A 288,358-nucleotide genomic window follows, 5' to 3' on the forward strand; every position below is an offset into this window, starting at 1 on the left:
ATACCTTGCTCATATACATTCTGTTATAAGAAGATGAAATTAATCTATTTGGTCATGAGTTTAATAAATTTCTTTTGTTTGATGTATCTATGTAAAAATGTCCAATAAACTGATATTTTTTTTATACAACATTTCTGTGTCTCTTTGTTGTTCTGTGTAAAGGCCTATCCAAAGGGAATTAAACACTTCAAGGAGATTTTCCCCTAGAACTTGTAATTTTCTGTAAAGGAATTGTCAGATTTGCAAGTGGGGATAAATATGAAAAAAAAAGGGGATATATACGAATATTATAAAATATAAATAAATAAAATAAAAAACAAAATTAAATCAAAAAAATCTCCCCCTCCCCCACATGACCAATAGGGCATTGTGTGACCAGATTAATTATAAGCTTCTGAACTTATTCGTGTACTTAGACAAATTTGGCTTGGCCCTAAATGTGCAGAAGACTGTAATCATGGTGTACTCGCTCAAAAAATCGCCTACGCTCCACACCCAAAACTTAATGGCAAACCTATCCCAGTTGTTGAGACGCATAGCGATCTGGGAGTAACTTTTGATACTAAACTTACGTTCAAGTCTCATATTGACCTGGCTGTAAAAAAAATGAACTACTTACGTTGGGCAACAAAACAGCACCTGTTGCACGTGAAACAGACTACAACAACCGCACGATATTTAAGAACCACAGTGTATTCGGCCATTTTGTATGGCGTAGAATTGTGGATGTCAGCCACCCTTACCCACATAGGAGAATATATGCGAGTGAAATCTGGCTACTGAAGTGGGCAAACCATAAGCACCACCTCCCTCAACAGTTAAGTACTACGCAGCTCTCTGAGCAGCTTAAACTGAAGCGTTTACCAGACATCATTGCCTGGAAACGATTAATAACTACAATCAAAATGATGACTGGCACGATATCATCACCATGCTTCTGGCAGCTTTGTGAGTGGCACATCCTGCCATCTGCATTAAGAGGCACAAAATCCTTGAGAATGAAGACCAACAGACTGAAGATGGCCGACAGGTTTATACCGGCCGGTGAATTAGAATCAATTCAGTTCCTAACACATGTAGGAATTGACCTACTAAGGCTCACACCAGATTCGAAATATAGGAAACAAACCGCAGTGTGGTTCTCTGAGGCTACTGTTGCCTAGTAGTTGTGTGAATTTCTGTCAAAAACTGTGTGTACGAAAGTGAATAGGGTATATCTTGCACAAGATGATCAGTGGACGTGATATTAAGATGAACTTTTGTATTACAATTTCCAGGATTCTAGACAGAAATGTAGTGAAGAGTAATGTAGTTTAAATATCATCTTTTCGTGTATATTTAACCTTTGTTGTATATTTTAGGCATTCGTTTATTCGCATTTTATGGCAATCCCCTGGCATTTTCTGCCGTGAAGGGAATTTGTCACTTACTAATGTACACCTATATTTTAATTTTCGTAGGACAAATAAAGATTTATTTATTTATTTATTTAAAATATTTAACTGAAATATATACAACTATTTAAAAAATATAAAAATACTAAACTATTGACAAATATACATATTTATTAATATACATAAACGTTACAATGGAGAATTAAATGTTAAACAGCGAAGCATGGGCACGACAATGGTGAACGTTATGGAGGCAGTTGTCAATAATCATTGCATTTGCTGTGACGTAATTTCCTCGCCCTCTTCTCCCGTTGACCCTGATTTTCTCCTGGTGGGGCATGGGCATGCCCCACTGACTGTTAATGGGGTCGTCTTCTCTATTGACCCCATTTCTTCTGTCTTTCTCACCCTAGTCTTCAGTCTCCTCTCCCTCTCTATCTGCTCTCCAGCGTATATCCCCCTGGTCAAAATTTAATAGTTCCAAATTAAGTTCGCTCACATTTCGGTCTTTCAATCCACGCAAACTTTTTTTTTTTTTAGGTGCTAGCCACTGAAATCTCAGGAAACTAGGTGGTAGGGCCTGCCAGAGTAAACTACAACTATGGGTACTTGGTCTGCCTCCACGGGGCGAAGTGTGGGCAACGTCGAACCTCAGCAGGGGTCTGGCGGCTAAATGGCCAAAAGAACAACGGTGCACGACTCACACACCTCAAGATCCATATACTTTTAAATCTCTGGCCTTTACAGTGAACTGTGTCGCACCACAATGTAAAATACGCGGAGATGGGGGAAACCTCTGGTGCCGTTTGACCCTAAACACACTTTACACTTTACTTTCTCCCATTGTCTTGACTACTATCTTTCTTTTATATATTTATTTATTATTATAAATTTTTAATAGCACCACTTCTTTCTTTCCTTTTTTTTTTAGCTATTTTTTTTTTTTTAGCAGCACCACTACCTTCTTCCATTTTACTTATTTTTATTTTTTTTATTATTATTATTTTTTTGTATTATTTTTATTATGCATGTTTTATTTTAATTTCCTCTGCTGCATTTATTATTTCATTTTCCTCTGCTGCATTTATTATTTCATTTTTATTCATTTCTTTTCCATATCCAGCATGGGTGATCCTTTTTTTTTTCTTTTGGAATGGGCCCCCAGAGGATCCTGGCCTAACTTCTGGCCGTACGTCCTTTACATAGACTGGCCCACCTTCCCGTGGTGTGGTCGAGTACCCAAGATCATCTGTCCAGGTAACTGATGCTTCTGGGTAGCCAATCGGTCAGACACAACAACAACAGACTACGTCACACACATATCTGGCCCATTGGTAGCAATACTGTTCTTCACAGAGATACGAGGCGGAGTTGAACAAACGTTCTAGGTGTCGCCCTTACATATACACATGTCCACATGCTCCCATTGGCTCGAATGAATATCATTAAGAGAAAAACGCTTTTAATGTATAAAGAGAAAAGTTTATTTATTGACTAAATCGAACAAAATAGTCCAAGAGGCAAGTAATGGGAGTGTGAGCTCTGTGGACAGAGTAAAACTTATAGAATTAGTAAGTTTTATTTTCATTCTGGTTGAAAAGACACCAGCGCACTGCAGCAGTTTGTGGTTTTGAGTAAACAAACAAATAATCCTACAAATTCAGAGGAGAAACAATTTGTCATCCGAGAATATTTCGACTTTTAACAAGTTGTTCGCTACAACTACGCCCTCCGTACCAAAAATTACCACAAGAGGAAAGATAGAAAAGAATGCAATTATGGCATTTGTTTACTGAATATCTGAACAGATTTTAGAACTCTTGTTTCACTTCTGTATCTACCTGCACTCAAATAATTTCTTTAAATTTCCGTCGAAAGTGAATTAACGGTCATCACTTAATAAATAAACTAAAACATGAATAAATTACAAAGAACTTTGGATTTCCAAGCAGGTATTTTATTCTGTTTTAATAATTTTATTTATTTTTATTTGTTTTCAGACACGTCTGTGTAATTTTGAAAGAAAATAAATAAAAACTTCAGTTCATATATCAATATAATAAAAATAGATTTTTATCCTAATAGGGTGTAAATATTTTACAATTGCTTCTATTGATCCGGCCAGAATCAGGATTTCTATCAAAGTTGACCCTACTAAGACTGGAATCTTCAATAAATAGTGGTGATCAATGAATACAGCATGATTTATATTTTAATGGTAAAGGTGTATCTGTGCAAGTTTTAATATAAAAATAAAAAAATTTTGAAATCTTTCTCAGTTTTATTTTTTATTCCCCAGGGCCAGTTTTTTTTTTTTTTTTCAAGTAACAGATTGAAAACTACAAACAAAACATAAAACATAAACATAAAAAGAATACATAAATAATATTATAGACTTATATTATGAAACACAGACACTCATGCACGCATTTAAGTGATGCTGATCATATTTAAAATATATTTTTCGTTGCCTTAGAGAGATTGAGATTTAACCTAGGGAACTTTTTATAAACCGGAGAAATTGGAGTAAAGTGACTGGAACGGTTTCTATGAAAAGGCGGTCCAAGACCATCTGAAATAAAGTTTGTTAAGCTTATGAACCAAGCGGTTTTCACAGACATTCTCTCAGATATGCCAGACAAGCTGTACGTGCTACCTGTACTTGACGACAGAACACTTCGTGTAATGTCATCTTTATAGGATGTTTCTTGTTTACAGTGCGATGATCTTCTGCTCCTGGACACCCAATTGTAGGCTTGCATTTGGGGATGGACTCTAAAGTGGAGATAATGTTAATGTTAATGTTTCTAAGTGTTAAGTTAATGTCATTCTAAGTGTATGTATTTGCTATTTACATGTAGATAATCGTATAATGTTGCTTTTGTTCAACAAGTGTACATTGTTCTTAGTTGGAAAATTTTTATTTTATTTTATTATTATTTTTATTTATTTATTTATTTTTTTCGCTGGCCTCCAAGTTTGGGCAGCCTTGGGGGCGGGATTGCTGGCACCTACCAGTATAGCACTACTTCCGGTAGGTGCAGGATTTGTGCATTACAGCACACATAGAGAATGGTGGATCCAGGCGTTAGTTAATCCCTGGTGGCGAAATGGCCTAACATAATGCTCTTTTTTCAGGCCTGTTTTGCAGACGTTCTGAGCTTTCTCAGGAGAAAAAGGTGGAGATGGGCTTGCGTCTAGGAGCCACCCTTCATATCAGGACACACACAATCAATGTACAGAAAGACTACAGTATATATAAGAGCTTGTATATAAAATCTGTATATAAATATTGTATATAAATTGATTAATATTGTATATAAATTGATTAAGATATCTTGAGAATGTATATACAGTTGTGTGTTAATAAATAAAAAAAAAAATGTACTTGCTACCTGACCAAGTGTTGTGGCGCTGACCAAGTATTGGAAGGCTGCATGAACTCAGTGTTCCGTATAGTTTAGTATTTTAGTGGCTTTTATTCGCTCAAATTGGATTTATTTTGTATCTATCAAGATCTCCTGGTGTCGGTGAGTCAACAGACGTTTATTCCACGCTGAATTTCTAAGGCGTTGAAAAGATATGAGAGTTTTTATTTCCTTGTTACATGTCGCTCGTTCCGGCGATCTGCAACATGGAAACGCCATATAGGTTCGGCCGTTAATTAACATTCGTAGTTGCTAAAGTTAATCTGTGCTCTTTGTAACAATTTCTTCTAGATTAAACCTTACTAAGATGACCATACTTGAACTCCGTTCCAACTATATACGGTTTTAGTAATGCTAGAGTTACTTATTTTGGCTTTATGTGTGATTGAATTAGTGACTAAAATAATTATGTTACCTGGAGGCAGCCATTGCTTCTTCTTCGACGAATGAAAACAGCTTTTGTTGTTGTGTGGTCACGTGACCCTAAGGCCTCAACCTGATTGGTGGAACTTGCCCAACTGAAGGGAGCCAACATTCTCAAGCCTGAATATAGTATCGTCTGTATTACTTGAATATCGTTGTTCATAATTCTTTTATAAATGAGGATAATTAAAATCCATAACTCAGCTATAGATACCATTAAAATCTAAAAAAAAAAAAAAATCTTAAGCTCAACTAAATTCAAGAACCATTAATATAAAATGGAATCGGACCATCAAAATGAATTCTTGGATGATATCCCACCATTACTTTCCTCTGTACAGACTGTTGCTGGAAGTGATAATGTGACCAAAGTGACTGCTTCCACTCGTAAAGAACCGACAATGGAAATCCCTAGCCTAGAACCCAAAAACTTACCCACACCCTTGGAGAAGGCATTGTCTCAGCCATCAGTGGATCTTAGTTCCTTTGCCCTAGGAGATTCTGTTTCTGTTCCTGACCAGTCTCAATCCAACCTAACACTAGGAGTACATATGGAGCAAGTTTTCTCCTTAAGAACTGGCCTCTCTACCATTCTTTCTGAAGGGGGCAGGCTAACAAAACAAGTAACCACTGAAATACAAGACATCTGGTCTGCTATGGAGCAGATACTAATCAATGTGATCATGGAGAACGAACGCCTTAAAACCAAGCTGGATGAAAAAGAATTCCAGCTGAATAAAATACAAAAGAATTACATAACGCCTAAGGATTCTCATCCTGGTTTCTCTCAGCCATCTTTAACATATGCTCAAACCACGCAGCTATACACTCCGACTCAGACAGTAAGATCAATAGCGGGTAAACCTACACAGCAGCAACACGTAATTCTGATTAAGGCGCAGGAGGACAGCACCTGTGCTACAAGTGAGGAGGTAAAACAAGAGATTAAAGCTAAATTAACCTCAGACATAAAGGATGTCAAGGTTAAATATATGCGGAACATTCGGGCAAACGGGGTATTAATTGAAACTGCGACCCCTCAAGATCTTGAAAAGATCAAAAACTATGTCAAATTACAAGAGTGTGGGTTAAAACCCACACTCTTGTGGGTTTTGGATGGAGGCGGAGATGGATAGATGAAATTCATGAGTTTTTGAGTAGTAAATGGATGGCCAGTGCTCAAAACAGAAGGAACTGGAAAGTTGCTGGAGAGGCCTTCATCCTGCAGTGGATTGAAAATGGCTGATGATGATGATGATGATGATGGGTTAAAACCTGAATTTCCCAGAAAGTTGGGCCCAACTATTGCGATTTGTGATGTTCACAAAGACTCCAAGATTGAGGATATAATAGAAGATATCTATGAGAAAAATTTAAAAGATTATGATTTTACACTTGAGGATGTAAAAGAGCAAATTAAGCCTCGATTTCCAACAAAGCCAAAACCTAATAAGTCCAACATAAATTGGATATTAGAAGTCACTGGAACGATTCGTAAGATTCTATTGTCTGCTCGTAGAATTTATCTAGGGTGGACATCTCACACGGTTAAGGATTATACCATAGTTCCCAGGTGCTATAAATGCCTGGGATATGGCCACTCAATAAGATCATGTCATCAAGAAGCACAAACATGTGGGCACTGTGGTCTAATCGGTCACAACTTTATAGATTGCCCAAAGAAGGAGAAACCAGCTGAATGTCCAAACTGTAAGAAGCGAAAGAAAAACTGCACCCACTCCTTCAGAGATCCCAAATGCCAAGAGTACTTAAAAGCCGTAGATGCTGTTCGTTCAAAGACATTCTATGGATAGAAACACAACATCAGGTATTAACTCTAGTACTTCACGATCAACAGAAATCAGGTTTTTGCAGCTAAATTGCCAATGATCCATTGCAGTTACAAATGACTTAACAAAAGTGTCGCAAGAACATTTTATTCAGGTCATGGCTCTTCAAGAGCCCTATTCACATAAGGGCCTTCTAAAGGGTTTTCCCATTCACTATAGATTAGTACAATCTAATCCAGCTACGGTTAGAACTGGTGGAAATACCCGATTCGCATCTGGGCTGCAATTGTCATCTTAGATCCAAGTCTCACAGTTACAAGAATTCCCAGTCTCTGCTCCACCCATGCTGTCTGTGTGCGTTTGGAGGGCCAGTCTGGCCAAGTCTATGCTATCTCATTATACTGTCAATGCTCCCAATACAGAGACTCTATACAACCATTTGTGGACTACCTGGATATGACACAATATTCTGCGTGGGAAGAACGTTATTGTGATGATGGATGCAAATGCTGAGTCTACTCTGTGGAGTGCTGCAACTACAAATGAAAAGGGTGAATTAATGGAAGACCTAATCTTATCTCACCGCTTAACTATATTAAACACCCCTGGCCATCCACCAACGTGTGTGACACCTATGGGTTCTTCTCACATCGACATCACTCTCACATCTTCTGCTATTAGTCCGAGACTTTCCAACTGGAAGTTGCACCCTAGTTGGTCTACCAGCGATCATAGCATCATGACGTTTCAACTTAACTGTGATCATAGGCGATCCAGATTTGATCCTACCGACACACCAAGATTTCACACAAAGAAAGCAAAGTGGGATAAATTTGATTCCTCACTTAAAGACTGCTTTACACAAGACCAAATAGAAAAATTGACCACTCTCACTGCAGATGAACAGGCACGAGTAGTTCAAAACATAATTATTACTGCTTGTATACAGTCCATGAGATATAGGAAAAGGAAGCCCTACCATGTGCCGTGGTGGTCCTCAGAATTTACACAATTAAAATCATTGACGAAACAGGCAAGAAGAGATTTCCAGAAAGCGAAGAGAGACAGATCTCGTCCCACTTTGGAGGTTGTACTTTTGCAGAACAGATATAAACAAGCCCGTAGAAACTATCACCAGGAAATCTACAAGAGGAAAAAAGCTTCATGGGAGCAACTAGTGAGCACCCAGGGAAACAGTTCTCCCTGGGGGCTCGTCTACAGATTAATAAACAATAAAATTCCAACTGGTGAAGTGTTTGCAGCGGTTACAACTACTGATGATCAAGAAACCATATCTTGGGTACCCACTATGAACAGGATCCTAGATGTTATTACATATCAAGAAGAAGAAGAATGCACGGATCCAAAACGGATAGACATCAGAGTGAAAAACGCTAGTTACTTGGGCTCGCCTGTTGAACCCTCTTTTACCTTTGAGGAGATTGATATTGCTATCCAGTCTATGCGTTCGGGCAAATGTCCTGGACTTGATGGCATTGAAGTGGAAGTGCTCAAGCGCGTATGGAAAACGGTTCCTGTAGTTATTGCAACATTATTCAACTCGTGTCTTAATCAAGGTATTTTCCCTGCAATTTGGAAAGTTGCTAACTTAAAAATTCTTCTCAAAAATCCAAAGAAGCCAGAATCTGATCCACTGTCATATAGACCTACTGCCTTGCTCCCAGTTATGGGCAAGGATCTCGAAAAAGTTATTGCGAGTCGACTTCTGACTACTTATGTTATGAAAGGACTCTCTTCGCCTGTACAGTTCGGTTTTACAAATGGTAGAGGAACCGAAGATGCTATTGCTTCTCTTTTAGAAATACAGCGGGAAACCACGACTAAATATCTGCTCGGTCTCTTTGTGGACTTCAAAGGGGCCTTTGACACGCTTTGGTGGCAAAGTGCCCTGGAGAGGTTCCGGGAGGCCGAAGTGTCTTCACCTATATACCGGTTGCTGATGAGCTACTTTTCGCAGCGCTCGCTAGTTATTAAGAGTGGTTCCATTCAAGTGTCAAAAAAAGTTACCAGAGAATGTCCACAGGGGTCTATTCTTGGGCCCCTGTGCTGGAACTTAGTGTTCGACTCCTGGTTAAATAAACATTTTGATGCAACAACCATGATCTCATATGCAGACGACCTAACCATCATGGTCCAAGGAAACTCCAGGAAGTCTCTCGAAGACGTTGCCAACCGGGTACTGCAAGAGCTGTCTGTGTGGTCTGACGAGCATAAACTCCAGATATCTACAAGTAAAACGTCCCAGATGTTGCTTAAAGGCAGGTTAGACAGAGGCCGTCCCCCTCAAATAAAATATAAAGGACAAGCTATTAAATACAGTTCAACCACAAAATACTTGAGAATTATTCTGGATGATGGTTTGAGTTTTATACCCCATGCAAAATACATTAAAGAAAAATGCAAGTCATTATTATCTAGATTGAGACAAGTAACACGACAAGAGTGGGGCCTTAAAGGTCACTCACTGAGATTGTATTATAACTGTATATTCCTGCCCATTATCACATATGGTGCTGGTGCCTGGGGTTATAGGGCAACCAAGTGTGCCATTGTCAAACAGCTATTACAAGCACAGCATGCCACCCTTCTTATGTTATCCAGAGCTTGTAGGACAATTTCCACTGCAGCTTTACAGCTCCTGACAGGAAGGATGCCAATACAATATGAGGTCCAGTATAGATATTTGAGATACCACCTGAAAAAGGCACATCCTACTTCTCTTGATAACGTGGAACCTGACCTGAATGTTCCAATAACAACAGAAAAGGAAAGATTGCGCACTATTTATGTAAATAAGTGGCAGGCTGACTGGTCTGTATCGGAGACAGGAAAGGTGACAAGAGAGTATTTGCCGAATGTAAGGGAATTCAGGAAAAGGGAACTACTGTGGTTTGCTCCTGGACTATATGGAACATACCTTTTGTCAGGTCACGGCAGCCTCAATAGCAAGCTGTATAAACTTGGACTGTCTCCTTCCCCTCTTTGTCTCTGTGGAGGTGAAGAGGACGCAGATCACATCCTTTTGGAGTGTCACTATTACCCCGACATACGGAATGAACTACAACTCATTACTGGTTCTTATGACAGGGAGAATAAGTCTTCTCTGATCCAATCACAAGATGCATTTGAAGCTTTTAACTTATTTGCAACACGAGCATTTAAGCGACGAGAGGAAACGAGAGCTGCTGCCCTGAGATAGCCTGAACCCGGATCAAGAGAAAGACTTGAACAACGACTGAAATTATCTCTGAAGACTTGAACAAGGACTGCATTATTTCTGAAGACTTGATCAAAGAGTGATATTATTTCTGAAGACTTTCAGACTTTCACAAGAACTGCTAACCAGAAAGAATTCATTAATATAAAGTATTTCAATATTTCAAAGAAGCTTCAACTGCTACTTCCTGCATTTTGTCTCACGAACTTGAGGTGATACATCGGGATGGAAACTAAATCCTTATTGATTGGAATGACGAACCTACTGTGTTAGAAATCGTAAATAGTGTTTATAGTATGTCGTTTGACTCTATTTCTAGTGTATTTCTAGTGCTTCAGTTGTGCCATGCCATTGAATACCTATCTAACAATGAAATTAAGCGATTGCTGCAACTACCGAACCTTCTCCTGGTCCGTTGTAGAGTTCTGATATGCCTTTGTTCTAACAGGATTTCCTATCAAACGATGGGAGTGCCAAAGAAATCTTCAACGTTGAAAGAGCTACCCTTGAAGCTGAAGGATCTATTGAGGATGCGCCTCGACATCTCCTAATCCTGCTCACAGGATAGGAAATGCTAATCCTAAATTAGGATAGGATTGCACCGCGACATGTGGCTACTACAAAGGCTGAAAATTGCCTCCACCTTTTTTTTTTTTTTTTTTTCTCTCACTTTTATCTTTTCTCAATTTCTCTTAACTTCCTTTTATTACGGCGGGTCCCTTCTCTGAGCCCCCGCTGCACTTCTTTACTTCCGCACCACCCTAACTTTTCCAGCTATTCTTATTTATTTTAATTTTATTATTTTTGTTTTGTTTTATTTTATTATTATTATTATTATTATTATTATTATTATTATTATTTATTTATTTATTTATTTATTTTTATTTTTATTTTTTTTATTATTATTATTTTTTTAATTTATTTTTTTTATTATTTTTTTTATTCATTTATTTATTTATTTTTTTTTATTATTTATTTATTTTTTTCGAACTTTGCCTATCCTGGAACTTTGTTCCGGTATAGACTAGCATGAAGGTAGTAGATCCTGGCCGCCTCCACGTGGCGGGGATGGGGGGTGGGAGGCTGTGACCAGGTGTTGCTGCTTCCCACTTGCTAAGAGCCAGGTACTGGCCGACTACATAACAACAGAACACATCATAACATTTACACACCCAACACACTACATACAAATGGCCGGTTCTGGCGTGAGCCTCAAAACAAGAAGTAGTAGCGGCTAATGGGGGAAACCCTGGGGTCCGCCACAACAACACATGAATATCGTTTTTTTTATCGTTTTCTAGAAAGCATCTCAGATCCTTTCTGTAGGTGCCCGAGAAGCTAGGAAGTTTCAACGAAAGGATTGCTCCCTTGTAGTATAACCAAGGTCAGTCACTTTACTCTTTTTGTCCGATAATAGCACTCAACGTCACCTGCCACTGTTCTTATGAAGAGAACTGTGCCTTCAAAAGATCCTCTGCTAGTTAATCTGCAGTGGTGTGAAATCCAGGACTGTTGCTTAAATGTTGTTTAATTTTAGGAATGTTGCTAGGAATGCCTGTTGATTAAATTAAGAATCTACTAAGCATATATTTAAAATTCACTCGCTGAATGAATTTTAATGAATTCTGAAGAATTTTAATTAAAGTTCACGGATACGTTTAGTAAAAAAATCTTTTAAATAGCGATAATTCTGTGTTGTATATTCATATTTTGTATGGTGCATATTTTTTATCTCAAAACAAATTCTATGTACTTATTCTTAATTACAATGTCTCCGCAAGTGCAAAAAGAAATGCAAAGAGTTCCTTCAATGCAATACATTATCCGATCTTGTGTGCTGCATTAAATGCATAGATATGTCAACAGCGAACTGGAAAAAGATATCACAGCAGCGATCGACTCGTGGAAGGACCCTTGCTGTATAAATAACAGGCAATCAAAGAAAAGCAGACAAAACATGAAAATAACTTAGGATCCAGTCCAGCTTATCCCTCAAGCCCTTCCGACGGTGAACCTCAGTGTTTCAACTGTCCCTTATCACAGATGAATACTTGGCAGAGTGTGTTATCTGAGGTCATACCTCATGACGTGGCCTCAGAGCAGACAAATCACTCCTTCTCTCAACTCCTTAACAAAGAAGTTTCACAAGATGAAAATCCAAATGAACCGACCACAAAATTCATTTTTCAAATCTTAGTAGTTAAGTTATTGATAAGAACGAGCGTAATCGCTGACGTTTTGAGGTCTCTTATGGGCTGTTGTGCTGTTCCCATGCCTGTCTGTGATTGGCTGTTGAGTCGAGGGGAAATTATTTTAGTTCTTATTTTACTCACTAGATGGCGATATGTGTCTTTCCTTTTTATTTACTTTTACCGACGCGAACCCATGTCATCCATGGGAGTTGTCTCGTGCTTATCCACTGGACTATCTTTTAAATTCTATGAATATGCGTAAATATTGCTGATATAGGTATAAATGTGTGTGTGACGTCAAGAGATCTGTATTCTGCAATGAATTGTGGGGCCCTCCTTCGCAGATCCCGGGCGCCGATCATTGTTTATTTCTTCTGGTTCTATGTACCTGAAACAAAAGTTTTATTTATTTTGATTTCCAATGTTTATATTATTGGAAATAAATAATATGTTATTGTTAGTACATTTTACGAGCGAGAAGGTGAAATTAATGATTTTTATTTTATTTTGTTTTGTGTTTGATGATTAAATATATATTTTTTACCCATATATGGTGGGAGCATATATGGGTGATATTTGGTGGCACCATATATCAGTCCTTTCTGCAAACTGAAAAAAAAAAAAAAAAAATTTTCTTTCCTTCTTATTCTAGAATGTAAAGTTTTTTTTTTTTTTTTTATTTCCTGTGTTGATACTATTTATGTATCCCATGTTTAGAGACACACTTTGTCTTTGAAAACTTATAAAGTAAAGATTTTTTTGTGTTCTGTACAGTTTGATGTGTAAATTTATTTTACAAATGTTTTTCCTTCTTATTCTAGAATGTAAAGTTTTTTGTGTTTTTATTTCCGAGGCTGATATTATTTATGTCTTCCATGGTTAGAGACACACTTTGCCTTTGAACACCTGAAAAATAAAGATTTTTTATGTGTTCTCTACAGTTTGAAGTGTAAATTTATTTTACCAATATTGTGAACGGTGGTTCCATCTATCGGTCCAATCTACAACTTCAATTTTACACTATAATTGAAATTTTACATTTCTAAAAGCAATTTTCCAAAGTTTAAGATTTTAAGGCTATTGATTAATGGAAAAAATTTCAAAGTTATTTTCTAGTAGCTAAGAAAATGACAGACACACTATTTACATATAGAATATTTTTTTTGATAAAATTTTACAAAGCTAGCCACAAATCACAATTTTTTTTTTTAAAATATTAAGACAAAAGCATAAAAGTATAAAAAAATTAACACAATCACGTTATAAGGCTTTTGATCTGAACGGATACGTCGTATATTTCAATGTTCAGGCACAATTAAGTTCATCGATCATCGAACTTACTACACTGAATAAACTATACAAGCTGAACTCTGTTTTTATCCCCTCTTTCTGGCACTTAGCAGAAAAAAATTGAACGCTGGTATCTACAGTTCTGATAGAATATGCACAGACGTCGTTAAACGATACATCGAATTGTTTGAAATTACATCGGCCTTTAGACGCTCTCTAACGGTGATCCAATATAACTGTTTTGCATCAACAGAAATTAATGCTTTTCGTTTTCTAGGTGTTGAAGAAAAGTATCGATATCTGTGATTCTAGTAGCGAAAACTTCATGCTCTGATAGATGTAAAGTTAAATGTACCTCTGGCTCTAGGGATGTACGTTTCCGGTAGAATCAGCAGTGCCATCCTTTGTGTTGATCCTTAGTCGATTGCATTTAGATTTCATCTTTAGCTTTAGCTCTAATGAAAAGCAAGTTATCAGACAATTTATCCTTGAACTCAGTCCATTGCCTTCTCAATAATCGCATGTATGCATTAGATGTTTCAATCGTAATATATGATTCGGATTCGTAATAAGAAACTCGCACTGTGGTACTATGACCCAAGCGTCTATAGAAAATAATGTTCTGTTTTCTCACTTCATCAAACTTTGTAGACAGACATTTTAACAACCGCACATTGAAAGTTTCAATCTGCAACTGAAGTTCAAAATGTTGCCGCCTCACATTTGCAGAATCTAGATCCACATGGCTACAGCCTCCCCCATCAGCACATAATGGACCTAACGCTCCCACACCGAGGGGCGTGATAAACAACGTGACTGAAGCCGATTTAGTCAAAAACAGCTCCATCTGACTTTTTCCACTATTTTTTCACTTCCTAAAACATATGATAAGAATGTAGCCTCCTTGCAATAAAACAAAGGCTTGTTTTAACTTCAAAAGAAGATGGCAACTTTATGATCGCAGATGTGCCAGTAGAAATCGATGAACATGTGGTGCACCTAAAGCTGTTTTTCTTTCTTCCTCCCACATGTTTGCTTTCCTAAAATACACATGTAACCACCTCACAATAAAAACAAAGACGTGTTCTAACCCCAAAAAGAAGACCGTTCTTTTTATGATTTGCAGGTGTGCACTCGTAGATTTCGTTGTACGTGTTATGCACCCAAAGTTGTTTTTCTTAGGACTAAGCACTACAGAGAGAAAAATATATTTATTTCCATTTACTGTATACAGTATTTTCTTAAATTCATATCGGTCCTTTTGAATAGTTAAATCAGAATCACAGCAAACAAGAATTTTTTTTTTTTCCCTAACAGTTTCCAAAATTCACGTTTGTAAGTTTAATGAAAATACAGTACTGTATATACTTTTATTCTAAAATCAAAATCGTATTCATCTTTAATCCAAAATCATACCATAATAGAGAAAGGAGACGTCATAGTTAGATTGAAATTCGTTTATCGGTAAATTTTATTTCGATTCTGAGATGTCTCTACTCAAAACAGTCTTTACAATAAAAATTGCTATTTTAAACCATTTGCTGAATGAATGTTCATTTAATCTGGATACGGACGTGTTGTCAATACAAGCATAACATTAACCTTTCAATATCTCTACTTTCAGACCTAAAGGGTATTTTTCAATATCGAATTGCTTTAGTGTTAGTTTTAAAAATAATGAAAATATTTTTCTGTTGCTTATTTGTTTAAACCTGTTTTCAGAGAGAAAAGCAGATTGTCAAACACTTGTTTTTCTCTCATCAACTCTATACAGGGAATGGTTTATTGAACTCGCTACTATTCTTAGCAAGACAAACACACGATTTTTGTCGTTTTCTTAAGTCCATTTCATTCCTTTAGAAAGACAAAATAGAATCACAACAGCCAAGTATCTTTTTTTTCTCACTGCTTTCAAAAGTCGCATTTCAAAGTTTCCAAAAGCATTTCACATTTAAATTTTTAGTTTAAATGAAAATATATATATATACTTTATTTCGAAAATCCAACCGTATTCTAAAGTAATTTTCCAAATATACTATACCTTCGAAAACCTGAAAGTAAAGATTTTTAATGTGTTCTATACTGTTCGATGTGGAAATTACCTTTACCAATGTTACACTATGATGGTGACTTCATATATCGATCCTTTCTGCATCTTGATTTATTATTTTTATTGTATATTTTGAATTATAATGATTTTTACATTATAAAGTAATTTCCCAAAGCCTGTTTTAAGATTTTCAAGCTGTTGATTAATTGCAATTTTTACAAGGTTATTTTCTCTTTCTATAGTAACTAGCATTAGTAGAGGCATTTGATGTAAGAAAGATAGCTTATGCAGCATCAGCCAAAAAATATATATATATATAAAAAAAAAAAACCTCTTCCACTTCACCCCTCTGTTCGTTCAAAATACCTGTCCAGCTGAGCCTTAAATTTATTTAGGCTATCAACTTCCACGACAAGGGATGGAAGTCTGTTCCACCAACCAACCACCCGCTGGCTAAAGGCAAATTTCCTCACGTCTATCCTACATCTGTCTTTTCTCAGTTTGAAATTATGCCCTCTCAGGTGATTATTCTGAGCAAGAGGAAGAATCCCATCAGCATTGAGCATGCTCAAACCATTCAAGACTTTATACACCTCTATCAGATCACCTCTCTGGTGCCTAGTCTCCAGACACTGTAATTTGCAAAACTTAAGCCTTTCTTCGTAAGAGCACCCCTTTGTTCCATTGTTGTTCCAATCTTGTTGCCCTTCTCTGTACTCGTTCCAGCAGCTCTAGGTGTGGCCTGACCATTGCCTTATACAAGGGAATAATCACCTCCTTATCCCTGCTAGAAAAATTCCTGTATATCATTGACAATACTCCATGAGCTACACTTGCAGCCCGTCTGCACTGCTCAGAGAACTTCATATCTTCCTGCACAACCACCCCCAGGTCCCTTTCATTCCCTACCACTGTCAGTGTAGTACCACAGAGTTGATACCTTGCTCTGGGGTTGCTGTTTCCCATGTGTAGTACTTTACATTTGTCAATGTTAAACTTCATTTGCCACCTCTCAGCCTATCTGCTCAACCTTTCCAGATCCTGTTGCAGCAGCATAGTGTCAGTAGTGTCCTTTACAACCGTCCCTACCTTTGTATCGTCTTCAAACTTCGACATTGAGCTTGATATACCATCATCAATATCATTTAGGAATACAGAAAACAATAATGGACCCAACACTGAGCCCTGAGGGACTCCACTAATAACATTAGTCCACGACGAGCAGTGTTCATTGATTACCACACTCTGTCTTCTCCCCCTCAGCCACCCATTTATCCCCAGCATCAATTTGCCTCCAATGCCACACTGCTCCAATTTGTACAGCAGTCTTCCCTGTGCAACAGCATGAAAAGCCTCTCTGAGGTCCAAGTATATATTATCAAAGTTATTCCCTGCTTCCAGTTCCTTTGTGATTGCATCATAGTATCCAATCAAATTCGTCAGGCAAGACTTCCCCTTAAAAAATCCATGCTGTGTCTCCACTTTCGGCCAGTGGAAGCAGACCAGGAAACACCAGTCGACTAAGATTTACTCTGGCATGTCCTGCCACCTAATTTCCTGAGATTTTAGTGGCTAGGACCTTAAAAAAAAAAAAAAAAAAAATATATATATATATATATATATATATATACAGTGAAACTTCTCCTAACGGATACCCCTCGTTAACGGACATCTCTCTACAACGAGCATTTTCAAATTCCCCAACTCACCTCTATTGGTTTTAACGTGTTTGCAGCTTCTGTCTAGCGGACATTCTCTGTAACGGACGCGGACAGGCAATCTGCACTGTTTCGTTTAGATTAGCACTTAATTTGATCTCCCCATAACGGACAACGGGCGAGCTTACAGCCCTTTTTTTAGGAACGTTTTTTCCATGTATTGCCTCAATCGTGTGTTTATTTTCTATTTCCGATTCTCTGAATTTTATCAAGGTTAACGCCGCGGTTCTAAACCATTTTCAAGAATTTTAAGGCACTTGTAAAACTTCTGATGAATTCGGTGTGTGCAAGGGGGGCGGGGGCGGGAATAGGGTCGGCCTTTCGTCTTTTCAGTTTCAGTTTTCAGTTTTGTTCCGTGTCGTGTGAAGTGCACAATGTCTTCTCGTAAACATTTAACTTTAAAAGATAAAGTCGAACTCATTAATGCGTATGATCGGCAAAAAAATAGTGTTCGCAATCTCGCTGCAAAATTCAAAATCGGGAAGACGCAGGTAAGCGACATCCTAAAGAAAAAAATGAACTGCTCAAACAATTTTGGCAACGCGGAAATGATCAGGTTCAAAAATCATTCCCGAAAACTGTTGGACTTCAAATTTGTCGCGCACGTGCTAAAAAAATTCCCGTTAATGGGCCTATTATTAGGGAAAAGACTTTGGAGGTTGCGAAATCTATGGGAGTAAATGAGTCCAAAGCTTCTGTGGGATGGCTAGACAAGTTCAAAATTCGGCATAAAATTTCTTGGAAAACCGTAAGCGGCGAAGGTGGATCTGTTGATACTGGGGTTGTAACAGAGTGGACAGTCAAATTGGAAGATTTATGCCGTGATTTTGAAGCTAAGGATATTTACAACTGTGACGAAAAAGGGTTGTTTTTTAAAGCTCTTCCTGAAAAAACAATGAGTTTAAAAAACGAAAAGTGCCAGTGCGGAAAAATTTCTAAGGAACTCTTGACTGTACTATTGTGTACAAATATGCTGGGAAACTTTGAACAACCTCTTGTTATAGGAAAACCACAAAATCCTCGTTGTTTCAAGGGCATAAAGTTGAATCTTGAATGTTGATTGGAAGTCTAATAAAAAAGCGCGGATGACGAGATATCATGAGCGAATGGATAAGTGACTTTAACCAAAACATGATTCGCCAAAACAGAAAAATTATTCTTTTCATGGATGATGCTGCATCTCACCCACACATTGAATTGTCCAACATTCAAATCGTTTTTCTGCCACCAAACACATCTGCAGAGTGTCAGCCCTTGGATCAAGGGATAATAAAAAATTTTAAATTTCACTACAGAAAACGTGTTTTAAGACATCTCATTGCAAACATGAATGATGTAACATGTGCGAGTGACCATGCAAAGAAAATCAGCATCCTAGATGCGAATCAATGGATTTCCTCTTCAGTAAACGCAATTAGAAAACAAACTGTCGTGAACTGTTTTGTAAAGTCTGGCTTCTCAAACACAGAAATTGAAGTTGTGAACAGCAATGTGGAGCACCAAGAAGAAAAAGAACTTCATCTATTGATAATGTACGATGCTTCAGCTACAAGTGACCCTGGCTACAAAGATATAGACTCGAACCTCATTACAGAAGATGGTGCTATAGATATCAACGACATTATCATCGATATTTTTCAAGAAGTTCCTCATGAGGATGAAGAAATGGAAGGAGGTCATTATGTCGAAGAACATATTAACGACGAACCACCGATGAAAACAGAAGAAGCGCTCATACAAATCAATCGTTTAAAAATGTCGATGGTTTTTTCACTCCAAACAAATGTTGAAAACAAAATTATCAGCCGGAAGAAGGTGCAGAAGAAAATAGGTGATTACTGTATGTATTTTGCTTAAGATAAAGTCATAATATGCATAGCAGAATTGTATGTATATTATTTACAAAAATATTGTTCCAAATCTGTATATATTTAATTTAATTTTACATTAACCGTTTAACGATTTTTCTTTTCTTTTTTTTTTCCCCCTCCCTCAGACTTCTTGTTAGCGGACACATTTTCGTTCTCCATGGCTGTCCGTTAAAGGGAAGTTTCTCTCTCTCTCTCTCTCTCTCTATATATATATATATATATATATATATATATATATATATATATACCCTTTATGCGCTCACATGTAAGGGAGGTGATAGGAATGAGAGGCCGAAAGTAGTGGGCGAAGGTGATTTTAGATAGTTTAATTTAGATTGTGTGAGTCATTCGCTTGCGTGCAGGTAGAGTGGGAGGAGTAGATTGAAAACTGGGGGGAAAGGCAGAGGTATGGAGCCGATAGAGAAAACAGCTCCAGTTTACAGTGGTGCATGCCCATCCCACCAGAGAATAAGAATGGGGGTGGAGCGTGGGGGGCACGGTGAAACCGTCACACTCCCCACCCGACGGGGAGAGGTGGAAAAGTTGAGCCAGACAAGAGAGCTGGCTCAGGTCGCCAATACGGCGCTGCCTGCAGAGACTGCGATTTGTCTACGTGCATTTGGTATAGATCAGTAGGATTGAGTCTCTTCTAGGATTTAACTCCTCTTCTCTGATGTCTGTGTCCGCCAAGATTTGCCGCCATTTGGAGGTCGTTCATTGGAATTGGGACACGTCCAGTTAAATCATATTTTTGCGTCCATAGGATAATGTATAGAGGGCTGCTTGCCGTTTTTGGTACATACTCCGTCTGAAGGTCAGGATTGAGTAATCTAGAAGCAAGTCTAAGTCCATTTGATGTTGAAGATGTAGGATCGATAAATCCAAGTCAATACAGTGCAGTTAATGCAGCATTTAATTGAGTAGTCCATGGATATTTGGAAGAGTTGGATTTATTCGCCATTAGGGTGGATTCGTTGTCGTTTGGGAGAAGGGAGCTGTCAAGCAGAATGTAAGTCCGGATGGTATCTTGTGCATGGAGGCTGGGCTTGCTCTTTCACGGAGCTTTCAGGTTCGGGGTGCGTGGAATACTAAATTTGTCCTTGTTGTTCGTGGTTTGCAGGCAGTGGAAGGGTTAGTCGTCTAGCATATAGGCTCTGAGCAAATTCAGTTAAGGCTTTGTAGTTTGTCGCATCCTCCAGCAGGTGCCGCTCCTTGTCTTTAGGGTTGCAACGCACATGTGTGATCAGCTGGGCACGCAGATCATCATACAGTTCGCACCCATGCATCTGGTGATCCCAGGTCTCGGGGGAGCCACAAGCACATGCAGGGCTGTCTATGATTCCAAGGAGATGAAGCTTGTGACGGATCGCTCCATGTCCTGTAAGGAGGTAGGTGACATGCAGTCCTAGGCAAAACCATGTCGGAAATATAGAGTACACTTGCTCGAGATTTGGAAGGAAATTTCGCGTGACTTCCCCTTTGTCAGAGTTTGTCCAGAGCTGTTGCCAGATTGATCGCAGGTAGATTTGAAGCTTATTCTTCTCGGCTTTCCAATTGCTTATCGGATCTGTTGTGTGGTCCAGATATATTGTAACCTTTCCCCGTCAAGGGTCAATAAGATGGGTCTATGTATAATTTCGAGCCGTCAGCGATTTATCACGGTTGAGGCCTTGTGGAACCATGCTCCAGACGCATATGAGATTACTGGGATGATAGCTGCTTTATAGAGGATCGCCAGGGTGCGCCTTTTCAACCCCCAGTCTCGGCGTGTAACTCTGGCGAGCATGGCTGCATAATTTTTAATCTTATTCTACATGTACTTTAGATGTGGAGTGAACGACCGGTTCTGGTCCAAGATAACTCCCAAGTATTTCAATTCAGTAACTAGCTTGATGGTTCTGTCTTGGATTCTAATCCGTGGTGGTCTAGTTGGGGTTAGGTAACCCTTCAGGAGAATGGTTGAGCTTTGGTGGGTGAAATTGTGAGACGGTGCCTTTCTGTCCATTCTCGGAGTTTGGTTACCGCTGTGTTTGCACGAATTTCCAATTGAGCTCTCGAGTCTGCGGTTAGGACCAGGGAAAGGTCGTCAGTATACGCCAGAGCTTGTACATCCCGTAGGTCGAGGTGCGGGAACTCGACCAACACATAGTTCCACAGAAGGGGAACCAATACAGAGCCCTGCGGGCATCCCCTGGGTATTTGGCGCTCGACCTTGCAGTAGGGGACGTGAACCAAGACCTTTCTTTCGCTTAGGTAGCTTTTATGGAGCTGTAGAGATTTATCAGAAGATGAGCTGCCATGAGTCTTGCGAGGACGCTGGTCTTATTAACAGTGATCACCAAGCAATTGTTTTTGGTATCGGATATAAACCTTCAGACCTGAGATGTCAACTTGAAGACCTTCAAAGTAAATAAATTCAAAGAATGTTTATTGAAAGTGTTCACACCACAGACCACCGAAAGAATTAATTCTCTGACGGCCTTGGAGTACGTTAACTTCATTCAAACAAACCTTTATTTGGCATTGGCTCATGCGCCAAAAAAGTAAATAATCCAATAGACCCTCAGTTCCTTGGTAGACCACTGACTTAATTAATCTTAGATCACAGGTATTGCACTCAAGAAGAGACTTTCAACATCGTAGACATTTATTTAGTTATTTATATACATACATGTTTCTCACTCACAGGGCACACAGACCCTAAATAAAGGTGAGAACGCTAGGAGTTACAGAAAACACAAAACAGGAATAATCAATACAGAACTATAATTAAAATATATACAAAATTTACATTAAGGAAACAGAGTAAGGAGCAAATTCTTATAGACAGATGGATTATGAGTAAAATCAATATCGTAGTTATTCATTACCAGAAGGAAACGAAACAGAGGACTACCAAGTAAGTGATGAGGAAGAGGGACGGACAGGCTGTGAGGTTTAGTTTTATAACGAGAATTCAAACGGGGTATAGCGAAAGGTATTTGTTCAAGAAGAGATGGAGAATCGGTAACAGAGTTTACGATATTGTAGACAAAAAGAGATCCATGGAGTTGAAGTCTAGAGTGAAGAGGAACGAATCTGAAGCGACCACAAAGAGCTCCATAATTTCCACGGTGAAAAGCAATGTGATTTCGATAGCGTAAGAATTTAATGAATTTAATTTGAATTCTCTCAAGTCTGTGAGAAAGATATGTATTCCTGTTGTGGGGACCAGATAATATCACAATAATAAAACATTGGAAGTATAAGCTGCTTGAAGAGAAGAATAATAACTTTGTCGGTCTTGAAAACAAAGGAAGAACGCTTGATTAACCCAAAAAGTTTAGAAGTGTGAGATATTACGTGATCGACGTGGGAAGAGGGATGCGGGTTAAATAGAAATAGGACACCTAAATTCTTGACCGTATCAGTATTTGCAAATAAATAGTTTCCAATATAATAATAATAATCAATAAGGAAGAAGGGTTTAACTACACGATTCGAGCGAAAGCGACATAATTTACATTTTAACGGGTTTTGAAAATGATGTCCAGGTATGTAAAGATAACTTTAGGTTTCTTCGGAAATCTTATCACAAGGCCATATCAGATGCCAAAAGAACATGCTGGCAAGACTTTGCACAGGAAATAGGTAATTCCGAGCCGTGGGGACTCGTTTACAGAATTACTAGGAATAAAATGATTTGTAATGCATATATATAACAGAGTTACAGACAACGGAGAGGAATCCCAGGACTGGACTTCTACAGTCAAATCAATTATTGAAAATCTGTTTTAAAAGATATACCTGAGCTCAATTCTCCTGAACAATCTAGAATTCGTGAGGAAAATGCATCCTACTGGGGTCTTTGAGATATCTTGCCCTTTACAATCTTAGATCTAGCCTCAGCCGTGATAAAGCTGAACAGTAAAAAAATGTCCAGGGCTGGAAAACACTATTATTGTTAAGTTTTTTTTTTTTTTTACTTTTTTTTTATCTATATTAGCATTAGCATTAGTAGAGGCATTTGATGTAAGAAAGCAAGCTTGTGCAGCATCAGCCAAAAAAAAAAAAAAAAAAAAAAAAAAAAAAAGTAACATAAATAAATAAAAATAACCACTTCCACTTCACCCCTCTGTTCGTTCGAAATACCTGTCCAGCTGAGCCTTAAACCTATTTAGGCTATCAACTTCCACGACAAGGGATGGACGTCTGTTACACCAACCAACCACCCGCTGGCTAAAGGCAAATTTCCGCACATCTATCCTACAACTGTCTTTCCTCAATTTGAATTTATGCCCTCTCAGGTGATTTTTCTGAGCTAGAGGAAGAATCCCATCAGCATTTAGCATGCTCAAACCATTCAAGGCTTTGTACACCTCTATCAGATCACCTCGCTGGTGCCTAGTTTCCAGACATTGTAATTCGCAAAACTTAAGCCTTTCTTCGTAAGAGCACCCCTTTGTCCCATTCACCAATCTAGTTGCCCTTCTCTGTACTCGTTCCAGCAGCTCTACATCCTTCTTGAAATGAGGCCTCCAGGCCTGTATACAATACTCTAGGTGTGGCCTGACCATTGCCTTATACAAGGGAACAATCACCTCCTTATCCCTGCTAGAAAAATTCCTATATATCATTGACAATACACCATGAGCTACACTTGCAGCCCGTCTGCACTGCTCAGAGAACTTCATATCTGCCTGCACAACCACCCCCAGGTCCCTTTCATTCTCTACCACTGCCAGTGTAGTACCACAGAGTTGATACGTTGCTCTGGGGTTGCTGTTTCCCATATGTAGTACTTTACATTTGTCAATGTTAAACTTCATTTGCCACCTCGAAGCCCATCTGCTCAACCTTTCCAAATCCGGTTGCAGCAGCATAGTGTCTGTAGTGTCCTTGACAACCCTGCCAACCTTCGTAACGTCTGCAAACTTGGACATTAAGCCTGATATACCATCATCAATATCATTTATAAATACAGAAAACAATAAAGGACCCAATACTGAACCCTGAGGGACTCCACTAATAACATTAGTCCACAATGAGCAGTGTCCATTGATTACCACTATCTGTCTTCTCCCCCTCAACCACCCCTTTATCCATAGCAGCAATTTGCCTCCAATGCCACACTGCTCCAATTTGTGCAGCAGTCTTCCATGTGCAACAGTATCAAAAGCCTTTCTAAGATCCAAGTATATAATATCAAAGTTATTCCCTGCATCCAGTTCTTTTGTGACTGCATCATAGTATCCAATCAAATTGGTCAGGCAAGACTTTCCCTTAACAAAACCATGCTGTGTCCCAGCTATAACTGAAGTCTTGTCTAGATGATCCTGCAGTGCTTCTTTAACCAGTGCCTCCATTAATATTCCGGGAACAGAAGTTAAACTCACAGGTCTATAATTACTTGTGTCAGCCTTTGATCCCCCTTTGTGAATTGGGGTCACATTTGCACATCTCCAGTCCATGGTTACCTCCCCTGAGTCCAAGGAAGCTCTCATAATTATGGCTAATGGTTTGCTTACTTCCTTTGCTGCCTCCTTTAATATAAATGGATAGATCCCATCCACCCCAGGTGCCTTTCTTGTGTTTTACTTCAACAATTTCTCCTACACTTCGCTCTCAGTTATTACAAGATTCTCTAGCTTACTGCTAGAGTTGAATACACCTCTGGCATTCCCCTCGCTGAATACCTCCTCATGTGTGAATGTCGATGCAAAATATTCATTTAGTTTGTTAGCTACCTGAGCAGGGTCATCAACAGTTGACCCATCGATCTCAAGTGGACCAATCTGATTCATCCCCTTCCTTCTAGAGTTTACATAAATAAAGAACTCTTTGCTGTTTTTCTTCGCATCCCTTGCCAAGGATCTCTCGTAATCTGCCTTCGCCTTCCTAACCTCCTTTGTTACTTGGTTACAGATCAAATTGTATCTATCATAGGCGTCTGTGTCACGTGTTAATTTGTATGTATCCCATGCATTTGTCTTCTCTACCATATGCCTCATTAGTTCATCTGACATCCATTTAGGCCTAAACCTTGAACAAGATTTCTTAGTTGGTATGTAAATCCTAGTAGCTTCCAAGATAAGTTCTTTGAATGCTTCCCATTTTGAATTTGCTGTTGGCAATATCATCAGTTGATCCCACTGTATAGAATTTAAATACTGTCTCAGTCCATTGTAGTCGCCTTTACGAAAGCAATACCCCTTCCCTTTACCCCTAATGGTAGTTACCTCTTTGAGTAACTCCCACTTCAGCACACTGTGATCACTGCCACCTAGTGGTTCATTTATCTGCAGATTCTTAATGCATGAAGAATCACTACTGATAATCAAATCAAGAGTATTACTCCCTCTAGGTGCCTCCCGAACATGCTGATTTAGAAAACAATCATCCAATAAATCCACAAAAGCCTTGCTACTGTGTGAGTGACCAGCCCCCAAATTCCAGTCAATATCTGGGAAATTAAAATCCCCCATTATAAGACTCTGTACAGTTTCTTATTATACTCATCAGAGTCATTAGGCCTATAGCACACTCTTACTCTCAATTTTGATCTCCCAACGCTTATGTCACACCAAACTGACTCGACACTGCACTGTTGATCGATGTCGACTGGCTTCACTTCCTTGGATTTTATGTGTTTTTTAACTAGTAGCATAACCCCTCCTCCTTTCCTATCCTGTCTATCCTTTCTGTAGACATTGTACTCCCCAAATTCCAGTTCTGCATTCTTTATATCTGTGTGACACCACGTCTCTGAAATCCCAACAATATCTGCCTTTGATGTTTTGAGCAATACCTCAAATTCATCAAATTTATTTACCTAACTCCTAGCATTGGTGTACACGCAAGTATACATGCACCTGTTCTTTTTCTTAGCTACCCTAACACAACCCATGTGTTTACTTGTACCCCAATGATTCCCAGCAGTCTCTGAAATATCCTGCATCTTATTTTCAAGGCTGCGGCTCATTCCAATAGAAGCAGTGCAAGAATCACTTTCACCTCTGCCAGTGGCTACTGTTAATCTATTAGTCCTTGTATCCCCCCAATCTAGCAGTTTTCCGACCCACCTAACACTGCCTCGATAGCAACAGCAAACAGTCTTGCACTCTTTCTATTTAAGTGTATCTCATCCCTGTAGAAGCAATCCTCCTGTTAACAAGTACAGTCCAGGCTGAAAAAAATTCTACCCCTTGAGCCCTGCACAATCTTTCCAGGGCCGAATTGATTGACAGGGCTCTCATCATATACTCCCTCCTATCGTGTGTGGCAGAATTGCAGACACTTTCAAATTCAACCCTAATTCACGGCTTTTTTTCATCAGTGACCTGTACTTGTCAAGTAATTCCGCCGGTCTCCTACTCTTAATATCATTAGTAATATCATATCATATCCTATCTTATCATATCTTATCTTATCATAGTAATATCATATCATATCTTATCATATCTTAATATCATATCTCCAGGTGTTATTGAATATGATGAATAAATGCCTTTTGGATTCAGTTTTTCTTCTTCAATGGAAGGTTGCCCTCTTAAAGATCCTTCAGAAGACTGTGAAATTACCATCGAACCCTCGTGCTTATCGTCCTATTACGTTGCTGGCGTATTTGGCGCAGCTTTTTGAGCGAATCCTGGCTACGACGATTCAGAGCATTCTTGAGAACAAAAGTCTAAATTTCAACTCCCAATTTGGGTTTAAAAAGGGCAGGTCGACAGAGGACGCTATTTCTTCCCTGACAAATTATATTCAGAATACACCTTCAAAATACTTTCTAGCGGTGTTCATTGACTTTGACGGCGCTCTCACTCACTTTGGAGAGAGAGCGTCGTCAGGTCATTGAGGTCTACTGACTGTGATCAATAAATATACGGCATGCTTGAATCCTACTTTGATGAAAAGTTTGTAAAGATTTGCACCAAATATCTTATTGACAACGCCCAAATCTCCAGAGGATGTCCCCAGGGTCGGTTTTCGGACCGCTCCTCCGGAATCTACAAGTTAAAGAAAGTGATAGCTACAACGTTTTTGGGCATAATTTTCTGATAACATCGGGCGCAGCAAATGATATTAAAGCAGGAAAGAAAAGAATCTGGACTGGGATAACAACTATTTGGCAATCCAGATGGTACTAATCTGCGTGCGGACTGGTAGCAAAAAATTTATTCAACAAGTCACTTTTGTGATTTCTCTCCGATCTGTGCTTGGTTCTCACCTACTATGACTACAGCACATTTGCTAACGGGTCATGGTTCTCCCAGGGCTAAGCTCCACGAGATGGGGCTGGAGTCAGATCCGTATTGCACTTGTAGTCAGAACGAGATTGGGATCATCTCCTGTTAATGTGACCACTGTATTCTGAACAGAGCCGAGGTCTCGTAAATTGGCTCCATAACCTACCTATATTGGGATAATGTTCATATCCTTATAGAAAATGAACAAAATTTAATCTCCCTCCAGATCTTCTCAGTGTCAGATATTCAGAAGAGAACTGAACTTAGGAATCAGCTTGGTTAATCAATTTGAAATCAATTTGGTGTGCAAGTTGCATGAGCTGCATTTTAATGAAGTAAACAGCCTACTGTGATTTACTGGAAACCTGGTTACACTTGTAAATCAAATAAACAATGTAAATAATAAAAATATCAATACTAGGAGGGAAGACCTATTTGGGACACTTCGGGACAAAAAAATAAAATAAAATAAAACTCTTAAGTTCTTTATTTGATTCTTGTAACCTCCCGCTTGTTTGACTCTGGAAATAGATATCATAGTGATCCGACACCACACAGCCCAATATAAAAGTCAAAAACATACTGAACAATTTCACTTTTTGATTAGATAATGTAAATTGTGCAGTGTCAACCTCATTGCGACTGTTCACAGCAATTTTCATCACTCATAATTTTCTGATCAAATGATTTCCTGGACTTGACTACATGGGAAATGATGATTTGTGAAATGTATTATAGAGGCACTGTCTCATTGTAGATTTTGACCTCCTTCCTGACGCTACAGGTATCTGTCATCTGCATCCAGTATATCTCTTCTGTGGAAGATTGAAAAACAAGATATCTAATTGTTGAGTACATTTGATGTGGAGGATGACAAGGATCATTATGCTTTTTGTGGCAGTGGTCTCTTGTAAGGTTGATAGTCCAAGTTTAGTAACGCCGTTTTGGACCAGCTAATGTTAATGGGCTGTGACAATCTCATTGCGGCTGTTCATAGTAATCACCATCATTAAATTATGATCAAATATTCCTGAATCTGACTGCGTGCGATTCATTGCTTTATAAAGAAACAGACTCATTGAGGCTCTTTCCCTGTTGACGCTGCTGTCTTTACCATCTTCTTCCAGAACGCCTGTTCACGAAGAAGATGGTATAGATGTATTTCACTGTTGTGAATCATGGAGCGGAAGTGAAGAATATCAATATGCTTCCAGTGGCAGTATTATCATCGTGACTACTTGCCACAGACTCTCATTTTTAAACCTAAAATCGCTCATCGGTGAAGACACGATATTAGAGCTGGAAAAGAAATTAGAAAATGTGAATAGGAATATTATTGGTTTGGCTGAAACAAGAAGAAGAAACGAATCACTTATAAGTTTATCAAGTGGAAATCTGCTGCGCCAATGGAAACCGTGGAAGGAGAGAAGGTGGAGTTGGCTTTCTGGTCCATAGAGATATAAAAAACAACATTTTGGAATACAAGAGTACATCACCAAAGGTGTCAAGACTACTACTCAGGATTTCTAAGAGGTACAAGTTAAAGGCTATAATGATTTATGCACGAACATCGAGCCATTATGAAGAGGTTGAAAAAATGTACACTGAAATTGAGAGTCTTCTAGATGAACAGAAAACTCACTATACTATCATTATGAAGACTTCAATGCTAAGGTTGGAAAGAGACAAAACAGCACAGAAAGGGGAACGATAGGAAATTTTGGATTTGGTGAAAGACATGTGGAATTTGCAGAATCTCGAAGAATGTCAGTAATGAACACTTTTTTTCAAGTAAAGGGCGAACAGAAACTGGACATGGAAGAGCCCAAATGGATTAACAACTAAAGAAATGGACTTCATCCTCACTAACAGAAGATATACCATGAATGATGTTACTGTCCTGACCAAGGATAAAGTTGGAAGTGATCACAAAATGGTAAAATGCACACTTGATATAGATGTGAGAAAAGAAAGGGCTCGAGAAATAATACAAAGACTGTGATAACAGAAGAGGAGAAAAAGCAGTATGTACTGGAACTTAAGAACAAGTTGAAGCTTCTGCAGACAACTCAGGAACAAGATATCGACGAGGAATATTACAACTTTCTGAAAGTGATAAACACCAAGAAACCTATATGCAAAAAGAAATTCAAAGAAGAAAAATTATTCAAAAAAACACTTGTCATGATGAATCCAAGGTGACAGATGAAGAGCAAGAAAAACACTGACAAGAGGAAAATTGAATATACTGAGTTATGCAAAGCCATTAGTATTAGTATTAGTAACGGCCGTATGGTGCAAGAAAGCCTATGGCTTATGCTGCACCGACCAAAAAAAAAAAAAAAAAAAAAAAAAAAATCCGAAAAAAACAATGATAACAACAAAAATTAAATAAATAAATAAATAATAATAATTAATAAATAAATAAAAATAATAAAAAATAAATAAAAAGGAAATTAATCCTATCATCCTATGCGCTTCCCTTACCCGAAAGTACTATTCAGATGACCTTTGAATTTCCCCAAACTGTCGGCTTCTACCACCCATGAAGGCAACTTATTCCAGTAATTTATAACTCGCTGGCTAAAATAAAACTTCCTGCAGTCCAATCTAAACATTGCCCCCCGTAACTTGAATTTATGTCCCCTAGTTCTAGCATCATTTATAATCTTGAAAATTTTGTCCTCATTCATTTTACTGATGCCTCTCAGAGCCTTAAACACCTCAATCAAATCTCCTCTAAGGTGTCCAAACTCTGCAACCCACATATTCGAAGTCTTTCTTCATAAGGACGCCCTTTTGCCGATCTCACCAGGCGAGTTACCCTTCTTTGCACCCTTTCAAGAAGCTCGATGTCTTTCTTTAGGTGCGGTCTCCATACTTGAACACAGTATTCCAAGTGTGGTCTAACGTAAGCCTTATATAATGGGATTATCACGTCCCTATCTCTACTTGCAAAAGTTCGATAGATCATCGATAGGACACCATGGGCCTTCCTTGCAACCTGTTTACAATGCTCAGAGAATTTCATGTCTGACCGTATCGTAATACCCAAGTCCCTTTCCTCCAGTACTGGGTTTAGTTGAACTCCACCAAGTGAATAAGTTATTTTGGGATTACTGTTTCCCAGGTGTAATACCTTACACATTGTTGGATTAAAGCACAGCTGCCATTTTTCTGACCATTCTTGAAGTCTATCGAGGTCTCTCTGAAGAAGCTCAGCTTGACAGTGATCATTAACTACTCTACCAATTTTAACATCATCTGCAAATTTAGACATCACGCCCTCTATCCCTTCATCAATGTCGTTTAAGAAAATTAAAAACAACAGTGGTCCTAATACTGATCCTTGGGGAATCCCACTTCTTACATCAACCCAATCTGAGGAATAGCCATTTATCACAACCCTCTGCCTCCTGCCCTGAAGCCATCCTTCTATCCATCTAAGGATTTTCCCAGTGATTCCAACCTGTTCCAGCTTATAAAGCAACCGCTCATGTGGGAGTGAGTCAAAAGCTTTGCTGAAATCTAAATAAACAATGTCGAAATTATTACCTAAATCCAGCTCGTGAGTGACCCTTTCGAAATAGCGAACCAGATTTGTTAAACATGATTTTCCCTTTACAAAACCATGCTGAGTATCCTTGAGAATTTCAGTTCGATCCAAATGATCCTGAATTCCACACTTGATCATTGCCTCCATGATTTTCCCTACTACTGAAGTCAGACTGACAGGTCGATAATTTCCCACTTCACATTTAGAGCCACCCTTATGAATTGGAGATACATTTGCACTTTTCCAGTCCAAGGGAATCTCCGCAGAGTCTAGTGATGCTCGCATAACCAGCCCCAGTGGTCAATGCACTCGCTTGCCGCCTCTCTCAAGATTATAGGGTAAAAAAAAAAAAAAAAAAAAAAAGATTATAGGGTATATTCCATCAACTCCAGGAGCCTTACTGGTCTGTAGGCTCCAAAGTTTTTTCATTAAATAATCTTGCGAAATTTCAATATCATTAATTACACATTTTTTAACTTCGCTCCCACAATTTCCCATTGCCACAAAAGGCTTTTCATTTGTAAATATCGATGCAAAATAACTGTTGAGTTCATCTGAAAGGGCAGCTGGTGTATTTATTACTATCCCCTTTCCCTTACGTAAAGGTCCGATCTGGTTTGTCCTGCTCTTCTTGGCATTTATGTATGTGAAGAATTCTTTATCCCCCCTCTTTGCTCTGTTTGCTAGTGATTTCTCATAAACTGCCTTTGCCTGTCGAACCTTTTCTGTGGCTCTATTACACATCACCTTGTAGCTGTTATAGGCTTCAGTACTTTTTATTGCTCTGTAACTTTTCCATGCCACCTTTTTCTGCTCAAGTAATGTGGCAACTTCACTATTCATCCAACTTGGAACCCTTCTCTTGGAGTATTTTTTAATGGTATATACGCATTCAAGGCATCTGTGATTAATGTTTTAAAAGCGTACCACAGTTCAATTGTATTCATTCTCTGCGCGATATCTACCCAGTTAATAGAGGCCATGTAGTACCTTAAGGCATCGTAATTTCCTTTTCTGAAATTAAAACCCATTCCTTTGCCTTTTAATTCTGCTACCTCCCTCGTCATCATCCACCGTACAACTCCGTGATCACTTCCTGCTACTGGTTCTTCTATTGTCAGCCTTGTTATGTCATCTGATTCATGTGTGATGATCAGGTCTAGGATATTCTTTTCTCTAGTACTTTCCCTGACATGTTGATACAAATAACAATCATCTAGTTGATTTAAACATTTTGTTCCCCATGTCGAGTTTCCTTCCCATTTACTCCAATCAATTAGAGGCAAATTGAAATCACCCATAATAAGGCATTGACTGTTACTTGCCCATTCCATTTGCATGTAGAGGCTTTTGTCATAGTCTTCACAATCACCTGGTCTATAGATTACTCCTACTCGCATTGTACCTTTGTTTCCAACTATCTCACACCATACAGACTCTATACTAGCATGTGAAATGTCTGAATCCGGGAAAGCTATCGTCGCACTCAGGCTGCTTCTGATAAGAAGCATTACCCCACCACCCCTTTTATCTACTCTATCCTTGCTAAATACATTATACAAGCCGTACTGAAACTCATCATCCCCAATTTCCGGGTGGCACCACGTCTCTGTAAGCCCTATTTTGTCCCCGTTACTTGTTTTAACCAGCAGTTCGAATTCGCTCATTTTATTGACGACACTTCTAACGTTACTGTATAAACAATTAAGATTTACTGTTCTTGTATATTTAACAACCCTAACACAACCCTTGAAGTTTTTTAGGCTCTCTTCCCTGATATTAGCTACCCGCTCACGTGAAACGTCTTTGGCCCCAGAACATCTAGATAATACGTCCAGTTGGCGTAAGGGATAAGAACTCTTAAGGTATGTGCAAGAGTTACATTGACCAATATTATCAGATAAACGCGTGTCAGTATTACCCACATCCCCACTAACTAGCAGTTTCCCTGAGCCTTTAAGGTCTCCTCAATAATACTGGCAAAAACCTTTGCACCACCTTTGTTTAAGTGTATCCCGTCTCTACAAAACAAATTCCTTCTACCTACAAGTGTGGGCCATGCTGATAGAAATTTACCCCCTAAAGCCTTGCAGATTCCTTCAAGTCTTGAGTTGAAACAGACAGAGAGAAAATAAGAAAATTTAAAACACAAGAAAAGGAGAACAAGCACTAAAGGAAAACAAAGGACTTAAATCATCAGTCATGAGCAGTAATCATCATCATCATCATCTATTTTCAATCCACTGCAGGATGAAGGCCTCTCAAGCAACTTTCAAGTTCCTTCTTTTTTGAGTACTGGTCATCCATTTACTACCCACAAACCCATGAATTTTATCTATCCATTTTCGCTTTGACTTCTAGGTTTTATTCTACCTCCACTTGGGTATCATTTTGTTATTCTTAGTACATCTGTTATTATGTCTTCGAGCTATGTGTCCTGCCCAAGACCATTTAGTTCTTTAGTTTTGATAAGAATGCCCTTTACTTCAGTTTGCTGCCTAATCCATGTGTTTCTCTTCTTATCTAACAGTGCGATTCCCAATATAATTGGTTCAATTCTTCGCTGTGTAGTTCTCAGCTTCTCTTCCATTCTTTTGTTGAGTGCCCAAGTTTCACTTCCATAAGTCATGGTGGGGAGTATACATTGATTCATTATTTTACGTTTCAGACAAACTGGGATATTGCTCTTCAGTATGTGACTATATTTCCTGAATGCTATCCATCCAAAATTTATTCTTCTCTAGACTTCCAGCCATTTATCATTATTACAGCTAATAACTTGTCCCAGATAAGTATATGACTCCTCCTTTTTAATTACTGCTCCTTCAATCATTATTTCCCTTTCCTTGTTCATCATTATTTTTGTTTTCGCCATATTCATCTTTAGTCCAGAATCCTTACTAACTCTCCATAACTGATTAAGATTTTCCTCTAATTCTTTGGGATCGTGGCTTATGACCACAATGTCATCTGCAAATCGTAGATGGTTTAGGTACTCTCCGTTCAAATTAACTCCTTTCTGCGACAAGTCTAATCTTCTGAAAGCTTCATCAAGGGCCGCAGTAAACAGCTTCGGAGATATTTTGTCTCCTTTTCGAACTCCTTTCTCGATTTTAAATTTCCTACTCTTTTTGTCTAGTCTAATAAAGGAGGTAGCATTCTCATATATTTTCTTCAAAAATTATAATATATGGGGTGTATATGCCTTGTCTTTCCAGTGCCCGAAACATTGCCTTATGCTGTATGGAGTCAAATGCCTTTACATAATCAACAAATGATAGGTATAATGGTGTTTTATATGCATTTGCTTTCTCCATTAGCTGTGATATTATGTGAAGGTGATCCGTAGTTGAGAATCCTGTCTTAAAGACAGCTTGCTCTTTCGGTTGAATCTCATCAAGTATTCTTTCTTTTTGTGCGGGAATTTGTGCGTTTCAGCACTACAGATGATGGTGGACCCAGATCAGCACATCAGACTGACATAGAAGCCCGAACACTTTTTGTGGCCCGCTATGCACAGGCTCTGCACCACCACAGATGGACAAGTTGGAGATGGGCAAATGCCTAGGAGGCACCAATGATACTACATACACACAGATGAAATGAAGTAATTTATTTGAGGTAAGAGTTTTGTTCCTGATGGTTCATATTCAATTTTGTGTTTTTGAGCGTATTTTTGTAAGGTGCGATCGCTACAGCGTTAGAGGTAGTGATTTTACTGTGAGAACCCATGACTTGCCTGCAACTCAAATGCCCAAAAATCTTCTCTCTATTAAACTGAAAACTAGTTATCTCACAAGAGGATTTATGTTGTTTTTTCACCAGAAAATTCAGAATTTTTCTACATAACCCAGCAATTCGACTTAGAGGCAATATACAGATCTCATAGCGAAGCGAAAAGCGAAATTAGTTCCAGTGGATGGTTCAGAAATTTTATGATTGCATTTCCTGCATTTTAAAATGCCATTTCTCATTTCCTGCATTTTAAAATGCCATTTCTCATTTCCTGCCTTAGACATCTCAATGCACATATATAATATTATACCTGCGTCCTGTTATTCGATACCTGCATGCAGGCCATCTTGTGTAATGCATTAAAACAAAGTCGAAATATTGCGCCATTCTTCCTGTTATTTGTGTTCGTTATAATAATAATAATGGACACACCCATATTATAATAATATAGATGGACACACCTGTGTTATCGATCTAGAAATGTATTTGAATCATAAAATTTTAGGATATTCAGATAATATTTCCGCCAGTACCACAGCAATTTCAATCGCCATTATTGTCAGCGTTATTTCAGCTTTATGAGCCTTTTTATTAAAATATACCAGTGGTGAGCAAATTGTGGGGGGGCGACCACCCAGAGGGGTGGCGGGATAAATTGAAGTGGTCGCAGAAAATTTTAAATAAATTTATTTTTCTAAAATCAAATTTGCAAATAAAAATTTATTTATTTTAAATTTATTTTTTAAAATAAATTTAAAATAAATAAATTTAGAAAAAAAAAATTCCAGGCGTCATTCGTTAGTGACGTCAGAAAATTTTAAAACTCATATTTTTACCCAGTATAGGTTGAAAACGAACTAAGTTCCAGTTATTGTGCTATTATATTAAGATTATAATATTTGTTATTATATACAGTTATTATATTAAGATTTCAGTGGCTTTGGCCACTGAAATCTTTGGAAAGTAGGTGGCAAGGCCTGCCAGAACACCCTTAAAAATTTACTGAAAGCCTGATTTGCCTTCCCGTGACAGTGTGTGGACAACATTGCGTCCCACCAGGGGCCCAACGGCTAAATGGTCAGAGATACAACGGTACATTACACTACAGAAATTTTCACTTCACATGCACTTTTAAGCATCTGGCCTTCACTGAGTTATCACACGTACACGGAATACAACGCGGAGATGGGGCCGTAAGACAACTAACACACATTACTGCGCTACCCATGATGTGGCACCCACAGGTAGCTCCGCTTGATGTATACGGCGGACAGAGATCCTTAAAACGACTAGGCTTGATTGTGTATTTTATTCAAGCATTCAACCTGGATCTCTTGATTCCTAAAGTAACCACAGATGAAGAGAAATCGCTTATCGGCCTTATGGCTTAGTCGTAGTGTAGATGAAGAGAAGTGATTTATTTGAGATAAGAGTGATGGTTCATATACATTTTTTTTCTGTATTCGAGCGTATTTCTGTAAGCTGCGATCGCTACAGCGCTAGCGGTAGCAATGCAGAACATCACACCCAGTCTGAGTCAGAACCCTTGACTCGAAAAAACTTAACTTAGACTGAAAACTAGTAATAGCAAGGTTGTCTTTAATGGGGACCTTAGATCTCGTAATTGATTTAAGATAATTTTAGTTTTTAAAATAATATTCTTCGTTCAAGGCGATTTTCGGCTAAAATGAAGGGAAATCCCATTACAAAACGACTGAAAATGACTTAAATATGGACGAAAAAATTCATAATCCAGGAAAAGCAGATATAGAGAAGGTCCCGGACGCAGATAACAGTTTTAAAGGAAAGAACGCCTAACAATAACGAGGAAACATATAAGGAAGACTTGGAAGCAAGTCCCTTACGCCATCTTGTTATGAAAAGGGCCAAAAAGGGGAGAAATCAAAGAGAAAATAAAGAGTACAAAGAAAAAGATGGTAATGCAAGCACAGAGAAAAGAAACATAAGAAGAAATAAGTTTTGAAACTATTAACCAGATTCAAGACCCAATCAAACAAATTTAAGAGTCGAACCATTACTTAGAACACTTCATACACCAGCACACAAACCGAATAACGACTGCAACAAGACTACAAATAGGCAAGTGATGGAGAGCGTTGGAGCAGAGAGTCATTAGAGATGAACAGAGTTTTAAAATCCAAATTGAAAACAGTGACAGAAGAAAAATATAATTGGTAAGACTTCACTTTACGGTACCCCTTACAAATTGGAGGCGAGGAGAAGAGGGAGATTCCAGTGATTGACGGGTTGTGACTCCACCTACTCACTGAGTTCCCCTTCTGCTCCTTCACTGCACGTGGCTGATGTCACATGACAATATGTACTAGCTGAAAAATGAGGAAAAAAACCGCAATGTGTTTTGCAAATCAAGTAACAAAAATGCACGTTATTCAGGAATGGGAATAAGTCACCGTGACATCATTATATGTGGGAACTAAAATGAAGAAAAAGAAGTGTTTTCTACAGAAGAACGGTTGTTACTTAATCTCAGTGGGCACCATTTTTAAGTAGAAACAGTTCTTCTCTATGAGTGAAGCGTTACTTACTTGGGGTAATAGTGCGATACATGATAACTCGCTGTGAAGTTAATAAAAATATGAGATACAATTAAATCGAAGCCTTCATAATAGTTACCGGGTGGGGTCCTCTGGATACCCAGTTCTTTTCCATTTCCTGAACAATTTTTGCTTATTTTTGAAGATTACTTTCAACTGTGAGTTGAACCAGGGCTTTGCCCTGTCTGATAATTTTATTTCCTTAGATGCTCCTTCTTCAGCCATATGCATGAGTGATTCTGAGAGCGCTGATAAGGCATCATCAGTGCCCAAAGGGTATAGGTTTTACCAATTATATGCCATCAGATGTTTCAGAATGACGTCATTTTTAATATATTTTGATGAGAAAATTAACTTTGTGTTACTTTTTGGATGCGGTTCAGTTTGACGGATGTCCCGGATTCTTCTGAAAGTGGCTTCACACTTGAGTGGTTGGTGATCCGAAGTGAATTTCATGTAGTTACATGTAGTTATTCCTCAACTTTATATCTGGGGTGTTGTTGGATATGTGATCTAGACACTGAGTCCCTCTTGTTGCTGGTGTTTTCAAATGGATCATATTTAAAGCTTTCATTGTAACGTCCAACTCGCTTTTTGCCTCCCGATGTTTTGGTAGAGGCATATTTAGGTCCCCCATTATAATTGTGTCTGTGTTCGTGCTCAGATTTGAGGTGAGACACGTAAGAAGCTCGGCTCTGTTTTCTTTAATGTGCTCCGTTGGTAGGTTTATTACGCCTAATTGCAATCTCTTCGTTTCCGTACCAAAAGTGGCAATGATAGCCTCGAAATTTTTCGATTGCGCCTCGAATTCTTTGACTACTGAGAATCCTTTCTTGAAAAGAATCATTACACCACCTCCTCTTTTACCCTCTCTTCCATTTACGATTCAACCGGAGGAGTGTGCAAGGGCGTCCAGGTGTCTGTTATTACGGAGCCATGTTTCAACTAAGCATATGCAATCATTAGCATTAGCATTAGCATTAGAGTAGAGGCATATGATGCAAGAAAGCAAGCTTATTCAGCATCAGCCAAAAAAAAAAAAAAAACACCACTCCCATTTCAACCCCCGTTCGCTCGAAATACCTGTCCGGTTGAGCCTTAAATTTGTTTAGGCTATCAACTTCAAAAACAAGTGATGGAATTCGGTTCCACCGACCAACCACCCGCTGGCCAAAGGCAAATTTCCGCACATCTATCCGACATCGTCCTTCCCCAATTTGAATTTATGCCCTCTGAGGTGATTATTCTGAGCAAGATGAAGAATCCCATTGGCATTGAGAATGCTCAAACCATTCAAAGCCTTATACACCTCTATCAGATCACCTCGCCGGTGCCTAGTCTCCAGACTCCGTAATCTGCAAAACTTAAGCCTTTCTTCGTAAGAGAAACCCTTTGTTCCATTCACTAATCTTGTTGCCGTTCTCTGTACCCGTTCCCGCAGCTCTACATCCTTCTTGAAATGAGGCCTCCAGACTTGTATACAGTACTCAAGATGTGGCCTGACCATTGCCTTATACAAGGGAATAATCACCTCCTTATCCCTGCTAGAAAAATTCCTGTATATCATTGACAAGACACCATTAGCTACTCTTGCAGCTCGTCTGCACTGCTCAGAGAACTTCATATCTGCCTGCACATTTACCCCCAGGTCCTTTTCATTCTCCACCACTGTCAGTGTAGTACCGCAGAGTTGATACGTTGCTCTGGGGTTACTGTTTCCCATATGTAGTACTTTACATTTGTTAATGTTAAACTTCATTTGCCACCTCTCAGCCCATCTGTTTAACCTTTCCAGATCCTGTTGCAGCAGCATAGCGTCAGTGGTGTCATTAACAACCCTGCCAACCTATGTATCATCTGCAAACTTGGATATTAAACTTAATATCCCATCATCAGTATCATTCATAAACACCGAAAACAACAACGGGCCCAACACTGAATCCTGAAGAACTCCACTAATAACATTAGTCCACGTTGAGCAGTGTCCATTGATTACCACTCTCTGTCTTCTGCCACTCAACCATCCCTTTATCCATAGCAGCAATTTGCCTCCAATGCCAAACTGCTCCAATTTGTGCAGCAGTCTTCCATGTGCAACAGTATCAAAAGCCTTTCTAAAATCCAAATATATAATATCAAAGTTATTCCCTGCATCTAGTTCTTTTGTGACTACATCACATCCAATCAAATTGGTCAGGCAAGACCTGCCCTTAACAAAACAATGCTGCGTCTGAGCTATAACTGAATTCTTGTCTAGATGATCCTGCAGCGCTTCTTTAACCAGTGCCTCCATTAATTTACCTGGAACAGAAGTTAAACTAACAGATCTATAATTACTTGTGTCAGCCTTTGATCCTCCTTTGTGAATTGGGGTTACAATCGCCCATCTCCAGTCTATGGGTACCTCCCCTGAGTCCAACGAAGCTCTCATAATTATGGCTAGGGGTTTGCATACTTCCTTTGCTGCCTCCTTTAATATAATTGGATAGATCCCATCCACCCCAGGTGCCTTTTTTATGTTTATCCTCAACAATCTCTCCTCCACTTTCCTCTCAGTTATTACAAAATCATCCAGCTCACTGCCAATGTTTACTTTACCTACATCTTTCTCCTTCCTGAATAACTCCTCATGCGTGAATGTAGATGCAAAATACTCGTTTAGATTGTTAGCCACCTGAGCAGGATCCTCAACCGTTGAACCATCAATATCCAGTGGACCGATCAGATTCATTCCTTTCCTTCTTGAGTTTAAATAGGTAAAGAACTCTTTTCTGTTTTTCTTTGCATCCTTTGCCAAGGATTTTTCGTAGTCTGACTTTGCCTGCCTAATCTCCTTTGTGACTTAGTTACAGACCAACTTATATCTATCATAGGCTTCTGTGTCATGTGTTAATTTTTATGTATCCCATGCATGTTTCTTCTCTGCCACATGTCTCAGTAGTTCATCTGACAACCATTTACGCCTAAACCCTGAACAATATTTCTTAGTTGGTATGTAAAGCCTGGTAGCCTCCAAGATTAGTTCCTTGAATGCTTCCCATTTTGAGTTTGCTGTTGGTAACATCATCAGTTGGTCCCACTGTATAGAATTTAAATACTGTCTCAGTCCATCATAGTCGCCTTTACGAAAACAAAAACCCTTCCCTTTACCTCTGATGGTAGTTACCTCCTTGAGTAAATCCCACTTCAACACACTGTGATCACTGCCACCTAGTGGTTCATTTATCTGCAGATTCTTAATGCATGAAGAATCACTACTGATAATCAGATCAAGAGTATTGCTCCCTCTTGTTGCCTCACGAACCTGCTAATGTAGAAAACAATCATCCAATAAATCCACAAAAGCCTTGCTAATGTGCGAGTGACCAACCCACCAATTCCAGTCAATATCTGGGAAATTAAAATCCCCCATTATAAGACTCTCTGATTTACTGGCCCACTCTATTTCCCTGTACAATATCTTATTATACTCAACCGAGTCATTAGGCCTATAGCACACTCCTACTCTCAATTTTGATTTTCCTATGTTTATGTCACACCAAACTGACTCGACACTGCCCTGTCCATCGATGTCGACTGGCTTCACTTCCTTGGACTTTATGTGTTTCTTAATTAATAGCATAACCCCTTCTCCCCTCCTGTCCTGTCTATCCTTTTTGTAGACGTTGTACTCCCCAAATTCCAGTTCTGCATCCCTTATATCTGTGTGACACCACGTCTCTGATATCCCAACAATATCTGCCTTTGATGTTTTGAGCAATACCTCAAATTCATCAAATTTATTTACTAAACTCCTAGCATTGGTGTACACGCAGGTATACATGCACCTGTTTCTATTCTTGGCTACCCCAACACAACCCATGTGTTTACTTGTACCGCAATGACTTCCAGCAGTCTCTGAAATATCAAGCATCTTGTTTTTCTGGCTTCTGCTCATTTCAATAGAAGCAGTGCAAGAATCACTTCCACCTCTGCCAGTGGCTACTGTTAATCTATTAGTCATTGTGTTCCCCCCAATCTAGCAGTTTTCCGACCCATCTAACACTGCCTCGACAGCATCAACAAACATTCTTGCACCCTTTTTATTTAAGTGTATCCCATCCCTGTAGAAGCAATCTCTCCTGTTAACAAGTACAGTCCAGGCTGAAAAAAATTCTACCCCTTGAGCCTTGCACAATCCCTCCGGGGCCGAATTGATCGACAAGGCTCTCATCATATACACTCTCCTATCATGTCTGGGCAGAATTGCAGACACTTTCAAATGCAACCCTAATTCACGGCTTTTTTTCAACAGTGACCTGTGCTTGCCAAGTAATTCCACCGGTCTCCTATTCTTAATATCATTAGTGCCAACGTGTACAACTATATCGCCTTTTGTGCCCTTAAAAGATGATATCCGCTCTACAACGTCATCAACCTTTGCCCCTGGCAGACATACCCTGCTCCTATTCCACCTATCCTTTTTAACATTTTCCGAGTTAAGTAGTTTTGTTTGTAGTGCGTGAAGCTTATTCGATATGCTTCTTACGTTTTGCAAGAAGATAATGATCCGGTTCGAGTCTTTTGCGAGAGAAAAATTGACTGTTGATTGCTATTGGGTTCTTCGTAGGTTCGCGGTGCTGTTCCTAATTGTGGGCCTCCCATCTCTTTCTCTCTATGTCTTCACTAGCGTTCCTACTGGCCAGATGTTTCTGTCCAAGAGCCGTCCTTTACTATTTAGTGGGTAGGAGAGTATGAAAGAGGAATATGCATGTAGACATGTAGACATGTATAGTATCTTATGTAGGACGGCACCTGAACGAAAGTTCAACTCCGTCTTTGTACACCGTGATGGTTACAGAAAGCACTGTAACAGGCCAGAAATGTGTGTAACGTTATGTTCGTGTAGTATGTGTGTTGTTGTGTTGTTTAGTTGTTTCTGGCCGTTTTATCACCAGGCAGGCGATCACCTGGAAAGCCTGCCCATTGTCCGTCTGCAGCACGGGGAGGTAGGCCACAACTGCGCAAGAACCATGGCCAACCTCAACAGTCACGTACTGAATGTCCAAAGAGGATTTGGAGCCATTCAAAAGAACCTCGCGCCAGCAACCCGGCAACAGCCCACACACACACACACACACACACACACACACACACACACACACACACACACACACACACACACACACAGGAGACAGGACAGCAGAAGACGAAGAAATAAGGATGAGAATAGCATAAAGTAAAAAAAAAAAAAAAAAAAAAAAAAAAAAAATAAATAAATAAATAAAATAAAATAAAAATAAATAATAATAATAAAAAAAAAAAAAAAGTAAAATAAAATCTTTATCCATTTCTTGCCACATCTGTATGCAGTGCTGCCCAAAGTGGTCCACAAAGAGAAAAGGTGTATTGTCAAACAGAAGTTATTCAATCATGGAATCAAGAGGAATATGCATTCATTTTTTTTTTTTTCATTCATTTATTTACACACCCAAATATTATGTACAATTTCAAGAAACATAAACAATAATCTATATACAATTTTATGTACATTTTCATTCTCATATATATAATTACCCTAGCATATATATATATATATATATATATATATATATATATATATATATATATATATTTTTTTTTTTTTTTTTTTTTGTTCACAATACAATTGAGGAAACACAGTACAAAACACGTGTGTGTGTGTCCTGGTATCAAGGGTGGCCCCTAGGCATAGCCCATCTCCACCTAGTGGATCTGTATTGAATGTAGGACCTCTGCAAAGGAGCAGCCACCACCTGTGCAGCTGCTGTCTGGTGCCTGTCCCCAGGCGCGAGTAGCCAGGCTTTTTTTTTTTTTTTAAACCTTTTACATGCCAAAGTGCACGGAATCCCGCACCCACTGGATGTAGTGCAATACCAGTGGGTGCCCGCTATCCCGCTCACAGGCTGCCCAGGCCTAGAGCCCGCAAAAAAAAAAAAAAAAAAAAAAAAAAACAAGGCTGGAGCTCCAAAAACCCATTGAAGTCACACAGCCAACACAAACATTTTTAAAGAACTGCAATTTTCAATAGCATTATACATCAGTTACCCTATTAAGTTTAGCATTAACAAGGAAATAAACTGTTAACATTGATCACTATTTACATTACAGTGAGATTTACCAGTCTCTCTGTTTGACAGTTCTAGCAACAGAATTTGAGAATTATTTACAGTCGTTTTACAGGAATATTAGTTGTTACTTACCAATAGTTACATGTATTTCTGTTTTGTACAATTTTAAAGACAATCCAGTAGTCTAACTGTTCAGGAAATATATAGTCTCATTTAATTTCTTCCCCGGTAGGATCTGAGCTTGTAGAGTAGGGCTATAGAAGTTCCTCAAGGCGATTTCCATGTAGATAGTTCACATAGTACTCCTGAGCTTTAGGCAGGAGAGGAAGTTCCCAGCATGCATGAAAGCACTCGGAGTAACACTAGCGTCCTTGCAGAAGGTTTTTCTATACGTGTAGCATTACATCAGTCAGAGAGCAGAAATTGGAGTTTTTTGTGTTCAATTGGCTTGATGGCATTTCAGATTATTGCAGGATTCATCCTATGGGGAGAAGATCTTATTTTATTTATTCCCCCCCCCCTTTTTAAATAAGATTTCATGAGAGAGAAGCGTGTTGGGGTGCGCAGAAGTATGGGTATTCTTAACTGTACGTTAAGCAATTATTTACAATTCTTCGAGGTTAGCTTCCTAATAATTTAGGCCCGTTTATACACAAAGCTTCTTGGAATCCCATCCAGCATCACTTAGAGGAGAAAGGGGTCTACCTGCTATTTCCTGTTGCGTTGATGGCTATCTTCCTATATGTTCTTCCCAAAAGTGAGTTAATCTGGATCATTATGACACCACAGTAGAGTTTCTAGCCGCAATTCTTTTCTTGAAAACTGCCGCAGAGAACTGTTGAAATGTAGCGAAGACATCAGAATTTTCGACGAGCAAATGTACATTATTTTCTGAGAGATTATTTATTTTACTCAGCAGTACCTGTCTTTCATTCGAATAATCATTACATTCAAAGAGAACGTGCTGCCATGTCTCAGATGCTCCGCAGTGACAGAAAGGATCAGGCTCAAGGCTCCTTTCGAAAAGTTTGGCCCTGAGCGATCCGTGGCCAGTCATTAGATATGATGTAGTCATGCTAGGCACAAACCATTTTGACACTGTGGGTAATGATGCGAATTCAACATTTGAAATGTATCTTCGTGTAACCTCACCGTGTTCACTTTCAGCCCATCTTTGCTGCCAAACAGCGGTGAGTTCCTTCCAGAGTCTTCGTTTTTCCTCTTTTATTCTGTTCGTAGGGTCTGTTACAATGTTAAAAATATTTACAGAAATTCCTTTTTTAAGATTGTAGATCATACCCCTGTAGGAGATATAAAGGTCCAGGGGCAGGGTTCCTGCTAGAACTTGTAGAGCATTATTCGACACCGTCCGAGGAGCTTGTAGAAGTGTGAGCAACACCGAACGCTGTAATGAAAGAAGTTTAGTCCTGGTCTTAGTTTTTGAGACCCTCCAGAACCAAACACCTGCTGCGTACGCAGCAATTGGTAGGAAGATAGTCTTATAGTATAAAGACAACGTCTTTTTGCTGAGGCCCCATTCTTTTCTGGAAATCCTTGCAATTCCAGCCGTGAAGTTTTTAATTTTCTCAGAAATTTTGGATACGTGAGTATGAAAGTTTAGTTTGTCATCGATTGTAAGTCCCAAGTACTTGGTGCTGGATATGTAGGGGATTTGTGAGCCATTTAGGATAACTCTGGGAGGTCTGCCATAATTGAATTGCTTTCGAAAAACCATGAAATTAGTTTTTGTAGGGGAAATTTTGAGCTTATTTAGATTGGCCCAGTTGGATAAATCATCCAATATTGTTTGGATCTTTTGTTCTAAGATTGTTCTCGACATTCCAGTAACGCCAACCGCCAAGTCGTCTGCATATGCAATTTTTTTGCAATCTCCATTTTTCTTTGTCAGCCATTGGTCTAAGACTGCATTCCAGAGGAGAGGCCCCAGGACTGAACCCTGCGGGCACCCTCTGGAAGCAGTCGTGCTGTAAGTCAGGTGTTTGGCACAAACCTTGATCTGTCTGTCTTGAAAGTATGATCTCATAATTTGGTAGATATGATTATCACACATGGCTGATCGTAGCGACCCGAGGGCGCTCTCCCACCAGAGGGAGTCGAATGCACCCTCGAAGTCCACGAACACCACCAAGACATACTTGCTGTGAGAATCCTGGATGTATTTCAGAAGAGAAATTATAGCATCTTCGGTCGAGTGACCCTTTTTGAATCCGTGTTGATGATCTGAGCACAATTGCTGGTCCGATAACATGCTTGCAATTCTGGGAGAAATTAATCTCTCAAAAAGTTTCCCTAAGTTAGCCAGGAGGGATATTGGCCTGTACGCCCTTGGGTTTGTTTTGACTTTTCCAGGTTTATATAAAATTTTCAGTAGAGCTAGTTTCCAGGGTTTGGGAAAAAGTCCTTCGAGGAAGCATTTATTGTACATATTCAGTAGTATATTGGGAAACAGTTTAAAAAATTTCACAATTACCAAATTCTCTAGCAAGTCAATGCCAGGGCATTTTTTCTTATTGAGTTTAGCAGTAGCAGCTCCTAGTTCCACGAGAGTGAAAAGGCAAACATCGGTAGATCCAACATAATTCTGGTTTTTCCTCCTGATCTCTGCCTGTTCTGGAGTATCACAGTGAGGTAGATCCTTTGGAAACAAATTATCAACGATCGTTCCGACAGTAGAGTGCCAGTCTGTTGTTTCTAGGTTATTACTAATTACAGTCTGATAGATATCTCCACTTATCAGTTTATTCCTCATTATTTTATATATGATCCCCCAGGGGTTGGTATTCCCAACATCTTTGACCAAGTTTTGCCAGCAGGTCCTCTTACTTTCAGATATGGCTCGATGGAATAATTTTCTTTTCTCTCTATAACTGTTTTTCAGCCTTTCAACGTCCTCGTTAGAAAGATGTCTACTACGCTGATATAAGCGTCTGGCTTGTTGAGTTTGAAGCCTCAAATCAGAAAGCTGAGCGTTCCACCATGGCACTGAAGGCTTTCTTATATGTTTCCTTTTACTTGAGTTTGACATAGCTATATATAGATGTTGCTGAACAGTGTCTACATATTCTGAAGCCGATAGTTGGTTTAATGCTTCAGCATCTTCTCCATTAAATACTGTACGCAGATAATCCTCGAATTTTTTCCAGTTGACTTTATCCGTACGGTATCTTCTTAAGTCATGGACAGTCAAGTCATTGTGTTGGGAGTTCTTTGATATGTTGAACGTGATAGCCCTGTGATCGCTGTTCACCAAGGAGGGTTTCACGTCCCAGTTTCCAGTTTTGTCATCCATCCTTATGGAAGTAAGTGTGACGTCAATGTTTGATTCTCCGTTGGTAGTGCAGAAAGTAAATGGTTTATTTTGTACATTTTTAATACAAAGGCTGTGAGCCATAATTAAATTTTCAAATTGGGCTCCCCGAGGATCAGTGAAGCCACTGTTCCAGAACGTCGATTTGGCGTTCAGGTCCGCCGCCACCACCAAGTTATTATTTGCGAATTTATCACAGATCTTGTCCAGTAGGTGCAATGCTATATGCACATCTTCTGAGGGGGGACAGTATAGTGAAGTTAGGTAGAAAGAGATGGAACTAGAAGATACGAGAATACAGGTAGCATTCGCTGAGCATTCTCCTGTAATCGCAGTAATAACTAGTTCGTTATTAAACACAACAATTGCAGTTTTGGGTGGAGGATCACAAGTTGCTATGATTCTAGTGGAATTGGGGTAGCCCATGATTTTATGCGCTGTTCCACCTACTTGGGATGAATAATATGGTTCCTGTAGACAGACAATATCATAATTATGTTCTATGGCTACATTTCTGATCTCGTCAGCTGCGGCTCGGGAGCGCTGTGCGTTTATCTGTAAAATTCTAATTGTGTCTGTATTTTGAGAGTAGCCAAAGTTATTTCTGCTTGTAGTTGTATTATCCATCAACGATTCGCTTATTTGCTAGTTCCATCGCTTTTAAAAACTCGGGGCACTTTCCATCCCTGACTGAGTGATTGGAGTCCTTGTTCTTGCGTTTACAGTTTATGCATTTTGGTGATTCTTCTCTGTTGGGGCACTCTGCGAAGATGTGACCCCCATTGGCACAGTGACTACATGACACGGTTTTATGAGAGCAATTTTGTGCAGAGTGCCCGTAGGCCAGGCACCTGAAACATTTGTTAACTACGGTAAATTTTCTGAACTTATGCGATGTAAAGCCTAAATATATTCGATTGTTTTGAAGTAAACAGTGGAGAAGTTGAGGATTGAATCCAATCACCCAGTTAGTAATACTGTTTCCAGAACCTGAGCTGAACCTAAATGTTGTACCCTCGTTTACCTTCTGTTGTGAGAAGGAATAATCTTTTAAATTTTTATGATACAGGTCGTCCAAGATATCTGCCTTACTATAATCTTTTGGAACTCCATAGACTAGAATTGTTGGGTTTGACATTTTTGGCTTTTCTATTGAAAGTCCTGCATTCTTGAGTGCAGGCAAAGTACAGATTTTGGTGGCATCAGATGAGTTTGTAGTCTCTACTAACAAACCCTTGTTCCTGAGGAGTCTGATGTTCTTAACTTTCATTTCTTTATACTCGGTTTTTTTTTTTATTATTATTATTATCCGTTTATTTCCATAAGGAAACCACCCCGGGACGGCAAAGTGCCAGGAGGGTGCTATGTACATATCAGGGTACGAGATACTACGTGCAGTGGGTTACATATACTGAATACGTAGTCTCGTCCCGAAATATTATATACACATTTTATGTTTAATATATATAGTATTTACACATTGATGATTCTGTACATACATTATACAACTGATATATTTACAATTCACTAATAATTCAATCTATAAATTACATATTAACATAACTGTTACAGAAGGTATATTTTTACAGTCAACAAATTATTATTGTTCTTAAAGCAGAAAGTTTCTCTTTTACTCTAAATTCTTTGGTACTTTGCAGCCGATTCATATTTTGGTAAGTCTATACGAATCCTGGAAGATCTCTTTCCGGTATGTTGCATCCTCACACAGTTTTTCGGCATCTATGTGTAGTGAGTTAAATATTTTCGCTGCATTTGATGGGAAGAATCTTTGCAGGCTACTAAGATTGTTCAGGACTGAACGCAGTGGATTATTTACTTCTCCGCAACGTCTAGCAGTGGCACGCGGTTTGACTAGAATATTATCCAGGACTGGAGCATCCACTCTGCCTGTGAGCATTTGTGCGAGAGTGTGTATGTTCCTGTTAATTGTCCGCTGCATCCAGGGTACGATGTTAAGGTTTGAGTAGAGAATGGCCCTTGAGATAGTAAAAGGGTGGCCAGCAACTCTGTTAAGCCATCGCAAGAACCAGTACTCGATCCCAAGGACGGACTTATAATGTGAATCTGGAGCTGAAGACCAGATTTGCGAGGCATACATTGCAATTGGCAGGACACACATTAAAATGTACTTGGTCGCTAGCTGAGGATCCCTAATTCCTACCAGTTCCTGTCTGGTAGCCCATAAAGCGGCGAATATTTTTGTCTTCATATGAGCGAAGTGTTGAGCAAAGGTGAGTCTGTCATCCCACTTAAGACCCAGGTCCAGGTGAGAGTGCACTTTTACCACATTAGACCCGTTCACAGAGATCGAGATGTCATTTTTATTCTGCTTGCAAGTTATGGTCATTTGGGCAGACTTCTGCGCATTAATACGGAGCCCGATGCAATCCAGGTAGCTCTCAAATTCTCTGATTGTGCTATTTGCCATCTGACAAATACCTTCTGCTGATTCACGTGATTTTGAGTGTGTTTGTCACCGCATTCCTAATGTCTTGACTGGACTGTATCACTGAGTTAACAGTGGGTCTTAGGATTAGTATATTGCGTGGATCACCAGGTCGAGAGATCCAGGGGGTTTTGGCAGGCTCTGAATGGGCCACCTTCTGTGGTTCATTTGACATTTCTGTTGATAGTTGTCTAGGCTTTTCGCCCCGTCTTCCGGAATTAACTTTCTCCAATGGATGGGATCGCTCTGGATCAAGTCGGCCCCAATTTGATTTTGCAGCCTCTGCAAAAGTCGTTTTCATCAACGATTGATTTCCTCCATGGGAACCTCCTGGGGAGAGTATATGTTGATCAAAAATATCTGCCCGACATTCTGTGCTGGTCGTCTTGGCCTTCAGCCTCTCATTATCTAAAGAGGAATATGCAGAATGTCTTGTGCGTATTTGCTTGACCTCCACGTCAATCCCTAATCCTCAGTCTCACGTTTCTTTAATAAGATTTGGACCTGACCGCGGGTTGAATCTTGAGATAAATATTTTTCCTCTAGTTTGTACAAAGGATATGTGAAATCTATCGGCAAGCCTCTGACTGTGTCCCGCGACACGTTTCGTTGTCGTCCCAGTTCTATTGTGTTCATCATTGATTTGATTTAGTTTTTGAACCCTATAGTCCGCGAGATTGTTCTCAAACATGGATTGATTTGCGCGGGAGGGTATCGATGGGGCAGATTCACTCGTCTTGTTTTGCTGCGGTGCCTTCGGGCTAATGGCCGCAATCTGTGCAAAGGTAGTTGTCTAGTAAACCCAGTATTTATTTCAGTCGTCAATGTGCTCTGGGGGTTGTCATGGGTTGATAGGGAGAGGGGACTAGCTTTGGCGGTGTCTATTCTTGTTTCTGGCCTAGTCGTGTAGTTTTTCTCAGTGGAGATTTCAGATCCTGACACTCTTAGACGCAGTAGTGACTCGCCTGCCTCATTTTTAAAGTTATTATTCTTATCATTCCTTGCTTTTCCCTTCGTATCCCTCTGCAATTTGAATGTCTGTGTATGCTGATCTGTCCGTGCCTTATCCGCCTCCTTGTATTGGGCCCTATTTTCTTGTTTTATCATAGCTAGTTCAGCAGTGTCAATATTTCTATCTGTTAGTTGTAACTGTTAGTTGTAGCTCGTCGAGCTGTCCAAGTTCGTGTCGAGACTTCTTTCTCTTCTAGTTGGCAAGACCACCTGCACCGTCTCCAACAGTGTTGAGTTCATAGAAAGGATCCACTCTATATCCATCTCACAGGATCAAGTCATGGCTTCGTTCGATGTAATATCACTATTTACCTCCATCCCAGTGGAACTTGCCATCTCTGGTGCAAAACAACTCTTGGACAACGATGAAACCCTTAGCGACAGAACTAGGCTGACTCCTGATGACATTTCCACCGCCCTCAGACTGTGGTTAACAGGGGGTGCAATCATGTTTAACGACTCAATCTACCAGCAGATACATGGCACAGCCATGGGTTCCCCTCTCAGCTCTGTCACAGCAAACATCGTGATGGAGGAGCTAGAGGGACGTGCGTTTACACACGCGCCAGATCACATCGCCTTTTGGTGTCGCTATATAGACGATGTGTTCGTTTTCATCCGTAGAGACTCAGGTCAACGACTCCTAACCTACCTCAACTCACTATCGCCCTTCATAAAGTTTACGATTGAGCTGGAGTCGAACAACTCTATACCACACCTAGATACACTTGTCCGGCGCGAAGACACATGCTTGAAGACGACAGTTTATCGCAAACCTATGCGTGCTGGCCAATTTACCAACTTCCGGTCAGCACAAACGCGGGGCCACCTCCTCTCCACAGCCCGAACCTTGCTAACTCGCGCCTGGACACACTCCAGCTCCGCAGATGAGAGACGCAAAGAGATCACCAGAGTCAAAGTAGGCCTTACGAAGTGTGGCTATCCCATCGACGTCCTTGACAGGTGTGATCTACAGGCACGCGACAACGTGACGGCCAACAGTGACGAGTCATCCACGAGGGCATTTATCCCATACTACCCCAACCTGTCACAACAGATCGGTAGAATCCTAAAATCATATGGGATAAATTGCATCCGACTCCTAGGCAAGAAACTGCGTTCTCTTATCTCCAACGTAAAACACCCATTCCCACTCTTCTACAGAGCGATTTGGTCTGTCGCATCTCTTGCCGTGACTACACCAGCTGCTACTTTGGAGAGACTGCACGTCGAGAAACGTCTCTCAGAACATAAAAGGGCGATCCGTTTGGCAGATGTAGAACACTCAGCTATCGCCGAGCATGTCTGGACAACCCGCCACGACATCGACCCACACCGCGATGTCGTGGTTGTGGACAGGTCCCACCATTACCTAAAGCGCACCTGGTTGGAATCGTTAAATATAAAATGTTCGGATGCCTCTTTGAACGGGAACAGTGGTTGCCAAGTTAACCCCATCACAGAGGCAGTAATTCTATCCATAGACAAACGCTGGCCACGTCACCACCATATGTCACAGCCACAAGCATCAACAAACAATTAACCACGCGCCTCACGCACCATCCTGGCAGTGCACATCTCTATTCCAACTGCCATTCATGTATTCAATCTGAAGAAGGCTGCCTCCCAGCCGAAAGCTTATTAATTGTAATTCTAGTTTAGTTTGCTCTGAGAAACAAAATAAAATTTTAGAAAGCATCGTTATTTACACCTACTTCCTTCGTCCAAATTCTGTACGTAATCAATAATCTTTTAGAGTTCGACTGTAAACTGACCATCCTTTTCCTCTTTGAACCTTTGTTCAACCCAACTTTAAAGTGCAATATTGTGGTTAGCATTTCCTGAAAATTAAGATTCTCTTTTTAAGATTACCTTTGCCGTTCTGCTAGTTTTGAAAATTAGTGTAGTGGTGATATATTACTCCATCAGCGTTTGCGAAAAATAGTTGAATCAACAATTCATAAAAGCGTATAGAATATAAAACAAGGCCGTTGCAAGCAGCGGATGTATTGTGATGCATTCATTAAAAATATCGAAGTGTCTTATTGGCTATTAATTCAGACAGATTCAGTAATGCAAAAATATTATGAAAAGGCGATAGTAGTTTGCCACGATGACGAAATCGGATTGCCTACATCACCGAAACATTCGATGGAATGAACACCCCTACTTTTACATATAAAAACCGAAAGAACGTCTGTAAAAATCGCATTTTTGAAGAAGATTTCACCGAGACGGCTGCCAACGACAAGTAACTACAACGATGAACTCAATTGCATCTACATTACTTCTGGGGATGTGCTTTCTCGTCATGTGTAACAGCGAATGTGAGTTTTTAAACAAACTTTATTTTCGGATAAAAGTACTGCATGTATTTCTATGTTTCCCCACATTTTTACAAATTGAAAAAAATATTGTTCGTATTGCAAATCTAACTGCATGGAACATTGGTTACAAAATTATTTTACATTTATCTTACATATTAAACTAATTACAAACTATAATCAGTTTACAGTATTTTGGATAACAGGCGACGTGCTGTTATCCAAAATACTGTTATAAGTAATAACTGCGAATCTCTTTCTTCGACAATTAGTGTAAGAATTCAGTTCTCGATGCTCTAGTCTAGCCTGATGATTCCCTCTTAAATTTGCTCTGTTATAAAGATAGTTGATGACTTACTCTTAACTACTTTACTTCCTTCGTTTCTGTTTTTTTTACGCCTGTACAATTATCTTAAGTCATCGCCAGGATTAACAGTAATCGATGTTCTGGCATTTCACCTCTGGGCTCAGGGAAACTGCTACTTAGTGAGGATACTGACAGGCGTTTATCTGATAATATCAGTCAAAGTAACTCTTGCACATACCTCAAGGGTTCTTTTCTGTCACCCCAACTGGACATATTATCTAGATTTTCTGAGGACAGAAACAGTTCAAATGAGCGGGTATCTAATGCCAGGGAAAAGAGACTAAAAAGTTTCAAGGGTTGTGTTAGGGTTGTTAAATATATACAAGAACAGTAAATCTTAATTGTATATAGAGTAACGTTAGAAGTGTCGTCAATAAAATGAGCGAATTCGAACTGCTGGTTAAAACAAGTAACGCGGACATAATAGGGCTTACAGAGACGTGGTGCCACCCGTAAATTGGGGATGATGAGTTTCAGTACGGCTTGTATAATGTATTTAGGAAGGATAGAGTAGATAAAAGGGGTGGTGGGGTATTGCTTCTTATCAGAAGCAGCCTGAGTGCGAAGATAGCTTTCCCGGATTCAGACGTTCCACATGCTAGTATAGAGTCTGTATGGTGTGAGATAGTTGGAAACAAAGGTATAATGCGAGTAGGAGTAAACTACGGAAAAGGTGATTGTGAAGATTATGACGAGAGCCTCTACATGCAAATGAAATGGGCAAGTAAGCGTCAATGCCTTATTATGGGTGATTTCAATTTGCCTCTAATTGATTGGAGTAAATGGGAAGGAAACTCGACATGGGGAATAAAATTTTTAAATCAACTAGATGACTGTTATTTGTATCAACATGTCAGGGAAAGTACTAGAGAAAAGAATATCCTAGACCTCATCATCACACATGAATCAGATGACATAACAGGGCTGACAGTAGAGGAACCAGTAGCAGGAACTGATCACGGAGTTCTACGGTGGATGATGACGAGAGAGGTAGCAGAAGTAAGAGGCAAAGGAATGGGTTTTAATTTCAGAAAAGGAAATTACGATGCCTTAAGGTTCTACATGGCCTGTATTAACTGGGTAGATATCGCGCAGAGAATGAATACAATTGAACTGTGGTACGCTTTTAAAACATTAATCACAGATGCCTTGAATGCGTATTTACCATTAAAAAAATAATCCACGAGAAGGGTTCCAAGTTGGATGAATAGTGAAGTTGCCACATTACTTGAGCAGAAAAATGTGGCATGGAAAGGGTACAGAGCAATAAAAAGAACTGAAGCCTAGAACAGCTACAAGGTGATGTGTAATACAGCCACAGAAAAGGTTCGATAGGCAATGCCAGTTAATGAGAAATCACTAGCAAACAGAGCAAAGAGGGGGGGGAATAAGGAATTCTTCACATGTATTCCAAGAAGAGCAGGACAAACCAGATCGGACCTTTACGTAAGGGGGACAGTATTAAATACGCCAGCTGCCGTGGCAAATGAACTCAACAATTATTTTACATCGATATTTACAAATGAAAAACCTTTTGTGGCAATAGGAAATTGGGAATGCAGTTGAAAAATATGTAATTAATGAATGAAATTTCGCAAGATTATTTAATGAAAAAACTTACGAGCCTACAGGGCAGTAAGGCTCCTGGGGTTGATGGAATTTACCCTATAATCTTAAGGGCGGCGGCAATTTGCGCTGTACCAGGACTATTACAGCTGAAATTGCACAAGGCGGGGTCCTGTCCGGACTCTTGTTGTCAGCTGTTCTCGTGCCAGTCTTTACAATTGTATAAAACAGAAATACATGTAACTATTGGTAAGTAACAACTTATGTTGCTGTAAAACCGACTGTAAATAATTCTCAAATTCTGTTGCTAGAACTGTCAAACAGAGAGACTGGTAAATCTGACTGTAATGTAAATAGTGATCAATGTTAACAGTTTATTTCCTTGTTAATGCTAAACTTAATAGGATAACTGATATATAATGCTCCTGATAACTGCAGGTCTCTTTAAAAATGTTTGTCTTGGCTGTGTGACTTCAATGGGTTTTTGGAGCTCCAGCATTGTTTTTTTTTTTTTTTTTTTGCGGGCTCCAGGCCTGGGCAGCCTGTGAGCGGGATGGCGGGCACCCACTGGTATTGAACTACCTCCAGTGGGTGCGGGATTTCGTGCACTTTGGCATGTAAAAGTTTAAAGAAAAAAAAAAAAACCCAGGCCTGGCTACTCGCGCCTAGGGATAGGCACCAGACAGCAGCTGCACAGGTATTGGCTGCTCCTTTGCAGAGGTCCTACATCCAGTACAGATCCACTAGGTGGAGATGGGCTATGCCTAGGGGCCACCCTTGATACCAGGGCACACAAACACGTGTTTTGTACTGTGTTTCCTCAACTGTATTGTGAACAAAAAAAAAAAAAAAAAAATATATATATATATATATATATGCTAGGGTAATTATATATATGAGAATGAAAATGTACATAAAATTGTATATAGATTATTGTTTATGTTTCTTGAAATTGTACATAATATTTGGGTGGGTAAATAAATGAAATGAATGAATGCCATTTGTGACAGGCCGAACTGATATCCTCACCTTTGCCGATGACATAAAACTGTTTACTTCCATCAGCCCTGGAGACGCTGCTGAATACATCAATACCTTAATCCTTCAGAAAATTCGGAACCTTTAGGCCTTTCTCTCCGGTTTCGGACTTCAAATCAATCCTGAGAAGTCAAAACAGTTGACCTTTTCTCTCAACGGAGCCCAACAATAGTACATCTCATTTTAAGAGGATACGCGATTTCTGCCGTCCAACAACATACAGATCTGGGCGTTATTTTTGATCAAAAGCTCTCCTTTCTACCGCCATAGACCACTTGCAAATAAAGTACTGTCGACTCCGGTGGATGATTAAACAACAACTAATGCACGTCCATGACCAGGCTATTGGGTGCAGATATATTAAGACATGTGTTTATCCAGCCATGCTCTATGGCGCCGAAGTCTGGACTTCAACTGCTACGACCCATCTTAGACGGATTTTCGCGGGGGAATTCTGGCTACTGAAATGGGCCATATGGAAATTTCGGCGACCCCCTGCACCAATGACCACCCAGATGGCCGCAGCTTTTAATATCAGATGTCTTCCTGCCATCATTCACGAGAGAAGACTGGTCTTTGCCATCAAAATGATGGTCAGCATTATTTCAGTTGCAGATTTCTGGGCTAATAGCGGATGGAGGATCCCGATCACAAGCCTTAGGGCTAATCCAATCCTACAGGCCATTCCAAATTGCTGTGCTCCTGAAATTGCCCTGCTGGCTGTTAACTGACTGCGAATTTGTTATTGGTGATTGACTGACTTTGTTACTGATGTTACTAATGTGTTTATTTACATTGACGACAGGTTCTCGTGCCCGTTTCTGGGCTAAAATACTTGATTAGTTTCTTTTCTCTTGCATATAACCTTTAATTTTTGATACTTATGTTAATTTTTAAAAATATAATGAGATTACTTGCTTTGTTTACTTTGAAGACCTCAAAGTATTGTTTGCTTACTTCAATATGTTGAGTTCAATCTTGTGTACAAAGCTTAATATTAAGATACTGCCCTCTCTCTCTCTCTCTCTCTCTCTCTCTCTCTCTCTCTCTCTCTCTCTCTCTCTCTCTCTCTCTCTCTCTCTCTCTGCTGCTGCTGCTCTTTAGTTTTCCCTGTTCAACCTTCCCGTTGCGGTGATGAACGTGCTTCCGGCTAGCTGAATCCGGGTAGTCAAACGGCCAGTTCATATCTGACCATTTCTACAGAATCCTGTATCTTAACAGTGAAATGAGCCGGAGAAATAGCTCATAGACCCATTCTTGTACGATTGTGACACGAAACACTGTTGCATTGTCAACATAAATTGGTCTCCTTATTCGGCATAAATATCATCTTTATTGTAATTTTCCTAGTTACACGAGGGTGCATAACCTTTACAAAACCCTTCACGGCGCTAAGCTAGGGGTTATCGGTTTACGACTGCCGGGTGTCGTATTTCCGATACAAATTGGAAATAATTCCTGGATGATATTCAAATTTCCACCGGTATCAACGGCCCAAGTTCATGCCATCAAAATATTCACCATACTATGATTCCAACTATTGAGATAATTGGGTTGATTTAACAAAACAAGCAGAATCCATCGGTTCGTAATCTTCTAGCCACACTCTCTTCTTGCCAACACTGCGAAACAAAGAGTAAATTGAATATTCTGATCACCTGATTTATTCCTATCCTCCACTACCCGCTCAAGATGTTCTGGGCACTGCTTCAAACGGATATTACTGTTTTTCTTTGAAACAAATGGCTTCCGTTTAAGTAGCCGGCGGTCCTCACCAAATTCCTTCGAACCCTGCTGATGATACTGGTTGAATATTGCAGTTCTGTCATTCGTTCATTTTAGAGATTATTACCTGCACACTGGATGACGGGCGTTTTCGTGTGGTATCCTCATAAGACAATGGCTGCGCTTTTGAAGAACTATTTTGTGCCTCAAACACGGCGTTGGAATGGGAAAAATGCTCTTGGTTTCGGGTCATTAAAACCTTTGATATAGATGCTTTTGAGAAACCGGATTTAATTCGAGAGTTTCTTGACGTGTGAGTACTGCTAAAATTGGACTAATGGTAGGTGGTTTTTCAATGAGTGATAGATCACTCGTTCAAAATGAAGATTGCTCAAGGTGTAAGTAAGCCTTCAAGTTACTGCAGCCGAACAGCCTCTGCAATCGTTATATTCGACTAGGCCACCTGCATTCACCACACTCACATGTTTATTTAATCTATTTACATTTATTCACATTGATTTGCATTTCTTGTATCCTAATACAAAGTTTCTTTTCTTTCTTTTTTTCTGACCCGGTCTACGTATTGCCAAAAGTAACTTATCAATTGCACTATCTTGCAAATTTGCCCCTTCCAGGATAGCCGTGTGCTGTCCTGGATATGGATCCTATTCGGATACTGGAAATAATGCAAAAAGCACCCGCGCACCATTTTTATTCCTACAGTGTATATTCTTCCATGTGGATAGTAACGTTTTCTTCTCCATTGTAATTTGGCTTTCGGTATTTCAAGCCTCACTATACACACAGCAATTTCCAGACTTAAAACACATGGGCTTATACTTTTGCTCTTGTTAGGCGCGAATCCAAACGTTTCGGCTTTCAAAATAAGGAGTATCTATTATTTAATTTAGCAAAAAACTGATCGTTTGGGGTTCTAAGATTCATACCGTTCAAAATCGTAACTTAGTAATTTGGAAACTGAAAGGCAGACCATAAAATGTAAACAGTTTCACACAAGAATTTTTAGATATTCTCGTATGAAACTTTGTGTGCAATAACACCTTTCTAATCTATAGCTTTACAGCGAGGAATTGAAGAATTTACCACTGTTTATTAATCCTTGAGAATTTCAGATTTCCAATGGACTAATAAACAAAAGAATAGCGATCACAATTACAGTACTACTTGTATTTAGTAACTAGACTAATTTCAAATTTATATTTATTAAAGTACCAACAATAAATCAGCTTAAATGGCATTTCCTAAGAAAAAACTGAAGAATCAGAGTACTATCGAAATCAACAGCACTGAAATTCAAACCGTCCTATCCTAACGCCTTACGTCTCTGTTCCCATCTGAGATAAAGATTTTACTTATATTTCTGCCATGCTGGGTCGCACAGTTGGAAGGATCGAACACTTCGCACACCTGTTGAAAACGACCCCAGGTCGAAGGAGGTAAGATGGTTTCCTCTTCTTCCGAGAGTCTGAATTTTTGTCTCAGCATACAGAAAATCGACCAGAGCACGCATGCAATTTACAGACAAGTTAAAGGGAAAAATATGGCCTTAGACGCTGATGCTCTTGAAACCATAAGTATTCGGCAATTGATATATTTCGTTATTAATTAATTTATTTATATATACACACATTCCTCACATACAGGTACACAGACCCTAAATAAAGGTGAGAAAGCTAAGAGATAAAGAAAACACAAAAGAGTAATAATCAATACAAAACTAGAATTAAAATATATACAAAATTCACATTAAGAAAGAGAGTAAGGAGCAAATTTTTATAGATATTTGGATTAAGTGTAAAATCAATATTGTAATAATTCATTACCTGAATGAAACGAAACAGAGGACTACCAAATAAGTGATGAGTACGAAGAACAGGTCGTGAGAAATTAATTTTATAACGAGAATTCAAACGGGGTACAGAGAAAGGTATTTTAATTCAGTTCAAGATGAGATGGAGAATCGATAACGGAGTTTATGATATGTAGACAAAAAGAGACCCATGGAGTTGTCGTCTAGAGTGAATAGGGATGATTCTGAAGGGACCCCAAAGAGCTAGAAAGAACCATACGGATAGAAGGACATGCTTCACTCATTTCTCCTCTAAAATATCAAATTAGCTAACAGAGGTCGGACAAACAGTGACAAACCGCTTAGCTATTTTTACTTCTCGTTCAGTGGTTTATTGGATAGGCCGATCTAATGAATATGATTTTAACAGGAAACGTTATTGCGAAGTGAAAGTAATTTGAATATCAATAGTATTATTTACGTGATATGACTGTTTCCCTTGCTGTTATTCATCTTTGTGTGATAAGCAGGAAAGAATACGAACAGGGAAGTCATGCACGTAGAATATTAAAATTTCATCCCTTTTGCGTTGCAAATTTAAACACTTCTGCTAAAATTTAAACGTAAAATTTAAAGGTACAAAACATGCAACTACAAAGGCATAAATTCGCTATTGCGTCTTTAGTGTAACGCTTCAGCTCACTTTATGTCATTCAAGCAACTCTCGACTCCACAAATTTTTCACTCACACACACACACACACACGCGCGTGCTCGCTCGCTCGCTCACGCACACAAAAATTGAAGGACTGCTAGATATATAAATTTGGCTGCTTCTATACTCTCTGTAGGGCAGTGGTTTCCAAACTTTATGTTACTACTCCCCTTAAAAAAAAATCTAATCGTGACGCCCTTCCCCTTTATTTCATAAAATAATACAGACACATTTTTAACCCCACTTGTGGTCTGCACTTTTTAAGCCTACTTTTTAAAGCGATGGATGTGCTTGTTTATTAGCACAAAGTTTATCAAATCTAGGTGTCATTGAGGAGAGTGCTACTCATAGCTCTTTTTCTACTACTAAACAGGCTCGTTATTTGGATTTCATTGCAACTAATGCAGAAAATCCCGTTTCGCATAAATATGATGTCACGAATGGCAGCAGTACTTGCATCGCTTTGCTTGACTACGTGTTATGTTCTTCGCTTCGATTCAACCAAAATTGAACTAGCGTTTCACTCTGAAATTTTTGTTTCGATGAAATATCGCGTGATAATTCTATCAATTTTTCCTTTTCAATAGTTGTCAATCCAAATTCATCATCTTGTTCATCGACAAATGGATTCTGTATCCACGAGAACTTTGTAAAATCAAAATCTTCGAAATAATGTGAAAAGTGCATTAGCAAACCATCCAAGTGTTCAGTAAATAGAGTTTTTTTGTTTTTGCTTCAATATTAACTCTGGCGCAGAAATCATGTAAAAGTGGAAACGTGTCGAACTTATTTTTTTTGTAAATTTCATTTCCATAGCTCCAATTTTTTTATGAATGCTTTCACTTTGTCTTTTTGAATCGGTGAATCAATGGTCCTTGCATTGATTTATTCAAAACACTCAATTTTCCTAAAATGTCAACCAAATAGGTAAGTTTAACGATTAAGTTATCGTTCCTAAATAAATTTGCCTCTTCATTATGATTTTCATCGAGAAAAATTGCAATCTCTTCTTTGAGTTCAAACACCTTTTGAATCATTTTTGCACGAGATAGCCGGCGCACTTCGCAATAGTATAGAAGCGAGGTATAATTAGCTTCCATATCTTCACACAGCTTTGCAAACAACCTAACTTTAAAAGGACTGTTTTTTATGTAGTTTATAACTTTCGTAACTTTTGTAAAAATGTTAAGTTCCTCGCTCATATTTTTTGACGTAAGAGCAGCTCTGTGAAGCGTGCAGCACGTCCAGATAACCTCGGGAGCTTTCTTTTTAACTAATGCTCGAAGACCCGCCTTGTGTCCCGACATTGACTGCGCTCCGTCATTACAGAGTCCAATGCAGTTATTCCACTTTATGTCGTTCTCATAAAAAAAAAGTGTCAATTATATAAAAAATTTCATCGGATGTGGCCTTTCCAGGAATGGGGTTGCAAAAGAATATATCTTCGATTATAGTAGTTTTTGCAACGTATCGATCATACGCAATTAAATGAGTCTCATCTACTTGTATGGCGAATTTCGAAGTACGCGGTTGAGAAACTAACTGATCGCAAAGATCTTCAGATATACCATCGATTCTTCTGCCAACTGTATTATCGGCGAATGGTATTTGTCGAGACTGTTTCGCATATGATTCGCCGAACATTATTTCAACAGTATCAATAGCCGCTGCCAAACTAGGGTTTCTCCTATTGCGCGTGGTTTTTTTACATTTGGCGATTCTGTGAGAAACTTGGTAAGACGCAAGCAATGCATTTGATGGAACAGAAACTATTTTTTGAACGTTTGCTTTTGTTTATTAAACTCGTCTAATTTTCTTTGTAAAAAGTTGTGTGTACTTACCAACGTATTCAGAATGCGCAGTTTTAAGGTGCCGTTTTAATTTGCCCGGTCTCGTACTATCTGAAGCCAAAACTTTCGTACAAAACAAACACATTGGTTTTTCCAAGCCATCTATAATAACACTCTTCCTTATTAGCGGATTTTCTCTCGTAACCAGTCAAAAATTTATCCATTCGTCTAAAAATATGAGGATTAAATTTATATTCTTAAAAAATACAACTTCTAAATTACTAACGATTATTATCAGTAAGTAATCGCGCCAAAACAATAAAAAACACAATCGCGCCCCACCGAAACCATATTTTCAACCATGCAGCTAATGCTACGAAATCTACCTAAATATGTCATACATAGTACGCAGTAAATTATATATATTACATTACATCGTATCAATCATAATTCATCGACTCATTTAAGCAAAATATAATATATATTTTTTTAAAATAAATGCTTATCTTCCGTTTATATCGAAGTTAGTAGAAATCTGTAGAAATAAACGAGGAGGAGATCTTATGAAGTTCACTCTGGGCAGTTGCATGATACTGAATTTTGAGTTGATATTACCTTAGAACTTGGATCAGGTAAGGTACTTTAGTGAAATTTTAGAAGAATTAGATAAAAAAAACTGCCCTAATGGAATGTGTTACCCCGCACACACGCACTCGCTGCACTTACTTACTTAGGCCTTGTGTGTGCTTGGGTGTGGCCGCGTTAGCACTAGTTGGTCTAGGCATAACTTATACTTTTTATTCTAAGTGTAGTTATGTCGGTTTCGACTCTTTTCTTTGGGTGGGTCATCTTATAGCTGAGTTTATCGTCTAGTGGTTTTGTTCAGGACAAAAGCTTCGTATACCCTCAGGGATGTAGAGAGATTTAGCTATTTATCCCCCTCTCTACCCCTCCCCACGGTTTGGGCTTCGCATCGTGCTTATTATTATTGGGTAATCACACATTCGATTACTCGACACCACAATTAACCTGTAATCATGTCTTAACATTTAGCTTTAGTGGTTGCATGTGAGGTTTTGGCAGAGAACGAGAAACTCCTATAGTGCAAAACATAATAAAATTTAATACATGAGAAAGTAAATCTTACATAGATATAAATTCATCAAATCATTATGATAATAATAGGATCATGTTCTTTGGGATTATCATTCTTAAACACAGCAGTTATTAGTTACAAGATTATAAGAGGCTAGAAAGGATCCATATCTTCATCATCAACTTACCAGTCTAAGATACGGCTGGGCGGCGGCTCTTCCCTCCGTTCTCCGTGACTGAAACTTCTCTATTCTCTTCTATCCTCTGCATTACCTTCTCACGTCTCTTCTTCTCTTCACCTCCTCTTCTCTCGACCTCTCGTTCTGCTTCGGCCTCCCCGTTCTGCCTTTGGGTCTCGAGGACCTGCTTTTATAGCTCTAGTTCTCCCTTATTGTTTATACATTTTCCTTTCTCTTGTTGGAGAACTCCCACGTTATGGGACACTTAATCAAAGGAGTCACCATCATCCTCGATTACGCCATGTACCAGACATTCTGGCCAGACGTGTAGACACTTCACCAGCTCCTTATTAGGAAAATGAAGAGTCTCTAGCTTACATATTCACCGAGTTTACGATGCTCGGAGGAATCTACGATATCCGTTCACACGGGTGCCTGTATCTCTCTGATTTCCCCCACCCCCCTTTCTGTCGTCATTATTTGCATGTCAAGCTAAGCGCATCTTTCCTGTGTTTATAAAAATCTAACCCGTAGGTGGCTCCCGAGATAGCATCGTCGGCCAGCAATTGCAGGCTTCTGTAGAGGTTTAGATAGGCTTTCTTTTTACTACATAGTTGCTGTGGCTAATTTCGCCATCTTTTTAGCCGCCATTATAACAGGTTCTAATTTAAAGATTTAAGGACTTCTAACTTGCTTTAATACTCAGTTTTAATAACTCTAAAATTGTCAATAAATGAAGTTTTGGATAATAACTAAATAGGGGAATTATCAGAAATTAAAATACTTATTATGGATTAAAAGGGAAGGGCGGAATTAGCACTGCAACATCTTGCTCGGCTCCCCCTTTTTCAAAATTGAGACTGGGGATTTAGAAGAAAATCACTCTTCTCAATTCTGAAAAAAACAAATCGGGCCCTAAACTAAGATTCCCAAAGTAAAAGATGGCTTCTTCCTTTACAACTGCCTCTACAACTAAACTATATATATTCTCAAACACAAAATACTAGGAGGTTAATATCTATGATATTATAACATTAGTATAACATTAGTAATATTGTATCATGAACAATAAAAGTTCTTAAATCTTCCTTTGGATATCCTCACACATTTTCGCACACGCACAGTTTTATAAGGAATACACTTCTTATCTTCATGATGCCTTCTCAAGTGTCCACTAATCTGTTTATCAAAAACAAGCACAGTGTTTTGTTGGTTTGCTAGGCTGTAGTACACTTCTGTTTTTAAGATTGATGCACATCGTTCCCATAGCATAATCGTCTTCCAAGATTTTTCTCCAAGCATGATACATTGTTCATGTAATAAAATACCAAAGTTAGTACATGTTCTTATCATTATATTTATATATGTGTTTTTCATAATGCTAATATATAATTATAAATAACACTGACCAATAATAGAAAAGTAACAATCAAATGTTTTTTTTTTTCAAGAATTTAAACCTTTAAAAGCATTAATACTTCCATGATTATTTCACAATTACTATTACAAGTATATCACTCTAACATAGTTATTCCATTAAAATTCCATTTGAATGTCAGTAGAATGTCAACAGAATCATTCATAAAGTTCAAAGTTGTAAGTGTTTTTTTTTTAATTCACTCGAATGTTTTTTTTTTTTTTCACACAGGACAATGAGTCCCTGCACACACCGTTTGAGTGTTTCCTAAAAAAAAATAAAATCACTTCCGAAGCTCATTTAGACGTCAGCGAAGAGGAGAAAGGCTTTTCCTCTCTCTTTTCTTCTTATTCTAGGCTGTTAATGCTTACACGATCGTTGTCATTCTCACTATAATAGACTTGGTAAGTGCGTACTTGATTTGAAGTTTCCATATTGATGCTTCCACACTGCCATAGCTTCCATAACACCGCTCCTAGTGTGATTAAAATCAACACTATGGCTGGGATTCCTAAAGTAAGGTATACTGCTTCACGAGACCAATTTCTTTCCAGATGGACAATTAATTTTAATTGTCCCCATTGATTCCATACAAGACATTCATAAAAGCCAAATTGTTTTGCTTGGACCGAGTCGATGTTGAGAGTACTGGTTACATCTCATTGACTCCATACTTCCAAATGAGTGGTTAGCAGTTCATTAGTCATGGTATTTTTCCAGGTCACATTCTCTAGAGGAGGAACATGTTTAAAAATACATTGTAGCCGAATGTCGTCTCCTAAACTTCCTAATGTGTTTTACAGTTTCCTTCTGGTGATCCTTTTATATAAATTAATGCCTGGTCTTTCACTAAAGGATAGTTTGAGATTTCTGCTGTACAAGTGTAGCAGCCTGACGTTTGACGTGTCATCTTAGGAATTGATAAAGTAGAAATGATACTGCTTTGAATAATCTTACCCTCGAAATACCATTTTATTACTGGAAGTGGATTTCCTCTGGCTTCACACTGTAGCAAAACTGGATTTCCTTGGATGGTAGCAATATCGTTCAATTTAGATATGAAGATATGTCCGTAAGATACTGTCATTATGAAGGAAGCTTGTGCTGTTCCTAGTTCGTTTCGAACTAAGCAGGTGAAGTTATCGTTATGGTTTGTTCTCATAACGCTTTTAATTTCAAGAGAAGCGTTTCCTTGTTTTGTTAGCATTTCTCCATTTTTAAACCATTTGTAAACGAAAACATCTGGGTTTGCTCTGGCTTCACATTTTAATTTGAACCGATCATATTCACGTGAGATTTTTAAGGTTGTTTTCATAGTGATTCTTGGCTTATACTTCACTAGGTCTGTGATTGAGACCATTAGAGGGTGCAAGTAAGTTAGATGATTAGCGACACAGGTAAATGCTTTCTTATCATACTCTGGTGATAGAGTGGTTATCCATTTCAAATAAGCATTCATTCTTATTTTGTCTGACCATAATTCCTGACTGGCTTGTACTGATCCATTGATAGCTGGCGGTTTTCCTGCTAAAGATTTGCATGTAAGAGTGGCTTGCTCCCCTTTGTTCCCCTTAAGAAATGAGCCTTCTCCGATTAGAGGTGGTAGAGGCGTAACATAAATTGTTACAATAGCTGTACTTGATCGGAATTGACGTCCATCCTTAGTTTGAAAGTGGCAAAAATATTTGCCTTCATCTTGCAGCTGCAGTTGGGTGATTTGCAATGCAAAATCATTCTCTCTAGGTGATCCGACAATTTTATAATCCGGAAGCCCTGGTGGTCTGAAAAGGTGGTCTGTGCTTTTTCCGTTGAAAAACCATTTTACAGTGACTGTGAGATTTGCAACTAATCTGCAGGGGATGATGATAGTTTGACCAGCAATGGCTTCTCTATCTAATGGCTGAAGAATGAAGATACTGGTATGATAAGGCGTACACCGAATAAGTAGCGTGACTAGCAGGAACATGATCTGTGCTGGAGAAGTCATATTGATGAGTATTCTGGTATGTATTTCTATCAAAAATAACGTCACCTCCTTTTTTTTTTCTTTGGGCCTAAAGTAAAATAAAATTGTAATGTAGGAGATAGTGGAATTTTTTTTTTTTTTTTTCATTAAATTTTCTTCAAAGACCTAAAATACTAAAATCACAGTTGAACATAATTCCCTTTTTTGTTTTCAGGAGGAGTGAGAAGACAGATATAAAACTTCTTTTGTTACTTCTTAATCTTCTTTTCTTCTCTCATATTTTTTTTTTATTTTTTTTGATGAGAAAAAGGGAAGCTTTCACTCAACATCTGAATGTTGACCTTTAGTTTTATTCATCTCTCTAAGCTTTAGATATACAAAGTGAGAGAGAATCTACCCTACTTGCTCCTTCCTCCTTCCAATTTTCACATAATTGGATGATTCTTATAGAAAACCTGTAACAATGTTACTCTTACTTCCTGTCTGAGATTCAGCTGCGCATGGTCTATATACTCTCTCACCTTCCCTGCAGTCGATCTCACTGATTTTCCAGTAGTCAGTCCTACGAATCACTTTCCACATAATTTTGAACACTTTTCACACACTTTTTACCGTAAGAAACATACCTTTTATTGTCTGTCATATCGACCTTAGTATGAGCTTTGCATACCAAAAAACAAGTGCTAAAATTATTCCCACTATTACATAGATCACAAAGATAATGTACTTGGGTAAACAATGTCTATTTCTAATCAAATCCCAACATATAACACAAGATAATCTTGAACACTCGTCTCTTCCTAATAAATGTATAATTCCTTCAACAATCTTACACTTTTGTGAGATAAACAGAAACTTTAAAGGACCCAGGGTTAATAAGAACTCCTGGGGAACACTCACTTCAAGGGATTTCTTTATCCATGACAAAAGATCTCTCTGCTCCAAATTTCCGTATAATTGCCTCTGTGTGTCAAAGTCAAAAGGGAATTCATTGACATTACCTTGAAACCTTATTTGTTCAAATCAAACGTCTTGCCTCAAAACGTTCAGAGCAGTTATAGCCACATGTCATTCCTTATAGATAGGTTTTGAGTGATGTGAGTTAGCACGGAGATAATCGTAGTTTATGTAGCATGAAGAAGACAGCTGAATTTTTTTTTTTTTTTTCATACAGTTTAATCGATAATAACTATGTATTTGCTGTCTTGACTTTCCTATGTAATGTCAATAACTCCTTAATTCCATATGTAAAAGAGTTATAATTAGTAGATAAAGTTCTATTTTAAAATTATTTGTAGAACTAAAATTCTGATTTAGATTGCTCCAAAACTTTATTTGAGAGTAAAAATGAGTTTTCTTTTTAAAACTGCACAAGAAGAAGATCCCCTTATCTTCTTCTCATCTCCAAGAAAAACGAACATTATCATTCTTTTCTTTTTCTCACTCTTGGATCTTCTCTCTTGAACTTGAATCTAAACATGCTGTGAGAGAGAGAGGAAACAAAAAGAAACTAGGGGATTTCCGGATATACCCTAGACTAATTGCATCCTTCCTCTCTACCTTTAAATTTTGCATACTCAAAATATATTTTGTGGGAGAGAATATTATTACCTGCTCAGTAACAGTGGTTGTTTAATACTAGTTAATTAAAAGTTCTGGGCGATTCACTTTTTTTTTTTGATTCCTAAAAGATAACTTATGCTTCTGCTTGTAATTCACAGTTAGGATAAATTGATTTCTCTTTCCTGTGTCTCTAACTATATCATTTAATACTCTGTGCTTCTTGGGCTATCCAATAATATAACTGCTTGTAAGACACAAAGTCTTACAAATTAAATTAAATGTCTATATAATTAATGATAGAATGCTAGATAGAGCGATATTATAGACCTTACAAGAAAACACTTAAAGGCACAAATATTGTTTAAGATAATGGGTCTCGCGCTAATGGAATTAATTTAAGAGAAGGTCAAATTTAATGTACAAGCAAATATACCTTGAAGATAAACATTAGAAACAGATATACGATCAGCGCCCACTACCTGAAGCAGCAAGTGAAGATAACGAGACGGAGCAGTGGGGGGTTAATTGATGGCATGGCAAAAGGGACGGAGTGCTCCAGAGATTACAATAGGGGTACCAGGTGTAAGCATTTTTGTTTACTGCAAACAGAGCAGGTGTGGTCATTTTATAATAATGCGAGACGAATCGAGTAAATGGACGCAGATGTTTTCCGGATGGATTCTGAGCTCCGAAATTTCTGGTCATTTCCAGCATATTCGAGAATTCTCTAGAAACGGAAGTCCTCTCTACACCGGAAGGGGCTCGACCATCATGTCATGGGTCATAGGCAAATGAGAATGGAGACGATGATGGTCAGATAGAAATGATTTGTTGAGGAAAGGAGGGGCATTACTAAATTTTGGGAAATAAAAAGGCAAGAGCGCGCGAGTTAGGAGATATGTTTTAGAGGTGTGATAAAGTTTTTTTGGATGTGAAAAAGTTTTTTTTGGAGATGATAAAGTTTTCTTCGAAGTGATTTTTTGGAAAGATAGGCCCAGGAAACAGTCCCCGGAAGCGATCCACCAGTAGAACCAGTTATGGTGAGTTCACTAAATTCTGATAGCTTTAACAAAGTGTAGATAAGTTACAGAAAGGGGAACTTTCTCGAGATGGAACATAGAAGTCCGAGAGCGTCTACCGAGAGATAAATTTGAAAGGAAGACAGAGAGATAATGCTCACGGAAGAATACCATACCGTCCTGTAGAAATAAAGTGATGGAAAGCGACTCCTACTGAATGATCCGGCACAGCAAAGAAGGATGCGACACCAGGATGATCGGCAAAGCGAAAAGTGTCCCTGGCAAAGTTTAGCATTCCAGATGAACGTTCCCAAACCAATGGAGGACCCGATGCAGAGCAGAACGTCACAGGGCACACGTTGTATTAGCAGTAAGATCCAAATCCCCAGAAGTAAATGGTTAAACAACGAATTTACCTCTATGTAATTGCAAAGGACTGCAGGGAAGATAGATCAATATTAAGTGAGATTTAGGGAAACATACAGTTAATTAAATGCATGTTGTATAGATAAGTAAGGAAATATCATAGAAATAGTTTAATGAAGGATGGTTTACAGTTGTGGTCTATTTACCGATCAATTAATGGAGTAAAAGTAATAATTTTGGATGGGTTAGCCTATAGAGCAGGTACAGATGTATGTTATTTATATAATGTTACTGAAGTAGAGAAATTAGTCGCTATATGCTGAAGTTTACCTGAGGGAATGAAGAAATAAATAATCCCATGTATATTTCATTAACATGTAACTTTAAAGTGCTGGGGAGAGAATAGTATAGAATAGTTTGTAAAGTGGACATCATTCCAGAAGAAGAATTGTTTCAACCATGAAGAAGAATGTAGGATTGTGCTAGGTAGGTATGAAAAAGGAAGATATAAATAAATAAATAATAAATGTCAATTGTTATTAAGAAAGAGTTAAATTAAAATGATTGTACGAGATGTTAGTGGGCCTATAGTAAGAAGAAGTTGATGGATGGGAGAGCCTAATGACCAGGAACGTGATCCATGCCCTGTACCTATATATGAAGTGAATAATGTGTAATGATTTGTGTTATCTTTTATTTGTAAGTGTGTATAATAAACTAATTGTATTGAACTTAATGCAAATGGTGTTTGGTCATTTCTGAACACACAGCAATATCCAAAGGAGGAGTGCACTAATATAGGAACTCCCACAGGACCAGAATTCTTCTGTGAGATAACAAGTCAGATAGAAAGTGGGGATTTTTAAGAATATAAATAATAATAAATACTATAATAATATAACAACAAAAAACAAAAAAAAAAAAAATAAAATAATAATAAACATATATAAAGACAGCGCCACCCCCACATGCTGATAAAACTTAATGATAGTGTCGAATGACATCTATCTTTTTCCCTTTTTTTTTCATTATGGTAACCTCTTTGATGCTAAATTAAGCCAGTAGGTACAATAAATGAAAATGCTAATTCTTGGGATTATGCTCATTTCAACGCATCTAGGAACTTCACTACATAATCATATCCATCATTCGCCCAATTTCGTTCCGAAGTTGGTTCGGTATCGGGTTCGAATATAGGTTCTGTTGCCCACTATACAAGTCGATCATATATACTCGGACCTTCGGAGTGCGGCGGTGCTGTTTCTGTCCTTTCTTCAGAGCAAATTTGAGCTGGCTGAGTCCGAATTTCGATGTCATTCTCTATATCCTCCGAGGGAGCATTAAGTTTCATTTCATCGTCTGTCGAGTGGGTTATTTCAGGACAGTTAACTCATTTTGTGACTGGGGAAGTATTTTCTCTTCCTTATGCTCAGGGATTGATACAGAATGAGGCTCGTGATTTCTACTCCATAAATTGTATTGGTGTGTTGGCTGGGAATGCACCTGCTGTTTTCTGCCTGGAAAAGTGGCATTATCCTCTTGCCTTTGACTCTGTGAAACTATTTGTTGCTCTTGCTTTACCACTGTTGATTGTTTTTGACTGTTATTAGGTAACTACCTTAACGGGATTGAAACGGGCAAACTTGGTACCTGGTAAACCTCTGGGTCAATCCATTCTTCTTCTTCTTCTGATTCAACATATACCTGTTTTGGTTTTGTGTGTTCAGAGGTTTGTTCAGGTAAGGAAGTAGTTTCTGACGGCTCTAAACGTAGTTCTGGAAACGGTTTGCGTTCTATGACTTTAGTTAACCTATCCACATGAACTAATTGTTTATCCCTAGGGTGATATATGTGCTGAATCTGATAGTTAACTTCAGATGCTTGAGATATAACTCGATATGGTCCACTACTCTGACGTGACAACTTCTATGTTCTACCTGGTTTAACCGTTGGAGTATAGAGATATACTATGCTTCCAACCCTAATCTGCTTATCTATGGCCTTAGTAGAGCGATATTTTTCTTGTGTTTGTGCAGCGTTTTCCAAATGTTGCTGAACTATTTCATAAGTTCGTTGCATCCTTGCTACCATTTGCTCTGAATAATGCTCCAAAGAGGCGTACGTAGGATGGGTTTCTGAAGTCCAAATATGCTGTGGCATTACAATATCTCTTCCATACTTAAATAATTTGGTGTTTCATTGGTAGCAGAATGTACAGCTGAATGATATGCTGCTACTGCCAATGGAACACAGGTATGCCAGTCTGATTGCGTAGAATTCACGACATGCGATAGGATTGCTGCCAGAGTTTTATTCAGCCTCTCTACTCTTCCGTTTGTTTGGGGATGAAAAGCAGTGGTTTGAAACTTCTTAATGCCCAGTGTTTGATAGATCTCTTTCATTAAAGTTGATAGGAAGTTAGTTCCTCTGTCTGTCAGCAGGATTTGTGGGATTCCATGTCTGGCAACCACATGATTTACAAAAGCTGTAGCTATTTCCTCTGCTTTCTGTGCCTTGAGAGGTACTGCTTCCACATAACATGTAAAGAAATCAATTACTATTAACCGGTATTTATCGCCAGCTAGACTGGTAGGCAATGGACCAAGGATGTCCATGCTCACTCTATACCAGGGAGATGATTCCGTTGCAATTCGCATCAAGTGTGCTTTTGATTTTGAATTATATCCTCTTCTTTCTAAGCATGAAGGGCAAGAGCTAACATAAGCTTTAATTTCCTTGTACATATTTGTCCAGAAGGAATTTCTTCGTACTTTCTATAGAGTTTCGTCAAACGCGAAATGGCCACTGGCAGGATTGGTATGACAAGCCTCCAAAATCTGACCTTTTAATACATGTGGAACCACAACTTGTTCGAATAGCTGTTCTTGAGTTGATTTAGAATCAGGTACGGAGTAATGATATAATATCCCCTCATTTAAATAATAAGAATCTGGAATCTTAGCTAAAGCTTGGCCATTTCCCTCTAATTGAGTGATTAAGGCGTTTAGACTGTTGTCTTCCCTCTGTAATGTTCTCATTAATTCCTTAGTAGCCTCCTTGGGCATTACTAATGCTTCCAACGTAATTCCGGTTGACATTGTCGCAACTTCTTCGGTTTTAGGTTTCTTTAAGCAATTAGGCTTCGCATCTTCTTCTACCACTGGTCTAGACAAAAAATCTGCGTTTAAATGCATTTTACCTGGTCGGTGGATTACATCAAATCTGTAATCCTGGATCATTAAATTCCATCTGGTTAAACCAGGAGTTGGATTTTTTAATTTCAATAAATAACTTTATGCTGAATTATCTGAGATGATCTTAAAATAATTCCCATACAAATATGGGGGAAACTGAGATATGGAGTGCACCACAGCTAAACTTTCCTTTTCTATGGTACTGTAGGATTTTTCAGCCTGTTTTAAGAGTCAACTTACGTAAGCAATTGGATGTCTCTCCCCATCTTTTGTATTCGGTTCCAAGACTCCTGAGATGGCAGCCTGACTGGCATCTGTGGCAAGGAAAAAGGGCTGGGAGAAGTCCGGGTATATAAGGATCGGCTCTGTTATAAGGGCCATTTTCAATTTCTCAAAGGCGGACTGTGTTGACTCGTCCCACTTAAATGGGGTGTCCCTTTTTGTGAGATCGGTTAATGGCTTGGCCACCTTCACATAGTCCTTAATAAATTTTCTATAGAACCCTGTCATTCCCAAGAATCTTCTCACCTGTTTCATGGTCCTAGGAAGAATACAGTTTTCGATTGCTGAGATATTTTTTCGATCTGGTCGGATCCCTTCTGAGCTGATTCTATGGCCAAGGTATGTGATTTCTTCTTTTAAGAAATCACATTTTGGATGGCTTAAGCTTTAGATCATACTGCTGCAAGCGCTGGAACACCAGTTCCAACCGCTCTAAGTATTCTGAGAACGTTTTACTAGCAACCACGATGTCATCCAGATAACAGAAAATGGACTGCATTTTGAGACCTTGCAATATGATCGTCATTGCCCTCGAAAAACATGCTGGGGCCCCCTGAAGGCCGAATGGGAGTTTTTCACATTGAAATAATCCTCTTCCCGTTGTAAATGCGGTTTTATGCTTATCAGCGGGATGCACTGGAATTTGCCAGAATCCCGATTGCATATCAAGTGAAGAGAAGAAACGGGATCCAGAAAGGAGGTCCAATATTTGTGAAATTAACGGAAGCAGAAAGGAATCTATGACCGATTTAGAATTTAATTTCCTAAAGTCAATACACATTCTCATCGATCCATCTTTTTTTTTCACCATAATAATTGGAGCACTATAGGGTGAAGTACTTGGAGAAATTATGCCTGCGTCCAAGAACTCATCGATCTGTCGGTCGACCTTGTTTTGCAAAGAATATGGTGTTCGATAAGCTCTTTGTGCAACTGGGGTATCATCTGTAAGTTTTCTTCTATGATATAGAACTGTAGAATGACCTAATTGGGATGGAGAATTAGCAAAAATGTCTCTATATTTATGTAGTAATCGAGATAACTCCTGTCGCTGTGAATCAGTCAAATCATTCAGCTTGAAGTCATTAATAGTCACTGGAGGCATCTTTTTCCTGTTATCTTGTTTACCTGCAAAATTAACTTCATTTATTTTAATACATTCTATAACAGCAATTCCCATACATTTTGGTAGATGTAATGGTTCATCAGAAACATTTGCCACTAGAACAGAAACCCTTCTGTCCTGAGATACCTGGTCAATTGAAGTCCTCACAGCTACATCACTCCGGCCTAGATTATAATTCGGCTCTACAATTACTGATTGCCCTGGGAGAAACTTGGAATTACACTGAACTGTTAGTATAGATTCAGTATTAGGTGGTAAGATATGTTTAGAAGTTAGTTTTCCTACTGTGGGTTTTGTGTCACCTAGGATTTTCTCCCTAACTCCTATTTCTCTCATGCAAATACCAAGTGGTAAAGATTTTAAAATTCTCTTCCCAGAATCTATGACAAAAGAACGACGGCATAAGATGTCTGAACCCAGGACAATTTCATATCTAGGGCTTAAGTTATCTGAGGCTACAAGGACATGTTCTGTAAATGTTTTTCCATCTAATGTTAAGTTTACTGTAATTTTTCGAATGCAAGGGTACAATATTTCCCCCAATTCCACAAACAGTAACAACAGGTGGCCTTTGTTTCAAAAATCTGTCATTTTTAATTTTGTGAAAAATATCTGTACTGATTAAAGTTACTGAAGCCTCACTGTCAATTAAAAATGTTGTTGGGTTACCTTGAATAAAGCCTGCCACTAAGGGTAATTCTGTATCGTTCTCAGCTGTAAAAATTCCATGCTCTGCCCAACTATACTTACTATGTTTTGGAATCTGTTTAAAAGATTTTGGTTGTCAACTCGGTCTTTGACCAAATTGTCGGTCTGAAGATACCCCCATGTGATTAATCTGCCTACGATTGAATACCCTAGGTTGTCTATATTCAGTATTATCCCTATATAACATTCCTCTAGGTCTAGTATAATAAGTATTCGATCCTATATTATTTTGAAAGCGATTTCTTATCCTGTTATCAAAAGGCATCCTAACCTGTGGAGCACTAGTGTAGTTATTTCTGGCTACCGTTGGTCTCTGATAGCCCTGCCGATAAGAGGCCTCTTGACTCAGGGTAAAGCTACGTGGTCTCCCCATAACATTTTCGCTCCTCTCTCTGTTTATATCTCTTTCCGATGGTCCTAACTCTCTGCTCTGTCTACAGTAATTCGACCTTACTTGGCGGCGCGCAGCTTCTCTGTTTGTAAACAATATGCTGTGTGGAGTACTCTCGGCAATTGGCCTCACAGCAGTGTCTCGCACATTAGGCAGATAACCCTGCTTACGCTGATTTTGTCTAATTTCTTGTAACTGTTGGTCAATTCCCGCTGCGAAATTCTGAAATTTGCTGGCAAGGGTAGACAAGTTTCTTTGTAAACTATGTAAATTAGTGTTGTTCGTTGATAATGCTTCTAGTGATTTTTGTAACGAATTTATTTGTTCTTGTTCAGGAGTTAAAATTCGATTGTTAGCAGTTTCGGCCAAATTTATAGTAACGTGTTTAGTTTGAGTTAATCTTTCATTTTGTTCCTCACAAGTCGAAATTTCTAGCGCTAGTTGATAAGTGGCTGGATTTTGACTAAGAACTAAACGTTTCAATCTAGGGTTTAATCCATTCATAAATTGTGCCAATAATGTATGATCTCTTAACGCAAGTATTTCTGGTGTTTAATTCTCAGTTTTAAAAGCAACCCTACACAAATTGTTTAAACGAGTGCCAAACTGAATGACCGTTTCGGCAGGTTCCTGCCGAGCAGAGCTAAATTTTTGTAATTGTGATATGAGTGGCTATGAACGTTCAAAACGTCTTATGAATGCCTTTTAAGTTTCTCATAATCATTTTCTGATCTTAACTCAATCGAATGAGAGAGAAAATCAGAGGCGGGGCCTTTCAGCCTACTTTTCCCCACTGCGATTTTTTCTCTGCCAAACCAGTTTGCAATGCTTGCAGTTTCTTCCAGTGATTCGAAAAAGAACGAGGCCAATGGCCCTTCATCATCTTTCCCAAAGTACATTGGAACTAAATTAAGAAAACCCGCAATTTGAGACGGATGCACCCTTGCAGGTATAGCCTCAAGTTGGGTGGGAAATAAGGGTTCAGAAATTTCTAAATTTGCCCTGTCTAAACTTGTACCTTCCATTTTGTTGTGTAATATTAGTATGTTAAACGCTTATATTAAGTTAATACCAATGCACCTACCGTACAGTCTCAATTTTAGAAATAAATATACTTACCGTTTTATGGCAAAATGGGCATTTCAAATATTATTAGTATTAAATTCAGCTTTCTAAGATTTTATGTAGCGTGCAAAAGTTAACAAAAATAAAATTCAAATAAAGTTACTATATAGAGAAAGATAAGAAATGTAAAAATTTCATCAGCAAAAAGCAGCAACTTTTAATTCTCTTCTATTTACCTTCCAAAAGCATATACTAACTATTAAGTTTTTTTTTTTTTATATTCTCAAGCCAAAACTGTATGCAGCTAACTGCTTTATAATATGTTGCTACCTTTTGCTCTGCATTATCAAACAACTGTAATGATAATAATATTGATATTTTATCATCACTAAATAAAAGTAGTACAGTAAAATTCTCTCTGCCAAGAACTCAAAAACACCACCATCCATTTCATCTTTCTACTTATTAATCCTGTGAGTTTAATCAGTTTCTCTTCACTACTCAAAACCATCCTGGGTGCAAGGCACCATGTTACCCCGCACACATGCACTCGCTGCACTTGATTACTTAGGCCTTGTGTGTGCTAGGGTGTGGCCGCGTTAGCACTAGTTGGTCTAGGCATGACTTATACTTTTTATTCTAAGTGTAGTTATGTCGGTTTCGACTTTTTCTTTCGGTTGGTCATCTTATAGCTCAATTTATCGTCTAGTGGTTTTGTTCAGGACAAAAGGTTCGTATTCCCTCAGGGATGAAGAGAGATGGAGCTATTTATCCCCCTCTCTACCCCTCTCCGTGGTTTTGGCTTCGCGTCGTGCTTATTATTATCGGATAATCATACATTCGATTACTTGACACCACAATTAACCTGTAATCATGTCTTAACATTTAGCTTTAGTGGTTGCATGTGAGGTTTTGGCAGAGAACTAGAAACTCCTATAGTGCAAAACATAATAAAGTTTAATACATGAGAAAGTAAATCTTACATAGATATAAATTTATCAAATCATTATGATAATAATAGGATCATGTTCTTTGGGATTATCATTCTTAAACACAGCAGTTATTAGTTACAAGATTATAAGAGGCTAGAAAGAATCCATCTCTTCATCATCAACTTACCAGTCTAAGATATGGCTGGGCGGCGGCTCTTCCCTCCGTTCTCCGTGACTGGAACTTCTCTCTTCTCTTCTATCCTCTGCAGTATCTTCTCACGTCAATTCTTCTCGTCACCTCCTCTTCTCTCGACCTCTCGTTCTGCTTCGGCCTCCCCGTTCTGCCTTTGGGTCTCGAGGACCTGCTTTTATAGCTCTAGTTCTCCCTTATTGTTTATACATTTTCCTTTCTCTTGTTGGAGAACTCCCACATTATGGGACATTTAATCAAAGGTGTCACCATCATCCTCGATTACGCCATGTACCAAACATTCTGGCCAGATGTGTAGACACTTCACCAGCTCCTTATTAGGAAAATGAAGAATCTCTAGCTTACATATTCACCGAGTTTACGATGCTCGGAGGAATCTACGATATCCGTTCACACGGGTGCTTGTATCTCTCTGATTTCCCCCGTCCCCTTTCTGTCATCATTATTTGCATGTCAAGCTAAGCGCATCTTTACTGTGTTTATAAAAATCTAACCCGTAGGTGGCTCCCGAGATAGCATCGTCGGCCAGCAATTGCAGGCTTCTGTAGAGGTTTAGATAGGCTTTCGTTTTACTATATAGTTGCTGTGGCTAATTTCGCCATCTTTTTAGCTGCCATTATAACTAACAGGTTCTAATTTAAAGATTTAAGGACATCTAACTTACTTTAATACTCAGTTTTAATAACTCTAAAATTGTCAATAAATGAAGTTTTGGATAATAACTAAATAGGGGAATTATGAGAAATTAAAATTAATATACTTATTATGGATTAAAAGGGAAGGGCGGAATTAGCACTGCAACAATTGAAAATATATGTTTTTTATTTGGTCATTATGATTATGTTTTTGCCTGATGAAAACAATGGGTGCATCGTAGCATCACTGGGCTTTACTACTAATATTCTGGGCAAAACCAAATCCTATTTTCATTTCTGGAAAAAAAATCTTGCTTTTTTTCCAAATCATAATTTTTAACAATATATATTTTTATAACGTAACGTATCCTATTTGATTATGCAGATTGGTGAATGATTAACCGCTATATTCAGGCTATTCTCCTTGATTTTTACCACTTATTTTTCAACCTACATCTTTCACACTAAATCTGCATGTAATAAATAACCGCGTATAGTTCGATGGCAAACTGTCCATCCATTTGTTCACTAAATGTCGTGAACACGTCTTTAGAGTAGACTTCTCATCTTTTGTGGTTATTGAAATTAAGATTCTAGGTTTTTGGAAAGGTTCCTTTTGTTTACTTTTGCCTTGCTGATAGTTTCCAAATGGGTGCAGGGGAGACATGTTAGTTTTTATCGACATTTGGAAAAAATAATCGAACGAATAATTAATGATAGCATTTCGCTAAGAAGATGAGGAAAGGTTTAAGCAAAGGATGTACGTGACAAAATACCATCACACTTTCGCAATATTGAAGTGTCTTATTGGTTATTAATGTAGACCAATTTCGTACTGGATAAATATTGTGAAAGTTTGATGGTAGTGTGCCACGATGATGATATATCATTGCTTACGTCACCAAAACGTTAAAGTAAGCGTTTCAGTTGATGAATACTGCCTTCTTTTAGGTATATAAACAGAAGATCTTTAATTAAAATCGCATTTCAAGAAGATTTAAAGGAGAGGATTGTCAACAAAGAGAAGAGTAACTACAACAATGAAGACATTTTTAAGTACCTTACTTCTGGCGCTCTGCCTTGTCGTCGGCTGCAAGAGCCAATATAAGTTTCTAAACAAACTGCATTTTCGGATACGCATATTGAATATGGTCGTGCCGGAGTATAAACAGAAAATTTATTTATTTTTTCCCCAACATTATTTATTGCAAATTTTACAACACGAAGAAATTTGTTCTTCACGTCGATAAACAAACCCCTGGAGCATAGCTTTCTTTCTGTGAAACGGCATTGTTCCTTAAAATTTAAATTATCTATTTAAATCATTCGAACTCCGAACTTTGTATTTGCGATTCTGTCGAGAATTTTCTGATATCCCCCCGGATATTCGCTGTGAGAGACTTGGTAATTTTGAATCTCCTATTTTCGGTCTCCTCTGGCTTAAAATCTCCCTACCTCGTTTTGTCAAATTCAATTGTTCACTCTACCAACTCCAATAATCACGCGGAGCTCTTTGACTTCCTCTCTTTGCAAATTGACTTTCTCCAGTCCAACTTTCCTCACAGTGAGGTAATTTTCGTTGCTGATTTTAATGTTCACAATTACAACTGGCTTCCGTTTTCTTGTCACACCGAACCAGCTGGACCAGATTCTGAGGCTTTTGCAATTACTACTGACCTTGCACAAATTGTTCATTTACCTACAAGAATATCGGAAAAACCTAACAATATTACCAACTCGCTTGATCGTTTTTTTCACAAACAGCTCTTCTAAGTACACGGTCGAAGAGAGTGGTCCATTGGGCACCTCAGATCACAACTGGGTGTTTGCCTCTTCTCCAATGGAGCCTTTATCTCATGGCTATTTATCCAAACATCGTGTTGTATGGCATTACAAGAATACAACATAGAATAACTTGCTAGATTTCTTTTCTCTTCTTTTCCTCGGACGGATTACTGTTTCAAAATTTCTAATGTCAAGTTTGCTCAGATCATGTCACGGAAATTATTCTTGCAGGAATGGAATCCTTTATCCCACACTACATTCTATAATCTCGGCCTTTATCTAAACCTTGGTTTTCAAATAAATGTACTCAGGCTGTTCAAGAGAAGAATCTCGCATATCGTAATTGACTTGTTTCCAATTCTTCACTTACATTTTCTGCCTACCCCAATGCTCGCAACTATTGTAAAGCAGTTATTAATCAGTCCAAACTAGATTTTGAACAGGCTAAGAGTAGAAAACTTGCTTCTTGCCCTAATAGTAGCCGAGCATTCTGGTATCTTGGCATAGTTACTGGCCGCAACTTTTGCCCATTTTTGCTCCCAACTCTGTCAAATCAAGATGTTTCTGTTGTCACTTCAGCCAAGGATAAAGCTGCCTTGCTAGCATCGCATTTTTCTTGCAAATAATGTATTAACGATCTTGGTAGAACACTTTCCACCATTCCTAACACGCTCCATTCAATGCCTCCTGTAGTCTTCCGTTAAAAGGATGTCAGAAGGATTTTGGCGAATCTTGATGCAAAGAAAGCTCCTGGTCCCGGTGTTATTTCTCCATTTGTTCTCAAAACCTGTGCTCCTGAAAATACTCCTGTTCTTTTGCCGCCCTTTCCTTTTCGTGTTCTAAAGCTGTTTTTCTCTCTGCTTCAAAATTTACTCATATCCAGTTCTTAAAAAGGGTGACAAATCCATCCCATCCAATTATCGTCCCATTGCAATCACTTCTCCTCTTTCTAATGTAATGGAGAAATCAATTAACCGCCAACTCTTAGATTACTTTGAAACCTTCTGTCTGATCAACTATTGCCAGTATGGATTCTGTCAGTGCCGATCCACTGATGATATTTTGGCTTATATTACCCATTTACGGACAAATTCAACAGAAAAGTTCGGTGAAACACAAGCAGTTACTCTTGATATATCAAAGGCTTTTCATCGTGCTTGGCATAAACTTCTAAACATGCATCCATCTTATGGTTTGTGAACAGTTTTTTGTAATTGGTTATCCACTTTTCTCTCTGATCGCTCACTGTGGGTATTGGTAGATGGCTCTCTGTTTTCTAACTTCTCCAGTAATGCTAATGTCCCCCAAGTTTCAGATCTTTTGCCCACTGTTTTCTTCTTTTATATTAATGACGAACTTTGATTGACTGGAAATCGTATCCATAGTTTTGCCTATGATAGCACATTGCACTCCACTTTCCAGTTTGAGAAACCTTGCCCTTCTCGATCAGATCAGCTTCAACTTTTCGAATATCTCCTACGAATTCCTTAAATGCCGATTATTATTATTATTATTATTATTATTATTATTTCCCGCTAGAGGGCTAGTGATAGCATGTGTACTGTATCAACGCTCCAAGAGAAAATTGGAAATTTTTGCTAGTTGTAAGTTGTTAAATTCATTCTTTTGTTATTTCTTTTGTGAAAGTGCTTTATCTGAAACGTCTTGTATTGACTACTCCAAAGTTCTGCAAAAATGAATCAAAATATATGCAAAAAGTGCAACCTACCGCTGCACGTGCAGGAGGTGGTGTGTCATGGCTGCAACAATGGGTACCATTACAGATGCTCATTGAAAGAAGCAACCTATAAAGGAATGGCGAAACAAAAGAAACAGCAGTGGAGGTGTATATTGTGCAGGAAAGAAGAGAGGGAAGAAAGAAGTGAAATTTCCTACTCGGCAGAAGAATTTCACGACTTGCTGCATTCACCAAAAGAAGTGAACGAAGACTTAGAAGCTACACAAAAGCAGGCGAACACCCTTAATATGGAAGACGTGCTGAGAAAGCTATCCAGTAAAATCCATTTGCTGGATTTACTAAAAGACATAGTACCAATAAAGAAGCAAATGGAAGACCTGAAGACAGAAGTAGAAGATATAAAGAAATCGATCTCATTTGTCTCAGATTCCTTTGACAGAATACAAAAAAGCATAAGCAAACTACAGGACGCCAACACAGCAATCGGTAAAAGAATTGCGGAGCTGGAAGCCTCATTCAAGCAAAATGAGGAAAATTCCAACTTGCTTAACATAAGGATAGACTCGATAGAGCAACAGTTGTTAGCGAATAACGTAGAAATTGTAGGATTAACTGGATTAACAGGCCAAGATCTAGAGCTTGTTATACAGCAGCTAGGACTTGCATTGAAACTACAGAACAACAAAGAAATAGAACACTATTACATACCAAACAGTAAGAAAACAAAAGACAAGCCAACACTAATTGTGAAGTTTTCAAACCATGTGACAAAGGAAAAATGGATGAGAAAGGCAAAGGAGATCCGACTAACAGCAAAGGACATATTTTTTTTTTTTTTTTTTTTTGATTTGGTAGTTGTTGGCGCATCGGCTTCTGTGGCCATATTGCACCTCCCAAGGTTTTTGCTGTACTTTGATCCAAGCCCGAGGCGGGAATCGAACCCGCGACCTTTGGGTTGCCGAGCAGGTACTTTACCCACTCGGCTAGCCCGGTCGGCGCAAAGGACATATATCAGAACAATAGCAATAGCCCAATCTACATAAATGACCACTTAACAGCCCACCTCAAGCAATTGTTTTGGGAAACAAAACAACTAACAAGAACTCACAGTTACAAATTTTTATGGTTAAAACATGGCAAAATTTATGTGAAGAAGAATGAATCTTCAAGAGCCATTAGAATTCAGAGTTCAAAGGATTTGCAGTTTATAAAATAGACTCTTTTATTGTGAATAATTGAAATTTTCAGAAATCTAGATTTAAGGTAAAATTAAGACATCAGGTATGCTTTTTGAGGAATCACAGATTTACAATTCACCTTTACATTTTATAAATAATCAAAATATTCAAGCTCTTATAATTGATAAAAAACAATTCTTTATGGTAGCTCTAAATATCAGGTCACTAAGAAAAAATTGGTTTAACTTCTTGCAATATGTAAATCCAATGAAAGAATTTATCTCTTGTATAGTTTTAACGGAGGTTAACATAAAAAGTGAGGAAATTTCCAATTATACCATTCAAGGTTATGATACGGTCTATATATTGAGAGAGTTGAGAAGGGGTGGAGGAATAATAATATACTATAGAACATGCTTTAGGGCAATACAGGTTTACCACTTAACTCAGTCTTGTGAAAACTGCTGTGTCAAATTATTAGGAGAAGACTCAGAAAACACATTCATGATTTGTGCTTTTTACAGGCCACCATCAGATTCAATAAACAGCTTCCTAATAGAATTAGAAAACATTATTTTGCAATGGGACGACATACAAACAGATAAGACCATACTAGTAGGAGATTTTAATATTTACTAGCCGATGTAACTGATAATGTGATACCCAGATACTCTGCAATCTTAAACAATTATGGATTTGAACATACCTTAATTGGAATATCTAGACAACAAAGGATGGAGGGTAATAGAACAGTCAGCTCTTGTTTGGACCACCTAATTACAAATATCAAGTTGAAGTATGCTAATTCCTACATACTATTAAATCAACTTTCAGATCACAGAACATGTATACTACTAGTAGATATGTATTCAAAACAACACCCATGTGAAGAAAAAAAATTAACAAATGCTATGAAGAAAAATTATTTATCAACAGGGAAACTGAAACAGAACATAGGAACCTTGTTAATACAAGAGCAAGCATCATACACAACAAATGTAAATGTTTTTTCAAATAAGATAATACAAATTATAAACAATTCGAGGTTTAATACCGAGAGAAAAGTTAATCACACAGCCAACAACACAAACACTGGGAGTAGCAGGATTAAGCTTAGGAAACCTTGGATGACTAAAGAAATAGAAGAACTAATGGTACAAAGGGATAAATATTACAGGCAGTTTAGAAATTGTCCATCAAAGAAAGAACATTATCACAATTATAAAACACTCAGAAATAAAGTGACAGGTATGATAAAAAAGCAAAAAAACACTTATTACAATCATCTTTTCATGGATAAGCAGATAACACAAAAGGATAAATGGAGCATTATAAATGACATGTTAAGTACAAGGAAGAAAAAGTCAAGGGGAAACCAAATTAAAACACTAGTAGAACAGATTTCTGGTGCAAACAAACAATATGAGGCTGCAAATAGGTTTGCCAAAGCTGTACAAGATCTCAACAGATATTTAATACATTATTGCCAAAATTCCTTTACTCAACAAGATAGGCTTCCTCAGATAATGAACTCTTGTGTAGTCTTAGCTCCACATTATACTGAGATTCTTAAAATTATAGAACAATTAAAGAACAAGAAATCTTACGGACTGGACTGTATTACAGTAACCGAAGTAAAGAGAAACAAAGAACAGTTCTCTGTTCTCTTGGTAGAGCTAATAGCACGGATGTTAGAGTCGGGAAGCTATCCTACAAACTTACTGTCATTTAAGATAATTCCTATATATAAAAAGGGACCACCAGATGACTTTTGCAACTACAGACCAATAACAATACAGTCAGTTTTAAATAAGATAATAGAAAATTATATATTTTCCCATATAAGCAAATATTTACATCAATATGGACTGTTAAACAGCTCTCTATTCTCATATCAGAAGGGCAAGAGCACACAGACATTATTAGAGAACTTAATAGACTCTCTAAACTTACATTTAAACAACAATAACTTCATATTGATTTTATTTATAGATTTGACCAAAGCATATGACCTAATTGATATCCCAATATTGCAACAGAAATTACTGAAATATGGAATAAGGGGAAGACTCAATCAACTACTAGCAAATTATTTAACCAAGAGAAAAATAATAGTAGAAGTAGAAAATACAAAGGGGAAATCTTATAATGTAAAGAGAGGAGTACCTCAGGGCACTCATGCTGGGCCAATCATGTTCAACATCTATATAAATGACATATTCGAAGTAATTAAGAACTCCTTTATAAAAATTTATGCAGATGATATAATCTTATATACAATAGGAAAGGACCTAACAAAAATGGCAAATGACTTACAACAGGATGCAATACATTTACAATCTTGGCTGCACGATAATAAATTAGCACTCAGCTTTGAAAAAACTAAATTTTTGGTAATAAGGCCTCCTCATCAAACCTTGGACATTCAACCCTCTATCAAATTGCACAAACATGATTGTCTACATGAACAGAATTGCGAATGTCTAACTGTGGAAGAAGTCTCAAATCATTGTTACCTTGGGTTATGGATCGACTACAGTCTAAGTTGGATAATGCATATAACAAACTTGTACAAAAAAATGAGATTTTATGTGTACTTTTTCTACTACATTAAGAATAAGTTAAATCTTAGAACAAAAGTAACCTTATGTTATGCATTAGTGGACTCCCAACTCAATTATTTAGTAAATATATGGGCACGAGCAAATAAAACAGAAATAAGGGCAATAGACAACTTAATGAATAGGATTCTGAAACTTTTAATGGGGACAAACTCTTGGAATGACCTGAATAAGAGAAGGCAATTTTTGTTGAAACATAAAATATTGTATCCAGTTCAAAAACTGAAGTTAAATCTATTCTTAAAAAATCTTAACACTATTTTTGAAGAGTCGAATCTGCAAAGAAATGTCTCACATAATTTAAGGAACCCAAAAGCAATTACTTTGCCTCACCCTAGGATACTAAATAGATTTGGAGATAGGCACACAATGAATGTAATAAACAACTTGTTGGCTAGCATTGATTTCAGGCTCAGGAGAAGTTTTCCTATCTCTAAATTAAAATTCCTAATAAGAAAATTCTTGATACTCAATGACACAGTAGATTAGAATTGATATGCAGATAAACTACCTCTGTTTACAGTGTGGAATATACTATGTGTAGTGACTTCATAGTCTTTTCTGTAAGACAACAAATTTGTACAAAACTTGTAAAGGAAGAACTACAACTTGTTGTCAAGAAATTTACTTTTCTTAACAAGTTCATTCATTGTAAACGAATTCTCTTGATAAATAAAATTGTATTGTATTGTATTGTATTGTATTATTATTATTATTAGTAGTAGTAGTAGTAGTATTTGTTTGAAGTTTTGTGGCGCAAAACCTGTTTCGGCTATATTGCGCTTTAAATGCCGTTCTCCAAGTAATTCTCCTGTTGGGCAAAGACAACTTAGTTGATTTCAATCCTTCTAAAACTCAGCCATGTTTTTTATCTTGCGAATCGATTTCTTCTGCTCCTATGCTTATCTTTGGAAGCACTCCGATTTCTAGGCAAGATGATGTATCTCTTTTGGGGATTACCATTGATTTCTAATCTCTCTTGGCACAAGCACATTACAAATATTGCTTCCTCTGCATCAAAAGAACTTGGTTTTATCTTTCGTTCTCGGCGTTACTTTTCTTCTAAACAGCTGCTCACTCTGTACCAATCGCAAATCCGCCCTACCATTGAATAGTTTTGCAATATCTGCGGCGGCCTCCACCAAAACTTCTCTCAGGTTTCTAGATTCCATTCAGCAGAGGGCACTGAGGTTAATTAATGACTCCTCTCTATAACAGAGTCTATCCACTCACTGTCTCATAGACGTACCGTTTCTGCTGCATGCCTCTTCTACAGATACTTCCATGGGCACTGTTCTTCTGAATTGGCTTCTATAATTCGCACTCTCTCTGTTAAAACAGTCCGAACACGTGCCACTACCAGCCAACATCCATTTACTGTCCAACTTCAAACTCACAGAACCAACTTTTCATCTTCCTCCTTTTTTAATTCAACTGCTGTTTTCTGGAACGACCTTCCTTCATACGCATTTCCTGAAAATTAGTCTACAGGAGTTCAAGTCTAATATCAACAAATATTTTCTTTTGTCTTCTCAACCTCCAACCCACGCACGGTACTAAGTACTGCAGGTTCTAATACCTCTTGTGTTTGGTGGTTTCATAAATAAAAAAAATAAAAAATTGTAACCATGTTCTTTTCTATTGGCCTATTTACGATGAATTTCCTTCAGAGTTAGAGTCTGTCACTGGTCCTGTTATTGTGGTCAGGTACCTGTCTTCATTTCCTCTTAGGATTTCTTTCATTCCTTTTTAGAATTTCTCATGATCTGTGTATCTGAAAAGACGACAGTTATTGTATGAAAGATAAATCCAATTTGTATTTTTGGATCAATTCCTATATATATTTTTTAATTATTTCATTTATTTTCATTAAATTCATTTCTTTAATTCAATTACAAAATTCAAATTCTTTTAGAACTTCGCCAGATTTGTCCCCAAATTTTAATATTAAAAATCAAATTTCAAATTTTAAGGAATATAGGGATTATTTTAAGATATATTTTAACACAAATTTTAACATATATAGGAATATAAGGAATTTTAAGGATTCCAGTGTTGGCATTCGAGGTGAGCGGACGCGCTTCGGTAGGGCTCCTCAGTTATGTAGATTACTGTTGATTAGTGCTTTTAAATATTTGATTTATTTAGATATTGTTGGATTATTTTGTTATAGATTTTTCTGTAATAGTTTGATTTTAATAATATTATAGGTAATTCGAAAATTGTAGATCTCTTAAAGTACCATTTATAACTGACACAATATCACAGCCTAGCTTAATTTAATTTATTATGATACTCTCCTTTTTATAATCTGCATTGATGTTGGAATATATTGGATGATAATTTTAAATTAAAGTTAGCATGAATGAGTTAGGAATTAAAACCAGAATTAAAATGTGCGCAAGGAAGTAGAAGTGCACGTCTTCGTTCTTGGTTGTCAATGTTGAAATTTGAAATGATTTAAGTTATACGGTTGGAAACAAAAGGCCAATAGACATAACAAGTAGCTTTCGTTTTACACGTCTTCAGTTGGCAATGGTAGAATGAGAGTGAACGCGTGTATTTAAGTCTAAGTTCCCGTGATGCTCCTGGATACACTGGGAATCTCAGGTGCATGAGATTCCAGACCGGTGCTATGTTATAGGGTAGTTTGGAATTTAATGCTTGAAGAGTGGAATGGCGGCGAAATCATTCTATAATTAGGGCTTCACTTTGGAAAATTTTAAAGCTGGATTTTAATTTGATAGGAATGGCTGAATCTACTAATGGGGTGTGGTTGTGGGATTGAACATGGGTTGCTAATTCAGTATTGGACTGTCCCGTCCTAAAGCTATTGTAGTGGTAGTACGCACGTGTGTTTGATGTTTTGGTTGAACCGTATTTTGTGGTGGTGCTACCAATGTAGCAAGCGTTACAGTTATCTGGACATTTTATTAAGTAGATGATTTACCCATATCACTAATGTTGTAATTTCGTGTATCTTTACATGAGTTGAATAATGAACCTAGTTTACTGTAAGATGAGAATGAAAGGGTGATATTAATATTTTTGAATAAACGGCGGAATTGATGTAGTCTCATTGTACACTAATGTACATTTGCCGTCAACATTACAAAACTTACGTAATTTCTTAACAGACGACAAACCCTTATCCAATCGCACTTCCCTTTCAATTAATATCATACTAGAACTCACAACCTTTCTATTAGATGCCAGATACTTCCGATTTCTTAATCAGATTTACCAGCAAACCTATGATCTACCTATGTGATTAGGGATCTCAGCCCCCTATCGGAAATTTACCTAGCCTCCGTAGAAATTCATATATTACAACCATACCCCACAGATATTAAATTATTTATACGATACGCTGACGATATCCTCTTAATAGGGCACAAACCCACAATAAATGATCTTTTCATTAAATCTAATTCCATGCATAATAGATTAAAATATACCCTGGAATTGGAAGTAGAGGGACAAATTAATTTCCTAAATCTCACTATATACAGAAGCGATACAAAACTAGGAAAAAGAATTTTCAGAAAAAATACTCACACGAGCAAATACTTACACTTTGAATCGCATCACCTCCCTCAATACAAAAAAAAAGCAGTCCATTATAATCAAATTTACAATGCAATAAAAAACAGTTCCACACATTATGACCTTAATAATGAACTACAATATCTTACAAGTAAATTCATATCTAGGAAATATCCTATTCAATTAATCAAACAAACTATTATCACAGTCCAAAATAATATCAACAACACACCCAAACGCATGTCCAATAATAATCCACGTATTATCCTCCCTTACCATAGTAATTCTACCAACCAATACCGCAGTTTATTCAAAAGTACTGATATCACCCTTACATTCTCATCTTACAGTAAACTAGGTTCATTATTCAACTCATATAAAGATACACAAAATTTCAACATTAGTGACATGAATAATATTATCTACTTAATAAAATGTCAAGATAATTGTAACGCTTGCTACATTGGTAGCACCACCACAAAATACGGTTCTACAAAAACATCAAACACACGTGCGTACTACCACTGCAATAGCTTTAGGACGGGACAGTCCAATACTGAATTAGCAACACATGTTCAATCCAACAACCACACCCCCTTAGTAGATTCAGCCATTCCTATTATCAAATTAAAATCAGCTTTAAAATTTTCCAATATGAAGCCCTAGTTATAGACTGGTTTCGCTGCCATTCCACTCTTCAAGTACTAAATTCCAAACTACCCTATAACATAGCAGCAGTCTGGAATCTCATGCACCTGAGATTCCCATGTGTATCCAGGAGCATCACGGGAACTTAGTCTTCTTAAATACAAGCGTTTACTCTCATTTTACCATTGCCAACTGAAGACGTGCAAAACGAAAGCCACTTGTTATGGCTATTGGTCTTTTGTTTCCAACCGTATAACTTAAATCGTATTAAATTTCAACATTGACAACCAAGGACAAGACGTGCATTTCTACTTACTTGCGCGCATTTTAATTCTGTTTTTAAATCCTAACTCATACATGCTAACTTATATTTAAAATTATCATCCAATTTATTCCAACATCAATGCAGATTATAAAAAAGGTGAGTATCATAATAAATTAAATTAAGCTATGTTATTATATTCTTTAATATTATAGGTATAATTTTTTAAAGGTAATTTTCATTGATATTTAGCTAATTTTATAATGGTAGTTACGAGTTCTGCCTTAAACACGTCACAGGGTATCCTGACTCACACGAAAATAGCCGATGGCGATTTACGAGTCAGTCATTATTTAATCCTTTGCGGAACCTGTGGAATGTTTTCCAAGGTTGACCTGGTGACTATTCATAGCTCACCTGAGGATTCTTTTCTTTGTGATAGATATAAGGAGTGCACCGAACTTGAATTACAATTTGGTGCACTGATAGAACAATTTGAGTACCTGAAAAAACGGGTGCTTGCCCTCGAGAATAATGCATCTTTGAGCTCGTCAGGAACTCAAGACTCCAGCAATCTACCAAGTGATGCACACCCGATTCGGCCCTCAAAACAGAAAAACCAAGTGCAAACTACTCTGATTAAAAAGGACATTGTTTTATTAGGAGACTCCATTGTCAGGGAAATGGGGAATATCTTTTGTAATAGGATAGGTAGAGTAGAACCAGGGTATGTCTGCCGTTAGCAACCATTAATTATATCACCTCCAGATTGTCAGATTTTAAGGGGGGGAGGGGGTAAAGAGAATATTATTATTCATAATGGGACTAATGACATTAAACGTACACGATCTGACCATTTGTTGGAAAAATACAGGACCATGCTGAGGAAATGCCGCGAACTAGGCCACAATGTCTATGTGTCTGCAATTCTGCCCAGACACGATAGGAGGGATTATCTGTTAAAAGCCTTTTGGATTAAGTGAAGACTAGAAGGATGTTGCAAGGCTTTAGGGAGGAAATTTATATCAGCTTGGTCCGCACTTCTAGGTAGAAGGAATTTGTTTTGTAGAGACGCGATACAATTAAACAAAGGTGGTGCAAACCACCTTTGTTTAATTGTATCGCGTCTTTTCCTGTCTTGCATCTCCCCTCTTTTCCTGTCTTGCATCTCCTTTTTGTTTCAGCCGCTCATTCTATTTTGATCCAATCGTCGTTCGTTTAATTGTATTATAAAGGTTCAGGGAAACTGCTAGTTAGGGGGATGTGGGTAATACTGACACGCATTTATCTGACAATATTGGTCAAAGTAACTCTTGCACACACCTTAAGGGTTCTTATCTGTTACCCCAACTGACATATTATCTAGTTGTTCTGGGGCCAGAAACGTTTCACGTCAGCGGGTAGCTAATGCCAGGGAAGCGAGCCAAAAAAAACTTCAAGGGTTGTGTTAGGGTTGTTAAATATGCAAGAACAATAAGTCTTAATTGTTTATACAATAACGTTAGAAGTGTCGTCAATAAAATGAGCGAGTTCCAACTGCTGGATAAAACAAGTAGCGCGGACATAATAGGGCTTACAGAGACGTGGTGCCACCCGGAAATTGGGGATGATGAGTTTCAGTACGGCTTGTACAATGTGTTTAGGAAGGGTAGGGTAGATAGAATGGGTGGTGAGGTAATGCTTATTTTCAGAAGCAGCCTGAGTGCAACGATAACTTTCCCGGATTCAGACGTTTCACAGTCTAGTATAGAATCTTTATGGTGTGAGATAGTTGGAAACAAATGTATAATGCGAGTAGGAGTAATTTACGGACCAGGTGATTGTGAAGATTATGACGAAAGCCTCTATATGCAAATGGAATGGGTAAGTAAGCGTCAATATTATGGGTGATTTCAATTCACCTTTAATTGATTGGAGTAAATGGGAAGGAAACTCGACATGGGGATCAACATTTTTAAATCAACTAGATGACTGTTATTTGTATCAACATGTCAGGGAAAGTACTAGAGAAAAGAATATCCTAGACCTCATCATCACACATGAATCAGATGAACACATGAATCAGATGACATAAGAAGACTGACAGTAAAGGAACTAGTAGGAGGAAGTTATCACTGAGTTCTACGGTGGATGATGAAGAGAGAGGTAGCAGTAGTAAACGGCAAAGGAATGTGTGTGGGGGGGGGGGGTAGTTATTTGGTGGGATGTTATTACTTTTTCTTTTTTATTATTATTTATTATTTATTTCTTTAATAATAAATCACGTTAACCTTCCAGACCTACCACTTTTAATTTTGTATTTCTCAATTAAATTTCCCCCTTAATTTACCCCCCTCCACATTAACACCTGACTTGTATACTGCACAGAAGATCACAGATTCTGGGGGAATAATAGTTCGTGTATGTCTCCTCTGGACTGGCTGAGTATTCAGAATGACTCAATACTACACATGATAAACATATACAAATTTGTTTATTTCACAGTATATACATTAAGAATTGTATCATACAACATCAATTGGTATAATGTTAATTACTGTTATTATATGTGTGTTAAGATGTAAAATTAATCGCAACTGATATATTATGTCTCTTCGTGTCTTTCTGCCTTTTCTCCTTCTGGTTTAGGTTACAACTCATAACATTACTTTACTTTCTAACAGTTAAACTTCCCAACTGGAATTACAGCAGTGAACTTAACACCTCTATGGTTATTGTCCTAGATTTATAAATCCCCACTATAATCTTTCTTTAATTTATCCCTTCCAAAATAATTCAATCTTAATATCTTGTAACGTTTCATGTACATAGACCACCTTTACATCTTAACTTAGAACATACCAGTCTCGAGTACATGTATCTAAATCTTCCTTGCTTTAACTTATCCTTGAGATGAAGTACATACATCTATATCTTATGAACCCTTTTCTACCTTTTTATACTAAACAATACCAAATCTGCTATCAACTAAATAGACATTTTTCTAAAGTCCTTCCCCTTAAATCTAGCTTAAAATTATTATCTCGTACTTACATATTAACTTAGGGAATCACCCTTTACACAACCTTTTCTCAGTTCAGGGGCGACCATCATCAACAGCATAGGGCATCATCAGGCTCCAACTGGAATTATTCATCGGCAAAGTAACTGCTGCTCATCTACAGGGATTCTCCTGCGTTCAGGAACTCGCTCTTCTTTCCATACAGCTATTAAATAAGTTGCTCCGGCCTGCTTTTTGGGCGTCTGATCAGTTCGACGAAACTGGGAAGCATAATAGAATTATCAGGACTCTCCTTACTGCTTTATCAAGAAGCCTGGCTATGTAGCTCTTCCTTACCTTTCTATACCGAGGCTTTTCGATCCATTTTTACTCAGCTCCAGCATATGTGTTTCCATCTTTCATCGGTTATCTCCTTCCTATTTCAAAAACTCTTAAACAGCAACTCCCACAACTCATTACTCTGTCCACTACTTTCTGGCGATTCTCCCGGCACTTCTCGGGATTTCTTTCCAGCCGCACATCACTCAGGCATCTCCACGGGAACTCTCAAAATCTTCCACACTGCCAAAACTCACAACACTCCCAAAGAAAACCCCTCTTTTCCTGTCTTGCATCTCCTTTTTGTTTCAGCCGCTCATTCTATTTTGATCCAATCGTCGTTCGTTCTTCATCATCTCATTATTCTCATTCGCGCTCTCCCACTGCTTCCGTTTTTCTTGGCCCTTCCCTCTCCTGGGGTAACTTCCTGTTTACACAATTTCCAGCAACTGCGATGAACTACTGGCGTGTAGAAATTTCTAGATATTTCCTTGTGATCATTCCCGATTCACTTACCGCCATTAGTCCACTCTGTTTTTTCTTTACCGCTCCTTGAAATTAATAAGTGCTCAAGGAGTCGGGTCTGTTTCATCTAGAGGCTAGCCATTTCTACATAGTGTATATCGCATCCAGGGTTTCCTTCACCCTCTTAGTTCTTAAAATCTTCCTCTCCACAAGGGGGAGTCGGTTCCCTTGTTCTTTTCTTCCAAAGAGCTGCTCACTTTCTGTTTATGCGACCATGAACTGGCCTTACGGTGCTCCCTTTGTACTAGTGTTCCAGTGCTCCCATTGTCTTGTGTACCGTCCTGCTACCCCCCGTTGTCACGTTAATCCTCCCCTACTTGACTGTATGGTACAGAGCGATCGCAATCTAAGCTGAAAATCATCCTATGTAAATAATATTATTTAATATATACATATTTTTTCTTGTCATGTTATAATATTTATAACATAACATTCGCTAGGATAAGTGTAAGGATTTTGTTCTTACAAATGGGTTATAATTTCAGAAAAGGAAATTACAATGCCTTAAGGTACTGTATGGCCTATATTATCTGGGTAGATTTCGCGCAGAAAATGAATACATTTGAACTGTGGTATGCTCTTAAAACATTAATCAGAGACGCCTTGAATGCGTATTTGCCATTAAAAAATACTCCACGAGGAGGATTCCAAGTTGGATGAGTAGTGAAGTTGCCACATTACATGAGCAGAAAAAGGTGGCATGGAAAGGTTACAGAGCAATAAAAAGTACTGAAGCCTATAACAGCTACAAGGTGATGTGTAATAGAGCCACAGAAAAGGTTCGACAAGTAAAGGCAGTTTATGAGAAACCACTAGCAAACAGAGCAATGAGGGAGGATAAAGAATTCTTCACATATATAAATGCCAAGAAGAGCAGGACAAACCAGATCGGACCTTTACGTAAGGGAAAGGGAATAGTAATAAATACACCAGCTGCCGTTGCAGATGAACTCAACAATTATTTTACATCGATATTTACAAATGAAACGTCTTTTGTGGCAATGGGAAATTGGGAATGCAGTTGAAAAATATGTAATTAATGAATGAAATTTCGAAAGATTATTTAATGAAAACTTTCGAGCCTACGAGGCAGTAAGGTCCCTGGAGTTGATGGAATATACCCTATAATCTTAAGGGATGCTGCAAGTGAGTTCCTTAAAGCATTGAGGCTAATTATGCGAGCATCCCTAGACTCTGGGGAGTTTATTCCGTTGGATTGGAAAAGTTCCAATGTATCTCCCATACATAAGGGTGGCTATAAAAGCGAAGGGGGAAATTATCGACTTGTCAATCTGACTTCAGTGGTAGAGAAAATCATGGAGATAATGATCAAGGGTGGTATTCAGAATCATTTGGATCGAATTGAAATTCTCAAGGATACTAGCATGGTTTTGTAAAGGGAAAATCAGGTTTAACAAATTGGTTCGCTATTTCGAAAGGGTCACTCACGAGGTGGATTTAGGAAATAATTTCGAAATTGTTTATTTATATTTCAGCAAAGCTTTTGACTCAGTCCCACATGAGCGGTTGCTTTATAAGCTGGAACCGGTTGGTATCACTGGGAAAATCCTTAGATCGATAGAAGGATGGCTTCAGGGCAGGAGGCAGAGGGTTGTGATAAATGGCTGTTCCTCAGATTGGGTTGATGTAAGAAGTGGGATTCCTCAATGATCACTATTAGGGCCATTGTTGTTTTTAATTTTCATAAACGACATCGATGAAGGGATAAAGGGCGTGATGTCTAAATTTGCAGATGATATTAATATTGGTAGAGTACTTAATGATCACTGTCAAACTGAGCTTATTCAGAGAGACCTAGATACACTTCAGGAATAGTCAGAAAAATGGCAGCTGTGCTTTAATCCAACAAAGTGTAAGGTATTACACCTGGGAAACAGTAATCCAATGTTATTTGGTTTTTAGGAGCATTAGCAACTAAGGCCATATTGCTACAGTAATCCAAAAATAACTCATTCACTTGGTGGAGTTCAACTAAACCCAGTACTGAAAAGGGACTTGGGAAGGGACTTGGGTGTTACAATACGGTCAGACATGAAATTCTCTGAGCATTGTAAACAGGTTGCAAGGAAGGCCCAGGGTGTCCTATCGATGGTCTATCGAACTTTCGCAAGTAGAGATAGGGACGTCGTAATTCCATTATACGAGGCTTTTGTTAGACCACCCTTGGAATACTGTGTTCAAGTATGGAGACCGCACCTAAAGAAAGACATCGAGTTTCTTGAAAGGGTGCAAAGAGGTGTTTAAGTCTCTGAGAGGCATCAGTAAAATGAATGAGGACGAAATTGTCAAGATTCTAAATTGTGTTAGAACTAGTGGACATAAATTGAAGTTACGCGGCGAAACGTTTAGATTGGACAGCAGCAAGTTTTATTTTAGCTAGCGAGTTATAAATTCCTGGAATAAGTTGCCTACATGGGTGGTAGAGGCTGACAGTTTGGGGAAATTCAAAGGTCATTTAGATAGTACCTTCGGTTCAGTGAAGCTCATAGGATAATAGGTTTAATTTCAATTTTTTATTAGTTATTATTGTCTATTTATTATTATTTTTTATCATTATTTTGTTCGGTTTTTTTTTATCATTGTTTTGTTGGTTTTTTTTTTTTTTTGGCTGGTGCAGCGTAAGCAATAGGTTTTCTTGCATCATGCGGCCATTACTAATATCTAAAAAAAAATTACTTGTTTCTGTCGGCAGAATTAAAAAGCTCTAACATTTTCCTACATATTCTTTTACTCTGAAATTGTTATTTGGTTACTAGGAGCATTAGCAACTACCGCCATATTTCTCCGGGGATATGCGGTTGTCATTCCCTGATCTTTCCGCATCCTCTGCGTTTGGTGGTCACGGGTTCGAACCGCTGTCTAATCAAGAAGCGTGTGCTATACATTGCTGCTTCTTCCCACTTGACTACGGAGGCGCAGAAATTTCTTAAATATGTTCATATTTTGTGCAGAGTTATATTTTACACACCACTGTTTTCTTTTAGTTTCATGGTAAAATATGCTCTTTTACCAATTTCAGTGTTTGTATGTTTCTCTCGAAAATTTGAACTCTATATACTCATGAATAATAACATAACTAATATCATTAATTGATTAATTAATTTTTTGTGTTAAATGCATGTTCACCTACTTGACTGATTTCACGCAAATTGTAGCACTGGACTTTCTTAAGTTAATTAACAAATTTATTGAATATGAAATAATTTCTTGTATATAATGAGTTGTATAATTCTGTACATTTTTGTATTTTTAACTGTATAATGAAAATTTTCTGTAAAATTTATTTTCTCTCAAATAGCTCATTTCTGTCTTTGCAAGTTATACATTTCCGAATGGTTCCCCCTTTTTTTAAAGAAAATCTAACTCTAAACAAAATATATTTTCAAATGAATTCCTTCAACTTATATGTTGCCATCCATATTTACGTTGGTTTTCCTAACTACAGATATGTCCTTTATCACCACTGATAAATATGGCGGGCTTCGGCTCCGCCATATTTATCAGTGGTGATATGTCGGAGTTGAACTGGCACTCCTGGTGTCGCCATTCATCACACATATATATTACAACTATTAGTAATGATAATGCAATTATGTTTCTGATACATTCTTCTTTAGAAAAACATATACAGTATACATCTTTATTTCAGGCATTGAAGTGAACCCACAGTCTACCCTTCCTGGTATTGAAAGCCTCTGTGTTGAAGTTGCCGGATGTATTGGCGTAGCAGATTGCGTGGTTGACTGGGAAACAGCTGTGCTGATCGGTGTTAAATCAAGTAAGCAGAACAGGTTAATTATTTATTCATACTAAGGTTGAATTCTTTGCTTGTATATGTATGTTTATGTATACCTGTCTCACAGTGGCACCAGGACTATTCGTCCATCTCCATCAATTGTCATGTAGAGAAAGAAAAAAAAAATCCTTAATTACATCGGCCTGTAGCGTAAATGTGTATTTACCAGGCCTCTCTACCATCAGATGGCAGTCACCAACATTGGCAAATACCACTCGATGCTCGCCCTAGCATAAGGAGCCGAACCTGCGTCTACTGCTATGTCAGTGCTAACATAGCACCAGAAAATCCGGCACCCACCAGTGCCAGTGCAGAACCGGCTGTTGCCCGCAAAATCCCGCTCCCAGGTTGCCCAAATTCCCCTCCACCCAAAAAAAAAATCAGATGCCAGCGATCCCGCTAATCAATTGCAATGTGCAACATATCGGCCAACATGCAGATTGCAATTGAGAGCCAGCATGAAAAAAATTAATAAATAAAAAATAATAAATAAAAATAATTAAAAAAAAAAAGTCTTATCTCCTGGAATATAAATCCAAACTAGAGTTATATAATATCTAGCCTATAGTTAGTTACCCAGAAACTACAGGCCGGCAAAAAAAAAAAAAAAAAAAAAAAAAAAAATAGATAAAATAAAAAGAATAAAAAATAATAATAAATAAATAAACAAAAAAAGTAAATAAAAATAACAATAAATAAATAGATAAATAAAAAATTCCTTCTCTTTTACTGCTCAGCAAGACCAGAAACTGATATTACCAGGAAAGACATCAGTCTCCGCTTATTAAAGGTCAATCTTGCAAAATCTTTTAAGGCATTAAAATACCTTCTTTTTGCGAGGAATAATTTTTCATTTGCAGGAAATTACTCGACAGTAGTATTTCTTAAATTTTGTCTGTAGTGCTCCTAAATAATGTAATAATACAGCACATGATCCCAGGTTTCAACACACGTACAGTAGCAAAACGGGTCAGGTTTTAACCCAAAATAATGCAGCTTGTAATTAAAAGATCCATGTCCTGTCATAAAATAGGAGGTTTCCATTTCTGGAAACAATCAGATGTTTTTTTTTTTTTTTTTTTTTCTTATCACAGACAAAGTTAACATCTGGAAGAAACAAATGGGTAACCTGACCAGTCTTATTACTGCACCATCTGGCCTGCCACTGATCCATCAAAACAGTCTTTATCAATTTCTTAGCCTTAGAGTTAGTTATATCTAAATTATTAGTAATACCCATAAAAGTAAGTTCAACCCACTTTCTAAAATAGTAACAAAAAACTCTGTAAACAGAATAGGCATCTAGAGGCATACAACCAGATATAACGTTAGCAGCATTAGGGGAAACAGTTTTACACATTTTAAACAAAGGTAGTATCATTTTCCTTTATAGACAATACTTTCTGTCTGAATTTCACGGTGAGTAACCTTGAATACCAAGCATTAGCTCCGTACACAAAGATAGGCAGAAAAACTGCCTTATAGTATAATACAAGAGTCTTCTTACTCAGGCCCCATTCCTTTCTACTAATGCTAATAATAGACGAGGAAATATTTTTAATTTTTTCAACTAAATACTCTAAATGCTGCATAGAAGTCAACTTACTGTCAATTAATATCCCTGTTGTCTTGACCATTGGGATTGTTCCCTTCAATTAATACCCTCGGAGGCCTTCCCACATCTAATCTACCTTTACTACTAAGGTTGAATTGGACATGTGTATATGTAATGGGCAGCACCTAGAACGTTTGTTCAACTCCGCCTCGTATCTGTGAAGAACACTTTAACTACAAATGGGCCAGATGTGTATGATGTAGGTTTGTGTGTGTGTTCTGTTGTGTCTGGCCGCTTGGCTACCCAGAAACATCAGTCACCTGGACATATGATTCTGGGTACTCGTCCACACCACGGGAAGGTGGGCCAGTCCCAGTAAAACACGTACTATCTCAAAAGAGACGCTGATCCATCTAGTGTTGCCAGAAGGTGGGCCAGGATCCTCTTGGAGCCCATTCCGAAGGGTGGAGAGAGAGAGAGAGAGAGAGAGAGAGAGAGAGAGAGAGAGAGAGAGACCCGTGGTTCAGGTTGTGAAGAAGAAGAAAAAAAAATAATAATAAAGAAGAGAAAAAAAATAAATAAAAAAATAAATCATTAATAAAAAATAAGTAGACAATAAATTTCAATAAGGCCATATCTAAATGGCAAATTAAGCAGGAAAAATAATATTAAAAAAATCAAAATAAATAAATTGGTGCGTTTTAGGAAAAAAATAAAATGTAATAATAATAATAAACAAAAAAAACAGCTGTACCGGATTAACTATCTCCAGGCAGAACGCGACGAAAAAAAAAAAAAAATAGATAAGTAATTAAATTTTTTTTTTTTTCACTGTGGACTTTCAGTTCGCTGCATTAGAAGGATTTCTTCTAATGCGTCTTGCTGCAGCATGGATTTGCCTTCCACGCTCAAAGACTTGTGCAGCATAAGTCTGCAGCGCTGAGAGGTTTTCTGGTGTTAGGAGAAGGAGATCCGGTTGATGCTCAGTGATGTTTGGTACTGCCTGTGTAAGAGTTCTTATGTCTTCATACTGCGGACATTCAAATAGCAGATCCTTCCAGTTCTACTTTTCTCCACAGAAACAGCCATCTGTTGTAGACAGTCCTAGCTGAGAAAGCTTCTCGTTGAGAGAGCCATGTCCAATGACCAAGAAGGAGGATTCCAAGGTTAGCGACAGCCAGGACTTAACAATTTTCGTTGCAGTAAATGAGACCTCTGAAAGGAATTGTCTAGGGACGGCGCCTGTTACAGAGGTATCCCATCTGGTCTGCCAAATGTTTATTAGTTCATTGTAGCACTTGAGTCTTTGGGCTTTGGGGTTGGTGTTTAGATCCAGTTCAATTTCAAAGATTTTAGTTGGAATTTTCTTCTTGATCCTGAAGTTTAGACCTCGATAGATGACGTACGTACAAATCCAGTGATAATGTTCCGACGATCACTTGAATGGCAGCTGTGGACACTGTCACGCAAATTCTATGAGTAGACAAAAGCATGCTCCGCTGGATGGAGTTAAGATTGTCTCATTTTGACTAGCTTCACTCTATGAAACCACGCTCCAGCCGCATATGTCACAACAGGAAAAAAGACCGCTCTGTTGTATAAGGACAGAGTTTTATTTGAGAGTCCCCAGTCACATCTGGAAAATCTAATGATGGCCGCTGAAAATCTTTTAGCCTTGGTCTAAGTGCATAAGATGTTGGTGGAAGCTCAGCTTGTGATCAATAATCACCCCCAGGACTTTCGTCTGTGTTACGATCGGGAGTTGCTTTCCAAAGATTTTAATTTGTGGTGGGTCTGTGATTTATCTTGGATTTGAAGAGCATCATTTTTGTTTTATCCGGATTGATTCGTAGTTTGTTGAGCACCGTCCAGAAGTTGAGATCAGACAGGATAAGATTAGCTTTACACTCTAGGTCAAAGCGGATTTTCCAGGAACAACGATAGTGAGATCATTTGCGAAAGCCACTATTTCATATTCATCCAAGGGTTTTGTGAGCCAGCTGTGGAGGACCATATTCCAGACAAGGAGCCCCAGGACAGAACCTTGTGGGCACCCTCGAGAGGTCAGTCTGGTTACCTGCAGGTAGTTGAATTTGACTACTATCTCGCGCTCTGTGAAATAATTTCAAAAGAGCTGATATAGCTAGAGGAAGCACTGAGCCTGGCGGAGGCGGGCCAACGCACTGTCCCACCGGGACAGTGTCAAAGGCACCCTAGAATTCAACAAAGACACCCAGTTCATATTTGGATGTAGCATCTTCTATGTGGAGGACCAGGTCAACCAGAAACTCCTCAAAGGAGCGCCCAGGCATAAAGCCATACTGTGCTGGGGAGAAGCGATTTTGTTCACAGAGTAACTGCATGATTCTTAGTGTCATGAGTCTTTCCAGTATTTTCACGAGCTTTGCCAGGAGGGCAATAGGTCTGAGGGAGCGGGGGTTGTCACTAGGTTTACCAGGTTTCCTGATGAGCCGAAGGAGAGCTACATTCCAAATTTTGGGGAATACTCTGTCTTGCAGGCATTTATTATACAGTAATTGTAGGTAAAGCGGTCTAAGCTTGAAGAAGCACAGAATAAAAATATATTCTATTAGATCCATCCCAGGGCATTTTTTTGGGATTGATCCTATTAATGACTGCCGAGAGTTCATCAATGGTAAAGGGGTGGTAGTTGCCTTATTGCCATAGGTTTTGTTGGCCATTCGTATAGCTGAATGCTCTGCTAGATCCCCTGCGGAATCATCCTCAATTTGTCTAGTATTTGATTAATTGTGTCAGTCCAGTTCGAGGTCTCTGATGTTTCTGTTGTAACTGTGCCAAAGGGCGCCTCCGTAGCCAGGTGGGAAGGAGCAGCAGTGCGTAGCACACGCTCCTTGATTAAACCGGGGTTCGAACCCGTCACCACGAAATACGGAGGCTGCGGAAAGGTCAGGGAATGACCACTGCCTATTCACGGAGCAATATGGCCTTAGTTGCTAATGCTCCTTAAAAAACCAAAACCAAACTGCGCCAAAGATATCAGGCATGTATGTTTTTTCCCTCGCTATCTTATAAAGAAGGCCCCATGGATTGGAATTCCCAGAGTCATTAACAAATTTTATTTATTTATTAAATCTGTTTATTGCACTGCCGAAGAGCCACCCCCTGGACAGCAGGAAGCTAGGGGGGTGATATTTACATACAGAGGTTAAGGAAGGGACATGTGTCCGGCGGTTACATGGAGCACATGTATGCTTAACCCGAAAGGTACAGAACTTGCAGTGTTTATTATTTTATATAATTGAAAGTTATGCAATACTGAAGTGTTCACCCGGAGCAAAACACGAATTGCTGTTCACAGGGAACCACAATAATAAGGATAAACTCGTGCAAGAGCTGCATACCCCTCCAGCGCAAACCACAACTTCCGAATATAAGAAACTTCAATAAGGAGGGACCTCGCGGACTCTTAGCACAACGACCTATCTGACAGAGATGCGGAATTATGAATGACGAGTGTGAGGATACCCGCTCATGCATCGCCTGCACAAAAATGAATATACAGTACTAACTACTACACAGGTCGGGACTGTCCCAGGAATGACGAACTTTCACGGCTTGGACACTTCAACTACTGGGATTACACGCAGCTTTGCTGCCGACGCCATAAGGCGAACCTACACCTGTACTCAGTTGCACAGGGCTTTTACTGCAATTCCTGGGCGGAGGAGAGAGGGGACGGCTCTGCTTTTTTTTTCTCAACCTCGCCCACCCCTCTTTTCCTCCTGGTGGAACATGGGCATGCCCCACTGACCTTCTCTGGGGCCGTCTTCCCTATTAACTCCATATTTCTGACTTTTGTCCCCAGCCTTCAGTCCCCTCTCCACTCTGACTAAATATCATAGCATATGCCCCACAATACCAAAATTTTAATTGTTCAAGTCACGCATGCCCTTTTGGCCTCTAATAATCTCTTAGAGTCTTGCCCTGAAAATCGCCGCGTGTTGTATTACTTTTTTTTACATAGGCCCTAGCCACTTAAATCTCAGGATACTAGGTGGCAGGGCCTGCCAGAGTAAAGCTTCATACAACTGTGTACCTGGTCTGCCTCCACGGGGCCAAGTGTGGGCAACGTTCAGCCTCAGTAGGGGTCCAGCAGCTAAATGGCCAGATGAACAACGATACATAACTTACACTTATACAAAATCCACATTCTTTTAAATCTCTGGCCTTCCCAGTGAACTGGTACACCTACAATGAAAGCAACGCAGAGATGGGGGAAATCCCTGGTGCCGTTAGACATCAATACACTTTACCGAAGTGACTCGAATTATAGGATATTATTTTCTGAAAATGGCAAAAAATTACAAAACCATGAAGAGATGTACAAAAAATAGAGAAATGAGGCAGTCATTCACCGTTTGTTCAAGTGGTATCGCTTCAATCTTGACTGTCCTAGTGTTCACAGCCAGGTGTCTTTGGAGTAGTAGAATCATAGAGAGAGGACCAGTAATGGCTTCATTTTTCTTCCTTTTCACCTATATTTAACGGGATGCATTGTGATGGCATTTTCCTTCGTGGCGTCTCATAAGTGTACGTTGGCATATGTGTCCTTCAGCTTCTGACGTCTGTATGCTGCTCACAGAATCTATAAGGCCTAGATTGTTCATCAAATCTACCTTATTTCCTGGGAACATGCGTCTCAGTCGTTTCAGTTTGTTCAAACTGATTGTGAGTGGGAGCCTTGGGTCCATTTGATTCCTTCCGGCAATGAGGGGAGTTTTTATTAGATCAGTATGCCAGGGGCCTCGAATCGTCTTGTGATTAGGCTGGCAAGTATGAGAAGATTTGCTGCCACAATCTGTTGTTTCCATGGGGTGACTTCCAGATTTATGTAGAAATGAGCCTTGGAAATGGTGTATTAGTTGCCAGTCCGCCAGTTGAGCCACTTCAGAAGCCAGTATTCCAGGCTGAGGAACTTGTTGAAGTGTGTTGTGGGAGCAGAGGACCAAATGGTTGCAGCATAGAGAGGTATGGGATGACACATGGGATAACATTTCTTTACCAGGTCGGGACATGAATCTCCGTTAGTTCCTGGCGGATCGACCACATAGCTGAGTACATTTTGGGTTTTGTGTTCAGGAGGTGAGCCTGGAATGTCAGCCCCTGATCCCATACTAATCTGTGATCCTTGTGTGTTTTAACTTTCTGAATGGGTGATCCATTGATGGTAAGATTAATGTCATTGCATGACTTCTTCAAGGTGAAGGACATTTGAGCTGTTTTTGCTTGATTATTCTGGAGTCCGATGGAAGCCATATATTGTTGGAGGTTATGTATGGTTTTATTGCCTGCAAGGTAGTGTTAAGAACCTGACTTTGGTCAGAAGATGTGATATAACGTTTCAGTTCATCAGCGTATGATTGGAAGTCAGTTAATGCCAGGAAGGGCTCCTGCTCTGCGGGAAATAGGGTTGATGATAGGACTCCCCCCTTGTGGGACACCCCTATTAGTAATGCAAGTTATCCGAAATCTGCGATGTGAGATGATGAGATGTCTATGCTCCAGGATTGATTTAATGATACTGAGAGTCGTTCCAGTGATGTCGAAGTACTGCTGGAGAATGGCGATTAGAGCTGTTATGTCTATTTTGTCATAGGCCGCTTTTATATCAAAGAAAATAACATCAAGCTGTGTCCTGTTCTTGAGGGCGTTCTGGATTCTGATAAGAGTGTGTGGGAGATTGCAGTTAGTAGATTTCCCCTTAATCACGGTGTGCAGATAAGGAGGCCTGTGATTGAAACAGTGGTTTGCAATGGTGGGCTAGATTGCTTTTTCAAATACCTTGAGGAACCCACAGCCGATTGCAATAAGCCTGAAATCTTGAGGCCGCTTGGGGTCCCTGCATTTAGGGACTGGCCGAATAAAGTATGTGTTCCTGATATTTGGAATCTCTCCACTTTCTAAGATTTTATTGAAAATATGGACTAGGGGCCTATAATATATGAATAGGCCTGAAATCTTGAGGTCGCTTGGTGTCCCTGCATTTAGGGACTGGCCGAATAAAGTATGTGTTCCAGATATTTGGAATCTCTCCACTTTCTAAGATTTTATTGAAAATAAAATCTTAGAAAGGGGGTCTATAATATATGAAACTACAGATTTTGATTAGAAACAGAGGTGTAGTCCAGATTTCTCTGTTCTTAACGGCAATGGCTTTTGTGTATTCATTATTTTTGGCAATGTAGCTACTGCGTAATCATGCCACTTCAGAGGGGGAACAGTTGCGATGGCGCTGATAAAACCGTCGCGCTTTGTGGGCCTCCTTACGCATCGTTGCTAGCTCATTACACCACCATGAGCAAACAGTGGGACGGATGGACCTTTTCCGACTTATACAAGGCCTTCAATAGTGCTTGCTGAAGTATGTCGACAAATTCAATGGCAGCAGATGTGTTAAGGTGGTTAGGATTGCGTGAACGGAAAATCCCTGGTAATGGGTCATAAAAAGTCTGCCAATCGACATCCATGATTCAGAACCGCACAAGAGCGAGCTGTCTAGTGGCCCTGGGGGGAGCGGCTGAGTGTGTTGCCATGTAGAAGGTAATCACACTATGATCACTGAGCATCAAATTTGGAATTGTCTTCCAGTCAGAGATCCGAGTACTGAAGTCATTGATCGTTATTGTGACATCAATGTTGGACCCTCCTATAGAGCTACTATATATGAAATATTGATGTGGTAGAATATGAACTATAAAGTTGTGGGAGACAATGAAGTCCTCCAAAAGTGGCCTCGAGCATCAGAGATGCGCTGTGCCAGAAGGATGACTTGGCATTTACATCAGAGACAATGAGAACAGATTTCATGTTCAGAAAGTTTACAGCAAACTCCAGATAGTTCAGTGAATCACTGAAATCGTCTGAGGGTGGGCAAGAGAGTGATATCAAATAAAATGATAATGTAGAGGCTATGACTTGGACGCAAGTTGCAAACTTGTTGCAGAGCCCGTGTACTACCAGTATATCAAGTTTCCGAAGTACAACAATTCAGAATTTGGAATCTTCGGGGACTGGTTGTATTACCTTAGCAGTAAGAGCATACTCCATTATTTTAGTTGAAGAACCAACTTGCACCTTTGCAAAATAGGGCTCTTGAATGGCAACAATATCGATAGAGTGTTCTTCTGCTGAAAGACAGATCTCATCAGAAGCAACTCGTGGCCTATGTACATCAATTTGCATTATGTGAAGCTTTACTCCACGAGTGATTAGATTGGTAGAGTTGTGAATAAGATTGGGACTGACTACTGTTGCGGTGGTACGACTGGAAAGATGTCGATCCGTAACTGCATTTGGATTATTCATCAGCAGTTCTTAGCCGTACCAGTTCAAGTGCTCGTTGATACTCTGGGCAGGATACATCACGAACTGAGTGGGAGTTAGTTGGTTGGTTGTTGGGTTTTATTGGCGCATTAGCAACTAAGGCTATAATGCGCCAAAACCAGGTGATATATAAAATTTTTAATTTCACTGACCTAATTATTTAGGTCACCATGTCAAGGTATATGTCATAGGTTTCGGAAATTCACGGTGGTGAACAAGTGTTTTAGATGTCTATTTTTTGGACATAGTGCACGGACATGGTCACACAAGACTGTGTTTTGTGTGTTCCTCACAAGGAGGATCCTCCACAATGTATATAATTGTAAGAGAAGAAACAGAGATTGTAATCACTCCGTAAGGGACATTAAGTGTCCTGAGTACATGAGAGTAGTGGAATTAGCAAACATGCATAACATTCTTGAATAATAACTCCTTCTCTGATTTTACCTCTGGGGCTTTGGAAGGACATAAAGATTTAAATTTTGCAAATAAATGATCAGCGCTTTCGGGCAGTTGCTGATGAAATAAGGGTGATTGCCTTGGAGCATTGTAAAAACATTGTTTGTAACCAGGAGCCATTTTATTCCTCACAAGTGGGAGGGGCAGCCCATAAGATTATGGGTTTTCCTTCTTCTACAAGAATAGTAGCAGCTGTGGGTGTTCCTCCAAAATCCGCTGTTGTGATTTTTAATCAAGACCTTGTTGTAACATCAATCACGGGTTTATGCTCGGCGTGTATGACCAGCATTGTGTCTTCACAAGTTTCTTCTTTCTGCCTGGTGTCACTGTAATGTCCTCCATCGGAAAATATTCAGATAGCGCTTCATAATTTGGAAAATATTTGTTTAAGATATGAATCCCATAGTCTCATTGTGACTTCTGATTTTAATGCAAAATCACATTTTTGGCACAGTGGGTATACTGATCTGAGAGGGAACCAATTTGAAGACCTCTTATTATCTCATAATCTTGTTCAAAACCTTCCAAATAAGCGTTTACCTTTTCAACTGTAAATGGAGAGTCTAATATTGACGTTACTGTGACATCTCTTCGTATGTGCGATTCTATTTTGAATTGGGAAGTCAATTCTGGCTTAGTAAATAGTGATCACCGTGAAATTTCATTTGATCTCTGTTTCGAAGTAAGGGAAAAGAGCTTCGCTACGAGTGATCTGTCTAGATTTTCTGTGGATCGTGTTAACTGGAACCATTTTAAAAAGTATTTGACTACAGTTTTCGATAGTGATAATTGTGAGATACTGGAGAGAGTTTAAACGATATGACAGCTTATGAATATGTAAACTATGTACAGTATCATATTTTCCAGGCTTGTGTGCACTCCACGAGGAGAAAGAGGACTACAAATTTGTCTGTGCCGTGGTGGACTCCTGATTTCTCTGCTCTGTGGTCTCAGGTATGCCAGGATAGGAAAGTATACCAAAGAAATAGACATTTCTCTAGTGTTGATGTGGAATCATTTAAAAATGCCTATAAAGAGAGCAGAAAGGCTTTTTATAATGCTATTGCTGAGAGCAAGAGAACTTGTTGGCAAAATTTGGTTAATGAAGTTGGTAACAGAGATCCCTGGGGTCTCGTGTATAAAATTTCTCGTAATAAATTGCTTTGTGGAGAAATATATAACATTGTATTGAACAATAATTATGAGACATCGGATTTCTACTGTGTAAACGGTTGTTAGAAGTGTATTTCCTCAGGATCTTCCTCAAGATGATTCACCTGAACAAGCGGAGATACGCCGGATTAACTCTGAGTTTACAGGAGCAGTGATGCTGAAGCTGATATCTTCAGTTTGGTGGAGTTGGGTGCAGCAGTAACTAAATTGAATGTTAAGAAATGTCGAGGTTTGGACTTAATTGAAAATGAAGTAATCATTAAGTTTTATGATTACTTTCTTCAAATTATGTTAAATTTATTTTATAAATGTTTTACTGAAGGTACTTTTCCAAGACCGTGGAAGGTGGCACTTCTAAAGATATTGCATAAGCTTAGTAAGCCCAGGACTGATCCGAGAGCATACAGTCCAATTTTTCTCTTGGCGAACATGGGTAAAGTTTATGAAAGGTTACTTGCTCCCATAATTTCTGCGATGTTAGAGGATAAGCATCTGTTTTCTGCTGCTCAGCATGGATTTAAGAAGGGACACTCTACAGAGGACGCCATAACATCTCTTTTAAATTACATCAAGGCTTCTTCTGAGAAATATGTTCTTATGGTCTTTATAGACTTTGAAGGAGCATTTGATTTGGTATGGTGGGAAAGTGCCCGTTGATCTCTAGTGCTTGCAGAGTGTAATAGTTACAAATTTAACACTATAAGGTCATACTTTCAGGACCGATTTATTACTCTGCGTGCACGTCATCTGTCATATAGTGCCAGTTTCTCGAGAGGCTGTCCTCAAGTTTCGGATTTGGGACCTCTCTCTCTTGGAATGCAGTTTTAGATCAGTGGCTTGTTAAGATAGCCTACGCTGATGACCTTGTGAGTGGAGTGTCTGGGCGCTCCAGACTTATATTGGAAAGAAAAATACAGTCAGTTTTAGATGATTCAATGCAGTAGGCCAATTTGAACAAATTGAAGATCTCTGCAAGTAAGACCTGTTTTATGGTCTTTAAGAAACAATTTGATTACATCAGACCTCCAAGAGTTTTTAGGTGGAGTTCAAATTCATTATGTTTCTAAAACTAAGTATTTGGGATTAATCATAGATGACAAACTTTCCTTTTTACCACATGTTCCGCACCTAAATGTAAAAGTAAGACACTTTACAGGCTCCATTGCTAGGATTTCTCGTAAGGAGTGGGGACTGAATATAAGGGTGTTGTCATTGTATCATAAGACTATTTTTCTCCAGATAGTGGCATATGCGGCTGTTGCTTGGTTTTCTGTGGTAACTAAAACTAGGATTCGACCGAAACTTTTATCGCTTCAGCGCTCTGTTATTAACTTTATTGAAAGTACCTAGAACAGCGTCTACAAACGCCCTACAGGTAATTGCTGGTACCATGCCATTGGATTCATTTATTGTCTACAGAGGGTTTTTGTACAAATTGAAAAAGGGTACATCAGTAACGTTTTTCGATATTACAATCGATTTGGAGAATAATATTAAAAAAGAAAAACAACGAATATGGAACAAATTAATGGATTTATGGCAGACCAGATGGGAAAGTGGTGATGTTGGAGCTGTGACGAGGAAATATATTCCCCAGGTGAACTATGCATTGTCAAAAACCGTGGTATCATGGTTTACGCCTTCTATGTACACTTCTTATTTGTTAACAGGACATGGCTCTCTTAGGGCCAAATTATATGAGAGACGGTTGGAGACAAATCTTTTCTATTCATGTGGCGGACAGGAGACTTGGATGCATGTAATTTTTTTATGTCGGGAGTATGAAGACCAAAGGCAGATTTTGATGGCGCATATTCCTGACTTATCATTTGATACAGTGCATTTGCTTATTGCAAATCGTGACTGTTTTAATTTATTTCAGGAGTTTTCAGTGTGGCACTGGAGACAAATTGCTGCTATGGATAAAGGGATGGTTGAGTGGGAGAAGACAGAGAGTGGTAATCAATGAAAACTGCTCTTCTTGGACTAATGTTATTAGGGGAGTCTCTCTGGGTTCAGTGTTGGGTCCACTGTTGTCCACTGTATTTATGAATCATATTGATTATGGTATATCAGGCTTAATATCCAAGTTTGCAGATGATAGGAAGGTTGGCACGGTTGCTAATGACACTAATGACAGTACACTGCTGCAACAGGATCTATAAAATTTGGGCAGATGGGCTTAGAGGCGGCAAATGAAGTTCAACATTGACAAATGTAAAGTATTAGATATGGGAAGCAGTAATCCTAGAGTAATGTATCAACTCTGTGGTATCACACGGACAGTGGTAGAGAAGGAGAAGGAAATTGTGCAGGCAGATTTGAAGTTTTCTGAGCAGTGCAGACGGACTGCAAGTGTAGCTCATGGTGTCTTGTCAATGATATACAGGATTTTTTTCTAGCAGGGATAAGGAGGTGATTATCCCCTTTTATAAGGAAATGGTCAGGCCACATCTTGAGTACTGTATACAGGTCTGGAGACCTCATTTTAAGAATGATGTAGAGCTGTTGGAAAGAGTACTGAGAAGGGCAACAAGATTAGTGAATGGAACAGAGGGTTGATCTTACGAAGAAAAGCTTCAGTTTGGCAAAATGCAGTGTCTGGAGACTAGGCACCTGTGAGATGATCTGATCGAGTTATATAAATGATTGAATGGTTTGAGCATGCTCAATGCGGATGGGATTCTTCCACTTGCCCAGAATAATTGCCTGATAAGGCATAAATTAAAATTGAGGAAAGACATTTTTAGGATAGATTTGCGGAAGTTTGCCTTTAGCCAGCGGGTGGTTGACTGTTGGAAGAAACTTCCATCTGTCGTTGTAGAAGTTGACAGCTTAAATAGATTCAAGGCAGAACTTGACAAACATTTGGAGCGAGTGGATGGGTGAAATTAAGGTGTTTTTTTTTTTTTTGCTGATGCTATATAAGCTTGCTTTCTTGCATCATCTGCCTATGCTAATTCTAAGAGAATATGCTGCCGGGTTTTGGCACCATAATGTGATTAAATTTAAAACAAAATTCAAGCTAATCTGTTACAACACTGAATGCTCTTGCTGGCTGTACTTCGCATTCCAAAAACTGGACCTTTTTTATATGATATTAGGGGCTCCTTAAATGATTACGTCTACTCATATATTTATTTTGTCTGTAAGTTGCTTGTGTTCTCTGGTCGATTTGCCTGTTTGCTGAACGAAAAAAATCCCAGTTTCTGGGAGAAGGTAACCTTGATGTCTACACCTGAGACCAACTAACTCAGCCAAAGGAGTGAAAAAAGCCCACTATTGTTCTTACTGTCATCGATTGTATTCGAACCCGGGCCTTTTCCACCTGGTGAGGGGAGGACGGTGACGATGCCACTGTGCTACTTGGCAAACTCCAACAACAGAACTGTCAAAGAACCTTTAAAACAACCAAACAGCCAGCCAGCCAGTTGGAATAATTCGAATGACATTCTATATTTCGTGACGTCTTTTCCAAAATTAATGGTCTAAACACTCCGTTCAGAAAAACTCATTAGCGGTTTTTTGAGACTGGTGGTCATATCCATTGGGATACTTTACTCTCCCCCTTTTCCAAAGACCCATATGTTTCAGAGAAATTTGGATCAAGGTGAAGGAAACCCCTTTGTTGTCCCATGTTTAAGGATATGGTTCTGTAGTTATATAAGAATTTTTCTGCGGCTGGCACAAACTCCATCTAATATCGACAATAATTTACAATCTCTGCGAACAAGGACAGTAATGTGTGGCTGAGCTATATTGTGTAGAGCTGGCGACTCGGCAAAAAACGACTGCCTGGTAAATCGATTATTTAAGGGATCATCTGCGCTTCTTTGGTAGCTCATTCCAAAATGATTTTGGCCGTTATGCTATGGTCTGCATGGGTAGCACAGTGGTATCCTCAGCGTCCTCCCACACTGGGTGGAAAAGTTTCGGATTCCAAGCGCGTCGATGACACAAGGAACTTTTATGGTTTTTTTTTTTTTTTTTTCACTCCGTGGCTGAGTTATTCGATTTCAGGCATAGATAGCAAGGTTTTCCCCCATAAACTTTTTTTTTCGTCGAGGAGAACAGGCAAATCGACCCGAGAATACATGCAATGGGTGATCCTAATATAATAATTTTAATTTTGAATTATGGCCACTATGATATGGAACTTAGAACGTTTGACTTTTTCTTAGGGTTGGATTTATCACACTTTGTCTCCAAATCACTCTCTCTATCACTGGAAGTCGCATCCTTTATTTCAACACAGACTGTATATAAAGACACCTTGTAGGGGACCGACCGATATGTGATTTGCCTGATTTATTATGTTTTACGATTTTCAATTATTCGACTATAATAATGTAAATTTTAGCATTATTTTGATTTCGCGTTTCTGTTACACAATATATGTATCGCGTCTTTGCTATTTAAATTACGTATGTGTTTTTTTAAGTGGATTTTAATGACTGAGACCTTGTTATTATTAAAAAAAAATGATGAGATTAAGCTAAATGTTAGTGGCGACGTTTAAATGCCCCTATGAAATCTCATCTTCAGGAGGGGTAAAGATGGGCATGCCTCAAAAATGTAAATTAATTATTTTTTTTCTCAGTCCTGCAGAGAATTTCCTAGATACGTTAACTGCACAAAATCTTCAGCATTTGACTGCCTCTCTGCTGCATCTGAATAATCAACGTTTACCAGTATTAAATTTCATGAGTTAACTCATGGGCAGATGATTGAAATTTCTTCTGCCATTTATTCAGAGTAAAACTGTACTGTAATGTGGATTCAATAGATTTTCAAAGCAATTCATAGCTTATGAATTTCTTTACAATTTATCTTCTTTCTCTTAGATATTACTTTGTTTATTCATTCATTGATTTATGCATTTCAGGTGTAGTTGCGAATGTATTAAGATCTTCGGAAGCAGAAGTAAAAGCAACGGTGGTCTTGGATTCGGAAACTCGTCCAACACTCGATACCGATTCTGTGTTTTGTTACCAACCGCCTTGTAACTTCACTGTTGAAATATCGGTTAAGGTTCCCTCAGACTGCCAGGTTCGTACTGATCATGATTCAGCTCTTGTTTTATAGTGATGTTAAGTAGTTTTTAAATGATATCTTTATAAAATCAGTGTACTGACATGTTCCTTAGAGGATTAACAAGCAACTTAGATGGTTTTTATGAAGTCTTCATCAAAATAAGTACTATTTATTTAAGCTTAAATTTTTAGTGTGTAATATTACTCTCTGAGCCTTTGCTTAGCATAGCTAAAAACAGGAACGTTACTGACTTTTAAACTGAGGTGCTTATCTTGACATAAAGCTGTTCATGACCTTGGCAGTGTTCTTGCTTTGGTAAAGTCCCGCAGCCCTCTAGCGATTTTGCAGTTAGCCACGCCCACGCCCGAACTGTCGTCTTATTTCTTCAGATTTACTACTCTTTTCTTCGATTTCCTACTGTCTCAATAACGACCCACCTGCTTATTTGTAACATTCTCTTTGCTGATATTTAAAGTAATTCTTAACTCTTCAGCATGCCATCTAAAGAAGCGGTTTCATACAATCTATGTCAAAAAAAACAGTACGCAATTTGGTCATCTGCAAGGGAATTTGCAGTATGGTTTTTTGTGATGAGTGTTCATTGATAAACAACTTTTTAAATCAAGTAATTTAAAAAAACAATTTCAGTTGCCCTTCATGCAAAAGTGCTAACAAGGGAAGTGCAAATTTGCAGTCTCCTAGTCAGCATTAGCTGAATTGTCAGGATACCCCAACAGATGCTGATCTCGTTCGCAACGGTGACCAACCTTCATCCCCCCTCTGTCAATGTACTACAGTCTCCTTAGCCCTCAGATCATAAAATGGAATCAACTAAAGATGCCTTCCTATCCGTCCCCCCCCCCGCCGTCAACATCCTCAAACAATGATTGCTCATTTGCTTCCCTGGAACAAATGCAGAGGAAACAATTTAGAGAAAATGAAGATATTAAACAGAATCGTTTTCGAATAGAAGATCAGCATTGTAAATTCTACCACTTGCTTCTCGAACTAAAGGCTATGGTCGAAAGCCCTCTGATGCCTCACCCTTCTGTTCATCAGCCTTCTGCAGTTACAGTCCTCACTCCAGATTCTGAAGAACTTTGCTAACAAAATCAGTTGCGCGATCCCAAAAATCTAGCTCTAGCTCTTTCTCTCCGAGAACACAATCGTGCTTCCTCGCAACGTGTTGACGCAGGCAGACAACCGATATCCACCACTATTAGCAATCAACAGAAACCGAGCAATTTGTATGTGCACTGTCAAAATGATCGCTCTGAGAATTATCCTGAAGTGCATTCCCATAATAGCTTGCCTACAAATTCCCTAAGTTTTAAGTTTCCCTGCAGAAACAGCAGATATCCAAGTATAAAAGGAACAAGGAATATGCAATCTTTTATTAAAATTAGAAACATAAATAGCACGACGCGTAGAATTGATAATATTTTTGTTAGCTGGCTAGACCCCAATACTACCTCCCAGCAGATGGACCAAGCTACAATTAGAGCTGGAAATTCCAGGTAGAGCTTTCAAAATAAAAACCAAACATCGCACTTTTGCATCATTTAGAACTGAGCTAAACAATTTTGACCTACAACAATATCTAAATATTGATATCTGCACAAATGGTTTAGTCGTCATGCCGTTTTATGGAGGATCGGTCAACAACTCTAGTGAAAAGTTACCAATTAATTCTCAATCTGTTGAACTCTCTCAATAGCTAAAGAATAATACCCCCAATTCTGACCCTAATCCATCATTTAACTTGCCACCTAATCCATCTGTTTTAAAACATCCGTCCAACACACATGTCCATCTCAGCATTTTTCTTTAAAATGTAAGAAGCATAAAAAATAAACTGTCCACTCTTATTTCATTAATGGTAGAAGAATCTCATATTTCATATGTTTAGTTGAAAAGTGGATGCAGGAATCTCTGCAGGATGTTTTCCTAATGCCGAAGAATATCAACCACACACCAGACATCAATAATTAATCGTAGAGGTGGTGGTAGAGCAATTATTTTAAAATCCAATATTAAAGTTTTGAACACATACAACTGTAATACCTCCAACTTTGAGGGGATTTCCCTACAACTCGAAGTTAAAGTTTCTCTGCTTCAATTTTATAATATTTACATTCTGCCTAGACCTACTGATGACATCATTAATGAAGTAATAACTTGGATCACTACTGTTCTTAAGCCTCAAACTAACATAATTATAATGACCAGCTTTAACCTTCCCCTGCCCAAATATAATTTTCAAATGAAGTTGCTGTCCGATTCATTTTTAGTTGTAGGAGCTAAAACAGCAACACCTCTGTTACAAGACGTAATGAAGTGCTTGATCTTGTATACTTCAATTTTCCACTGCATGAAAAAGTTAGCAGCAACACTACATTTAAATCTGACCACAAAAGTATAGAACAGCAAGCGACAATTTTCTGTGGGAATCTTCGGCCATCTCTGGAAATCACAAAAAGAATACCATCAATTATATTCCTCTCTACCACATTGTGTCAAATTTATCTGTTGTCTCTACCGTTCTCTCAACTCCACTAATCAAATTGGAACTCTTTGACTTCCTCTCTTTGCAACTTGACTTCCTACAGTCCAAATTTCGTAACAGTGAGGTAATTTTCCTTGGTGATTTTAATGTTCACAACTCCAGCTGGCTTCCATTTTCCAGTCACACCGACCCAGCTGGTCGAGATGCTGAGCTTTCAATTACTAATCACCATACACAGATTGCTCATTTACCTACAAGAATACCAGACAATCCTAACCATAGAGCTAACACGCTTGATCTTTTTTTTTTTTTCTCACAAACATCCCTTATAAGTACACGGTTGGAGTAAGAGATCATTTAGGCACTTAGATCCCAACTTGGTGATTGTGTCTTCTCGAATGGAGCCTTTAACTCGTGGCTAATTCCAACCCAGTATTGTTTGGTATTACAAGAATGCGAAATGAGATGACCTGCGAGATATCTTTTCTTATTTTCCCTCTTCGGTCTACTGTTTCAAAACTTCTGATGTCAAAGTTTGCTCAGATCGTGTCAGTGAAATTATTCTTGTAGGAATAGAATCCTTTATTCCACACTACACTTTAAAATCTTGTCCTTTATCTAAACCTTGGTTTTCCAATAAATGAGCTGTTTGAGAGAAGAAGGTTGCATATCGAAATTGGCTTGTTTCTAATACTTCAGTTTCATTTTCTGCCTACACCAAAGTAGGCAACAATTGTAAAGCAGTTATTAATCACAAATTAGAGTTTGAACAGGCTAAGAGTAGAAAACTTTCTTCTTGCACTAATGGTAACCGAGAACTGTGGTCTCATGCCAAAGTTATTGGCAGCAACGTTTGACCATCTCTGCTCCCACCTCTGTCCAAACCATATGTTTCTGTTATCACTTCAACCAAGGATAAAGCTGACCTGCTAGCATCCCATTTTTCTTCCATCTCATGTATTAATGATATTGGTAAAACATCTCCCACCATTCCCAACACGCTCCATTCAATACCTCTTGTGGTCAAAAGGATGTCAGAAGGATTTTCACGAATCTTCATGCTAAGTAACCTCTAAGTTCTGATGGTATTTTTCTACTTGTTAGGAAACGTTTTGCTGCCGAACATACTATTGGTCTTTGCTGCCTTTTTACACTTTCTTATTCCAAAGGTGTTTTTCCTTCTGCCTGGAAACTTGCTCATATCCAGCCAGTTCCTAGAAGGGTGAAAAATCCATCCCATCCAATTATCGTCCCATTGTAATTACTTATACTCTTTCTAAAGTAATGGAGAAATCAATTAACCACTAGCTCTTAAACTACCTATAAACCTTCTGTCTGATCAACATGCGCCATTATTGATTCCATCAGTGTCGATTCACTGGAGATTTTCTGACTTATGTTACCCATTTATGGACTAATTCAATGGTGAGTTCTGTGAAGAACAAGCAGCTGCTCTTGACATCTCAAAGGCTTTCGATCGTGTTTGTCATAAAGGTCTTCTAAACAAGCTTCCACCTTATGGTTTTCCAACTGTGTTTTGTAATTGGTTATACAATTTTCTCTCTGATTGCTCACTGAGGGTGATGGTAGATGGCTCTGTGTCTTTTAACCTCTCCACTAATGCTGGTGTCCTCCAAGGCTCAGTTCTTTCCCCAACTCTTTTCCTCTTGTATATTAATGACCTTCTGCCATTGACTGGAAATCCTATTCATAGTTTTGTCGGCGACAGCACGTTGCATTCCACTTCCCATTTTGAGAAACCTTGCCCTGATCAATCAGCTTCAACTTCTCGAAAATCTGCTACCAATTCCTTAAATGCCGATCTCCAGGTAATTTTGCAGTGGGGCAAAGATAACTTAGTTGATTTTAATGCTTCTGTAACTCAGTCTTGTCTTATATCTTGTAACAAGGAGTGGGTTCTTCTGCTTCTATGCTTATCCTTGGCGACACTCCGACTTCTAGGCAAAATTATATATCTCTTTTGGGGATTACCCTGACTTCTACTCTCTCTTGCCACAAGCACTTTACAAATATTTCTTCTTCTGCATCTAAAAAAAAACCTTGGTTTTCTCTTTCGCTCTCGGCGTTAGTTTTCTTCCAAACAGCTGTTCACACTGTACAAATCGCAAATCCGCCCTACCATGGAATATTGTTCCCACAACTGGGGTGGTGCCCCCAAAGCCTCTCTCAGGCTTCTTGATTCCATTCAGAAGAGGGCAGTTAGGTTAATTAACGATTCATCTCTAACAGAGCTTCTCTACTCTCTGTGTCATAAACATACTGTTTCTTCTGCATGCCTTTTCTACAGATACTTCCATGGGCACTGTTCTTCTCAATTGGCTTGTATAATTCCCGCTCTCTCTTTCAAAACAGTCCGAACACGTGCCGCCACCAGCCAACATCCATTTACTGTCCAACTTCAAACTCAGAGAACCAACTTTTCATCTTCCTCGTTTTTCATTCAACTGCCGTTTTCTGGAACAACCTTCCTTCATACGTATTTCCTGAAAATTACAGTCTACAGAAGTTCAAGTCCAATAGCAACAAATATCTTGTTTCGTCTTCTCATTCTCCAACCCAAGAACAGTACTAAGTACTATAGGTTCTAATACCTATCGTGTTTGGGTTTTACATAAATAAAAGAAATGAAAGAAAAGTTTTTGAAGCACATAAAATACTACCCATGGGATTTTCTCAAAAATATTCCTACACACGACATCACCATTCATCTTATAAAATGGCTGAATCAACTGAAAACGGAGTCCTCATCCAAACTTGTTAGAATATCATCTCACTGTAAAACGTGGTGTCAAAATCGCACCTGAAACCATACTTTAAAAGAACGCAAAAATACCACAGACAGCGGCATTTCATCAGCACACAAAATATAAACAGAGCAGAGCATTGTTTTGACTAAAAAAAATTCAGTCTAAAATTTATGTTATGTCCATGCTAAAGCACAATAAAAGAGCACTTCCTATAAAAACAACAGCTACCTTACAGCATGATGTAGTTTTTGGATTGATAAGATGCAATATGGAAACAAGCAATTCTGAGATTCGCACCGAATGTATACAAAACAGATTTATAATTCTTATAACATCGAAGCATGCAACATGAGTAGTGGGGTTTCAACCGATTTCGCTGGGACTGGTCCCCAGGAGGATGCGGGTCCCGACCTTACGGGAACGGAGACAGGTGCCGATTTGGCGGGAAAATAATAAGTTTTGTTTTTCTCTCAATAGATGGCATTAGTTGTAATTTCTGAATTTCAATTTGAATTTAGTTTTGCCTTTGGACTGGGGCTGTCTGAGCGTGTAGCACAGTGGTACCTTCACCGTCCTCCCCACACCGGGTGGAAAAGGCCCGGGTTCGAATCCCGTCGATGACGTGAGGAACTTTAATGGGCTTTTTTCCCTCTGTGGCTGAGTTAGTCAGTCTGTGGCGAAAATCCCCAGAAACTGGGGATTTTCGTCCTGCAAATAGATAAATCGCACATAGAACACACGCAATTAACAGACATAAGACACATCACGGCAGATGAATTTAATTATTCGGGTGGCCTAAATATAAAAGTTTGGTTCTTTTTTTGGGGGGGGAGGCTTGAAATAGAGTTGCTATGATTACCCATTGTGTATCTTACCTCGCAACTGTGTGGATTCTACCGTAGATTTTGGTTAGATGTAGCTTTCGAATGTATCGATTGTGACGTCATAGTGATTTTTTGTCAAAATTTTTAGCGTAAATTATGTGGCAATGCATTGTGGGTGTTAATAGGGACGGTGTATTTTGGGGTTGCTTATGCTGTGAGGTTGGGCCGCCGACCGCCCTTCGTCTGCATTGCAGACGAAGCACCTTGTGTGCGGGAAGAAAAGCCATCCAGGATGATTTTTTTTTTTTTTTCTGAAAGATAAATTCCTTGTTGTTTCCAACTGCTGCTGAGACTTGAAAATAAATTCCTTTCTGTTTCCATCTGTTTTTTTGAGACCTGGAAATAAAATACGTATTCTTAAAAATTTTTCTTCCAAAGTTCCGGCGCCTCCGTAGCCAGGTGGGCAGGAGCAGCAGTGCGTAGCACAGGCTTCTTGATTAGACCGGGGGTTCGAGCCCGTCACCACCAAATACGGAAGATGCGGAAAGGTCAGGTGAATGACCACCGCATATCCCCGAGCAATGTGGCCTTAGTTGCTAATGCTCCTAAAAACCAAATAACCTTTCAAAGTTTCATTCGTTCTTGAAGACTGAAAATTAAACGAATGTGTACTTTGAAGTCTTATCAATTTTATTTGCAGTGATTTTATTCTTTTTTCAAAAACTGTAATTTGTGAATATTAAGAACTAGACAATTCGATTTTATTCTGGTTATATTTCTTTTCTTTGGAATTAAATGGATATTTTCCAGAGAAAGAGCGATACAGAATGTATATATCTATCATCTACAGTTTATTTTTACTCCTATGTCTCTACCCACAGTGATTATGTTTAGGAATCACAAGGACTGATAAAACTTCAAAAGCAAAGTTACTTTTTCTCACATTCACCCCTTGTGCTGATTGTTACCTCCGTATATACTTGATGTGCGAAATCTATTCCAAGGTAAGTTTTAAAATTAAACTCTTAAAAGGCAATTTTTCTCTCTAAGGTTCCTTTTGTAGTTGATTGAAATGTACATGAGTTCACTTACATATTCATTGCAGAACATAAATTCAATCTGCCCGGAGATGCATACACTTTTGCCTGCGTTCGTAAACTACATCCGACGAGTTGTAAGAATCAGCCCCGATTGATTCTAACTGGGTTGAAAAGAATCTTCCAAGATTTCTGTCCTCTTCTCATGTCTGTGTGGAAATGAACTTGTAAAGTGTAATGAAAGTAGTTGTTTACACTTTTTCCAGAAAAAAGCACAAAAAGATTATTTTCATTTCAACAGAATACGAATTTACATCATCTCAGGAGATAATTGCAGTTAGCAAAGTAGAAAAGTTTTGGGAAACGCAAGCTTTTGTCTTATTGAAACGACATATTGTAAATTCTTTGTTGTTGTCTATTTTCACTGGTTATTTTTGAACATCATTAGTTTCTTCTTCACAAATCATGTCTGTACATCCCACCAACTGCAGTTAATACAGCTGACCGTTTCCGCTTGAAAAGAGAAGTACCGATCATCAGTTTTGGGAGGTACCAATCCATTTGGGGGCAAGGGGGACATTTCCTGTCTGAAGCGAACAGAATCATTCGTTTTATGTCCAAGACGTGAATACGATTTCTGACGGATCCAAATTGGGAAAAAGTTTTAAAAGTACAAGACGTGTGTGTGTTTCTAAAAAACTTTTAATGGTTGATTCAACTGTATCTGCAAACGATTTCTGATTGGTCGAAAATATAACCTGATATTTATTTCCCTGCTTCGAAATGAAATATATTTTGTTTTTCCCCATGTCTGTTTGTGTTCATTTTTCAAAAAACTTTCTCAGTGACTGCAGTTAGGTTTTTTTCCTTAAGATTGTCATTTTGCCGTGTTAGTTGTCATCACAAGATGTTAGTGATAAAATTGCCAACTTTAAGTTCGACGTTTTTGCTGTCTCAACAACAATAAAAGTGTATATTAAGCGACACCAAGCATGGCTGTTTTAGTGATTTTTTTAGTGAAAATTACCAACGTTAAAAAGGTTGGCATTTTAGGCTATTTTCGATGTTACCTTAAGAATAAACTAATATTTTAACATTATCAAGTGTGGTTTTTGACTACTTAAATTTCCAAGAACAAATCAAAGCACACTTTGATTTGTTCTTGATTTTTATGATTAACCATTTAGTTTTCGCAAGAAATCGAAGTGTGTATGCAAAGCCGACATGTGTTTCTTTTAGTGACCACCAAATAATGTGTTTTACGTCAAAAACTTAAAATTACCGTTATTAATAATGGTGACATCTGCTTCTTAATTAACAGGCCAGCAAACGTTGTTGTTCTCATGTATGCGATTGAAAACATTTTCATGTATGATTCCATATCTATAACACACGAGCGCGTGTATCTGTTTTTAAAATCTCCGGATTGACTTCATGGTGAAAATTCTTAAAGTTAAAAGTTTAAGATTGAATTTAAAATGTACTTAAGCCTACTCTTAGTAAACATAGGTGCTGAAAACATTTACAAAAGCCAAAAACTATTTAAAACTTAATAAGGGTTATAGTCACTAAAGCTTCTGTTTTGGACTTGCGCAGTCAAATTAAATCAAAATCTTACCAAGACTTCTCCACTGTGGAAGCAGATTTGTGCAGTTGCGGAAAGCACAAACCCACAAAATGATAATTCACATGCATTTCAAGATTTTCGTATTATTCACTGGAAGCCTTGTGAGACAGTTGTTATCTCAATGCCAACTGTATCACAAGGTGACACATTGCGAAGCAAACAAGAAAACATATTTTTTCACTTAGCTGGATGAAAGCAGCAAAACAGTGAGTGTATATTTCGTTTCAGTCTGTGTTACGAGTAGAAAATGTGTGTTGCCGTTTGTAACTATGGCGGTTAAGAAAGTTTGATCCCGAACTGAACTTTGAACACGAACACTGATTGATCAATTTTTAAAAATAAATCAACCACTGTGATCGGTTTACATATTTTCCCCTTGGGTTGAGGGGTGTCAGGGAAAAAACAAACAAACGGACTTTGGGGGAACATATGAGCGAGTGTGTTTATTTGTAAAATTTACGACATTTCATGGACATTTTTTCTCCAACTGTATATTTCCAAACATCAAGTTTATTTAAAACCCGAATAAATAAATCTCAAAAACTCGAATAACGCACCTGGTTTCCGAAAATAGTGTTTTTTTCAAACTTTGTAAATTGTTAAGTTTCAGAAATAATAGCTATTTGTTGATACACATTTTATTCTTGGGTATGATTTGTGCTTGTCACCTCACCTGTGCACTTTTGTCAAACCTTGCAAATTTTAAATTTCAAAAAACACTGTTACAATATGAATGTACATTGTGTCGACTGTTCTTTGTGTGCAAAGTTTGTATGCTTCCTGCGTGCATATAATTTCGAACTCAATCCACACTTTTGAAATCCGAGAAAAAGGACAAAATGTGGTCCTTCTTATTAATAAAAAAAATTATTAATCATGAAAGCGCATTACGATGAAAAACATAAGTAGACAGTTAACGTTACATAACTGGAGTTGGTGGTATGTACAGATGTGATTTGTGAAGATAAAATCTGATAATAATCAAAAATAACCAGTGAAAATAAACAAGAACAAAGAATTTACATTATGCTGTCTCAATATGGAAATGGCTTGTGTTTCCCAAATTTTTCTACTTTGCTAACTGCAATTATCTCCTGTGATAATGTAAATTCATATTTTGTTGAAATGAAAATAATCTTTTATGTGGTTCTTTCTGGAAAAAGTGTAAACAGCCACTTTCATTACACTTGAGAAGTTCATTTCCAATCAGCAATGAGAATAGGACAGAAATCTTGGAAGGTTCTTTTCGACTCAGTTAGAATCAACAGGGGCTGATTCTTACAAATGGCAGCGGTAGTTTTCGAATGTAGGCAAAAGTGTATGCATTTCCGGGCAGATTGAATTTATGTTCTGCTGTTAATATGTAAGTAAACTCATTTACATTCAAACAATTCGAAAATTGTAGATCTCTTAAAGTATCATTTATAACTGACACAATGCAATAGCGTAGCTTAAGGACGAAGACGTGCACTTCTACTTCCTTGCGCACATTTTAATTGTTTTTAAATCCTAACTTATTCATGCTAACGTAAATTTAAAATTATCATCCAATTTATTCCAACATCAATGCAGATTATAAAAAGCTGAGTGTCATAATAAATTAAATTAAACTACGCTATTATATTGTGTCATTCAAACAATTTTAAATCTTACCTTGGAATTGATTTCATAATCAATAAATACAGAGGTTACAAAGAGCAGAAGGGGTGCATGTGAGAAAAGTTAACTTTGCTTTTGAAATTTTATAAGTCCTTGGTGATTCCTAAACATAATTACTGTGGTTAGAGATATGGGAGTAAAAATAAACTGTTGATCATAGAAATATATATTCTCTATAGCTTTTTCAAGGGGAAAATATCCATTTTAATTCCAAAGAAAAGCGATATAACCAGAAAAAAATCGAATTGTGTAATTCTCATTATTCACAAATTACAGTTTTTGAGAAAAGAACATAATCACTGCAGATAAAATGGATAAGAATTCAAGCAAATATACGTTTAATTTTCAGTTTTCAAGAATACATGTAAATTTGGAAGGAAAAACTAAGAATACGTATTTTATTTTCAGGTCTCAGCAACAGTTGGAAACAAGAAGGAATTTATCTATCAGAAATTAAAAAGTTTTTCATCCCGCACACAAGGTTCAGGGTCTGCAACGCAGAAGCGGGGCGGGCGACGGCATGGAGGACGGCGGCCCTCCCCGAGAGCATAAGCAATCCCAAAATACACCGTCCCTATTAACACCCACAATGCATTGCCACATAATTTACTCTAACATATTCACCATGAATATATATATATTTTTATATACACACACACTCATGCCCCCACAGGTCTAAATCTAAAAACATCAAAATTACTGCCCGACCTATTTGGCCCTAGAACAAGTTATCAGCGAACAACCCTACGCTCTGTTAAAATTACAACCGTTGCTCAAGAAACAGCGATCATCTCATTCTTAAATCTGGTCCTAGCCACTGAAATCCCAGGAAAGTAGGTGGCAGGACCCGCCAGAGTACTCTAGCTACAGTGGTACACCCGGTCAGCCTCCCCGTGGCATGGTGTGGTAACGTCGGGTCCCACTAGGGGCTCGGCGGCTAATAGACCGGAGGAACAAAGGGCACAACACAATACACAGCACATGACCCCCACACACTTCAAATCTCTGGCCCCGATACAATGTACACCCGCGGAGATGGGAGAAATCCCAGGAGCCGTTAGACACTAACATACCTTATACCTTATATTCACCATGACATCACAATCGATACATTCAAAAGCTACATCTAACACAAATCTAACTGGGGAATTCGCACAGTCGCCGCGAGGTAAGGTGCCTGCTCACTAATCATAGCAACCTTGGTTCAACCCCCAGACCACACGGAAAAATAAATTGAAATTTAAATTGAGAAATTGCAACTAACGCCATCAATTGAGAGAAAAACAAAACTTTTAATTTCTCGCCAAATCGGGACCTGCCTCTGTCCCCGCAAAGTCGGTTCATGTTGTTGGGACCCGCATCCTGGAGACCCGTCCCAGTGAAATCGGTTTAAACGCCACTCCATTACTACTAACAGGATATGTCTCCAGGTCAAGGCTTGCTAATTAACCAACTTCTGAACAAGAATACAGTTCAGTGTGCAGTTAACCAATTATGCCCTGATAGTAGTGAAGGTTCTGACAGAATCTCTGGTTTTATTGTTAGATTGTCCACCATATACCTCATTGATTCGTTAGTGCATATCCTTCCCAGGTGCATTCCTTCCCAGACAATAGAAAAATTTCAGGATTATGCTGATTCCTAAAAAAAGCTTGCAGTAATAATCATTCCGGCAGTCGACCAATTGCTGTTTTGTCAATGATTATTAAAATTATTGAAAAAATCATGGTCCCATATCTTCAACATGCAATCTTCGCTAATGCACCTGTCAACATGCATTTTGGCCCAAGAGTGTTCTCTACAACAACAAGCCTAACTGACACCATTGTGCGCATCCAACCTGCGTTTCAAGATAACGCACAGTGCGATGTACAGTGAAACTTCGCCTAACGGACACCCCTCGTTAACGGACATCTCTCTACAACGGACATTTTCAAATTCCCCAACTCACCTCCATTGGTTTTAAAGTGTTTGCAGCTTCTGTCTAGCGGACATTCTCTGTAACGGACGCGGACAGGCAATCTGCACTGTTTCGTTTAGATTAGCACTTAATTTGATCTCCCCATAACAGACAGCGGTCGAGCTCACGGCCTTTTTTCTAGGAACTTTTCTTCCACGTATTGCCTCAATCGTGTGTTTATTTTCTATTTCCGATTCTCTGAATTTTATCAAGGTTTACGTTGCGGTTCTAAACCCTTTTTCAAGAATTTTAAGGCACGTGTAAAACTTCTGATGAATTCGGTATGTGCAGGGGGGGGAGAATACGGTCGACCTTTCGTCTTTTCAGTTTTAGTTTTGTTCAGTGTCGTGTGAAGTGCACAATGGCTTCTCGTAAACATTTAAAAGATAAAGTCGAACTCATTAATGCGTATGATCGGCAAAAAAATAGTGTTCGCAATCTCGCTGCAAAATTCAAAATCGGGAAGACGCAGGTAAGCGACATCCTAAAGAAAAAAATGAACTGCTCAAACAATTTTGGCAACGCGGAAATGATCAGGTTCAAAAATCATTCCCGAAAACTGTTGGACTTCAAATTTGTCGCGCAAGTGCTAAAAAAATTCCCATTAATGGGCCTATTATTAGGGAAAAGGCTTTGGAGGTTGCGAAAGTTATGGAAGTAAATGAGTTCAAAGCTTCTGTGGGATGGCTAGACAAGTTCAAAACTCGGCATAAAATTTCTTGGAAAACCGTAAGTGGTGAAGGTGGATCTGTTGATACTGGGGTTGTAACAGAGTGGACCGTCAAATTGGAAGATTTATGTCGTGATTTTGAAGCTAAGGATATTTACAACTGTGACGAAACAGGGTTGTTTTTTAAAGCTCTTCCTGAAAAAACAATGAGTCTAAAAAACGAAAAGTGCCAGGGCGGAAAAATTTCTAAGGAACGCTTGACTGTACTATTGTGTACAAATATGCTGGGAGACTTTGAACAACCTCTTGTTATAGGAAACCCAGAAAATCCTCGTTGTTTCAAGGGAATAAAGTTGAATCTTTTGGATGTGGACAGGAAGTCTAATAAAAAAGCGTGGATGACACGAGATATCATGAGCGAATGGATAAGTCACTTTAACCAAAACATGATTCGTCAAAACAGAAAAATTATTCTTTTCATGGATAATGCTGCATCTCACCCGCACATTGAATTGTTCAACATTCAAATCGTTTTTCTGCCACCAAACACATCTGCAGAGTGTCAGCCCTTGGATCAAGGATAATAAAAAATTTTAAACTTCACTACAGAGAACGTGTTTTAAGACATTGCAAACATGAACGATGTAACGTGTTTTAACATCGCAAACATGAAGGATGTAACATGCGCGAGTGACCTTGCAAAGAAAATCAGCATCCTAGATGCGATTCAGTGGCTTTCCTCTTCAGTAAACGCAATTAGAAAACAAACTGTCGTGAACTGTTTTGTAAAGTCTGTCTTCTGAAACGCAAAAACTGAAGTTGTGAAAAGCAATGTGGAGCACCAAGAAGAACAAGAACTTCATCTATTGATAATGTACGATACTTCAGCTACAAGTGACCCTGGCTACAAAGATATAGACTGAAACCTCACTACAGAAGATGGTGCTCTAGATATCCACGACATTATCATCGATATTTTTCAAGAAGTTCCTCATGAGAATGAAGAAACGGAAGGAGGTCATTCTGTCGAAGAACATTAACGACGAACCACCGATGAAAATAGAAGAAGCGCTCATACAAATCAATCGTTTAAAAATGTTTTTCGCCGCTGAAGAAGATACTGAAGGACTTTCGATGGTTTCTTCACTCCAAACAAATGTTGAAAACAAAATTATCAGCTGGAAGAAGGTGCAGAAAAAAATAAATAAGTGATTACTGTATGCAGTTTTCTTAAGATAAAGTCATAATATGCTTAGCACAATTGTATGTATATTATTTACAAAAATATTGTGCAAAATCTGTATTTAATTTAATTTTACATTAAACGTTTAACGATTTTGCTTTCTTTCCTTTTTTTTTTTCTTCTCGCTCAGACTTCTTGTTAGCGGACACTTCTCTGTAACGGACACATTTTCGTTCCCCATGGCTGTCCGTTTAAGGGAAGTTTCACTGTATTTTACTTAGACTTCAAAAATGCTTATGACAACATAGATCTCAAAAACGTTTTTGAAATACTAGACATTCATTTTCTCGTTGACACCATGATCATTTGCTATCTTCAGTACAGCCTAAAATGCAGATATCTCCTCTTCCCCAATAGTACTGACAATATTCTCTTCACAAACTCAACAGGCATTCCTCAAGGACCGTTCCTCCAGTACTATATTTTTATCAGCATCTCTTCATCCGCTATTACAAGAAATTCCAAATCTACTGGCATATGCTGATGATTTAAAGTAATTTATAATATCACTTAAAATTCTCTGGTATTTCTGACCTGCCTATTGTAATTTTTAATGATAAACATTGTAATCAAATTTATTTCATTAATTTGCAGGGCCCTCTCGCAATGTTGACATATTTAAGTTATGGAGCGAAAGATTCGATCACAGACACTGTCCTGGGTCCATTCCCGGTGGAAATTCAGCCTGGTTGTCCATAGTAAGTAAAATTATTTACCATCATGTAAATGAAGACAACAGTTTTCTTACCTTTTAGAAGCGATATTCGATCTAATAATCGTGCTCAGCAGAACGGGTGGCAAAGAGTCAGGTCAGCTCCATTCAAAGACGACATAAACGTCTGAGGGATTAGGGTTAATTTTTTAACTGAAATTGTTAGTCTTTGGTGCAAAAAGAAGGTTTTGAAGTGAACCTTCTTTAGGCGCGCTTCAGGCATTTTTCAGATCGGAGTAACTTGCGTTCGTGGATTAGCAATGAAGGCAACGAAAATAGGACCGTTGCCATAAAGGAATTACAGGCACGTTGAACAGCCGGTTATCGTACATGGGTAAATATCCCGGTTCTCGTGCCATATCAGAAGTTAAGCAGCATTAGGCCCGGTTGATAATTGCAAGGGAATACCAGATGTATATGAGGTTCTGCCTTCCTTTCTTTTTCTTCCCCTTTTATTAACATGTGGAAAATATTCTTCCGATTTTCACGTACCATTTAATTTTGTTAATTGGCAAGGTAATAAACTGTGTAAATCTTCGCTTTACATCTTTAATTTTATAGCCTGTGAATAATATTCCCCTATTTTCGCTGATTATATTGCCGTTAATAGAAATAAATTTAATTCGTAAACGAGACCACAATCAGAAGCGCTTACTGCATATAATATAATGAACGGTATTTTATTATGGAGAGTCCATTGTAAAGTGATTGGATCGTACAGTCAACCAATCGTAAATCGGACGTCCACTCTAGTGAGCGTTGTAAGGCGTATAGAGCATGTACACGTGCAATGAGACCACCGAAACCACGCCCATTGAGTATAAAGGAGACAGATCTAAACTATTTCGATAGCGGAAGAAATTACAACGGATGCGGTTGAACAAAGAAGCCGGCCAACTACAACTTAAGAGCCTTACATCTCACCAGAAATGTTAGAAGTGAATTTGGAAGAAGGAGTCAAAGGAGTTGATGCTGCATTTAAAAAAAAAAAAAAACACCGAAGCATCCAAAAACAGTTTATACGTACAGTTCTGGATAATGACTTCAGTCAGTCTGTCCGTGTGTGATCGTCTTTCGTTCAAGACCGACGTGGTAATTGTAGCAGTTCGAGATAACGCTCTCTTCTGTAAACAGCATTTCCAAATGAGGATGAAAGCGAACATTCGGCCTGTAACAGCTGTCCTGACTCTCTCAAGAACAAAGTGATACCTGCTCTATCGAAGTCAAATGGGTTTTAAAATCATCCAATGCCCCAAAACATGCCAACATTAGGTATGGTAATGGAACATCTCATATCTCCGAGGCTCCCATTCATGCATGTTCGTCACCAGCGGCGTTCATACTGTCAATACGGGATCCTCGGTAAAGTGATAAACGTTTGCCTAAAGAGGTTTTGGCATATCAATGTTCTTTTAAAAACTCTGCATTCCGTCGGCTCAACGATGTCCATTTCGAATTGCAATCTGCCAAACCACATTTACGTTTCGGGCAGAATCTCATCTATCTGTTGATTCAAATACTGCTCATCTGAGTTGCCCAAATTATTTGTTGTACGATTTATTTCGTCTCAAACGTGGTACTTGTGCCTCCTCTTTTAGATCTTATCTGGCTTAAAATCTCTCTACATAATTGTGTCAAATTCATCTGTTGTCTCTACCGTTCCCCAACTCCACTAATCACCTACCTGGAGCCCTTAGACTTCCTCTCTTTGCAACTTGACTTTCTCCAGTGCAACTTAACTTTCCTAAGAGCGAGGTAATTTTCCTTGGTGATTTTTATGTTCACAACTCCCGCTGGCTTCTGTTTTCTAGTCACAACGATCCAGCTGGTCCATATGTTCAGGTTTTGCAATTACTAATGGCCTTGCACAGATTGTTCACTTACCTACAAGAATACGGGACACACCTAAACATACTGCCAAAACGCTTGATCTTTTTCAAACAAACAACCCCCCTAAGCACGGTCGAATCGAGTAGTATTTTAGTCACATGAAATCGCAAGTTGGTGATTGTCTCTTCTGCAATCGAGCCTTTATCGCAAGGCAATTCCCCACCTCGTATTGTTTGGCATTACAAGAATACAAATGGGGATGACCTGCGAGATTTCGTTTCTTCTTTTCCTTCGTCGGTTTACTGTTTCAAGCTTTTGATGTCAACGTTTCTCAGATCGTGTTAGTGAAATTATTCTTGAAGGAATGGAATGCTTTATTCCCCACTCCACTTTAAAATCTTGTCCTTTATCTAAAATTTGTTTCTCCAATAAATGTGCTAACACTGTTCGAGAGAAGAATATTGCATATCGTAACTGGTTTGTTTCCAATTCTTTTGTTTCATTTTCTGCCTACGCCAAAGCTCACAACAATTGTAAAGCAGTTATTAATCAGTCTAAACTAGAGTTTGAACAGGCTAAGGGTAGAAAACATACTTCTTGCCGTAATGGTAACTGAGCATTCTGGTCTCTTGCCAAAGCTTTTGGCCGCGACGTTTGCCCATTCTGCTCCCACCTCTGTCAAAACCAGATGGTTCTGTTGTCACTTCAGCCAAGGATAAAGCTGACTTACTAGTATCCCATTTTTCATCCAACTCATGTATTAATGATTTTGGAAAAACACTTCGCACCATTCTCAACCTACTCCAATCAATGACTCCTGTGGTCTTCCATCAAAAGTATGTCAGAAGGATTTTGAAGAATCTCGATGCTAGGAAAGCTCCAGGTCCTGATAGTATTTTTCCTATTGTTCTCAAAACCTGTGCTGCTCCTGCTCTTTGATGCCTTTCTTCGTTTTCTTATTCCAAAGGTGTTTTTCCTTCTGCTTGGAAATTTGCTATACACAGACAGTTCCATAAAAGGGGGACATATCCCTCCCATCCAATTATCGTCCCATTGCAATCCCTTTTACTCTTTCTAAAGTAATGGAGAAATCAATTAACCGCCAACTCTTAAACTACCTAGAAACCTCCCGCCAGTACGGATTCCGTCAGTGTCGATCCACTGGTGATATTCTGGCTTATGTTACCCATTTATGAACAAATTAAAAGGAACACTTCGGTGAAACACAAGTAGTTGCTCTTGATATCTGAAAGGCTTTCGATCGTGTTTGGCATAAAAGTCTTCTAAACAAGCTTCCATCTTATTGTTTGCCAAATGTTTTTTGTAATTGGTTTTCCAGTTTTCTCTCTGATCGCTCGCAGATGGTGATGGTAGATGGCTCTCTGTCTTATAATTTATCCACTAATCCTGGTGTTCCCCAAGGTTCAGTTCTTTCCCCAACCTTTTTCATCTTGTACATTAATGACCTTTTTCCATTGACTGTAAATCCTATCCATAGATTTGCCGATGATAGCACATTGCATTCCACTTTCCCTTTCCAGAAACCTTGCCCTCCCCAATCAGCTTTAATTTCTCGAATATCCGCTACCAATCCTTTAAATGCCAATCTCCAGGTAATTTCCCAGGTGGACAAAGACAACTTAGTTGATATAAATCCTTCTAAAACTGAATCTTTTCTTATATCTTACAAACTGAAACATAAATATTCCGTAGATAACACTCGTTACTAAAACATAAATATAGCGTTATAACTGTGTTTGGATACAAGTTTAGAATTTAATTTTGTACAGAAATTGAAATTTTATTGAAAGTAAATCTAAATCATGACTCAAACCAGAGCAGCAAAGCAAAGGGCTCAAGCTAATGGGAATGCTGTGGCCCAGGGGAGAACTGAGGGGGGCAGTTGTCCTCTGAATCACAGCCTTGTAAGATGCACTATTTGCTTGATGTTTGCGGAGCAGTCAAGTATAGGACATGATACTGCCATGGGGGATGTCTTTGTGTGTGTGCAATGCAAGGAGTGTACGGAGATAAGGCGAAAACTCAGCGTTGTTATGGGCCTATATGAGAGCTTGAAGGATAGGGTGGATGCCTCGAAGGATTACAAGTGAGGGGCCCATCAAGCTCTCAGCTGCCCACACCAATGCCAGAGCTTGCACTTGGTCATCGCGCAACACAGCGGCAACCCCCAAGGCAGAATGCGCTGGTCCCAAAGGAACTAGTAGTTGTTGGTGACTCTATTGTCAGGGAAAAGGGAAACATGCTTTGTAAAAAGGATAGGTGGAACAGGACCAGGGTATGTCTGCCAGGGGCAAAAGTTGATGACGTTGTAGAGCGGATATCATCTTTTAAGGGCACAAAAGGTGATATAGTTGTACACGTTGGCACTAATGACATTAAGAGTAGGAGACCGGCGGAATTACTTGACAAGTACACGTCACTGATGAAAAAAAGCCGTGAATTAGGGTTGAAATTGAAAGTGTCTGCAATTCTGCCCAGAAACGATAGGAGGGAGTACATGATGAGAGCCCTGTCAATCAATTCGGCCCTGGAAAGATTGTGCAGGGCTCAAGGGGTAGAATTTTTTTCAGCCTGGTCTGTACTTGTTAACAGGAGAGACTGCTTCTACAGGGATGGGATACACTTAAATAGAAAGGGTGCAAGAATGTTTGCTGATGCTATCGAGGCAATGTTAGGTGGGTCGGAAAACTGCTAGATTGGGGGGATACAAGGACTAATAGATTAACAGTAGCCACTGGCAGAGGTGAAAGTGATTCTTGCACTGCTTCTATTGGAATGAGCCGCAGCCTGGAAAATAAGATGCAGGATATTTCAGAGACTGCTGGGAATCATTGGGGTACAAGTAAACACATGGGTTGTGTTAGGGTAGCTAAGAAAAAGAACAGGTGCATGTATACTTGTGTGTACACCAATGCTAGGAGTTTAGTAAATAAATTTGATGAATTTGAGGTATTGCTCAAAACATCGAAGTCAGATATTGTTGGGATATCAGAGACGTGGTGTCACACAGATATAAGGAATGCAGAACTGGAATTTGGGGAGTACAATGTCTACAGAAAGGATAGACAGGATCGGAAGGGAGGTGGGGTTATGCTATTAGTTAAAAAACACATAAAATCCAAGGAAGTGAAGCCAGTCGACATCGCTGGACAGTGCAGTGTCGAGTCAGTTTGGTGTGACATAAGCATTGGGAGATCAAAATTGAGAGTAGGAGGGTGCTATAGGCCTAATGACTCTGATCAGTATAATAAGAAACTGTTCGGAGAAATAGAGTGGGCCAATAAATCAGAGAGTCTTATAATGGGGGATTTTAATTTCCCAGATATTGACTGGAATTGGTGGGTTGGTCACTCGCACATTAGCAAGGCTTTTGTGGATTTATTGGATGATTGTTTTCTACATCAGCATGTTCGGGAGGCAACTAGAGGGAGTAATACTCTTGATTTGATTATCAGTAGTGATTCTTCATGCATTAAGAATCTGCAGATAAATGAACCACTTGGTGGCAGTGATCACAGTGTGCTGAAGTGGGAGTTACTCAAAGAGGTAACTACCATTAGGGGTAAAGGGAAGGGGTATTGCTTTCGTAAAGGCGACTACAATGGACTGAGACAGTATTTAAATTCTATACAGTGGGATCAACTGATGATATTGCCAACAGCAAATTCAAAATGGGAAGCATTCAAAGAACTTCTCTTGCAAGCTACTAGGCTTTGCATACCAACTAAGAAATATCGTTCAAGGTTTAGGCCTAAATGGTTGTCAGATGAACTAATGAGGCATATGGCAGAGAAGAAAAATGCATGGGATACATACAAATTAACACGTGACACAGACTCCTATGATAGATACAAGTTGATCTGTAACCAAGTTACAAAGGAGGTTAGGCAGATTACGAGAGATCCTTGGCAAGGGATGCGAAGAAAAACAGCAAAGAGTTCTTTACTTATGTAAACTCTAGAAGGAAGGGGATGAATCAGATTGGTCCACTTGAGATCGATGGGTCAACTGTTGATGACCCTGCTCAGGTAGCTAACAAACTAAATGAATATTTTGCATCGACATTCACACATGAGGAGTTATTCAGCGAGGGGAATGCCAGAGGTGTATTCAACTCTAGCAGTAAGCTAGAGAATCTTGTAATAACTGACAGCAAAGTGGAGGAGAAATTGTTGAAGATAAACACAAGAAAGGCACCTGGGGTGGATGGGATCTATCCAGTTATATTAAAGGAGGCAGCAAAGGAGGTAAGCAAACCCTTAGCCATAATTATGAGAGCTTCCTTGGACTCAGGGGAGGTACCCATGGACTGGAGATGTGCAAATGTGACCCCAATTCACAAAGGGGGATCAAAGGCTGACACAAGTAATTATAGACCTGTGAGTTTAACTTCTGTTCCCGGAAAATTAATGGAGGCACTGGTGAAAGAAGCACTGCAGGATCATCTAGACAGGACTTCAGTTATAGCTAGGACAAAGCATGGTTTTGTTAAGGGTAAGTCTTGCCTGACCAATTTGATTGAATACTATGATGCAGTCACAAAAGAACTGGATGTAGGGAATAATTTTCATATTATATACTTGGATCTTAGAAAGGCTTTTGATACTGTTGCACATGGAAGCCTGCTGCACAAATTAGAGCAGTGTGGCATTGGAGGCAAATTGCTGCTATGGATAAAGGGGTGGTTGAGGGGGAGAAGACAGAGAGTGGTAATCAATGGACACTGCTCATCGTGGACTAATGTTATTAGTGGAGTCCCTCAGGGTTCAGTATTGGGGCCTTTATTGTTTTCTGTATTTATAAATGATATTGATGATGGTATATCAGGCTTAATGTCCAAGTTTGCAGACGATACGAAGGTTGGCAGGGTTGTCAAGGACACTACTGACACTATGCTGCTGCAACAGGATTTGGAAAGGTTGAGCAGATGCGCTGAGAGGTGGCAAATGAAGTTTAACATTGACAAATGTAAAGTACTACATATGGGAAACAGCAACCCCAGAGCAACGTATCAACTCTGTGGTACTACACTGACAGTGGTAGAGAATGAAAGGGACCTGGGGGTGGTTGTGCAGGCAGATATGAAGTTCTCTGAGCAGTGCAGACGGGCTGCAAGAGTAGCTCATGGTGTATTGTCAATGATATATAGGAATTTTTCTAGCAGGGATAAGGAGGTGATTATTCCCTTGTATAAGGCAATGGTCAGGCCACACCTAGAGTACTGTATACAGGCCTGGAGGCCTCATTTCAAGAAGGATGTAGAGCTGCTGGAACGAGTACAGAGAAGGGCAACTAGATTGGTGAATGGGACAAAGGGGTTCTCTTACGAAGAAAGGCTTAAGTTTTGCGAATTACAGTGTCTGGAAACTAGGCACCAGCGAGGTGATCTGATAGAGGTGTACAAAGCCTTGAATGGTTTGAGCATGCTCAATGCTGATGGGATTCATCCTCTTGCTCAGAATAATCACCTGAGAGGGCATAAATTCAAATTGAGGAAAGACAGATGTAGGATAGATGTGCGGAAATTTGCCTTTAGCCAGCGGGTGGTTGGTGGGTGGAACAGACTTCCATCCCTTGTCGTGGAAGTTGATAGCCTAAATAAGTTTAAGGCTCAGCTGGACAGGTATTTCGAACGAACAGAGGGGTGAAGTGGAAGTGGTTATTTTTATTTATTTATGTTACTTTTTTTTTTTTTGGCTGATGCTGCATAAGCTTGCTTTCTTGCATCAAATGCTTCTACTAATGCTAATGCTAAAAAGGATTCTTCTGTTCCTATGCTTATCTTTGGTGACACTCCGATTTCTAGGCAAAATGATATATCTCTTTTGAGGATTACCCTGACTTCTAATCTCTCTTGGCACAAGCACATTACAAATATTGCTTCCTCTGCATCTAAAAAAATGGATTTTCTCTTTCACTCTCGGCGTTACTTTTCTTCCAAACAGCTGCTCACTCTGTATAAATCGCAAATCCGCCTACTACCATGAAACATTGTTCCCACAACTGGGAGGGTGCCCCCGAAAATTCTCTCAGGCTTCTAGATTCCATTCAGAAGAGGGCAGTTGGGTTAATTAAAGACTGAACTCTAACAGAGTCCCTCCACTCGCTGTTTCATAGATGCTTCTATGATACTGTTTCTGCTGCATGCCTTTTCTGCAGATACTTCCATGGGCACCGTTCTTCTGAATTTGCTTCTATAATTCCCTCTCTCTTTCTAAACAGTCCGAACACGTACCGCCACCAGCCAACATCTATTTACTGTCCAACATCAAACTCATATAACCAACTTTTCATCTTCCTCTTTTATTATTACCGTCAACAGAAGTTCAAGTGTAATATCAACAAATATCTTCTTTCATCTTCTCAACTTCCTGCCCAAGCACTGTAGTAAGTACTATATGTTCTAATTCTTCTGTTTTTTTCAAAAACGAGAAGAATTAGAATCTGTTTTCATAAAAAAAAAAAAAAATATATATATATATATATATATATATATATATATATATATATATATTCTTGCCTTTTCTCGAAAGCTGACAAGATAGTATTCGTGGTCAGTAGCAGATTGGTGATCGTTGATCTGTTTTTTTTTTTTTTTTTTTTTTTTTTAATAATTTAATGAGAATTCCAAACACACGAAAGGTATCAAAACCTATAGTACTTAGTACCGTGCATTGGTTGAAGGAAAAGTATGGGGAGAGGGGGATGCCGGAAACTTTGCTTTAGAGACTAAACATGGGTTTCACCACTTCAAGCCTACAATAAGCAAAGTGGTGGTAATTCACCGGTTGATGAAAGTCATATACCACCTGTTTGGAAGGGAGTAGTGAATTTGGGCTGGATTACTGGGCACGATCTGGTTAGTGAGGATGGGAAGTAAGGCCTTCTCCAGGAGCTTCAGTGGGCTGGAGGACTTGGAGATGGATCGGAAATTTTTAGGTTTCTATGGCGACTGAACTTTAGCTAATGGTTCTATAAGATGGTTTTTCCACTGCTGTGGGAAAACCTGGTTCGAGAGTAACTGGTTGAAGATAATTAAAAGGGGCTGAATAATGTACGGACTTTGGCATTTGAGCATGCATTGGGGAACTCCATCACCGGTGGTTGACGAGGCAGGTAGAGAATTGATGGCTACGATCAGCTGTTGTTTTGTGACCTGAATGGAATTCAACAATTCGTGCTGGGTGAGCTATGTTAGTAGAGCCAGATCTGAGTTTTGCGTAGGATTACGGTTAAATCTTATGACGAAATGAAGCCACAATTCAGGACAAAGTTGCAAAGGAAAATGAAGATTCACTTTCTTGTATGGAATTTTTCCTTTAGCCAGATCACGGTTAACGTATAATTTGATTGCCTCAGATCTCAGGCGATTACATTGGACCCGTGCCCTTGAATAAACGATGCGATTATTGACATTTTGCGACTGTTTCCATGTGAGATGGAGCTGTTGCTTCACCTGGAAACTCATTCTGAGTAGTTCTCAATTCCAACAAAGACTTGCATATGGACTGACTGTGATTTTTCTGGAGGCGGCATATTTGGCAACTGTGTTGATCCACTTTGTGATAATGTTCACATCTAGTTCTGGATCACAAGTCTCTAAGGCCACCCAGGGAATGAGAGCGGCGGTTCTGATGCACTTATCTACATCAAGTAAGTTGGAGCTAGTGATGTCAACATTTATTGTTGTCCTTCTGGCTTCTAATTGGGGGGAGCTGGCAGATATGCAGTCACATGTATTGGGACATGATCAGAGTCAAATAACGTTTCTGCAATGTAATCAAGGGTGCAAGGGATAGAGGCTGGAATTATATCTAAGAGGTTATTCCCCTGGTTGGAGCTTCATTAGTAAGTTGTAGGTCAGCAACCTCAAGTGTGGAAGAAGATCGTTTTTCTGATTACGTAGCTGAGGAGGCAAATTGAAATCACCACAAACTAAGTGAGAAGCTCTGGGATGCAGCTGATTGATTAAAAAGTTGGAAACTTCAAAGATGATTTGCTGGGAAGGCGTTGACCTCTGTGGTTTATATACATACACGACACAGACGTCAAACGTTACGAAGTTGTATCCTAAGGTAAAGAGGATTGTTTCATAATTGGGGCAGTTGCTGGATTTATTATCCAATAGCTTGAAAGCGAATTTCTTGTAAAATATTGCGACGCCTCCACCATTGCGGGCAATCCGAGATGTGAATACGACCCCATAATCAGCTGGGGCAGCTGCCGCTAGGAAATTTTGATCATCATTGAGCCAGGTTTCTGTGATGGCGAGCAGGTCATAATATCCGGGAGCAGAATTTGCTCCATAGTGTCAAGCTTGTTCCCAAGACTACGCACATTCTGATAAAAGCTGGTGCAGGCAGGTATTCTAGGTACTTTGATGTGGAAAAATGGTCTCTGACATGGCACTACTTGATTCAGTAGGGTGTGTCTAGGATGGACGAGTACAGGGATCGGCATATTGGTGTTCTGTGTCTGTGGTTCTGGTTGCGGTAATGAGATCTGGGATTGCTATGGAAGTCCTTTCCATTACTTCTATATGGCTGCCCTTTATGCCCGAGATATGGAATAACAAGAGCTTCAGCAGGCCAGACTTCAGGACTGAAGAGTGCTTCAAAATCTGCAACAGCTACATCTATCTTAAAGGAAGCGTAGGTGGGATATTTCGTGGATAGCTTGGTGACTCTGCCATTCATTTTGAATGCAGCAAGAAGGTTTTCCACATCATCAGCTGTGGTAGCAGCGGACAGCCTACTAATGAAGACAATACGCATCCGCTTGTCCATCGTTCCAGTTTTCGCAATTTGCATCTTGCTGAAGTGCAGATTGGTTCCAATAACTTTAAGATTGGGTCTCAGTTCCTGAAGAGTTGGATTACGGGTCAGTGTTCGGTGTTCTTTTGTTCCTTGGCTTGCAATCATTGCATACGTTGTAGTGTCTCTATGGGTCTTTACATTAGATACAATTGTAGTCCCTGTTTAATGGTTACCTCTCACGTCGTTTGAGGTGGAGCCACAGTTGCGATATACTTCAGCAGCCAAAGCATTATCCGTGTTCGAGAGCGAGGACCCTTTATCTGCGTTTGTGATCGCAAATAGGTGCAACTTGGCAGGTTCTGCTCCTGATTACTTCTTTGGATCTTCTAGGAGGCAATATTTCCTGAGTATCCATTGGTATCTGCTGTGATTCCAGCATATACTGGTCTACTGCTACATCAGGGCACACAACTTCAGCCTCACATATTATAAGAATGGGGGATGCAGAGGGGTCATGTGGTAATAAAAATGGGGTGGTTTGGGTAGGAGCTCTCGGTTTCGCATGAAAGTGTCCGTAAGGAGGATGCTGCTCATAATGGTTAGTTTGAACAGCAAGATCACAAACAGATTGCTTCAGGTCATCAAGGTTTTTCCCCAAAACCTCCAATGTTTTGTGTATGCATTCATTGTGGTCTCGGTGTCGCTTGTTTTCAAGCAGTAGGTCTGCGAGGATATTATGAATTGGGGATAGCTTCATAGTGAGAGTTTTCTCGATATTTGTGAGGAGCGAGACAAAGAGTGGAACAGGATCCAGTGAGAGCTAACCAAATGCGTGTAGAACTTTATGTGACTTACACATGTCTTTCTTACCATATCAAAAAGAGAACGTCTACTGCTTTTTTGGGCATAACGTTAAATTTACAGTTGAATGGTAAAAAAAAGAACGATCTCGTTGCTGGAATGAATGTGGGAACATTTGGCAGACCCGCTGGGAAACTATTACAGCAGGGCTGGTGACAAGAACATTTATTCCCTAAGTTTCCTTTCTTATTAATAAGAATCAAAATTTTTGGTTTTCCCTTGATATCTACTCGTTTTACATCCATAACGGGATATGGATCCTTCTACCAGAAACTTTGTCAGTTGAGACTTTCCAGAACTGACTTATGCAGTGTGGAGAAAGTAATGTGTGTTGATGCGAAACGGCACCAGGGGTTTCCCTATCTCCGCTCAGCTTTCATTGTAGTTGTATCAACTCTCCAGGAAGGCCAGAGATTTAATGTGTGTGGATCATGTAGTTGTGTGCTATTGCGTGCCTTTGTTCCTCCGTACATTTAGCGCTGTAACCCTGTTGAGGCCCGTTGTTCCCGACAGATGAACCAGTGGAAACAGAGTAGGTACCCATTAGTCTAAGAAAATTGTATCCCGACAGGTCCTGCTCTTAATTTCCTGAACTTTCAGTGGCTAGGACCTTAAAAACATTCTATAGATTGAAAGCCGAAAGTCAATGGGCGAGGTTCAATTTTGAAGTTGTAGGATGAACGCTAGTGTATAGGTCGATTGGGAGGAGGAAGACAAGGCTGGGAAGGAAGTCAGAAGAATAGGTGCGTTGGAGAAAATTCCTACAGATAATGACAGTGGGGCAAGCCATGCCCCACCAGAAGGAAAAAAAAGGCTGCAGGGGGGAGGGGGTCTAACTCCCCCTATCAGGAAAGGGAAATAAAGTTACCCGGCAAAAGGCAGGTTACTGATCGCCAAACAGCGCATAGGTAGTAACGCTGCAGTTGATCGGATCCGATGCATTTCCTTTCAGTCCGGCGAAGTCAGTATCGTGGTGTGGCTAAAGGTAAAACAATGTCCTGTTCAGGAGGTCAATCCGATCCCGTCCCGTCGGTCAGTTCCAGACAGTAGTCGCTATGATGGACTGCTGATGACGCATGTAGAGCAGAGCTGCTAACTCAGTCAGTGTCTGTTGTAAGAGTCCAATAGTTAGATCTAGTTCTGTAAAGATATTTCCTTTTTAGGAGTTCAGGATCCATTCTGAGCTGTAGTGTAGTTCACGGATGCCGTCTTTCTTGGTAGAGTATCCCGTTCAGGTTGTTGGTTGCGTTGAGTCCGGTTTTGTTTGTCGGCTTTCTGGTTCGAGGTCCAATCCGAATTATAAGCATTGTCCAGAGCTGCAATCATTCTTCCAGAAATGTCCCATTCTGGTTAATGGTCATTTTATGTTAGGGAAACAGCATCAGGTTCCAGTCATTTGTTAGTTTGTCAGCGCGTATCGGGTTCCTCTTCTCGCAAAGAGGTCCTGGGAGTGTTTTATGAGGGTTTTGTAATTATCGTGTGAGTCGAAGAGGCGATGCTGCTGATCCTGTTGTATATATATCAATCTTGTGTAGACTAATACCAGCAGATCTACATACCTTGGAAACTGATACATAAGATATGACCACCTCTCAACATCTCCTGTGGAGAACGTTGTAGTATTACGTATTTCGCTGTCGAAGGGTGGCATCTGGGCATAGGTCCATCTCTACCAATTTAGTATGTAGGTATAATACCATGTTCTAATATATATAGCCTGTTATTGTACACGTGTGTAATATTTTGTAAAGTGAAACAGGCTACTCTGCCACCAGGTGATAGCCCATTGAGCAAATACCACATGGTGCCCATTCCTGGTCCGGAGACCAATCTGGATCTATTAACTCTGTCTGTGCAAAAATGTACGTAGATCCCGCACCTACCAGTAAGTGTGCAAGACTGGATTGTGTCAGCAATCCCGCTCTTGGGCAGCCCACACTCAGGAGCCAGGACTTTTAAAATGGCCGCTTTCAAGCGTGCACGTGTGTGTAACATCATTCTGCTCACACAGGATGAACTATTACAAATGTCAACCTAGATAAGAAACAATAAATATCCAGGCCTGGACTACTTAGAACCAGAAATTATTAAGAAGACTATGGAGATTGTTCCAGACCTCCTCTTACACCTCTATAACAGCTTCCTGGATAAGGCATCTTCCCCAAAATATGGAAGACAGCAAAGATAAAATTAATCCCCACAAATTCGCATAAACCACCCCACCTTCCAAACTCCTATCAGCCAATAGCCCTACTGCCGGTTGCAAGCAAACTGCTAGAAAGACCACTGTACACAAGGATAATTAGCATTACCAGACAGCGAAACTCCCATAGACATCGCAATACTGATTCAAGCTGGCTTCGTCTACTGTGGAAGCCTTGCGAAGCCTATCGGATTCAGCAGCAAACTGTAATAATAAACAACAACTAGTCATCTCCATTGACTTCGCCGGGGCATTCTACACCATTTGGTGGACGCGCGTCTTGGCAAGACTAAAATAGGCACACGTGCCGATTAACCTATACTCCATAATTAGGTCACATCACTCCGAGAGACGCATCATCGTGGAAGCACCTTATGGTAGAGGGAATCGTGGTGTCCGCAGGGACTGTCCCTAGGGTTTTGTTTTGGATTAGCTCCTGTTGAACATGGCTCTGGAGGGGTTCTAGGTTTTGGACATTGGCTATATGCATTCCCAGGCCTTTTCCGATGATTTGGTCGTCATTATTGCTGTGAATAGCAGCGCCCATTGAGGAAAAGGCGAACCAGGAAATGTTGGTATTGAAAAACTGGACCAGAACCCACTGCCTGACGATATCAACAACAAAGACATCCTCCATCCTGCTAAAAGGCAAGCTTGATATATTAGACCGCCTGAAATAATGGTGGGACCTACCACAATAAAACTAGTGACTCGGTTAAAATATTTAGGGGTTATACTGGATGGTATTCTTTCCTTTAAACCTCATCTAACTTGTGTCATCAAAATTAAAAGATACTCTGGATTGGTGGCTAGGATCGCCTGGCGGGACTCGGCAGTTAAACTAACGCACCCTGTCATTGTTTTATAAAACAACCTTTCTACCGATCATCACTTACGCCTCAGCGTTATGGTTGATGCAACGCAAAGAACATTCTACTGAATGTTACACGTGCTTGTAGAACAACCAGTACCTACCACTGCAGATCTTGGCCGAAGTTGATCATACGCAGGGGAATGGGAATAAACTACCACATAGAGAAAGGAATACCCTGTACATACCATGGCTATACTGTGGAGGTTAATGCACCACGCAAAAATGAAAAGATAACACTGCAAAAACACCTGATGCAAGTTTGGCAGGAGCTCTGGGCCAACCCAAATAATGGAAATATCACCAGAAAATTCCTTCCGAACATCGACAGGATGTACCCAAGTCGCCCAAGTTGGTTTCAAACCGGCTTATACACCACTTGCTATGTACTGACTGGATACGGGCCTTTAAAGCCAAGCTGACAGCGCAGGGGATAGAGGTGGATCCGAGCTGCGCCTGTGGGGATTTGAATGCTGGGATCACATTATCTACGACTGCACACATTAGGAGGACCTCAGGTGCAGACCGATCACCGTGATACACTACCTCTCCAACAACCTGGATTCACATCTACTGGAACCACTAGAGGAATATAGGGCGATAAAGGAATATGCACAAAAACTATTTGCTAGGCGTGAAACACTGATAGCCATCAACAGAAGAAACAGATTAAAAAAATGAGACACAGAACACGCGTGGAGGGGACTCAGGGTGAACCTCCCTCAGGAACCTGCTCACTACTAATGATATCTAATACCTAGCGAACGCAAGAATAACCCAATGGAGATGCCATTGATAACGGATCTGGCCAGTTTTCATAGCGGAGTAGGATAAACCTGGATACAAAACACTACCGATGGCAGAGGAGTCCGACGAAGATATAGAAACTCCAAGTTTCCGCCTTAACGGAGCCATATTGGCCCAAGGCTCTGCACTCTTTTGTGCAGTGCAACCCTTTTTCTCCCACACTCGGCAGCGGGGTGGGAGGTGACGGCTCGCTGTCTCCTCTCCCCCCTGCCATGCCATTCCTTCCGTCTGGTGGGGCATGGGCATGCCCCACTGAATAATAGGGGGTCGCCTACCCTATCGACCATTTCTTCCTATTTCACTCCCGGACTTCACTCTCCCCCCAGCACTTTGTCTTGCACAGCGCATAGCCCTACACGCACAAATTTAAAATACACGAAAAAAATTTCGCCCAACCTTTTAGGCACTTCAGATACAGGCCACCTTCTGCGTCAAATCTCATATTATTGCTTTAATTTAACAAAACTAAAATCAACCGCGCTCGTTCCAATTTTATTTTAGGTCCTATCCACTAAAATCCCAGGAACGTAAGTGGAAGGACTTGCCAGAACACAATTGACTCACTGATAACACCTGGTTAGCCTTCATGTGGCGAGATATGGGCAACGTCAGGTCCCATTATGGCCCTGGCGGCCAATAAGCCGGATAAACAATGGGCACAACATAACACTTCACGTGATCCACACACTTCTAAATCTGTGGCTTTTACAGGGTATTGTCACCGATACATAGAACATTCGAGGAGATGAGAGAAATCCCAGGAGCTGCCAGACCCTCAATATACCTCATTACTCATACCCAGGAGCCAGGTCGTAGCTACCAAAATCTCAGGAAATTAGGTGGCAGGATTTTCCACAGTAAAAGCAAACTATTGGGTACCTGGTCTGCCTCCACAGAGCGAAAGTGGGCCAATGTCGTGCCTTAGGAGATGGTGGCAGCTAAATGGACAGAAGAACAACTGTACACGACACCAAACATCTCAAGATCCATACAATTTTAAATCTCTGGCCTTTACAGCGAACTGTATGACCACACAATGTTAACTACGCAGAAATGAGGGAAACCCCTGATGCCGGTTGACACTAAATACAGTTTACCCTGGAACCAGCAAAAAAAAAAAAAAAAAACAACCATCCGTAAACCAAGATAATGCGCCTTACTAGTGAGGGTAGCAATCCCACTTCATGGTCATTCCACAAAGCTGCAGAAAAAAAAACGTTTCTCCCTTCCCTTCCAGACAAAAGGCCTATCCGTCCAGTGAGAGTGAGAGAGAGAGAGAGAGAGAGAGAGAGAGAAGTAGAGGGGCTTACTCCATATTAGTAACCATACGTACACTTCCTTTTATTAAATGTCAAACTGCAAATATTTGCCAATGTTGCCAAAGCAGATCATCCGGACAATCTAAAGAAAGGCGTACAATGTAACTTGGAACACAGTAAAAGAATTACTAATTGATAATTCGCTGTGTGAAATAATATTTTCTCAAGTTAAAATTGCCCCAGTAAATCAAAACAAGAGATAGGGACTAAATCAACTTTTCGATAGCGAATGTCTTGTTTTTGCAGCTGAGCACAGGAAATGCAGTCTTCGTAACAACATACGACGCTGGACGGTGAATATTTTTCTGCTCGATATCACAAAGTTTCAAGGGAGAAACCCCGAAAATATTGAAACATTTTTTTTTAATAACCACAAAAATAATAACAATATATTCTAAACAATTCGTTAGTCACAGCGTTCTTTGTGTTGTCACAAAATATTAGAAATTTTTGTAAGAATGCACTTTTCAAAAAAACATTCGGTTATTCATAACGGATTCTTTTTTTCCCCTTCTTTCGCACACCAGCTTTCTAAGATTGTGAGGCAGCTATCAGAAAATATTCTTTTCTTGAAAGTTCGTTAAAATGATCAGAAATAACTCCACAAAATGTTCTATACAGATATCGCTTTCCAAAAACAATGAAAATAAATCAATTGTTCTTTTTTTTTAAATATCAAATTTAATAGCTGTTAACCTGAATTTACCGTTGCCAGTGTGGATTCTGACATATGAATTTCGTCGATTTTCTGTTAGTAGATGCAATATACATTGAAAAGAGGAAGTTTTTTTGTTTGTTTTTTTTTAAACAATTCATTGCGGTTGGTTCATTATCGTTTCTTATGACAACAGTCATTTCATTCCTTTTTTTTTTTTTTTTTTTTACCCCCTCCATTAAGCTTCCCGTATCACTTGGCTGTGATGCAGAGAGACTACATTTGCAGTAATACAACGGCGAGGCATTCAAGAAAACAGTAACGTGATTCGCTTTATTTAACTACCGGGGGCATTCACGGGATAAACAAACGCAGTAATGAACTCCATTGTTGCTGACCCCATATAAACGGGGGAAGAAGGCGAAGATAAAGAAGTAATGAACTCCATTAGCTCTTCATTACAGAGAGCATGAGTGCTAATTTTTCAGATAATAACTAAAAAGGCTTAAAATATGCATACTTGATGGAACATGCTTGTTTTCTGGGTGATAATTAATAGCGATTTCTGAAATCTTAAATGTGGAAATAATAACTGGGAGACTTGGCACCCTGCTCGATTTTCTCGCCAACCCTGACGCACGCTTTTATACGTAATATGTAGAGGTATGACGGAGTAAGTCAAACCTTTTCTACGTAAAAGGCAAATCTGTCGAAATGCACTTATCGATATCTATCGATATAGACTTTGCAATCGACTACCTCCGATGCCTACAGGATACCCTACCAAATCAAAGAGTCATCATTGGAGCTGACGTCAACTGCCGCTCCCCAGCATGGCACAGCATCAGTCCAGACAGGCGAGGAACTCGAAATGGACAAATCTTAGAAGACTACCTTGCAAGATCCCATTTAACTGTACTAATTCGACCCCACCATCTGCCGAGCTTTGCGAGCACCCTCTGGGAGGCCACAATTGATGTCTCCCTGGCCACCAGGGGTATGCCCGGATATGCGTCTGACTGGAGGGTGGAGGAAGCATGGAACACCTCAAACCACTGGGCAATAACCTTTTTTATTCTTGTAAGTTGCCTTTCAGTTGAAAGGCAATTTACAAGAATGACTCAAACAAACCAGCCACAAAAGATGTATGCAGTCGCAAATGCAGACTGTATAGAGAGCTGTTCACGACGGCAATTAGACACAATCCGGAAAACATAAACCCGAGGAGCGGCCCGGATGACCTTCAGAGGGAAACGACAAAAATATTACTGAAAATCAGTGATCGAGCGATAAAAAGAAATCTGGCGCAGTAACCTGGTGGACACCAAAAATTCCTGTACTAGGACGACAGATACAAAAAACAAGAAAAGACTTCCAAAGAGCTCGCAGAACCTGGCCCGAAGATAACATGGAGGTCCTGAGATAACATTACAGAGAAGCGATGAACCGTTACACAGACACTATAAAAAAGTAAGAAGCATTCCTGGGAGCCCCTAGCGTCTACTTCCGGAAACACTGACCCCTGCGGCATAGTCTACAAGGTGATAACCAACAAGCTCCCCAGGGGCAAGGTCATTCGTACTACCAGAACACAAGAGGGAAACCTAACGACCACCTGGGAGCAGCCGATGGGCAACATACTAGATAAAATCTTCAAGGAACAGCAATACTAACCATGCAAAAACAATACGAAATTTGAAAGGACAACGCAAACTATATCACCTCGGCAATCGAACCCCCTTCACCCTTGAGGAACTCACTGAGGTCGCCACCCGGAAATCGCAAATGTCCAGATTGAACCAGAAATCTTGAAGAAAACTGCAGAATTTGCACCATACTTACTACTTACTCTATGCAACACATGCCTGGAAACAGGCAAATTCCCCACAACATGGAAAACGGAAAACACCAAGTTAATACTTAAAAATCGTAACAAAAAATCGGACTACCCACAGTATTATAGACCTATCGCACTGCGCTCAGTGGTCAGCAAACTATATGAGAGACTGCTCCACAAGCGAATCAAAAACCACTATGAGAGGGCAAACCTGGCGGACAGGAATCAGTTCGAATTTAAGCCGGGTTCCTCCACAGTGGATACACTTGGAAACCTGCTTCGGAAGGCGCAGGAATGCAGAAAAAAATACCTACAAGTCGTTTCAATTGATTCTGCCGGGGCGTTCGACTCACTATGGTGGCCGAACGTCCTGGGTAGACTAAGGGAGGCTGCAGTCACTATCATCCTATACAAGGTAATGCAGAACTACCTATATTGCAGGAAAGTAGAAATAAATGTCAACTACCAAAAAGTCACAAGATCTGTACACAGGTGCGCCCGCAGGGGTCTGTCTTGGGGCCACTCCTTTGGAACATGGTCCTCGACGAGCTCCTGAACCTGGGGCTGGTCGGGACTCAGCACTTTGCTGACGCCCTTATTCTTACCATTAAGGCTGACTCAAGAGCCCAACTGGAAACCACCGCAAACCAAGCTCTACGGAAAATACAAAACTGGACTACAAGAAACCAGTTAAAAATTTCACCGACGAAAACCGCATTTATTCTACTAAAAGGAACCCTGCAAATACGGCGTCCACCAAAATTAAAATAGACGTTACCATTAAACATGCCAACCAAATGAAATATGTAGGAGTTCTAGACAAAACCTTATCCGTTCAACCTCACGTACAATATATAAGGACGAAGATAAGACGTTACTCGGCAATGGTGGCGAGGGTTACCAGAAAAGACTGGGGATTAAAAAAACAACATGAATGTTGACTTATATGGCAACCTTCATCCCTGCGGTAACTTATGCTGCGGCAGTGTGGTACAGCAAAACGACGCTTGCAGTCAATAGGAGAACTCTCCTTATGATACAAAAAAAAAAAAACATTTTATTAACAACCCCACGAGCATGCGGAACAGTAAGCTCACCAGCGTTTCAAGTGCTTATTGCAGCGCTCACCCTCGATTTGGAGGCTATGAAAGCTGGCTTACTCTTTCTGCACGCCAGGGGGGAGTCGCTGCCACATTCCAGGGTTTCATAATTGACCAAGCGAGTAGTACAAAAACAGAAACAGTCCGATTACACGCCTACCTACACCTGGAGAGGCAACAAAGATGGACCGATACAACAAAAGGAGAAATCACATGAAAATTCCGCCCTGACCTCAGCAAAATATACCCCAAGCAACCGACATGGTACTTTCCAGGAAAACACTTGACTTCGCTCCTTACTGGTCATGGCCCCTTTAAGGAGAAGCTGCTTGGCTTCTGCCTTGTTGAGTACCCCAACTACACGTGCGGGGAAGTCGAGAACTGGAACCACTTGATCTAGGACTGCCCAGAATAAGAAGATCTCAGAGGAATCCTGATCACAAAGATGCACTACCTTCCGAAAGGACTGGAATCCCACTTCATTGACACAGAAGAGGAATACACAGAACTTTTTCAATATGCGGAGGACCTCTTCGAGAAGAGAAAACTGCTAATTACCATCAATCGTGTCTGACGAAAGACCACCACAAGTTAAACTGGAGAAGAGCATAAATACCATCCAATGGAGGTACAACAGAGGAAAAACTCTGAGACAAGAAAGTGAGAAACACAAGGACGGAGCTTACCCCATGAGCAACTGGACTGAAATCGACTCGACACTGAAGAAAGAGACTTAACGCAGCAGCTGCCAAACGTCATTTGGCGACTTGATGAGGACGCCCTAGCCTCCTTCATCTTGAATACTCCTCTCCTCAGCGGGGGAGGAGACTGTCTTACTGTCTCCTCCCCTATCGCCGTTCCCGACGTTATGACGACCTCCGCAACATCTTAATAACAAAGATCCTATATTGTCCTAGAGGACGGGAACACAACATACTGGAAACAAAACAAGAGTACCTGGCTTTCTCCTGCTACGCCCCCAAGAGCTCTTCGTAAGAAGACGAGTGCTCGCTGCAATGGAGCACAACTGAACCCTATACATGACAACCAGGAATATCAACTGAATAAAGGACAACCAGGAATATCTACTTAATAAAGGACAAGAGCTGACTTGACTTGACTAAACTGGACGGGACCTTGTCCAATGAGTGATATCCCAAATAGGAACACCAATGCCACTGAAGACCAACTGCAGCTTGCTGCTCGCCATTTTGGCTCTCAAACCATGCTCCCTTGCATGGTCCTATCTTTTCCTCTCTCCCCCGGCAGGGGGAGGGAATTGTATCTTCCGTCCCCTCACCTCCTTGCCACTCCCCTCTTCGCCTGGTGGGGCATGGACCTTCCCCTCCGATTATCTGGGGTCGCCTTCTCTGTCGTCCCCATATTTCTGGCTTTTCCCCCCAGCCTTCTGTCTCCCCCACCTCTAACTAATATGCAGGTGTATACCCCACATAACTTAAAATTTAATAATGACTAAATTTAATTGCGTTCACACTGAACTCATTTGGCCTTTCTACACAATTTTCTTAACCCCCACTGAGCGAAAAATTTCATTTTATTATATATATATATTTATTATTTTTATTTTTTTTTTATTTTTATTTATTTATTTTTTTTTTTAAGGTCCTAGCCACTGAAATCTCCGGAAATTAGGTGGCAGGACCTGCCAGAGTAAATATTTCAATACTAGTGTACCTGGTCTGCCTCCACGAGGCATAGTGTGGACAACGTTGGGCCCCAGCAGGGGTCTAGCGGCTAAATGGCCAGAGGAACAACGATACACAACACTACACTCATACAATATCCATACACTTTTAAATCTCTGGCCTTTACAGTGAACTGTAAAGTGTAAAGTGTATTTAGGGTCATACGGCACCAGGGGTTTCCCCCATCTCCGCGTTGTTTACATTGTGATGGGTGTACCAGTTTGCTGGAAATGCCAGAGATTTAAAAGTGTATGGATATTGTACATGTGTAGTGTCGTGTACCGTTGTTCATCTGGTCATTTAGCCGCTGGACCCCTACTGAGGCCCAACGTTGCCCCACTTTAGCCCCGTGGAGGCAGACCAGGTACACCAGTATTATAATTATTTACTCTGGCAGGTCCTGCCACCTAATTTCCTTAGATTTCAGTGGCTAGGACCTAAAAAAAAAAAAAAAAAAAAAAAAATGCACATATACGACATACAAAAATGCATATGCATACACATCAATTGGTATAAGTTAGTTCGCGTGGTGAAGGCGCTAGAATGAGAAGCCGAGAGTTTTGGGCGAAATTTATTTGGATGGTTAAATTTGGATTGTGTGGGACTGTCGCTTGCGTATAGTTAGAGAGGGGGAAGGGAAGTTGAAGATTGGGGGGGATATAGTCAGAGAAGGAGCCGATAGGGAAGGTAGCTCCAGCTTGCAGTGGGGCATGCCCATGCCCCACCAGAAAGAAGAGAAGGGTGGTGGAGGTTAAGGAGATGGCAAGCCGTCTCCCTCCCCCACCGGGGAAGGGGAGTAATAGTGGGCCAGACAAGGGAGCTGACCCAGATCGCCAATAGGGCGTGAAGGCTTGTGGCTGCGAAGTGGTCGTCTATCATCAGTGGCCTACCATCCAGGTTGGGTTGTTTGGATTCAGTCACAATGGGAAAATAGGGATTGGAGACTCCTGTTTTTGTTGTGCTGGTTATTCCGCAGGTCAGTGCGGCTTGGTGTGGTCGTTCAAGCAGTGAGCTATGTTGGTTCTGGTTGCTCAGGGTTTGCTGGTGGCGGGAGGGTTTGCCGTCTGGTGTAGAGGCTCTGGGCAAATTTAGAGAATTGCTTGTAATTTGCTTCATTCTCCAGTAGATAATGCTCCTGGTTTTTGGGGTTGAATTGCATCTGTGTGATCAGGTGTCCACGTAGATCTTCATAGTGCTCACATTCATACATTATGTGGTCCCATGTCTCCAGAGAGCCACACGCGCACATGGGATTATCTGTGATGCCAAGGAGGTTCAGTTTGTTGCGAATCGCTCCGTGTCCTGTGAGGAGGTAAGTGGTGTAGCGTCCGGGGTTGAACCATTGCGGATATATAGTGAACTGTTACACCCACAATGAAAGCAACGCGGAGATGGGGGAAACCCCTGGTGCCGTTAGGCACGAACACACTATACACTATACACTATCGCCGTTCCCACTTTCCCTTCTTTTAGGGCATGGGCATATCCCACTGTGACTTGGGGTCGCCTCCTCTCTCAATTCCATACTTCTGTCTTTTCCCCCAGAAATTAGTCTTTCGGAATTGCTTTAATCATCTCCAAATTGCGTTTTTCGCTCATACACTCAGCCTTTCGGAAATTTAGCGTTTTTCATCAAAGAATTTAGCAAAAAAGAATATATATATATTATCTCTCTTTCTCTCTCTTTTTTTTTTTTTTAGATGCTTGCTCCCGAAATCTCAGGAAATTAAGCGGCAGGACCTGCCAGAGTAAAACTAAGTCTACTGGGTTCCTGGTCTGCCACCACGGGGCGAAGGTGGGGCAACGTTGGGCGTCAGTATGGGTCCAGCGGCTAAACGACCAGATGAACAACGGTAAGTGTAAAGTGTATTGATGTCTAACGGCACCAGGGGTTTCCCCATCTCCGCGTGGCTTTCATTGTGGGTGTACCAGTTCACTGGGAAGGCCAGAGATTTAAAAGTGTATGGATTTTGTATAAGTGTAGTGTTATGTATCGTTGTTCATCTGGCCATTTAGCCGCTGGACCCCAACTGAGGCTCAACGTTGTCCACACTTGGCCCCGTGGAGGCAGACCAGGTACACAGTAGTATGGAGCTTTACTTTGGCAGGCCCTGCCACCTAGTATCCTGAAATTGCAGTGGCTAGGGCCTATGTAAAAAAAAAAAAAAAAAAAAAAAAATGTAATGCAACACGCGGCGATTTTCAGGCTAAGATGCTAAGAGATTATTAGAGGCCAAAAGGGCATGCGTGACTTGATTTGAACAATTAAAATTTTGGTATTGTGGGGCATACGCTATGATATTTAGACAGAGTGGAGAGGAGACTGAAGGCTGGAAGGGAAAAGTCAGAAATATGGGGTTAATAGGGAAGACGGCCCCAGAGAAGGTCAGTGGGGCATGCCCATGCTCCACCAGGAGGAAAAGAGGGGTGGGCGAGAGGAGGGAAAACATCAGAGCCGTCCCCTCTCTCCCACGCCCAGGAATTGGAGTAAAAGCCCTGTGCAGGTGAGCACAGGTGTAGGATTGCCTTGTGGCGTGGGCAGCAAAGCTGCGTGTAGTCCCAGTAGTTGAAGTGTCCAAGCCGTGAAAGTTCGTCATTCCTGGGACAGTCCCGACCTGTCTAGTAGTAGCACTACTGTATATCCATTTTTGTGCAGGCGATGCATGAGCGGGTATACTCACACTCGTCATTCATATTTCCGCGTCTCTATCAGATAGGTTGTTGTGCTAAGAGTCCGCGAGGTCCCTCCTTATTGAAGTTTCTTATATTCAGAAGTTGTGTTTTGCGCTGGAGGAGTAAGCAGCTCTTGCACAAGTTTCTCCTTATTATTGTTGTTCCTTGTGAACAGCAATTCGTGTTTTTCACCGGGTGAACAACTCCTGCGCGAATTTGGCTAGTGCCTTGTATTCTTCGCATGAATCTAGTAGGTGCGACTCGAGATGTCTTGGGAAGTATGTGGTTGCTGTCATAAGTCTGCAGAGTAGGTCTTCATAGTTGCTACATTCATACATTATGTGTGTCCACGTTTGTGGCTCCCCGCAGGAGCAACGTGGGTCCTCTAGGATTCTGAAAGATGCTAATTTCGCGTTGAACGCTCCGTGGCCTGTCAGCAAATAGGTTGTGAAGAGACCGGTTGAAACCAGGATGGGGGCTTGGGGTGTACCCCAAGCCCCCATCCTGGTTTCAACCGGTCTTTCTGTGGTGGACAGAAATTTCTTTGTAATTTCGCCTTTGGTTGTGGCAGTCCATCGATCCTGCCATACTTGCTGTAAGTGACTGTGTAGTCTGATTTTTTTCTTCTTTCTGATTCGTAGCTGTGTTTACTGTAAAGCCAAGGAAGGTGCAGAGTTGTCTTTTGCAATGCTGTGAGTGATGCCGCAGCAAATAGCCTCTAAGTCCAGAGGAAGGGCCCCCATTAATACCTGTAGGGCGGGAGTGCTGGTGTTTCAACAGGCACGGGAGATTGTTAGCAGTACTGTCCGTTAAGTAGAGTCCAGTGTCCGTCGATTTACGGCGGTTACGGCTTTTTGAAACTAGGCTGGAGAGGCGTAGGTTATTGCTGGTACGAAGGTTGTCTTATAATACAGTGGCAGGCTGCGTTTGTTGAGGCCCCAATCTCGTCTTGTGATTCTGGCCACAAGTGCAGAGTATTTCTTAATCTTTGCTCTGATGTATGTCAGATGGTGCTAGAATGACAGTTTAGAGTCAAGTATAAGGCCGAGGTGTTTTAGTTGGTCCACTAGTTTGATAATCTTATTTTCCACTTTGATTTGTGGTGGCCTGCGTAGGTCTAATGTTCCTTTGAGCAAAATCGAGGAAGTTTTGGTCGGTGATATCTTCAGTAGATGAGTCTGTGTCCACTCCTGAAGTATTCTCAGGGCCTGATTCGCCTTGTATTCCAGGTCGCTGCAGACAGCAGTCCTGCTGTCTGCAGCGACCGTCAAGATTAAGTCATTCGCGAAGGCCTGGGAGTGGAATTCGCCCAAGTCCATGGCCAGGAACCCATCAAGAATCATGTTCCATAGGAGCGGGCCAAGAACAAAGCCCTGGGGGCAGCCCATGTGAACAGGTCTATCTAGTTTTCCGTAAAGTGCGATGACGCTTATTATCCTCTGTGAAAGATATGATTTGATAGCCTTGTAGAGGTTTTCTGGCACGTGGGCTCGCCGTAGTCTCGCCAGCACACTCGGCCACCAAATGGTGTCAAATGCCCCAGCAAAATCGATTGATATGAGTATTTGCTGCTGCATGAGGTTGCGGAGCTTAGTAGATTTCTTAGGGCTTCCACAGTAGATGATTGTGGTTTTAAGCCAAATTGGGTTGCCATGTCAAGTCCAGCTGTTTGGTAGTGTTGGCTAATTCTTGTATATAGTAGTCTCTCAAATAGTTTACTTATAACTGGTAGCAGTGCGATCGGTCGATACGATTTCGGCGAGTCAAGTGACTTCGCCGGATTTTTCAAGATTTGTTTTACATTCGCTTGCTTCCATTGTGTTGGGAAGGTGCCAGATTCAAGGCAGCGGTTATACAGATTGAGTAGTAGTTCCGGTGCAATTTCCGTTACCTTTTTAATAATTTCCGGCTCCAGTAAGTCTGGGCCAGGACATTTATTGTTTCATATGAGGGTTGAAGGCTGTCGGAGTTCCTCCAGGGTAAATGGTGGTTCACATCGGTTTGTAGTATATTCATTGTTCTCAGCACAGATTTGCAGTTGTTCTGGTAAGGTCGGGATGGCTGGTTCTGGGAAGATAGTGTCCAGTATATTGTTTATTGATTGGTGCCATGTGGTAGTCGGGGTGCCCTGCGGTGTAGTCCGCAGGGCATCCCGACTACCACATGGCACCAATTTTCCATTTTCCTTGTTGAAGGGAAAGCTATAAAGACGCAAGAAACAGGTACACAAACCTAATAACCAAAAGCAAGCGTAAGGCCTGGAAGATGTTTGTAGGCACTACCGGAAACACTCAACCCTGGGGAGTGATGTACAAGATAGCGACAAACAAGGTTGAGTGTTTCCGGTAGTGCCTACAAACTTCTCCCAGACCTTACGCTAGCTTTTGGTTATTAGGTTTGTGTACCTGTTTCTTGCGTCTTTATAGCTTTCCCTCAAAACTGCAATTTCTGCTGCCGGCCATGAGCTCCTCGCTCTCTGAAACTGTTTTCTTTTTTGAATCACCTCGCGCCTTAGGTTTTGGATATCTGCAGTCCACCAAGGAACCGCACCCGGTGTTGGATTTTTTCGTTTCATTGCAGCTTCGCTAATGCTGGTTAAGATCTTGGTGACTCTCACTTGGGTGTCATTCGGGTCAGTTGCGGGTTCATATTGGCGAGGTGCTCGGCCACAGCAGGTGCAAGCAGCTCCCCAAAGAGATCCCAGTTGGCTTTTCGAACCGCGAAGCGGTTTAGCATCTGCTTGGGTACTGATGTCCTGTCTAGTGATCGTTGTATTTCATAGGTTATCACTCTGTTGTCGGACGTGGTCCAAGAGTCTTGAATCTTCCAGTCTGTGACGTATCTGGCAATGTTTCCAGTGGCCACAGTGACATCAATTGTGGCCTCCCACAGAGTGTTACAAAATTTAGGAAGGTGGTGGGGTTGGTTTAGAACCACAAACGGTGAATTTGTCAGGTAGTCTTCCAGGAGCTACCCATTTCCAGCTCCTCGTCTGTTTGGGGTCAGACTATGCCAGGCCGGAGGAAGGCAGTTTACATCCGCTCCAACAATAATCCTCTGGTTCGGAAATATGCCTAGTAGCGTTTGCAGGTACCTGGTGGCAAAGGAAATGTCTTCCCCTGGTCTGCAGTAGAGCGCCACCACGTAGAGGGGCCCAATGGAGTTAGAATGTGGGCACATGCAGCCCAAGTCGTGCATAGTTGACTGATCTTGGTGATGGTGTAATTGGGATTGCGCACTGCAACTGCAGCCCACGGTGTGTCTTCCTCAGTCTGGACTATTTTAAAGGTCATTGGGTAGCCGCGCACCCATTTTGTATGGGTATACGGCTCCTGTAGTACTAAGATATCTGCACCAATCTCGTCTACTTTAATTCGAAGTTGTTCTGGCACTGCTCTCGCCCTTTGCGCGTTTTGCTGTAGGGCAGTAATCTTGGAGGTGTTATATCTTTTATTGTGCCTCTCCATAGTCGAATCTGTTTTGGCATGAACTCTTGACTTTTAAGTATGTTGGGCACTTGGGGAGCCTGATGGAGTGGGAATGTTCCAGTTTTAGGGACTTGCAGTTTGCGAATGTTGGGTCCTGATTTTGTTGTGGCAATTTTTGAATTCGTGGCCTTTTCCAGAGCAGTGGCCACAGATGGGTGCCGTCTGGTTCCACGTATGTGTGGTGTGTCCAAATTTGCAACACCTGAAACATTTTGGAACGGCTACGTGCTCCCTGAACCGGTGGGAACTCCATTCAATATATAACCTTGTGTGGTTTTTCATCCCCTGCCACGTTGCTGGGGCCAGCTGAACGACCCAGTTCTTTTTCGTCCCTGTTCTTGAGTTTGTCGAGTACCTGGTTTGCACTAGGTTTTGGTTCTGCAGTTCTGGAGAAATATCTCTGAGGTTTCTAGTGATTATTTCCGTGGTCAGTTGGCTAGGTGATATTTCTTTGTCCACATCGTATATTGTGATGGAAGGTCCCTTCCTCCTTGGCGGTTCAGCTGAGAGTCCAAGGGTGTCAATTTTTGGATTTGTGATTATTGCTTGGACATCTTCCATTGAGTCGGTCTCTATTATGAGCCCGACATTGCGGGTCTTTCTTATCAACTTGATTTTGGCGATTTTGAGGTCCTCCTTTAGTTCAATCATCACCGTGGTCTTGAGCTCTTCGCTTGTTTGGGTGATGTCCATTTCGGTCGGTCGAAGGACCACCAAGTTCGGCGTCTTGAGTAAGGGCTTCCTCCTTGCCTGGGGCCCTTCTGCGTAGTTGCACTGGTGGTTGTGCCAGGTTGTTCCTCAGTGTGTAGCGTCTTGAGTAAAGGCTTCCTCCTTGCCTGGGGCCCTTCTGCTGGTAGTTGCACTGGTGGTTGTGCCAGGTTGTTCCTCGGTGTGTAGTGTCACGAACAACGGTACATGACACTACACATATACAATATACATACACTTTTAAATCTCTGGCATTTCCCACCGAACTGGTTCACCCACAATGAAAACAACGCGGAGATGGGGGTAACCCCTGATTCCGTTTCCCCTAAACACACTTTACACTTATCGGTATCTAATCAGGAAATGGCCTATGTAATTATTTACCTGTGAATTTATAGTGTGCGGCATTCTGAAGGTTGAGTAAATATCACTATGTAATTATTTGCCAGCGTGTACATAGGTCACTTATTAAAAGGCCTAGAAAAAATTCAGTACTTGGGTATCACTCTATACTTCGACGAAAAGTCAGAAAAAAGGCAATGATTGGCAGGTGCCACTCGCTGTATAGCCACGCCCATTTCCTCGTTTGACATGCCTAGGGTGTTTTTCCCCTCACTTGCCGCTGTTTTAAAAACTCGATTTCCTATTTTAAAACAACGGGATGGGGGGAGATAAACAATCGACCAAGGCTAAGCATTCTCCTCCTCGATGACACAAAACAATCAGAAATAAAACGCATTCACAATAACCACCCAATCACAGAATTCGACCGTACAATCACTCCGTTCTATGACCCCGCTCACTGCGCGGAGACAAGTGGTACCCAAATAATAGATTTTAGCCGAAAGCCTTTTGCTCCGGGTTCCATAAGAAATGAGGAATACTGTTGCATCCGAAAAGTAGTAAGGATATCATCAAAATCGAAAACCTGGTGGAACTCTAGTCTAACTGCAATGGTTAAACTAAAGCAAACTCTGCACAGAAAATGGAAACTGTCTAATGACACAAAAAATAGAATTAACTACTAGAGAGCCAGAGCAATATTTAATAGGGAAAAATCTAGAGCAATCAGCCGCTACATGAAAGACACACTTGACAGAGGAAAGCTACCTCGTTGCACACATAAAAGTGACACAAATCAGGGGCTTGACAAAGAAGCGTGGATCGACCACATCAGCAGTTCCCCCACCATGAGTCAAGTCAGAGAGTTTGAGTGGGATCAATTAGTTGACAATGAGATGGAATCTGTTCTTACCACTAAAGAAGCACTAACACAGTGTATTAACTCTCTCAGGCCAACTAACACAGCTGGAGTTGATAGAGTCCCCCACTTCTTGGTAAAGTGTCTCAGCCCTTACTTAATTGAACCACTCCAAGCAATTTATAGCTCTATCCTTGTTTGCCGAGTTTTCCCTGAGAACTGGAATACGTATGCTGTAATTCCAATGCCGAAAATTACAAAGCCTAACTGTGGACCATTATAGGCCAATATCTAATGCATCTACCCAGTTAAAAGTACTGGAGAAAGCTCTATTGCCAAAGTTGTCGAATCAGATACTGGCTGGGCAGCATCAACAAATTCATTATTCAATAACTGCAAGATCTTCTATTACTAACCTCCCCACAGTTCAAGCCGCAATACTAAATGCTTTTCAAGCCACAAAGGAAATTGCAATAATTTATGCCGATATAAAAGCAGCCTTCGATAGTCTGGATGTACATGCCTTATTTCATCTGCTCCAACAAGCCTTCCAAATAAAAGAAAATTTGCTGAAGTTCCTACAGGCCCTACTTACTTGTCGGTCCATTTTTTTTACCGCAGACAGATCCTCCAATGCCAACTCTATGCAGAAGTTCCACAGGGCGGAGTCTTATCTGGACTCCTCTTTACCGCCATTATGTTCCCGTTCTGCAAAGGTAGGGATGATGTATGAACTTATGCAGACGATATTAAGATCCTAATACCCATCCAACCGTATATGACCAATAGGGCATTGTGTGTTGTTGTTGTTATTTGGTTTTTAGGAGCATTAGCAACTAAGGCCATATTGCTCCGGGATATGCGGTAGTCATCCTCTGACCTTTCCGCATCCTCCGTATTTGGTGGTGACGGGCTCGAACCCCCGGTCTAATCAAGAAGCGTGTGCTATGCACTGCTGCTCCTTCCCACCTGGCTACGGAGGCGCCTGGCGTTGTGTGACCAGATTAATTATAAGCTTCTGAACTTATTCGTGTACTTAGACAAATTTGGCTTGGCCCTAAATCTGCAGAAGACTGTAATCATGGTGTACTCGCTCAAAAAATCGCCTACGCTCGTACACCCGAATCTTAATGGCAAACTTATCCCAGTTGTTGGGACGCATAGCGATCTGGGAGTAACTTTTGATACTAAACTTACGTTCAAGTCTCATATTGACCTGGTTGTAAAGAAAATGAACTACTTACGTTGGGCCACAAAACAGCACCTCTTGCACGTGAAACAGACAACAACAACCGCACGATATTTAAGAACCACAGTGTATTCGGCAATTTTGTATGGCGTAGAATTGTGGATGTCAGCCACCCTTACCCACATTAGGAGAAGATGCAAGTAGTGAATTCTGGCTGCTGAAGTGGGCAAACCATAAGCACCACCTCCCTCAACAGTTAAGAACTACGCAGCTCTCTGAGCAGCTTGAACTGAAGCGTTTACCAGACATCATTGCCTGGAAACGATTAATAACTACAATCAAAATGATGACTGGCAGGCATGATATCATCACCATGCTTCTGGCAGCTTTGTGAGTGGCACAACCTGTTATCTGCATTAAGAGGCACAAAATCCTTGAGAATAAAGACCAACAGACTGATGATGGCCGACAGGTTTATACCGGTAGGTGAGTTAGAATCAATTCAGTTCCTAACACATGTAGGAATTGACCTACTAAGGCTCACACGAGATTCGAAATATAGGAAACAAACCGCAGTGTGGTTCGCTGAGGCTACTGTTGCCTAGTAGTTGTGTGAATATCTGGCAAAAACTGTGTGTACGAAAGTGAATAGGGTATATCTTGCACAAGATGATTCAGTGGATGTGATGTTAAGATGAACTTTTGTATTACAATTGCCAGGACTCTTGACAGAAATGCAGTGATGAGTAATGCAGTTTATATTTCATCTTTTTGTGTTTATTTAACCTTTCTTGTATATTTTAAACATTCCTTTATTCATATTTTATGGTAATCCCCTGGCATTTTCTGCCGTGAAGGGAATTAGTCACTTACTAATGTACACCTATATTTTAATTTTGGTAGGATAAATAAAGATTTATTTATTTATTTATTTAAAATATTTAACTGAAATATATACAACTATTTAAAAAATATAAAAATACCAAACTATTGACAAATATACATATTTATTAATATACATAAAACGTTACAATGGAGAATTAAATGTTAAACAGCGAAGCACGGGCACGAGGATGGTGAACGTTATGGAGGCAGTTGTCAATAATCATTGCATTTGCAGTGACGTAATTGCCTCGCCCTCTTCTCCCGTTAACCCTGATTTTCTCCTGTTGGGGCATGGGCATGCCCCACTGACTGTTAATGGGGTCGTCTTCTCTATTGATCCCATTTCTTCTGTCTTCGCCCCCCCGGTCAAAATTTAATAGTTACAAATTAAGTTCGCTCACATTTCCGTCTTTCAATCTAGCGATGAACTCAAGCAAATTTTTTTTTTTTTTTTTTTTTTTTAAGGTGCTAGCTACTGAAATCTCAGGAAACTAGGTGGCAGGGCCTGCCAGAGTAAACTACAACTACTGGGGAGTTGGTCTGCCTCCACAGGGCGAAGTGTGGGGAACGTCGAACCTCAGCAGGGGTCTGGCGGCTAAATGGCCAGAAGAACAACGGTGCACGACTCACACACCTCAAGGTCCATATACTTTTAATCTCTGGCCTTTACAGTGAACTGTGTCGCACCCCAATATAAAATACGCGGAGATGGGGGAAACCTCTCGTGCCGTTTGACCCTAAACACACTTTACACTTTACTTTCTCCCATTGGCTTGACTACTATCTTTCTTTTATGTATTTATTTATTATTATAAATTTTTAATAGCACCACTTCTTTCTTTCTGTTTTTTTTGTTAGCTATTTTTTTAGCAGCACCAGTACCTTCCATTTTACTTATTTTTATTTTATTTATTATTATTTTTTTTTGTATTATTTTTATTATACATGTTTTATTTTATTTTCCTCTGCTGCATTTATTATTTCATTTTTATTCATTTCTTTTCCATATCCAGCACCATGGGTGATCTTTTTTTTTTTCTTCTGGAATGGGCCCCCAGAGGATTCTGGCCTAACTTCTGGCCGTACGTCCTTTACATGGACTGGCCCACCTTCCCGTGGTGTGGACGAGTACCTAGAATCATCTGTCCAGGTAACTGATGCTTCTGGGTGTCCAAGCGGCCAAACACAAAAACAGAACACACACATAATGCACACACGAACCTACGTCACACACATATCTGGCCCATTGGTAGCGATACTGTTCTTCACAGAGATACCAGGCGGAGTTGAACAAACGTTCTAGGTGTCGCCATTTACATATACACATGTCCACATGCTCCCATTGGCTCGAATGAATCTCATTAAGAGAAATACGCTTTTAATGTATAAAGAGAAAAGTTTCTTTATTGACTAAATCGAACAAAATAGTCCAAGAGGCAAGTAATGGGAGTGTGAGCTCTGTGGATAGAGTAAAACTTATAGAATTAGTTAGTTTTATTTTCATTCTGGTTGAAAAGACACCAGCGCACTGCAGCAGTTTGTGGTTTTGAGTAAACAAACAAATAATCCTACAAATTCAGAGGAGCAACAATTTGTCATCCGAGAATATTTCGTCTTTTAACAAGTTGTTCGCTATCAACTAGGCCCTCCGTCCCAAAAATAACTACAAGAGGAAAGATAGAAAAGAATGCAATTATGGCATTTGTTTACTGAATATCTGAACAGATTTTAGAACTCTCGTTTCACTTCTGTGTCTACCTGCCCTCAAATAATTTCTTTAAATTTCCATCGAAAGTGAATTAACGGTCATCACTTAATAAATAAACTAAAACATGAATAAATTACAAAGAAATTTGGATTTCCAGGCAGGTATTTTATTCTGTTTTAATAATTTTATTTATTTTTATTTGTTTTCAGACACGTCTGTGTAATTTTGAAAGAAAATAAATAAAAACTTCAGTTCATATATCAATATAATAAAAATATTTTTATCCTAATAGGGTGTAAATATTTTACAATTGCTTCTATTGATCCGGCCAGAATCAGGATTTCTATCAAAGTTGACCCTACTAAGACTGGAATCTTCAATAAACAGTGGTGATCAATGAATAAATACAGCGGGATTTATATTTTAATGGTAAAGGTGTATTCGTGCAAATTTTAATATAAAAATAAAAAATTTTGAAATATTTCTCAGTTTTATTTTTTATTCCCCAGGGCCAGTTTTTTTTTTTTTTTTCAAGTAACAGATTGAAAACTACAAACAAAACAGAAAAAATAAACATAAAAAGAATAAATAAATAATATTATAGACTTATATTATGAAACACAGACACACATGCACGCATTTAAGTGATGCTCATCATATTTAAAATATATTTTTCGTTGCCTTAGAGAGATTGAGATTTAACCTAGGGAACTTTTTATAAACCGGAGAAATTGGAGTAAAGTGACTGGAACGGTTTCTATGAAAAGGCGGTCCAAGACCATCTGAAATAAAGTTTGTTAAGCTTATGAACCAAGCGGTTTTCACAGACATTCTCTCAGATATGCCAGACAAGCTGTACTTGCTACCTGGTCTCAGGCGCAGCTAGCAAGGTTTTTCTCCCCAGTAACTGGGGTTTTTTCGTCCAGCAAAACAGGCAAATCGACCATAGAACATTCGCAGTTTACACACTCAAATACGGGTTAATGTATTTAATTACGGACAACCCTAAAAATAATAATAATTTGTACTTGCTACCTGGAGTCTAAAACACTGAAGGAACTGATATTCAGATTACATTCAAGTCAAGTGGACCCAAATTCGGCGAAGTCCGGACGGTCTGTGACAGCCAAATCCTCTGATTGCACCTTCACGATGGTGGGCTGTTTGTAATCCTGGGTATAACCTCCATGCACAAGTACATGGTGGGTGACCACCCACGTGTGAACCAACGTAAGCATGAGTCAAGGGGTGGCGCGCCCACACCACATGGAGGAACGCTGCCCCTCTATGTTACCAGACAGTATTAAGTGGTAGATGACTCTCATCAACCGGTGAAATACCACCACTTTGATTATTGGACGCTTGTAGTGGTGGAACCCATTTTTAGTCTCTACAGCTAAGTTCCGGTCAACCCTTCCCTATCTCTTCCATCATTCAGTATGATTGATGACTTTTGAGGTTATGATGAACGTCGTGGCGAGATCCAATATTCCTTACATTTCAAGGGTACAGCTCTAAAACGGTGTTCGCAAGCCGGCCGCTTGTTAGTACACCGGACCGAACCTATTGGTAACTCTCTAGGAGGCTTCCGGATCAGCTAGTGTATAAACTTGCTACCTCTACTCTGCCAGATAGTGATTGGAGGGAGTCCGGGTAACGTGTATGCGGGGAGCATTGTCAAGGCCACGTTATGTCAAGGATCTTGGTATATTCTTACCAGGTGTACGCCATATCCAAAAATTTCATTACTTCATACAGCATGTCCCACCCACTTTTTCTTACTATTGAATACACCATGAATTGTCAAACTAATTGAGCAAGCTTATCTGCGAAAAGATCTAAACTTCCCAAACACTTCCTAATAAATTTCACAAATATACGTGGTATCAATTCTAATCTCAACGATGTCCATTTCTATTTGCAGTCTGTCAAACCCCATGTACTTTTTACTGACAGAATCTCAGTTATCGGTTGATTCAAATACTGCTCAGCTCAGATGCCCAAATTATTCGCTGTATTCGCCTTTCGCCTCAAAGGTGGTACTTGTGCTTATGTCCTTTCTGATATTCCCTGTCCGAGACTTGGCGATTTGGAATCTCCTCTCTTTGATCTTCTCAGGATTAAAATCTCTCTTTGTGTCAAATTTATCTGTTGTCTCTACCGTTCTCCTAACTATATTAATCATTTGAAGCTCTTTGACTTCCTCTCTTTACAACTTGACTTTCTCCAATCCAACTTTCGTAACAGTGAGGTAATTTTCCTTGGTGATTTTAATGTTCACAAATCCAGCTGGCTTCCGTTTTCTAGTCACACCCACACAGCAATTCGAGATGCTGAGGCTTTTGCAATTACTAATGACCTAGCACAGATTATTCATTTACCTACAAGAATATCGGACAATCCTAATCACACAGCCAATACGCTTGTTCTTTTTCTAACAAGCAACCCTTCTAAGTACACTCGAAATGAGAGGTCCTTTAGGCACTTCAGATCACAACTTGGTGATTGTCTCTTCTCCATTGGAGCCTTTATTTCATGGCTATTCCCAACCTCGTGTTGTTTGGCATTACAAGAATGCAAAATGGGATGACCAGCGAGACTTCTTTTCTTCTTATCCTTGGTCGGATTACTGTTTCAAAACTTCTCATGTCAACGTTTACTCAGATGGTTTACAAGTGAAACTATTCTTGCAGAAATGGAATCCTTTATCCCACACTCAACTTTAAAATCTCGTCCTTTATCTAAACGTTGGTTTAACAATAAATGTGCTAAGGCTCTTCGAGAGAAGAATGTTGCATATCGTAACTGGCTTGTTTCTAATTCTTCAGTTTCATTTTCTGCCTTCACCAAAGCTCGCAACAATTGTAAAGCAGTTAATAATCAGTCCAAACTAGAGTATGAACAGGCTAACAGTAGAAAACTTGCTTCTTGTCCTAATGGTAGCCTAGCATTCTGGTCTCTTGCCAAAGCTATATGCCGCAACTTTTGCCCATCTCTGCTCACACCTCTGTTCAAACCAGATTGTTCATTTGTCACTTCAACCAACGATAAAACTGACCTGCTAAAATGCCATTTTCCTTCCAGCTCATGTATTAATGATCTTGGTAAAACACCTCCCACCATTCCCTACACGCTCCATTCAATGCCTCCTGTGGTCAATCTCGATGCTAATTAAGCTCCAGGTCCTGATGGTATTTCTCCTCTTGTTTTCAAAACCGGTGCTCCTGAATTTACTACTATTCTTTGCCGCCTTTTTTCACTTACTTATTCCTAAGGTGTTTTTCCTTCCGCTTGTAAATTTGCTCATATCCAGCCAGTTCCTAGAATGGGTGAGAAACCCCTCCGATCCAATTATTGTCCCATTGCAATTACTTCTACTCTTTCTAAAATAATAGAGAAACCAATTAACCGCCAACTCTTAAAGTACCTAAGAAACCTTCCGTCTGATCAACGATCGCCAGTACGGATTCCGTCAGTGTCGATCCACTGGTGATATTCTGGCTTATGTTACCCATTTATGATATAGTTCAATGGAAGGGTTCGGTGAAACACAACTAGTTGCGCTTGACATCTCAAAGGATTTTGATCGTGTTTAGCTTAAAGGTCTTCTAAACAAGCTGCCATCTTATGGATTGCCAACTGTTTTTAGTAATTGGTTATCCAGTTGTCTCTCTGATCGCTCACTGTGGGTGATGGTAGATGGGTCTCGGTCTTCTAACTTCTCCACTAATTCCGGTGTCCCCAAATTTTCAGTTCTTTCCCCTACTCTTTTCCTCTTGTATATTAATGACTTTCTTCCATTGACTGGAAATCCTATCCATAGCTTTGCCGATGATAGCACATTGCATTCCACTTTCCTTTTTGAGACACCTTGTCCTGCTCAATCAGCTTCAACTTCTGGAAAATCTGCTACCAATTCCTTAAATTCAGATCTTCAGGTAATTCTCCAGTGGGGCAAAGACAACTTAGTTGATTTCAACCCTTCTAAAACTCAATCTTTTCTTATATCTCGCAAAAAGGATTCTTCTGCTCCTATGCTTAACTTCAGTGACACTCCGATTTCTAGGCAAAATGATATATCTATTTTGGGGATTACCCTGACTTCTAATCTCTCTTGGCACAAGCACATTACAAATATTGCTTCCTCTGCATCTAAAAAACTTGGTTTTCTCTTTCGTTCTCGGCGTTACTTTTCTTCTAAACATCTGCTCACTCTGTTTAAATCGCAAATTCGCCCAGCCATTCAATATTGTTCCCACATCTGTGGTGGTGCCCCAAAAACCTCTCTCAGGCTTCTGGATTCCATCTAGAAGAGGGCAGTTATGTTAATTTATGATTCATCTCTAACAGAGTCTCTCCACTCGCTTTCTCATAGACGTACTGTTCCTGCTGCATGCCGCTTCTACGGATACTTCCATGGGCACTGTTCTTCTGAATTGGCTTCTATAATTCCCACTCTCTCTTTCAAAACAGTCCGAACACGTGCCGCCACCAGCCAACATCCATTTACTGTCCAACCTTCAAACCCACAGAACCAACTTTTCATCTTCCTCATTTATTCATTCAACTGCCGTTTTCTGGAACATCCTTCCTTCGTACGTATTTCCTGAAAATTACAGTCTACCTAAGTTCAAGTCCAATGTGAACAAATATCTTCTTTTACCCTCCAACCCGAGCACGGTACTAAGTACTATAGGTTCTAATACCTCTCGTGTTTGGGGTTTACATAAAAAAAAACGAAAAACAAAAAAAAAAACAACGATACGTTAAGTTGACGTTTCGAGCAACTTACTGGTGCCTATCATCAGCTCAAACTTTGGCGCTTACGGAGAGAATACATGAAGAGTTGAAATTTGGGAACATTTGTATATAATTTTTGGGATGCATGTTCGGGTTAAATTATATTTGGTTATGCATGGTTCTACTATCAATTAAATTAAATTCATACGGAACCACATACTTAAGTTTAAATTAAATTCTTAACTTCTGTGAGACACCTGCTTACCGATGCTACCAAAACTTCTTGTTCATAATGGCAAAACGTGCTGCCAATAGTCATATTATGGGATTAAATCTATTGTCCTGTAGCAGGATGCCAAATTTTACACTCCTGAATCCTGTGGTTCTTGTTTGAGTTGCGCTCCCTAATGTACGTATCGTCAGTCGTTGTTGTGCAAGTTGGTACTGGGGCCTGGGGGGGAGTTGTATGTAAGCTGCTCTTTAGGAATTTTTGAGGGTTTTTCTTTTTCGTTTTTTCTTCTTTTTCTATATCTTCCTCTAGTTTCTTTTGGAAAAATAGATGTTAAAATTGTGGGATGAACTGGATTCCTTGTTTCATGTTAGTTGATGAGTCTCCGAACATTTTTATAAATAATGCTTCTTTAAATTTTCTTCTGCTGTACCGTACTTGTTGTCTGTAGATAGGATACTTGTATTGTTGACTCCTAATCTAGTGATATTTCTAAATTTCAGAGCCATATTATCAACTTAAATTCAAAAACTCTCGCAAGCAGAAGTTAGCAAACTTAATATTGGTCTAAATTATAAACCCACTCCTATCCATATTCCACGCTAGACTTCCCGACCCGCCTCCACAACAATTTACGGAACGTTCAGGACAACCAAGCCAAGGATTCTATGAATATAACAACGATTCAGCTTCTACTATAAAACAAAAATTACAAGAAGATGAACAAAAAATCCAACAATACATTCACTAGTGCAAGAATATTCTTATGTGAAGAAAGACGAAAATATCCACTTATCAAAAGCGGATGGAGGAAATACCACAGTCTTAAAGGATAGGGAAGAATACATCGATAAAGTGCAAGAGGATAAAAAGAGGATTTATCTTTAAGGTTAAAATACCTACAGAGTATTAAAAAAGAGGACCCACCAATGGTTTTTAAGAAGAAAGTAAAAGCAATCTTTGAATTATCTTTTGAAATTTCTATATAACCCGGGTAGATTTCATCCGGTCATCCAAATGGTTTCTATAACTTCTCTCCCGAATAGTGGCAAAGAATCTCAGAAAATTAAACAACAGAAATTTTCAGGCTAAACAAAGCGGAAATCAGCAATCACGATATCTTGGTATCCTTTGTTATGGATTCCACTTTAACCACCATACCTCTATAAAGAAGCCAAAAATATTCCTCCTTAAAGTAATTAACAGCCACATCTATCTAGGATATATTTAAGACCTCTACCGATTTCGGAAATATATCTCTTAGACCTTACAATGTAGACATGTAGACATGTATAGTATCTTATGTAGGACGGCACCTGAACGAAAGTTCAACTCCGTCTTTGTACACCGTGATGGTTACAGAAAGCACTGTAACAGGCCAGAAATGTGTGTAACGTTATGCTCGTGCAGTGTGTGTGTTGTTTAGTTGTTTCTGGCCGTTTTGTCACCAGGCAGGCGATCACCTGGAAAGCCTGCCCAGTGTCCGTCTACACCACGGGGAGGTGGGCCACAACTGCGCAAGAACCATGGCCAACCTCAACAGTCACGTACTGAATGTCCAAAGAGGGTTTGGAGCCATTCAAAAGAACCCCGCGCCAGCAAGCCGGCAACAGCGCACGCGCGCACGCACGCACACACACACACACACACACACACACACGCACACACACACACACACACACATTCCCAGGAGACAGGACAGCAGAAGACGAAGAAATAAGGATGAGAATAGCATAAAGTAAAAAAAAAAAGAAAAAGAAAAAAAAATAATAAAATTCAAATAAATAATAATAATAAAAAAGAAAAAAATAATAATAATTAAAAAAAAAAAAAAAAAGTAAAATAAAATCTTTATCCATTTCTTGCCCACATCTGTATGCAGTGCTGCCCAAAGTGGCCCACAAAGAGAAAAGGTGTATTGTCAAACAGAAGTTGTAATGTCATTCAATCATGATCGGCAGGAACACGTTCTAGATATAATTCTGAATTCTGTTAAACTGGAGTGGTGTCAGAAGTCTCTGGTCGATGACGGTATCACTGAGCAGAGGAAGGATTTAGTTGAAGAGAGTCTTGATAAAGGATGAGTCAGAGAAGTGCAGCATCTGTTAAAATCTTTGTGTGGTCTTGAAAGCCACAACCATTTTGTATATGACGTCATCAGGACGACGAGGCAGCGCACAGTTGTATTATGATTTATGATGCATTTTCAGTTTCATTTCTTGAATTAACATTAAGGTTGAGAGCCTTCCTGCGATTAAAAGCAACATTGCAGAAGGTTTGAAGGGCCTGGAATTGTTGACAGAAATGAGTATCTTCTCACCTCCGGGACACAAGTTTGGTACTGTTGCCTTAAGAGCCGATCTTAGATCCTCGTAAATGGAGCATTCAAAAAGTACGTGAGGAGAGTCTTCCCGTAGACCACATCGACAGGAGACTGTATTGGAAAGTCTGAATTGGTAGAGTTTTGCGTTAAGCGAACCATGCCCAGTTAGTATGTAGGAGGTAAACAGTGAGGGTGAAAACCATTTTCTGGTGGATGATGAGAGTAGTGCAGTTACGTCGGGAACGAAGTTTTTGGTGATAGCTCCTTTTTCGGTAGAATTCCATCTATTCTGCCAGGTATTCACTAACAAATTCCAGCATCTGGTTCGCTCAGTTTTGGGATCAGTCTGAGGGTTAACAATGATTCCCTGAAATTCCACAGAAATGCCTTTGCGGATGTAAAAGCAAAGCCCTCTAAACACAACATGCAAGTCAAGTGGTATGGTGCCTGCAAGAGTCTGTAAAGCTGGAGTTGATACTGTTCGGCAAACGTGAAGTAGGCTGAGGAGAAAGCAACGCTGAATAGTGGATAACTTGGTTTGTACTGTTTTGAGTGCAGTACGTCTAAACCAAAGGCTGACAGCGTAGGTTGTAATTGGGATTATGGCAGCATTATAAAATAGATGTATGGTTTTAGTGTTCAGTCCCCAGTCTTGTCTGGTAATTTGGAGCAGCATTGCGGTAAAACGCTTAACTTTGACAGACAGATGTTGAATATGCTCAGTAAAGGAAAAGCGGTCGTCGATGATGACTCCAAAAAATTTGGTGCTTCGGACAAGTGGAAGTGATTTCTTGTCAAGTTTTACAACTGGTGGTCTGCGATAGTCTAATTTGTGTTTAAAAATCATGATCTTCGATTTTGTTGGGGATAATTTTAATTTGTTCTTAGAGGACCAGGACGATAGTTCAAAGAGTACTTTATTGGCATAGAGTTCTAATTCAGATCTTGAGTTTCCATTCACTAAAATGATAATGTCATCTGCTTACGCAAGTTGTTGCACATTTTGAAATTCAGTCGTCCTAAGCAGCCAATCATCGAGAACTAGGTTCCAAATCAAGGGACCTAAAATTGATCCTTGGGGGCAACCACGGGAGACAGATCTGTTAATCTTCGTGGTTTTTGTGATGACGGTGACGGTGCGATCAGCAAAATAGTTTCTAACAAGTTTATAAAGCTGAAGAGAGCAGTGATTGGAACGGAGTCTGCTGAGGGCACTTTCCCACCATAAATTATCAAAAGCGCCCTCAAAATCGATAAAGATTGCCATAACGTACTTGGAAGTGGAGCAGTCAATGAGGTGGTGGAGTTCTAATAAAGCGTCTTCGCATCCAAGCCCTTGCCTAAATCCGTATTGAAGAGAGGATGTGGAGCTTGTGGCTCCCTGCAGTGTGGTTATTTTATTGGCAATTAATCGCTCTAACACTTTTCCCAGGTGAGAGAGCAAGGCTATGGGGCGGTAGGATCTCGCATTATCTAGTGGCTTACCAGGTTTATCTAAAATCTTAAGAATGGCGTGTTTCCACGGTTTGGGAAACGTTCCAGTATTTAAGCAGTTGTTGAATAATTTAAGTAGAACTTTGGGCCTTAGGTCATAAAAGTGTTTGATAAATATGTTGTCAATCAGGTCATCGCCAGGACATTATTTGTTTGACTGAATTTTATTCAAGATTGAAGTAAGTTCTTCTGCAGTGTATGGACTTGTTTCTTCTAAAGGAAGGTATTTTTGGTTTAAATCACGAATAGATAGATGGTGTGAAGTGTCAATAGTGAGATCATCGTTAGGCAGCAGTTGGTCCAAGATGGCATTTATGGAGTCTGTTAGTGTAATAGTTTCCATACTGTTGGAGGTAATGGAGTTAAAAATGTCACCCAAGATCATTTTATTTTTGGCAATTTTATAGATGACGCCCCAAGGATTATTATTGCCAGACGTACGGACAAAATTGTGCCAGGATTGAAATTTGCTTTCATAAATCAATTTTACGTATTTTCTTTTGAGAGTTTTGTATTCTTCATGTAATCTGTTGACTTCTTCTTGAGGCTAAGTACGCCGTTTACGCTGAAAATTTCTTCTGGCTTTATGTACAAGTTTCCGAGTAGAGGATAGTTCGTTATTCCACCAAGGTGTGCAGTTAGTTTTTAGTTTCTTTTTATGCGTAGATTTCTGAATTGCAGTGATGATAATGTTTTGAATCTGCAGTGCTATTGTTCGGTGGTAAGAGATTTAAAATTTTCTAGGTTGTCTTCAGGCAATTGAGAGAGAACGGAACGATTAAAACGTTCCCATTTTATGTTTCTAAGAGAGTAACGTATGAGATTACGAAGAGGTTGTTGAGGAGGAAGAGTTGATCCCAGCAGGAAGACGATGGAGCGATGGTCACTTGTCGTTAGGTCAGTTTCTACGTGCCAGTCAATAATATAAGGAGCAATACGGGCTGTAGCCAGAGAGATGTCTATGTTTGATTCACCCAGGGAATTGGAAAAGGTACATGGCTGGTTTGGTTGATTCAAGACGGTAAGCTGATGGGAGAAGATGGTATCCTCAAGCAGTAATCCCCGCGCATCTGTGAAAGAACTATGCCACAATGCAGACTTGGAGTTTGAGTCGAGTAAAATTAGCAGAGGAATATGGCCTAATAAACTGAATACGGAATCAATATAGTGTAAGTAAGGAGTAAGTCAGATGACGGGGGGCAATACATTGAGATAACATAAGTCGAGTGATTAGGACTCAAGACTTGAATGCAAATAGTATGCTGTGATGTTAAACAGGACAAGAGTAAAACGTCAACATTTTTATTAAATATTACGATGGCTACCTTAGGATCTGTATGAGTCGGTTGTAAAATCCGAGAAGAGCAAGGATATCCGACAATTCGTCCTTTTTTATGATATGGTTCTTGAAGAATGAGAATGTCAATGAGTTCCTCCTCAGATACGCGACGTAGCTCATCTGCCACGGTGCGTGAATGGTGAGCATTGGTTTGCAGAAATTTTAAGTTTACAGTCGAAATATTTGACCGGGAAGCGCTTGAACTCGATAAGACTGTGATATTAAAAGGGAATTGTTCGTTGCCTTACTGTGTCATGAGCCTTTATGTATTCAGGACAGTTTATATCTCTGACCGAATGATTAGCATCATGTTTGTGCCTCTTGCAATTAATGCAGACAGGCGGTTTTTTTTTTTTTTTTATGAAAACCCCAAACACGAAAGGTATCAAAACCTATAGTACTTAGTACCGTGCATGGGTTGAAGGAGAAGTATGGGGGGGGGGAATGCCGGAAACTTTGCTCTAGAGACTAAACATGGGTTTCACCACTTCAAGCCTCCAATAAGCAAAGTGGTGGTATTTCACCGGTTGATGAAAGTCATCTACCACCTCCAGATTGATCCTTGCTGGGGCACTCAGCAAAGATATGGCCTAATTTGCCACAATGTCCACAAGAAGGTCTTTCTTGTTTACACATACTTGAAGTGTGTCCGAAAGCAAGACAACAATAGCACTTCGTCACAACAGTGAACGGCTTAAATCGGTGAGAGGTCCACCCAATAAATAACCTGTCTAAAGTAGAGATAGCCGAAAAAATACGTGGGTTAAAGTCAAACACCCAATTCGAAGTATTCTTTGATTTGGAGCTAGTTTTAAATCGGAAAGTGATCTCTTGTCAGATTTCGTGTGAATTTAAAAATTCTTTCAGGTTTTTGAAGTAGAAATCATCAAGTATTTCCTCTTTGGTTAAATCATTATCAATATTATATACCAGTAAGGTTGGATTCAATTTCTTAGGTATCTCAGGGGTTATTCCAACATCAGACAGGATTTTTGAGGAAGAGATGGTATCCAAATCTTTACGTGAATCAGTTTCTAAAATTACGCCTTTGTTTTTAATAAGACGGAGAGCTTTAACTTTGACTTCTTTCAAGTCTTGCTTTAAGGTTTTAACTACACGTTCTTTAACATCAGTGCTCGTAGTAAGAGTAGAACTCTCGGATGCCTTTAGGAGTAATAAATGTGGTTTTCTGGTTGAAGTAGTTTTAACATTAGCGGATTGCAGACTGTCTGTTTGGTTAATAGAATTTTTTGCAAGGGATTGTGCAGTAGCCTCAGAAAAGTTTTCAGGAGAAACTGCGTTCAAAGAAGTATCAACTAATTCTGTAGAAGTTGAAGATTTTGCCACAGAAGCATATGAGAGAGGTGTGGGCATAGTTTTTGAGTCATCACTTCTTATCTGCCGCATCTTTATTTTCATCTTAAGAGCTTCGTTTTCTGTAATCAAGCCATTCACAACTAATTCAAGACCGCTCCAAGAATGAAGAATAGCTTTGATGGCAGTTTTTGTAACCTTACTATTGTCGTTTAATAAGTAAGTTTCAATTTCTTCTGGCAGGAAAGTAAGTGCATCGACAGGGGAAAGATCTGAAAGTAAAATAGTCCCGACGTTTGGTATTTTAATTTTCCTGGCAGTTGAAGTAGCAGCCCTAGTCAACGTGTCCAGACTAAAATGTTTTATTTGTGAAGAATCAGTAGCGATATTTGTGGTCGTAGAAATTGGTACTTTGCTTGAAGATTCAAGATGTTCTGATTTAGCCTTAGGAGCGGTTACACTTGTAGTTTCCCATGTCTTACTTTGTTCCTGTAAAGAAACGAGAGGTGGAAACTCATCGGTGTTTACCGACAAATTAGTGGCCTGTATTTTCTTCCACGTTGGGGGTTTGTTCTTGGGAGGGATCAAGTATGGAGAAGTCTGCTTTGTCACGTGGCAAGTTTAAAGCTTCACTAAAAGCCTCTGTCATCCTGAAGGGTTTTTGCCCTTGAGGTATTTACCTCAGATGGTTAAATAGTAATATGGTGAGGAGTGGCAAGGAGGAAACGGTAAAAGTACGCCCCAATATGTGCGCTAACTTGACCTCAGGGTAGCTTAATCGGCCCTTCTTGTCCAAGCTGAATTACTTGTATTGGAAAATCTTTTGTCAATAAGGTTGCTTATGCAGATCTAAAATTAATAAAATAACTTTACCTGATGACTTCTTTTGGAAGCTGATACACTTATTTTGGAGACTTTGGAGCTCATTCGCAGGCTGCCACACACTGTACGCGCCCGAACTTGCTCCAATTCAAAACTTGACGTACGTATCTTATTCCCAGGATTATCCACTAGGCCTAACTGTCAACAATGCGTGTTTGACTGCAGCAAAGCGTTAGCAGAATGCTAAGCCTAAAGGGATTAGGTCTATGACGAGAGAGTACAGAGCAGATAACCCTCGTAATAACAAAACCTTTTCACTCACTTAATCCACTTGCGAAGTTCTTTTAGCTGGTACACTTTTCCAGTGGAAGAAAACATTTTAAACACATTAAAATAACTCAACATTCAGGAGCTCCAGAACACGTGGCTACACTGAATGACGGCCATGATATTGATCATCTTAGACCTTACAATAGAAAAACACTACTTTTCATTTAATGGTAGTTACTTTAATCGAGTTTCAGCCGAGAATTCCTGGAAAATCAACCTAATAAATATCGCTATAAATTATTACAGGTGGTTATTACAGGTTACAGGATTACAGGCTATTATAGGCTTAAGCAGCTACCAGCTTATCCTATATGAAATATATCTTACCTATTTTACTAATTGTACTTAAACTATACATATATATATATATATACACATATACATATATATATATACACATATACATATATACATATACATATATATATATATATATATATATATATATATATATATATATATACAAATAATATAATAAGACTGATGTATTGTTCTATCTAGATATCTATAGATGACATTAATCAGTTCTTGTAAATAAGAAAAAAACAGTTTCTTGGGGTTGGGTCGTTCTCCTGTTAAGTGTCACACGTTGAAGGTGATGGACTATTCAGTGATGGTGAAGAGGTGACCGCCACTGTTCCATTCGCTGTTAAGATGATCCACAGTTTCTGGTCTTTTGCAGTGGAATTCGAGTAGGAATCTGCTCTGCAACTTCCTCCGTAGGCTCCACTTCAGATGTTGCGCCGATGTGTCGACAGGTGGCACGTCGTCACTGCTTCTTGTGTGCTTCAAGTAGAAGCTGTAAATGACGGCCTTGGCCGCAATGAATAGGAAGTTGCAGGTGGTGTGTGCTGTCTGCTCAGAGTGAAGTAGGTACCAGTAGTCCTCCGGAGTGTGGGCGTGGTTGCAGGCAAGCTTTGCTGCATCCAAAGCGTATTTGACGAGTTCCTTGTTCACAGGGCATGCCAGGTATATGTGTTCCAGGGTACCTGGGGTGGCGCAGAAGAGGCAGTAGTTTGAGGAGCGTAACCCGAAGATTTGTAGCTTGACTGGGGTGGGAAGGATATTGTGCCACAGTCTCCACTGGATGTCTGCGTCCGATTTGGAACATTTCGTCCTGTATGGAAGGTTCCACTGAAAGTTTGATGGTGCCTTGTGGTGAGTGGAGAGGGGTGCAGGGACAGCTTGGCAGGTGGATGACTGGAAAATCGTGGTTGCATGGCGAGACATGATTAGCTGATAGACTTTTTTGGAGGGTGCAGGAGACAGAGGTACCGTGTCTTCTGGTGATGTGATGACGAAGGTTGGTGTAAGCGAGGATCCAGTGAGATTTCCAATCCCTTTAGTTGTAGTGATGTCTGGAAGAGCTTGTGTGATCGCTGATTTTAGATGTATGTGTTGCTGCTTTGCATTAATGGTTTTAATGGGCAAATCTTCTGATCCTTTCCATTCAAGGCTTGGTGTCAGGAGGTCGCCTATGGTTCTTATTCCTGCCCAGTTCCACGTAGGGAAGAAGAGAATATCATCATTTGCAGGGTCTATTATTCTTTTATTGTAGAAGAGCGGTTCTGAAAGTATTCCGGGAAGGGATGTTCTCTCAAGATTATGGTGAAGGTTTAGCTTTTTCCAGCGGTATAGTGCGTCTTTATAAAACGGCGGTAGTTTGAGTGGTACTGGTGCCATGTCCATTCTCAATATTGTTGAAAGGGATAGTCCTCTAGTGGCTGTGGCTAGTAGTTTATCCGTAGTGTTGGATTGTGCGTATTTTGTTTGCAGCGTCTTAAGAAGAAAGGTGATCCGGAATGCTGTGATTTTGTCGTCTAAAGAGACCAACCCTTGACCCCCGTTAGTAAGTGGTTGGCTAAGTTTGGAGCAGGACATCCAGTTGGTTTTGTTCCAAAGGAAGCTTCGGATAGATGCCTGGATTTGGTGGAGGAAGTCAGCAGGTGGAGTGAGAATTTTGAAGGTGTGCCAGAGAACGCTTGCCGCCATATGATTGACAACAAGCACTCTCCCTCTCAGCGAAGATGTGGCGCACACGCTTCTCCATCTTCCGAGTACTTTGTTGAAACGACTCAGCAATTCGGGCCAGTTCTTCTGGGAGAAAAGGAGGGTATTGCCGAGGTACACACCTAGGTATTTCTGTCCCTCGCTGGACTATGTGCCTTGGATGGGGGAGTCGGTTCTAGTTTTCCAGTTGCCAGCCCACAGGCCGCTGGTCTTACAGTGGTTGAGTTTTGCGCCTGATGCTTGAGCATAAAGATCATGAGCCTTTTGAATGACTACAAATTCACTCTCGTGTCGTATTGCAATTGTGACGTCATCTGCGTATGCTGAGTAGGTTATATTTAGGTGGGGTTCTGGTAGCAGCGTTCGTCGGGATTGTATACTGGTGGCAATTTTATTAAGGAATGGTTCTATGGCAATTGCATAGAGTTGTCCAGAGAGTGGGCAGCCTTGTTTTATCCCTCTGGAATACGGAAAGTGGCAGGTGAGCTGGTTGTTGAGTTTCAGGCAGAATTTGGCTTCCTTATATAGCAGATGGATTGTTCCGATGATGTAAGGTCCATATCCAAAGGCTTTCAAGGTTTGAAATAGGTAGCTGTGTTCAACGATGTCGAATGCCATTTCCTGGTCAAGGCTAATTAGTGCTAGGAATTCTCTTTGGCTGTTTGCAGTGGAGAGGAGGTCTCGGATCAGATGTAGATTGTCGTGAATCGATCTTCCAGGTACAGAATATGTTTGTTGGTGATCGATGATATCAGGGAGAGTGGCTTTTAATCTATTGGCGATGGCTTTGGAAATGATTTTACAGTCCGTGTTCATTAAGGAAATCGGGCGCCAGTTTTGTAGATTGGCGCGATTTCCTTTCTTGGGAATCAGTCGAGCGACAGAGGTGGTGACCGAAGCTGGTAGTCCATGGAACTGAGCTTCTTCAAGCATTTCAAAGAGTAGCATTCCGAGTTGATCCCAAAACGTTTGGAAGAATTCAGAAGTCAGTCCGTCCAGACCTGGTGATTTATTTTTGGAAAGGGCTTTGCATGCTGCTGTTAGTTCTTGTAGGGTGATTTGTTTCTCCATGCTGCAATGGGCCGTATGGGAGATTTTTTTAAGTCCTGAAAGGATTTCCTCCGTTGCCTTTGTAGAGGTTTCTTGAGAACTGTAAATTTCTCTATAAAATCTTGTTACTTCAGAGAAGATTTCCTCTGGGTCTTCAGTGATGTTTCCGTTTTGCAGCTGAATGGCAGTGATGGTGGTTGATTTCTGATGTCTGCTTTCTAATGAGAGAAAGTATTTGGTCGGGGCATCAGATAGATTTATGTGGGTGTATCTTGATCGGAGCAGGGTGCCTTTTGCAGAGTGTTCTAAGTGGGTTTGTATGGCTTGTAGTGTTGACTGGTAGGTCTGACTTTCAGATGGGAGATTTTTCAGCCTTTGCTCAAGTTGATAGAGGTTATTACGCTTTTGTTGACTTTTCTGATGGCTGTAGGTTTGCGAGAATGATTTCAGTTTACTTTTAAATCTAGGCCACCACGTGTTCATGGGCTCCAATCCGTCTTTGGATTGGGCAAGGTTGGATATCAGGTCTTGCAGCTTAGAGATGTATTCCTTGTCTTGAAGAAGGCTATTGTTGAACATCCAATAAGCACCTCTACTTTTGTAGTGATTGGGTGAGAAAGAGAGCTGTAATTTGATAAAGGAGTGATCTGAGATATAAGATGGCAAATGTGTGATGCTTCTGACCAGGGGGAAGGTTGTGTTTTGGGATGTAGTATCTCTCCAGTCGGGCTTGGTAAGGTAGTCTTTCTAATGCTGTATTTGCTGATCTCCAGGTGTAGGACTTTTCTTCTGGGTGTTGGTGTCTAAATACGTCGACCAATTCATTGTTGTTTATCAAGGCCTCCAGGTTATTGATTAATGTTGTGCGGTGCTCAGTGCATCGTGCTCTGTCCATTTTTGGGTCGAGAGTGCAGTTGAAGTCGCCAGCAAGAATGATATGTTCTTGATCTATGGTAGAGAGGTGGCTTTGTATGAAGTTGGTTATTTGGATAGCGAGTCTGTCCTGCTGTGGCATGTAGATGTTAAAAAGGTGCAGGGTTTCCTTCTGGGGTGTATCCAGGAGGGCGTAAATTGCGTAGCCAGCGATCTCTGCTATCACATTGAGCTTGCAGGCTGACCTTTGATGAAGGCCGACACTCACTCCTGCCCCATGATGTTGTTGTGTTGGAGAATGATGAAATACATATGGCCAATCTGCCCATTTCAAGGATGGCCTTGTGTCTGTTTTAATATTTGTTTCTTGTAGGAAGAGTAGGTCGGCATGATGTCGTTGGACCTGGTGAAGGATCAGCTTATTGCGCAATGCAGAGGAGCATCCTCTTGCATTGAGTGATAGCATGCTAAGAGTCAGCATTATCTGCAGGGATAAAGATAAGGGTTTTGCAAGTTTTGGGGCGGTTAACATCCTGATTGATGATATTGCTGTTCAAGCCCGTTAATCAAGTAGTACAGGCGTTTGGATCTATTCACATCTGCTCTGTCTTTCTTTCCTTTTAGTTTGGAACGCAGACCCGTAAGTTGTGAGATCAGCTCGGGTATGTTAGAGGTGAACTTCAGAGCTGTCACCAGCTTCTGTGGCGAGCCGCGTACTTCCCGTAGAAAGGATCGTAGTTTCTCCACAGTTAAAGGACCTTTAGTGTAGGGAAAATCGGTTTCCTCGTCCTCTGAAGCACTGGAATCGTGAGAATCACAGTTGGTCTCTTCTTCAGTGCCCAGAAATTCGGGTTCTTCTTCATTTGGATCGTCAGTAGTTTGTAGCTGTTTATTTATTTCCATACTCGGTGGTATGATGGACTTATTTGAGATCTGGCCGTTTATCTTCTGTGGTGTTCTGTATTTATTTTCGTCGCCCCTGTTGTTTTTGTTTGCAGTTTGCTCTTTTCCTGCCGCCGTGTGCGTTGTCTTCTTCTGTTTTGTGGCTTTGGACGTGGTCTGCCTTGGGGGTTGCTTTTGAGATAAAACTCTTCGGTCTCCTGAAGAGATTGCGTCCTGGTCTTCTGTGGTTTTGAATTTTCTTTTTCTAAAGAGTTTGTTGTGGGGAGCATCTCAGACTGTTTGACAGTTTCTTCAGCATCCCCATTTTCTCCAACAGTCAGCTCGCTTTGTGCATCTGGCCTGACCCAGGTTGGTGCCGCCTGAATTTCGGTATTACTTTCAGAAGAGTTAGAGATATGCGGGCAGTTTTTCCTGATGTGACCCTCTTCGTGGCAGAAGAAACATTGTGAGGAAATGGAGGTATAGAAGGTGTAAATTATTCCGTTTAGATCGGTGTTGATGAGTTTTGGGATGTTTGCTGCGTCATTGTTGGCGAAGTGCATAAGTGCTTGCCTGCGGAAGCTTTTTATATGCGAAAATTCCGGTTTCGTGGTTGCTGCAGAGAGTGTGCGTATTTTCCCGGTAACTGATCCGTATTTGGATAAAAATCCCTCTCAGAAATTGATGAGGGATTTCAGGTGGGACGTTTGTAATTGTGACTTTCGTTGGTGCTAAGGCAATTGGCGCCGCTTCTAGGTGATGAAGACCGATGTCTACTCCATTTTGCAGGATAGTTTGCGCCCATGAGGGGTGGCTGAAATACACCTGCACAGTTCCCGCCACACGGGATGCGTGGGTAATATTTTTCGGTGGTACTTTCTCCGCGATCGCTGTAAGGTACTGTTCTACGGGAGTGTTTTCCTTGGTAGCGAAAATTACTATTCCATTTTCCCGGGAAGTAATAGCGGTTGCTTCATTTGTAAGAGCGTTGTTCGACCGCGTATGTACTATTGTTGGTCGCGAGAGAGAGGTTTTTGCTGGCGTCAAGAATAATCCATTAGATACGGTATTAGCATAAGTATTAACAGTTACTGACCTTTTGGACCTTGAAGTATTCACCTGTTGTCGCAGGGTGTGGTTTCCAGTATCTTGGTCACTGCTGGCAGTAGCTGTAGGTTCCGTTGCTGTGGTTGTTTGACCTTCGCTGGCCATAGCTGGAGGCAATAGATGGGGTGGGTGGGGAGTGGAATAAGCCGCTATTGGAATGTCCAGCTTTCCATGGCTGAAGTTAATAAATTATATTCTAACCTAACTGAAACTCCGCTAAATCTACACACACAAAATTATTATTACTCGAAAGCTCTTCCGAAGAGGAATCGAAATATATATGTCTTGACTGAGGGTTCTCGCAGACAAACTTTGAAAGGGGCAAAAGGGCGGGAGCTCAAAAGCACGTGTCCGATCGGCGTGGACTAGGCAGGGGATTTTAAAATATTGAAACCTTTGTATTTCTTTCTAAAAAGTTTTTTCTTTATCTTTCCTTTTTGCTTTGTACATAGAATGTAAATACAGTAGTTGTTGTTGTTGAAAATGTATCTACTGTTCACGTTTTAATAAAAAAAAAAAAAAAAAAAAATAATAATCTGTTCTTGTTATCTATCTATCGTAGCGCTATTGCAATGACGTGATATTTTAGTCTCTGAGGATTTAGCTATGATTTTGTGTTTGAAGCCATCCCCCCCCCCCCCAGTTCTAAAGTATGTCTCCCTGAAGAATTTAATTTCATTGAGTTCGATTGCGCCTTTTTCTGGTCTGACAGTGATGGGGTAGCGTTCTGCTTACTGATTCAAAATTCGAAAATTTCTACCGTTAATTCGTTGCCAATAATGGCTGCTGATTACTATTGGCTCCATCACTGTCAGAGTTAATTTTTTGCGAGTGGCCTTTGATCCTCTGTTATAGGGGTGTCAAAGGGTTTGTTAACCTTTTGGTACTCTAGGGTGGCTGATGGTGGCACAGGGGACTTGGTGATAATATTTAAAAGTGCCAATAGCCAGACATAAAAAAGAAATGATGTTGTTTGGCTTTGCCTATAATAAATATTTTTAGATTTGGAATAGCTGCCATACTGTCTCCTCCAATTAACCAGCCAATAGACTTCGAGGACGCGAAAAATAGGAGGGAAAAGTAAAATTTTGGGCGCCGCCCTTTTATGACGACGTCAGGATTTTAGTGTATGAAGAGTTGTATATATAGTGTTCAAAAGGTTACAGTGTTGGTGTGTTATAAATATATATATACTGTAATTTATATATTTATTTTGTTGCCATGGGGATCTCTGCTTAGTGATGACAGCCATATTGCTTATGTATATATCAGGCACTATAAGTTAAGGCTTAAAAAGAGACTTGCCGTTGCATGACTGCCTCGCTGTACATTACATTCACATCGATACGAATTGAGTTGATCGCCTGCTTATTAGTCACGTGTTTCATTAGTGTTTTGTAAGTAGAAGCCCTTTGTGCATCTTCGCTAAAATAATAAGAAGATATCCAGAGCTGACAATCAGGATATCTGTGGGCCCAAGAACAGTATGTGCTCTATACACGGATCGCACACGTGCCTTTGAGCTCCTGCCCCTTTTGTCCCTATGAATTTGTCTGCGAGAACCCCTAGTCAAGATTTACATGTTTCGATTCCTCTTCGGAAGAACTTTCGAGTAATAATAAATTTGTGGGTCCAGAATTAGCGGAGTTTGACTTAGGTTAGATTTTTAATTTTAAACTTTAGCCATGGAAAGCTGGACATTCCAGAAACAGCTTATTCCACCCCCCACCCATCCCATCCATTGCCTCCAGCTATGGCCAGCGAAGGTCAAACAATCACAGCAACGGAACCTACTGCTACTGCCAGCAGTGACCAAGATATCGGAAGCCACATCCTGCGACAACAGGTGAATACCTCAAGGTCCAAAAGGTCAGCAACTGTTAATAGTTATGCTAATACCGTATCTAATGGATTATGCTTGACGACAGCAAAAACCCCTCTCTCGCGACCAACAATAGTACACATGCGGTCGAACAACGTTCTTACAAATGTAGCAACCGCTATTACTTCCCGGGAAAATGGAATAGTAATTTTCGCTACCAAGGAAAACACTCCCCTAGAGCAGTACCTTACAGCGATCGCGGAGAAAGTACCACCGAAAAATATTACCCACGCATCCCGTGTGGCGGGAACTGTGCAGGTGTATTTCAGCCACCCCTCATGGGCGCAAGCTATCCTGCAAAATGGAATAGACATCGGTCTTCATCACCTAGAAGCGGCGCCAATTGCCTTAGCACCAACGAAAGTCACAATTACAAACGTCCCACCTGAAATCCCTCATCAATTTCTGAGAGGGATTTTTATCCAAATACGGATCAGTTACCGGGAAAATACGGACACTGTCTGCAGCAACCACGGAACCGGAATTTTCGCATATAAAAAGCTTCCGCAGGCAAGGATTTATGCACTTCGCCAACAATGACGCAGCAAACATCCCAAACTCATCAACACCGATCTAAACGGAATAATTTACACCTTCTATACCTCCATTTCCTCACAATGTTTCTTCTGCCACGAAGAGGGTCACATCACGAAAAACTGCCCTCATATCTCTAACTCTTCTGAAAGTATTACCGAAATTCAGGCGGCACCAACCTGGGTCAGGCCAGATGCACAAAGTGAGCTGACTGTTGGAGATAATGGGGATGCTGAAGAAACTGTCAAACAGTCTGAGATGCTTCCCACAACAAACTCTTCAGAAAAAGAAAATTCAAAGACCACAGAAGACCAGGACGCAGTCTCTTCAGGAGACCGACCAACCGAAACAAGAGTTTTATCTCGGAATCAACCCCCAAGGCAGACCACGTCCAAAGCCACAAAACAGAAGAAGACAACACACACGGCGGCAGGAAAGGAGCAAACCGCTAACAAAAACAACACGGGCGACGAAAATAAATACAGAACACCACAGAAGATAAACGGTGAGATCTCAAATAATCCATCATACCACCAAGTATGGAAATAAATAAACAGCTACAAACTACTCACGACCCAAATGAAGAAGAACCCGAATTTCTGGGCACTGAAGAAGAGACCAACTGCGTTTCTCACAATTCAAGTGCTTCAGAAGACGAGGACAACGAGTTTCCCTACACTAAAGGCCCTTTAACTGTGGAGAAACTACGATCCTTTCTACGGGAAGTACGCGGCTCCCCACAGAAGCTGGTGACAGCTCTGAAGTTCACCCCTAACATACCCGAGCTGATCTCACAACTTACGGGTCTGCGTTCCAAACTAAAAGGAAAGAAAGACAGAGCAGATGTGAATAGATCCAAACGCCTGTACTACTTGATTAACGGGCTTGAACAGCAATATCATCAATCATGATGTTAACCGCCCCAAAACTTGCAAAACCCTTATCTTTATTCCTGCAGATAATGCTGACTCTTAGCATACTATCACTTAAGGCAAGAGGATGCTCCTCTGCATTGCGCAATAAGCTGATCCTTCACCAGATCCAACGATATCATGCCGACCTACTCTTCCTACAAGAAACAAATATTAAAACAGACACAAGGCCATCCTTGAAATGGACAGATTGGTCATATGTATTTCATCATTCTCCAACACAACAACATCATGGGGTAGGAGTGAGTGTCGGCCTTCATCAAAAGTGCGCCTGCAAGCTCAATGTGATAGCAGAGATCGCTGGCTACGCAACTTCCGCCCGCCTGGATACACCCCAGAAGGAAACCTTGCACCTTTTTAACATCTACATGCCACAGCAAGACAGACTTGCTATTCAAATAACCAACTTCATACAAAGCCACATCTCTACTATAGATCAAGAACACATCATTCTCGCTGGCGACTTGAACTGCACTCTCGACCCAAAAATGGACAGAGTACGATACACTGCGCACCGCACAACATTAGTCAATAACCTGCAGGCCTTGATAAACAACAATGAACTGGTCGACGTATTTAGACACCAGCACCCAGAAGAAAAGTCCTACACCTGGAGATCAGCAAATACAGCATCTGAAAGACTACCTTACCAAGCCCGACTGGACAGATACTGCATCCCAAAACACACCATCCCCCCTGGTCAGAAGCATCACACATTTGCCATCTTATATCTCAGATCACTCCTTTATCAAATTACAGCTCTCTTTCTCACCCAATCACTACAAAAGTGGAGGTGCTTATTGGATGTTCAACAATAGACTTCTTCAAGACAAGGAATATATTTCTAAGCTGCAAGACCTGATATCCAACCTTGCTCAATCCAAAGAAAGATTGGAGCCCATGAACACGTGGTGGCCTAGATTTAAAAGTAAACTGAAATCATTCTCGCAAACCTACAGCCATCAGAAAAGTCAACAAAAGCGTAATAACCTCTATCAACTTGAGCAAAGGCTGAAAAATCTCCCATCTGATAGTCAGACCTATCAGTCAACACTACAAGCCATACAAACCCATTAGAACACTATGCAAAAGGCGCCCTGCTCAGATCAAGATACACACACATAAATCTATCTGATGCCCCGACCAAATACTTTTTCTCATTAGAAAACAGACATCAGAAATCAACCACCATCACTGCCATTCAGCTGCAAAACGGAAACATCACTGAAGACCCAGAGGAAATCTTCTCTGAAGTAGCAAGATTTTATAGAGAAATTTACAGTTCTCAAGAAACCTCTACAAAGGCAACGGAGGAAATCCTTTCAGGACTTAAAAAAATCTCCCATACGGCCCAATGCAGTATGGAGAAACAAATCACCCTACAAGAACTCACAGCAGCATGCAAAGCCCTTTCCAAAAATAAATCACCAGGTCTGGACGGACTGACTTCTGAATTCTTCCAAACGTTTTGGGATCAACTCGGAGTGCTACTCTCTGAAATGCTTGAAGAAGCTCAGTTCCATGGACTACCAGCTTTGGTCACCACCTCTGTCGCTCGACTGATTCCCAAGAAAAGAGATCGTACCAATTTACAAAACTGGCGCCCGATTTCCTTAATGAATACGGACTGTAAAATCATTTCCAAAGCCATCACCAATAGATTAAAAGCCACTCTCCCAGATATCATCGATCACCAACAAAATGGGCCACAATTACAGCAGCTGCCCAAATAAAGAAAAAGATCCCATCTGCACCAACTGCATATCCCTGAGGTTAGATCATGTCCATTCCACACGCGACAAAAACTGCCCCACTTACCAGAAAGCTAAGAGTTCATACCAGTCACGAATCAATTATGGGGATACACCATAAGAAATTTAATAACGGAATCCTTGTGGTGCACCAAATAAACGCGCAGCGGGCCAGAGCAGTGGCCGACCAAGTACGGCAAAGCGCTGATGAGGCAAACGCAGATGTTATCCTGATACAGGAGCCCTACACTCACACAGGGCAAGTCAGGGGCTATCCGCTCCGATATAAAATTGTACAATGCAACGAAGACACTCCGAGGGCGGCGGTGATAGTACGGAACCCGGAGATAACCACAACAAAAATACCACAACTGTGCACGCCATGGGCAGCATGTGCTCATATTATTAGCTCTGTTGGCAGCCTGTATATGATCTCGCTGTACTGCAGACCCGGAATAAAAATAGATTTCCCTATCACTTACCTACAAACAGTGCAAGAAACCCTAGCAGGACAAAGAGTCGTAATCAGCGCCGATGTAAACTGCCGCTCCCCTGTCTGGCACAGCACTACACCAGACCGACGAGGTACCAGGAATGGACAGAGGCTCGAGGAGTTCCTAGCAAATTCTATCTTCACTGTAAAGAATCAACCCTTCAATCTACCGACATACTGCAACACCTTATGGGAATCAACCATAGACATCACGCTAACCACAAGAAACATAGCAGCTCATGTGACCGATTGGACTGTGCAAAACGCCTGGACCACATCGGATCACCGCACAATCACCTTCAATATCAAGAGAACGATGCCAAGACCAACAAATGGCAAATACATGGCGAGCAGGTTCGCCATCAAAAAGGCAAACTGGGAGCTCTTTCGAGAACAATTGATCCGCAAAGCACAAGAGGAAGTGACCGGATGGGAGAGTGACAGGATGGAAAACGTAGACAGGATGCAGAAGAAAGTCACCCACATTATAACCACTGCAGCGGAAATGGCGATGAAAAGGAAGACACCCTCCGTAGGAGCCATGCCGTGGTGGACCCCGGAGTTACAAAGACTACGAAAGCAAGTTCAAATAAAGAGAAAAGAATACCAGAGGGCGCGGAGAACCTGGCCACCCGCAGAGGTAGCCTATCTAAGACATCAATACCAACAGCTACGCAATGCCTACACTGAAAAAATAAAGAAAAATAAGAAAGCCTCCTGGGAGCGACTAGTCTCTGCGATCGGAAATGAGGACCCCTGGGGGGTTGTATACAAAATAATCACAAATAAGCTCCCCAGGGGGGAAATAACGACGGCAACAAAAACGCCTCAAGGATCCCTCACTAAAACATGGGATGATTCAATTAATAATATTCTAAATACAATCATTCTAGAACCCCCAGACAACCTCAGTGACAAGCAAGAAGAAATCTCCCAAGCGAACGAGGCATACGCATCGCAACAAATGGAGCCGCCCTTCACCATGGAGGAGCTACAAAATGCTGCGGCACAGATGCGAAATAGGAAATGCCCGGGACCAAACCTCCTGGAGCCGGAGCTGATCAAAAAGGCTGTGGAACACATACCTGGCCTCCTGCTCAAACTTCTAAACTGCTGCCTGCAAGCGGGGAAATTTCCGACGTCCTGGAAAACCGCAAATCTGAAACTCATCCTGAAGAACCCTAACAAGTCACCAGAACAACCAGATTCCTACCGACCGATAGCTTTACTGACTACCCTGAGTAAACTATACGAAAGGCTGTTGCATAAAAGAATTATGAACCACTACAAAGCTGCAAACCTAGAATCACCAAAACAATATGGATTCAAACCGGGATTATCAACCATAGAAGCAGTCCAAAACGTTATATTCAAAGCAACCCAATGCGACAGGAAGTACTTCCTAGCCATTGCAGTGGACTTCGCAGGGGCGTTCGACACCCTGTGGTGGCCGAGCGTCCTCGGCCGGCTCCGGGAGGCAGCGCTCCCAACAAACCTCTACAAGTGTATAAAGGATTACCTAACTGACCGAAGAATTGAGGTGGTAACACCTTTTCGAAAAGTGGCTCGATGGGTCCGCAGGGGCTGCCCCCAAGGCTCGGTCTTGGGGCCACTCATGTGGAACATTGTCCTTGACGACTTCCTGGCTCAGGACTTGGGCGAAGTGAGCTGCCAGGCCTTTGCTGACGATTTGGTACTGATGGTGGAGGCGGACTCCAGATCGGGCCTGGAGACTCATGCAAACCAGGCAATACAGGTGTTACAGGATTGGGCAAAGCTACACATGTTGAAGATCTCACCCACGAAGACGAACTCTGTTCTACTGAAAGGAGTGCTTGACATCCACAGACCACCGCAAATAAAGATAGCAGGAGCAACCATCAAACTTGCAAAACAAATACGATACTTAGGAATTACAATCGACAGTAATTTATCCTTCACACCTCACATCATCCACCTGAAAGAAAAACTAAGGAATTACGCAGCATTAATAGCAAGAGTCTCACGCAGGGACTGGGGATTAAACAGAAAAACCCTGTCCCTGTATTACAAAGCAATTTTCATCCCAGCCATTACCTACGGATCCCCGATATGGTACAAAAAAGCAGGAACAGTAGTAAATAGAAGACACCTGGACACAATCCAGTGTAGCATTATGCTCATCATCTCTCGTGCATGCAGAACAGTGAGCACGCACGCCCTCCAGGTCTTGACAGGAGTCCTCCCACTGGACCTGGAGGTGACTCGCTGCGGGCTCATGTACCACCTGTCTAAGGGAACACCCACTAACATCTATGGACTCACCCTAGAACCAAACAACAACCGCAAAGCAGAAAAGCATAGAATCGTGGCTCACCTGCTACAGCTGTGGCAGGACAGATGGATAGCATCAAACAAAGGCGAAGTGACGAAGAAATTCATACCACTGGTTGCCAAGACGTATCCAAAAGCCCCCCCGTGGTTTAACCCGGGGTTAAATGCAACGTACTTACAAACGGGCCGTGGCCCATTCAAGGCAAAATTGAACATGCTGGGCATAACGGAGGAGCTAACTTGCACCTGTGGTGAGCCTGAAACATGGCATCATATAATGCACGACTGTGAGTGCTATGAGGAACACAGAAGCCTGCTAATAACTAAAATACAGTACATACCAAAAAATAAAGAACACCATCTCTTGGACACAGAAGACGACTACGCGGCTTTCAGCCAATTTGCACGAGAAGTCTTCGACCGAAGAAGAACGGAAATTGCCATCCACAATGAATGAAAGTAAATTACATGCTCGAAGAAAATCGACCAGACTGCAAAGAGTAAGAGGAAATCAAAATGAGCGTGGAAGAAGACAACCCCGACCAAAGTGAGGCCATAAATGGATCAAAGGACCCAACAGGACCCTACAAAGATCAAGAAAATAGCAAAGTGACAAGGAACCTGGTCAGACACAGCCATAGGAACTAACCGACGAAAATGAGTACATGCAAACAAACCAAATGACAAAAAGCCCGGACTGGACATAAATGCAGGAACTACTTGCATTACGCCATATGGCGGTCTGAATAGGACGCCCTAGTCCTATTCACCTTTAATTCCCAATCCCCAGGCAGGGGGGAGACGGTTTCCTGTTTCCCCCCTGCCACTCCCCGCTTCTCTACCTCTGGTGGGGCATGGGCCTGCCCCACTGCTTTTGGGGACACATACTCTATTGTCCCCATACTTCTGGCTTTTCCCCCCAGTCTTTAGTCTCCCTCCCCTACTCTGTCTATACACCAGCGAACGTCCCACACAATGTTAAAAATTAAAATATGTCCAAATTCAAACCGCGCACGCAAAACTCTTTCGGCTTAAACCTTTTTCAGCGATTATTTTATTTTATTTTATTTATTTATTTATTTATTTATTTTTTTTAAGGCCCTAGCCACTGAAATCTCAGGAAACTAGGTGGCAGGGCCTGCCAGAGTAAAATATCAATTACTGGGTACCTGGTCTGCCTCCACGAGGCTAAGTGTGGACAACGTTGGGCTCCAGCAGGGGTCTAGCGGCTAAATGGCCAGAAGAACAAGGAAACACAACACTACACTTACAAAATCCATACACTTTTAAATCTCTGGCCTTTACAGTGAACTGTTACACCTACAATGAAAGCAACGCGGAGTTGGGGGGAACCTCCGGTGCCGCTAGACACGAATACACTTTACACTTACGATCACCAACAAACATGCTCTGTACCTGGAAGATCGATTCACGACAATCTACATCTGATCCGAGACCTCCTCTCCACTGCAAACAGCCAAAGAGAATTCCTAGCACTAATTAGCCTTGACCAGAAAAAGGCATTCCGACAGCGTAGAACACAGCTACCAATTTCAAACCTTGAAAGCCTTTGGATATGGACCTTAAATAATCGGAACAATCCATCTGCTATACAAGGAAGCCAAATTCTGCCTGAAACTCAACATCCAGCTCACCTGCCACTTTCCGTATTCCAGAGGGATAAAACAAGGCTGCCCACTCTCTGGACAACTCTATGCAATTGCCATAGAACCATTCCTTAATAAAATTGCCACCAGTATACAATCCCGACGAACGCTGCTACCAGAACCCCACCTAAATATAACCTACTCAGCATACGCAGATGACGTCACAATTGCAATACGACACGAGAGTGAATTTGTAGTCATTCAAAAGGCTCATGATCTTTATGCTCAAGCATCAGGCGCAAAACTCAACCACTGTAAGACCAGCGGCCTGTGGGCTGGCAACTGGAAAACTAGAACCGACTCCCCCATCCAAGGCACATAGTCCAGCGAGGGACAGAAATACCTAGGTGTGTACCTCGGCAATACCCTCCTTTTCTCCCAGAAGAACTGGCCCGAATTGCTGAGTCGTTTCAACAAAGTACTCGGAAGATGGAGAAGCGTGTGCGCCACATCTTCGCTGAGAGGGAGAGTGCTTGTGGTCAATCATATGGCGGCAAGCGTTCTCTGGCACACCTTCAAAATTCTCACTCCACCTGCTGACTTCCTCCACCAAATCCAGGCATCTGTCCGAAGCTTCCTTTGGAACAAAACCAACTGGATGTCCTGCTCCAAACTTAGCCAACCACTTACTCACGGGGTGAAGGGTTGGTCTCTTTAGACGACAAAATCACAGCATTCCGGATCACCTTTCTTCTTAAGACGCTGCAAACAAAATACGCACATTCCAACACTACGGATCAACTACTAACAACAGCCACTAGAGGAGTATCCCTTTCAACAATACTGAGAATGGACATGGCACCAATAATACTCAAACTACCGCCGTTTTATAAAGACGCACTATACCGCTGGAAAAAGCTAAACCTTCACCATAATCTTGAGAGAACATCCCTTCCCGGAATACTTTCAGAACCGCTCTTCTACAATAAAAAAATAATAGACCCTGCAAATGATGATATTCTCTTCTTCCCTACGTGGAACTGGGCAGGAATAAGAACCATAGGCGACCTCCTGACACCAAGCCTTGAATGGAAAGGATCAGAAGATTTGCCCATTAAAACCATTAATGCAAAGCAGCAACACATACATCTAAAATCAGCGATCACACAAGCTCTTCCAGACATCACTACAACTAAAGGGATTGGAAATGTCAATGGATCCTCGCTTACACCAATCTTCGTCATCACATCACCAGAAGACACGGTACCTCTGTCTCCCGCACCCTCCAAAAAAATCTATCAGCTAATCATGTCTCGCCATGCAACCACGATTTTCCCGTCATCCACCTGCCAAGCTGTCCCTGCACCCCTCTCCACTCACCACAAGCCACCATCAAACTTTCAGTGGAACCTTCCGTACAGGACGAAATGTTCCAAATCGGACGCAGACATCCAGTGGAGACTGTGGCACAACATCCTTCCCATCCCAGTCAAGCTACAAATCTTCGGGTTACGCTCCTCAAACTACTGCCTCTTCTGCGCCACCCCAGGTACCCTGGAACACATATACCTGACATGCCCTGTGAACAAGGAACTCGTCAAATACGCTTTGGATGCAGCAAAGTTTTCCTGCAACCACGCCCACACTCCGGAGGACTACTGGTACCTACTTCACTCTGAGCAGACAGCACACACCACCTGCAACTTCCTATTCATTGCGGCCAGGGCCGTCATTTACACTTTCTACTTGAAGCACACAAGAAGCAGTGACGACGTGCCTCCTGTCGACACATCGGCGCAACATCTGAAGTGGAGCCTACGGAGGAAGTTGCAGAGCAGACTTCTACTCGAATTCCACAGCAAAAAACCAGAAACTGTGGATCATCTTAACAGCGAATGGAACAGTGGCGGTCACCTCTTCACCATCACTGAACAGTCCATCACCTTCAACGTGTGACACTTAACATAGAACGACCCAACCCCAAGAAACTTTTTTTTTCTTATTTCCTGAAATTAAAATATTGAAACCTTTGTATTTCTTTCTAAAAAGTTTTCTTTATCTTTCTTTTTTGCTTTGTACATAGAATATAAATAGTTGTTGTTGAAAATGTATCTACTGTTCACGTTTTAATAAATAAATAAAAAAAAATAATCAGTTCTTGTTTAGTTTACTTTACATAAGCTATTTATTAATTTTCTATATATATATATATATATATATATATATAAATAAAAAACAAAACAAAACAGATGCACCTAAAAGCGCAAAGCTGCATTAAAGGATGCAAGAATATATGTAATTTGTACTAATATTAAATTGAATAAGTATAAATGTATCAAAGTTAGGAAGGTGCCAGTAATTATAAGGGTGAGGAAAGTAGAAAACAAGGAGAGCAGTCGATTAGTGAAAGAATATTAATATCCTTGAGGTTATGGTGAATTATGTAAATTATGGGCCGAATTACCAAGCCAATATAAATTGGGGGAACTGTAAAGTTACAACTAATAGAACATTTTACTAATAAAATTAAAATGGTATAGCTGTCATCAGATATGGGGGGTAACGTATTTAGTAAATAGTCTAATGTAGGTAATGCAAAAAATGCTTGATCTGATGTCGGCTGAAATAAATATTGATACATGATCAGGTATTTCATCAGGGGACAATGTACCAGGTCATGATCAGGTATTTCATACAGCTGACAATGTACCAGGAACTGCGTTTCTATACATGTCAATAACAGTAGAAAAAACTGAAAGGCCAAAAATGAATGAAATGAAATTACCACTTTTTAATACAGTGTGGAAAAAGTAGTACCAATGCAGTGTAATATATTTAGGTACAAATAAGTATTGAGTTGTGATAGAAAAATGGTTAATATCAATATGTTTAGTATAAATATGTGAAATTGAGTGTAGGATTAAATTTTGTATAGATAAGAAATCAGTGTATTTTAAAAGTAAATTTCGAACAGGCAAATGGTATAAGGGTGAGGTTTTAAATTGGGGGATGGGAAAATGAGTATTTTAAATAAATAAAGACGAAAAATAGCAATAGAAGTAGGATAGTAGAAACGTTCGTTTCACGCTCGTATTGCGATAATAGTTTAACGAACCAGAAGAAATTTAGAATTAGACAGCAGAAAGATAAAAATTCATAGAGAAAGTTATTAAATAACACTGAGCTGCTGGGGTGGTGAAGCCCAACCTTGTATTAAGGGCTCTGACCTTACTGCAGCCTTACTACAAACTTGCAGTAAGGTTGGACTTCACAACCCCAGCAAGCTGAGTGTTATTTAATAACTTTCTCTGGCGCCTCCGTAGCCAGGTGGGAAGGAGCAGCAGTGCGTAGCACATGTTTCTTGATTAGACCGGGGTTCGAGCCCGTCACCACCAAATACGGAGGATGCGGAAAGGTCAGAAAATGACCACCGCATATCCCGGAGCAATATGGCCTTAGTTGCTAATGCTCCTAAAAACCAAATAACAACAACATAACTTTCTCTATGCTTTTTTTTTTTTTTATCTTTCTGCTGTCTAATTCTAAATTTCTTCTGGAAATTTTTTTTAACAAAGAAAACATGATCACAAAAGAAATTCTTTCAAGTATGCTAACTAAATATAAAAAAAATGCGTAAAAAACAGATATTACAAGACAAACGCGAACATTAAAAAACTAAAGACATTTTTTAATGTATGCCCACAAAAATAACTAGAATAATACAGCTACTAAAAGCACGGAACAAAATTCTTTTCCCAGGACTCTATTATGCAATATTCAGTTCTTACCAACATATACAGTTAGCGGCCAGATATCATGCGATACCTGCCTAGTAATGGGTAGGCCCACTGTTCAACAGGATAACGGCAGTCGCACGGCGACACATTTAATGCACTAGTACAATAAAGCCGTCCGCAGCTATATCCATCCATGCTTTGCTGCACCGCAGTTCATAATTCTGTTGCATTCCTGGGTGGAGAATCCAAAGCTCGAAACGATCTTTCCACTGCATCCCAAAAATGCTCCACAGGATTAATGTCTGATGAATGGGGAGGACATTCCATGATGGTAAAATCTGACACGTTTATATTCCCACAGCGCTGTCCACGATGATATGTTATTCCGGAAATGGCCTATTCCCGATACACTCTTCATACTGTCGAACGGGGCTGATGCAATTTCTGTACCAACTCCGCGATAGAGTGACCCTTGAGTCGTTCTGTAAGATGTAAAATCTTACATGTTAATATTTTAGAAATGAGTGAGATTTATTTAAAATAAAGCTTAGGAAATAGCGAAATAGGACAGTAAACATTATCAGTCACTAATGTGACTAATATTATTCTAGGTCACTCACAAGGAATTTAAAAATTAGACAAGGTTGAATTAGAGAAGGGAGCGGTGAGCTATTAGCAATTAGGGGTACATTTCAGTTCCCACCATGGCAGCGACTATTGGCGAGCAGGTTCGAATAACTATGGAAAGGGCTGTAGACTGAACATTGTCGGACATCCCTTTGTCCGGTGACACCTAAATAATCGGCCAGGTAGTAAATACGGTCAAATTGCTCCGGATAGCAATCTATTTGCGTCTGACTGTCGGCGATGGCAAAAATTTGGAAATTTATTAAAATGAGCTCTAAATATACAGCTTGAGAATTTTAAAGGACGAATAGGAAATGATGAAAGTTGACAAAAATGAGAAGATTGGGTAAACTCAGAAAAGAGGCGGGCAGGAATTATGGGGCGCGTTGCTGAATTCAGAGTGACAAAAGTGAGTGAACAAAAGTGAGTGACAAAAGGGGAGAGAGAGGGGACACAGTTGAGATTTCGTTGGTGTTTTTGTGAAGATGAGTTAGGAAAGTGACACAGTTGAGATTTTGTTAGTGTTTTGTGAAAATGGGTTAGTAAAATTAGATCCAGCAGTTGAGCTTTATGTGGTGGTTATGAAGATGGGTTAGTAAAATGAGATCCATCAGTTGAGCTTTATGTGGGTGGTTATAGAAATGAGTTAGAATCAGATCCAACAGTTGAGCTTTATGTGGGCGGTTATGAAGATGAGTTAGAAACAGTGAGAAACCCGAGTTGAGTATGTGGGGGTATGTGGAAATGAGTTAGGAAAGACAGATTTGGGTTTTTGACAATGTTAGTGGGAAAATGAGTAATAAGTTGTGTAGGGTCAGATAAGTCCTGTCCTATCCTGTCAGCCAGCTGGGAAAGATCTGACAAAGTTAAGATGGAGTAGTGAAGGGTTAGATAAGTTTAGTGCAGTCAGTAAGATAAGGAAAAGTTAGTGGAGTTTCATAATAGAAGAGAACAGTCGAGTCAGTCCGTTATATAAAGGCAAGGGTAGTGGCCCGTATGCAAATAAGTCTGTCCGTTATAGGAAGGCAAGGGTAGTGGCCCGTATGCAAATAAGTCAATCCGTCGTCGGAAGGCAAGGGTAGTGGCCCGTATGAAAACGACTGAAGTGTATGGAGAAATAAACCTGTCCGTTATAGGAAGGTAGTGAAAGTGGCCAGCGTGAAAATAAGTAGTGTAAGGAGAAAAATAACCCTAGTCGACCATCTGAAGGCAGTGATAAAGGCAAGGTGCAGATAAGTGAGCTGAGAAGATAAAGTTGTAATTCCTAGTCCGCCAGAATAGCTGAACCGAAGGTTAAGTAGCAGTATCGAAGACGAGCCCATAATTTCCTAAAAGACAGAATGATGCCCTATCCAGACGTAGACTACAGCCCATGGAGAAACTTGAAGTTCTGAAATGAATGCAGTTGGTAAACCATGATGCCATTCCCAGACAAGGAGCCGAAGGACCCAAAACGGAGAAATCCCATTCGTAAAATTAAGTAAGTGACTAGATATATATAGTATTCTCCCTCACAAATAAAGGACTGTTGGAACTCTAATATCAGATTAGTATAATGTTTAGAAAGATGTTAAGGGAAGGATATACAAAGATATAAATATATATATAAATATAGAGATAAGTCAGATGATAGTTTTGGGTTTTGATTAATGTAAAATTAGATATATGTAGAAAGGCAAAGGAGAGAAATTTGATATTTGTTATTAGTTATTGTTTAACATATAGGTATGATATATTTTGGAAGGGAAGGGAAGAGAAATACAGAGAAAGAAATAGCCTTATGAATGTAGCTAACACTTGGGACCAGCATTAGTCCAGAAATTGATGTCAAATGTATTATCTGTCTTGATTAGAGAAAGTTGTGAAATTATATTCCCCAAGACAAAATGGGGTACTAATTAAACGGAAGTTAAGAGTGAAATTCCTAAATCAATTTATAAGGTAAGGATTTGATTTAATTAGGAGAAAGGGTGTACCTAATCCTCTTAAGTAATTATTGTTCATGTGTGAAGAAGAAGCTATAGCAGTTTTTTGTAAAGATATTAAGTTTGTTGTGTATAAGGAAATAACCTTTCTAGTGCAAAACCAATGTATTTAATTGCCATATATAACTGATAATACATAGGCAAATTTGAGTAATAATAATGTGCTTGAGAGTTGTTAATTTTTATATTGTGTATCTAAGTGTAAATAAAATGTTATGTTATATATTAATGTGTGTGTTGTTTGTCATTCTTGAACACTCAGCCTGTCCGAAGGGAATTATAAATAATTGAGAAGTTTGGAATTTGGAATTCTCCTGTAAAGTAAAGTCAGATGTGTAAGTGGGGAAATTAAAATAAGGTGGATAAACAATATAAGGGAACAAATAGGAAAAACAAAATAAAACAAACAAACAAAATAATAACAATAATAAATAAAAAATATATATAATCAAATAAACATAAAATATCATTTTGTTTTCCACCCCCCACAGTTCACCTGCTATCATCTCGCTTTCGAAGTCGGTTAACTGACGCCATTTATCCATACTCTAATCGAATTACCGTCTACGTGAATAAACTGATACAAATGTACCTATATACCTGCTACGCGGTCGGTTCGTCCACTACCGATAGGTGTGACAGCACCACGTTGCCCAAGAACCAGGTATCCCATGAATTCTGTACTTTCAGTACCGAATTCGGTGTACGCATATATATATTCATATCAACCAGAGTTTTGTGTTGGAGATGTGGGATAAGGCAAATAATTGACGCTTCTCTGTGGTCATTTATATAAAAATAGAAAAGCAGCAGCTGCTTTCCATCATCTAAGAAGCAGTATCATTTTTGCAATCACAAGCCCCTGACCCTCTAATTTTGATCGTATCCAGGAGATGGCGTGACCTGTCAGTTCTTTACTTTCAATATGAATTATAAAAGAAAAGACACACACACGTCCAAACTTAAAGGGTCAGATCAGACAAAAATAAACTGAGAACTTTTCCCTCATCAATATACAGAAGCTTATCATGCACAAAATAATTGGACTTCATTAATTGATAAAAATTTGGTCCATACATGCAAACAGCGTCAAGGAAAAACAGATTGGTTGTCTGGCAAAATACAGGGAGGATAATTGACATTTCAATTGTGTTTAAACTCAACACAGGTACCGACCATAAGACATGCATAATCAAACTGAAGGAATAGATAAGAGAAAAAGATTTTCTTGAGTCTTTCAAGCAGATCATCTGGTTATCTATCAGAAATAATTGAGAAAAATTAAGTTCACCCCCAGATACAAGCAGCTTACTTGTCTGACAAATTACTGGCAACTATAACATCTGCTTATCAATCAGAATTAATTTAAAAATATAAAGTTCAACCCCAGATACAAACAGCTGGCTTGTCTCACAGAATAAAGCCAAGCAAAGCATCTGCTTATCTATCAGAATTAATTGAGAAATATAAAGATCGTCCCCAGATACAAACAGCTGGCTTGTTTGACAGAATAGAGGCAACCAAAATATCTGCCTATTATCAGAATTATTTGAGAAAAATAAAGTTCATCCCCAGAAACAAACCTGTTAATTCTCTTCCCTATATTCTATCTATATTTAGGTACTCACCTCCAAAGTTGGTAAACTTAATTAGCCGTCAATCTAAATAGAGGTATCTACTTTCCATCATCTAGGAGACATATCAAATAAAATGACAATTTGCGGTTTTCTTACAACCAAAAAACCTATCAGAATTAAATGAGAAAAATAAAGTTCATCACAGATAACACCACTCCAAGGGAAAAAAAAAACAACTGTATGGTAATAACAAAAACAAATAACTCCCCTTCCAATCAACTGACAGTAAAACATTAACTCATTAAATATATTCACCCTATTTCAGTTACGAAAAGCTGCACCTCTCTCATGTTTCTATTCTACCTTCTCGATGAAAATTGGCAGCCATTTCTGAAAGATATCATGTTGCTTTAATAAACTCCACTCTGGAATCATTTATATTTGACCTATCAAATTAGATATGGTGTAATGAGACGGGAAAGAACATCTGGTCCTCAAGGCCTTATTACTTAAAGTGTAAAGTGGTTTTGGGTCAAACGGCGCCAGGGGTTCCCCCCATTCCGCCTAGTATACATTGTCCAGTGACACAGTACACTGTAAAGGCCAGCGGATCTTTGTAAATGTGTAATGTTTTGCACCGTTGTTCATCTGGCCTTTTAGCCGTTGGGCCCCTAATAGGACACATCGTTGCCCACACTTGGCCTCGTGGAGGCAGACCAGGTACACCCAGTATAGTTATATTTACTCTGGCAGGCCCTGCCACCTAGTTTCCTGAAATTTCAGTGGCTAGGCCCTAAAAAAAAAAAAAAAAAAAAGTTACTATATTTTATGCTGAAGGGAAGTAATGGGGCCGAATGGTAATAGGGTTGTTGCAGGGTTGACTTAAGTTTCTGAGTGTGGGTTTGGAAAATTTTGGTTTCATTAGATGCGGTCGCAAAGTTAGAGAGAGGGTAGGGAGACTGAAGCCTGGGGGATAAGACAGAGGTGGGGTCAATAGAGAAGGCAACCCCAGATGGCCAGTGAGGCATGCCCGTGCCACACCAGATGGAAGAAAATGGGGTGGCGAGGAGGGGAGGAGACAATAGACGTCTCCCCCCACAACGAAGGAAGTAGTTAGAAAGTACCGTGCAAGCGTGCACTGGTAGGGGGAGTACAATGGCCTTAGCAACAAGCTGCAGCAATTGTCATGTCCGGTGAGTTTGTTTCAGAGGTCATAGCTGCTGTTGTTATGTTTAGGAGATGTGTACCATTAAGTCTCACTGGGTGAATACTGGTATCTTCCGCTGCAGAGGGATCTCGAGACATGTGAGCAGTGGACTGTATCAGTTCCGTGTCCAGTCCTGGTCCTGTTGCAAAAGGTCCTTAGTGTGGTTAACTCAATATTTCCGTTTGAATGTTTCTGTTCAATTAGGTTGAGTTGTTTCATTCACTTACTGACTTTAGTTGTGATGAATTGCAATAAGTGTCCTCCGCCTAGAAAACACATCTTGCGCAAACTTCGTGAAGGCCAGGAACTCCTCTCTCGAGTCTAGAAGGTGATGCTCCAGTCCTCCTGGTAGATATGTGAGTTCCGTCATAAGTCGAGAGCGGAGGTCCTGCTGGTAGAATTCCGCCATTGGTCGAGAGCGGAGGTCCCCGTAATGGTCGCAGCTGTAAACAATGTCGGACCATGCCTTATTACGTAATGAGAAAGGAATGTATTTGAATGAAATCTCCCTTATTTTACTCATGAGTCTCCTCAGTTCATCTCAAATCCATTAAACTAATAGCCTAAAGAGTATTTCTTAGTTGGTACATTATACCACCACTTTGCTTATTGGAGGCTTGAAGTGGTGGAACCCATGTTCGGTCTCTAGAGCTAAGTTTCGGTCAGCCCTTCGCCATCTCTTCCATCATGCAGTATGATTGATGACTTTTGAGGTTATGATCAACATCGTGGCAAGATCCAATATTCCTTACATTTCGAGGGTACAGCTTTAAAACGGTGTTCGCAGGCCGGCCGCTAGTTAGTACACCGGGCCGAAACTATTGGTAACTCTCTAAGAGGCTTCCGGATCAGCAAGTGTATAATCTTGCTACCTCTACTCAGCCAGATAGTGACTAGAGGGAGTCCGAGTAGTGTGTATGCGGGGAGCATTGTGCAGGCCATGTTATGTCAAGGATCTGGGTATATTCTTACTATATGTTCGCCATATCCAAAAATTTCATTACTTCATACAACATGTCCCACTCACTTTTTCTTACTATGGAATACATCATAAATTGTCAAACTAATAGAGCAAGCTTATCTGCGAAAAGATCTAATCCTCCCAAGCACTTCCTAATTCATTTCACAAATATACGTGGTCTCAATTCTAATCTCAACGATGTCCATTTCCACTTGCATTCTGCCAAACCCCAGCTACTTTTTTTGACAAAATTTAAGTTATTGGTTGATTCAACAACTGCTCATCTCAGATGCCCAAATTATTCGCAGTATGATTCTTTTCGCCTCGAAGGTGGTACTTGTGCATATGTCCTTTCTGATATTCCCTGTCAGAGACTTGGCGATTTGGAATCTCCTCTCTTTGATCTTCTCAGACTTAAAATCTCTCTACCCCATTGTGTCAAATTCATCTGTTGTCTCTACCGTTCTCCCAACTATACTAATCACTTGGAGCTCTTTGACTTCCTCTCTTTACAACTTGACTTTCTCCAGTCCTACTTTCCTAACAGTGAAGTAATTTTTCTTGGTGATTATAACGTTCACAACTCCAGCTGGCTTCCGTTTTCTAGTCACACCGACCCAGCAGGTCGATATGCTGAGGCTTTTGCAATTACTAATGACCTAGCACAGATTGTTCATTTACCTACAAGAATACCGGACAATCCTAATCATACAGCCAATACGCTTGATCTTTTTCTCACAAACAACCCTTCTAAGTACACTGTCGAAGTGAGAGGTCCTTTAGGCACTTCAGATCACAACTTGGTGATTGTATCTTCTCCAACGAAACCTTTATCTCATGGCTATTCCCAACCTCGCTTTGTTTTGCATTACAAGAATGCAAAATGGGATGGCCTACGCAACTTCTTTTCTTCTTTTTCTTGGTCGGATTACTGTTTCAAAAGATCTGATGTCAACGTTTGCTCAGATCGTGTCAGTGAAATTATTCTTGCAGGAATGGAATCCTTTATCCCACACTACACTTTAAAATCTCGTCCTTTATCTAAACCTTGGTTTTCCAATAAATGTGCTAAGGCTGTTCAAGAGAAGAATGTTCCATATCTTAATTGGCTTGTTTCTAATTCTTCAGTTTCATTTTCTGCCTACACCAAAGCTCGAAACAATTGTAAAGCAGTTATTAGCCTGTCCAAACTAGAGTTTGAACAGGCTAAGAGAAGAAAACTTGCTTCTTGCCCTAATGGTAGCCGAGCATTCTAGTCTCTTGCCAAAGATATTGGCCACAAATTTTGCCCATCTCTGCTCCCACCTCTGTCCAAACCAGATGGTTCTGTTGTCACTTCAGTCAATGATAAACCTGACCTTCTAGCATCCCATTTTTCTTCAAACTCATGCATTAATGATCTTGGTAAAAGACATCCCACCATTCCCAACATGCTCCATTCAATGAATCATGTGGTCTTCCATCAAAAGGATATCAGAAAGATTTTGATGAATCTCGATGCTAAGAAAGCTCCAGGTCCCGGTAGTATTTCTCCACTTGTTCCCAAAACCTGTGTTCTTGAACTTACTCATGTTCATTGCCGTCTTTTTTGACTTTCTAATTCCAAAGGTCTTTTTTCTTCAGCTTGAAAATGTGCTCATATCCAGCCGGTTCCTAAAAAAAGGGTGCCAAATCCGTCCCCTCCAATTATCGTCCCATTGTAATTACTTCTACTCTTTGTAAATTAATGGACAAATCAATTAACCGCCAACTCTTAAACAACCTAGAAACCTTCAGTCTTATCAACGATCGCCAGTATGGATTTCCTCAGTGTCGATCCACTGGTGATATTCTGGCTTATGTTACCCATTTATGGACGAATTCAATGGAAAGGTTCGGTGAAACACAAGTAGTTGCTCTTGACATCTCAAAAGCTTTCGATCGTGTTTGGCATAAAGGTCTTCTAAACAAGGGTCCGTTTTATGATTTGCCAACTGTTTTTTAGTAATTTGTTATCCAGTTTTCTCTCTGATCGCTCACTGAGGTGATGGTAGATGACCATCTGTCTTCTAACTTCTCCACTAATGGGGGTGTCCCCCAAAGTTCAGTTGTTTCCCCCACTCTTTTCCTCTTTTATATTAATGACCTTCTTCCATTGACTGGAAATCCTATCCATAGTTTAGCCGATTATAGCCGATTTTATTCCACTTTCCATTTTGAGAAACCTTGTCCTGCTCACAAAGTTTGAACTTCTCGAAATTCTGCTACGAATTAGTTAAATGTCGATCTTCATGTAATTCTCCAGTGGGGCAAAGAAAACTTAGTTGATTTCAACTCTTCTAAAACTCAGTCTTGTCTTATATCTCGCAAATAGGATTCTTCTGCTCCTATGCTTATCTTTAGTGACACTCCGATTTCTAGGCAAAATGATATATCTCTTTTGGGGATTACTGTGACTTCTAATCTCTCTTGGCACAAGCACATTACAAATATTGCTTCTTCTGCATCTAAAAAAACTTGTTTTTTTTCTTTTGCTCTCAACGTTAATTTTCCTCCAAACAGCTGCTCACTCTGTACAAATCAAAAATTCGCCCTGCCATGGAATATTGTTCCCACAACTGGGGTGGTGTCCCGAAAACCACTCTCAGGCTTCTTGATTACATTCAGATGAGGGCAGTTAGGTTAATTAATGCCTCATCTCTGACAGAGTCTCCCCACTCGCTTTCTCAAAGACGCACTGTTTCTGCTGCATGCCTCTTCTATAGATACTTCCATGGGCACTGTTCTTCTGAATTGGCTTCTATAATTCCCGCTCTCTCCTTTAAAACAGTCCGAACACGTGCCCCCTACCAGCCAACATCCATTTTCTGTCCAATTTCAAACTCATCGAACCAACTTTTCATCTTGTTCGTTTATTCATTCAGCTGCCGTTTTCTGCAACAGCCTTCCTTCGTACGTATTTCCTGAAAATTAATCTACAGAAGTGTTCAAGTCCAATGTCAACAAATACCTTCTTTCGTCTTCTCAACCGCCAACCGAAGACCGAAGCACGGTTCTAAGTACCATAGGTTCTAATACCTCTCATGTTTCGGGTTTACATAAAAAAAAAAAAAAAAAAAAACGAAAAACCTATCAGCTTTTTTAATAATTCTCATTCAGAATTAGCCAATGGAAACATCATTAGTTGGCCCCACTGCATAGAATTTAGCAACTGCATGAGATCACTGTAGTCACTTTTATAAAAATTAAAAAACATTCACTTTACCTTGATAGCAGCTACATCTTTAAATAAGTCTCACATCAATACTCTGTTATCACTGCCACCTAAAGGTTCTTTTATCTGCTGATGCTTAATGCGTGAATGATCACTGTTGATAATCAGATCAATCGTGTTACTCCCTCTGGTGGTCTCTCTTACATGCTGCTGTAGAAAACAGTCATCCAATAAATATACAAAAGTCTTGCTATGTATGGAAGTGACCAACCAACAAGTTTCAGCCAATAGGAAAGGTAAAATTCTCTGTGTTTACTGTCCCACTGTATTTCACTTTTCAGCTGTCTGTTGTATTAATCAGAATTATTAGGCCTGAAACATACACGTACTCTCATTTTTGCTTTGACAGTGCTTATGCTACACCAAATTGACAACGTTGAACTCCTCACCAATGTGAACTGTGTGTACTGCCTTAGCTTCTATGTTCTTCTTAACTAACAGCTCTCCTAACACATCTCCAACCGTTTTCTATCCTCTCTAAACGTTCTGATCAATGTGATCAGAAAGGATAGAGATTTGAGATCGAATTCTGCATTTATTAAATCTCGGTGGCATCTCCAATATTACCATAATATCTGCATTTCATGTTCTTGACCAGCCATTAAAGTTCATAAAATTTATTTACTCTGCTCCTAGAATTGGTGTACATGTATGATTACCCACGACTGTTCTTACTCTTGGTAAGCGAAATACAGCCGATGTATTAACATGTTTCACGATGACTCCCCGCATTTCTTGAAATTATCAATTTTGTAAGCAAAATTCTCAGTAATTTTGCTTACAAAATTGAGCAAAATTGAGCAAAATTGAGCAAATTGTAAGCAAAATTCTCAGTAATTTTGCTTACAAGGGTGCTCCTCGTTCCAATAAGAGCAGTACAAAATTCTCTTCCGCCACTGCCTGTTGCTCTGGTTAATTTATTAGTCTGATAATCCTCCAAGGTAGCGGTTTTCCTACCCACTTAACACTGCTTCGATAGCACCAACGAATATTATTTCATTCTTTCTTTTTAATTGTGTGCCATTTCTTTAGAAGTAGCCTCTTCAGTTTACAAGCAGAGACCACTGAAAAAATTCTACTCCATGAGCATTGCACGATCTATCGAGGGCAGAATTGTTTGGTTTGATATCGCTCTCAACATATACTTTCTTCCCTCCTGTCTGGGCATAATTCAGTCACTTTCAAATTTAACCCTAATTTCGAAAATCATTTTCAAAATTGCCCTCTAATTCAGCAATGGCATTAGTATTAGTACACTGAGTGGCCAGAAATAATGGGATACCTTCCATGTAACGGGTAGGCTCACATTTCCCCCGGATAAGGGCAGTCGCACGGCGAGGCATTGAGTCCACTAGTTCACAAAAGCGTTCTACAAGTTTTTTCTATCCATGTTTTTTGCACCACCGTCCATAATTCCGATGCATTCCTGGATGGAATATCCAAAGCTCGCAGACATCTTCACAGAATCTCAAATTGCTCCACACGGTTCACGTCAGGTGAGCGGGGAGGCCATTCCATGGTGGCAAAATCTCTGGAATACTCTTTGAACCATGTTCTAGTCACCTGGCTCGGTAAGGAAGTGCATTGTCCTGGGAGAATCAATTTTCCTCTGGATGCACAATGGCTATGAGGGGATGCAGATGGACTGCAAGGATGGACACATAATCGGGACCGTCCAGAGATGCGTCTAGACCTACCAGAGGTCATAACATTTGCCAGTTGAACACGCTCCAGACAATTACCTGCTGTCCACCTGGCTGAACAATTCTTTGTTGATATGACTGGTGCATAGCTTCGTGCGAATGCCATCAGATATGCTCGTTCCCGTCCGCTCGAAATAACTAGAATCGAAACTACTTAGACCAAGAGACCCGTCTCCAATCATCCAAGGTCCAGTGACGAAGTCCTGTGGCGTGGTGTAAGCACTGGATCTCTGGTGGGTCGGGGGCTTCCATAACCTACTGGGTCTAATGATAGCCTGATGACCTTGCTTGAAACGTTTTTCGCAGCTTCCTCGCTGAAGTCGGTTGTGATTTGTGCCACTGACGCTCTCCGGTTCATTCAACCGTAGATAACAAGGTTTTTTCCCCCAACAAACATTGACCAGTGAACACATGAAATTTACAGACAAATTAAATATATGGGTAGATGTAATCATTTACAGGGTACCCTAACATCATGATTTGGTTTTCTTTGGTTTGCTAAAACAATACGATAGAGACGTCGACGGCTTCGTTCATCTGCCACCTTTCTCCACACACAGCGCTGTGCACGATGAGATGTTATTTCGAAAATGGCGAAATCTCGTTACACTCTTCATACTGTCGAACAGGGATAGCGCAATTCTGTACAACCTTCGCGATAGAGTGACCCATGCGTCTGGCACCCACTATCATCCCTCTTTCAAACTCGATTAACTCACGACGTTTATCTATACTGGTATCGATTTACCGTCTATGTGAATTCAGTGTACCTATATACCTGAGAAGTAGTGAGTTCGTCCACTAGTGAGAAGGGTGACAGCGTCGAGTTGCCCAGGATTCAGGTATTACATGAATTATGTCCTTTTAGTTTATAAAGGGGCAGTTTGATGGCAGACTCCGAAAACCTCATGAGGGTGCTACAGCCATTTTGTCTCGGTAACTGATAATTGTAGAAGTTATCTGTTTTTGTTAATGTTTGGTTTTTAGGAGCATTAGCAACTAAGGCCATATTGCTTCGGAATATGAGGTGGTCATTCCCTGACCTTTCCGCATCCTCCGTATTTGGTGGTGACGGGCTCGAACCCCGGTCTAATCAAGAAGCGTGTGGTACTCACTGCTGCTCCTTCCCACCTGGCTACGGAGGCGCCTAGAAGTTATCTAGACCTTCTACCTACAAGTATTCTTGTAGGTAGAAGGAATTTGTTTTGTAGAGACGGGATACACTTAAACAAAGGTGGTGCAAACGTTTTTGCCAGTATTATTGAGGATACCTTAAAGGTTCAGGGAAACTGCTAGTTAGGGGGGGATGTGGGTAATACTGACACGCATTTATCTGATAATATTGGTCAATGTAACTCTTGCACATACCTTAAGAGTTCTTATCTGTTACCACAACTGGACGTATTATCTAGATGTTCTGGGGGCAAAGACGTTTCACGTGAGCGGGTAGCTAATATCAGGGAAGAGAGCCTAAAAACTTCAAGGGTTGTGTTAGGGTTGTAAAATATACAAGAACAGTAAATCTTAATTGTTTTTACAGTAACGTTAGAAGTGTCGTCAATAAAATGAGCGAATTGGAACTGCTGGTTAAAACAAGTAACGCGGACATAATAGGGCTTACAGAGACGTGGTGCCACCCGGAAATTGGGGATGATGAGTTTCAGTACGGCTTGTATAATGTATTTAGGAAAGATAGGTTAAATAGAAGGGGTGGTAGGGTAATGCTTCTTATCAGAAGCAGCCTGAGTGTGACGATAGCTTTTCCGGATTCAGACATTTCACATGCTAGTATAGAGTCTGTATGGTGTGGGATAGTTGGAAACAAAGGTATAATGCGAGTAGGAGTAATCTACAGACCAGGTGATTAATAAGGCATTGACGCTTACCTGCCCATTCCATTTGCATGTAGAGGCTTTTGTAGTAGTAGTAGTAGTAGTAGTAGTAGTAGTAGTAGTGGCACTTGATGCAAGAAAGCAGTGTAGGAGCTTATGCAGCATCAGCCAAAAAAAAAAAAAAAAAAAAAAAAAATCACACCATACCCTCCAATTGCCTGTCCAGTTCCTCCTTAAATTTATTTAACCTATCAACTTCCACAACGACAGATGGAAGTTTGTTCCAGCAATTAACCACCCGCTGGCTAAAGGCAAATTTCCGCACATCTATTCTACATCTATCCTTTCTTAATTTGAACTTATGTCCCCGTAGGTTCGTATTCTGAACAAGTGGGAGGATCCCATCAGAATTCAGCGTGCTCAACCCATTCAAGGCCTTATAGACCTCAATCAGATCACCGCGCAGGTGCCTAGTCTCCAGCCACTGCAATTTGCAGAACTTAAGCCTCTCTTGGTAAGAGGATCCCTTCATTCCCCTCACCAATCGTGTTGCTCTTCTCTGTACACGCTCAAGCAAATCTACATCCTTCCTAAAATGAGGCCTCCAGACCTGTACGCAGTACTCAAGGCGTGGCCTGACCATTGCCTTATACAGAGGGACAATCACCTCCTTTTCCCTGCTAGCAAAATTCCTATATATCATTGACAAAACCCCATGACCTGCCCTAGCAGCCTGTCTACATTGCTCAGAAAACTTCATATCTGACTGCACAATTACTCCCAGGTCTTTTTCATTTTCTACCACCTTAAGTGTAGTACCACACAGTTGGTACGTTTCTCTGGGGTTACTTCTACCCATATGCAGTACTTTGCATTTGTCAAGGTTAAACTTCAGTTGCCACTTCTTAGCCCATCTGCCCAAATTATCTAGATCCTGTTGCAGTAGCACACTGCCATTACTGTCATTAACAACCCTGCCAACCTTCGTGTCATCTGCAAACTTCGACATTAAGCCTGATATACCTTCATCAATATCATTGATAAATATACAAAACAACAGTGACCCCAACACCGAACCCTGTGGGACTCCACTAATAACATTAGTCCACGAAGAGCAGCACCCATTGATTACCACCCTCTGTTTTCTCCCACTTAACCATCCTTTTATCCATTGTAGCAACTTACCCTTAATACCATTCTGCTCCAATTTGTACAGTAGTCTTCCATGCGCAACAGTGTCAAAAGCTTTCCTGAAATCCAAGTATATGATATCAAAATTATTTTTTGCATCCAGTTCCTTTGTGACCACATCATAATAACCAATCAAATTTGTCAGACAAGACTTTCCCTTAACAAACCCATGCTGTGTCTGAATTATTGCTGCAGTCTTGTCTAGATGATCCTGCAATGCATCTTTAACCAGTGACTCCATTATTTTACCCGGAACAGAAGTTAAACTAACTGGTCTGTAATTATTCGTGTCACCCTTCGAACCTCCTTTGTGAATTGGGGGATACATTTGCACATCTCCAGTCCGTGGGAACCTCCCCTGAATCCAAGGATGCTCTCATAATTATGGCTAAGGGTTTGCTTAGTTGCTTTGCCGCCTCCTTTAATATAACTGGATAGATCCCATCCGCCCCAGGTGCCTTTCTTATGTTTAACTTCAACAATTTCTCCTCCACTTTGCTCTCAGTTATTACAAAATCATTAAGCACACTGCTACAATTTGATAACCTTCTTCCATTTTCAAACTGTAATGATTCCTCACGTGTGAATGTAGATGCAAAATACTCATTCAGTTTGTTTGCTATCTGAGCAGGATCATCAACAGTCGAACCATCGATGTCAAGTGGACCAATCATATTCAGCCCCTTCCTTTTAGAGTTTATATAAGTAAAGAAATCCTTGCTGTTTTTCTTAGCATCTTTTGCCAAAGATTTCTCGTAATCCGCCTTTGCCTTCCGAACCTCCTTTGTGACCTGATTACAGACTAGCTTATATCTGCTACAGGCTTCTGCGTCGCCTGATAATTTATATCTATCCCATGCATTTTTCTTCTCTGTCACGAGTCTCATTAGTTCATTTGATAACCATTTAGGCCTAAACCTTGAACAATATTTCTTCATCGGTATGAAAAGTCTAGTAGCTTCCACGATTAATTCCTTGAATGCTTCCCACTTAGAATTTACTGTTTGTAACATCGTCAGTCGATCCCACTGTACAGAATTTAAAAACTGTCTGAGACCACTGTACTCCCCTTTACAGAAGCAAAAACCCTTTCCTTTACCCCTGACGGTAGTTACCTCTTTGAGTAAATCCCACTTCAGCACACTGTGATCACTGCCACCTAGTGGTTCCTTTATCTGCAAATTCTTAATACACGAATGATCACTGCTGATAACCAGATCAAGAGTATTACTTTCTCTGGTTGCCTCTCGAACATGCTGCTGCAGAAAACAATCATCCAATAAATCCACAAAAGTCTGACTAGTGTGTGAGTGCCCAACCCACAAGTTCCAGTCAATATCTGGGAAGTTAAAATCCCCCATTATAAGACATTCAGATTTACTGGCCCACTCTATTTCTCTGTACAATTGTTCATTGTACTCATTCAAGTCATTAGGCCTATAACACACTCCTACTCTTATTTTTGCTTTTGCAGTGCTTATGTCACACCAAACTGACTCAACAGTGCACTGTCCATCTATATCAACTGGATGCACTTCTTTTGATTTTATGTTTTTCTTAATTAACAGCATAACACCTCCTCCCTTTCTGTCCTGTCTATCCTTTCTGTACACATTGTACTCCCCAAATTCCAGTTCTGCATTCCTTATATCTTTGTGACACCACGTCTCTGCTATCCCAACAATATCCGCCTTTGATGTCTTGACCAACACTTCAAATTCATCAAATTTATTTACTATACTTCTAGCATTGGTATACATGCAAGCATACATGCTCCTATGCCTATTCCTCGTTACCCTAACACATCCCATATACCCAACTATTCCAGGATGACTGCCATCCGTCCCTGAAACCCCCAACACCCCTCGCTCCAGGTCGCTTCTTATTCTAATAGAAGTTGTGCAAGAATCACCTTCACCTCTGCCTGCGGTTACTGTTAAACTATTAGTCTTTGTATCCCCCCAAGCTAGCAGTTTTCCGACCCACCTAACACTGCCTCGATAGCATCAGCAAATATTCTTGCACCCTTTCTATTTAAGTGTATCCCATCCCTGTAGAAGCAATCTCTCCTGTTAACAAGTACAGTCCAGGCTGAAAAAAATTCTACCCCTCGAGCCTTGCACATTTCTTCCAGGGCCGAATTGATCGACAAGGCTCTCATCATATACTCCCTCCTATCGTGTCTGGGCAGAATTGCAGACACTTTTAAATTCAACCCTAATTCTCGGCTTTTTTTCAACAGTGACCTGTACTTGTTGAGTAATTCTGCCGGTCTCCTACTCTTAATATCATTAGTGCCAACGTGTACAACTATATCACCTTTTGTGCCCTTGAAAGATGATATCCGCTCTACAACGTCATCAACCTTTGCCCCTGGCAGACATACCCTGGTCCTGTTCCACCTATCCTTTTTACATAGCATGTTCCCCGTTTCCCTGACAATAGAGTCACCAACAACTAATAGTTCCTGTGGGACCAGCGCATTCTGCCTTGGGGGTTGCCGCTGTGTTGCGTGATGACCAAGTGCAAGCTCTGGCGCTGATGTGGGCAGCTGAGAGCTTGATGGGCCCCTCAATTTATTTCCTTCGAGGGCATCCACCCTGTCCTTCAAACTCTCATATAGGCCCATAACAACGCTGAGTTGTCGCCTGATTTCCTTACACTCCTTACATCGCGCACACACAAAGACATCCCCCATGGCAATATCATGTTCCGTTCCAGAGAGTTCGGCAAACATTTCACAAGTTGCACATTTTTTTAGGCTGTGACGCGTTGGAGAATCGCCCCCCTCAGTTCTCCCCCGAGTCACAACACTCCTGCCACTTTGTGCCCGTTGCTTTGCTGCTCTAGTTCGGTGCATGGTAGTTTAAATTAATAAAATCAATAAATTAAATGTCAGTAGTATTTGTTATAATCTTCACAATCACCTGGTCTGTAGATTACTCCTACTCGCATTATACCTTTGTTTCCAAAGGTATAATGCGAGTAGGAGTAATCTACAGAAGAGAGGATTGATTGGAGTAAATGGGAAGGAAACTCGACATGGGGAACAAAATTTTTAAATCAACTAGATGACTGTTATTTGTATCAACATGTCAGGGAAAGTACTAGAGAAAAGAATATCATAGACCTCATCATCACACATGAATCAGATGACATAACAGGGTTGACAGTAGAGGAACCAGTAGCAGGAAGTGATCACGGAGTTCTCGGTGGATGATGACGAGAGAGAGGTAGCAGAAGTAAAAGGCAAAGAATGGGTTTTAATTTCAGAAAAGGAAATTACGATGCCTTAAGGTACTACGTTGCCTCTATTAACTGGGTAGATATTGCGCAGAGAATGAATACAATTGAACTGTGGTACGCTTTTAAAAATAAAAAGTACTGAAACCTATAAAGCTACAAGGTGATGTGTAATAGAGCCACAGAAAAGGTTCGACAGGTAAAGGCAGTGTATGAGAAATCACTAGCAAACAAAGCAAAGAGGGGGGATATAGAATTCTTCACATACATAAATGCCAAGAAGAGCAGGACAAACCAGATCGGACCTTTACGTAAGGGAAAGGGGATAGTAATAAATACACCAGCTGCCGTTGCAGATGAACTCAAGTTATTTTGCATCGATATTTACAAATTAAAAGCCCCTTTTGTGGCAATGGGAAATTGTGGGAGCGAAGTTAAAAAATATGTAATTAATGATATTGAAATTTGGCAAGATTATTTAATGAAAAAACTTTCGAGCCTACAGACCAGTAAGGCTCCGGGAGTTGATGGAATATACCCTATAATCTTAAGAGAGGCGGCAAGCGAGTGCATTGAACCATTGAGGCTAATTATGCGAGCATCACTAGACTCTGGGGAGATTTCCTTGGATTGGAAAAGTGCAAATGTATCTCCCATACATAAGGGTGGCTCTAAAACTGAAGTTGGAAATTATCGACCTGTCAGTCTGATTTCACTAGTAGGGAAAATCATGGAGTCAATGATCAAGGGTGGAATTCAGGATCATTTGGATCGAATTGAAATTCTCAAGGATACTCAGCATGATTTTGTAAAGAGAAAATCATGTTTAACAAATCTGGTTCGCTATTTTGAAAGGGTCAATAACGAGCTGGATTTAGGGAATAATTTCGACATTGTTTATTTAGATTTCAGCAAAGCTTATGACTCAGTTCCACATGAGTGGTTGTTTTATAAGGTGGAACAGGCTGGAATCACTGGGAAAATCCTTAGATGGATAGAAGGATGGCTTCAGTGTAGGAGGCAGAGGGTTGTGATAAATGGCTATTCCTCAGATTGGGTTGATGTAAGAAGTGGGGTTCCCCAAGGATCAGTATTAGGACCACTGTTGTTTTTAATTTTCTTAAACGACATTGATGAAGGGATAGAGGGCGTGATGTCTAAATTTGCAGATGATGTTAAAATTGATAGAGTAGTTAATGATCACTGTCAAGCTGAGCTTCTTCAGAGAGACCTAGATAGACTTCAGGAATGGTCAGAAAAATGGCAGCTATGCTTTAATCCAACAAAGTGTAAGGTATTACACCTGGGAAACAGTAATCCCAAAAAAACCTGTTCACTTGGTGGAGTTCAACTAAACCCAGTACTGGAGGAAAGGGACTTGGGTGTTACGATACGGTCAGACATGAATTTCTCTGAGCATTGTAAACAGGTTGCAAGGAAGGCCCATGGTGTCCTATCGATGATCTATCGAACTTTTGCAAGTAGAGATAGGGACGTGATAATCCCATTATATAAGGCTTATGTTAAACTACACTTGGAATACTGTGTTCAAGTATGGAGACCGCACCTAAAGAAAGACATGGAGCTTCTTGAAAGGGTGCAAAGAAGGGAAACTCGCCTGGTGAGATCGGCAAAAGGGCGTCCTTATGAAGAAAGACTTCGAATATGTGGGTTGCAGGGTTTGGAAACTAGATAGCTTAGAGGATATTTGATTGAGGTGTTTAAGGCTCTGAGAGGCAACAGTAAAATGAATGAGGACAAAATTTTCAAGAATATAAATGATGCTAGAATTAGGGGACATAATTTCAAGTTACGGTGGGAAATGTTTAGATTGGACTGCAGGAAGTTTTATTTTAGCCAGCGAGTTATAAATTACTGGAATAAGTTGCCTTCATGGGTGGTAGAGGCCGACAATTTGGGGAAATTCAAAGGTCATCTGGATAGTACTTTCGGGTAAGGGAAGCGCATAGGATGATAGGTGTAATTTCCTTTTTTTTATTAATTATTATTATTTAGTTATTTATTTATTATTATTTTTTTTTATCAGTTTTTTTTTTTTTTTGGCTGGTACAGCATAAGACAGAGGCTTTCTTGCACCGTGCGGCCGTTACTAATACTAAGTTCGGCGATATATACATATGACTTGCCAATCTTCTGCATTTGGCGTTTATTCTGACTCATACACAGAATTTTCTTAAAATATTGGCTTTCGTCCACTTGTACTCAACAAGATCATGAAATCACACGGGGTACTGTTGTCTAGCGGATCTCTGTATTCCTGTAAGAAACTACTACATTTCTGTCTGCACTCATTGGTTCGGAGGTTTTCTTTAAAACTTGCTTCTTTACTTCAATTTTTGTAACTATAAAAGCATACAGGAATGCAATATTCAAATTTGAATTTGCATATGCAGAATCTTCATATTCAAATTTGAATTTGAATATTATTATTATTATTATTATTATTTTTTTTTTTTTCTGTTCATACTCCTGGACGACCAAACGGTCATATGCAGATGCAGATACTGTTATTGTAGAGTAAAACAATAATGCGGCCAAATTCTTATATTTTAGAGAAATATATCCTTTGTGTAGCTGTATAGAGACATCCACAACTTGGCGGAATTCGTCGGTCTCAGGTGACGGTAGCATGGTTTTTATTTCCTGAGGAAATCACTCTATATGAAAGCTGCCGCATTCCTTGTTTTATAACACTGGTATAAATGATATTTACTAATTGAAATCTGAGTGCATAGTTTTATTCTCTACGTGGTCTGATTAGCAAAAACGCTATCGTTTCTTCGCAGACATGAGCGCTATCAGAAAATATTATAACATTTTCTGTGTATTCTCCAGAATGATAAAAGAATACAATCAGTAATCCTATTTATCTGAGATGTAGACTCGAACCATATTCGCATGGAACAACGTGTACCATTGCATTGCATTGCCACATTAACACTAGACTATAGTAATAAAAGAAACATTTTAGGTGCTTCAAGTGTTACTTTATCATTCATATGTATTATTTTTCATAAATGGCATTAATGGCATCATTAATATTAAAATTAATTAGATTTATCAGTCTTTTAAATTAATTCATTAACGAAATTTTTAGTCTAATACCACTATTTGTATTATTCTTCCTTCATGAAACCAAGAATTCTTTGCCGCTTTATTTCAAAGATTCAATCTGCTACTTTAAAGGAAAAGAAAAAAATTCTGCATTATTTAATTGAATTAGTGTTTTGTATTCATATAGTTTTCGTTATAATCTGTCCATCATTTGCCTCATCACTTTGAAGCTATTTTAGCCTTTCACTTCTGTCAAAACACAAATGCTATGTAAATGTGGTAATATAAGAGCCAGAAAGTACAGATGGTGAATGCATATGTATCTCTTATACATTGAGCAACCGGCTTTTTTATTTAGTGCACTCGTTTCCATGGAATCTTCTGCTCAGTTACTGGTAATGAGACATTTTTCCAGAATTCAAACAAATGATACATCGAGACCTGCCTCATTTCCTGACTTCACACCTGTTAAAGATGATATCCTCATTAAACTCTTTACCACTGATGAAGATTTAAATTCGGCATTAAAAAGCATGAGCAATGACTATACTAGAGGCCCAGATGATATTCCAGGCTTATTTTGGAAAATGACTGTTACTACCTTAAAACCCCTCATACTGCGTATCTTCATCTTGTCTCTCAGGCTGCGGAAGTATCCTAACCACTTTAAGCAGATCAATATAGTTCCTATTTTCAAAAAAAGGTGATAAAAATGATGTAACTGATTACAGACCTATAACCATGCAAAACAGCCTGGCTAAACTCTTCGACACAGCAGTACACAAACATCTCTTCGAATTCTTCAGGCCTTTCATTGATCAGAATCAACATGGTTTCTGCAGTGGCAAGTCAGTAGTCACAAATTTACTTCCTTTCTGGCAATACACCTCTGAAGGTCTTGATAACCACCTTCAAGTTGATGCAGTCTACACAGACATATCTAAGGCATTTGATAAAGACCCGCACGAACAACTTCTGGAAAAACTTAAGCTGTATGGTATCCTTGACCCATTGCTCTCATGGCTACGCAGCTATATTACGCATCATTCCTTGAGCGTTATCATCAATCAAGTGAACTCAGACTGTTTTATACCACTCGGTGGAGTACTACAAGGTTTCCCCTTAACTTCCCTTCTCTTCATTGTTTTCGTAAATGATCTTCCTTCGTTCATCTACACCTCCAATGTTCAAGTTGCTCTTTATGCAGATGATCTTAACATCTACTCAGCAGTGAAGGAGATTACCGATTCTCAACAGCTTCAATGTGCTATCAATAAATTCTCTCTGTGGCTATCTCTGAACGGATTGTCTACTAACCCTTCGAAGTGCAAAGTAATCACTTTCTCATCCGGCAGATCTCCACAACTAATAAATACGGAGTACAGTATTAATTCTGTGATCATCGAAAGGTGCGACCAAGTTAACGACTTGGGGATTCTCTTTTCCAGCAGTGCTAAATTCGATGCCCATTCGATGCCGATGCCCATGTTCAAGTTGCTCTCTATGCAGATGATCTTAAGATCTACTCAGCAAAACTATTGTTCTGCCAATCCTTGAATTCAGTTCACCCATCTGGAATCCTCACACAAAGATTTTAACTAACAAATTTGAAGCAGCCAAAAACATTTTGTCCGTTACCTTACGTACCGCAATCCTGTATTCTATCACTCAGTGTATTATCGATCGCTGTGTGATTACTTTCATCTCAGGCCCCTGTGCATCAGAAGAGTTACTGCTGACATCACCCTTCCAGCAAAAGTAATCATGGAACTTATGAAGCATCTAATATCCTTAGCAAAATCAACTTCAATGCTCCTTGTAGACAAGTCAGGAATCTTACACCGTTTCGCCTTGACTCTGCCACCGCGGACTTTATGAAGTTCAGTCCACTGAAGAGAATCAGTAAATGACTGTATCATTGACTTCTTTGATAACTGCCAATCACTGATGAACTCCATCCACAAGTTTGCCTCTTCACTTCAAATGCCAAATGACTAGCTTCAAATGCCAAATGACTCATTTAATTATTGTAGTTTATTATTATTATGTGTTTTATTGTTTTTCTATTCTCTAACTGATTGATTATTATTTGTTTTACCGGTAACTTAACTTAATGCAATCCTCTTTTGTACATATATATTTTTTGGTATTTGTTGGAGCATAGGCTTCTGTGGCCATAATGCACCTCCCAAGTTTTTTGCAGTACTTTGATCCAAGCCCGAGGCGGGAATCGAACCCGCGACCTTTGGGTTGCCAGTCAGGCACTTTACCCACCCAGCTAGCCCGGTCGGCTTTTGTACATATGATATTAATATTTGAATCTATATCAATGTCTATATTCCTGTTGGATTTCATATTATTGTTATTATGTTTATTGTTCTGATCTCAGATACACTCTTCATGGTTACCTGTTGTGTATCTTGTTATTAATAAAATAAAAAATAAAATAAAGGAACCGCTTGGTGGCAGTGATCACAGCGTAATGATGTGAATTTTACTTAAAGTTGGAACTACCATCAGGGGTTAAGGGAAGGTTTTGCTTTCGTAAACGTGACTATTGTGCTTTCAGAGAGGTTTTAATTTCTATACAGTGGCAGAAACTGATGAGGTTAGAACATTAAATTCTAAATTGGAAGCATTGAAGGAATTAATCTCGGAAGCTACCAGACTTTTCCTACCAACTAAGAAATACTGTTCAAGGTTTAGGCCTAAATAGATGTCAGATGAACTAATCAAACTCGTGTCAGAGAAAAAAAAAATGCATCAAATAAATCATACACACATTGCACTCCCCAAATTCCAATTCTGCGTCCGTATATCTGCGTGATACCACAATTCTGATATCCCAACACTATCCGTCTTTGATGTCTTTACCAGCAATTCGAATTCATCAAATTTATCAACTATACTCCTAGCATTGGGTACTTGCAAGTATACGTGCAGCTGTGCTTACTATTAGTTACACTAACACAGCCCATGTGTTTACTTGTTTCATGATGACTCAAGGTTAGGTTAAATGAGGAACAGCAATTCTCCAGTCATGATCTCAACAATAGCGGTTAGCTGTGATAGTTGCTCTTATATGTGCGCTTGTTAAAAGTGTTTATAAATATGGTTTTAAGGTGCTTACTTTAAATACTCTTCTGATACACTGATATATTCTGATAAGGTCTACTAGGTTTCACGATTTCGAATCAAGGAAATGTAATATTCAAGCTAGATTTACGATAGAGTGTGTTTTGGCAGTTAGAGCATTCTCTGCTCTAACTGCTAGTTCCACCTGCCTAGGCTTTAGCATAGCACTGGTACTTCAAAATTTGAAGAGCTGCTTTTTAAAATCCGCAAGGTATCGAAGAAGGGTACTTCATAAAGATGGAAGGGTATATAAGGCAGATTAGTTTCATCTGAGTTTGGAAGAAAATTTCTTCTTAGCGGAAAAGATATATAATTTTAAAGATTTTAGATTTATATACTAATGGGCCTATTGAGCCATTGTTAACGAAGGAAGAAGGCAAGTAGTGCCCCTATACGGTTATTAATGTACTACTAGTAGTAGTAGCATGTGATGCAAGAAAGCAAGTGTATGAGCTTATACAGCATAAGCCAAAAAAAAAAAACACACCATTCCCTCCAAATGCCTGTCCAGTTCCTCCTTAAATTTATTTAACATATCAACTTCCACAATGACAGATGGAAGTTTGTTCCGGCAATTAACCACCCGCTGGCTAAAGGCAAATTTCCGCACATCTATTCTGCATTTGTCTTTCCTTAATTTGAATTTATGCCTCCTTAGGTTCGTAATCTGAACAAGTGGAAGGATCCCATCAGAATTCAGCGTGCTGAACCCATTCAACGCCTTATACACCTCAATCAGATCACCGCGCAGGTGCCTAGTCTCCAGCCACTGCAATTTGCAGAACTTAAGCCTCTCTTAGTAAGAGGATCCCTTCGTTCCCCTCACCAATCTTGTTTCCCTTCTCTGTACACGATCAAGCAAATCTACATCCTTCCTAAAATGACATATCCAGACCTGTACGCAGTATTCAAGGCGTGGCCTGACCATTGCCTTATACAGAGGGACAATCACCTCCTTTCCCGTGCTAGCAAAATTTCTATATAGCATGGACAAAACCTCATGACCTGCCCTGGCAGCCTGTCTGCATTGCTCAGAAAACTTCATATCTGACTGCACCATTACTCCCAGGTCTTTTTCATTTTCTACCGCCTTAAGTGTAGTAACACACGGTTGGTACGTTACTTCTACCCATATGCAGTTCTTTGCATTTGTCAAGGTTAAACTTCAGTTGCCACTTCTTAGCCCATCTGCCGAAATTATCTAGTTCCTCTTGCAGTAGCACACTGCCATTACTGTCATTAACAACCCTGCCAACATTTGTATCATCTGCAAACTTCGACATTAAGCCTGATATACCTTCATCAATATCATTGATAAATATACAAAACAACAGAGGACCCAACACCAAACCCTGTGGGACTCCAATAATAACATTGGTCCACGAAGAGCAGCACCCATTAATTACCACCCTCTGTCTTCTCCCACTCAACCATCCTTTTATCCATTGTAGCAACTTACCCTTAATACCATTCTGCTCCAATTTGTACAGAAGTCTTCCATGCGCAACAGTGTCAAAAGCTTTTCTGAAATCCAAATATATGATATCAAAATTATTTTTTGCACCCAGTTCCTTTGTAACCACATCATAATATCCTATCTAATTTGTCAGACAAGACTTTCTCTTAACAAACCCATACTCTGTCTGAATTATTGCTGCAGTCTTGTCTAGATGATCCTGCAATGCATCTTTGACCAGTGACTCCATTATTTTACTCGGAACAGAAGTTAAACTAACTGGTCTGTAATTACTCGTGTCACCCTTCGATCCCGCTTTGTGAATTGGGGATACATTTGCACATCTCCAGTCCGTGTGAACCTCCCCTGAGTCCAAGGAAGCTCTCATAATTATAGCTAAGGGTTTGCTTAGTTGCTTTGCCGCCTCCTTTAATATAACCGAATAGATCCCATCCACCCCAGGTGCTTTTCTTATGTTTAACTTCAACAATTTCTCCTCCACTTTGCTCTCAGTTATTACAAAATCATTAAGTATCCTGCTACAATTTGATAACCTTCTGGCATTTTCAAACCTTTGTAACTCCTCATGTGTGAATGTAGATTCAAAATACTCATTCAGTTTGTTTGCTATCTAAGCAGGATCATCAACAGTCGTACCATCGATGTCAAGTGGACCAATCAGATTCATCCCCTTCCTTATTATTATGTTTTCTCATAATAAAAAAAAAATATATATATATCACATGGAGTCAGATACACACAAGGTTGATCTCACATGTGAAAAAAATTGTGGCGTTGAATTGAAAGAGGTTGCAGGCTCTACGATTCTTGAAAGGGGTGCCAAGGAGTCTCATCTCACTGTTGCTACAGGGACCACGCATTCTGAAAAAAAAAATTTCAAACGTAGATTAAGGAAGAATTGGAATTCTTCGCGTAAGCTAGAATATCAGGATATAAGTATCTGAAGATAAATTGTCACTGGGTCTAAGCAAAGAATCATCTGAGGATTCTATCTCTGGAGGTGTAGGTGAGAAGATGTTGGAATGGGAGGAGGTTATCTCGGGTAACGCTATTATGTTAGTAGAATTGGATAGTGAGGATAACAGGAATGATAAGGACGCTGGACTTTTGACACTACGTAGATATGAATATGCCATCAAAACACGTCATCAAAGGCGGTTATGCTATGATGTGGAAGAAATTTCAGTTGAATCACTGTGTTCATCGTGCAGTAGGTCTCCCGTTTTAAGACGATATAATAAGAGGAAAGTCAAGATCAATATGCCTAAGAATTATTGGGACAAGGAATTACGTAAAGTTAAGAAAAAGTTTCAGAATGATATGGATTTGGCTAAGAAAAAAAAAAATTCAACTAAAATTGTGATTGGGAAAGACACTGAAGCGTGTATCTTGTCATAGTGTTCAAAAAAAGCCGGCCGCTTCCTGGTGGCGTACAGTTCTGAAACAACATAACCTGAACCAATACTTACACAAACACACATACAAACAACATAATCAGGCCTTTGTCTGTGGTGAAAAGTACTGACAAAGTACTTTTCACCACAGATAGATTTGCAAGGTGGAGGGAGCATGACTTACGTCTTAGATGCCACCCAAAACAAGAAATTTATAAATACGTACATGCATAAAATTATTTTCATATTTGTTCTGCATTGTGACAGTTTTATCGCACTGTATTGGGGGGTGGGGGGTAAAACTGTAATATGTAATGCCAATTAAGCAAATTAATAATGTAAATATATATTAAAAATATGCTAAAATCTAATTTCTGTACAAATTTTTATCAATCTGAATAGCCCAATGCAAATGTAATCTTGTTAACGTCCAATATGTATGTCAGTTCCTAGGTATATCTCAACGTACTTAGATAACTTTGATAATTCTTATATCTTGAGAATGTTTTATTCTCATTAATTTAAACAAATTATGTTTAAATTTGTTCATTATTAATTATTAATAATTAAACAAATTATGTTCATTCATTATTAATAATTAAACAAATTATGTTCATTCATTATTAATAATTAAACAAATTATGTTCAAATTATGTTCATTATTAATTTAAACAAATTATGTTTAAATTAATAATGAAATGAATGTAGCGGCTATAAAACGTGGCTGGCACTGTGGTATCTGTCCGTTGACTGAGGAGGTTGCCCTCATAGTGATTGCCTCTTGTGTTAATTTGGATAGAGATAATGTTCCAATATTTCCAGACTGTGTTTAAAGCGATATTATGACTTTTGTGCTTCCCCCCATAAACTTTCCATTGTGAAGGGTGAACTTCTTGCTCGTGCATCATTGCAATCCTGATGTCACCATCGTCTTCAGAGGGGTGCCGAAATCCGCCCCAGGCAACTAGGCCCATCATTCTGGGTGTATTTTAGAACTCGGCTGTTCCCCCACCACATGACCAAGGGAACAGCTCAAACTTTCAATTAACAGGAGATATTCAGGGATATTCATTTGTTGTTGTGGCGACACCAGGGTTTCCCCCATAAGCAGCTATTGTACTTCTTGTGTTGAAGCTTATGCCAAAATCGGCCGTTTGCATGTAGTGTTGGACGTGTAAGCGTTATGGCGCGTTCTGTTGTGCTTTCGGCCGGTGCCTGGCTCTTAGCAGGTGAGAAGCAGTAACACCTGGTCACTACGTCTCACCTCCCATCCCCGCCACGTGGAGGCGGCCAGGGTCGACTCTCTCCTGCTGGGAAAGCCCAAGGCATAAGACCCGAGAGTGCTCGAAAAAGAATGAAGTGGAAAAGGAGGAACACAGAGGGATAAGTTTAGAAGCTGGTGAGGTAAATAGATAGATAAAGGAGAATAAACAGAGGGACTCTCCAATAATTAGAAGTGAGAAGAAGTAAAGCAAAAATAAAGTAGAAAGAAGTGGACTAACTCTCTAACCATAGGAACCTATCTCATGGAAAATCTCATCCTAGGAACTAGGATCAGCAAAACTTCTTAATTTACAGTTTGCCTAACCCTTGTAGGCAGAACTTCTTCATTTGTTGAACAAATAATTGATCTTCAAACAAAAAACACAGTGAAAGCAAATCCACGAATTCTGAAAAGCTCCACAGAAAGACACTATGTACAACATATACAATATCCTCTTCAGGAACATAGCAGAATATACACTATGTACAAATACGTCCAATGTAATGCCAGAGTAATGCCATAACCTGGCCAAATAAATAAAAGGTTTCAGGGTGAACGAAAAAGTAATATACATGTCCAAATCCTAGATGAGATCACATTAGGCAGGGTTCAAAATTATGATGTTTTAAAAAGTTTTTGCCTAAATACGAGCTCTAAGAGAGCCCAAAAAGTTTAAGATAATCATCCAAGACATTTAATAACAGAGTTACTAGGAAATGTCTCTAATATGAAATGTCACAGTGATATTCACTGACAAAGAAATATTAATTCCAAAAACTCTAAAACGCTAAAGGCCAAATAGTATCTTGATGAATAGGTATTCACTGTATAAAATTCCTTATACAGTAAATACCTATTCTGCTGAAAGCAATTCCACATGAAGAACAAGTCTATTATAAAATCCACGAAAGTGTAGTACTTAATGATACTAATCAGTTGAAACTATAGAATCCAATCAAAAATGAGAGATATTTCTTTCCTAGTCCAATAAAGGATCCAAGAAATTACAGGAACAGTAAAACTTGGACCTGATTTCGGGTCTTCTTTTAAATGCACGAGAAGCAAGCGGATTCAAAGCATTTAAAGCTGTCTGAGATTCAAACAGAATTTACTTTCAATTAACAGTTGGAAGACACCTAATAAACCTAAGGACTTGTAGTTACTGTCCATCGACAGCTCTTGCTTGGAACCCTCCTTTCAACAAAAAAAAATATATATTATTTTAGGGTTGCCCGTAATTAAATACATTAACCCGTATTTGTGTCTATAAATTGCGTATGTTCTACGGTTGATTTGCCTGTTTTTCTGGACGAAAATACCCCAGTTACTGGGGAGAAAAACCTTGCTATTTACGCCTGAGACCAACTAACTCAGCCACTGAGTGAAAAAAGCCCATTAAAGTTCCTCGCGTCATTGACGGGATTCGAACCCAGGCCTTTTCCACCCGGTGTTGTGAGGACGGTGACGATACCACTGTGCTACCCGCGCAGACTCCTCCTTTCAACAGGCAGGCCAAAACTGATAATCCCGAAAAATCTTTGTTCCGGAGTAAAACAAAATGGAGGGAAAATCGGACAGAACTACCGTCGCCGCGGAACAACATCAAAATAATTACTCGATATTGATAGGAAACCAAGAAGAGACGGAGAGGTCACTCTCAGGTACCCTCCCCCCCGATCAAAGGAAAAAATTGAAAAATCACCGTTCCAAAGTCAGAAAGGAAAACACGCTCGCAATCAGGGCAAAAGTAGCTGCCAAACAGAATGACGCTACGGTTGAAAAACAACGGAATACCAACGACGCACCAAAAAATGCGGAGTCTCTCCCCATGGATCCTACGTTGCCCGAGGGTCCTGTACAGTACCAGATGATGGCCCTCCGGGTGCAGCTCGTAAACAAGCTGAAGGAATCCTCTAGAAAAATAACCACCGCCCACATGAAAAATTGTGACGTCTGGACCAAGCTGGGAACAATTCTACAGAAGGTCCACGTAGAAGCAATATCAAATAAGGCCAAATTGGAGGCCTATATGGAATGTTGGGAAAACCAAACGCCACAGCGTTATGCAGAAACGCTGAGGAAACTTACAAATGTACCTATCTATCTATCTATGTTCTTTTTCGCTAGCCCCAAGACACTCGTCCAAATCCACCCCTAATCCTATCTACAACAAACTCTGAATAGTGGCCCAAAAACTTGCCATGCGTGCTGCACCCAGGCCAGCCTCCCACCACGAAGCAACCAACACCCAGGCAGCTGATTCCCGGTGACCGTCCCTGAAAAGTAGAGCCAGAACTGGGTTCACTATAAACCTCACTGTGCAATTTTGCGCCAAATCCACACCCACCTGAGGCAGTGCTAACCAGGTGTGTGCCAGCATCCCGCACTCAGGCTGCCTATACCTGATTGCCAGCGAAAAAATAAATAATAAATAATAAATAATAAAAAAATAATAAAATTAAATAAAAAATAATAAATAAAATTCCTCCATTCTCTGTCTGTCTTGGGTTATGTCAAGACAGGGAGAGAGATAAAAAGAAAGAAAGAAAGTGCACAGCATTTATGAACTATAAGGAACTGTAGAGAAAGCCCTCATTTTCCTAAACACCAACCTAGCAAATTTTGAAATATCTGAAAAGAATCCTTATTATCTAAACATTTACTCTCATGCCCTCTGACAGGGTGTGGTTATAGCGAGCATTAAATTTCTTCTGTAGTCATCATAAATGGGACAATCAAAGAGAACATGATCCCAGGTCTCAGGCAGTGAACATCTACAATAAGGTTGGTCTGCTAACCTAAAATACAACAATTTTTGATTTAGTGACGCATGTCCAGTCATTAAAAACGATGTCTCCATATGTGGATAAAACCACTCCTTATCTTTGACATTATAATTAAATTTCACATTGGGAATAAAAGTTCTACTAACTTCTCCAGTAACACTTGTTTCCCATGGACGTTGCCACATTTCTAATAACTTTCTAATAATCATTTCTTTTTCAACGTTTTCAACAAAATTTATCCCCTAAAAACTAACCCTTTTATTTTTCCTCAAGAAATAACAGAATGTTCTATAAACAACTACTAGATCTAATGGCAGTACTGCTCCTATAACCTGTAAAGCATTTGTTGACACAGTCTTACATGTTCTAATTGAAGTAAACTTCATTACTCTCTGTAAAAATAATAATTTCTGTCTAAATTTAACGTTATTATTACGTCTAAACCATACTGATGCTGAATACACTACTATAGGCAGAAGTACCTCCATACAATATAAACTTAATACCCTTTTCCATTTCAGTTTTGGTAACTCTAATAACTACCGATGTCAATTTCTTAATCTTACTACTAATATAATGAAGGTACGGAAAAATGTTATCTTATCATCAAGTAAAATACCAAAGTATTTAACTTGTGATTTTAAAAGAATTTGTTTCGCATTAATTTAGGTGGCCTTCCAAAATCCAATTTGCCTTTTATCAATACCATGACTGTCTTGGTATCCGAAATCTTAAGTTTGTTTAAAGACACCCACTTTTTCAAATCTAGTACTACCTCCCCCATCATTTGTTCTAATATCACCCTAGATTTACCTTCAACACATATAACCAAATCATCAACATATGCAACTCGTTTGACACCTCTGTAGACAGGTGGGCAAGAGCAGCAGTGCGTAGCACACACTTCTTGATTAGACCGGGGTTCGAGCCCGTGACCAACAAATACGGAGGATGCAGAAAGCTCAGGGATTGACCACCGCATATCCCTAGAGCAATATGGCCTTAGTTGCTAATGCTCCTAAAAATCAAATAACAACAACAGCAACTCGTTCACAATGTGGAATCTCTATCTCCAACCACCGGTTTAGCACCATATTCCAGATGACCGGACCAAGCACTGAACCTTGAGAACAGCCCCGATTAAAAGCCCTACCATATTTTAAATGTTGTGAGAAAACTTGAATTCTCTTTCCACTTAAGTAACTTCTTAGAGTTTGATACAGTAAATGAAGGCAGTTAATTATCCCTCAGCGAGCATAAAATGCTCCCATACCACATCTTGTCGAAAGTACCTTCAAAGTCTACAAATAATGCTAGTACATATTTACTCTCTGATTGCTTACCGTAATCAACCAAAGAATTTATAGCATCTTCAGTTAAGAGGACTTTCCTAAATCCATATTGACATGGAAATTCCAGTTTAAATTTAACAAACAAATACTGAAAGCTTAACAGCAACAGTCTCTCAAAAATCTTACCTAAATTTGCTAATAGTGATATGGGCCTATAGCCTCTTGGATCACCACTTTAGATCATTACCTGGTTTATGTAAAAGTTTTAAAAGGGCTATTTTCCAGAACCCTGGAAAACACCCTTCGAATAAACACTTATTGTACATAACCACTAAAATCTCAGTGTAACATTCAATCATCTTAATTATACAGATAATTTCTATCAAATCCATACCTGGAGTTTTATTTGCATTTAATTTTGAACATATCGTCGGTAAATCACTCTTCGTAAACAATTGTATATCATTATCTCCAACATAACAAGAATTTTGTAACCTAATTCTCTTTTGCTCATCAGTATCATCATCTACAGTATCACAAACAAACAAACAAATAATCAGTGATTTTCTTAACAGTTGACATCCAATCACAAGTTTCCCAATTATCTATCTTAAATGTATTTATCACATTATTAACATGTAATTTGTCTCTAGACAGTTTATACAAAAGTCCCCAAGGATCTGTATTCCCTGTTGCAAATACAAAATTCTTCCATGAAGCCAATTTATGTTCATATATCTCTTTGTAATACTGTCTCCTTTTAATTCTATATAATTCCTTGAAAATTAATGACTCAGTAGAATCTCTACTTCTACACTTTTGAAATTTCTTTCTAAGGTAGAAAACCTCCCTTCTTAAAACCATCATAGCATTGGACCACCATGGGACACTCTTTTAAATCTCTCTTTTTCTGTTAGATGGCTAGAGTAAAGCTTTATACAAGCTATTTTGTACATAAAATGCATATTCAGCAGCAGTCAATCTATTTATCTGACCCAAAATATTGTCATCAAAAGAAATCTTTACAGAATTCTTAAATTTATTCCAATTTATTCATTTATAGATAAAATCTTACATGTTCAATAGCCAAATTATCATCAGTATGGAGATCATAAGCAATACATTAAACAAAATGTCTCTATGATCACTATTGACTCCACCAAGCACCGCATCCCAATTACAAATTCTCCTACTCAGGATTCTAATAACTTACAGGGATTATGGGTTTAAAAACTAAGTTATAGCCGATAACTTAGTTTTAAACCCATAATCCTTGTAAGTTATTAGAATCCTATAACCACTATGTATGTGGTAAAACTTTACACCAGCTAAGTGGATTACTTTGAGGTGAGTGCTGAAAATTAAGCTAAGCTATACATACGATCTAAATTCTCCTACTTAATTGTTGATTTGCTATGGTAATATCTATGTTAGAACTACCATGTGTGTTTTCAAATGCAGAGGGTTCTCCCCCCCACATTAACAGCACACAGATTGTAATTTAAAACAAATTCCTCCATTTTTATTCCTCTATAATCCACTGTGGAACTATGGCACAATTGTGATTTGGCATTTGAATCAATAGTGATCAACAAGTTTCCACTACCAACAATTTCCATAATTAAATCTAAATGTCGTAAAGTAAAGTCAATATCTTGGGAGGCGGGGGGACAGTAAACTGAGACTAAATAAAATGATATTGCCAAAGTTTATATGTGCACATAAGTTACATTTTGTGGGCACATGCCCGAAATAACTGTGACATTAAGACTCTTATTAAAGATAATAATAGGTGTTTTAGGTTTTAATTACATTCATGTACTCTCTTAGCTGTATTGGGGAATCCAGTAACTTTGTACAACCCACCGAAACCACCAACATATGGCTCTTTTAAGCACACAATATCTAAAATCAAGTCAAAAGCCATAACTCTTACCTCATCCATTACTGACCTACACCTTTGTGCAATTCGTTGCATAAAGCTTATAAATATATCTTCACAATGGTTTCTAATTACTCAACACTGATCATATATAGACCCACTACCCATTATTTACCCTCATACTTGCTATTTCTAAAGCTCTAATGCATTCTTGACAATTATTGTTCAGTATTGAATGATCACAGCTTTTACCTTTCCTATTAAAATTAACACACATAGCACCCTTGTCTTTATGAACACAGTCAGCAAACACATGTCCTCCTTGGGCACAATGGCCACAGGAAACAGGTTTATGTGAGCAATAATTGGCAGAATGTCCATATCCTAAACATTTAAAGCATTTAGTTATCACTGTAAACTTTCTCAATTTATATGATGGATACCCTATAAATAACCTATCCCCCTGAAACATATCTGTGGAGAAATCCCAATTACCTAATTTGTCAACTTACTTTTATTCCCAGTTTTAAATATAAATGTTATCTTGAAAAATCTTAACAGTATTTTTGAAGAGTCGAAACTGCAAAGGAATGTCTCATATAATTTAAGGAACTCAAAAGCAATTGTTTTGCCTCACTCTAGGGTACTAAATAGATTTGGAGATAGGCATAAAATGAATATAATAAACAACTTTTTAGCTAGTGTCGATTTCAAGCTCAGGAGAAGTTATTCTAACTCCGAATTAAAATTCTTAATAAGAAAATTTTTGATACTCAATGATCGAGTAGATTAGAATTGCTATGCAGATAAATTTCTATCTCTATTAGCAGTGCGGAAGGTACTATGTGTTGTGATTTCATTATCTTTTCTGTTAGATAACAAATTTTAATGCAAAAAGTGTTGTAACTGAAGAATTACAACTTGTTTTCAAGAAATTTACTTTTCTTAACAAGTTCATTCATTGTAAACAAATTCTCTTGATAAAAATAAATTGTATTGTATTGTATTGTATTGTATTATTATTATTATTATTATTATTATTAAAATCAGTTTATTTCCCAAGAAACTTGGGTCGTCCCGGGACGGCACTGTGCCAGAAGGGTATGAATATTTAGAGACGAAGGTGCGAGGAACACATGTACAATAATCAAGAGTCCATGCGTGCTCGACCCTAGACATTTACAGGATTAAATATACAAAATACACAATAATATACAAAATATATAATTGCATGAAGATAAAAAGTCTTTGTTAAATAAAAATAGGCAATTAAAAAAAAAAAAAAGTCAGTCGTGTACAGGAGCAGGTGAGTATCATAGATTCATTATCTGGTAGTAGTTCTTGACGATTTCCTTCCTGTTGGGCTTCACAGAACCTCTCAGGGTGGATCCTAAATTTATTGAAGGCATAGATTTATTGAAAACGTCGGCCGGAAACATATCCTTCAGGGAATCAATGCTTGCAGAAATCAATATTGCAGCTCTCACTTCTGGACAAGGATTACATATGACCCTAAAGTAAAGGGGATACACAATTACCTTATTAGTCAGTCACATAATAAAGTTTTATGGATGCAAGCAACATAGATATTTTCTCGTTGACATGCAATTTTTATTTCCACAACACAGATCGATAATGTTGCGCATTCAGCTGCATTATTTTCAAACCTTTAAACGAACTTATATTTTGAGTGTACTGATTTTGAGTCTGGTAATTTGGACTCTAGACCATGGATACGAAATGAATCAGCCGTAGGCAGTTTAATTAGTTTAAGTACTCTTTGATATTCTGGACACTTTTGTCACGAACAAAACGGTCTCCCACATGATTTCTAGCAATGCAGTTCGAACACGCAGCCTCTTTGTTAACGTCTTTGCAGTTTTTATATGTATGGTCTTTCGCAGCACAATGGCTGCATATAGGATCTCGTCTTCTGCATGTTTTGCAAAGTACCCCAGTGGTACCGACAAAAAATCCTCGGAACTTATGTGAGACATTTTACAGTTGCAGTTGGCGCCGATTTTCCTTTTATGCACGACACGACGCTGCACATGAAGTTCAAGCGGTGGAAGAACATCTTGAAACAGAAGATACTGAATGATTACTGTGGCTAGCACGATTAACAGACTTAAATCTCACCGAACATGTGCGCATTGCACGCAAAGTCCTGGTTCACTTGGTGAGCTGAGCTTTGCGCTAGTGAAAGAATGGGATTTGTTGCCACAGAATCTTATAGACACCCTTTTATCGAACATGGTTCATCGCTTTCAGGAATCTTTACTATTTGATATGTAGTTGTCGTTGATCTGTAGTAGCTGTTTTGTGGAATCATACGCCCTACTGATATCATGTGACCAAAAAAAAAAAAAAAAACTATTATATTTAGGCCACCCGAATAATTAAATTCATCTGCCGTGCTGTGTATCTTATGTCTGTTAATTGCGTGTGTTCTATGGTCGATTTGTCTATTTTGCTGCACGAAAAACACCAGTTTTTCGTCCAGAAATTCGAAGATCCGAAGCCAGACCTTTTCCACCCGGTGTGCGGACGACGGTGACGGTGACGCTGCCACTGTGTTACCCACGCAGACGATATCATGTGACCACATTTTCGAGCAACTTGTGTCGACTTATATAATGTGATTGTTTAGTAATTCTTATACAACTTCGAACCTCTTCGTAGTTTCTCCCTGTCTCCTCATTTCATCGTTATTCTATTCACCAATCGTTTTCCCAGTTCATCCCGAACTGCACGAGTTACGCCATTATTTCTACCCGTTCTGTTCATTTTGTCGATCAGTGTAGTTCTTTGCTTATCCAATATCTGTTTACAGTACAATTGCGACCAAGCCATCTAAGTTTCCTTCGTTTATCCTTTCTATTTCAGTTCGTTACAGTAACCTTCCGTCTTTTGCATTTCCCAAAAATTTAGATTCTGGTCTTCCCGAAACGCCACTTTTGATATCCTTTGCAATTCTGCCTATTTTAAAAATTAATGTAGCGGAGATATTACCCAATAGCATTCGCAAGAAAGAACCTCCCAATAATCTGAAAATGCGTTATTTGCGTAGACGATGAGACCAGGTGCAGTTGACAGCTGATTTACGTCACAAAATTATTGGAAATTATATTTGACAGCTGATTTTAATCATTGGAAAATATTGAAATAAGCGAACTATTGGTTATAAATTAAGGGAAATTTCATGCCACTCAAAAATATTGAGAAACTTAACGTGTTGTACATTAGTTGTCCTAATGCACAACATGGTAAGCGTACCATGTTGTGCATTAGGACAGCTTACGTCACAGAAACATTCAAATGTTTCGTTTGATGAATTGTGTACCTGTCTGATTAACGACGCCTTCCTTTGAAAGTGTCGTTCATCAAACGGGTACATACTCGAAGCAAGGGTTGCTCAAACTCGCACTTTTTAATAAGACTCCAGAGAGAAGATTCAGCGAGCAGTAATTATAACGATGAATACCATTGTATGTACAGTATTTCTCGTGCTGCGTCTTTTCGTCGGATCACGCGGCTCATGTGAGTTTTTAAATGAACTGTAATTTTGGATAAGAGATCTGTACTTTATGAATTTCTTCAATTTTTTCAGCAATCCAAATTAGCACATTTATATTTTTGTTACAATGACGTTTAATACAACATACTTTTATCTTGATTTTAGGCATTCCAGTATACCAACCACACCCTCCTCATGGTATTGATGGTGTCTGTTTTACTACTGATTGCTGTCATAGTACAACAATTTGCAAAGTTACTAATAATTCAGTTCTGACTTTCTACATTTTCTCAGGTAAGCAAAGAAAATTAATTATCTATTGATTGTACAGTTCACTTTTCAAAATTATTAATGATTAGTTGTGAAATACAGTATTTGAATATATACTTAAGTTAAGAAACACCGGTATACCGGTCTATAACACCATTTTGAAAGGAAACCAAATTTCGTTGATTTCAATGGAAATGTTTTTGTTATTATTTTATCTCTATGACGCCATATAGTTAAAGTGGTTAGTGTGTGCCTATAAAACTGCAATTTTTTTTTTTATTTTCCTTGCTTTAAAGACCATATTGCATGCGTCCATTGTATATCCTTAAAAGGTAATATGTTCAATTAGCATATTGTTTTGGTTGAAAAACTGCAATAACACTTTGGAAACACTAGTGCCTCTGTCTAATGACTACAGCACTCATAGAGGAATCCTTTAAGAATTTTCCGCTGTCTGGTGGAATTCGAATCCAGACATTTGCAAAGTTAAAAGGGACGAAACTACTGTCAATGACTTGATTTCAGTGATAACAGCGAATCGTATTGTCAGGTCTCTTCTGCGAGCAGTGTGGTATCGTAAACTTCCTCCCCACATTGGGTGGAAAAGGCTAAGTTTGGAACCCGTTGATGGCGCCAGGAACAGGTAAATCAATCAGAGAACACACGCAATTTACGGACATAGTATAAATTACACGGCAGATGATCATATATTGCTGTTCATTCTGTATGTTTGACAGGTATGTCCAGCATCCTGTCCATATAAACAAACGTACCATAATCTGTATGCCCGATATGACACTTGCTACCAAACGATCGTCAATGAACCTCTCTTCACGCAACACTAGCTCGACAAGTACTGGCATGCTCACAGAGATTCTGCTCAGTAGCGATCAAGGAGAGTGCCTGTCGCTGCAGCCATGGAAATTTCACGCGATAAACAAAATCTTTTATCAGTCCTCGAATGTAATGATCATCCCTGGTATATATTTTCACATTGGCTGCTATGCCTGTGTTCTGGAAGAAGAATATGCCAGAAATGGAGAGAAAACTCATCCGCGGCAATAATGTGGTCTTGATTTTAATGGTAAGGAGGTTGATCGTTGAGGCCACATAAACAGACGTTTTATTCCAGTCAAAAATGAAGTAATTTCAAGAGTTATCTTCTCATGAAATTACCGTTGCTGTTCTGATGTCTGGCACAGTCATCTTCGTTCATTCTTCCTGCACAGTCACTCCTTATGTGCATCAAAATTGGACCAGTTATTAAAGCATCACTAGCTAGAGATCCAAAATAAGTCAGCTATTTTGCTGACTGGAGGGACGAGAAGTGATTCGAGCATGCTGTCCGTCTGAACAGCATGCTCGAATCACAATCCACAAAAGAGAAACGGCATCCGCAATGCGACTTGCAGGAGACCTGCCTAAATTACATTCCACGAGATTTCTATCGTCCATGAATAAATGTGGGAAGTCGGATATTCGAAGCTACTAGATTCAAGCGTTAAATGGTTTCGATTGAGTGCCATCGATTTAAATTTATTGTATGCCATGTAGTAGACATTGTTTAGTGTACTCTGGGCAACTTCCAGCACTTCATGGAATCAATGCCTCGACAAATCTAGTTTAGTTTAGTGTATCCAAGTATTTCGTGGGTTTCTGTAATGCAAACCTAGTTCAAGGTATTTCCAAAATTACAACTGAAAACTTTTATCCTCAGTGGTTGTGCAGTCTGGGCAATAGATTGGCATGTATCATCGTTTTGAGAGGTATGATCTCGAAAACTGAAGGAATTTCTGGAATCCTCCTCGCCTTTTATTTTTTTAACTACATATACAAATTCAATTAAATGACCATAATTAAAATGGACAGTTTCCAGTGCTACCGAATTTTATCCCAATTGGCTGCATCTAAATACAAATTTAACTATTTGCTGTTGATATAAATTACAGTTCAGGATCACAATCGAGTGAGTGAAACTAGCAAAACTGAACAAAAATTAAACCCAAACCACCCCCCGGTAACCTAATCCCATAATTAGAAACCATTTCATCCAATTAACAAGTTGCTATATCTAAATGGAAACTTAAGGAAAGTAACGCACTTGAAGTTAAAATATTTTTTACAGGTGACAATTCAAAAGCGAAGGACAGGTTTTGGATCCACATGTTTGGAAATAGCTATTCCCCCAAAGCTTCAAAGAACCCTGCCCATGAGAACATTACAAAACTCACTTTTTGCTTCAAGAATCGCCCTTCATCTCGGACTACCTTCAGTTACAAGAACGTAATAGACATAATAGAAGTGCACCAATTATTGCACAATTTCCCTTTCTATGCTGTCTGTAGAAGAGTGGATTCACCTACATTGAAAAAATCTCCAGAAAGACGTAACTAACAAGGGTACAAAGGCCCAAATTTGAAACAACAGGATCTCCTAATTCAATAGCAATCACAATTATAACTCCAAATAATCCAGGAGTTCCCTCAAAAAATGATATTCCAGAGAGTCAAGACAAATGTGCATCTCTAAAGACCCTAAGTGGGCATCTAGCTCATGGAAAATCCATAAAAGGGAGCCATTGTTGACTCTCATAAATCATATGGCTAAAACAAAAGAAATGAATAACAAATATACCACAGAAAGGGACATAATGATTGAAGGAACAGTAATTGAAAAGGTGGAGCCATATACTTATTTGGAACAAGTTATTAGCTGTAATATTGACAAATGGCTGGAAGTCAAGAGAAGAATAAATTTTGGATGGATAGCATTCAGGAAATATAGTCATATACTGAGGAGCAATATCCCAGTTTGTTTGAAACGTAAAATAATGATCCAATATATACTCCCACCATGACATATGGAAGTGAAACTTGGGCATTCACCAAAAGAATGGATGAGAAGCTGAGAACTACACAGCGAAGAATGGAACGAATTATATTGGGAATCAGACTGTTAGATAAGAAGAGAGACACATTGATTAGGCAGCAAATTCAAGTAAAGGACATTCTTATCAAAACTAAAGAACTAAAATGGTCTTGAGCAAGACACATAGCTCGAAGACATGATGACAGATGGACTATGAAAATAACAGAATGGTACCCAAGAGGAGCTAGAAGAAAACCTGGAAGACAAAGGCGGAGATGGATAGATGAAATTCAATTAGTTTGTGGGTAGTAAATGGATGGCCAGTGCTCAAAACAGAAGGAACTGGAAAGTTGCTGGAGAGGCTTCATCCTGCAGTGGATTTAAAATGGCTGATGATTATGATGAATAGGAAAAGAATATCGCACTTTCTTCTTATTATTATAATAATAAGAAGAAAATCGGATTTCTTGTTAAACGTTCTGCAGTGGGAGAGGAAATTCTTCTATTTACAAAAAAAGTAAATTTTCAACCAGAGGCATTGAGATCACAGGCGCATTAACTGACCTGGAATTAGCTGCAATTAATGCCTCCAAAGGAGAGTTCACTAACGTGTCTAATGAAATATTTCGTTTTTTATACCTGGGGCAATGTGTTTGGAGGAAAATTCAAGCAAGTGGACTGGCATCTCAGAAAAGCACCGATGAAGAATTTATTTTGCTGCTTCGACATTTGTGTACCTTTGCATTTATTCCTTCTGGTGACGTAGCACAAGCATATAATACTTCTGAAGGCACATTTACCGAGGGAAGCTTGTGAAGTGATGGAATCCTTTGAAGGCAGGATCATCGAAAAAAGCGTCCGTTATTTCCCTTGTAAATTATGCTGTGGGGGACGGCCATCGCCCTCCCCGCCGTTGCTGCTGCCGGGTTGCAGACGCCGCCACATCACAGACGCAGCACCTTGTGTGCGGAAGGTTAAACCCTGTGGGATGAAAAACTTTTTTTTTTTTGAAAGATAAAATCTTTGCTGTTTCGATCTGATGTTGGTACCTGAAAATAATATTTTATGCATTCGTAGTTTTTGTTGCCCTAAGTTCAAACTGTTCTTGAAAAGTTGAAAAATGAAACCTGTGTGTGTGCTCTTATCAAGTTTTATTTGCAATGATCGTGTTATTTTCTCAAAAATTGTAATTTGTTAATATCGAGAACTAGACAATTCGATTTTGTTCTGGTTTTATTTTTCTTCTTTGGAATTAAAATGGATATTTTCCATTGAGAAACCTATACAGAATATATATTTCTGTCGTCAACATTTTATTTTGTTTCCTTTAGCTCTATCCACAGTAATTATGCTAAGGAACCATAAGGACTGATAAAATTTCAAAAGCAAACTATTCCAAACCATTTCGCCCATTATTGTTCTGTACCTGATGGGGGGAAATTTGCAAAATGCACTCGAAATTCGCGATCCTAACCACCCAACCATACACGAAAATCACATTCCAATTGATTCTACTGCATGGTTAGATTTTAGTCCTTTTTCAGTTGATTGAATCTAAATGAGTTTACTTACATATTAACAGCAGAACACAAATTCACTCTGCCCCGAGATACCCTTTTGCCTGCGTTTGAAAACTTCAGCCGACGAGTTGTACGAATCGGCCTCTTTTGATTCTAACTGAGTTGAAAAGAACACAACAACAAACCAAGATTTCTGTCCTATTCTCATTGTTAAATGGAATGAAAGTGGTTGTTTACATTTTTTCCAGAAAGAACAACACAAAGATTATTTTCAGTTAAACAGACTACGAATTTACATCGCCACAAGAAATAACTGCAGAGCAGAAAAAATTTGGGAAACTCAAGCCGTTTACATATTGAAACGATAAAATGCAAATTTATTTCCACTGGTTATTTTGAATATCATCAGATTTCTTCTTCACAAAACACAACTGTACATGCCACTGACTTCAGTTAACTAAGTTGAACATTTCCATTCGGGAAGAGAAGTAGCGAAAATCGCTTTTTGGAGGTACCAATTTATTTGGGGAGGGTACATTTCCTGTTTGAAGGGAATATAAACACTTGCTTATGTTCAAGACATGAATACGATTTCTGAGGGAACCAAATCGGGAAAAAGTTTTAAGAGTGCAAAGCCTATGTGTGTGTGTGTGTGTTCATAAAAACGTTTTAATATCTGAATCCACGGTATCTGCAAACTATTTCTGATTGGTTTAAAATGCAACCTGATACTTATTTCCCATCTTTGGAAGGAAATATATTTTTCCCACTGTTTATTGCTATTTCCCCACTGTTTATCTTTTGAAAAAGGTTAATTTTGAAATCACATAAAGCTATTCCTCTTTCCAACGCAACATATTGGTTTAGCGTAGAGTGAATATTAGGCAGCAAATATCAAAGCAATAATTTCTGTCTTATAACCACTTAGCATTAACACCAACATACATGTTAAAACGATAAAATGTCTCTTTTGGAATTAAATGGATATATATATATATATTTTTTTTTGTGGAATTAAATGGATATATTTTTTCTTTGAAATTAAATAAATATCTTCCCTCTGGAAAAACAATACAGAATTTTTTCTTTCATATCTGTAGCTGTTTTTAGAAATCTAAAATTACACATCACCGTCTGTATTATCAAAGCCTGAATTAAAACCAGCCCAGCAAATAACAGCAACAGTTTAGCAATATATAAATAAAAAAATAAATAAATAAATAAATAAAGTGTCCATGTGTGTGATTGAAAACAGCTTAATGTATGATTCCACTATATCTGCAACGCACGATCAGGTGTGCCTGTGTATTTTCACAATCGCCGGATCCACTTAATGGTAAAAATTCCTAAATTTAAACGTTTAAGATTGAATTCAAAATCTACTTAAGCTGTCAGTAAACATAGGTGATGATAACATCGACAAAAGTCAAAAACTATTTAACAACTTAATAAGGTATATTCACTAAAGCATTTGTTTTGGAATCGCGCAGTAAAATTGAATCAAAACCTCACCAGGACTGCTGAACAGTGGAAGCGGAATTGCGCAGTTGCTTTGCAAAGCGCAAACACAAAACGATAATTCATATACAATTCAATATTTTCGTATTATTCACTGGAAATATATTCATCTCCAAATCAACTATACCACAAGGTTCATGTTGTGAAGCAAACAAGAAAACACATTTTTCCACTTAGTTGTATTGTATGAAAGCACAAACCAAAATCAACTTCAACCAAGAGAATGAATGCAGTTTCTTTTTAATCCCCTTGTTCACTTGAATATCACTAGCAAAAACACGCCTGTACACACCGTTTCTACAAGTTTGGCTGATATCCGCTCAAGACGAATATAGCTTTGAAGAATTCTGATGTTTTCTGAGATCTTTCCGGTCTGTGTGAAGAGGTAGGATTTGTGCATATCAGGCCCCCACACCACCATTTTGCACATATACTTAGGAATCACACGGACAGATAGAAATTTACAAAAATTGAAACAGGTCAATCACATTGCATTTCTTTCAAATATCAGCTTTACACATCTGATAGTGATGTTTCCGTTTCGAAAAAATTAAACTTCCTGTTTTTGGTTGTTAAGTTCAAAGACGTAACAACTACCTACTGTTGAAATTTTACTTAGACAGACTTTCATAATTCGCTGCCTGGATTTAAAAGTCGGAAATAATTCACTTATTGTCTGTAGCTTAATTCTAAATGCACAATACTCACACAGTACATTGAAACTGGCTGATTGGCGTGATCGTCTTTACACAATGAATTTACTTCCATTTAACGGATATATAGGTGGTCAATAAAAATGCTTTTGTAAATTTTATGTGTCAGTGTTGTTTTTTTTTTATTTTTAAGGATAAGAAGCATTAACAAAATAAATCTTTAAAAATTAACTGCTAAAGAAGATAAACTTAAGTGTTTAAAAGAGATTCACAAAGTAAACTTAGTCTGATCTGTCAGATTTTGGAAATTTTTAATTTTTTCATGAAACACTGTGACAATATGAACTTACATTCTGTCTACTGTTCTTGTGTGCAAAATTTGTATGCTTCTTGCTCGCATATAATTTCAAGCTCAATCCACACCATTGATATCAGAGAAAAAGGAGAAAATGTTGTTATTATTATTAAAGCTATTCTTTGTGACATTGTGAAATCGCATTATGATGAAAAACATAAGTGGACAGTTCGAGCCATCAGGTTCTCTCTCTAATTTTGTGATTTTAGTTGTTAACACAAGATGTGATGTTGAAGCGGAAATTACCAGCATTAACTAGAGACACTTTGGTTCTCACCACAAGAATAAAAGTTAGAATTGCAGAATTCACAGGTTAGACGAGTTGTCTTGGAATCTTAATCTCTGTAGTCGGGAAGGAGTTGGGGATTGCCAATATCTGTGCAAACGTTTTCCTATTTTTGAATTTGGTTTAATGCTTGTTGTTCTTTTTAAACTAAACTGAAAAACAACTTTCAAAATCGAAATGTCAAAGTTCGATCTTTGTTTTTGTCTACTTTTGTCTACTTAGACTGCTGAAGAGCAGTTTGAAGAAATTCAAAAGGCGGCAAACAATAGTTCAAAAGCGCAGAATGTGTCGGAACATCAAAGGTTGACCTCTTACGCACTCCGTATTATTTTCAACTTTAATTTGCTACTACCACACAGAGGGACCAAAGGTAGGACCCCCTTCCAACCCTAACGGCCGAGGTCCCCTAACCATCCACGCTGCCGGCCTTCTGCTGTGCAGAATGCCGACAGCTGTATGGGATGGTTGGAGGCCCCAGGCTGGGTGCCTTTGGTCAGTTTCGGTTGTAAGCAGGTCCCACCTTTGGTACCTCTGTGTGTGTGTGATGGGTAGGGATGTAAGGGAAAAAATGAGAAATGTACCCTAGTTAATGCTCTGTATCGTCTCAAGTTGGAGAAGACTTGTCATCTTCAAGATGTATGTGTGGGTGGAGAAAAACTTTCTATTCACCATTTGGCAATGTTTATTTTCTATTCTTTTATGTGGCACTGTTGTGCTTTTTCCAGCGGAAGGGACTCATAGTTGTAGTGTGTATCGTTATTTAAGTTTAAAGTTATTGTCCATTCCCCTGTACCCTAGAGAAGTTGTATGGTTGGTAGTAAAGTATTCCGTATTGGTGTCGATTTGGGCCACAAGAGTTCACTGTCCATCCCCGCGATAACCCACATCCATGTTTTCCCCATATTTGACATTCATGTCGATTTCGGTTTTTCACATCACATAAGGAGTTAGCACTTTTGATTTAAGCAGTAAGGAACTTTATCAAGAAGAAAATGGTGTTAAGGTTTTTTGCCTGCATAATGTCGATAAGAATTTCCTTCCAAACAACAAAGCACCAACTTTAAGTGCAGTCTGTGAATCAGTTGGACGACTGATGCCATTGCATTAGTCTCTAACGAGACTCCAGATTCCAAGGAATCATTATAATACAACAAACACATTCTAGGATAATTAATTCTGAAATGATCATTTTCAATCGTTGGTTTAGTGTCTACAACGTTAACATTTATAAATATATATATTTTTTTGAAATTGTACGATAATCTTTAAAGGGAAAGCGTGTTTCTAAGAGTAATTTACATTAACTTCACACAACTTCAGTGGTCGCAGAAAGTCCGTTGTCTTAATTATCTTTTAGGAAAAATGCATAGGTCATAAAACAACAATACATAAGATTTGTAAATTGTGGCTATTCTGTTGTGACACACACCTGTGGCTCCCGTTGTTTTTGGATGTTCAAGTCTATTTTTCAGTTTTACATACCTGATTACCAGCTTGAATCGTAGCTGTTTGGGCATGTCTACATCGTTAATTTTATTTTGCTTGTTAGTGTTAAAAAGGCAGTAGTATTATTTTTCTACAATTTACCATGACGAGTTTGGACATTATAATTTTTAAGAGATGTAAATATAACGAAAACTATGTAAATGAATGCTATCATGCGTTCGCAATGACTGTCATCTTCACGGATACACTGGACAAACTTTGTTGTTTCTATAAACTGAAACTAAAGTCAGGCTAAGTTTATTTTGTGAATCTCTCCAAACCAGTTAAGCTTATTAATTAATTTCAAAGTTTATTTTGTAATGTAAGAACCCTATTCTTACAAGTTTGCAAGATAATATAAATATCCCGGAGAAAAGAAAATATAGAGTAGAAAAAAATAAAATAAATGATAGCTTAGTAAAGTAAATCGGACGGTTTCCAGATTCGCGTGCGCTCGCTATCTCCAGTAAGGCTAGATAGAGGAAGGATTAACGTAGCAACGGGGGGGGGGGGAGCCGTTCGGAGCACAACAGTACAATGGGAGCACCGGTAAAAGGCAGTCTTTGTTTACGATAAACAAAACGAGGGCAGTTCTCTGATAGAAAGGAATAAAGGGACCGCTTTTAACCCAAGAAGGTTCCAACTTTTAAGACTAAGAGGGAAGGGGAGACCCGCGATTGAACATACACCGTGATGGGATAGCTTGCCACTAGATGCAACAGGCCGACTCTGGGAGCACTTTAATAATTTCAAGGAGCGGTAGCTTGAAACAAAGCATGACTAAAGGAGTAAGTGGACCGCGATGGACATATGGAAGAATCTAGAAACTTCTAAGCACCCGGAAGTTCCGGCGAAGCTTCTGGAAATCCCCTTGGAAAGGATAAGGGCCTCGTCACGGATGTAGTAAGGGCGAGCGAATGAGGATGAAGAGGTAGATAGGGATCAGGCTATGATCAGCTAAAAATTAGGGGGGGGGGGGTAGAAAGGAACAAAAAGGCGATGCGAGGAAGAGAATGGGAGATTGTTGTTTTTGAGTCGGGGAGGAAAAAAAAGGAGAGACAGAGTTGAGAGAATCGTTGGAGGGTGGTAGTTGGACTTGGGGCCGCTGTTTTTAGGAACAGTTCGAAAGGCGAGTCCTGGAAGAGAATAGTCACTACTGAAAAAAAAAAAAAAAAAAGATAACCCAATCAGAGGAAGAATGAAAAAGCGAACCTACCGGAGCAGTATGGTAGAAACCAAAGGTTTCTACCATATTGAAAGATAAGGGAAAGATATAAAAAAAAGGGGAGTGGAGAAGAAAAGAAAGCGAAAGGGAACTTTGAAAGGTCCTGTTTCCCGATAGAGCAGGGAAGCGAAAAACCTGACGATTCTGTCAAGCATCCTAGAGTCGTGGAACGATTCGGATACTCAGACAAGACCGGGGGGGGGAGAAAATGAGTACCCTGACGAGATTTAACAGTTACAGAACAGAGGTGAGTGTTTCGGAAGAAAAGCAGATTCCAATAGAAGAATAGCCGCCCACTAGCCAGACGACGATTTCCAGGAGGATCCTGTCAATGACCTATATCTATATAGAAGATGATGGCCGCCCTGAGCAGAAACAAAGAAAAGCCTGAAAAAGAGATCCACTCAGCAGCATACGTAAGTACTAGATAAGTACACAATACTAGGTTAAGAGAGGAAAGGACTTTAGAGGAAGTACCCTTAAATTAATAGAGAGTTTTAACATGTACTAGTATAAAGGGAAGTAAGGGTGTCTGATAGGCAAATTGGACTTATTATACAGATAAAATATAAGGACCGTAAGCTTAGTTCTATGTACACGTAAGAGATACGTGTTGTTTTTAGACGAAAAAAATGTCAAACACCTTATTTTGGAAGGGATAATTAAGGGAAATTTAGGAAAGGACATATATATATATATATATATATATATATATATATTCTGAAGTGCATGCCGTGTCCACTACTGTAAATTTCTACTGTAAGGATAATGAACAGTGTTTCGTGAGATGTTAACTTGGACCTGATGGAGCTATTGTCAAGAGACATGAAGAAACATAGTGAAGTGTTAGTATAATTAGATTGTCTTTACACCGTTTAATCCTAGAAATTTAACAATTTTACCTACTAATGATGTACTCAGTTAATTTGTCTTGTAAATAGTGTAAACAAACAATATTATATATGATGCACCTGAGTTGGGTCCGTCTTTCTGAATACCCAGCCAAACCGGAGGAGGGCTACATGAAGTACTAGATCCCCTTGAATCTGAAATTTTCTGAAAAATTAAACGAGTCAGGTGTTAATGTAGGAGGTGTAAAAACTTGGGGTATAGAAGAAAAAAAAATCTTGTGGTATAAAGGGATATTAAGAATTTTATAAAGTTATAGAATTATTATCATAACAAAAAAAAATATAAAACCCCCTCCCAAAGTAACGCTTCTTATCTTTAAAACAGAATAGTAAGAATTCTTCCCATGAAAATTACCAAAGTTGCGACTTTAGTGGTTTTTCTTTTTTTTTTTTTTTTTTGGTAGTAGCAAGTTCAAGTCTAAGTTCAAGTTGAAAATAATACGGAGTGGGTAAGAAGTCAACCTTTGATGTTCCGACATATATCTTGCGCTTTTGAACTATTGTTTGCCGCCGTTTGAATTTCTTCAAACCGATGCCCTTCAGCAGTCTGCATTCCATGTACTCTTGTGTTTTTAAGAAACATAATGGTTTTCAAAAGTAGACAAAAACAAAGATCGAACTTTCACCTTTCAATTTTGAAAGTTTTTTTCAGTTTAAAAAGAACAACAAGCATTAAACCAAATTCAAAAAGGGAAGACGTTTGCACAGATATTGGCAATCCCCAACTCCTTCTCGACTATAGAGATTAAGATTCCGAGACAACTCCTCTAGGCGCCTCCGTAGCCAGGTGGGAAGGAGCAGCAGTGCGTAGCACACGCTTCTTGATTAGACCGGAGTTCGAGCCCGTCACCACCAAATACGGAGGATGCGGAAAGGTCACGAAATGACCACCGCATATCCCGGAGCAATATGGCCTTAGTTGCTAATGCTCCTAAAAACCAAATAACAAACCAAACAACTCCTCTAACCTGTGAATGTGCATTTCTAAATTTTATTCTTGTGGTGAGAACCAAAGTGTCTCTAGTTAATGCTGGTAATTTCCACTTCAACATCACATCTTGTGTTAACAACTAAAATCACAAAATTAGACAGAGAACCTGATGGCTCGAACTGTTCACTTATGTTTTCATCGTAATGCAATTTCATAATGTCACAAAGAATTTCTTACATAATAAGAAGAACCACAACATTTTGTCCTTTTTCTGATTTCATCGGACTGCAGCACTGTTGATAAGCTTTTGGAAAAGTGTCAAATATGTTTAGAGTCAAACGGCACCAAGAGTTTCGCCCATCTCATTGTGGATGAACCAGTACGCTCGGAAATGCCAGGGATTTCAAGGATATTGCATATGGGTAGTGTCATATACCATTGTTCATCTGGTCATTTAGCCGCTGAAGCCCTACTGAGTCCCAACGTTGCCCCACTTTCGCCCCGTAGAGGCAGACCAGGAAACACCAGTAGAATAAGATTTACTCTAGAAGGTATTGCCGCTTAATTTCCTGGGATTTTGGCGGCTAGGATCTTAAAAAAGAAAAAAAAAAAAAAAAAAACAGAGAGAGAAGAAAAAAAAGTATATATATATATATATATATATATATATATATTTTTTTTTTTTTGGTAAATTCGATGAGGAATAATGCTAAATTTTTGAAAGACCGAGTATATAGACAAAAAGCCAAATTTGGAGATGATGAAATCAACTCAGATGTGTAGAGCATTTGCGCTTGCGTATGTGCAGGTATTGGCCTGTTATAACGTAAGAGCACTCATCTGTGAAGACAGAATATTAGAGCTGGAAAAGGAATTAGAAATTGTGAACTGGAATATCATCTGTTTGGCTGAAACAAGAAGAAGAAATGAATCACTTATAAGTTTATCAAGTGGAAATCTGCCGTACACCAATGGAAACAGTGAAAGGAGTGAAAGTGGAGTTGGGTTTCTGGTCCATAAAGATTTTTAAAACAACATTTTGGAATTCAAAAGTACATCACCAAGGGTGTCCAAGACTAATACTCAAGATTTCTAAGAGGTACAAGCTAAAGATTATAATGATTTATGCACCAAAATCGAGCCATGATGATGAAGAGGTTGAAGAAATGTGCAACGAAATTGAGAGTCTTCTAGATGAGCAGAAAACCCACTACATTATTATTATAGAGGAATTCAATGCTAAGGTTGTAAAAAGACAAAACTCCGCAGAAAGGGAAACTATAGGAAATTTTGGAATTGGTGAAAGAAATGAAAGAGGGGAAAGACTTGTGGAATTTGCCGGATCTCAAGGACTGTCAGTAATGAACACTTTTTTCAAGAAAAGGGTGAACAGAAAGTGGACATGTAAGAGGCCAAATGGATTAACAACTAATCAAATCGAATTCACCCTCACTAACAGAAGATATACTGTGAATGATGTTATCGTCCTGAATAAGGTAAATGTTGGAAGTGATCACAGAATGGTAAGATGTACACTTGATATACAGGTAGGAAAGGAAAGGAAAAAACTGACTCGAGTAAATAATACAAAGGTCTTTGAGATAACAGAGGAGGAGAAAAAGCAGTATGTACTGGAACTTAAGAACAAGTTTGAGCTTCTGCAGACTGCTCAGGACCAAGATATCGACGAGGAATATTACAACTTCCTGAAAGTGATAAAGCCCAAGGAACCTATAGGGAAAAAGAAATCCAAAGAAGAAAAAAATTAATCAAGAAACACTTGTCATGATGAACCGAAGACGACAAATGAAAAGCAAGAAAAACACTGACAGGGAGAAAATTGAGTATACTGAGTTATGCAACGCCATTAGAAAGAGACTCAGAGAGGACATAAGAAGATTTAACACAAGAAAAGTAGAACAAAAATTGAGGGAAAACAAAGGATTTAAATCAGTAGCCATGAGCAGTAATACAGAAAGACAAATGATACTGAAACTGAAGAATAGCGATGGTGTACTTATAAACAGCAGAGAAGGCATAATTCAAATAGCAGAAGACTACTACAGAGAATTATACAAGGAGCGAGGGAATAATACCAGCAGTGGGGAAGATGGATTGCAAAGTAGCAACACATACGACATACCCGATATTCTTCCTGATGAGGTAGAACATGCTTTGAAGGAAATGAAAAATCAGAAAGCCCAGGGGGAAGATTAAGTTACTGTAGAGTTGTTAAAATTGGGAGGAAGAGACATAACACAAAAACTGGCAAGGGTCTTCACAAAGTGCATTAGAAAAGGTGTGACGTCTAAGCAATGGAATAATGCAATCATAGTTTCGCTGCATAAGAAAGGAGATAAATCAGAAACTGGAAATTATAGACCAATTAGCTTGTTATCCCACATCTACAAGTTGTTCACAAGGGTCATTACTAACAGATTAGAAAGAATACTTGATGAGAATCAACCGAAAGAGCAAGCTGGCTTTAGGACAGGATTCTCAACTATGGATCACCTTCACGTAGTATCAAAGCTGGAGAAAGCAAATGAATATAAAACACCATTATGCCTGGCATTTGTGGATTATGAAAAGGCATTTGACTCCATAAAGCATAAGGCAATGTTTCGGGCACTGGAAAGACAAGACATAGATACCCCATATATTATGATTTTGAAGAAAATATATGAGAGTGCTACCTCCTTTATTAGACTAGAAAAAGACGGTAGGAAATTTAAAATTGAGAACGGAGTTCGACAAGGAGACACAATATATACGAAGCTGTTTACTGCTACCCTTGAGGAAACTTTCAGAAGATTAGACTTGTCGCAGAAAGGAGTCAATGCGAACGGAGAGTCCCTAAAGCATTTACGATTTGCAGATAACATTATGGGTCATAAGCCACGATCCCAAAGAATTAGAGGAAAATCTTAATCAGTTATGCACAGTTAGTAAGGATTTTGGACTAAAGATGAATATGGCTAGAACAAAAGTAATGATGAACAAGTATGCCACAGAAAGGGAAATAATGATTGAAAGAGCAATAATTGAAAAGTTGGAGTCATATACTTATCTGTGACAAGTTATTAGCTGTAATAATGATAAATGGCCGGAAGTCAAGAGAAGAATAAATTTTGGATGGATAGCATTCAGGAAATATAGTCACATACTGAAGAGCAATGTCCCAGTTTTGTCTGAAACGTAAAATAATGAACCAATGTATACTCCCCACCATGACTTATGGAAGTGAAACTTGGGCACTCACCAAAAGAATGGAAGAGAAGCTGAGAACTACACAGCGAAGAATGGAACGAATCATATTGGGAATCAGACTGTTAGATAAGAAGAGAAACACATGGATTAGGCAGCAAACTCAAGTAAAGGACATTCTTATCAAAACTAAAGAACTAAAATGGTCTTGGGCAGGACACATAGCTCGAAGACATGATGACAGATGGACTAAGAAAATAACAGAATGGTACCCAAGAGGAGCTAGAAGAAAACCTGGAAGACAAAGGCGGAGATGGATAGATGAAATTCATGAGTTTGTGGGTAGTAAATTGATGGCCAGTGCTCAAAACAGAAGGAACTGGAAAGTTTCTGGAGAGACCTTCATCCTGCAGTGGATTGAAAATGGTTGATGATGATGATGTGCAGGTAGACTGGGTATGTGAGGAGACTGAAATCTGTGAGTATGGAGTCGAGAGAGGAGGCGACCCCAAGTCACAGTGTGGAATGCCCATGCCCCAACAGAAGGGAAAGTGGGAACAGCGAGGAGGGGAGAAGACAGTAAGCCCGTCTCCTCCGCCCACCGGCGATAGAGGTATTAAAGATGGAGGCTAGGGTGCCTCTTCAAGTCGCCAAATGGCGTTTATCAGCTCCGCTGCGTTAAGTCTCTTTTCTTCAGTGTCAAGTCGATTTCAGTCCAGTCGCTCATGGGGTAAGCCCCGTCCCAGTGTTTCTCACTTTCTTGTCTCAGTGATTTTCGCTGTAGTAACTGCATTGAATGGTATTTTATGGTCTTGTCCAATTTAACTTGTGGTGGTCTTACGTCAGACACGATTTATGGTGATTAGCAGTTTTATCTTCTCGGAGAAGCCCTGGATATATTGAGAAAGTGCTCTGTATTCCTCTTCTGTGTCAATGAAGTGGGATTCCTGTCCTTTCGGAAAGTAGTGTATCTTTGTGATCTGGATGCCTCTAAGATCTCCGTATTCTGGGAGGTCGTAAAGCAAGTGGTTTCAGTTCTAGACTTCCCCACACGTGCAGCTGGGGTCCTCAACAAGGCTGAACCCGAGCAGCTACTCCTTAAAGGGGCCATGACCAATAAGCAGCAAAGTATGACCAGTAAGCAGCGAAGTCAAATGCTTCCCCAGAAAGTACTAGGCTGGTTGCTTGGGGTATAATTTGCTGAGGTCGGGGAGGAATTTTCGTGTGATTTCTCCTTTTGTTGTATCGGTCCATCTTTGTTGCCACCCCCGGAGTAGGTAAGCGTGTAATTGGACTTTTTCTGTTTTTGTACTACTCGCTGGGTCAATTATGAAATCCTGGAAGGCGGCACGACATCTCCCTAGTGTGCAGGAAGAGCAAGCCAGCTTTTGTAGTCTCCAAATCGAGGGGAAGCACGCTCCATCAAGTACCTGCAACGCCGGTGTGCTTACTGTTCTGCATGCTCCTGTGGTTGTTAATAAAATGGTCCTTTGTATCATATCCAGAGTTCTCCAATTGATTGCAAGCGTCGTTTTACCGCCACAGCATTAATTATTGCAGGGATGAAGGTTGCCTTATAATACAATATTAATGTTGTTTTTTTAATCCCCAGTCTTTTCTCGTAACCCTCGCCACCAGTGCCGAGTAAAGTCTTATCTTCGTCTTTATATCTTGTACGTGAGGTTGAAAGGATAAGTTTTTGTCTAGAATAACTCCTAGATATTTCATTTGGTTGGCAAGTTTAATGGTCACATGTTATATTTTAATTTGGGTGGACGTCGTATTTGCGGGGTTCCTTTTAGTAGAATAGATGTCGTTTTCGTCGGTGAAATTTTTAACTGGTTTCTTGTGGCCCAGTATTGAAGTTTTCTGTAGAGCTTGGTTTGCAGTAGTTACCAGTTGGGCTCTTGAGTCAGCCTCAACGGTAAGATTAAGGTCATCCGCAAAGGTCAGGGCCCTGACCAGCCCCAGGTCCTGATTCAGGAGCTCATCGAGGACCATATTCCAAAGAAGCGGATCCAAGACACGCCCCTACGGGCAGCCGCTGTGTACAGAACTTCTGACTTTTTGGTAGTTGGCATTTATTTCTACTTTCCTGCAAGATAGGTAGTTGTAAGGACCAGCCCTTACATTAATTAATAAAATTTGGTTAAATATTATGAGAATTTAACTGTAATACGAATAGTGGTTTTCTGATAAAAACAACACTGGTTAAGAAACACTGGAATTCAAAAACACCTTCCAGTCACTCCCTGTTTTGTTGTAGCTTGTTTGTATGGAAGTTCTTTGACGAGTCAGTGAAAGTAATATACCATGACAAATCCCCAATTAAGACAGAGGCAGATGCACCATAGTAAGGGCTAAGAGTGTTTAAGCTGGCCCTCTTGTAAATTTCACGGTGAAACGCTATTAGGGGTGGACGACGTCACCAGGTGTGCGCGCGTGAGGTCACGGGAGGAACTGTGGCGTTGTTCAGTTGACCGGAACTTCTGCCTCTCTTTCTGGATTGTTCTCGTATGTTCGAGGCTCACGGAAGTTGGGACACAAAGAGTAAAGAAGACCCGCCCACGGAAGAGGAGAGGAGACAAATGAGGACACAGGAAAAAGGATGTGGAGATCTCCTATTGGCCAGGGAGAAAATAGAGGGAATTTTGAGAGGGAGATTCTGAAAAGGTTTTCGTGGCATTCCTGGTAAAAGTTTTCGTGAGATTGAGAAGAAGTTTTCGGAGCATTCGGGTAAAAGTTTTCGTGAGATTGAGAAGTTTTCGGAGCGGTCTGGAGGATGATTTCGAGGAGTTGGAGAACAATACAAAGCAGAGCAGTAGTCTAGTCTGGGTGATAGCCGCAGACCTGAGGTAGATGGAAGCAGTGATAGAGATTCTGCATATCCCGACAGCCAGTAGGAATGTTCACCTGTATACATGGAAGCCGTAGTGAGGAAGAAGGAAGAATCATACCCTGAGAATTATATTGGCAAAGCCAGTCGAATGAGTGGTCGAACAATTGACCTATTCGAAAATCCCGCTGTCCACGGAAGAAGAGATGCTGACCGGTAAAGAATATGCGACACTGATTGTTTCCAGCCGTACAGTATCCGGTAGGGAAACACCGTGATCACCGAGATCCCCAAATGAGCGCCCGCATTCCTGTACCTGAATGACCGATAGGAGAAGAAGCCAAGCAGGGAGGAAAGTTCCAGGCCAAACACGTAAGTGCTAGAGAGTTTACAGACATAGGTGTACTTAATTTATTAAGGAAAGGACTTTAGGATAAATAGATATATGTATAGTTAAGGAGGGAGGTTTAAGAAATGAATATATGAGTAAAAGTGTAAGGTATTTCAGGCGGACGTAGCCCATAATTTGAAGTGAAGCTCCTCATATAAATGCTTGTGGACAGGTGAGGGTATAATAGATAACTGAGAATTGTTTAGTGTGGGGAAAGGTTCTTTTGTAATATGTATGCAATTGAAGGTTGAAATTTCAAATTTATTATGAGTTGATTTGTGGAGAGTAGTTCTGATTTGAGTAGGGGTTAACTAATAAGTGATGTATAAAGGTATAGAAGATTAACTGTTCTGAAGGGCAAATGTTAAATTGAATTGATTAATATTTCCTGTTGACCTGATTGCTGAAAGGGTGGCTAATTGAATAAATGCTATTTTCTCACTAATTGTGACACGAATTCTGAAGGTTGTGTGAGCCAGTTCATTGGCTGGTAGTTGTAGGTTTATTAAGCAGACTGTTCAGAAGAAGAGTGGGAAGAATCTATGTAAGGTGTATGACCCGACCTATTGATGTACCAGTAGAGAACATGAAGAGACACCATGTCATAATGAATAATAATGTGTAATAGAATTGGATATCTGATGATAAACCATTTGAGTTTGAACAAGATATTTACACATATAAAGGTTAATGAAATAAAAAAATCAACAGCCAAATATAGTTTGACTAAATACTTTTGCTATTTTCTGTATGATATGTTAATAAACATTGTTTTATTTTACATTCATGTGTTGGAGTCTGTCATTCCGAAACTCAGCCAATCCGGTAGATAAATACCTAAATAATTGGGGTCCCCTTTGGGTCTGGTAATCTTCTGAGAACAAACAAGTCAGATGCTAAGTGGGAGGATTGGACTACAGGGGTATACATATAAAAAAGGGGATAAATTACAATAATAAAAAAAAAATAAAGAAGTTTAGGCAACCAAGAAAAACAATAATACCCCAGCCCAAAATTGGCTAGGCAAACAAAAGGGAAGTAAGACCCCCCTGCCCCACATAGTCATCCATTTCCAAGTGCATCCACTTGGAAATCCTGCGCTTGCGTATCCGGCTTAAATCCGAACTGATTCCTAGCCGCCAGGTTTGCCCTCTCATAGTGATTTTTGATTCACTTGTGCAGCAGTCTCTCATATAGTTTGCTGACCATTGAGAGCAATGCGATAGGTCTATATTACTCTGGGCAGTCCAGTTGTTTGTTAGGATTTCGAAGTATTAACTTGGTGTTTGCCGTTTTCCATGCTGTGAGGAACTTTCTTGTTTCCAGGCATCTGTTGTATAGAGTAAGTAGTAAGTGCGGTGGAAATTCTGCAGTTTTCTTCAAGATCTCTGGTTTAATCATGCAGTCCTGGGCATTTGCGATTTCTGATCTTGGTGGCAGCCTCACTGAACTCCTAAAGGGTGAATGGGGGTTCGATTGCCGAGGTGATATAATTTGCGTTGTGCTTGCAAATTTCGTGTTGTTCTTGCATGGTTAGTATTGTTGGTTCCTTGAAGATTTTGTCCAGTATGTTGCCCATCGACTGTCCCAGGTCCAGATTTCCAGTATGTCCAGATTTTGTCCACTATGTTTCCCATCGACTGCCCCCAGGTCCAGATTTCCAGCATGTCCAGATTTTGTCCAGTATGTTGACCATCGACTGCTTCCAGATGGTGGTTACGTTTACCTCCGGTCCCCTGGAAGTACTAATTACCCCGCTCCTCGGGAGCTTATTGGTTATCACCTTGTAGACTATGCCCCAGGGGTCAGTATTTCAAGAAGTAGAAAGCAGGCACTCCCAGGAACGCTTCTTACATTTTTTAGGGTGTCTGTGTAACGGTTCCTAGCTTCTTTGTAATGTTGTCTCAGGCCCTCCACCTCATATTCGGGCCAGGTTCTGTGAGCTCTTTGGAAATCTTTTCTTGTTTCTTTGCATCTGTCGTCGTACTACTACAATTTCTCGTGTCCACAAGGGTGCTGCGCCAGGTTTTTGATTTTTTTTTTATAGCTCGATCACTGATGTTTAGTAATAATTTTGTAGTTCCCCTCTGAAGGTCATCCGAGGCTTATGTTTTCTGTATTGTTTCTAATTGCTGTGGTGAGAGCAGCACTCTATACAGTGTCTAGTCTGCATATCTCTTTCGTGGTTGTTTTTTTTTCAGTTGTTTTTGTTAGTTTTCTTTCAATTGAAAAGGTTATTGCCCGATGTTCTGAGGTGGTCCATGCTTCCTCTACCCTCCAGTCAGTCACATGTCCGGCCATACTCCTGATGGCCAGGTAGACTTCAAAAGAGTACGAGGTTATCCAGCCAATTACAAGATCGTCCAAACTGACGAACATACTCCCTGGGCGGCCATCATTATCCGAAACCCAGCCATTACAGTAACGCGAATATCTCAACTATGCACGGCCTGGGCTGCTTGTGCCCATATTATCTCCCCATTGGGCGCTTTCTTTGTGGTGTCCCTGTACTGCAGGCCAGGGGAAGATATAACCCTCGCAACTAGATATCTTCAGACCCTCTTGGACACATTGCCTAATCAAAAGATCATCATAGGGGCAGATGTAAACTGCCGCTCTCCGGCCTGGCACAGCATGACCCCAGACAGGAGAGCCATGAGAAATGGCCAGATCCTGGAAGATCACATGGCAAACACTACATTTGAGATAGGTATAGGTATAGGTATAGGTATATTTGGGTCTAAGGGCTCCTGGGATTTCTCCCATCTCCGCATATGTACACTGTATCGGACAAGCCAGGGATTTAAAAGTATATGGGTCATGTGGTATGTAGCATGTTGTGCCCTTGTTCATCCAGCCTGTTAGCCGCCGGGCCCCTAATGGGACCCGACGTTACCATACCTCGCCACGGGGAGGCCGACTGGGTGTTACCTGTATAGTACTCTGGCGGGTTCTGCCACCTACTTTCCTGGGATTTCAGTGGCTAGAACCTGAAAAAAAAAAAAAAAAAAGTGCTGTTCGCGGTTAGTTATTAGCGTTTGTTAGAATAATTTAGATGCTTGCGAGGGGCTATACGCTGAAATAATATTTTCTATATGCCTAAATGGATCGGGCAGGAAATTTTGATGTACTTAAATTTGGACGCGTAGGGCTGAAGACGCTGTGAAAGTCAACAGTGAAGGGGGTGGGGAGACTGAAGAGTGGAGGGAAGAAAAGGAAGTAAGAGGCCGATAGAGAGGATGGCCCCGCAATTTCAGTGGAGCAGGCCCGTGCTCCACCAGAGGGAAGAGATTTGGGGAAGGGAAGGAGTGGGGCAACGCCCCCTCTCCCCACGGGAAGGGAAAGAAAGCACCGTTCAAGAGAGAAACAGTGTATGTTGAGTCATATGACAACCTTGGATGTCCTTTAGTCCAGGTGCTCAACAAGGCAAGATGGGGTTCTTCTGGTCTTCTGTGGTGTCTTTGAACAAGCTGAGTCAGAGTCTTAGTTGTGTTTCCATCGAGGGATGGCTGTTGTCTCGTGATTGATATTGTCCTATTCATGGATTTGTGAACTTTTGGAACACCTCCACTCAAGGGAAAGGGAGGGTCCGTTGTCTTGTGAACAGATTTTGCGCAAAAAGTGTGAATGCTTTGTAGGTCTCTTCCTCTTGTAGAACGATGTTCTCCTGGTTTCGAAGAAGCGAGTGAATCTTGGTGTATAGTTGACATCTGAGGTCCTCGTATTGGTCACACTCGTATACCAGGTGCTCCCAGGACTCCTACTCCTGTCCACAGGAGCACCGCGGAGTAGCTGAGATTCCAAAGTCATATAGCCTCTTTCTAAATGAGCCATGTCCGGTCAATAGGTAGGTAGTTTTGAGTCCGGGCGAAAACCAGGCTGGGGAGAGTGGATAAACTTGTACTACATCCGGTATAAACTTCTTAGTAATGGAGCCTTTGTTAGTGAGGTTCCAGCGATTTTGCCATAGTGATTTTACGTGTTGTAAAATCCGTCTGTTCTCCACGGTTTTGGAATTTGTTGGGTCTGTGGTGAATCCTATATGAGAGACTATTTTTCTTTTGGAATGTTGGTAGAGCAACCCCCAGCACGCAATCTCCAAGTCCAGGGGAAGGCATCCCGCCAGGACCTGGAGCGCGTGCGTGCTCACAGTGCAGCAAGCTCTTGTCATTATCAGATTATCAGTAGTATCGATCGGTGTGTCATCTCTAGTTTTTTCTTGTTGACAGCTGTGCTAGTCTTTGTGTACCAGGCCCCAGCTGCATAGGCTAGTGCTGGGATAAAGAATGCCTTATAGAGGACGCCAAGGGCCCTCTTTTTCAGGCCCCAATCTTTCCTTGTGACTCTGGCCAGCAGGCTCGCATACCTTCTTATTTTTGTTCTCAGGTAGCACAGATGTGGTGTGAAGCTAAGGTTTCTGTCAAGTATCACTCCGAGGTATTTTATTTCTGTTAGCAACTTAATGGTTTTACCGTTTATCTTAATCTGCGGTGGTCTTCTAGGGTCAAGGAATCCTTTGAGAAGTATTGAGCTTGTTTTGTCTGAGGAGATAGTAAGGAGATTTTCACTAGCCCAATTTTGCAAGTCGCTGGTGGCCCGGTTTGCTATGGTCTCCAGTCGTGCCCGGCTGTCAGCCTGCAGCATCAGAACCAGGTCATCCGCATATGCCTGGGTTTTAACATTTGGAATATCCAAATTAAGGAACTCGTCTAGGACCAGGTTCCACAAGAGTGGCCCCAGGACAGAACCCTGAGGGCAGCCCCTGTGGACAGGCCTAGAAACAGAGGCATATGGAGTGGTAACAGTGATTCGCCTGTTTTCAAGATAGGATTTGAGGCATCGATATAAGCCTCCTGTGATATGAGCCTTCCGGAGCCTGGCCAGAACAGCAGGCCACCAGAGAGAATCAAAGGCTCCTGCGAAGTCAATCGATATTAGGAGGAAGTATTTTGTGTTGCAGTTTTTAGCTGTTTCAATAATATTTTCCAGAGCCTCTACAGCCGAGCGCCCCTTCCTAAAGCCATATTGATTAGGCAACATGAGGTTTGATGCTTGGAAGTGGTTCTCGATTCTTTGGTAGAGAAGGCGCTCGAAGAGCTTGCTGAAGATTGACAGCAAGGCGATTGGCCTATATGACCCTGGCATTCCTTGTGGTTTCGTCGGGTTTTTTAAAATGAGTTTTATTCGTGCCGTTTTCCACGAGGCCGGGAAGTGGCCCACCGAGAGACATCGGTTGAGGAGTCCCAATATTGTGTTCGGTATAGTTTCTACCACCGCCTTGAGCATCTCGGGCTCAATTTGATCTATACCAGGGGTCTTTCTATTTTTCATCCTCGCTGCCGCTATGCTGAGTTCCATTTGTGTGAAGGCAGGTTCAACAGTTGTGGTTGTGTATGTGTTATTGTTCTCACATAGTTTTCTTTGTTCCTGGGTTTGAGGTTCGGTTGCAGGAAGGAAGATATGGTCCAAGATATTGTCTATAGAGGATTTCCATGTTCTGGTATAGGTTCCCTGAGCTGTCTCGTTTGCCGTTACGACTTCCCCTCTGGGGAGTTTGTTTGTGGAGACCCGATACACCACTCCCCAGGGGTTAGCATTTCCTTCTGTATTTACTAGGTTTTCCCATGAGGCTTTCTTTCTTTTCTTTATTTTAGCTGTGTAGTCATTTCTGACCTCACGGTACTGTTGCCGCAGTACATCGACCTCTGCCTGTGGCCAGGATCTACGCGCCCTCTGAAATACCTTGCGGGCACTATTTACCCTTTTCCTGAGATCTGTGAGCTCTGGCGACCACCAAGGAATGGCTTTGAGGGAAGGCATCTTCTTCTTGATGGCTATATCTGCTGCTTCTGTGATTATTTTTGTTACCTCTCGCTGATGCCGGTCTAGATTGCATTCATTGGGGTGAAAGTTTTCTGCTTTCTCCGTCAGCAGCTGCTTAAAAAGTTTCCAATCCGCCTTTGATATCGCGTATCTTGGTAATAAAAGTCGTGTGACATGTTGCGTTTGAAGTGACCGGTGGAGGTTGTAAGTTAACACTCTGTGATCTGAAGTGGTCCAGTGTTGTTGTACCTCCCAAGGAGAGAGGTGTCCTGCTATGGAATGACTTGCAAGGGTTAGGTCGATATTAGCTTCCCACATAGTGTTCGAGAAGGTGTGGGGCTGGTTTGGTCTGTTTAGAATGGATAGGTCGCTGCTTGATATGTACTCCTCTAGGCGCTGGCCTTTGTTTGTTCCTCTCCGTTCTGGTGTCTCACTGTGCCAGGCAGGTGATCTGCAGTTTGCATCAAGGCCTAATATAAGTTTGGCGTTTGGTAGTTGTTGCTGCAGATTCTGAAGATATTGTATTGTAGGGAGTATGTCTTCTCCTGGTCGGGCGTAGATGGACACTACGTAAAATTCCCCTAGGGATGATGCTATATGGGCGCAGACTGCCCAGGTTGTGCACAGGTCTGTTATCTTAGTTACAGTGAGGTCAGGATTACAAACAGCGATGGCAGCCCAAGGAGTTTCACCATCCACTTGGACAATTTTAAACTGTAGTGGGTACCCTCTAACTTGATATTTATGTGTATAGGGCTCTTGTAGAAGAAGTAGGTCTAGCTTCTCTTCTTTAGCTTTCTTAACTAGCTGTGCTACGACCGCCTTGGAGCGTTGCGCATTGTGTTGTGCTATCTTCACCTTTGACATGTTATAGTAGTTGTTATTACTCTCCATAATTGATTCTCAATTGTTGCGCGCCCTTTGCTTTAATGTAGACAGGGCATTTACTGTCCCTGATGGAATGATCCGATGGTAACTTCATGGCTCTACAGTTTGCACAAACCGGGGTTTCCGCTTTTTTTGGGCAATTGTTATATTCATGCCCAGTGTTGGCACAATGACCACAAGTGGGTTGCAACTGCTTGCAGGTGTGAGTCGTGTGGCCAAAGCGACAACACCGGAAGCATTTGGGAACAGCCACATGCTCTCTGAAACGGTGGCTGCCCCAGTTTACATAGATTCTGGACTGTTGGCTCAGGATTCTCCAAGCGGCCGGAGACAGTTCAATGATCCAGTTATCAGAATTTCCATTTCTGGGCTTTGTTTTATACCTCGGTATGATATGTTGTCGTGGCTCATCACCTGTGGGTAGTTGACGGCAGTTTTCGGTATAAATCTCCTGAACAAGTTCTTCTGGGGTCACGTCTTTGTCGATGCCTAATATTAGTATGCTTGGCCCTTTCTCTTTAGGAGATTCAGCTATGAGGCCTAAGGAGGGTATTTTAGGATTTTGTAGTATTTCCCGAAGATCTTCCTCTGTGTCAGTCTGTATTATAACTCCAACGTTTCTTGTCTTTCTGACAGATCTAATCTTCGTGTGTTTGAAGTCATCCTTAAGCTTTTCGATTACTGTTTGTTTCACTTCCTCACTCGTTTTGTGGGCTTCATTTGACGTTGGTTTCAATATTACTAGGTGTGGTTTAGTGATCGGGGTTTTCTTGGGGGCTATTCCAGCCTGACCTGTAGGACGGTTTTCATTTGTAGTGTTGATGTTGTTCCTCAGCGCCTGTGAATAAGTGGGAGCGCGCTGTAGCATGTGGTTTGCCCCACTGTTTTGGAGGACCTCCAATTTTGCTGTGGCAATTTCCTTCTCTAGCTGAGTTTGTACCAGGATGGTCTCCATTTTCATCCAAATGGAGACGATCTCTGCGCGGAGAACAGCTGTAATCCTGTTGGTTGGCTCCTTAAAGAGACTCTCCAGGGCAGTTCGCAAAGCAAGGGACTGCTCCAGGATGGTTGCTTCCGGGAGAGCTGGGTCCATAGGGGTCTCTTGTAGTTTATCCCATGGCTTTCCTGAGGTTTTGCCATTTTGGGTGGTAGTTTGCTCTGTGGATTCTTTGTTTTCACTTTGGGAGCGAGTCTTCCTATCAGTGTTCGGTACAACATATTTCTTGTACTTCCGCTTGGAGGCGGAAGCTCCAGATTGCGTGGATTCAGAGTCCTCGTAGCAGTCCACTATGACCGGGTCATCACTGTGAGCTGTCTGCGAAATAGGCGCTCCAGAATTTCCTCATATCGCTTCCTTTTCCATCATTTTCGTATTATCGGGTTCACTTCGGATAACCGAGTCCGTATTATTTTTATTCAAGAGAGGAATGGAAGGGACGTCGAATGACACTAGCTAGGTGTTTGTAGTGCAATTATTAGCCTTGCAGCAGAGCAATAAGTTTTTGGATTGTCCCCCTCCAAAAATAGTGGGGGGGGGGTAATGTTATTCCACGATCAGCCTAAACGATACTGTTACTTTCTGTACAATGCCCGTGGACATTCGCTTCACAGAGAGTGAACTGCAATCAAGGTCACAGCTAATAAATGTCAGATGACTAATCCCTGCGCCGGAGGGGAATACTACACATTCCACAGTATGGTCAGTACAGTAGCTTGTCTATTGTAAGTCTATGGCAGAGGGGGGGGGGAACTCGGTAGTCATGATTTCTTCGCAAAATAGTTCAAAACTGTCAATTTTTTATCACATTCAGTCACAAAATGTTGGGACAGTATCACGGTCCAAAGTCACTCAGGTGGAAGCTCCCTCCGAAGTCAAATGCAGGATCCAAACGTGTTGACCGGGAATATTTGGTCACCCTCCCTATTTCCTTGTTGTCAGCGGCATGGTGACCTGTCTGTCAACAAAGGGAACAGGTAAAAAACGCTTGTATTCTGCTAAATAACCCAGTAGATGTAAAAATAGTCTCACCTAGGGAATCCGCTAATGCTTCCTTAACACTTGATACACTTTGCTTGGAACAGAAAGCACTTAAACCACATGTATAGAACACCAAATCAGGAGCTGGAAATAACGTGTCCACGCTGAACGGCTGCCATATTGGAATCTCAACTTGCCACACCAACTACCAACGTTCTGTAACACTCTGTGGGAGGCCACAATAGACGTATCACTCGCAACTGCAAACGTCGCCAGATATATTAAACACTGGACGGTCCAAGACTCCTGGACCACATCCGACCACAGAGTGATTACATACCAGATACAGAACCGACTCAGTAGAACCCCGATGACAAAAACATCACTAAACCGCTTCGCAGTTAATAAGGCAAATTGGGAAACCTTCAAGGAAAAACTCACTACTGAGGTTAGGGAGCACTACCAGACTGCGAGCCGACCTAGAGAGGCAAATGACCTGCAAAGAAAAGTAACTGAAATCATCATAAAAGCTAGCGAACAGGCAATGAAAAGGAAAATCCAAAGCCAGGTGCCATGCCCTGGTGGACCCCGACATTGAAAACCTGAGAAATGAAGTAATGAGACGACGAAAGGACTTCCAACGGGCCGGCGATCTTGGCCGGTCGCTGACTTCGCGGCCATGAGGGATAGGTATAAAGACGCAAGGAATCGATACACAAAATTAATAAAAGACACCAACGCAAAACTTGGGAAAATCTTGTTTCCACAGCAGGAAACGCTAACCCCTGGGGAGTGGTCTATAAAGTAGCCACTAACAGACATTCCAGAGGAGAAGTCACAGAAGCAACAATGACCCCGCTGGGTACCCTGACCACTACGTGGGATGACTCGGTGACCAATATTCTAAACACCATCTTCCTGGAACAGGTAACTCCTACCCTCCCAGAACAACTGCGGATCTGTCAAGAAAATAACTCATACTTCACTGACCAACAAGAAACACCCTTCACTGTGGATGAGCTGCATGCGGCCGCCATGCAAATCAGAAGCAAAAAATGCCCTGACCCAGACCTAATTGAACCGGAAATTGTGAAGAAAACGGTGGAATACACCCCGGATCTGTTACTGACGCTATATAACACCTGCCTCCAAGAAGGAACCTTTCCTAACGACTGGAAAATTGCCAACATCAAACTTAAATTGAAAAATCCATCAAAGGAGCCAGAAAAACCAGAGTCCTACCGCCCGATCGCCTTATTCCCAGTTGTAAGCAAACTATTCGAGAGAATGCTGCACAAGAGGCTACTCCACTATTACGAAGGGGCAAACCTAACAAACACAATGCAATTTGGATTCAAACCTGGCCTATCCACGATCGAAGCTCTCAAGACACTGCTGGATAAAGTAGAAGCCTGTACTACCAAATATTTTCTTGTTATCAGTATTGACTTCGCGGGGGCGTTTGACGCCATCTGGTGGCCGAGCGTCCTCGCGAGACTTAGGCGGGCTGGAGTGCCCCTAAACCTGTATAACACAATCAGGAGTTACCTAACACAGAGAACGATCGAAGTACATGCACCGTATAGGAAACTAACTAGACAAATCCACAGGGGGTGCCCGCAGGGCTCTGTCCTAGGACCCCTGTTATGGAATATGATTTTAGATGAATTCCTGGCCCTTGATATTGGCGAAGTCGGCGCCCAGGCCTTCGCCGATGATTTTATAATAACTGTTGCTGCTGACTCACGAGCGCAGATCGAAGAAAAAGCCAACCACGCGATACGAATTTTGCAAAACTGGGCTACAATCCATTGCCTACGGATTTCTCCAAGTAAGACCTGCTCGGTACTCCTAAAGGGCAGACTCGACCTTGCTAGACCACCGCAAGTGAAAATCCAAGGCACCACAATAAAACTTGCTACTGAAATAAAATATCTCGGAATCATCATTGACGAAAATCTGTCTTTTCAGCCCCATCTAAAGTACATTAAACAAAAGATACGGAAATATTCAGCATTGGTCGCAAGAGTGACCAGGAGGGACTGGGGGCTAAGCAAGCGGACCCTGTCCTTCTACTACAAATCTACCTTCATTCCGGTCATCACATATGCTTCACCAGTTTGGTACAAAAAGGTAACCACAGTGGTAAATAGAAGAACCTTGGACAGCATCCAGCGGTCAATAATTCTGACAATCACACGAGCTGTCTTCACAGTCAGCACGCACGCACTCCAGGTTCTGGCCGGAGTCCTCCCTCTGGACTTGGAAATCATCAGATGCGCCCTGACATATAATATGGCAAAAGAAATACCGTGCACTATCCTAAACTTCACGTTGGATCTCACCAACAACAGGAAGCTTGAAAAAACCAAATTGCTCGACCACCTCCGACAGGAATGGCAGGATCGGTGGACAGAATCCACTAAAGGGGAAATCACCAAGAACTTCCTCCCTAGCGTAAACAGAGTCTTTCCAAAACTCCCGAGTTGGTTCCAACCAGGGCTCCACGTCACCTTTCTGCTCACAGGGCACGGGCCATTTAATGCAAAACTATTTAGCTTCCGAATCACTGAAGATCCCCGTTGCCTCTGTGGCCACGAGGAAACAGGGCAACATCTCATGTATGACTGCGACCAGTATGAGGACCTGCGATGCAGGCTCACCACTGCTATCACCTACTTCCCGCAGAACATGGAACAGCATCTTCTCGACTCGGAACACGCATGCAAAGCCCTTACCATTTTTGCACAGAAACTCTTTGCTAGAAGGCGAGCACTTATAGCAAATCACCATGCACAGCACCCAGAAGCTGATGATGAATCCCAAAACCAGGACTAGAGAAAACCGGAATACACAAGAAAACTGTACCCACAACTACTAACAGGACCATCATTTAGCCTTATTCACGAGGGAACTGACAACCAGGAAGACCTACGTCTGAACCAGAGACAACCTGACACAGGACTTCATTCATGTATGACCCTGCGACTGGGATCTGACTCCTACATTGAAAAAGAACACCAAAGAAGATCCAGTTCAGATCGCTTGGACCCCCATGTGCTCACAACTGTCAATGCCTGATGGCGATCTGTAGCGGGCTCCCTTGCCTGGTACCTTTACTCCCTTTCCCCTGGTGGGGAGGAGGAGACAGTCTTGTCTCCTCTCCACCCCTGCCAACCCTGATTCTTCTCCTGGTGGGGCTTGGGCCTGCCTCACTGAAAAACCTGGGGTCGCCTTCTTGGGGTTCAGAGGAATGGACAATGTTACCAGAAGAACTTATCAAGATATTGTTCTAAGTATGGACAGGTGGTGCAAAACACGCATCGACATTAAGGGTGGCCATATCTCCTACTGAGGACCACATCTTCCCTTTATTCCATCGTTGGCAGTGATGCATCTGTATCATGGCAGACAGTGATAAGTTGCCATTTTTGAATAAACTCCCTCTGTACCGTTTTGTACCCGTTGCTGTGTCGGTATTGTTTCCTTCATTATTTCTGTACCTCACGAGGTTCCTTTAGTATGCTTTTCCCATATCCAGGCTACTCCTATGAGAAGCTACAGCTGAAAACGTGACTGGTTCTTAACTTTGCACACAAGTGTAGTTATAATGAGGTACACACATTCCTTTTATGCATGTTTCTTTTAGATATTCTTTCTTTATTTATATAATTTTTTTCATTTTAGATAAAGTAGCGGCGCTTTTGAATAATGGAGCCGATATAACTGTGGAGGCTTTCAGTGGTAGCAGAGATGGTCCCTATCTTCCTAAATCTTATCAGTTATGTTATCAACGTTGTTGTAAATTCACTGTTAAGGTAGTAGCTTACGTTTCCTCTGATTGCAAGGTTCGTACTGTTTCACCACACTCATTGATTTCTCTCACCTTTATTACTGTAAATATTGATGACAAACATTGCCCACAAAATGAAATTTTTAATTTCTTTTTATTGCAGCCGACACTCATTGTGTATTTATTTATGCGTCTATTCCACCCACTGAAGAAATCTGACACATGGATGGGCAGTATAATCGAAGTACAAATTCACCCTGGGTGTCGTCCGTAACGTAAGTTAAATTATTTTACTACATGCAATCAATAAAATAGATTTTTGTACCTTATACAAGTACGCCCGACAGCTCAGTAGTTATAACCATCGTCCTCCTCCTCCTACAGTGCGTGGGAAAGACCCAGTTCGAAGCCCGTCAATGACGCAATGAACACTTTATGTACTTTTCTATGCACAGGTGAGACTAGCTGTGGATAGCAAAGCACATAAAAGTTCCTCCCTCCACACAGTACTCTCGTTTTCCTCCAGCAATACGGCAGATACAGCAGAGAAATTAAGCTACTAATGGACATATTATACTGGAAGTTCCAGTGTAACTGCGACCTCAAAATTTTTATTGGTGAATGAGGTATGGCAGCAAAGATCAAATATTTCACCTAATCACCTGCTATAGCGGTGAATGTACACATGGGAAAATAAATAGTGTGAGCGGAATAAAATCCTCACCCGAAAATAATGAGCGATTGAGGAGACGGGTTGATGCCCTTGAGAGTATTAAAATGGGACACCCCTCAGACTCTCAGCTGCACAACTCAACGCCAGAACTCACTTTTGTACATCAGGCAACACAGCGGCAATCTCCAAGGTAGAAGGCGCTGGTCCAACAGGAGTAAGTTATTGTCGTTACTCTATTGTGTTGGAGTCGGGTAATATATTGTGTAAAAAGAATGCCTGAGCGCGTAGCACAGTGTTATCGTCACCGACCTCTCCACAACAGATGAAAAAGGTCCTAGTTCGAATCCCGTCTATGACGCTTGGACGGGATTAGAAACTTGGGTATTTTCGTCCAGAAAACATGCAAATCCACCAGAGAACACAGGCAATTTACAGACAAAATAAATGTATGGGTAGATGTGATCATTTACAGAGGAACCTAATATCATCATAATCTGAATTTGTGTAAAATGAACAGGTAGAATAGGACCAAGGTATGTCTACCATGTGGATATGTTGGTGGTGTTCTAGAGCAGATATCTTTTTTTACGGATACAAACAGTGATATAGTTGTACACGTTAGCACTAATTTCATTAAGAATAAAAGATCTGCAAATTTATTTAAAAAGTACAGGTCAAGGCTGAAAAAAATTCGTGAGTTAGGGTTAAATTTGAAAGTGTCTGAAATTCTGCCCAGACACGAAAAGATGGAGTATATGATGAGAACTCGGTGAACCAATTCAGTCTAGGAGGGATTGTGCACGGCTCATGGGATAGAAGTTTTCTCAGCATGGTATATGCTTGTTAACAGGAGAGCCTGATTCTATGAGAAACTTAAATAGAAAGGTTACAAGAGTGTTTGCTGATGCCATCGAGGCAGTGCTAGGTGGGTCGGAAAACAGCTAGCATGGGAGGATTGAAAGACTAAAAGGTTAAAAGTAGCTGCGGGCAGAGGTGAAAGTGATTCTTGCACTGCTTCTATTAGAATGAGCAGCGGTGTGGAGAGCGGGGTTTGCTGGAGGTTTCAGGGACTGGTTGGAGCCATCGTGAAACAAATAAACACATTGGCTATGTTACGGTACCTAAGAATAAGAAGAGCCGCATGTATACTTGCATGTACATCAATGCTAGGAGTATAGTAAATGAAGTTGGTGAAATTAAAGTGCTGGTCAAGACATAAAAGCCAGATATTGTCCGGATATCAAAGACGTCGTGTCACACAGATATAAGGAATGTAGAATGGAATTTGGGGAGTACCATATTTGCAGAAAGGATAGGCAGGTTAGGAAGAGAGAAGAATTTAAGCTGTTAATTATGAAAAACAAAATCTAAGGAAGTGTATTCTGTTGATATAGACGGACAGTGCAATGTTCAGTTAGTCTGGTGTGACATAAACACTGGGATAGCAAAAATGAGAGCAGGGGTGTGTTAGGCCTAATAACTCTAACCAGTATAACGAACGATTACACATAGAAATAGAATGGGCCAGAAAATCATATTCGGTTATAATTTGGGATTTTAACTTCCCAGATATTGAATGGAAATTTTGGATTGGGCATTCGCGCATTAGCATTTTTTTTTTTTTTTTTTTTTTTGTGGGTGTATTGGATGATGATTGTTTTCTGCAGCAGCATGTTCAAGATGCAACCAGAGAGCGTAATACGCTTGATCTGATAATCAGCAGTCATTTTTCGTGCATTAAGAAATTACAGATAAAGGAACCACTAGGTGGCAGTGCTCACAGAGTACTGATGTGGGATTTACTTAAAGATATAATTGCCATCAAAACGTTTTTGTTAAAGGGATGGGTTTTTGCTTCCGTGAATATGACTACATAGGCCTCATACAGGTTTTTAATCCTGTATAGTGGGGCCATCTGAATAATCATACACTGAATATTCTCTCGGTGGACACAGCCGATATCCAAGTGCTTCTGAAACTTACAAAAGATTTTTCAGCTGGCTCAGATAAGATTCCACTTATCTGGTGGAAGAAATGCTTTCCACAACTTAAATATATAATATTGCGTATTTCAATCTTTCCGTTAAAACTGGTATTTACCCCACTCACTTCAAAACAGTTAATGTTATTCCTATTCCAAAGAGAAGCGCAATCCACTCACTAGAGAATTATCATCCCATTTGCCTGCTGAACTCGCTGGCAAAAATTTTGGACACTGTCATTCACAACCGATTAATGGAATATTTTCATCACTTCATCTGCGACTGCTAACATGGCTTCACTTGGGGCCGATCAACTACCACTAATCTTCTCACTATCTGGCAGCAAGTTCTAGACACCGTCGATCGCGTAAGATAGGTTGATGTGATCTACACAGACCTTACTAAGGCTTTTGACAGTGTCCCGCACAATCAGCTTGCTAAAAAAAACTAAGCCAATATGGAATACTTGACCGTTTACTATCCTTGTTGATGAGTTATATTTCATATCGAAAACATAGGTTGATCATCAGATAGGAAGTCTCAAGGGAATTTTTTCCATTGAGAGGAGTACCACAGGTATCATCTCTTGGGCCTCTTTAATTTACCATCTTTATCAACGATCTACCGCAATTTGTTGAGAGAGGTCCTAATGTTTTCCGATGATGTGAAACTATATTCACGTATCAGCAGTCAAGATGATGCAATTAACCTTCAGACTGCTCTCAACGTTTTGCTGATTAGTTGCTTTGAATGGGTTAGAGGTTAATCCTAAGAAATGCAGCTCTATTTCCTTTGCAGCTTCGAGGAAAACTAAGGCTTAGTTAATCAATATTACATCAAGGAGATGCCGATTTCCAGAGTTGACGAAGTTAAAGATCTGGGAGTTACTTTTACCGCTGCATGTGGTTTGATAAACATTTTAGAAATATATTAAACCAAGCGAAAAAACAAATTGGCTTCATTAAACGGCAGACGTACAGATTTCAAGATCCTCAGTTCTCTGTGCTCATATTCAAGACAACTGTACTCCCTACACTGGAGTTTGCTTCTCCTATATGGAACCCACACCATGCATACTTGATACAGCAAATAGAATCGCTCCAGATGAAATTTATCCACTATCTTTCCAGACATAACCCCATGTTATACCACAGAATCTTCTACCGGAATCTCTGTTCCTACTTCAAGCCTCAATCTCTGGAAACTCGGCGAACTGTTCTTGACTTTTTTTTTTTTTTTTTTTTTTTTTATGTGAACCCCAAACACGAGAGGTATTAGAACCTATAGTACTTAGTACCGTGCTTGGGTTGGAGGTTGAGAAGACGAAAGAAGATATTTGTTGACATTGGACTTGAACTTCTGTAGATTGTAATTTTCAGGAAATACGTATGAAGGAAGGTTGTTCCAGAAAACGGCAGTTGAATGAATAAATGAGGAAGATGAAAAGTTGGTTCTGTGGGTTTGAAGTTGAACAGTAAATGGATGTTGGCTGGTGGCGGCACGTGTTCGGACTGTTTTGAAAGAGAGAGCGGGAATTATAGAAGCCAATTCAGAAGAACAGTGCCCATGGAAATATCTGTAGAAGAGGCATGCAGCAGAAACAGTACGTCTATGAGAAAGCGAGTGGAGAGACTCTGTTAAAGATGAATCATTAATTAACCTAACTGCCCTCTTCTGAATGGAATCAAGAAGCCTGAGAGAGGTTTTGGGGGCACCACCCCAAATGTGGGAACAATATTCCATGGCAGGGCGGATTTGCGATTTATACAGAGTGAGCAGCTGTTTGGAAGAAAAGTAACGCTGAGAGCGAAAGTGAAAACCAAGTTTTTTAGATGCAGAGGAAGCAATATTTGTAATGTGCTTGTGCCAAGAGAGATTAGAAGTCAGGGTAATTCCCAAAAGAGATATATCATTTTGCCTAGAAATTGGAGTGTCACTAAAGATAAGCATAGGAGCAGAAGAATCCTTTTTGCGAGATATAAGACAAGACTGAGTTTTAGAAGGGTTGAAATCAACTAAGTTGTCTTTGCCCCACTGGAGAATTACCTGAAGATCGGCATTTAAGGAATTGGTAGCAGATTTTCGAGAAGTTGACGCTGATTGAGCAGGGCAAGGTTTCTCAAAATGGAAAGTTGAATGCAATGTGCTATCATCGGCAAAACTATGGATAGGATTTCCAGTCAATGGAAGAAGGTCATTGATATACAAGAGGAAAAGAGTGGGGGAAAGAACTGAACCTTGGGGGACACCGGCATTAGTGGAGAAGTTAGAAGACAGAGAGCCATCTACCATCACCCTCAGTGAGCGATCAGAGAGAAAACTGGATAACCAATTACTAAAAACAGTTGGCAAACCATAAGATGGAAGCTTGTTTAGAAGACCTTTATGCCAAACACGATCGAAAGCCTTTGAGATGTCAAGAGCAACTATTTGTGTTTCACCGAACCTTTCCATTGAAGTAGTCCATAAATGGGTAACATAAGCCAGAATATCACCAGTGGATCGACACTGACGGAATCCATACTGGCGATCGTTGATCAGACGGAAGGTTTCTAGGTAGTTTAAGAGATGGCGGTTAATTGATTTCTCCATTACTTTAGAAAGAGTAGAAGTAATTGCAATGGGACGATAATTGGATGGGAGGGATTTGTCACCCTTTTTAGGAACTGGCTGGATATGAGCAAATTTCCAAGAAGAAGGAAAAACACCTTTGGAATAAGAAAGTGAAAAAAGGCGGCAAAGAATAGGAGTAAGTTCAGGAGCACAGATTTTGAGAACAAGTGGAGAAATACCATCAGGACCTGGAGCTTTCTTAGCATCAAGATTCATCAAAATCCTTCTGATATCCTTTTGACGGAAGACCACAGGTGGCATTGAATGGACCGTGTTGGGAATGGTGGGAGGTGTTTTACCAAGATCATTAATACATGAGCTGGAAGAAAAATGGGATGCTAGCAGGTCAGCTTTATCCTTGGCTGAAGTGACAACAGAACCATCTGGTTTGGACAGAGGTGGAAGCAGAGATGGGCAAAAGTTGCGGCCAATAGCTTTGGCAAGAGACCAGAATGCTCGGCTACCATTAGGGCAAGAAGCAGGTTTTCTACTCTTAGCCTGTTCAAACTCTAGTTTGGACTGATTAATAACTGCTTTACAATTGTTGCGAGCTTTGGTGTAGGCAGAAAATGAAACTGAAGAATTAGAAACAAGCCAATTACGATATGCAACATTCTTCTCTTGAACAGCCTTAGCACATTTATTGGAAAACCAAGGTTTGGATAAAGGACGAGATTTTAAAGTGGAGTGTGGGATAAAGGATTCCATTCCTGCAAGAATAATTTCACTGACACGATCTGAGCAAACGTTGACATCAGGAGTTTTGAAACAGTAATCCGACCAAGGAAAAGAAGAAAAGAAGTCTCGCAGGTCATCCCATTTTGCATTCTTGTAATGCCAAACAACACGAGGTTGGGAATAGCCACGAGATAAAGGTTCCATTGGAGAAGAGACAATCACCAAGTTGTGGTCTGAAGTGCCTAAAGGACCTCTCACTTCGACCGTGTACTTAGAAGGGTTGTTTGTGAGAAAAAGATCGAGCGTATTGGCTGTATGATTCGGATTGTCCGGTATTCTTGTAGGTAAATGAACAATCTGTGCTAGGTCATTAGTAATTGCAAAAGCCTCAGCATCTCGACCTGCTGGGTCGGTGTGACTAGAAAACGGAAGCCAGCTGGAGTTGTGAACATTAAAATCACCAAGGAAAATTACCTCACTGTTAGGAAAGTTGGACTGGAGAAAGTCAAGTTGCAACGAGAGGAAGTCAAAGAGCTCCAAGTGATTAGTGGAGTTTGGGGAACGGTAGAGACAACAGATGAATTTGACACAATGAGGTAGAGAGATTTTAAGCCAGAGAAGATCAAAGAGAGGAGATTCCAAATTGCCAAGTCTCTGACAGGGAATATCAGAACGGACATATGCACAAGTACCACCTTTGAGGCGAAAGGAATCATACAGCGAATAATTTGGGCATCTGAGATGAGCAGTAGTTGAATCAACCGATAACTGAGATTCCGTCAGAAAAAGTACATGGGGTTTGGCAGACTGCAAGTGGAAATGGACATCATTGAGATTAGAATTGAGACCACGTATATTTGTGAAATGAATTAGGAAATCCTTGGGAGGTTTAGATCTTTTCGCAGATAAGCTTGTTCTATTAGTTTGGCAATTCATGGTGTATTCAATAGTAAGAAAAAGTGGGTGGGACATGCTGTATGAAGTAATGAAATTTTTGGATATGGCGTACATGTGGTAAGAATATACCCAGATCCTTGACATAACGTGGCCTCGACAATGCTCCCCGCATACACACTACTCGGACTCCCTCCAGTCACTATCTGGCAGAGTAGAGGTAGCAAGATTATACACTAGCTGATCCGGAAGCCTCCTAGAGAGTTACCAACAGGTTCGGTCCGGTGTACTAACTAGCGGCCGGCCTGCGAAAACCGTTTTAGAGCTGTACCCTCGAAATGTAAGGAATATTGGATCTCGCCACGACGTTCATCATAACCTCAAAAGTCATCAATCATACTGCATGATGGAAGAGATAGGGAAGGGTTGACCGGAACTTAGCTCTAGAGACTAAACATGGGTTCCACCACTTCAAGCCTCCAATAAGCAAAGTGGTGGTATTTCACCGGTTGATGAGAGTCATCTACCACCTAGTATTGCCTGGTAACATAGAGGGGCGGCATTCCTCCATGTGGTGTGGGCGCCACACCTCGACCCCTGCTTACGTTGGTTCACACCTGGGTGGTCACCCACCATGTGCTTATGCATGGAGGTTATATCCAGGATTACTAACAGTCCCACCATCGTGAAGGTGCAAGCAGAGGATTTGGCTGTCACAGACCGTCCGGACTTCGCCGAAATTGGGTCCACTTGACTTGAGTGTCACCCGAATATCAGTTCCATCAGCGTTTTAGACTCCCAGGTAGCAAGTACAGCTTGTCTGGCATATCTGAGAGAATGTCTGTGACAACCTCAAGGACCTCAAGGACTTAAAACTGACAACCTCAAGGACTTAAAACTGTTGTACCATATCTTCGCTGGTTCAATCTCCCTGCCGGATCTTTTATGCCATATTGACCTTCACATTCCAGCGGTGGCTACTAGACAGAAGACTGCATTCTACATTGGTAATTCTAGATTAGAGATATCGAGGAACTCCTTGTTCAAAAGAATATTGGCACTCATGAACAAGTTTGACTTGGATATGGCTCTGAACAAGAAACAGTTTCACAAAAATATTTGGAGTAGGTTTGCTGATTGACAGATGAGTTCTGGGCTAAAGATATCCTCCTTAATTCGTGTGAGTGTGATGATGTCTTCAGCAGCAACCTGCTCTCTGCGATTTTTCATGGCTCTGGACTTGACGTCATGAATGATTTCCGTGAATTGGACTTTTCCCGTTCAAATGAACTTTCATTGTACAAAGTGTATTATTCTACTATTTATTTTTATGTTTTGTACAATCTTTGTTCTGTTATATTTTTTTCTATTCTGTTATACAAATGTACACTTTAACTGGGCACATGCGTGTTGTGTATATTATATGTTAAAAATAAATAAATAAATAAACTGCCGATGTTGCCTACAGCTATTTCTTAGTGGGAAGCATTAAAGGAATTAATTATTATTATTCTTATTAAAATCAGTTTATTTCCCAAGAAACCTTGGGTCACCCCGGGACGGCTCTGTGCCAGAAGGGTGTGAATACAGACTAAGGTGCGAGGATCACAATGTACAATAAACAAGGGTACATTCGTGCTCGACCCGAGACTTTTACAGGGTTAAATAAACAATAATGTACAAAATATACAGTAATATATATGATTACATGAAGACAGAAAGTCTTTGCCATATACAAATAGGCAAGTTAAAAAAAAAAAAGTCTGTCCAGGAGCAGGGGAGTATTATAGGTTCATAATCTGGTAACAGTTCTTGAGGATTTCCTTCCTGTAGGGCTTGTCTTCACAGAACCTATCAGGGAGGATCCTAAATTTATTGAAGATCCGAAGACAATTGGCTGGAAACATGTTCCTCAGGGAATCAATGTTTGACAGAGCAAGACGTAGAGGGAGACTGGAGTCGGGGTGCTTCCCTCTTGCCCTCCTCGGGCCAGAGATTAATGCGGATACTGATGGAGCATCAATTCGCCTCGTTATAAGCCGTGCAAGCGTGAGAACATTTTTTGTCATGATGATACGTCTCCAAGGAGTGGTGCCTAGATTTGCTTGTAGGATAGATCTGGAGATAGTTAGGGGGTGGCGTACCACCCTGTTCATCCATCTAAGCAACCAGTACTCTAAACTAAGATACTTCTGAAGGTATGAGGCAGGGGCAGATGACCAAATTTCCAAAGCATAGAGAGGAATCGGCGTTAAACACCTCAGGATGTGCCGAACAAGCAGTGCTGGCTGATGCACACCAACGAGCTCTTGACGCACTACCCAAAGAGCAGTGTACGTCTTCTGCCTCATCCTGGCAAAGTGAGGCTGAAATGTGAGCCCAACGTCTCAGGTGAGGCCAAGATCAGTATGAGAGGTCACCTTTTGCACCGGTTCCCCACTCACAAAGATTTGGATATCATTTTTGGCTCTCTTCTTGGTTATTGTCAGTTGTGCTGATTTGGAAGGGCTCAGATGCAGCCCTATTGTGGCAAGATAACTTTCCAAGCTCAATATCTGCCTAGAAGCTTGTTGGTTGATATCATGAATCTGATGATTATGATCTGAGCTCACGTAGAACTTCAGATCGTCGGCATAGGAAACAAAGTTCGGATTCTGAGCAAGGAAAGGCTCCAAAACTGCTGCAAACAGTATAGCTGACAGTACACTTCCTTGTGGGATGCCTCTTGAGACGTCAATAGTTACTTGAAAGTCATTGTGGGTCACAGAGATGTCTAGGAAATAAAATAGACTTCAAAATTTGAAGTAAGGTTTCCGCCAGGCCGAAGTAGTGTTTCAGAATGGCAAAAAGAGCTGGGAGGTGTATTCTGTCATAAGCCGATTTTATGTCGAGGAATATGATATCAATCTGTGATTTGTTGTTAAGGGTGTGCTGAATTCTGAAGAGGGTGTCAAGAAGGTTGGTAGTTGTCGATCTCCTTTGTAGAACGGTATGGAGGTACTCGGGCCTGTGTGCAAAGCAATGCTGGGCAATTGTTGGCTGAATTACTTTTTCGAAAATTTTGAGTAAAGAACAGCTGATGGATATTGGTCTCATGTCTTTAGGAGATTTGGGTTTGTTGATCTTTGGAATGGGCTTAACATGGTAAGTTTTCCAAATTGAAGGAACTATTCCAGATTGCAGGATTTGTCTGAAAAGATGAAGGAGAAGGTCGACTATATATGGGCTGCAAATCGTGAAAGCTACTGGGCCTTTCATACCGATTAAGAAATTTTGTTGAAGGTTTAGTCCTAAATGGATGTCAGATGAGCTAATGAGATATGTGGCAGAAAAGAAAAATGCATGGGATGCCTATAAATTATCAAGCGACAAAGAAGCATATGGGAGATATGCTTCTGTGTCGCTTGATAAAAAGAAAAACAGGAAGGACATTTTTACTTATATAAACTCTAGAAGGAAAGGATTAATCAGATTGCTCCACTTGATATATGTGATTCGACTATGAATGATGCTGCTCAGATAGCTGATAATCTGAATGAGTATGTTGCATCTATATTCACTCATGAGGAGTTAAGGGAGAAAATGCCGGAAGTCTATCAAACTGCAAAAGGGTACTTAAATGATTTTGTAATAACTGAGAGCAAAATGGAGGAGAAATTGATTGAAATTAAACATAAGAAAGGCTCCTGGGACAGATCATATTTATCCAGTTATATTGAAGGAGCGGCAAAGGAATTAAGCAAACCCTTAGCCATAATTATGATAGTATCCTTGGACTCAGGGGAGGTCCCCACGGACTGGAGATGTGCAATTGTATCCCCAATTCACAGAGGAGGATCTCAGGGCAACAGGAGTACTTACAGAAAAGTTTGTTTAATTTCTGTTCCATGGAAATTAATGGAGCCGCTTATTAAGGATGCGTTGCAGGATCATCTAGACAAGGCTACAATAATAATTCAGACAGAGCATGTATTTGTTTAGTGATAGTCTTGTCTGACAAATTTTATTGGATACTATGAGGTGTAGACATGTATAGTATCTTATGTAGGACGGCACCTGAACGAAAGTTCAACTCCGTCTTTGTACACTGTGATGGTTACAGAAAGCACTGTAACAGGCCAGAAATGTGTGTAACGTTATGTTCGTGTAGTATGTGTGTTGTTGTGTTGTTTAGTTGTTTCTGGCCGTTTTGTCACCAGGCAGGCGATCACCTGGAAAGCCTGCCCAGTGTCCGTCTACACCACGGGGAGGTAGGCCACAACTGCGCAGGAACCATGGCCAACCCCAACAGTTACGTAACTAAATGTCCAAGTAGGGTTTGGAGCCATTCAAAAGAACCCCGTGCCAGCAAGCCGGCAACAGCACACACACACACACACACACACACACACACACACACACACACACACACACACACACACACACACACACACACACACACACACACACACACAGGAGACAGGACAGCGGAAGACGAAGAAATAAGGATGAGAATAGCATAAAGTAAAAAAAAAATAAATAAATAAATAAAATAAAAATAAATAATAATAATAAAAAAAAAAGTAAAATAAAATCTTTATCCATTTCTTGCCCACATCTGTATGCAGTGCTGCCCAAAGTGGTCCACAAAGAGAAAAGGTCAAACAGAAGTTGTAATGTCATTCAATCATCATCGGCAGGAACAAGTTCTAGATATAATTCTGAATTCTGTTAAACTGGAGTGGTGTCAGAAGTCTCTGGTACATGACGGTATCACTGAGCAGAGGTTTAGTTGAAGAGAGTCTTGATAAAGGATGAGTCAGAGAAGTGCAGCATCTCTTAAAATCTTTGCGTGTTCTTGAAAGCCACAAAAATTTTGTATATGACGTCATCAGGACGACAAGGCAGCGCACAGTTGTATTATGATTTATGATGCATTTTCAGTTTCATTTCTTGAATTAACATTGAGGTTGAGAGCCTTCCTGCGATTAAAAGCAGCATTGCAGAAGGTTTGAAGGGCCTGGAAATTGTTGACAGAAATGAGTATCTTCTCACCTCCGGGACACAAGTTTGGTACTGTTGCCTTAAGAGCCGATCTTAGATCATCGTAAATGGAGCATTCAAAAAGTACGTGAGGAGAGTCTTCCCGTAGACCACATCGACAGGAGACTGTATTGGAAAGTCTGAATTGGTAGAGTTTTGCGTTAAGCGAACCATGCCCAGTTAGTATGTAGGAGGTAAACAGTGAGGGTGAAAACCATTTTCTGGTGGATGATGAGAGTAGTGCAGTTACGTCGGGAACGAAGTTTTTGGTGATAGCTCCTTTTTCGGTAGAATTCCATCTATTCTGCCAGGTATTCACTAACAAATTCCAGCATCTGGTTCGCTCAGTTTTGGGATCAGTCTGAGGGTTAACAATGATTCCCTGAAATTCCACAGAAATGCCTTTGCGGATGTAAAAGCAAAGCCCTCTAAACACAACATGCAAGTCAAGTGGTATGGTGCCTGCAAGAGTCTGTAAAGCTGGAGTTGATACTGTTCGGCAAACGTGAAGTAGGCTGAGGAGAAAGCAACGCTGAATAGTGGATAACTTGGTTTGTACTGTTTTGAGTGCAGTACGTCTAAACCAAAGGCTGACAGCGTAGGTTGTAATTGGGATTATGGCAGCATTATAAAATAGATGTATGGTTTTAGTGTTCAGTCCCCAGTCTTGTCTGGTAATTTGGAGCAGCATTGCGGTAAAACGCTTAACTTTGACGGACAGATGTTGAATATGCTCAGTAAAGGAAAAGCGGTCGTCGATGATGACTCCTAAAAATTTGGTTCTTCGGACAAGTGGAAGGGATTTCTTGTCAAGTTTTACAACTGGTGGTCTGCGATAGTCTAATTTGTGTTTAAAAATCATGATCTTCGATTTTGTTGGGGATAATTTTAATTTGTTCTTAGAGGACCAGGACGATAGTTCAAAGAGTACTTTATTGGCATAGAGTTCTAATTCAGATCTTGAGTTTCCATTCACTAAAATGATAATGTCATCTGCATACGCAAGTTGTTGCACATTTTGAAATTCAGTCGTCCTAAGCAGCCAATCATCGAGAACTAGGTTCCAAATCAAGGGACTAGAGGAAAAAATAATTGTGATATCGTGTACTGTACTGGGAATTCAGATAAGCTTTTGAATCTGTTGCGCCTGGAAGACTTCTGTGCAAATTAGAGCACAATGGTATTAATAGACATGCTATTTGTTGCTGATCACTATCACATAAATAAATAAATAACAATAAAATAAAATAAACCACCCCAAAAACTGTTTTTACTGTCCTTTCTGAAACCTTAGAAGATAGACGTGTTTAACCTGTTATGTATTGTAAATGGTAGTAAAAATTCTGTCTGGTGCCCATATGTCGTTAAACAAGTGATTTCATTGTTTCACCTGTTATGTTTCAAACTACAACTTTTGAAATATTATTAGTAATAGTAATGGCCATATGGTGCAAGCAAGCCTAAGGTTTATGCTGCAGCAGCCAAAATAAAAAAAAATAAAAATAATAATAATAAAATAAAATAAATAATTGATAAATAATAAAAAGAGCAACAGCATGAATTGTTGAGGAGGCTTCCATCCTGCAGTGGGTTGATAATGGCTGAACTTTACTTTTTTTTTTTTTAAAGGCAAAGTAAATTGGCAACCTATGCGTTTCGCCCCTCCCGTTGGCATAGTGTGGGAGGTGCCTCCATCAGCATCATATTTACACTCATTGGAGCGTTTCCCGAGCAAAAGCTCAACAACGCGATTTAACCATTTACATCGACCTATTTGGCCTTTCAAGCCGCAAGGACTCGCCCTACTGCTCGGAAGTTTACCATTCCTAGCCCCGTGGAGGCAGGTCGCTACTACCCTTATTATTTGCACCATATTGGGAGGGGGCGCCTCCAGTGGTCAAAGAGAGACGGGTCAAATAAAGGTCACCATTGTTCATGACCTTAAATTTTGCATGAGATCCTCAACATCATTCCTATAGCCGTCCTCACGGAGTTGAGACCAGGACCCGGTCTTCACTAGATAGTGACAACATTAAGATCGCCTTAGGGAGGTTACTTAAGGCGATCTTAATAAGGAGGTTTACTGAGGATAACTGCAGTTAACAGAAGATATGCAGGATATGACAATACCAACTGCCATAAAGAATATTTAAACATGAATATAATATCAAATATCTATTTCCTTAACGAAAATTATTCATGATAGGGTTGTATTAAGAAGCGTGATGGCACAAAGTTTCCGATTATTGAACCCCGGGGGCTCACAACTGGTGAGTATGGGCTTGGAAAACCCCGGGGTCCTGAGCTGGATAGCATCATTCTTCTCTTTCTTGATGATTTCTGTCTACCTCTCTCTCTCTCTCTCTCTCTCTCTCTCTCTCTCCCTCTCCCTCTCTCAGGGGATAACTCGGGAATTTTTTTTTCTTGGCTGGTGCAGCATAAGCCCCAATCTTCCTTGTACCATATGGCTAATAATAAAAATAAATTTGACATCGTCGTCGGGAAGAACATTATTTATACTTATTGTAGGTAAAAAGGGACCCACGGAGTTGTCGTCTTGAGTGGAGGAACGATTGTGAAGGGACCACAAAGAGCTCCACAGTTTCTAGTGAAAAGCAAGGCAATTTCAAAAGCATACGAGTTTAATATGAATTATAATAATGAGTAGAGGGGAAAGATCTAATTGCAAGATTCGAACGTAAGTGATGTAAATGAGAAGTTAATATGAAGAAGTAAACTTATGACCATAAACATCCTCAAACACTTAAATTATTAAACTTGTGTTTCATACATTATTATTCATTATTTAATAAATAATTACTGAACTAATTTTTTGGTGTCCTTTTCGTTTCTCTCTAAATGAAAAAGTGGAAGTGGCTCCTAAATTTTGAACATTTTTTTTAATAATAATTGTTTGACTTTATAATTTTGAGGGAAAAAATAAGAAAAAACTTCAATTCATATATCAGTATAATAAAAATTGATTTTTTTTATAGGAGGAGAATAATTTCTAACAATAGAGCTAAAGTTTAAACAAATGCTGCTCTGGAACCAACTGGAATCAGATAATTTCCATCAATGGTTACTACGAAGACTGGAAACTTTAATAAATAATATATTAACACATATTGAACAAAAATATAATGGAACTGCACTTAATGGAACAGGATGTATCTTATGCACATTTTAAGATAAAAATAAAAAAAAAATTATAACAGCGTTTTGTCTTATTTATTTTTTTTTCCCACAGTGAAAATTTTTATGGCAATTAAAATAAAAAACGAAAAAAAAAGCTGAATAAATAAATAAATACTATACGTACTGTGTAAAAAGTTTTGCATTTTTAAGTTAAGGCTATTAATATTTGCAATAGATGGAATTTTGAAGATTCATGTGAAAAAAAGAACTTATTCCCAAAATTTAGGTACTTATCTTTTGAAATATTCTTTATCTCCCAGTTTATTTCTCTTGGATACTTTGTGTAAAACAGAGAATTTGGAATCACATCTGGTGAGTATGGATCTGGCACACCCAGGGTCCTGAGCTGGATATCATCATTCTCTCTCCCCCCCCTCCCCTGGATAACTCCGGATTTATTTATTTATTTATTTTTTTTTGGCTGTGCAGCAAAAGCCTCATGCTTCCTTGCACCGTATAGCTAATAATAATAATAATAATAATAATAATAATAATAATAATAATAATAATACAATACAATACAATTTTATTTATAATAATAATAATAATAATAGATAATGTCAAAACCTACTGGTACAACAAGCTCACTTGCACACACAAGTATCTGGCAGAGCAGTTCACCCGAATAATAAAGCACCCAGACACAATTCCGAAGTTTCTCACTCAACGAATCACATATCTGAAGCCAAAAGACGAAGATACAAGAAACCCGGCGAAATATAGGCCAATAACCTGCCTCCCAACAATGTACATTATCCTGACTTGCTGCACTACAAGGAAGATATCAGACCACTTGGAGAGCCAGAACATAATGGTCGAACAGAAGAAAGGATGCAATCGGAGGGGCAAAGGATGCAAGGAGCAATTAACCATAGACGCCGAGGTTATGGAGCTAGCCTACAAGAAGCTCTGCAATATGTACACAGCCTACATCGAGTACAGCAAGGCCCTCGACTTCGTGTCTCATAGCTGGCTAATAGAGGCGTTGAAGATATACAAAGTCAATGCCAGAGTGACAAACGTCCTAGGAAAAAACGATGGCGAAATGGAGTACCATCATTAACGTCGAAAACATCACAAGCAGGCCAATCCCCATCAGGACAGGAATCTTTCAGGGAGATGCCCTGAGTCCATTGCGGTTACTGCAAGGTAGATCGACAGATACACCGAGGATGCCCCCAGGGCTCAGTATTAGGCCCCCTCCTGTGGAACTATGTACTGGACGAGTTCCTCTCCCTCGACTTAGGGGGTGTACAGGCATTGGCCTATGCAGACGACCTATCCCTAGCCCTTACTGCAGATTCAAGAGCCCAACTAGAAACTCTCGCGAATGCAGCAGTAACCACACTGCAAGAATGGACGGAAAGGCATCGGCTCACCATTTCGGCCACCAAGACTAAATCCATCTTACATAAGGGCTACCTAACCCCAACTAGACCGCCGCAAATAAGAATCAACAATAGGACAATTAAGCTAGTCACAGAACTAAAGTACCTGGGAGTTATCCTGGACCGTAATCGGTCTTTCACCCCACACCTAAAATATATACAGGCTAAGATGAAAAAATACGCTGGCATGCTTGCCAGAGTCACACGTTGCGAATGGGGCCTGAAAAGGCGCACACTTGCAATCCTTTATAAAGCAGCCATTATCCCGGCAATCGCATACTCCTCCGGTGTCTGGTTCCACAAAGCCTCAACAGCGGTAAACCGCAGACGACTGGATATCATACATAGACCCATCCTATTGACCCTCACCCGAGCATGCAAGACAGTCTCTACTCATGCACTACAAGTGATCACGGGCGCTCTCCCTCTTGAACTTGAGGTGATTCGCAATGGCATGCTTCAGCAACTCAGACGTGGCAAAGTCACAACCTTCCAGGACCACACTACGGACCCGGCTAATAACTGTAAAGTTGAGAAATACAGGCTGCAAACGTACTTGACATCGATATGGCAACAACGCTGGACGATTTCTGACAAAGGAGACATCACGCGAAGGTTCTTTCCGAACTTGCAAAAGGTGTACCCAAAATATCCGACATGGCTCTGCCCTGGTCTCCACGTCACCTACCTTCTCACAGGACATGGAGCTATCCGCCACAAGCTAAACCTCTTTGGACTGACAGATAACCCAGCCTGCGCATGTGGTTCCCTCGAGACCTGGGACCACCTGCTACACGAGTGTGAACTGTACGAAGATCTGCGTGGACACCTCATCACACGAGTCCAGTTCAACCCCAAAAATCAGGAGCACTACCTACTGGAGGACGAGGGAACCTACAATGCCCTAACCAACTTTGCTCAGTGCCTCTTTGTAAGACGCCAGACTCTTCCTTTGCCGGAAAATCTAGGACAACTAGGATAAATACAACAACAATCACAACAAATGATGAACCAAGATAAAACTGGACTGTGCCTGAACTGCACTCTCCAAAATACTGACCGATGGAGGACACCGATTCCATTTGAGAACTGTTAACCAAACGCATTGACTACAATCGGACCTTCGGGAGTCCACCCTGACTGTGACTGAAGCCTATCCTACTGAATATCCACCAGTGGATGGACCTGGATCCCACGAGTAACTACTTAATAAAAGACCAAGCATGATCTGCACAAATGTCATACAGACCTGGACTGAAAACCTGGACAGAGATATCTTCACTCCACTCTTGGGAATACCAAATGGGGCTGCCTTGACGCCTTGGCGCCCGACTGAAGCCACCCCACATGTATGCCCTGTTGGCGAATAGGCCAGCTCCCTTGCCTGGCCTACTTTCTACCCTTCCCTGGCGGGGATGAGGGGACAACTCTGTTGTCACCTCCCCTTCTCGCCACCCCTTCTTTTCCTTCTGGTGGGGCATGGGCATGCCCCACTGTAAACTGGAGTTGTCTTCCCTATCGGCTCCATACTTCTATCTATCTCCCCCCCAGTCTTCAGTCTTCCTCCCCACTCTACCTGCACGCTAGTGAACGCCCCACACAATCTAAATTCCACAACTGAAAATCAATTTCGCCCAACATTTCTTTTGACCTCCTAGCACTTCCTCCTCAACGTGATCACATTTTTATTTATTTATTTTTTATTTATTTTATTTTATTTTATTTATTTATTTATTTATTTTATTTATTTATTTATTTATTTTTTTTATTTATTTATTTATTTATTTATTTATTTATTTTTTTAGGTCCTAGCCACTGAAATCTCAGGAAATTAGGTGGCAGGACCTGCCAGAGTGAACTATATTCAAGTGGATACCTGGTCTGCCTCCACGGGGCGAAAGTGGGGCAACGTCGGGCCTCAGTAGAGGTCTGGCGGCTAAATGGCCAGATGAACAACGGTACAAGGCATCACACATATACAAACTCCATACACTTTTAAATCTCTGGCTTTTCCAGTAAACTGGTTCACCCACAATGTAACCTATGCGGAGATGGGGGAAACCCCTGGTGCCGCTTGACCCTAAACACACTTTACACTTTACACTTTACACTAGTCCATTGCGGTTCTGTCTAGCACTTAACCATGCTCAACAGTACCAAGGACGGATGTAACCTCAAAGAAAGAAGAACCTGTACACCCTCACCAACCTGATGTACATGGATGACATCAAGCTCTACGCGCGAACCGAGAAGCACCTCCAGCAACTACTCCAGATCCCCGAAGAATTCAGCAATGATATTAGGATGGAATTTGGTCTAGACAAATACACGACCCACGGATTGCACTAAGGAAAATTAGTCAACAGAAACTACCAGCTGCAGGCTGGTAAAGAGTTCGAAGCCATGACAGAAGGAGAGACCTAAAAATACCTAGGGATGATGGGCAAAGAAGACAAAATGGTCAGTTAGAGCACAAGGAAATCAAGAAGTGCCTGACCGAAAAATATCATCAGAGACACAAAAGCATGCTGAAAGCAAATTTGAACGGAAGGAACACAGTTGGAGCCATAAACAACTATGCAGCTCAAGTACTAACATACAGTTTCGGGGTGATAGATTGCACTAACACCGAGCTAGAAGATATCATGCGAATGACAAGGAAAATAATGACGAAGAGCCTCCAACACCACCCGAAGTCAGCAGTGGAGAGACTAACAATAGCTCGGAAAGAGGGAGGGAGGAAGGGGCCTGATAGTCCTGACAGAGCAACAGAAAACAGCGATAGTTAAACTGAAGGTTTACTTCGAGAACAACACAGCTCTATTCCACCAGGCCATAAGGAAGATAGATAAATGGTATACCGCACTCAACCTAAGCGAGGAACCCCCTGCCGCCCAGACGCTACAATGAACGAAGTTAGAAAAATGGGCAAAAAAGACACACCATGGCAGAGACTACAACGTCCTCCATCAAGATCACATCGATAACATTGCTTCCAATGCATGGCTCACAAACGGTACACTCTTCCCAGAGACTTAAGGATTCATGCTAGCTATCCAAGACCAGGAACATGGAACATGAAGAAAACACGGCAATAGAGATGCCAAACTTTCCTTGAAGGGGACTCGTGCTAATTCGTACAATATCACAGCAGTTCAGACTCGTAGTCGAATCTTTACATCTCGAATAAAACCGACTACTAAACCAGACAGCATTAAGGCCATGTTTACAGAAGTACATGAGATGAATATTGATGTGAGACAGAGAAGAACCAGGTATCCAACCTACGCCTCTTTCATCATTACCTGCCACCCAGAGAAGATGAACTTCGTACTGGATCCAAGGCTATGGCCCCCTAGAACCCTCGTCAAACTTTTACTAGATCAGAAGCCAAGAACCACAATAAACCACCGACATCAACATCAAACGCAATCAAGCTCCCAAGCCAACAAAACGCATGATAAATCAGATAACTTCACTGAGAACAAATTTACCATAGGAAACAAACTGTCCACATATCATTCAATCCAACTCTCAGCAGATTATAATGACAATCCCCAGGGCTCCAGACCTGTGAAGAATATCCCTGTACACATCGCAATGCAGAGTAGACCAGTACAAACCGTAAAAAGAGACTTTCGACCTGTACGAACACAAGTTACTATGGCTACCACCATTCGAATTGTGAATAAAAATGCAAGGAGTATTTGTAACAAGCTAGACACAGTGTGAACAGCTTCTCCTCTCTAAAACCTTTTATATCCTCTGAATTGCGGAAACGTGGCTTGGGAATGGGCGGGACTCCCTTGCCTGTGTTCCTCAGGCTGGGTACCGAATGCCCAGTTCCTCAAGAGAGGATCGTAGAGGGGGGGGGCAGTCGCAATATTCTTTAATACCACTATCTTCTAATTGACACATTCTGTGGTAACCCAATCCCTTGGATTTGAAGCTGCTATGGTATCCCTCAAGCTCAATGCCAACCTGATAGACATAGCAACAATATACATTCCACCAGGCCCAAACAGTGACATCATTGAAGATGTGATCCACTGGCTGGTAAATCACCTCCATGACTGTGTTAAGCACATTATTTGTGGAGATTTCAATCTTCCACCTACTCTCGCACATCTTAGTAGGAAACTCATTAGCAGTATGGATTTATTGGGTATCGGCCTACTTAATTGCCACCCCACGAGAGGATCAAATCTCTTGGATCTGATATTCTCTTCAGCACCATGCGACCTCGAAGACAGTAATCAAAACCTATTTCAATCCGATCACTAACCCAATCCCATACTCCTGCACTTAGCCGCACCTAACTTTGATATCCAAGGTCCAAAAAAAGAAAAAAATACATCACAGCACACAAATTCATTGATCCACCACGATGTCTCGAAGCTGCATCATCGATACTTTGGGAGACTCTCAATAATTGTGATTTCGAGCTAGCTGTGGACCTCACGACCAGATGGATTCGAACCATTGCTAGTTATGGTACTACAAAGATTGTCTGCGTCACTCCCTGTTCGAGAGTTTGGTGGACACCAGCACTAAACAACAGCTTTCAACAAAAACAAAATCTGCATAAGAGATGGAAAGAATCAGGCGCTATACAAGATCGTATTGCCTTCTCCAGAGCCCGGGCAGTTTTCAACCGTCAGAAAATATTTGCAATTAAAAAGCATTTAATTGCAACCCTATGAAAAAGCAAATCGTTTTATGACTCTCAGCACACAGAAACTCCTAAAACACTGCCACTTGAACTGTGGATGGCCCACATTGCACGGTTCTGAAACACTGTGGCCCCGATGCACCTAGGCAACTTACCCATCAACAATGTCCCTACTGATATTCCCGCCACTGTTCGCATAACCAGGAAGCAGCTTATAACTGCTATAAATGGATTGCCACCCACTGCAACTGCAGGCCCCGATCTTGTGCCACAATTAATGATTAAATGTCTTAGTTCGTTTATCATCGATCCTCTACTATCAATTTTTAACCGTGTCTTAATTCAGCACTACTCTCCCCATCTCTGGAACAGATATGCTGTGAGGACACACCCTAAATGCCAATCTGCAACCCTCATTAAACAGTTCAGGCCAATCTCTCATTCTTCCAGCCTCTTCAAGATCATGGAGAAGACATTACTTTCCATCATCACCAATGAAATCATGCCTCAAAAACCCCCATAGATTCACTATGCCATTCCAGGAAGATCTACAGTCAACAATTTAACATCCATAATCAACACCATTCTCAGTGCACTAGAAGCTAAAGCAGAGCTTTCTGTCATCTACATCGACCGGGAAGTTGCCTTCAACTGCATCAATATCCCCTCACTTGTTCACCTCCTAGAAAACTACTTCTACATAAAATGTGACATGTTGTGGTTTATCACAGCCCTGCCCTCTGACAGAACCATTCTTCTTAAAGCGGATGAACCACAATGTGGAGAAAGATCACTGCGGGGAGTTCTCCAAGGCGGAGTTCTCTCCGGAGCATTATTCACCGCAGTTATTCTTCCGTTTGTGCAACAGAGAGAAGACATACTCTGCTATGCCGATGATATTAAGATATATACTCAGATTAACCCCGGCGAACATCTTTCAAACTTTAATAAAAAGATCTGTGAAAAGTTACATGACTTAGGATCCTATCTCCATCGATTTGTGAATTTTCAGCCCAAATTGTCTTTTCTCTGAAGCGCCAACCCACTGAATTCCAAGCTTCTCTAGACGCCATTCCCTTCCCAGTGGTCAAGATGCATATAGACTTGGGAGTCGTCTTCGACTATAAACTGAGCTTCAACCCCTACATTGACAAGCTCATAGCAAAATTCTGTCAAATGCGCTGGACCACAAAACAACAACTGCTCCACGTTAGGGATCTGGATGTGACTCGTCGGTACATATACACCTCAGTATACTCTGTCGTATTGTATGCCTCCGAAATACCAACATCAAGCGCGTGTAAACCGCCGAATACTGGCTCCTTCGTTGGACCACGCAAAAACATCGTCGTCCACCCCAGCAAAGGACAACTGCGATGGCGATGTCACTTCATTTTGCCCGACTTCCAGATCTTGTATTTGAAAAACGCTTTGTTCTCACTGTCAAGATGACAATGGGAATGGTCTCGGAGCCAAGCATCTGGGAACTGTGTGGCTGGAGGATCCCTCTACCCGGACTGAGGTCAGCTCCCACGCTCACAGCTTACTATAACAGACTAGTGCTCAGTGACCGCTATCTCCCCAGGGAGATGCTCCCCACAATCCTTTCAATTGACGACGACCTCTGTAGGTTTGTGAAGGATCGGAGGTACCGAAGGCAGAACCTTAAGAGCCTGACCTTGGCCAGGCAAAGTGCACATTGATAAGGGCAGCATAATAATGCCCAATATATTGTAAATAATGTTCAAAGCACGATGTCTTTATGAATGTGCTTTAAATAAAGTCAAGAATATCTTTATGAATATAAATATTAAGACAGTATTATTAATAATATTAATATTAATATAAAATATCAATGTAGGGTAGGTGGCGCCGGACAGTACGATCACGTATGTGTGTGTTGCTCTCAGAAATCATTAAAATTAATAAAGATATACCTAAGTTTAGAAGGTGATTTTAGTATCGTTATACTCATCAAGTGACTCTGAAGAAGAAGACACCAACTTCAAGACGACCAAGGCACCCAGGTATTTATTATTTGCAGTTCCTTTTCATATTGCAGAATCTCATAATCGGACATGATCAAACTGTATTAACGCTCTGACAATTGACCAGCGCTTCCGTAGCCGAGTGGTCAGGAGCGGGAGTGCAGTAGCACACGTTGTTTGAGTAGACGGGGGTTCAAGCCCCTGACTGATGAATATGGTCGATCTGCTAACCCGCACTGATCAGCGTGGCAGATTATGGTCCATTTCCCTCCGCATGAATTGTTGAGGAGGCTTCCATCCTGCAGTTGGTTGATAATCGCTGCACTTTTTTTTTTTCTTTTTTTTTTTTTTACTTACCGCTGCCGGCTACAGATCAAGGTCAGACTGCACTGCAGTACGTTAGTACTTGTGATCAGTTGCCCTGGCGATACGCGTCAGTTACTAATTCCTGGAAATTCACCCCCCCCCTTCCCCCGGAAACAGATTAACTGCATTCCTAAAGTCGGTGACAAGCTTTCTTTAACCGGCTAAAGTACCACGAATTTAGCCGGTTAAAGCTTCAAACACGAGCATTTCCCATCAGCCATCCAAATACGACCGAGTTAAATGAAGTCTTCATCATAGCTGAATGTAAATTATGCAAATTAAAAACTGACCTATGCATTATCTCTGTTACGTGCTTCGCTACGTTTTGTGGATCATGCCTCAAAATTGATTTAAAAAAGATGAACAAGCAACGGAGACGCAATTTTTCATGTCTTTCATGCAAGGAAATACCTTACAGTGAGTTTCTCAACAGTGCATCAAGGGCACCTCCCCAAGGGCACATCAACTGAAACTTCATCATCCGCACAGAAAAATAAAGCCATCCTACCACACCCCGGCATAAGCACCACACCGGAAACTTCCGATCAGCAGATACAAATCACCGATAGCGACAATCATAATTACCCCACAGATGACAGCGCTACTGCCACGTCTCTGTTGCAACACACAACCATTCCACGCCGCCCTGGAGAAGTCATATATGATGTAGCGACCTCGGCCACAAAGTGCTGCCAAACAGTAACAACTTTGATGCACAGGGAAAACTGAATGCAGATAAGTGATGATAATGTGATGCTCATAAACACGCAGCTGAATATGATTATTAATGAGATTAAGCAAATCAAAGTCCAAAACTCAAGCCTACTTGAAGAAATACAACAACTCAAGGCACAAGTAGTTGCAAATAAATTCCCTGTAGTGAACCAGCCTTCTACCATAGAACCCAACCTTCAAAATAGCAAAAGAGAACAATCCACTAATCAGCTCAACAGGAAAGATTCAGATTTCAGTGAAGATAGTTATCCGAAACTTGCATCTAACATCACCGGAGATAGCCGCTCAAAGACCTCTCAGGTGGCCCCCTCTGCAGTATCGACCCTAAATAATGCCAAACCTAAAATGTTAGAGCAGACAATTCAAACTGGAAAGAGTCCACCAATACCCACATTCGCAGAAGTAGTCACCAGCCAAAAAGACGATCATAAAATCCAAAAGATCTCACCAGCAAGGCTTACAAACTGCATGCACTCCCTTCCCAAGTCTCTTCTCGCCGATCAACAGGTTCACTCAAAAGAAACCGGGATCATATATTCAACCCATCAGAAAATGGAAAGTGGAATACAAACGGGAAAAACAGGTGGCACACAACACTCCACTAAGGGGAATCACTCATATTCGTACAATATCACACCTCTTCAGACTAGTGGGAAAATCTTTGTTTCTCGACTGGAACCAACTACTAAACCAGGCAGCATTAAGCCCATGTTCGTAGATCTTCACAGAATAAATATTGATGTGAGACAGAGAAGAACTAGGTACCCAACTTACGCATCCTTCATCCTTACCTGCCACCCAGAGATGATGAGCTTCGTGTTGGATCCAAGGCTATGGCCCCCTGGAACTCTCGTCAAACCCTTCTAGACCAGACGCCAAGAACCGCGATAAACCACCAAAATCATCAACAAATACAATAGCAATTAAAACTACCAAACTGCCAAGCCAAAGAAACGCAGAAGAATTGAAATGGATCTACTGAGAACAAAACTATTATAGGAAACAAAATGTTCACATATCAATCAATCCAACTACCAGCTGTTTATGATATCAATTCCCAAAGCTGCAAACCTAATATCCCTGTACATATTACAACGCACAGTAGACCAATGCGGCCCCAAAAAAGAGACATGCCACCTGTACGAACTCCGATTTCTAAGGCTACTACCATTCGAATTGTCTTTCAAAATACAAGAAGTATCTGTAACAAGCTAGACACTGTCGAACAGCTTCTACTCTCGAAAACCATGGATGTACTATGTATTGCTGAAACGTGGCTTTGGAATGGGCAGAACTCCATTGCCTGTGCACCTCAGGCTGGTTACCAGATGTTCTGCTCCTCTAGAGTGGATCGTAGAGGAAGGGGAGTCGCAATACTGTACAATACCACACTCTTTTCATTGGTACATTCTGTAGTAAGCCAATCCCTTGCATTTGAAGCTGCCACGGTGTCCCTCAAGCTTAATACCTACTTGATAGACATAGCAACAGTATATATTTCACTAGGCCCAAAAGTGATATCATTGAAGATGTAATCCATTGGCTAGTGAATCACCTCCATGCCTCTGCTAAGCACATTGTTTGTGGAGATTTCAATCTTCCACCTACTCTCGCACATCTTAGTAGGACACTCCTTAGCAGTATGGTGTCACTGGATATTAGCCTTCTCAACTGCCATCCCACGAGAGGACTCAATGTCTTAGATTTGGTATTCTCCTCAGCACCATGCGACCTCGAAAACAACCCTTACAATGTCTTTCAATCCGATCACGAACCCATTGCCATACTCCTGCACTTAGCCCCACCTAACTTCAATATTCAAAGCCTAAAAAAGAAAAAAAAGAAATAAAATCCCCCAAATTCATTGATCCACCACGATGTCTCGAGCCGCATCCTCCATCCCTTGGGAAGCTCTCAACATTTGCGATCTCCAGTTGGCTGTGGACCTCATGACTAGGTGGATCCGGACCATTGCCAACTACGGAGCGACAAGGACTGTCTGCATCACTCCCCGTTCAAGAACTTGGTGGACACCTCCACTGAACAAAACATTCGAAGAAAAACAAAATCTGCATAAGAGATGGAAAGTGTCAGGCGCTGTAGGAGATCGGATTTCCTTCTCCAGAGCAAGGGCAGTGTTCAACCGCCAGAAACCATCTGCAATCAAAAAACATCTAAAAGCAACCCTACAAAAGGGCAAACCATTTTATGACTCTAGGCACACAGGAATTCCTAAAACGCTATATATTGAACTATGGATGGACCACATTGCAAGGTTCTCGAACAATGTGGCCCCGACATATCCAGGCAACTTACCTGTCAACAACATCCCAACGGATATGCTCACCACCCTTAGCATCACCAGGAAGCA

General features: G+C 40.0%; 2 protein-coding genes across 2 annotated transcripts in view; both read left to right on the forward strand.

The window, feature by feature from the left end:
* LOC150077695 (uncharacterized) overlaps positions 1–3,611 on the forward strand; it is a 110,158-nt gene extending 106,547 nt beyond the window's left edge. The window contains exon 5 of the mRNA XM_090384916.1: positions 3,480–3,611. Within this exon, the coding sequence (XP_090241042.1) occupies positions 3,480–3,486 (7 nt within the window). The 3' untranslated portion in view covers positions 3,487–3,611. The remainder of the gene's footprint in view (positions 1–3,479) is intronic.
* Positions 3,612–52,583: 48,972 nt separating this feature from the next.
* On the forward strand, positions 52,584–162,118 carry LOC150077696 (uncharacterized). Its single transcript, XM_090384771.1, has 5 exons — positions 52,584–52,711; positions 97,121–97,249; positions 112,705–112,868; positions 127,742–127,845; positions 161,970–162,118. Coding segments are annotated over exons 1-5 (462 nt in total). The 5' UTR covers positions 52,584–52,647; the 3' UTR covers positions 161,971–162,118.
* Positions 162,119–288,358: the final 126,240 nt, after the last annotated feature.

The sequence above is a fragment of the Mastigoproctus giganteus genome, chromosome 11, assembly GCF_048544385.1.
Source record: "Mastigoproctus giganteus isolate SK-2022 chromosome 11, ASM4854438v1, whole genome shotgun sequence".
NCBI lineage: Eukaryota > Metazoa > Arthropoda > Arachnida > Uropygi > Thelyphonidae > Mastigoproctus > Mastigoproctus giganteus.

Excerpts from the sequence above, each read along its gene's own strand:
- LOC150077696 (XM_090384771.1), top strand. The coding sequence starts at position 52,648 with ATGAACTCAATTGCATCTACATTACTTCTGGGGATGTGCTTTCTCGTC. Across the intron at positions 97,250-112,704 it reads GCTGATCGGTGTTAAATCAA|GTGTAGTTGCGAATGTATTA; the intron begins GTAAGCAGAACA and ends TATGCATTTCAG. Across the intron at positions 112,869-127,741 it reads AGGTTCCCTCAGACTGCCAG|GGCCCTCTCGCAATGTTGAC; the intron begins GTTCGTACTGAT and ends ATTAATTTGCAG.